Genomic DNA, 283,905 nt, shown 5'->3' on the forward strand with positions numbered 1-283,905 from the left:
TTACTGTTTTTCCCAAGTTCCCCTAACAAACTAAAAAATAAACTTCAGCTATACACTTTTAATCAGTTTCAGACATTTTGTGATTTATATCCGGGAAAATGCACTTTAAGAAATCTCTAGTCCCATAGCCTACAAAACACAAATCCACCTGAACACTTTTAGACTCCTAGTCACAGAAATCAAAAACGTTGACACAAAACTCAGAAAAAGTAAAACTCGGAAAAACCTCTGCTTTTCCCTCTCATTCTCTTTTTCTCACTTTTCCAACTAAATCCCTTCCCAGGGCTCTCTTTTTTTGTGACTTCACACACTCTTTTTCTCTAGTCCCACTTTTTTCCCATTTGCATTGCACTAATCTCTCTGATCTTCAGATTTTCACACGTCTTCTTTCTTTTTGACTTCACACTTCCCTATTTTTCTCGAAATGTGTTTGTTAAATTCAGTGACCTTCTGTTTGGTGATGCACATCCCACTAATAAGCCGAATTATTCATGTGAAAGACAAAAAAGACAATAAAGCCGAACGATTCAAATCCCTGTATAATGCCACAAGTATATCCTTTCACTATTCTAACTCACCATTTAAAATACTTAAATCCTCTGAAATGTCAAAGTTTTCCGTTTGTATTTCCGAATTCATTCTCAATTTCAAAAATGTCACTCATCCTACACACATATCTTTCCTTAGCCCAACCCACACATTCAGAGATATAGAAATTCATTCAGTTGGTCATCTTTTCCCTCCGGCTGTCCCTTTTTGGTGTCCATTCGTCGAAAAATGAAATATATGTACATGTTTGTGTGTCACTACCGCTTAGCCTTTAGTCTTTTCATTTTGGAGACATACGAGAGATGGCCAGCGGGATGTTTTGAGGATGTTCTGCAAGGATTTAGACGAAGTTTTTGGTTTAATTCAAATCTTGTAGGATAAACATGAATTATTTGATCAGACTTCTGCAAAATGTGAATAGAACTGAAAATATCCTGCAAAGAAGAAAAATCAGAATCAAAGTAAAACCAGATAGTTCATGTTAGGAATTTCATATCTGGTTCACTAAAATTTTTGAAATTCGAAAATATTTTCTTTTTGTTGGTCCGATAGTAATTGCAACTAGATTTCCAAATTTAACACATTTGAGAGAAATCTGCAACATTTTTTACCTGAATATTTAATTTTATGTAACTTTTGGCTTAATATTTAAAATTCTTAATTTTCGAACACCAACACTTGCTATCCCAAGTACATCGAAATGTCACTTCAACTCATCTTCTACTTCAATATATCTAAAAAGGACTCCCCTCGTTGTTATTCATTTATCCCCTCTTCCTTCCCCCTTTCTTCTCCTTTTCCCGCATCTTTTTGACCAGTCGCCGTCAACTGGTTATTGGCAGCTGGGTCAGTTTCTAAGTGACTCTCTTCTCTCCCCCCTTCTTCTTCCACTCATCCGTTTCACTCATTTTCGCGCAAAGACGAAAGAAAAAGGGGTCGAGCGTGCACATTTATGGGCTCATTTATGGCAATAACCTTCGCCTCATTTTCTTCATTTTCTAGCGGGGTGTCCAATTAAAGACCTTGAAAATGAAAAACAGCAAAAATGGGGTAAAGCGAGGGAAACGGAAGAGAATGGCTCTATGAAATGCATACACCTCATTTTTTCTGGTTGGAGGAAGGGGGGAACTGGGGTTGCCTCGGTGTCGACATAACAATTAATTATAGCTTGTTGGTTGGTTAGGGTTTGGTTTGGCTTGCATGGGAAATTATTTGTTTTCCTGAGGTTTCTTAAATTTAGGGAAAACAAAACCAATTTCCAAACATATTTAGTTGGGATAAATCGACTTTTCTATAGAGATTACATTTTGGCAATATATTTCAAATTTGATTTTTCAACACTTGATAAGCTTTGAGCATTAAAAATTGTGTTTTCTTATTGGTAGCACATTCTATGTAATGATGAAAAAGTTGCTTTCAAAAGTTGCTCATTCCTATTTTATCAAAGAATTCTACTTTGCGATTTTCAGCATTTTAAAAAATTGACTCAAAAACCCAATTTTTAGACTCCATTCTGCTCTATGACCATTTTTTCCCTATTTCTCTTATTTTCCTCACCTTCAAAAAATTTGGTGTCTCACCTGATGCATGCTTTAATTTGAATTCTGCTCTTTTCGTTATTCTCTATGTTGCAAAGTTCCCATGCCTCTACGCTCCCGTCTAAAGCCAAAAAAAGAATGAGAAAAAAAAGAAGCCTAGAAAAAGCTTAGACTCGCCTTCGTTTCCTTCAATTTTCCTTTTTTTTTCCTCCACTCCTCTAATTAAGTTATCGATTTTCCTTTTCAACTCCCATCCCATCTTTTCATTTTGTTTGTCCCTTTTCTCCATTTTTCATGAAAATTCGAAATTTTAGGTTTCAGAAGAAGAGGTCTCGGGAGAATAGACACCTCTAATTTTGAAAGAGAAGGGTCCCTTTAATTAGATGGACGAGCCCACTCTTTTTCTGCCGTAAAGTACCCAGAAGGAGCAGTAAACAAAAAGATGAAAATAGAAACCTTTAATTATGAATCTAAAATTTTCTTCCGGCTAGTTAGCGGTAGAAAATAATATTCATAGAAAAATAAATTTGATTTTTTGGTATCTCTCTCCAACCCAAAAATCTGGAAATCTCCTCATTCCATCAGCTCATTCCGGATGACGCTAGAGAATTCTCATTTCCTCTTCTGTCTTCCCCTTTTTACATCCTTTTGCTTCTGTTCCCATCTAATTTGGTCATTAATTGATTTAGAATACATATCAAGCACTGACACAAGCCAATTTAGAGAGAAGCTCGTCTTCTTATGGCTTTCTGTTTTGGAGTGTGTAGATGGATAAAACGGATTTGGAGCGGGGAGGGTACAAGTGTTCATACTATAGAACAACAATAATCATAATTTTTGTTAGCAAAAAACAAAAATTTTGTCACTATAAGCGAGATTTTTGGTCAGTGGTGCAATAAATTTCTAAATTTATTTTTGAAAAATTAAAAAGTTTATTCACACCTAATTTTACTGGTGTTTTAGAATTCCGAATACATGTGGATCATAAAAATTTTCTTATGATCTTGAAAACATGAATTCTGGTAGTTTTTTTTCTCCTTCTCCACAATATTTTTGCGATCAGAGAGCAATTATCCTTTTTTCCGCTACTTTTCGCAACATTAAAACCACTTGAATATAGATTTCGACAACTTTCGAACGGATCCTCTCGTTCCTTTATTCTCTCTATTCCCCCGTCACAGAAGGAACATCCCACTCATTCTTTTTTTTTCTTTCACTTGCTGTTTCTCTATCCATCCCCCCCCCCTTTACCCCATCGTCCCTCCCTTCTCCCTCAGTTTTCTGCCAAATCCGGCTCCTCCCCTATGGGTTAATTGAACCGCCCGTTTCCTCTTCGTCCTCCACACTTTTCTCTCTCTTCTCGGACACCATACCAAACGAATTGTGTTTATTGTTCTCTTTCCGTGTCCTTTTTAAAAAGAAGTAAGGGGAGAGGAAAGGGAAGGGGGTTGTGTGTGCGCTAAAAAAAGGTTCTCGGATTTCACTTTTGCATAGGAAGTCGAAAAAAACGTAGACTCCTCGGCTAAGAGCGTTTTTTGTTGGACTATTAAAAAACAGAGCAGTTCTTATTTTTGATTTTTAAACGCGTGTTTATTTTTAATAGCCAAGAATATGTTAATACGGATTGCTAACATATGTATTCAACCCTACCGTTTTTCTCCTTTCATTTTGTTGACAAAAACTTCCATCATTTTCATCCGATTATGTCATGTTTGTTCTGCCATCCTTCTTCCCTCCCTCCTCTTGGTTTTTGTTCGTCTCACCCCTCAATTTTTCCATGGATTTTGTTATCTTCCATTTCTCTTTGTCCCGTTCGGCATAGAACTCTCTTCTTATCTATTTTTCAGACATAAAACTATTATTAGGGCGGTTTAGCACATTTTTCCCTTGCAGTGTTCCTTATCATTTCATAGTATGGAATGACTTTTTTGCACTAACAATCGTATAAATTCCAACATTTCTCGTTTTTGGTTTCCGAGTCCTATAAAATATGACCTTAAAGAAAATGCTAAACACTAAAAACTAAAAACTCCCACACTAGGCACAATTTTGAGTGTTTGCATGTGTACCTATGAATTTTTCAAAACGAAATTTTGTTTCCCTTCAGAAGCCATGAATATGTAGATGCAAAACGTTTCGGGGGCACCACTTCCGCGGCCACGAACCTAAAATTGCGTTTCCACTTTTCCCACCACCTTTTCCGTTATTCCTTGCTCTTTTCCCGCTTTTTTTTGTTCAAAAGTGAAAAGCGACTTTGTGAACTTTTTGTTGCAGAAAAACTTGGAACTTTATTCTGAATTTGATTTTTCAAAATGACTAAAACGCTCCTTTTGTGAAAAATTAGGATTTATTGCACGGACATATATATTCTCTTCAATTGTATTCCACTCACTCTTCTCTAAACCAATTTTTTTGTCCACCGTTGTCGTCAAGCCGGCGCCGACTCCGCCGTCTCCGCCAAATCTGATAAGAGTTCATTCCAGCTGGATTTGATCTCATGAACACATTCGCCTCGCCGCCATATATACACTACCCGGCAGTGCCAGGGCTTATGAGCTCACAGCCGGGCTGTGAGCCGGGGTCGTGAGCTGGTGGGGGCTCTATTTCACCGTTGCTAATGGTGATAATTCCATATGGGCTGGTAGCCCCGTTTTGACTGCTTTGGAGAGCTCCTAGAGCTCCACACCTCCGGTGGCAGTACATACATAGTGGAGGTGGATTTTATAGGACTTCCTCGTTTGGATTATGACATTGAAATGTTTCTTAATTTCAATCCGTTTTTCATTTTTCTCATCACTTTTGCTACTCTTCTTACTCTTCTCCTTTTTCACATTCTATTTGTTTTCTGAAAATCCATTTTGCAGGTAATTCAAAAAACAAGCAGAAGACATCAACCAACCATGGCGGATAGTCTTCTCGATAACTACAACCCTCTCTATGATATCCATCTTCGTCAATACTTTGCACTTCCCCATATGCAAAAACACCTGCAAAAAATGGGATTGGTGAGTATGCATACATTATTTTCTCAACATTCTTCCTGTCTTAATCCAATTGTCCTTTTCTTTTCTCTTGGGATGCTCATACACAAATCTCTTTTCAAGTTCTTTTTTCTTCCTATCCGGCTCCGCTTTTCTTGAGCTCTAAGTACACTATCTGAAGAAAAAGAAGAAAAGTGAGCCGATGGAGCCAAGAAGAAAGGGGACAAGTTTTTGTGACACCCCAGGGAATATGTCATCATAATTGAACGTTTTCGGAGGGGCAAGGCAGCCCCTGCGCAAACCCAGAGAAAAGGAGAAAAAGGGAAGGGAAGTGGTCAGCAAAACGGTTTTAGGGACCCCGCAAATGTTTGTACACGTGTTCAAATTGAAACAGGTTGAAAGGGGTGTAGAGAAAGTACACAATACAGGAAGATGGATGGGAGTACTGTTGTATTGCAAAATGAACAATAGTCATAAAATGTTAGGGGGTGATGAAAAGGGACTATTAGTTTTGATGAATTGGGTCAGTTTAGAATAAGCATCAACAGTTGGCAAATGTTTCAAAAGCTTAACGACATGAAAAATGAAACAATTATTTTTGACACTGTACATTCTTATCATTTTGTCAGTGAACCACACCATTTTGTTATTGTTATTCATCCATCATTTTGTATCTGCTTGAAAATTTAAATCATATCGAAATTGCGTCCGCTCTAAACCTTCCTTTATTTTCATACCTCATTTTACACTGACCATCATCCAATTCACAGGTCATTTGCGTTGCGAGTAAAGAGGGGGGAAGAGGATTATACGTTATGCCAGATATACATGCAAACAGGTAATTGAGCGCGCCAGATTGCAAAAATACGACCCGAGAGGCGTCATAATTCCTTTCGTTTTACGGTATTGGACAGAATAACCTCGGTTTAATGATTCATTGGGTGAAACTGAATTGTGAAGGGATTGGGAACTTGAGAAAAAGATTAGAGACTCCAAAAATCACAAAAAAGTGTTCAAAAACCACGACAAAAAGTGCACAGACATATCCTATTCTTTGTCCTCTTCGTTAAAAACATTGTTCCATTGTTCAGCTCGAGTCGACGCTCAATTTGAATGGCGACGAAGTCTATGCGCGTCACCACGCCATGATGGACATGATGCTCAAGAACAGGTTCAGAACTTGAAATAATAGGCTGAAAGTAGAAAATAAATAATTATTTTAGAGAAGCACAACTTGTCAAAATGGCTGAATTACGCAAGAAGCTTGACGCCGCCGAGAAGGTTGAGTGTTGCCGACGCATTCGGACCGGTCAAAGCCCAGAGTCATACCGTCAAGGAAAACCGAGCCGAAGCTTGAGCAGAAGTGAGAATCTTCTCTGGACTACTGCAGCTATTTGAATTTGTTTTAGACCGTGCTGGACAAAAAATAATAGCAGTGGTGGTCGTCAACGTCGCTTCTCAAACAGCTTTGAGGATCGGGATTTTGTTCAAAGAATTGAGGAGCGAAATACTGATCCGGTGGAGCAAAACACACGTGATCCATACAAGAGATTGTCAGCAAATGCAAAACGATTCAATTATTTGCATAAGGTTGGTTGAGATTATGATTATGAATAGTGACAATACCTTGATTCTGTGGCAATACTTTCATTTCTCGAGAAACTGTTAAATTTTAGCTTGATGACAACACCCTTGTCGCTTACAAGGACAATCTCAAGAAACAACTGCAACGACTTGAGCGTTTCCGTGAGATCTCATTTGGTCCACACTCGGTTGCACGTCAGCCACCACCACCACAGGCTTCGTGGTTCTTCCGACGAAGGTACGTGAAATCTGAATAGTTATTTTAATCTTAATTTCTTTTCTTTTTCTCTCTCTCTATTCAGATTCTGTCTAGTTTAGTCTGTCTTCTCTGAAAAAACCAAAAATTCAAAAAAGTTTGGCTTCTCTGACTAACCTTTTTGCTTCTAATTTTTTGATTTTTAAATCTCACTGCTAACAACCCAATCACTCGCTTGAATACCCATCACCTATTTTGCATAGTGTGAAACTATACATACAAGAAAAAGTTTGAAACTGAGTTTTTCAAGTAGAATCTATCTAGAAAATGTTCTTCTCTGTTAGCAAGGTTCAGTTGTTTCTCTTCTTCTTGATTTTCATTTCAATTAGGATTTCCAAACAATTTCCCATTATAAAATCACATCGAGTGTTCGGAACAAAACATAAAGCAATATGAGAATTTGAACGGGATCCAAATAAGATAAACAACTAAAAAAAATTAGTTTGATCTACTATGTGGAATATCCCGGACGAGAAATACAAAATACTGTCGCATACAGACATTTTCACTTTAAAACATTGTGACATAAAAATCGACATTTAGAAACATTTGATAGAACATTCGCAAAATTTGAACTGATTTTCAGTCTGACTCTTTCAGATAATGCTCAACCTTACATATCCTTCCTGATTTATAGCTTTTTTTGAAAATTTCTAAAATGCTCTAAAATTGTTCATCCCTACTTGTTGTCATTGTATCATCTTCTTCTTTTCCTACTGTCTTTCCTATAACCAATTCTCAAACCATATTTATATGGTTTCCCAATTCAGGTCGCTACCTAGTCTGACTGCTTCAGCTCCCGGAAATACCCTGAAAGAGCCGTTAAGGTACTAATACCCGAGTCCTTGTCCAGTTTTTAAAAGAAAAGCTTCGTGACACCATGTCCTTCTTCTACTTGGAGTGTTGATCCCTTTTTTCTTGTCCATTTTCAAAAAACAGAGCTAATTGGACAGGTTGTTTTATTAGCTCTGTTATTTCTATCCTTTACTTGTGATTGTGTGCTCCTATAAGACCTATTCCTTGGTTCCGTTACTTTCCTATTTTACTAAAACCTTTTTTTAATTCTTTTAAACAGCTTTTTAAAAGGCTTCTGCTTCTACCTATAGCTTCTACCTATAGTTATACTACAATGTTTTAAAATCTGCAAAAATACTAACTTTTGAGTTAAAATGCACGAAATATATGTTTTAATTATATAACTATCAAAATATCTCGAAATATATATTGATTTTCCAACAATCATTTCACTCTTTATATCACTAAACCCACTTTAAAATGCACCGAAACGGCTCGAAACTAGAGAACTCATATTTAGGAAAATACAAATTTTCGTCATTGTCGCTCGCATTTTTTGCATTCCTTTTTTGTTTCATTAGCTCATTTTTTGATTACGCGCCTTATGTGTCATTGCTCCGCTAAATGTTATGAAACTTCAAAAATTGTTACAGACGCGCATGTTTTGAGCCGGCGCCCTTTTCATTTTCCGACACCCTATTTCTCTTTCACACTCCCCACCAGTGTTGCATTTTATTGTTCGAACAATTTCCATTCCAGTCTGTTGGAGTTGTTGCTCATTGCAGTAATTTTCAGAAGTGTGCTCAATATGCGGGGAAGAAAAGCAACTACCGGTAACAAGTTGAATGCGAGTCATGATAGTCGTACGAGCTGTCCACCAACTACTAGAAAGCGTAAAGGTAGAATTGCTACCACTATTGTTTCTCTAGTAGATTTTATTCCAGATTCTAACACTCGACTCCCACCTATCCACCCAAACAAGAATCGGGTTCCAACCAAACCACCAGCACCGGTGTCTCTTCAACAAATCACTACTAAACTCCCACCGGCAGCTAAGAAGTGAGAACACTGAGGACTTCAGACAAAAATATGAAATTTGTATTTTCAGACCGGCACCAACTCGTGGTCGTCCGTCAAACAAGCGACAAACAACCACTACTACTACGACTACAATTACTTCCGTATCAAAATCTCCGCAGATATCAGATACAACTACAACTACACTTCCGTCACTCCCATCTGTGACTGGTACGTCTGATTATTGCTTATTGGAGTTATCGAGTGAAAGTTTTTGAAAGTTGTGAAAAAAGGATATAGCGTTGGATAGATAATGGGGATCGTAAAATTTTTCAATGAACAGTTTTCAGGCCACGGAATCTTCACTGGAGCTGCCGCCGCGGCTACCGCTGCAGCTATTGGCACTGCAGCTATCAATATGGATGATCTTATTGGAACTGATGAGCCGGAGAATGTAGATGAGCCAGTGGAAGTCGAGAAGCCACGTTCTCCAGTTCTCGAGACCCAGAAGACTTTTGACCGTAGCTCACCAACTCAACAAGCGGGTGAAGAGGTTCCAACTGATATCTTGGACAACTTGGCCGACGAATCTGAGAAGGTTGCTGAGCAAGAGGAGCAAGAATTCATTCCCCGACAAATTGTTTTGGATAACACTCCAATCAACCATGGAGACTATGAAGATAGTGACTCCGAGCCGGAGTATGCTGAGGAGGATCGTGAGACTCCAGAAGCTCCAAACATTGAGGAAGTCTTCATCCGTCAGGAAATTGGACAGGCCGCTGCAAGCCCAACCGAACCATTGGCTGTTCATATTCACAGTGAAGCTGCCCACGTCTCACCACCAGTCTCTGATAATACTCAAGAAAGTCCAAAGGAGTTGAGCTACCAGCACGATGAGCCATCGCCAGTTCTTCCAAGCCCAGGGGATGCTCCAAAGGATGCACCAGAGGAAGCGCATAGCCCAATTCAATCCGTTCGATCTGGTCACAGAACTCCACCAACTCTGATCTTCACTGATCAATCTACCGAAGATGCACCAAAAAGCCCAGAGCACTTCGAGCATCGCGAGGCTCAACAAAGTCCAGTGGTTGATGTTCATAGCACCCATGTTGTTGAGCACTTTGAATCTCATGATGCAACTCCACAAAGCCCAGTATCTTCAGTTCATGGTGGTGCTGCAGTGGAGCACGAAGAGGAAGTGGAAGTTCCACAGAGCCCAGTATTGTCTGTGCATAGTTCGCATAATTCGGAACATCATGAGACGGAACTCCAGAGCCCAGTCGCTTCTGAGCACCAATCAGAGCCACATGAGCCAGCTCCACAAAGCCCAGTTCTTTCGATTCACAGCTCTCATCACTCGGAACACCAGTCGGAGCATGAAGATATTCAATCTGCATCAGAACATCATGAGCCAGCTCCACAGAGTCCAGTTTTGTCAATTCATAGCTCACATCATTCGGAGCACCATGAACAAGTTCTTCAAAGTCCAGTTGCTTCTGAGCATCACTCTGAGCATCACGAGCCAGCTCCACAGAGCCCAGTCCTTTCTGTCCATAGCTCTCATCACACGGAACATCACGACCAGTCACCTCCAGGCAGCCCAGCTGCCTCCGACAAAGATGCCGTAGAATTGTCGCCATCGATCTACAGTTCCCAAGCTTCCGAGCAATCTGAGCAGCGTCAAGATAGCCCAGTGGCTTCTGAGAGAAGCGCTCGCTCAGCACGTTCACCTACTTTTGAGTCGTCAGTCACAATGCAGGAATCTTATGCTTCTGAGAATGATGCTCCAGTCGCCTCGGAACACGATCAACATGAAGCTACTCCTCGTGCTGATGAACATCATCATGAGCCAGCTCCGCACAGTCCTGTCGCTTCTGTATTTGAGCGTGCTCCATCAATTCGCTCTCAAGGATCTGATGATTTCGAGCATGTTCAGGCAGAGAGCGCTCCAAAGAGCCCAGTGGCTTCCGAAGGGGCTCACTCTCCAGCTCCGCAAAGTCCACTTCAGGAAGTGAGAGCTCCATCTGAGCAAGAAGTTCATCATCAAGAACCTGCACCACAGAGCCCAGCGCAAGATGGAATTTTTGAACGCGCTTCTTCAGTGCATGGCTCTCACACTTCTGCTCCAATGAGCCCAGCTGCTTCGGAAAAGGAGGTTCATTTTCAGCGTGCACCTTCTACGGAAGGCTCACATCATCATTATTCAGAGCAGGAAGAGCCAGCTCCACAAAGTCCAGTTCTCTCGGTTCACAGCTCTCATCATTCGGAACAGCATTCTGAACATGTACATGCTGACCACGAGGTTCCAAGAAGCCCAGTGCTATCTGTTCATTCTGAGCACCAAGATCATCATGAACCAGCTCCACAAAGTCCAGTGCTTTCAGTGCACAGTTCACATGCCTCTGAACATGCAGCACCACAAAGCCCAGCTTCATCCGATCATGTTTCCGAAGAGCAGTATGAGAAAATTGAGCACATTGCTGAAGCTGCTCACCCAACAGATCACATTAATCTCACTGATATCCCAAAGAGCCCAGTTCTCTCCATGAACGACTCATATGCTCCAGATCACTTGGAACTTGAAGCTATTCCGCATAGCCCAGCCGCTGCTCCAGAGCCAGAATCCCACAGTCCAGAACCTTCTGAGAAGGACGCTCAGTTTGCTCCCCGATCCCCATCCGTTCATACCAGTGACGCCGAGGAAGATACGTTTGAAGTTCAACATCACGCAGCGCTCACTCACACTTCTGCTCCATCCCCACCAGTCAGAGCTCCCCAGAGCCCAACTGAAATGGATCTCTACAATCCATCGCGTGAAAACCAACCAAGCCCAGTGATGTCTGAACCTGATCTTCCAGCTGGAATTCTAATTGCAGATCGTATCGATCTTGAAGCTTATCACAACTCTCCAACAAAAGAATCTACTAGTCCGGTGGTTGTGAACCCAGTTGATCATCCAATGGAGGTCCAAATCTCTGCTGAACAAGTTGCCGAACAACTTTCCACTCCGGAACAAAAGCAAAATTTCGAAGATATCATCAATAAATCTGCCGATGAGGAAGCTTCACACTTGATTCAAGAAGCGTTGACTGAAGCTCCAGCTATCATCGATATGGTGAATACTTATGAGGAGAAGGAGAAGTTCCCAGAGGCATATGAGCTCAAGTATAAAAATGAGGATGAAGGACATTCTCCAGTGGATAACGCCATGATGACTTCTATCTACCAACCTAGTTCTGACCACGAAGATCACGATTCAAACCATGAAGATCATAAAGTAATTGAAGAGCACAAACCAACTATTGAAGTCAAGGAATGGGATGAGGGAGATCATCATGTCAAGGAATCAACCACTGTTTCTGACTTCACTGACGGCACCACTCATATGACATTCCAAGAAAAAGTGACAATTGTCTCTGATAATGGTCATGAAGATCATTCAGAAAACTCGAAGGTGTCTCCTAAATCAGAACATGATAACATCTCGACTGACTCTCTTATCATCCACGATGATGTCCAACATCAGAGCCAACCATCTGATTTTGATAACCAGATGACTCAATCCATCTACCAGCCACATGATGAGGAAACCGAGGAGAAGGAATGGGATGATGGAAACAAGCATGTTCATGAAACAGTTACCAACTCGGAGTTCACCGATGAATCAGGAAAGCATTATAGTGAAACGGTGAGTTGAAAAGGAAATAATGCCTGGGATATTCAAGGCTTCCATTATTGGTTTTGTTATATTAAAGCGATACAGTGCCGCCCAAAAATTTATATAATTTAACTGTTTTCAGTTGAAAAACAATAAAATACCTACTTTGAGAGGATGATTATTCCTGATTGTCTCACAAAAAAGTTTTGTACGGACTTCATGAGTTTAACTTCATGTTTATAGTTGCCCTTTTTTTTGTACAAGCTCACTCTATCAAGTTATAGTCAAATGAAGTAAACCTGTCAAAAATTGCACTTCTTTTCAAAAATAAATATGTTAATTCAAAGAAGAAATATGTTTGCCGGCCTGTAACTTGCTAGAGAGGGCTCGTATAAAAAAATGGCCAACTACAAAAATGAAGTTTTGCATTTGATCTGTATAGTCCACACAAAATTTTCTTTGTGGCTCAATCAGGAATACCGAGACATCCTCTCAAAGTTTTTCATTTACAACTGAAAACAGCTGAACTATTTGAACGAAACCTCTCTCCAGCATCTATCTGAGCAAAAATCTGCACTTTTTGAACGATTTGAGAGATGAAAGTATCATGATACGGTTGTTAATCAAATCACGTTTGTTTCCAGGTCACTACCACCACCACTGTTATCAAATCAGGTGACGATGACTTGAAGAACAACAATGATGAGGACGATCAAGATGGTGGAAGTGATAATGATGACAAAGATAAAATTATCGAGGAGGAGGAAGAGTAAGGGATTTTTCACGTAGATACAATGATTATGTTCCACATTTCAGACTTGGCTCAAATGGAAATCATGTCCGTGAAACCATCACTACCACTACTCGTACAGTAACTTCTGGTGGGATCCCAGAAGGCGGAATTCTTGTGGATGATGGAGACGAGACAAACATTTCCTCCCTCTAAACGTTTTGTATGGATTGATTCTCATTTGATCTCTTCCTGCTCTATTCGCTCTGTTCTCATTATTCTCTTTTCTTGTAGAAATGTTCCTATACTAACCATTTCAATTGGTTATCACATGCGCATAAGATTTTAGCACTGAAAAACATTTTTTCTGTAACTAATATTTTTTTCCAAGCTTAGTTTTCATACTCCCTTAACGTTTTCTGAGGTCTTCTGGAGTTGCGCATCAGCAAAATGACAGTTGTGATTTGACCTATCCCATCCCATCCTTCCTTTTTCCAAACCGCTGGTTTTGCTTCCTATGCTTGGCTTTAACCATTTTTCTCCGCTCTAATTTCTAAATGTTTGTGTTTTCCCCCAAAAAAAGTTCTATAATTTCATTCTATCTTTTCTATTGTAAACTAAAAAATCTATGTCTCTCTGTGTCTCTCATTTGAAACAATGCTTTTTGTGGTGTGGTGGTCTGAAAATAGTCTCTTTTTTAATTTCTGGTAAATAAAGTAGTCGTGTCAAATTATTGCACTAAATTTTTGCAAATACCGGGGTTTCCGAAAAGTTTTGGTTATGTGGTATTGTTTTTCGATTAATTTAGAAATAACATCATAATTCTTTTTGGAGTTAGTAATTTCTCTCAGGATTAGCTCTAGATTATTTTCTGACTGTTTTGAGTAATTAAAAATTTTTTTTAACTTTTAACGATTCGTGAAAATTTAGAAAAAAATATGATAAATGTGTTCATATTAATTTTCAGGACCGGACAGTTTTTTCATCTGCTGTCAAACTTATTTTCTTCTCTATGTCAACGTGTTTTTCGTTTTTGTACCACAATGTCAAAAAATCTAGCTTTAGTTTTAAAAACTTCTGAATTTATCAGAACACACTTAAAATGCAAATAAAATCACAGTTTTATCGTAAAATTCTGAAAGATAAGATTTCATTCGAATAACTAAAAAATAAATGTAAGCAAGAGCAACAAAGTATTAGAACGAAAACTGAACTAATCCGAAATCACATTTCAGGGAAAAATTAATGTGATCTCGATACTGAGATAACTGACTGTGTTAAATTTAACAACTTCATTGATAAATATTAGATTATATTTATCACTTTCACGTGGAAAACTTGGTTTCAAATAGTCTGTTTCAAATTATTCCGTGTGCCCATCTTTCGTCAAGCAGAAGATTCATTACATTTGTCCTCTTCCCTTTTTTGCTTCTCTATTCATCAACTCATTTTATTCTGTATTCAGTTTGAGAACATGCATGTGAAAGTACATTTTCTCACAAAGATATGATTATATGTAATTGTTGGTTGCTGCGATACAGCTCGAAGCCACGGCTCTCGGAGCCAAATGGACGGAGCCCTGAAAAACAGAGCCGCGCCGGCCGGTGCCAGCCGCTTTTGGAAAAGGGCGCTGAGAAATGTTGAAGAGAGACGGCGATGCTGTAAGACTTGTCAGAGATTTGAGCAAGAAAGCCGTACCACTAGGTGTCTGTCGTCCTAGGAAAAGAGCAGCTGGGCAGAAAGACGGCAAACGACAAATTGGGAAAATTGTCTCCGATAACAGGAACGGAATATGAATTTTCTGAGATTAAGAACATTAGCTTTTTATCAGAAAATGAACTGATATCAGGAAAGTTAATGAGTTCATCATCGGTTTTTGATATGTTAGGGAATTGTTCGAATTTAGAGCAGACTCTTTGTTCCAGTCATTATCAGAAGTAGATTGATTTTTAAGAACGTGTTTTTATTCACAGGAAAATACAAAAATCACAGGAGATTGAAAGATTGGATTCAGCGATATCACAAAAATTATCGATCGACAGAATTTTACTAGAAAAAAATATGTGATATCTTGAGTGAATCCATCTCATTGTCCAATTGGTAAGACACTTCCAGTGACTTGTCCCTGAAGCATCTCTCGCATCTTCTCCTGCTCCATATACTCGCATTGCTCCTTGATGAAAGCGATGAGCTGAAATTTCACATATTTCAATTTAAAAAAAAACGCTGGAATTCGACAAACTGTTTGTTTTGGAATATCGTATCCCTCACAAAGCTTCTCGATAATGTTTCGATTCTTGACCATTTGCATTCTAATAGCCTCGATGACCTCCTTTTGAGTTGCACTCCAGGTCACAAATGTGTAGGACGGGAGGTTAGTTTGACCAGTAACGTGGTCAACGTAGGCTTCGAACTGAAAAAAGTGAGACTTTCTATGTTTTAGAAACTTTTGGTATAACCCACGTCACTTTCAGAGACATTGATTTCTTTGAGTTTGTTCTCCACATTGGAGACAAACGAATCATTCATCTGCAATATGATCTTGAGCGCATCGCGTTGGATTGGAGTAACGTTTGGAACGTCTTTGCCGAGAAGGTCGTGGTACTGTAATGTGAGGAGCTTTTAGGTATTATTCGGTTCTGTTCTCTTCACGTCTGTGTATGTCTTTCTATTTTTTGGTACTTTGCTTCTTAACGATTCACACTAAATCCCTATTTTCATTTGAAAGTGCTTTTGCCACTTCCGGATTCTTTTTCAAATTTTTCTCAACCACAAACCCTTTTGTTACTTCAACCGTTAATGAGGTTGTATTAAAGTACTACTATTGCTCATTTTACTGATTCACTGGGGTCGGAGACTAAAGAGATTAAGAATGCCTGACTACTCATAGTACAAGTACAAATTTTTTGTATGAAAAATGCACTTTGAAAAGAATTAAGATATACAAAATCATCAATGAACACTTTTTTTTAGAAAATTTGTATTTCGCAAACTAAGGTACTAATTTTTGTAGTTGAACATTTTTTTTGAGGAAGGTGTTGTGGATTTTTTCGCGACACGGAAATACAACCAAATGCATCTATAAGAATCCAAAAGAAATGTGAAAGCTAGACAGTCCTGTTTGAAAATATGTATATAAGACTCCCAAGTTAGTTGCACAATGTCAAACGTGAACGTGCAGTATTTCTAAAACCGTCAAGTGCATTTTAACTAGAAAAACAGCCAACACTTGAAGGGAGAAATCCAGCATCCGCTACCTTTCAGAATTATTTGAGAACTTCATATCGTGATATCAAGTATTTCTGGAATTTATGTTTTTCTTCATTAATTTGGAATGACCCTACTATGAAAATTTAAGAAGTCATTGATAGAAAGTATCTGGTACCCCCGGATTAGAAAATTTCTGTTTTTTACGGTTGCCATGTACGTTCACAGGCTAATGTTTCCTGAGTTTTATGCGGGATAATCTATAAGTTACAAGTTCATAACTCACCGAGGACGAGATGACCGGTTGAGTTTGGACACCCGGTGGAATGAACGGAACGACGAGTTCTGGAATTGGTTGTGAGCCAACCTGTAAATCCAATTCAGTAAGATAAAGACTCTTTGAAACAAAGGGAACAAACCAATTGAGAGAACTCTGTGGCTCCGTTCGCGGTGATCAAAGAGAGAAGGTCATTTCCCAAGACCTGATCCGTCGGGCGTTTTCGGGTGGGGGCCACACCTTGAGTGAGTGAGAAGTCAGCTGGCACAGGTGGCTAGAAGATAATTCAATTGATCAACAAAAATTTTGAAGTAAGCAGTGGCAACTACAATCCAAAAAATCCTAGTTGTTTTTTTGTGAGAACTCACAGTTAGTTGATGCTGAGCAAGGAGGCCGTTGAGAATAGGCCAGGATTGTTTTTGGGAGAAGAGATTTTCAGCTGGCAGACGGTTTTCCATCTGAAAAACGAGAAAAACTTGAGTTTTCTCAAGAAAAAATGAAAAGAATGACGAGAGTCTGAAATGTTTTCCCCAAAAACTGGGGACACAAGACGCAACATTGAAAACAAATTTTCGCGTGGGAAAATTGGTATGTCCCTCAAATTATAGGTTAGTGCCGCTGTTGAACATAGCAGACAGATGAGTCGTGGGAATGCGACACCTGGAGCCGGTTGCCTAGAGAAACGGGAGAAATTAATGGGTAAGAAGCGAAAGGTGATGAGTGTGGGCAGGGCGGATGTATGACTTGAGAAAACGAATAAGAAAGGGAAATGAAAACTCTTAGGGGCTTACACAGATTTGAATGCAACACTAATAAGGCAATCGTTTCTATAAAATTTGCACTTTGGGGGAGTTGAAACACTCTAACACTGATACATGTTTCCCGTTTTACAGAGAATGGTAAAGTATAAAGTTCAAATTCGGTACTTCAGTTTTTTTGGGTTTAAAACCACGTACCTCACAAAATTTTGAAAACTGTCTTTCTCTCGTTTCAACTTTGACTTGTTGTGCACTTTGTCACTTTTCAGTTAGTAACCACCAAGCATGTGCGGAACTAAGAACATCGGAAATTTCAGAAATCGGAAGTTTTCTTGGAAATTTCGGAACTTGGAAATGTTCCGAATTATTGTTTTCAGATATCCCGGAAATTACGGAAACTCGGGTTTTAAAAGTATTTCATAGTCAAAATCTAAAAATATGCAGTAAAAACTAAAATTCTGTAAATTTTGACACAGGTGTGACGTTTGGGCACCATTCAAATTGGGATTGCAGTAGTTTCTTTCGATTCCGCACAAATTATTTATTTTATCATCACGAAAATATTCGAAATTTCGGAAATTTCGGAACCAAAGTTTTTTCGAAAAAATTCTCGAAAATCGGAAATTTCGGAATTTCTTTCTTATTCCGCTCATCCCCGGCAACCACTTCTTTGATGAAGTTTTCAATTTTTGTGTTGTGTTCCCTGAGAAATGTGTTAAATTTTTGCAGTTACTGTAGTTCTTCATAATAATGATTCTTCTGAAATGTGTCTTTCTTATTAAGTTTCTTCATTGATCGAAACATATAGAAGTTTTTGGTGATGGGAAATGTGCTCTGCTGGTTTAGTAAAAGATCTTGACTATAAATTGACTGGAAATAGCTTTTAACGCAAATCAATGTTTTCAATTTCTAGCTCACGCATTCATCGATAAGTTACAGTTATTTAAAGCACCTTTCTCTCTCTCTCTCTTCCCTTTTTTTTGGATGTTGGATAACCAATAAAAGGAGAAAACGACAGATGGCAGAGAAAATCAAGAGAAATAGATAGAAAAGGAAAGGAACGTCTTTTTTGGTATTCATTCGTCTCTTTATCTTCGTCTCCTTCGACATCTCGTTTCTCATAGCGTTCTCTCTACTTGGGCACGTCAACCCGCCGTGGAATCTCATTCATATAGCGAAACGACCGCCCGATGCAAAAATAAGAGATTGAGAATGTCGCCTATATTTGCTACTTTTTGCAAGAATCTTTTTTGGCGATCCAAACTGGCGGGTTAATAGAAGAACGGTGGCAGAGCAAAGGAATAATTAAATTTCAAAATCATATCTTTGCACAATGATCTCAACAAATTTAATTTGATAAAATATAAACAATTTAACTACGGTTCGGGAAATAAACTAATGAATAATCGAAAACCAAGAAAGTTAACAAAAACTGGAAAAAAAACTGAAAAATTAACACAAATATGTGACACGACGGGTAAATAAAAGAAAAGGGAATTCTGAGCGCATCATATTCGTAGTCGTCATGTTGTTGGTCCATGAATTTATTCATCTGAAAACAAACGTTTCTTGAAAATTTGCAATATTACTGTTTGTAGTTCTTTGTTTGGAATGTTACAACGACAGAGCTCATTGAATACCATTTCTTTCTTCGAGTGCATATCTTCTGTCTCCTACAACACTACTGCTATTTGTCTCTCTGATCATATCTGGTACATTCAGCATGTTGCGGAGTGAAAAGATGATTAAACGAAGTGTTAACATGATCTGTGACAGGTTTGAAAAAAAACTTTAATACATGTTAATTACAAAAGTTTACTGTTATATGCTGTTTAGAACGATTAATCGAAATAGTGTTATTCCTTTCTGATATTGACAATCTTAATTGGTTCACGGTTTCATGTACCCAAAATCTTTATTTATTCACTATCCATGAATGACCAAAAAAACTGAAATGAAGGAAAAAGATAAGAAAAACTGAGAACATGAGAAGAAGTGATAGAAGGAGAAGATAAGAAAATATCGACGATTGGCATCTATGTTTAAAAAAAACAACTTTTCGACCACCGGCAAAGTTAAGCCATTAAATCAATAAACTTTGAATTTTTCAACTTAAGGCCATAGTTTTTCAAACTGATCTCGTTAAAACATATACTGTTTGCCAACAAATTAACCTGCTTGAAAGCACGTAATAAAAAGTGTTCACGCTTCTTAGACAGTTTTATTAATTCAAAAGCTTCATCGAGCTCGAATTGGTAGTCCCGTGGTAATTGATCCACCATCTCATGAAACTGAAAACCGCAGAAAATAATTTTTAGTTCTATAAATTTTTTGATGTTACCTCAGCCACGTCGATGTCATAATGGTCGAAACATTTTCGTAAGAATACTCCAATTTTGGTGAGGCCATTCCCTGCTTTCTCTATCTCGTCTGTTGTATATGGCGAAAATCGCTGCAAAAATGTTCAATAATGTTATTAAAATGGTCGGTTTTTAATAAAATTGTGTAAAAAACTAACTTGAAGAGGCAATATTGGGCGGTCATACGTTACATGAGAAAACTGCCGCGGAAGACGCACATCCCAGGCAAGTTCATAGCAACAAATTATCTGAAGCATCTTTTTAAAGATAGAAAAGTGGTTCGAACTCACTTCCTCATAACGGGCGGACCAAGACTCGATCATTTCTCCCAAAACATGGCGGATGTGTTCATTGATTAGTTTCATAACCAACTTCCTATTGAAAAAATTGCGTTTTGTATATTTAAACATCTGCAATCAAAAATAATATGTTGCTACTTCATATTCAAAAACTAACCCCTTCCAACATTTCTTTGTTTGGAATTGGATACTGGTCCTCTCTGGGTGCTGGTTCTGGAGCGACCAACAAAATATGGCGGAGATAACGATGAATTTGCAATTTTCGCTCCTCCTCAGCTAGTACATATTCCTCCACTGGGCACTAAAGCAAACTATGATTAGACCTGGTTGAAAAAAAATCTTCTCGTTTTTAAATGAAAATAGGTTTGAAAAAACTGATTGATTAGACGATTTTCAACGGAGTAACATCTTTTTTACTATACATATACATATTTGTCGCACTATCGGAAAAAAAAACACTTACCTTTCTATAAAAAGGATGGAGAGCCCAGAAATCAAGCACAACCGGAAGCATATGCGGTTCTTTCACATAATTCGCGAGTAACTCCTTTCTTTTGTTCAGAAATTTTTTGTTCAGCTTCTGATACGGAAGCCTCCTCCGAACTGATGGAGGTGTTTCGTGTTGAGCTTCCACTAGACTAGTCTCGTACTCTGCAGACAACTGGTTGAGACTTCTCTGGAGAGCGAACTCGGAAGCCTCTGCTGCAGATGATTCATCCACCACTTTCAACTAAATGACATTTTAAGTATATTTTCAGAAGTTGACAAACTTTACCTGTGTGTGTAGTCCATCAATATTAATTTTGAGCCTTGGATACGAACCGACATATCGTACGTGTCTGTACTGATTTTTAGCGCCTGAAGTTATCAGAAAGAGTAAATTACTGATGCATGACCGAATTTCTTCTTTGAGAAAAGTTTTGGCCAAGTTTTGAATATCTCCCCTCCCCCTCAGTCACAAAAATATTCAAATAAGCTTACATTGTTTTAGTGCTTCATCAACTTGTTTAGATAGAGAAGGGTGCTCCTTTTGATATAAAACTTGCTCAAGGTTGTATGTGCAATCCATGATCTCAGCGTGGGCATGATCGTGAAGCTGAAAACAAAATGAATTGAGAACTCGAACGGTTACATTTTATCTTCTCACTTCATTTATGCTGATCCTATATTTCACAACCAGAAAGCGTATTTCTTCAACAACTTCAATTATGTTTTTAATTACTTTTGATGCAATTTCCTTTTGCGCTTCAGTCCATGTCTTGAAAAAAAAGATACAAAAGTTATTTGCAACAAAAAGAAAATCTAGAAAACTCACAGAATACTCATTTGCTTGATAGTTGGTGGTTGCGTAATCGCAGTTTGGCATGGTAACGTAGCCGACATTGTTGTAATAACATGAGACAATCTGAAATATTTAATAATCTGTGAAAACGATGTTACTACTTACGCTCTCACAGCTAATCCCATTGCTCTTAAAATTGAATAGCAGTGATTGAATGTAGTACTTGATGAAGTCGAGCATTACATCCATAACTAATGGCTTTAAGTTAAATTCAGTTTTTAAATAAAGACACTGGCCAGGCATTCTTGTACCTCTCACAAGAGTCAATAAAGTTACGAGTGAACAGTAATTCTGTAATTATCCATAAATAATTTACTCTCAAGAATATTTTTTATTTTATTACCGCCTTGAATCGCTGCTCTTTCTCGTACTCCCGTTTCGCTCTTGCTTTTTGATACTGTAATTTGATTTATTGGGAATCTTGGGTTTACAAACATTTCTTACTCTTCTATCAAGTGGATGAAGAGCCCAGAAGGCGACCACAGTTGGAACAAATTCTGTCCAACTCATCTGTTTCGCGATCTTACTTTTTCTAGCTCGAAGATATTCCATGTTTTTGTCCTTCTCCGGAAGTGGTTCTGTATTCTCAGAGCCAAGAATTTGGACCCAATCCTGTAAAAATAAATGTTTTCCAAATTGTTTTCTGAATCCGTTAAGTAACATCACAAAACATTGCTTGCGGAATTTACCGTAGTTTCCAAAGAGTAGGGTTCATTAGCTTTGAGTGCAGAATCCTGATGCTCCATTTCAACTTTTGCTGATGATTCGTCCAAATATTCAGATGACTCGTCATCAACCTGATCAGACGCAGACTGTGATTCAAGGATTTCATTCTTGTCATCAGCCTGATCAGACTCTGATTCAATGATTTGAATATCGTCATCAGCCTGATCAGACTCTGATTCAATGATTTGAATATCGTCATCGGGCTGTTCAGACTCGCATTCAAGGATTTCAATCTCGGCATCGGACTGATCAGACTCTGATTCAATGATTTCAATTTCGGCATCGGACTGATCAGACTCTGATTCAATGATTTCAATTTCGGCGACGGGCTGAATACCATATTACATTCAAATTCAGTTCAGTTTAGTTTACCGAATTTAGTGGTCGACGAAAATAAGCGTTGGGTAGATTTCCTTTGAAACACCAAGGACCGAAGATCAACTGAAATATTGTGACTTTTTAATTGTTCGATTTTAAAAGTCACCTACCGTATTCGGAACAAATTTATTTTTGGTGGGAGTGGTCTCCTCATCGCTGTCACTTTCATCGGCGGGGCGCTTTCTGCTTAGACCTGGATCCGACATCAGAGGCTTGAAATCAGTGAGATCTGAAATGATTAGTTATTGTCTTGAAGATAAAGTTGGTAGCATAGAAGGGATAGCGGGTAAAAAATATTTATTCTAGTTGTAACAGTGTTTACTCATTTTTATTCTCATATTTGTATTCTATGCAGAAGTAGAAGACTTAACAAAAGTCAACATTGTTTTGGTTTCTACGGTTTCAATTAGCTAACAGTAACTTTTATAATCTCATTATAGCCTCGTAATAAAGAAATCTTTACTTTTATCTGGAGTTAGAGGATACGTTTGGTGAGAATTCGTAGAAACAAGCAAACAAATATAAAAAACGAGCATTTTATTTTTGTGAATGATTCAACCTAACATAAGGGAAAAATTAAAGACTAGGTTGAGAGAAAATTTTGAAAAAAAACAGGAGAAACGCTTTCTTCATAAAAACATTATTGTGCTCGTGTATGTGTGAGAAGTCATAAATTTCTGCACTGAACGAATTCTAGCTTTTGAGCTAACGAAAGAGGATCAAGAAGAAAACAAAACAAAATAGAGAACAGCAAAAGAGTGAATGAAGAGAACAAAAGGGGGACGCCCTCTCGAGCATTCTGGTTGTGTTTTTTTTCCATTTTCTGCGTCTATTCAACACAGCAATTTCTCTCCTTTTTCCTAAAGTACGCTTTCCTACTAAAAAATGTCTAGCCGATCATCCGACAAAAAGAAAAAGATTGATTACCTAGGAATTTGAATTAGTATTGATAAGGAAAATCTACTCCCTATGAGAAAAAAATCCAGCAGGAATCAACAGAAATCAAATCAAATAAGTCTATTATAAACTATGACCAACCAAACAAACATTCAAAAATAGAAGAGCAGGAAGTAAGCATCCGTTGAAAAACAGTAAAACTCAGATAAAATTTTGGGATTGAAATAAAACGATTTGCGTAAAATTATCTGATTTGTTTAAAACTATCTTACTTCAAATTTGAATCAATATTCATCTAGCCCATACTGTATGATCACCTCGAAAAACCAACAAAAACGAAAAGAAGAACGAGAAATGGAAAACAACCAAAGGACGACCGACGGAGGAAAAAAGGAAAGGCTCTTTCCAGCACTTTGACGGGGTTCTTTTTTTCTTTCAGTTGCTGAGTCTCCTTAAAGCACGAACACCCTCTATTTCTTGCATCGCGTCTGCGTCTGTGCGCGAAAAAATTGAAACGCATCTAGCTGTCCAGTCGAGTATAATAAGAACAGGAGTTTGGAGGTTTGTTGAAAAAGAACAAATTCACATGGGATGGATCTGTCCTATTTGCCATTTTGGTACAACTGCCACAAATGTAACCAACTGAACCAAAATAGAAAAAAACACAGAGTGTAAAGAGAAAATGATGTCCAAGAGACAAGAAAACGGCCTACTTTCTCGGAAATGTGTTTTTCAGCATTTGAATATTTTATTCAAACATTGACAGTTTACTACTCGATCTGTGATGAACCCCAATTACTACTTCATTCGAATTTATATCTAAAGTAACCCATGTTTTTCACTTTAAAAAAAAGTGTTAGTACTTTTAATGGCAAACGTTTTATCTTACCAAATAACGTTCTCGGTTTGAAAGTTCAACCCAACGAACGCGCGAAAATGAAAAATGAAAGAAAGGGAAACCCCGCGTGATGAAAAAAAAGATAGAAGACGGACGGGACACGACACTTTTCGTAGAAGACCGACCATCTATCTTTGTTCTTTTTTGTTTTAGTTCCTGCGTGCACTCTCTCGTTTTATAAAGAACTATATTCCAGGCTTGAGTGCAGCGACAATCAGTATTTTTTCGATAGATAGCCAGACATACTTGCAACGGGTCGGGCCGGGCCGATTTGAGAATTTTCACCGGCCTGACACGGCCCAGTCCGGCCGGCCCGGGTCCCAGTACAAAAATTTGAAAATTTGAATTTTTTTGATTTTTTCGCGAAAAATGTCGAATTTTCGACTATGTTTTTACATATCGATAAAACTCGAGTGTACATAGGATTTTTGACTATTTTTTGATGAAAATTTCAAAAAATTTCGAAAAATTTTGTGAAAAAATTGTGCTCATTTTTTGATTCATGACCGATAATTTGCAAGTATGCAGCCAGTCAATGACGACAATGGAATCAAGGGAACTCAGAAAAAGTATTACGTTTTGTGGTATTCCACTGAAGATATGGACAGGTCAGAGAAATGAGTTTTTAGTAATTTAGAAATTTTATTTCCTATAAAAATTACTTATAATTAAACATTTGAATAGAACGCCAATTAACAGAGAAATATACAGACTGAAGTCAAATTTTTCCTGGAAAGTTCGTCGATTTTGGAACGCGCGGGGTTTGACGGTTCATCATTTATTTTTGAATGTGTACCTTTTGAAAATCAGATTGTGTGTTTTCTTTACAAGGGTGGATGGGATGTCTTTCCGTCTGTGTATGTGTGTGCATCGAGGTGTTATCAAATTCACAGCTAGCCAATCACCTAACTGGAAAAAAACATGCTTTGATTGTCAAATGTCAAGGGTCGAGAAAAATACAATTTGCCAAAAACAAAGAAATAAAATTGGAGCACTGTGTTTCGAAAAGTAACTGATACTATGAAAATACCTCCTGGATAGAGCAGATAAACTTTCAAAACAGCTTCAGGTTGAAATAATCTCAATTCCATTATTATATTCAGAATCTGCGAATTTCTATACAATGAACTTTGCCCCCAGCATTCAAAGTTCCGATCTTTGGTTGGAAAACGGCTTATCAGTGAAATTCGTCTTATCAATCCTATGGATAACGGTGTGACAAGGTTTTGTGTTCAAACATTCCGTACACAAGACACGCTTTTGATCATTGGTCATAAATAAGTGATGACGATGGAAGAATGGTTTTTTGAAATGTTAACGTTACGTGGAAACTAGATTAGGAAGCAGAAAAAGTTGCTTTTACGTACCGTTTTCGAAAAGTAAAAATCATTCGTATTTTTTGCCTAGTGATAAGTGACAGTATCTATAGTCAATCTGGGTCAATTTTCAAGTCGGATATTTCAAAATGTTATTTGTAACTTTATAGAATTTTCACAGAATCTTCCAATGTATCATTCTTATGTTTAAAACGCATGAAATGTTTCTCCGTCTGTTTCAATGCTCGATTTTTTTTTCCTAAAGTTCAAAATGCCATCGTGAAAGTGTTCATGTGAACTCGAGTAGCGTAGCCGCGAAAAAACGCGCCGAGGGCGCGCCAGATTTAGCTGTTGAGATCTTGAGAAACAGTCCTAACGTATTGTTTTATCCATTCCCCACGATGTACCCTCCCCTGAGTCTTTCATTTTTGACCTCTCCTCCTCTTCCTCCCTAACAACGCATTTTCTTTACAAATACTGTGTAGTGTCTCTCCGACCAATTTGACCCCAGTGTAGCCATGTGTTTGTGAGTGAGGGGTAGACCAACTGCCACGATGACCAACTGCCTCGTTCGATAACGGAGGGGACGCACACACACACGCAGAGGACTCGTATACTCTCTCCTCTCTATTTTATGATGGGTTGGGTTTTTTTGGCTGGCAAAGAAATGGAGTAGATGTTTGTTAAACTAATTTTTTAATTATTCAATCCAATTCTATACCAGTTGTTTTGAAATTTCAAAACCTTTTTTGCAGTGTTCCCGTTTTTCTCTATACAATTTCTATCCCTTTTTGCGTTTCCCCTCTATCACTCTCTCATTACCTTTCTCTCTGTCTTTTTCTTGTTTCTATGTATCATCTTACTGTCAATCTTTGACCATCCAAACAAGTTTTTTTCAGATGAAGGCCGCGTCGTTCCATCTTGTCTGTGCTTCTTTGTATGCATTTGTATGCTACAAGGATAGCCAAATTGTCACGGGAGCTCTATTGCCAATTCCATATGTTAACTGGTCAAGATTCGTGTGGTTGACTATCATTGACTTGGTGCGTTGGAACGGATAAATTGGAAAATGGGAGGAGGGAACATTGTAAAATAGAATTGAAGAATTGAGAAAAATGGAGGAAACCCCGGGAGGTTCTCAAATTTTTTTAGGTGTTTACGGCAAAAAATACAATAAAGTGAGCTGCCGAAATAAAGCGATTCTTGACGTATAAAATCGGCCATAGTTCCCTGATAAAACAAAGGTTTTTTTCACAAAATTGAGAAAAAAGTTAAACCGATGGACGACGATCACAAACCAATAATTTTTTCAGTACATGCAAACCCTCTACCACTCGATCGGATTCATTCTCTCTATCGTGTCACCAAACAAGCGTCATGTCATCTTTGACTACTGGACCAAAGCTCTTGTTGGACCAATTGGAGTTGTAAGTATCCTTAACTTGCGCGTTAAAAAAATCCAAAAGCGAGAATTGGTGATTAGTCAGATCAAAAAACAATCATTAACTCAGTACTGTATGTTACCCGCTAAGAGCTGTCTTACAAGGGAAGTCTTCGGCGGCGCCACTTTCAAACGACCTATAAATTTGGTGCTGGATATTTTCTACCACGGGGACTCCATTTCTGCAGTCAAAGCCTGCTAAATGTCGCTACGAGCCGAGTTATGAGCTCTCAAACTTTTCAAATGGATGAGCTTTTTCACATGGAATTCCAAATCGACAAGTAGTATACGCAAGATATTCTCATTTATGCAACGTACAAGCACAGGTGAACCGCAGGGGAACAAAAATGAAACCGCGCGGTTGCGAATATGCGGCCGATTTGGAACTCCACGTAAAAAAACTTGAACATATGAAAAGTTTGAGAGCTCATAACTCGGCTCGCTGTGACATTTTGCAGGTTTTGACTGCACAAATGGACTCTCCGTGGTCGAAAATACCTAGGACGAATTTTATAGGTTGTTTGAAAGTGGCGTCTCCAAAGATTTCCATTGTAAGAGTCTAGCTTGAAAGTGTTTGTAAACAGCTTTCACGGGAAAAATCATCGACTTAGCGAAATATATTCTAAAGATGTTGAAATCTGCACGGAACCGCAAAAATGAAAAAAACAATTTCACTGAAACTATCAATTGGAGTCTTTTTTTCAACTGGCGAGTACAAAAGTATGTTTTAATCTCGGCAGCAAAACATATTTTATCCAGTATTGTAGTTAGTTTGAGCAATCAGTTGGCCAACAGCATGGGAAGCTAGAAATTTTATCTATGGGTCTAGTCAATTACTTATTAGGCACCATAACAACAGACCGCTTCGATCAAAATAGAAATGTTTATCCGGTTTCAATTTTCCAGGCCGTCACAGTTCTATTCTGGGGATTGTTCCTCTTCGATCCAGCCACTCTTGCTCGTGATGAGATGGCAATGAAAATTCTCTCCCTTTTCTGGTTCAATCACGGACTTGTAAGTTCTCAAAATCATCTTTTTATCTATTTTGAACGAATTTCCAGCATACTCTGCCAGCGATCACTGCCCATTTGGACATTCTCATCTACAATCACACTAACTTCTCCACCAGCGCTATTTTGAAGGGAATCGCCGTCTTCGTCACTCTCTACTTGGTCGAGTAAGTTTTATTCCAACTTTAAATTTGCAAAAATTGCGTTAAAAACCTCTGCCATATGTATTCAAACACGAAAAAATATCCATTCATTTCTCTCGACCTCCCTCGACCTGACTCTAAATGTCTCTGCTGCTCCTTATCAAAATCGCACGGTTTTTATTTTGTCAAAACGGTGAAGCAACTTCACTTGAGTTCAGAACCGAAAATAGTGTGTTCAGAAAAGAAATCGGCAACAGCTTAAGATAAAAAACTTGATAGCACCATTCTCAAAAATATACCGGTGATAACTATGCGAAATAGTAACAGAATGTCTGTGTCAGCCCGATGGGAGATGAATTGGAGAATCAATTAGCAAACCAAATAAAAACAGTTTTCGTAGCTTAAAATGTATCAGATAGAGTCTATTTCAGAATCGATGAACCATGAAAAAGAGAAAAAAAAACGATAGTTGAAGACTTGCATTTAGTTAAAACTGAGAATAATACCAAAACTTTTTTGCTCAAAAATTCGATTGAAACATTATAAAACCTTTATTTTCAGCCTTCACTATGTCTTCTACACTGCCGGATTCTGGGCGTACCCAATTCTTGGAGAGTTAGCTGCTCCATTCCGGCTCGTTTTCATTGCTGCGTGCATGTTTGTGGTCTATCTCGGATACGTCTGGCTCTCTCTTCTCCACACCTTGGTTCACGGATCCGAGAAGCCAAAGAATAAGAAGAAAAATTAATTTTATAAAGATTACGTGTCTTGAAACGTGTTTTTGTTTTGAACTGTGATAAGAGATAAATAATATTTTTAGTACTTCTCGATTTTATTTTGCGTCAGTACTCCTTATGATCGACTTTCCGTAGTATCCTTATGTCTTAAACGTGAATGTTAAAAATTCGCATTGCCTTGATACGCATTACCACATTTCCCCGTTTTGTTGGGGACTGAGATTATGAGAATGAAGTTTGTCAGGCAGACAGTACCGGGTACTGTTTTACTGTAGCTATAGTCGATGTCCTCTCTTAGATTCCTCTCACGTGACCTTTTATACATTTATCTTGAAGACCACTAATTCCGTTTTGAAAATATCAAAATATTTATTTTTCAATTTGGAAAACTAAAAATTTTTGTAATTCTGTCTAACTTTTTCAGGAAATCTAGGCTAGTAGTTCTTCCAGAATTTCAGCTCACGAACACTTTTTTTTTCAATTTTTCCCAAGCTGCTTGAGATCTTTTAAGCAAAAAAACTACGATTTACTTTTTTCTTTTCTTTTCGATACTTCATTTTTTCCCTAACTTTGTGATGTCTGTCTTTCTTCATATCTTTCATAAACCCCGTAAACTGAACAAGTTCTCAATTGCAATAATTGGCGCTAACTTCAATGGTCTTTAACTTTGTAATAGGAATTTTCACTAAATGTATCAGTAATTATTGTGATCAAAAAGGTTGACTTTCAAGAAAATGATTCGATCACCGATTAAGTGGCTCCCTGTGTGCGAAAAGCATACATATATGGACATTATTTTCAAAATTAAAAATTAAATGTGGTCCAAATCGGTTCGAAATCAAGAATATGATTATACGGAAAATTCACACGAAGTCCTAGTTTTTTTAAATTCGAGAAAACCACGGACCGGCATACTCGCACCGTTTTGAAACAAAAAACAAGTGTCGAACCAAATTTTGAAAGTTGAAACTTTGTTAAAGAATTGGGACTCAATTTTTAATCCGGGCCGGAGGGGAAGTCTGGAAAAAAAACTATTGCCATCACGTTTTCAGCACTAGACAACTATCATTGTTTGTTCTTCTCATCCATTCGAATTCCTCTCAAAAAAGGTACCTAAGCACCCACAGTTTAACATCGAAAACGTTCCATATTAACTTCAATCCTCTTTATTATTTTCTTTTTTTCCCTCTAACCTTTTTCCATTTCTCCCTCTTCCTCCTCTTTTTCTCCCCACCCATCGCACACCGCCCCGAGAGCGTCCTTCCATTTTCTCCCGTTTCTCTGCAGTCTCTACGGCTTATCGCATCCCTCTCATCTCTATGTGCGCATTTTCTGCCCTCTTTTGCCAACACAAGACCGCGTTGCAACAGCGTCGCACCTGCAAATCTAGGTCTCGGCACGAAAAGTGTTAGGTAAAATATGGAATATTATTGTGTCACTATGGAGATGTTGACAGTATTTGCAGTTTTCACTGATAACGACGAAATTTTTCTAAATAAGAAGGAGGAACGAAATCCCAAAAAACGTATGTTTTCTTTTTTTTGACTACGAACAGGCAATGTCAATGTTGAATCGACGTGAAATCTTTTCCAATTGGGCAGAATCAATATTTTCGGATTATTCGGATAAATCATCTGCTTTGAAAAAATTGAAAAAAATTAAAAACACTGTTTTTTTAAATGAAAACTGTCATGACTCGTCTCCAAAAACACAAGTCAGCCCAGATTCTTTTTTATCGAGTTTTTGATAAGTTTTCACTAAGAATGAGCCTTTTCATGCTTGTTTAAGCTTTATGTTGATCTAAATTTTAGTTTTCGTCTAGAAGAAAGAGTTATTTCTGCAAAAATAAATTATTGGAAGTTACACTTGGAATACTAAACAAAGAACACTCACAGGTTCAAAGAAATAATGTTTTGGGAAATAATGAACGTCGAAACAGGGGAAAAAGAGAAGATAGTGGCTTGCATATTTGCAACGGGCCGGACCGGGCCGTGACGAGAATTTCCAAGGCCCGGCTAAAAGATTTGAACTGAAATTTTGAACGAAAATTTGAATTTTTTTGAATTTTTTCCCAAAAATGTCGACTTTTGACTATACTTCAGAATTCAATCAAAAGATAGTTATGCGTCAAAAAATTGAAATTTTAATGTAAAATTTCAAAAAATTTGGTAAAAAATAGGTGCCTTTTTTTAAAGCCGGGCCTTCGGGCCGGGCCGTAATTTTGCAAGTATGGTGGCTTGCGTGATAATAAAAATGTAAATGTGAGATATGGATAATTGATTAATCAAATTTTTCAGGCGAGCCCAACTTCTATTCATCATGATTAAAAAGAGCCTTCATCCCGGCGTGATTGAGGAGCGTTTGCCGATCTTAAACTTCTGGCTCCCTAATCCTGCGCCGTTTGTTAATCATTCTGCAAAAACGCCGAAACAGATGGTATTAATGCCACTATCAGCGGCACTGAAGCCGTTTTGTCTTGGCACAAACGCCATTTTGACGGCGCAAGCGCTGATCTTACGTAAAAAGTGAGATGAACTGAGAGATTGCAAAGGTATCGATACTGATGTGATTGATTGTGTGGAAGATTTTGTGGATGAGATCATGTTGCAAAAGGCGAAGGCAAATAAGAAGACAAGGAAACAATATGGGATAGTTGGCAATCCGATGAAGTGAGGATGGTAGACGATGCAGAATAGGTGAGTAATGAACAGCAAAACGGGGAAAATGAAAATGGTTGCTTACATGATGAGACAAACGTGAATATCTGGATATCTGATGAATCCCATTTTTAAGCGTGCACATCTTCTACTCACCTTCATCAAATCAAGTAAAAAGGAGTACTACCTCAGGAGTTAATTGGAAATCATGGGCACTGTCGTTTTTCCCACACTTGCGTAGGCGTCATTCTTCCCAATCTATTATCCATGGATGCGGTTCCATTTCTCAGGTATCGAAAAAAAGCTACAATATTAAACTCAGAATGTGAGTACTTGACATGGCACCACAAGAAACAAAATTCCATTTTGAATAGCATAGATCTGACCTTTTTCTCAATTTATTGAAGTTTGTTTGTTTTACTTAAATAATAGCAAAAAAAACCCTCAGTGTCAGCATTAAATATTCGGGAGAGTCCTTTCTAATTTTCGTTCTAAGATTGAAAAGAAAAATTAAAACCTCGTTTTATTGGAAGGAGTTAGCACTGCTTCACTGAAAGAGAGGTATCTTGCTGACGAGGCCAGCCTCTCTTTCATTTTTGAAACTACCTTCAACTTTACTGTACAAGATTATGGCCGAAACAGGTTTAGTTGTACTTTCACGTTAGATTCGCTTTAGATTCTCTGAAAAATCGACTAAATCCAACTATTTTTTATTATAAAGAGTGATTTTGTTTATTCATGATAGCCGAAGCTAACAATAGTGCAATATCCCAATAAACGATTAAGCAGAACATAATAAGCATGGTTCTTTATTCTTTTTTCAGTGCTCTTTGAGAATTTTGACATGTAAAGTAAAAATTCAATTTGAAGTAAGATTGAGATACTGTAGGAGAACTGAAAAGCCAACGCATTTTTAGTTTAATGTAAAGTGAAACTTCTCTTCTTTAATCCCTTTGTCTCTTGATTATTCGGTTTGTTTAATCCAACTGATGTTGTGTTTTAATTGCATGATCATCTCTCAGGACAATTCTGAATATGCTGCTGGACCAGATTCATCAAGATTGTCCATTTTCTCCGATATTGGATTTTCTCCGATATATTAGTATCTCAATAAATCTGTTTTTTTTCTTTTTTTTCGTATTTTCTTTAAGAACCGAGACACGTATGGCTGTTTGTATACATACTCAGGTGTAGTATAGAAGGAAATTAACAACTTGGAATGTTCAACACTTCATTAAAATGCACGGAATTTCTCTCCAAGTTTCCCAGTGGGTTACAAGGTCAATTTGAAAGAAGTCGAAAAATCCGTTGACATGTCAGCAATCTTTTGAGCAACTGCCGATGCCAGCCCGGTGCCAGAAGATGAGTTGAAGACTTTGGATGATGACGAGATGGTAGACTTGATGGTGTCGCAGAGAGAAAGTTTGGTTCCTGAAAATTTTTTATTAGGATACTGCAGTTTGCGGGGTTATTTTACTTACCATTATTCGAACCTCCGAGAACTTTATTCATCGAAGCCATCTCAGTTCTCAAGAATTTTTCGAATGGACTAACGTAGGCAGTCTTCTTGACTTCTTTGGCTGCATCAGTCGTCGGTGGAAAGTATTTCGTTGGAACCTCGAAGATCATTGTTGGTGGCCTGTCGATGTCGACTGGATCAATTTGTGACTTCTCTGTTCTCGAGCTCCCATTTTGTACACCTGCCTCCTGGACGATTTACGAGGAGGGTCCGGGGCGTTGTCGTTCGGAGTTTTATGAGTGTGGGTGTATATTCAACAAAAACTTCTCCGAAACCATTAAAATGACATGTTAGTTTTTTTGCTATATATGACTTTAATGCTAAAGATTGACGTTCTCTGGTTGCTTCCAGGTCCGTAACTTCGAATGGGAAAAAAAAAAAATTTCTAGATTTGATCTTTATTAATATTTGTAATTATCCAAGTTCATGAGTTGTTGTTAATTAGAAATGGTTTGAAGGGGGACGTTTTATGTTAGAAAAAGTAGAGGACATACTTCCGGATACTGAATGGACATAGATTTTGGTCTTTTCACGGAGTGGGAGTACGACAGTGAAATCCATCGTAATATAGTAAGCAATATTTTCACACAGATGTTGACAATTACTAGTTTATTTCAAAAATTATTAAGATGTTTGAATTTTCTACACAAAGTTTTTTGTCAGAATCGGATAATAGATTTTAGAACTTTTTGAGGTATGAAAAGGAAGGAATGAAATCCATCAAATTTCAGTAAGATCTGTTCTCAATAGTTATAATCGATGCACTATAATTGCACCATTTCTACACAGATGTTGTCAAGTATTATGTCCTTTTCAAAATTATATAATTATATTCATTTTCAATACGAATTCTAATTTTTTGTCGGATTCCAAAGTTCTTGAAGTGTGTGTGTGTGTGTGTAGGAGTAAAATCCATCGAATTTTAGTGAGATATGTTTTCAATAGGTATGATCGATGCACCAAAGATGCACCATTTTCACTCAGATGCTCTCAAATACTAATTACTTTCCAAAATTATCGAAAAATGTTGATTTTCCATACGAAAACTTGTCAGAAAATAGCTGTCTGGGAATAGATTTCGAGTGTCTTTGAGGTGTCTCAATAAATAAGTGAAATCCATCGGAAGTTAAATGAGATTTGATTGAAATAGTTATTATTGATTCACCATACAAGACTATCTAACGTGAATTTATACACAGATGTCGTCAAATACTGATGGCTTACCAAGACCTCAGTGAATTTTGTTCATCTCCAATCATACTTCATTTGCTTTACTTATTCTACACGAGTTCGTCTACTCCGCTGTCGTTGATTTCGGTTAAGTGTTTATTGATCCCAATCGTGACCCCTCGTGCATTTTCAAAGGTACACCTCAATGTGTTTTTTTCCAGCCCTACACTTGAGAAAGCATACATTTTTCTATATCCAAGACACTTTGTTGTTTATACGTCTTTAGAAAAATTTCGCAACTTTCCAATCTGCCATATTGTGAAACAAAATAGTGAAATTTCATTTTATCTTTCTAATACCGTGACAAATTTGCCGGGTTTCAAGTATATAGCTAAGAACATCATATAGGAGATAACAATAGACGAATCCGGCTTTTTTGACATTGCTGCACTTGTGTTAAAGCTTTGAATATTAGATTATCGTTTATTTTAACTATTATTCTCGCGTCGTGGTATTTGTGTGGTCTCGAATCATTTGACAAGTTGGAATTGTGGCTGAACGCCCTGAATTCACGATTCCTAAAGGACTTGTGTGTCCTGGAAGTCTTTTTGCATGTCTCAGATAGTCACGACACCACCAGAACCACAATCGCGTGAAGCGAATTCCGGAAGACTTGCCAGTCGAACATTGTGATGTCAACTGCTGAATCCGTGATTTAAAAATGAAAATTGTGTCTCCGGTTTCCGATATTCAGACGAAAAACTCGAAAATTCACGGAACAACCAATAAGTTATTGGTTTTCAAAACACTCGGGAGCTCAATGTCTTTGAATGTTAAAAGCCAAAAGCTTCGGATTAAGTTGTGTAAGCATTCGAATGACTAGTGCGAAAAATTAGGTCCAAACCAAAAAAACCAGCGAAACTTCGAATTTCAAAAAACTGACATGTCAGTTTTTAATGAATGCGACACAACTCAAGAATCTGAGATTTTTTAACATTCAGATTGTCAAGAGTCCATGTGAAGATTAAGGACACTTTCTAATCCCAACCAACGTTGGTGAGAATTCAATTTTTCTTAAAAGCTTGCTGCCACCTAAGTTTTCTAAGAAATACAGCTAGACTATTGCTAAAAAGACAACGCTACGCTATTTTATCTATCGTTATCAAAAAAATTCAGCTTTGCCGGAACAACGTTGTGTTCGCACTGACCTAAAGCTGAAATAACATTTTGAACCACGATTTTCGCTCTTTTTACGATTATTTTTTACGGGACAGAGAAGTATACCAATACGTCTTTTTTCCAGCTCCACACCATTCTGTAACTATCTGCCATAATCAAACATTTTAGTGATGTTCCAATTTATTTTCCACAAACCGAGTAGCTTCTGCCAGCTCTTTTCACAGCTCGTCTTCACGTTTTAACTTTGAAAACATGAAATTTTATTTTTTTGAAAATTCGTCGAAATTCAACAATTATAATTTTCTTTTCTGTTCAAAACAAGTATTTTCAATGAAAAAATTAATATTTGAAAACATTTGTCCACAGATGTATTTCAAAAACATGTGGATCTTTACAGATTTTTTGATTTTTCTTATATTTCTATCTCTATACTAACGAGGAACAATCACGAGAAAGTGTGCCGCAACGTTGCATTTCTGACCTATTGAGACCGCCCCCCGCTGTGTCGATTTACGCAGCGTATTATTTTCTTTCTTTACTCAAATTTCGGCGCAAAAACAAGTGAAAAACACGATTTTATTTTGCAATTTTTGTTTTAGAAAGGATTAAACTAATTGTTATCCATTATATTTGAAATTTTCAACAAAAATGCTGCAAAAACATGCTAGTTTTGCTTTTTTCCTTTTCTAAACAATCTATTCAACATTTTAGAGACTTAGGATATTCTTCTTGAAAACATCAACATCCACAGAACAACCACCGGAGTTTCAAAGATGTTGTGAATATAAGTGATTCTAACGCTGTGGTATTCGTGAGGTCTCGAATCATTTGACAAGTTGGAATTGTGGCTGAAAGCCCGGAATTCACGATTCGTAAACGGTTTGTGTGTCCGGGGAGTCTTTTCGCATGCCCCGGATAGTCACGACACCATCTGGACTACATTTCCTTCTGTCACGCCTAACCATCAAAGGTCACAAATGTTCTGTTCTAGAAGAAGAATTGATCTGCTATACTACAGGTCACTTTCTACTTGATCCCACTCCATCATGATCCAGCATTCAGTTTATGCCACACTTCAAAGAGATTTCTACTGGATTCGCGTCAGACAGTAGCCGTCGGTGAGGAAAAAGCCAAATAACATCTGAGACATAGTTAGAATGAAATTGTATGTAGATGCATTCTGTTCACACAATAAGTCGAAAATTGAATTTTAATTTGATACTACAAACATCCAATCAATGTTCATGATATATTAGTACGTAAAATTGCGAATTTCAGACACCAAAACCTGATTGTCCAGGGACTTCAAATCAAATTGTGTTCGAATGACCAGTGAGAAAAGAGAAACTGAAAATCCGAACAAATTTACAATACTTAAATTTCAATAAACTAAAATGTGCGTTTTTAAGAAATCAAAGTTGATCTCCACGCCGGATGAAGTTGAAGAATCATCATCTGATGCTAATAACCATGGTCGTCCCGCTATTTTAGTTATCTTTCTCAAAAACAAACTGTTTTAGGAACAACATCGTGTTCTCACAAAAGCTGAGTTGTTTTATGTTCATTTTGGACAAGTGTGAAAAAGACGCTAAAATATTCCAACGCTTTAGCACCCCTCTCTAAGTTATAATGTTCTGGCACCGATCTTTAACTTTTGAAATAGAAAAACTCAAATCTTTCTTTGATTTCCACTAAAAAAAAACCCAAAAAAATCCGACCATGTATTAAACTTGAAAAAATTATTGGTTATTTCAAATCAAATGTTTCTTTTCCATATGAATATTTTAGTCACTCCGACAACCCTTCATGATGACCAAAAAACAACGACAACGAGTTCTGGACAAATCGACAATGGTAGGAATGGAAGAAATCTGCTCAATATGTATTTGAGGAGTTTATGGAACAAGTAAATTCAATCATGTGTCATAAAATCTACAAGGAGTCGATGAAGCTCCGTGAGGCAAAGAGCAGAAATCTATTTTGAATTCGCTGATTTTATGGCACAAAAAAAGAAGGAATGATGGTTGTTTTGGATTATGTTTCGTCTTTTTTGTAACATCCCTTGAAATTAATCAAAATTCAAGAGTTCGAAAGACAATTGTCTTCTATTCTGGCTCTTCTTACTGTTATTTTTTTCAGTCGGAGTGAGTGGATTTTAACAAAACCTTCCTTGTCTGACAATTTTCATTTTTGTGATAATTGTGACAGTTTTCCCAAGTATCCATGTTTGAAGAATGTCGTGACCTGATGAAGGTGCTTTTAAGTTTTTTAACATTTTTATTGTTTTTCCAAGTAAAACGTGTAGTATGTATTAAAAATCAAATTGAAAATTATCTCTACAGCTGAATTCCTGAAAGCCTATCGCGCTGCCTGTGGTTGAGCGATTTCTGCAATTTTGGAACTTATGGAATTTTATCCAAAGCTCACAGCGACTATTTTTGTTTGAATTGATATTTTTGCTTTTTTGTTCATCCGAGGAACCCATGAAACCAAATTTTTAGCACTAGACAATAATCATTTTTTGTCCATCTCATCATACGAATTCCTCTCAAAAAAGGTACCACCCTAAGCACCTGGAGTTTATTGTCAAAAACCTTCCACATTAACTTTGAATCTCATTATTATTTCCTCATTTTCCTTCTTTCCTTCTTTCCATTTCTCCCCCTCTTCCTCCTTTTCTTCATCCCCACCCATCGCACACCGCCTCGAGAGCGTCCTTCCATTTCCTCCCGTTTCTTTGCGTCTCTACGGCTTATCGCATCCCTCTCATCTCTATGTACACATTTTCTGCCCTCTTTTGCCAACAGAAGACCGCGTTGCAACCGCGTCGCCCCTGCGAATCTTGGTCTCGGCACGACAAGTGTCAGGTAAACAATGGAAAAATATCGAGTCACTATGGAGGTGTTGAAAGCATTTGCAATTTTCACTAATAAAGACGAAGTTTCTCAAAATAAGAAGGAAGAAGGGAATTTAAAATGGTATGTTTTCTTTTTTTGGCCAGGAACATGCGATGTCAACTAGTGATCAACGTGGAAACTTTTCAATTAGTCGAAATCAAACTTTTTGAGTTAATCGGATGAATAATCTGCTCTGAAAAATTTAAAACCATTTTAGAAATTACTTTTTTAACATGAAAACTGTCATTTGAACAGGACTCGCCTCCAGAAACTCTAGTGACCTTCGATTCTCGTTTTATCGAGTTTTTAAAATGAATTTCTTTATAGAAAACACTCCGTCATGGTTCTGTCAAAAAGGTTCTGTCGAAAGTCCCATATGAAGCGTCTGGAAAATCCCTCTGCATGTTCTGTGAGAAAAAGAGTCTGCTGCAAAACCCGATTTGAAGCGAAAAATGGAGCCGGAGATAATGTGTCGCTTGCTGAAATGTTTTTCCGTTGATGGAGCAAGTCAATCCAAAACAAATGCCAGGTTACAAGATGACCATAATGAAGCCGATGGACTTGAAGACGATTCCATTTTTTTTTTGAGTTTTGTTTTGAGGTGGGTGCGGGCAGATTCTAGGAAAGAGGAGGAGCTCAAAATACTTCTGCCTGCCATGAGTCGACAAAAGGACATCTGGACAGACTGAAGTATAAAAATGAACATTTTTTGAAACGGTAGCCTTTATTTTCGGCAATTCACATATATTTTCTTAGTACCGGGACATCCGAAAATTCGCAAATTCACACAGGCAGACAGATACTTGAAAATTCGGTCACCTGGAAATTGGGACACACAGAGAGACAGACAGACGCGTAACATTCTTGACAAGAGGGAGCAGAGAGTTGGAACTAGATTTTTGAACATCCATATACCTAGACATTTGAACAAACCGATATTTTGTTTTTTCATTTGGTTTTCTAGGTTGACAAATAGAAGTTGTATGGTGAAACCTTACTGAAACAATACCCATCCGGTAATTTGGATGTTTTTCGAACCCCGGACACCCGGATATCCGAAAACAGAAGGACAGACCGTCAATCAGTTGGAAAATTGAACTTTCGGGATCGCAGACTACTTTGTAAAATTTTTTTGTAAAGACAAAACTTTTTTGCAAAAAACCTTGAACCAAGAAATCTAGAACCCTAGAAAATCATGTTTCACAGCTTCTAGGCATCTTGTCTCCCCCCATTTTTCCAAAATTCTATATTCGAAGAATCCAATTCATCACCTCCTTATTTTCAGATACGATTCTCCTGAAGACTTTGCCGAAGACATCAAGCTGGTGTATGCCGATTGCCGTCAATTAAACATTGTCCATTTGGATATCGGTCGTGCCGGAATCAGTCACAAGAAGTGATTTCACAATCGACGGAAAAACAACGTTTACATGTATGAATTGGTAAAAAATAGATAAAAAGGAGCAAGGAAAACAGGCGGCACTTGCTGCAAAAGTCATCAAGTCGGCACTCGAATTAGAAGATCGCGAGGAAAAAAGAACGACGGAGTCTATGCTTCGACTGCCTCTCCGAATGATATGAAGACGTCAGCAGTGTGTTCGGAGAACCATTGTTTCTGCAGTCAAGGGGGATGTCTCCAATCTTACACCGGAGGGAAAGAAGTCATTCAGAAGTTGTCAGGGTGAGTTAGCATTGAAAAAATCAGAAAAAAATCGTGGTCTGGACATCCAGATTTACAGGAAGAGAGTAAAATCGAGAAACACTTTTTATGTCAGCGTCAGTCTTTGTGTTCGTTTGTACAGATGTCCCTTGTCCGGACATCTTGACATATAGACACACAGACAGACGCAGGTATTCACGAATCTGAAAATTTTTATACTGTCAATATGACTGAATCATAAAACTAAAAAATCTAAAATGTGAACATCTGGACATTCGGATGAACAGACACACAGACAGAGAAACATACAAAAGATTTGAAAAATATATCAAAAAGAGACTTTTTGAATTCTGAACTTTTAGAAAAGCATAAAAACAGCGTCTTCGAACATTTTGAAAATTTGAAATCTTGACATCTGAACACTCGGACAGACAGGCAGATAGACATTCTCAAAAACAAAACTGTGCTATGTTTCACAGAACGTGAACAAGGAGTTCGCAAGATTCAACTTCTTAAATTCTCATCGAAAATTCCAGTGGCGTGATGTGAAGCCATCAAAAGTGGAGGATCCGGTTGAGACAATTGGACCTTATGGTGGTCATTAATGACGGAGGAGCTGTTAAATTTCAACGATGTGAGACACTGAGCCACCGACAAGGCCTGGTGACTCCTAAGAAGATTGGCGCGGAGCCAGTAGCCAGAACTTCTTCTCCTAATGCTCCGGGGAACACCCTGCTTCGGAAGTTTACTCCTGGACTTGCTCTGTGTTTTAAGGACAAACGGAGCAGGATGAGTCGATGACACTTCAACAAATGGGTGAACTCATTGGAGAGTTGTTCCAAAAGAAGATGAGAAGCCATCGAGAGTCGAGGAGCCGGATGAGCCACTGGAACATATGGAGCTAGTTGAGTGTGAAGTAAGAGAGAAAGGGAGGCTGAAGACTTGTTGGGGAATTCGGATGAATTTTGTAGCTGAGGTTACTGTAGCCTAGGTTAAGATAAGTGATTGATGCCGAAATCATTGACACCATATATTTTCAGTCCACAAACGTGAAGATTACTGTAGCTTCAATTTCAATTACTGTACGTATTTCTTACAAAACTGATTCCCTGAATATTGAGGATACTGTACTTCCGGTTACTGTAACGGTGACTCACTTTTGTGGAGTCTAAGCTAAAGTAGTATTTTTCCGTGCACGTTCATTGTATTGTCTCTAGGAATTTCGGTGATTGGCGCGTTTAGGTTACAGTAACCGTGATCTAAACTTTTCCCATATTTTCCAGATTTGGTCAAGACAGCGGTGAATGGGTCTCGACCGTGAGAACTTCAGTGAAATGATTGCGTCTATTCCTGGTCGACAAGAAATAACGAGGAATCGAAGACTCCCAAGCTCTCGAATCTTCCGGTTTCGTCGCCCTTACCGGTGAACAGAAAGCCTCGATTCTTGCATTACTCTGTGATGAACTAGTATCCTCTCGTAACGGTGTCACGAGATTGGCAAGAATCTCGAATAAAACCTGATGCTAAAAGAAGAGAAATGGATGAGAGAAAGAAAAGCGAAATTGCTACCAGTGACTTCTAAAAACGAATGGCGCGGCGCCAGTAACCAGCTCGTCTTCTCCAACTTTTTCAAGTAATGCTCAGCTTCGGAGCTTCTCCCAAGATTTGGTCAGTGTGAAGTACTAACGGAGCAATAAGAGAAATGAATGGACTCATTGGATTGGAAAGTTGCTTCAGGGCGCTCAAAATATCAGCCAGAAAATCCACAACACAAATCTCAATATTCAATCTTTTCCCTTTGGAACCGATGGATTCCATCGCAACTACTGGATGTTCGCTCATACGCATACAGTACTCGTCGAGTCTATAGACTCTTTGGGAGAACACAATCTGGCGCGCACTATTCTAGCTGAGGGCTCCTGAAGCTTGCGAAAATGTCGATATTGGTGTGATCGGTTGTAAGAAGGATGTTGTGGATGAGGTTATGTTGCAAAGGAAAAAAAAAGATTAAAAGACTAGGAACCAATATTGGTGGGTTGACAATCAGACATGAAGATAAAAATGTGAATTAAAAACTTGTGGATGTCGTTTTTTCAAGGAGCCAATAGTACCAAACTCAAAATGTAAGTATTTGTTATGGCACCACGAATAACGGAGTTTCGTAGCATAGATCTGTCCTTTTTCTTGGTAATGCCTAAATATCCTTAAGAATAACCGTTTACTTTGGTCCTTAATGTAGATTGAACAGAGAAATTAGCACCACGTTTTCGTAACATGCATTACCGCAATTTTACGGAAAGAAGGGTATCTTGCTGACGAGGCCAGCCCTTCTTTCATTTTGGAAACCTACTTTAGACTTTACTGTCCAAGATTTATGGCCGAAACAGGTGTAGTTGTACTTTCACATAAGATTTGCTTTAGATTCTTCGAAAAATCAATTGATTTCTCTATAAATTCGAAAACTTGATTCAACACAAAGACTGATTTCAAGTATTCTTGATCGAGAAAGCTTGCAATGGGGCAATCTTCCAATAAAATATTAAACAGAACATACTGAGCTTGGTTATTTATAATTTTTATTGCACCGTGAGATATAAAACATGTAAAATATATTACCCATTTTGTTGTGAGATTGAAATACAGGAAGTGAACTAAAAATTAATTTGCTGTAAAATAAAACTGTTCTTTTTTGTGATCCGTGCCCACACCAACTAAGCAAAGAACGGATCGACTAAGTAAGAAAGTAAGTAAGTAAGTAAGTGAATAAGTTTTTTCAAATCTTTTTGTTTCTTGATTGTTTGGTTTGTTCAGTCCAGCTGATCTTGTTCATGGCCCGATGAGGACAGTTCTGAAGATGCTGTTGGATCAGAATCATCAGGATTGTCTATTTCTCAGATATTCAGCTTTGTATCTGAATAAATCTGTTTTTTCTCAACTTTGCATATTTTTTGAAAAAGAAACGACTCGCGTTTCTGTTTTTTTTAACATATTAGGTGTAATATCAAAAGAAATCAACAACTTTGAATAATAAACACTTCATTAAAATGCACGGAATCTCCGGCTAAGTTTCCCAGTGGTTCACAAAGTCAATTTAAAAAAAGTCGAAGAATCCGAAGAGATGTTCGTCATCTTCTCCGCTAATGCCGAGGCCAACCCGATGCCAGAAGAAGAGTTGAAGATTTTGGATGATGACGAGATGGTGGACTTGATGGTGTCAAAGAGAGAAGATTTGGTTCCTGGAAAAAATTGTTCCTTAGAGTACTGTAGTTTGCTGGTTTAATGTACATACCATTATAAGATCCTCCGAGAACCTTATTCATCGAAGCCATCTCAGTTCTCAAGAATTTTTCGAATGGACTAACGTAGGCAGTCTTCTTGACTTCTTTGGCTGCATCAGTCGTCGGTGGAAAGTATTTTGTTGGAACCTCGAAGATCATTGTTGGTGGCCTGTCGATGTCGACTGGATCAATTTGTGACTTCTCTGTTCTCGAGCTCCCATTTTGTACACCTGCTTCCTGGACAATTAACGAGGAGGGTCCCGGGGGCGTTGTCGTTCGGAATTTTATGAGTGTGGGTGTATATTCAACAAAAACTTCTCCGAAACCATTAAAATGATATGATACCGGGGGTAGAAGACAGTATTTTTTGCTTTTGTATAGCATTTGCGGTGAAGATCAAAGTTTTTTGAGTGGGGTGGATTCCAGCCTCCAAATTTCCAGTGAGATGTCATTTTTAGGTGTATTAAATTTAATTATTTTTATGTAAATTTGAACCAGTTCATAAGTTTAGTAAAAATGAGTCAAAGAGGGACAGTTGACTTTATTTGTGTATGAAACGTTCTGCATATTGTATCTTGGGGGAGTCGAGGCAAGAATTCAGGATGCGAATAGTGTGATTCATAACCATCAAATAAATAATATAAATTATGATTTCAAACAGGCACAAAACAAAGAACAATAGTACATTAACAAAAAATGTTTATTTAAAAATCAAAAAACAATTATCGAACAATGACATTGGGGTTTCTTTCTTTTCCGTGCTTTCTCAGTGTTGAAAGAACCATTTTCATGTTATTCAGCACTATATATCAGCTGAAAATGTTTTTTACGCACCTCCTAGACAAAACCCCCGAAAAACTTCTGAAAACAAATAAACTTTGTATTTCCCTCACTGTTTTCTTATACGTGACTCCACAGATCGTCTGAATTCAGATTTTCACTGCAAAATTTCAACTATTCATTTAAATTGCAAAGATATAAATAATAGTAATAAGTACACATACATTTCAAAATTGCCTCGGTTAGATGAGAATCAGAAAAAGTTGAAATGACAGCTGTTATAAGTTTGACCTTTGGTTTGGAGCACTATACGTTTTGATTCATGGTGAAAAGTGCATTATGACATCTGAGGGTATGAATGACATCTCTGCTGTAGACTTTTATTTGAAAGTGCCATAAGCTCAACAGCTAGCTTTGGAAAGGTTCACTTTCAAAATCAGAAATTAATCCAATTGAAATAAAAAAAAATTCTCAGTTTTTGTTTGGATTACTTATTTTTCAATTTTGATTAGTCCGCACATTAATTGTCAAATTATATTCCTAAACAAATGAATACGGTTGTTTTTTAGAGGCTGAAGTAATTTTATCTTTCTACAGTATCCTTTATTTTTCATGTTTCGAAGTTTCCCCCAGCCAATACTTCTTTCTTCAAAAAAAGATGAAGATGCCTGTGAGAAGGCATTGAAAATTTATTCACATTTTTTGTATTGTATCTCTACCATCATTTTCCCACACATTGTATCAATTCGTGGTATGTCTATACCGCAGAACCACCAAAAAGTGACTTTGTTCGTTATCCAAATTTTTTTTTCTCTCTGCCTAATTTCATGATCATTAGTCACATTCCACGTCGATTTGATACCAGTATCTCGCCAATGGTTTTATAATAAAACCTTCATTTTCCTATACCGTCCGCTCCCTCTCCCCGCTCGTTTTGTTTTATGAGGAGTCTGTTCTTTTTCCCTTTTTGTTCTGTTGTTTCTTTCTGTTTGAAAAAAAAGTTTTCTAGATGAATATCCAACACAATCTTGGAAAAATGATGCTCCTTCTGACTTTGGTAGTCTTTATGGCTAAAAGTGCTTCTGCAGCAAATTATATGTTGCGCATGGAGGATTTCGATTTTGACCAGATGGAAATTCCCCACGATAATGTAAGTGGAAAGGATTTTGGAAAAGATATGAAAGTGAGTGAGGTCACACTTCTGGCCGCTAGAAGATGAATTGAGACGTAGAAATGTCGTTAGGGTCGTGGGGGGCGGGGGTAAAACAGATAACTGATAAGGTAATGTGTGATCTCAAAGTATGTTTAGTACTTGATGGTAATAGATTATCTTCTAGGACAATCAAAAACATGTGTCTGAATAAAATTATAGTACGAAAATTAAATATTTAAAGACAACCGATGTTTTTCGGATTTTTTGGTCTAGCATTCTTGAAATCTGATCCTTCTTCTGCTTCCGCTATTTCATTAGAAAAATCTTGAATTTTTTTGATAACGCATTGTTTATTTGATAAAGTTTCAATCCGATCCAATCCAATACAATCCAAAGTGGTTCAGTTTACTTTTCACCGTTACTCCGGCGCGTGTCGGCTCTTTTTTTGCCCGTTTTGCAAACATGATATAAATAGAAGTGACCCATACTACTAAACCATTAGCATCATTAACTATGAACCATCTAAAGCTAAGTGAAAAGGAAACTGAACCACTTAGATTTGGATTAGATGGGATTGGATCGAAACCTTATCAGGTAGATATCGGCAAGCTCTGCGTCAATGACTCATTATAAAAAGTGAAAAAGCGTTATTTTTCCGCTTGCCGGATAAAAAAATGACAAAAAGTGTAATAAAGTGTATATATTTCTATTTAGGAAATTACTCAGAAACGAGTCCCTGAAGAAAATTATGATGATCTCTCTTCAATTTCGTTCATACGACTTCGGGAGAGAACTGACGTCCCTGAACTTCACACCACGCCAAGTGAGGTAAAAATTTCACTTTTTTAAATATATAAATTCGAGATTTTCTGATACATGGACACATTTTCTAAGCAGAATACACTCGATTCAAGTGAAAACTATTACAGATTTATCTTTCAGAACTCGTCTGTTGATTCCCTCACTTTGTCTGTCGACAATGCTGAATCTCCAAATGGAAAATCTGTTCAAGACCACACGCCGTCCATTCCAATCCAGCGCACATCCGTCGTCGTTGAGCAAAAGAAAATGGATTTCCAGGTTAGTAAAAATTCACAGATGAGGTGTAAAAATGACTATACACAGTATGAAAACTGTTTTCTTTGCCGAGTCGCTCTAAAAAAAGATTTCTACTTTCAGATTCATTCTACCACCATGGCTCCTGTCTCTGTCACTCGAAGATGGTTGCCCTTCCCAACGACATCGAGACGTCTTCTCACTACAAGAGGAGTCATCTTCAATCGCCGATCAGTGAAGTTCGAATGTGTGAGGTACGAGTTGCATTAATAACTAACTGAAGGTTTATGGGGGTTCATGGCTCGCCACGAAGGCAACATCTAGTAGAACTTTCCTGCTATTTGTTATTCTTTCATAACCTTTGTCGTTTCACACCATAAAGAAGGAAGCGACATTACGAAATGCGTTATTCGTTAATTTTTATTGGGTGGTGTGTTCTTTGAAGGGGGTACTATAGTGTGATGAAGAGAATTCGGGAAGATAAAAAGGTTCAAAAACCCATATACCGTAAAAACTGTATTATATGTAGGCGCCGCCTCTATTTTCCAACCCCTTTTGAAAGTGTACAGGGGCGCTACTATTACAGTTTTATGCTAACTGAAAAACTCGGTAACTGGATTAACTTTAAGTTGAGGTTATATCAGTGTTAATTATATTTTGATGTTATGTTTTTAGGGGAGTCGTATGCGAAATGAAGTTCACACCGGAGAACTCCAACATAAAACAACGGATGTCAATGCCCTTGTTTTATGGAGTCAACGAATCGGAAGTCTTCATGGTGGCTGGAAAACGTAACACGCTCGTCGGTGTTCCAATGGTTGTGGGGGTGCACGACTTCTTGCTCCACTTCCGAGGAGTTCAGACCAACTTCTCGGTCACAGTCAAGGAATCGCCACCCCACAACCACGTTTTCCAGATGGTACTCTATCATCCGACAGAGTACCAGATCATGGGGTTCCTCAACACCAGAACGGTGTTTATGAACTTCCTGGCCAACGCACTCAATGCACCAGTCGAAATCTTCACTCTACTTTCCGTTGGAACAACGGCGAGAAACCGGACGGAGGTCAAATTCTTTGTGAACAGCCTGGATGCCAATCAATGTGAAAATAGAACGCTCGTGGAGCTTCTGAAAAAGTTCAATTCTGATGAAGTATTTCAAAGAATGGTCCCTGACTTCCACATATACAGAGTGTATCTCGGAGGACTGGAAGACTGTCTTCAATACTTTGGACCGGTCAAGTCGGCACTCCGCTCGGAGCCTCAAACTCAAAAGTCTACGGAAGTTTTCGTTTTGATTGTCAGTGTCATCATCGTTATCGCCGTCCTGACAATTGGTGTATGGATGTACAAGACGAAAGAACCCAGGTCCTCCGGTTCTCCAGATCGAAAACGTCTGTTGGTAAACAGGAATGCTCATGAACAGGTAAATTTTCACTTGAAAGTATTTTGTATGTCGGAAAATAGAAGTTTCTTGCAGATAGAACTTAATGTGTTGGCCTGAAGTGAAGTTCATCGCAACACTGCCTGTATTATTTTATGACCCCACACAAATTTAATTTGAAATTCAGCTTTATCTTTTTTTTGTTTCCTTTTCTCGTTTACGGTATCTCTTCTTCTAATATCTTCTAGGTTTTCTGGGTTCCTATTATTTTTTGTAATTTAATGTAATTGTAATTAATTTTTGTTTTTTGTAATTTAATGTGATTTTTATATGAAATGTCCCTTAAAATTTCCATATTGTGAAAGTAAAAAAAAAGTATAGATCATATCTAATACCTGGAGAAGAATCAAACATTGAAATGGCTTTTTATGTCGTTTCATTTCAATTGCTTTGCATATTCCACGATGGATGTTTTATCACTCTTTTCATTCTTTCTCTTTTTTTTCTTTTCCTTCATTTTTTAGGTTTTTTCTTTATTGATCAATTGTTTGCAAGGGTAGAAAGTTGATCACTATGCTTATGCTTTCCTGTTTTATGATCACTGCTTGCATGGAAAAATTGGACATGAAACTCGACGAGAAGGAACAACTCCTAGAAACTGACACCAAAATGGTGAATTTTACCAAAAAACCGGTGTGTTGGTTTTTCAGAATGATAATTTTAGATTTTGAAGTCTGTTTGTCTTTTGCCAGATTTTGAACCTTCTTTTATTGCTAGGTTCAGACCAATACCATACTACTACACCTTTTGACCTTCAGTTTTTCAGTTTCTCTTTGATTTTTAAATACATATTTTTCATTAATTCAACGTAATTTAAAATTTTAGGATACTAATCACTATAGAGCTGTTACACAATAGAGAGTCATTTTAAAGGTAAGCCTCTACAAAACCTCTCTTATCTTTATTCTCCGCCATCCTTCAAACCTATTTTTCTGACTGCCCTTTTAACACATTTTGTCTTTTTTTTTTGATCAACTCCAATTTTGTGAACACATTTTTCGAAATTTTCATCCTGATGTTGTGGATTGTATTCATGTTCCACCTGGTTCAGACTGGCACTGGATTATCTTCCCTTCTGACTTCCAATGTCTGCCATCTTTTTTTTTTCCAACTCCAACTTCATTTAGTTCAGTTTTCTTTCCTCCATACCGAACACCACATTTTCTTTCCACTCGTCAGTTAGATGTTTACCGAGTACCAGACAAGAAACGTGTCGCATCTAAAACGTGGGAATAAAGTCAAATGATTGGTTTCTGCTCTTTTCGAATACGGTTTTTTGATTTTCGATCTTTTTTCGTAAACCAGGAGGTCCAAGATGAGTGAAAAAATGCTGACTCGTCTATAAAATATTGGAAAGTACTACTTGGTAGGGTCGGCTGGGTTTTATCCGTTTTGAAACCATTTTTCTTTGTTTCTACTTTTTGAGATTTTCTGAAACATTCTAGTGGCTTGATTTTCAGTACAATGTATTCATTTTACATTTAATAACCTATGAACATTTTTAAACTCAAAATTCCACTCTTCCTTTATTTATTTCATAATTATTGTAATATTCCAACGGCATGTCTCCTGTCTCTCCACCTCTTTCTCTTACTGAACTTCAGATAGTTACCCCTCTCCATCCCACATATGTTTTCCCCCTCTCTTTCTCTCTTCCTTGTTCTGTGGCTTTTTTCGTTCGATTACTCACATTTCCCTTCATTTTTTTTCTTTTTGATTCTGATTATCGATCATTCAGTGCACTTTTCTCCGGACAATGCTCATTTTTCCAGAAGTACATCTCTTTCGGCGCCCTCGTTGCTTTCTGATCAGTGCCAGTCCGTCAGAAAAGATATAAAATCCACGACATGACGCCAACCACAGAGGTGAGTGGATTATTTTTGTAGTTGTCGGGATTTTTGGGCGGAGAGTAAGATAATGCGAGACACTGGACTTTGAATCTGCTGTCCGCTTTTTACATTGGGACAAGGACATTAATTTTGTGGAAGAACCGCCATCGTTCAATGCGGTTGGACTAAACCGCCGCCTTTTTGATTATAGAAAATGGTTAAACTGACATGGAGACCGGGGTGGGCACCGCAGTGACCGAGACGCCCGCTTGGCTGCGGGTGCGAGTGCAATGAACATACAGAAATAAATGCGAGTGACGTGTGGCATGCATTATTTCTGGCGAATATACCATTTTTGTACTTGATAGGTTTCTAAGAGGAGAGTGAAAGGTGAACTTCAAATACATTGGGAGGTTTTTGTTAACTAATGGTTTCTGGTTGACTGTAAAAGTCCACCTATCCATATTTTAAATGGGTGAGTCAATAGAACACTGCGGCAATCATTGTTTACTGCCGATTGGATGTTAATGGGGACATGCCGATGGTGGACTTGCTAGTGTGCTTTCTTTTTGGAGCTAGTGTGGAAACTAACACGGTGGCCGTCCCGACTGTGATTGACGCTTTCTTATGAGTGGCTGCGGCTAAAAAAACCCACTAAAAGTATGCTAATGGTGTACATAATGTACATCCCAACTAATACTGCTGTAAAATATAGAAGAATAACCACAGTAAGGGTTTTAGAGTATTTCTTTCAAGATACTGCTTTGAACTTATATCTCTGGGTGAGCCTCTTTCACATGTTTACGATATTTTTGTAGTTGAAATGTTTTTATGGAGAGTGTCAGATGTTTTTTATAGAGAGACCGGAAGTTTGAACTACATGTGTATTTTCTTGACCTTTCTAGACCAATTCTTCGCCAATCATTATTTACCGCCGGCAATGTTTTGGTGAGATCAAACGGCTGGTGACTTTGTGGGCGTGCTTTTGATAAAAGCGAATGCTAAAATATTGAGGCCAAGGAAAACAATCCCGCCGCGCGACGACTACTGGGACTAGGCCGCAACAGTAATCGACTAACCCAAATAGCTGCGAATGACGTCATGGTTGTCCTCTTACCAATAGGGAAGCGTCGATGAGTAGCAAGAATTTGAAACATCTGTATGGCAAGCATCTTTCCACATCTTCTTTTCTTACAGACGTCCGAGACTCCATTCAATCTCCAAAACTGGGGATTGTTCGGCCCCGCAACAGTGTTGGCGGCGCTCATTGGTGTTTTTGTGGCTATGATGGTCTTCATGGCAATCTGCTGGTGTTTGAATGAGAGTGATAAGGCTCCGAACCAGGTCAAAGAGGCGGAGGAAGGTCCGGAAGTCATGGAGACTGAGCTTTGATTTTTAAAAATATTTTTTTAATTGAATTTCTACTGATTCTCTCTCTATTTGATAAATGACCAAATAAAAACTTTCTAAATATTTGTTACAATTTTTAAACAAAAATTCGCTATCAGTTCTAAACTGCACTTATATCTCAAATTATTGTTTGTGTATTATTTACTTGCTTCCCTTCCTACCATCCCTTTGTGAGTTCAATCAAAATATTACAGAATGAAATACATATTCATTATTTTGATGACGATCATTGCTGCAGAGGCAAGTATTAAATCTGGAATCGTGGTGAGAACGAAATCGTTCGAACCAGTAACAACAGGAGTGAAACATTTAAGGGTGAGTGAATGAAAAAGGGAAAGATTTGTGGGAGGGATAAAATGCAAAAAAAGCTTTTTCCGGTTTTTAGCAACTAAAATAAATCAATTTTCAGAAAACTGAAAAAGGCTACGAGGGAAAAGCAATATTTGGTATAACATTTATTTTTTTCATCTACCACACGAATTGGGCCATGCTATTAGTTCGCCAACCACGCTTCCATTAAAGATGAGCTGATGGAGTCTAATAAGCACGCATATTAACGATTGTATCGAAAATAAATTAGATTTTTTAGAACTGTTTCTGATATCATTTTTCAATTGGTGCACACCCAATGTTTGTTACCTTTCCAATGTTCTAATTATTAGCGGGAAACTAATATTTCAGAATGGAACTCATCGTTTTCGTGGTTGTTGCTGTCGTGTTGGTCTTCTCTAGTATTGGAACAAAACAAATTGAAATTAATACTGAGCTGAGGTAAGAGGATTTTTGGTTCGGGATATTTAAGATTCGGGATTCAGGATTCAGGATGACTACTATTGAAATTGGGAAGCACGATTCAAAATTCAAAAAAAAACAGATTCAGGGCTCCAGACTTTCACTGTTACCTTTCATTCTGTAGTGATAACCTTGCATTCAAAGTTCTGAGCTCTTGACTTGACTTATTGGGTTCCCACTTCTAGATTTCCAAGCTGATTGCAGACTGCTGCCGCCAACTCGGCTCTGTGAAGTCAGGCCGTAAACTCTGCCAAAACAACACACGTTGTCTTTATGGTCAGCATTATTTTCTGGTTCTGCAAAATTCAATACTCTTCTACTCCTAATTACAAAAGTCTTGAATCCCTAGCATCCACCATAATATCTCACCCCGTAATCATTCAGACTAGAATACAAATTGACTATTTCCCCAAACATTTTTACTTTAGTTTTATTGCCGCTGTACTGGAAAAGCAGCAGTGAACAAAAAACTTTCAATGTTCCCAAATCTAAGGTGCATTACTAATTTTTTAGAACCTGGCCTGCTAAAACTCTTGTTCATCAGTCTAGACCACCACCACTTCTTCTATTTTGTCTATTTAGACTCGGCCTACAATAAACCGATATCATCTTGTCTAATTTATCTTTTGTTTAAACCCACCGTCTTCATTTTTCGTTTATTAAGCTCTCCACTTTCTTCTGATTGCCCTTTAAATTTTGTGAGTGTGACACTCTTTTCTGATTGAAACTCTAATTTATGAGAGTACATTTTCTCTTTTTCAATTTTTCTACTCGATGTTGTGAATTGTATTTGGTATGCCTGGTTCTAACTAGCACAGGATTATCTTTCCTTCTGACTGTCTCATTCTGCCTACATTTTCGGGCTCCAATAGTTTTATTCCTCCTTTCCTCTCACAAGGGAACCTTTTTCATACACCGGTTGGGAATTTGCTGAAACTTGGCACACATATACTTTCGAATGTTCTCAATAGAATGGCGTTGTCCGAATTTGCAGAGTTCTTCTCATTGGCTAGAAACCTCGATCTGAAAATTGTGGAAATCCAAGCCTCATTTTGTTCACGCGGCATCCCTCTCTTAACTTTCCTTTTCTCATAAGAAAAAACAGCGAAAATGGCGCAGTGGTAGTGAGGGGGTGCGGTGTTGGGGAGGTGGTGGGTACGATTTCTCGTCCACCTCTTGATGGTCGGAAAGCGAAAAAATACTAGAATAAAAAGGTTTCGTTTTTTTGTCATAACTGCTTCCTGAACTCACAATCATCGATTTTCGACGATTCAAAATCCAAAAAATATATTGTAAGTCAATCAGAAGCTCTTTAAAATTGAAATGCGAAAATACAAAAAAATAATTTCGAAGAGAGGAATCGTACCCACCACCTCCCCAACACCGCACCCCCTCACTACCACTGCGCTGTTTTTTCTAATGAGAAAAGGAAAGTTAAGAGAGGGATGCCGCGTGAACAAAATGAGGCTTGGATTTCCAGAATTTTCAGATCGAGTTTTCTAACCAATGAGAAGAACTCTGCAAATTCGGACTACGCCATTCAATTGAGAACATTCGAAAGTATATGTGTGTCAAGTTTCAGCAAATTCCCAACCGGTGTATGAAAAAGGTTCTCTTGTCAGGGACATTTTTTTGCTTGATAACTTTTTTTTCGAGAGATGTTTGTCAAAAAAAACATGTCGGTATTGGCATACTAAACCTGGGAAAACCGAAAAACTGATCACCTTTACTTTTCAAGAAAAAGTGCTCATATTTCCTTCCTAATGTTGTTAAATGCACTATTCTTTTGCAGATTCCAACTAGTGCCGAATTCTATTCCATTCTGGCATCATCTCTATGTTATTCATTTTAACAGCATAGAAGCTCCAGTAGCTCATTCCAAATAAAAACTCCGACTCACCAACTTACCATCCCAGCTTTTGTCGTTTTTGTTTTTTTTGTATTCCTCCTATATATTTTTCTCTCTATTGAAAGCCATCAGTACAATATGGCTTTTCATTTTCTGCCACTGTTTCTTTCCAAAATTTTGTATTTCTGTTTTTTATTCAACAGTTCGGATTGAATTTCTCATGTTTTCTGAACTTTTTGTTTTCCGTACTATAATTCTATTGTGACGAGTTTCATCTTCTAATCAGTGACAGTCACCACGGCTACAAACAACCCGCCATGACGCAAGTTCCAAAGGGCAATGAGATAAGAATATTTTTTGTAATGATTATATTCTTGGATTTTATGAACCTAGGATCTAAAAAAATTTTATACGCCTAGGCAGGTAGGCATGAAAAATCGTTGACACTTGTAGAAAACCAAAAAAAATAAATGAGACTCCTTTAGTATCATAACTTTTCCGACAACAGTTGTCTGGACGGATGTTCGTTATATGATACTTGTCACTATTTTTTGTTAATGAACAAAGAAAAGACTCCAGAAGAGAACCAGGAGATTGAGTTTATTGAGGTTCATGTGAAGGAGAATGGAAGACCTGTTATGGGAACACTTTTGTGATCATACAATCGGTTAAAATGTTCGAATTTTTATGTTGACAATCTGCAATTCAATAAAAACTCTGGTTGAATGATTATCTGTTAGATTGTTGATTTGATTTAGAAAACAGTTTTTCAAACTAATTTCCAATGTCTCACATTTTCGTTTTTTTTGAATTCTGTTTATGTTGCGCTTTAAAATTTCACGTTTAATTTTTTTCTGTTCAAGATTTTTCGGTGTAGCGCAGCCTTGCAGCGTTGGTCTAGATGTGGTCACCATCTGAAAAATAATCTGAAGGTATCGCATTGGAAAGAAAAATTGTTGTAACTTTGCCAACGGCTGCGATGAATTCACAACAGATGAGGAGAGTTTTAGACGCCGAAGGGTTTGAATTTTTCTAGGAATCCGTCGCTCCTTTCCTCATCTAGAAATGGAACCAACTCGAACCAGTTGTGTTGCTAAATGCAGTAGTCATGATTGTTGTTCTTTATATGATCTTTATAACGATTCACTGATGTTTGACAGAGAAAGAGAACATTTGAAATCAGTGCCAAGAAATGGAATTGCCGGAGGACCATGAGAGCGAAGAGGAACATGAGTTCATAGAGACAGCCATTCAAGCATTCAGTTGGTTTGATTACTCGAGTTATTAGTTGAATAAAACTATTTTACTATTTTGCTATAGCTTTTCTGCTATGTTTACAATACGAATCAGTTGTCTGACTGTGTTCTCATATTTTCAATTTTTCTTCATTTTTGCTTAATTTTTTCTAACTTAATTTTCAAAACAACAGTTTTTTACAGAATGCACTTTCTGTCGTGTTTTGTAGCTGTCGTCGCAATCTGGGTGTGGCTCCCATCGGAAGGAGACTCCGCACGAGAATCTGCAAGCATCGCGTTGAAAGTCAAATCTGTTCAACCTCTCACAACCAGCGAAATGGGAAAAGTAGAGGTGAGTGGGGGAGCAGAAGACAGAGAAAGTCTAATTGGGGGGGGGGGGGGGGGGGAGGGTTTAAAAACTGGATGAGAGGTTAGCACATCTACATCCGGATTTTCTAAATTGAGGATGTCGAAAGTTTATTGAAAAATCAATCACCAAAGGCTAGCACTTTGCTGATCGATGAGAAAGAAAAAAAACCAAATTTTATTGGCACTAAATAAAACTGTATTAGATTCGCTATATTTTTCAACCGCCTCTCAGAAAAATGTTGTGGTTTCAGAAATTCATTAAAGTCGAACGAAAAAAAACTATTTTGAGAATTCTATTTGTTGATCTAGAGGTAACTATTTACGCTGCTTCTAATCAGAACCAAGAAAATTCACTGGGATAATCATATTCATGAATCCTGAGCAGAGATGGATGTCGTTCTATTACAGGTGTCGTTCTATTAAAGGTGTCGCTCCAATACAGTTTTTACGGTAACTCATTTTCAGAAAACGGGCTTCATTCTCATTGACTACCGCGATGATTTGAGACTCTTCAACGTGGGATTTTTGGTGATAGCTGCATCAACTCTTATTCTCTTACTTGTTGCTCTTTTGAATATTGAATATATTGGCGGGGAACTCGAGCAACCATTATTGGCCCTGTTATATCTCTTTGAAATATAAAAGTTGTTTTCGTTTTGCCGGTCAAATTTTCTATTTTTCGAAATTGGTTCACAGTCAGTTTTCACTATCTCGACTCTTTTATGATGTCTTTTTCTAGTCTCAATTTTTTTTCAGAATGAAAGTTTCATTCTTCACCATCGCTCTTTTCCTTTTTTCCTCAACAGTCGAGGCCAGACCTGTCGTGGTCGCCAATCTCTACGGAAATACAGATGTGAGTAATACTATTAAAAGGGGACACCACTATTTCAACATTTCAGATCTTTTAATATGAATAGATTCAGAAAGCCAGGGAGAAAAAAAATTATCTTATAGCCATATCCGAAAATGTTTGAAGTGAGTTCATCAAAGTGCCTAAAATCGCTTCTCGTCGTGCAGTTTTCCAGCGCAATTTAGTAGAAACTTCTCTCGTCCTGCACGTGAAAGGAATATTTACAAAAAAAATTTCAAAAAACAAATAGAAAATTGAACATTCGCGTGCAGACGAGGAGAATTTCTACTGAATTGTGCTGAAAAACTACTCTACGAGGAGCTATTTTTAACAATTTGATATCTCATAACTTGCTTCACAATATATTTCAGACCTACCTCCGAGACGATTTTCTCTTTCCCTAGCTTTCTGAAACGAGTCGTACAAAAAAATCTTAAAGTTTAGAATAGTGGTGTCCCGCATAAAAAAAAACATATGAAGCAATTATTTCTCAATTTTCAATAACATCTGATATAAATACCTATTAGACTTATGAGGACCTCCCATTTGGACTTTTCATTTTGCCACAAGCCAATCATTCTATTTTGACATCATTCGCCATTCTCCGAAAAACCAGCGAAACAGAAGTATGTGAGATTTTGGGCAGTTTTTTTTGGTTTTTTCTGAGATTTCATTCTTTCAGTCTAAGCTAATGAGTTAACTGAGCATACCTATAATATTCCTACGCTTTCCGGGAGTAATCAAGAACTCAAGAAAATTTTCAAATCGTAATTCTTTTCCAGGCCGGCATGATTCATGTTCCTCAAAAACGTGCCAATCGCCTTGTACTTGATGTGACATTAGCTCTTCTGCTCAGTTATTTTGGGCTCACTGTCGGTGGAATCATTTTCTGTTGTTGTTGGAGAAAAGAAGTTGTTGACACATACAAGTCCCTAGATGACGGAACTTCCACAACCGATCCAGAAACTCCAATCGGCTCTTTTTTAAATTCAACACAAGTTGTCACCACTAGTCGTTTCTATTATTGATATACCAGCATCAAAGTAAATTGAGTTGAATAAATACATTTGTTGCATTTAATTTTTTTTTCAAATCAAAATGTGCGTTGTGGTTTAAACCTATAATTATTATTTTACCATTATCTCTTCTTTTCGTTCTCTTCCATTTAATTTTATTGAATACACATTCAGCTCTATTCCGATGAAGCTGCTCACCACTGGTTTGATAATTCTGGTTTTATTTACGGTAGTTGCAAGTTATGTCATCGTCTCCAACAAGTTTGTTACTACCAATGGATCCATTGCCTTGCCAAACAATGAGGTGAAAAACTAGTTTTGAGCTGCAGAAACTGATCTTGTAGTAAATAGGTATTCTGACTAGGGGAAGAACGAGAATCGAGATGGAATTGTGGGTCAAGACTTTTATGATTGCATTGAAAATTGACTGGAATTTCCAAGAGCATTTTCAAATATTGCCGAACGCATATAGGAATAGAAAAAATTGAGTTTAAAGTTCGAACTCTGGCCTCGATTCTTAACCACAGAAATTGTTGGAACAAAGGGTAAGGATTAAAAATAGAAAAAAACTATATCGTCCAGAAGAAACGAACCATGAGCTCTTGCCCCCAAACCAACTTCTTACCCTCTTGACCAAGCAATCGTTGAAAAGTATGAATTATCTGTTAATTGAGGAAAGTTGTTCCCCCTTACCCACTATTAGATGGTTAAGAACCGAGGTCAGAGCTTGATCTTTGAGTATGATTTTCGCCATTCCTGGATGGGTTCAGTCTCTTTTGAAAATAGTATTAGAAATTCCAGCCGATTTTTTTCTAAGCATATGTTTTCCAAACGGTCTCAGGCGATAACTCCACCTAAACTTGGGATTCTATCTCAGCGAGTAACCGAAACATTGAATTGATTTCCTATTTCAGACCTCATTGACCTCCAACGGCAGTCGCTATCGCACCTCTCCGGATTACTCGACAATAAGTATTGCATTCTTATTTGTCATGGCAACGGTGATTTGGGGAACAGTCATGATTTCTATGCTAGTTTACAAATACTACGACAAGGAGTTACCAGAAAAAGTGATGTCAATTATGATACTCCAGGAGTTGAAGAAGGGTGACGATATGGTGAGTTGAAAGTCATCGTACTTATTCAAACATTAATGACCGAAAGTTCTGTAGGAAACTGACGAAGAAGACATGGCGTAAGACGGAGCGGAAGGGGAAATTCGTTGGCCTATAAATTCAAACTTAACCAGAAATTGCTCACCTATTCTCGTATCGTGTCCACAACAGTATGTGCTTCAATAAACAAATTTAACGAATTCCTGTTTTTTTTTCTCAAAAATTTTCAAAACTTGTTTATAAAATATATTTTACTGGAAAAATTCAAAATCTTCAATACATATTCCCTTGTTTACTGAAATTTATAAAATGGTGAGTTTTACCGAAAATGAAGAAGTGAAAAGAAAGATTATTTTAAAATTGAAGTTATTTGAAAAAAAAAGAGTTGTTTAAGGAATTGTAAACAAAAATACGAAGAAAGAATTGCAAATTATTGAGGGGTAGGCGGTTTATGATCAGGAGAGAGTAGATTGATTGATGCTGGAGATTTATGGGAACTGGAGAAATTTCTGGAAATATGATTATTAATAAAAAACTTGAAACAAATATTCCAGACACCAATGGCGAAAGTCTACATTACTATTAAAAAATTCCAACTAACTTACCGTTGCTTGCGTCAATCCATTATTTTCTTGAACGATTTTTACAAGATCTCCCCATCCGCGTCCTTTTCGGTCTCCAGATCTATATTCCATGTGTTTCGCCGAATCAAAAATGATGATGGACTGTTTAGCAGATGCTATGATTGATGTCGTTTCCTCCATTGTTGCAGCTTTTCCCTTCAATTTTTGGGCGGCTCCCCAAACAACTACGATTTCTTTCTGGTTTCCGGTGAAGCTTTCCAGATATCCACAATAAATTCCTGAATTCTTGAGAATTTCAGAGAGAATTATCATTTGAGATTGTGTAGAACACATCACTCCGATCTTTTCTGGTGAAATGGCAGTCTGGTCATCTTGAGGCTGATAAAGCTTCTGCAGTAAACTCATCATCATTGGAACCAAGTCCTTATCTTCTTTTTGAGCACCAAATTTATGATCGACAATTTTGATTGGATACTCATTCGTCCAGATATCACCTCGCATTTGGATGACATCTCCTATTTTCTCAGATCCAGTGAAATCATCATTTTGATAATACAGCTTTCCAATCATTTCGGCGATTCTGGTGTTCACAGAATAAATCACCTTTCCATTTACAGTCGGAAATATTTTCCATTCCGTCGCTTTTTCAACAAGTTGTCCTGTTGATATACGCCCTTGATGACATCCAAAGCATTCATGGACGATGTGGTCTTTTGCCGTGTCTCCCATCAATCCGTAAGTTGCCAATGGATATTGGACGCATGTTTGGACAACATCGGATTGCGGGATCTGATCGGAGTCATCGAACTGAACAGTCGACACGTTGTTGAGATGTTGGAGGACGGTGGGATTGGAGAACAGTGACTCAAAAGTTGAGATCACAATTTGTGGGCGAACCATATCAAAGAAGATATTCAGCCAGTATTCATCAAGTTTATTGTCACTCCCCATGCTTTTGAGATAGGACTTTGCTGTTCCTGAGAGGTCTGTACGCGCGGTGCGATTTTCAGAAATTAATTTCTGAAGAAACTGCGTCAACAGAACCGGGTAGTCAATGCTGGTATCTTCTGATCTGGGTTGCATCTTCCACTGTTTGACACTGATGAAACGAACAGGTTTGGCGGCTCCCTTTCCTACAACATTTTCAAAATGTGTTGCGAAAACTCGGGCTCGATTCTCATCAGGTAAGAACACAATTTGTTGAGTTTCCGGTCTAGCAGTAGCTGCTTCGTGGGCTGCGATGGCAACGGTTGTACTCTTTCCTGAGATAATTGGAAAAGCACCGACAGTGATTGGTAATTTCTGTTGGCTGATTCGATGGATATAGGTTGCTTGAGCATTGTTTGGAGTTACTGAATACTTATGGTTGGTGGGTGGCAGGGAATCCAAAATTTGGACAACCGGAGACGGAAGCATTGAAACTTTTCCCTTACTGTATCCTTCTCTTTTGGTACACACTCCATTCTCTCCAATTGACAATCCTCCGAACAAAGCCGTGATTATCTTTTTTCCATTCGATCCATCCGCCATCTGTTCAAAGAATCCAGGTTGCAAGCACGGGGGTACTTGTTCCTTTCCAATTTGATGAACTAATCTTGAAGGAACCGTAGTGTCAGCGAACTTGGTCGAATCGAAATCTCCAGTTGCTTTCACAATCACATGCACTGCTTTGTTAACCAATTTTTGAGTAATCTCTCCTCTTCCTACATCTTGAATGTAAATTGGCATCCCTGGGAACCATTGTCTTGGAAACCCGGTTGCGGGCAACTTCATTTTCACTGAAAAGCCAGCATCTCCAGACGTCAACATCTCGAAACTCCATCGGGAAACTGAGTGCTTGCGCCCATCGAATAGACCTTTTCTGGCGGCCACCAGTGCCGAACTTCCCATCACTCCACAGTAATTCACAAGTTGCTCGTTGTACTGGAAGTTAGATCGACTATAACTGTTTTCAATATTGTAAAGTTCTCGATTTTTTTCAAAATTCAAAACAAGCGGCATGGCGGTGACTAGGTTCCGATTGGGTTTCGCGATTTCTGGTCCTCGATTCATTCTCATCTTCACTGGGTAAAAAACGTCTCCATTGTGAACGCTTGATTCAACTCCAATTGCAGAGTGGGATTCATCTTTTGGCGCAGCGACTTCACCGGTTCCAAAAACCACTGCTCTCATCGCTTTTCCGATATTCAAAGTTTGATTTTGCACAATTGATCTGCGGAACAGACAGAAAGTGTGAACAACGTTTGTTCCTTCCGAATTTCTTATCTTTTTCACGGCAATCGTATCACCAATCATCAGGGAATCGAGACAAAACAAATAGCGTGCTCCATTGTAGAGGATTGTCGAAGTTTCATCGATTCGGAGTGTAGAAATTTCTTCCAAGTTTTCGTGATACGCCTCGGCACTCACAAAGTTTTTTCCGACGTCGCTGATTTGGTAGATCCCATAATGACCGACAGCACGGCCCACCATTGCAGATTCGATTCCTTCGGTAAGTTTAGGAATTGACTTTTGCATTTCTTCCGATATTCCGCGCTTCTCCGCCATTTTTGTCATGGCGAGGAATCGGACAGCTTGTTCTGAAGTGTATCCGTTCACATGTTCCGTTGCGCCTTCTCGGAGTTGCTCGGTGGGAAATCCCATGGTAAACAAAAAGTATTTTCCGGATTGACGGTGCTCATTACGGAGCTCGACGTACAAGTCTTGATAGACGCGACGATCCTGGAATAGAAAACGTTGAAATAAAAAATAGGTTATCAGGGGCTCATGCAGAAGTTTTTGTATGAAATATTGTTTTCCTACTCTAAAAATCACCTAGAAGCTCATAATACTTCAATACAAAAAATAAAAAAAAGAAACTTCCCATGCCGGGAATCGAACCCGGGCCGCGTGGGTGAAAACCACGAATCCTAACCACTAGACCACATGGGAGGACGAGGAGAGTAGTCGAAAAGGGGGTAGAAAAGAGAGGGGGCAACGAGAAGGAAAAGGAGACGGCAGCGGTGAGGAGAGAATGAGAGGAAAGCGTTTCTCAAGATATTCAATTATTTGATCACTATGAGCTTGAACGCTCATAATTTTCATTGGAAGCTGATGGACGTAACCAAAAGAAAATAATCCCAAAAACTCTTATACACATATTAACGGACTTACCGAATCACTGAGACGCCTTATTTCTTGTTCCATGGTTAATTCATCCACTGGTTCTGGCGAAGCTTCTGATTGTTCCATTTTGACTGTTTCCAATGCAGAAGTTAGACAATTGGAATCAGCAGATGACGCGGCTGGAGTCTCGGAAGCAGACGATAAGTCTGGTGGGCTGAAAGTGTTTTGGATTTCTATGCAGAGTATTTACCTTACTGATTTTCTTGTTTGAAAATCATTAAATACTTCTAATCCCAAGAAAAAAACCTACAGGTATGGCTCATTCTTTTCGTCGCTCTCCTCTTCGTCGCTATCCAAGATGTGGTCGAGATAATTGTCACTCGGGGCACTGAAAAAAGATTTGTTTAAGTTCATTTCTCTAATTGCCTAGATGCCTTACCTTTGCATTTGGTTGAAATTGACAACTTTGCGTGGTTGCGACATTCGGCTAGACGGAATGATCTGAAATAAGATACTTTGAGAGGTAATAAGAAAAGGTACAAAAACGGACAATACTAAAACAAAGAGAGAAGGAGGAAATTGCAAAACAGTAAGATTGCGTATTCGCTCAAACGTATAGATTAAGAATCAATAGGGCAGCGCGCGAGTTTCCAAAAACAAATGTATCGCTTGAGTTGACCTGTTTTATTGCAAAATATTAATAACAGCCAGAATAATTTTATTTTGTGCGACGTGACCGCAACGCACGCGAGGGCGACCGAAACGCACGCGAGGGCGACCGCAACGCGTGCGGGGGACAGGGAGAGTGCGTATAGAAATGACAGGTATTGGGTCTATTGGTGCGGTTAGAGTCAATTAAGCGGGATTATTGATTATAATTACTCAATATAAGCTAGATGACTGAAAAGAACGGAGAAATAAAGGTTATTGAAAAAAGGTTTGAATCATAGTGTTGTGGTGAAACTCTCGGGGACTATCGGATTGCCTCTGGTAGCCAACCGAGGAGCATCCAAAAAAGAACCGTTGGCTACAGTTCCAGTTAAGGAAAAATTTATAGAATTCAAAAATTTGAAAAATAGAGATGTTAGAATATTTTTTAAAAAAACATTGAAACGTCGTAAAAAGTAGAATTGTTATGAAAAAGTCAAAAACTTTTAAAACCGGTTGTGAAAATCATAGTCAGACAACAGGAAGACAAAAAATGATTGCACTCCTCTGTTTTTTAAATCGATTTTCAGTAAATCAGCAAGAAAAGTATTTTTCTGTCTACACACAAAAATTCCACGTGTGTTCTTGGCTGAAACAATATAACAATGACTTGTTTCTCTTTTGACAGAACAAACTGGAGTTTGTTCATAGAGACGCCAATTTTCAAAAAAAAATCCTGGTGCCCCCCAGATAACCAAATCATTTTTTGGATTCCAGAGAAATCTCGACGGCGTCAGCATTTTATTCCGGAATCCCTGAGTTCCGGCTCGAGAACAGCGGTTTGTTGATTTGTGAACCACACTATTTCAATGTCGTCAGGAGGAATGGAAACGCACTCTCCTTGTGGCACCGTTAATTTTTCAATAAGCTCAATTTGAAAAAAACTGATTCTAATTCTGAAATCCACTGCTTTGGTGGATTTTGACAAATATCCGCGCGGATTTCCGTAAAACTTACGTCACAGTCTTTTTCAATGAATTTATCACTGTTTTCATAGACTTTCTGTGTAAGTTCCGCTGTTTTTGAGCTAATGGAATAGCGATTTCATAAGTGAGCATTCTTGAAACAAACGAAAATGAAATGCTATAAGAACTAGACAAAACTCATTAAAAAAGTTAAAAGAGAGACATTCCTGTAGAAAATGTTGATTTCCTACTCTAAAAATCGTCTAGAAGCTCTCAATACTTCAATACAAAAAAGAAAAAAAAGAAACTTCCCATGCCGGGAATCGAACCCGGGCCGCGTGGGTGAAAACCACGAATCCTAACCACTAGACCACATGGGAGGACGAGGAGACAGGTCGAAGAGGGGATAGAAAAGAGAGGGGGCAACGAGAAGGAAAGGGAGAGGGCAGCGGTGAGGAGAGAAGGGTGAGACGCGTCATAGGCACGCCAGACCAACAAGTTTTATAATTTTTTGGGGATTTTGGAAGGTTTTTGGAGCTAGTTTTTTCACAATGAGCATTTTTTCTCAAAACATTCAAGTTTTCGATTACTTTGAGCTCGACTTTGAGCAATGTTCACCGTTTTCAGTGAAAGCTATTGCACGTGACCAGAAGTGAATAACTCCAAACTGCAAGATAGTAAACTTTGCGATTGCAGTGAAAAATTCCAAAAATAATAAATTTCAAAATGAGAAGATGACAAAAACTTGTGGAAGATGCTATACCAGCGTTGATTTTTTCATAAAATCTTTCTGAAGGTGGTAAAAATGCTTGAGTGAAAGGACAACAGCAGAATTGAATTATTTTTTATATGGCTGGCATAAAATAACAAAAATGTAACGTTCAAAAAAAAATTAGAAAAAGATTTGGACGGAGAACATGTTATTTTCTTTTTAAATGCTTTTGTTTATTTTGCAAACATTTGTCAGGTCAGCGAGTGGTGAAGAAAAAAGAAGATGACCACCTCTATCTGTTTCTTTGCGATAGAAAACAGGAATAGTTAGACACAGAAAACAAAAGAAAAAACTTTGTTCAAACCGATGTGTCAGTTGGTGTCAGATATCTAATAAAAGAGAATTATAAAAGAGAGAAATAAAAGATAGGAAATAAAAACAGGTTGTTCAATCCTTGGTAAGAGAGCAAGCGAGAAAGAGAGAAATTCGTAAACATGTAATTAGACATGCAAAATTAAAATAATGTGCGTGGACAGGGCTCATATTCAAGTTTGGGCCATAAAAAAGATAATTTACACAAAAAATTGATTGAATTAGGGTTGAAAACCGAGCCCACTGAAAAGCAAATAAAGAAATTATAATAGAAAGGAATAGTTTTTCATGCAGTAAACACAGGTATCAAACAGCTTTTTGCAGAATTTTGGTATAATGGGTGTTATTGGTTGAAGTGGTTGGAAGTGAAGTGGAACTACTTTTACTGATTTTCCTAAAATTTTTACTGATTTTCCTAAAATTTTTATAATTCTGAATTTATTTTCGAATGAAATGTTTTTCAAACCCAACAGAAACAGTAATTGTCGATTTCAGAGAAATAGAAAATTAAAAGAACATCTATTATTTCAAGTTCAAACACGCAGTTTTCCCGACTCCCTGAACTTGACTTCATAACTCAACCAATTTTCACAGCTCGACAGGAAATTACTGTCGAAGTGAATCATTATTGGTATCATATCCATTTCTATCAAAATATTGTCAAAAACTCATCTTATCTCCAAAATCCTCTCTCGCTTCGAAACAACGTTTTCCCTTTTTCTTCTACTCTCAAGGAGAACAGGGTTGTGGGGAAACATAGGGGTACCTTAAGAACACAAAAAACAAAAAGACGCCTAAACCTCCCGGGATCAGAAGTAAAACGAGAAACTCGCTGATTTGTGAAATCGTGAAATTTGCACATTTTTGCCGAACGATAGTGTGTGAAACATATTGTGATCCAATCTATCATTTTGTAATATAGAAAACGGTTTTGTTAAGTGAGACACATTTTGAAGAGTTCACAGTTAGTCAGTTTTAAATGCGTTTCATTTCTAAAATCCTCCGGGAGGAGCAGCTGGAAGAGTAGAATGATGAAGGCTAATTCAAAAGCAATCAATGGTTTCTAAAGACATGAATTTTCAGACACTGAAGCTCCATCACATCTACTACCTCCTGAATGTCTCTACAAATTTTATCTCATGAAAACTATTTCTGATTTCTATGTATAGTCAAAGCTAACAGGTACAAGTTCTCTCATCATCCGAAAATATCATAATTGTTTAGGAGACGCAGAGAAACCATCTTTTTTGCGTCTGACTCTCTTATTTTTCTTTCGCCTTTTCTCTCTTTCTCTCCTCCTCTATCAGCCGCCAAAATTTGACCGCTACGCTGCACGCGACGCAGATCAATTTGCCTGCACATCTAAGTAGGCCTCTTGAGTCTTAATGTACACCCTAAAACACTCCACTCACGGCCTGCTGCAGAGGCCCTCTCAAAGTATTGTGCGCAGTGCATTGCAGTGCGTACCCACGCTATTTTCTCAGCCCTCTGTTATTGATTTTTATTTAATTGTTGATCAACTTTGCTTTTTCCAGCACACTAATAATGGGAAAATATCGTGGAACAAGGAGAAAGAACTGTAAGTTTCATTTTCAGATTGTGATATCAATTAATGTTTTTTCTGTTTTTCAGCAAATTCAAATCTGCAAAAGATAAGAATTCAGAATTGCATTTTGGCGCGTGCTGCTCGTTTGGAAAAGCTGAATCGTCGCTCAGCTGCTAACGGTATGGGCTATTAATAGACATGTTTGTAATCAATTTTTAATTCAGAAGTCCAAATGGATGAGCCAGGACCTCAACAAAACAATGAAGGTGTTGTCGTAGTGCCAATCAATCAGTCAAACCATGGTGGTGCTGCCGGGAGAGCCGCTGAGGAGGTTCAAGCTCAAAATAACAATCCAAACAATGATGATGTCGGTTAGTTATTCAATAATTAAAAATTATTAGAAGAATTAGTAGACATAAATTTTCAGACAATGAGTTGGCTGATCGCAACCAGGCTCTACTTCCACCACCTCAGCAAAACTGGAACCAAGTTGTGGAGCAGCCAATTGCTGAAAATCATCTTGGTTAGTTACAAGTTCTAATGACATAAAAATGTTATAATTATGTATCTCAGGTGATGAAGATGCGAATATTGACCGCAAACTCCCTTCAGCGGATCTCGTTCGTTCTGCGTCCCCACATCTGCCAAACGTCCACATCAAAGTGGAAAATGAGGGGCACGGAGCCTTTGATAGTGAGTTTTAGCCGTAAACCTGGTTCACTCTGATCAGAGTTAAGCGGAGAACGGGTTTTGAAATGGCGGAAGGCGGAGAACATAGAAGACGATTTTGTAGAAAACGATTTTGGTATTATTCTGTTGTAAAAAGTCCCTAAAAACAGTTGCATGTGTGGTAAATTTAGTTTTTTTGTAAAAATTGATAGCTTTGCTGCAAAAAACTATTCAAATTGAGTGCTTACATTCAATCATCACACCCCAATTTCAGATCCAGCTCCTGTTCACGACCAGGAGGATCTCGTGATCACTGAACCCCTTCGTCTTCAAGGACGGATCAAACTGGAGCCACTCTCTCCGAAGCGAAGCAAGGATGAGGACCCCAATATGTTGCGTCCAGGACCAATAACCACACAGCCGGATCGCAAAATAATCTTCACCACACCATACAATGTAGTTCGAACGAACTACATTGAGATCAAAAATTCCTCGAATCGCCGAATCGGATTCCAGTTGAAATGCCGTCAAAGACCTTTCAAGCTGAACCAGAAGTCGGGAGCTCTTTACCCTGGCGACGCGGTGCTCATCGAACTGAAAACGGAGAATTTCGACATTGAGAAGGCATTCACCGAGAAAGTGACCATTGAATGGATGAACATACCGGAAACAGGAGAGGTTTTGGAGGAATACTTGAATGGTGATGGATGCAAAATGACAAAGAATATGGTGGTCGAGTTCATGAAGTAGAGAATTTTTCTCATTGAAAATTGGAATTCCTTTTCAAAGCACACGGACTTATTTCATGTAATTTGCTCACAATCCGTATTGTTACCTGCCCATTTCCACAATTATCATTCCTCTTGTTTTCGTTTTCTTCACATTTACAGTTTATGATCTCTTCCGGGCCCATCATCCATTAATTGAATCCCCATCCCTGTTTTCCTTCTATCTCTCCTTTTAATTATTTTTTGTTACCGCCCAACTAATCTCCTGTCATAAATCAACTTTCCGATCACTTATTGAGCTTTTGATCCCTCAAATTTTCACCAGGCCTATTCAGTTTTACTACTTAACGAAAAATTTCTTTGAAATAAATATTTTGCGGACTGAAGGTCTTCGATACAGGAACCGTCCGTCCCGACCCGGCCCTGTCGCCTCAAATTCAAAAAATGGGAACAATTTTTTGGCAATCTTGGAAATTTTCATAAAAAATAGTCAGAAATTCTATATACATTCGACTTTCCATCGAAATTTGAAAATATAGTAAAAAATTCGAAAAAATCAAATTTCAAAATACCAACTCCCCCCTCCCCCTTGTCATGGCAAACCAATACTCATTGCAAACCAAACAACTTTCTGAATTCAAAAAATATTCTTGGAAATTTGAGAAAGTTTTTCACAACCACACTCTCAAAAATACCGACTAAATGGTAATTATTTGTTCCCCTGTGAGACTGCCTGTCAAATTTCTCGTCGGAAACTGGGCACACTGAGAGAAAACAAATATAGAATGATGATAATAAAACTTTCAAAAACTATTTCTCATTTATTCTTTCTTTTGAGCGGTCGATTGCTGTTCAACCCCTTTTACTAGGAAAAAAGATCAATTCTGACTTTTGTGTTATTTGTAGCACGGCTTACAGTGTTTGTCAGAGTATAGTCTAAAATAGTGATAAGCTCCAGTGGTGAATCGAATAAGCAATGTGGGATTGAGCATTTGAACTCTTGTTTATCGTACCAAACCGAAAACTCATTTTCGTACTTTCCATTGCTTTCGAGGGTTTTCGCTATCAAATCATAAGAAGTAGGGTAAATGATTGAACACAAGGCAACTTCATATGGTTTATTGAAGTTAAAAGGAGATGCCAAATGTGTCTGAAAGTTGGAGATTGTAGAAGCAGATTGGGTATTTGACCCGAGAGTAATGTAGAAATCACTCCTTTTCCTTTATTTTTGGGTTTGGTGAGAAGTATCCGATACAAGAAACAAAGAATGACAAGCCACTGTTGATGTTGAGGGTAGTCGAGAGTACAAATTTTATATAAAGCAACAAAACTAACAATATAAATTATTAAAAATTTGTTACAAGAATACAAGCAATGATTTGGAGCAATGAATATTACCACAAGACCACGTTGGACTATCCATCGAAATTACATGAAATGAATAAATGAATCACAAAAACAAAAGACTACATGTCAAAATTATCACACAAATATTCGATTATTTGTGTCTTTCCTTGTAATACGTCTTTCCTTGTAATAGTCTTGTTGATTTCTTGTGCTTGGGTAAGTAGATGAGAAACACCACGAAATCAAGACTTTGAATTGTGATACAATTTTTCAAGTATTTCCCTTTTTTTCTCCATTCTGATTACCGCTACTCCAGCGTCTCACTTTAAAGTTTCTGGTACTATATCGTACTGGGTACTAATGGTCACGTTAGGTATTATAATTTCCCTCAAGTAGAAGTTTTCAGTAATCTTATCAATTCTAAAAACTTGAGGGTTATTCTTGAAATGGTTCAAAAGTTTTTCTTTTGAAGACTTGATTTTATCAAAAATTTTAGAAGGTGATACGATAGGTTGTGGTGATGGTGGATTACATTGTACCGCATCATTTTTACTATCAGCATCATCAAATACGTCATCATTGTAAGGATTCACCGTTTCGCTCGTCATGGGGGTTTTCATCAAGTTTTGGTATTTTTACAAATTCCTCTTGTTTTGAGTCGTTTACACGTTTTCTCACCAAATCTGATAATTCTTTTTGCAAATGGGCTAGTTTGCGGTCATTTTCCATTGGTGCATCAAGAATATTATCGATATGGTTTATTTCGGTTGGAGATTAAATCTTCATGTTCTTTGATTGAAAGTAGCACGTATTTACCGTAAGACGTTTTCAAGAATAGTAGAAGCCGCGGATATCAACACAGACAAAACTATGGCAACTGGTGAACCGTTTGAACTAGAAACTGCCTAGTCTCATCGATATTTCGTAGAGTTGCCAAATGTCTAAGTTTTCAGACTCTGGTTTGAGTTTTCGCACGAAAACGCGTGGAACTTTGACAGATCCGTTCAAAATGTTGAAAATGAGCTTCACGAGACAAACAACTATATTATCGGAAAACTCACCAATTCGAGTAATTCTGTCATGCTTGTCCAACGTTTTTGAAAGAGCAAGAAGTTTGTGAAAAGTATCCAAATCCCAAGTAGGGAACTCATTTTGGGATGAAGCTATGTGTAGTTTCGCCAGGAAGAATATTATCACGATAGGGAATTTTGTCGGGGCAGTTTTTGTGAAGATCAATCAGTAGTAAATAGGTATAAGGTTTGCAGGTTGCGTCGTTGTAAACGGTCAAGAAGGTGTTGCAGGCACCGGGCATTAGTTGTGAACCCAAACACCGTGACTTGTTTGCGTTGTTTTTGAACAAAATGATATAACCTGCTTGCAATCGCAAATTTCTAACTAACAACTTTCCATCTCTCAACTATTTCATCGTCACTCTTCTTCATCAGTCTGTCTGTGTGTTTGTTTGCTCCCCTCTCTGAGATAAAAGTCCTATTCAAGAACAAATTTATTCAAACTCTAATAATTAAAAAAAAAATTATTAGAGTTGAAGGTGATCCGGCTGTGGTGCTATATACGCAGGGACCATTGCAAATGTAGTCGGGAAGCCTCCTGCTGGGATATTTATACGCCGCCTACATGTGCTACAGCGGAGCCATGACCCCCATTGGAGTCGTACGGAGATCCTATCAATGCATTCTTGACAGAACGTATGACCACAGGCTGAAAAAAAGAAGTTTTAATACATTATTTGATTTTTTTTAGATTCTTACAAAACGTTTTCGGGAGCACCGCTTGCATATCGTACATCCAAATACACAGGACGCAGCATCTGGTCTCTTCCCGTGCATCTCGGTCGGCTCTGAACCATCCGATTTCCGCGTTTCGTCGGCCCATCTCGCCTTGTAGACGGTCTCTTTCCATCTCGAGTCCGTTCCACTCTTGGAGAAGGAATTCCACCCTTCTTTCAAGGGCCATCGTCTTGTTGTGCGCAGCCTGAGCCTTTTGTGATGGGACACAGTCACAGAGCACATGGACAACCTGAAAAAAAACCATCACGTAAATTAGAATTGAAAAAGGAAACAAGATTTCAAAAAATCATGACTAAAATTCAAGATTCATGAAAAAGGTTTCAAAACTACAATAGTAGATTGTCACTTGAAAATTTCTAGTTTCGTAGAAAAAAAATATGGAAGGTGAAAGTTGAATAGCATTCTAGTACAAATGTTTTGAATGTGGAGAAAGACAATTGGAGTTTATGTGATTGAATGGGAAAAAGTTTACCTCAACAAAATTTTTGAGGGTAGAGCTTTGTGAATTTTTGTGTAATAGTGGTTTTTTAGTGTTTTAAAGTTACCCAGAAGTCGACAATCTGCCCATCGGGCTGTTGTTGTTGTCTTTATACGAATAAATTTATTTCTGTCTGAATGTAATCGTGTTGTTTCATATTTTTATTTATTTATACAGGGTTTATAATTTATTATTTTCTAATAAAGTATATTTGATAGTTGTGAAAACTTAAAAAGAACATATTTTTCTATTCAAAAAATGTTGAAACATACCTTCAAGAACACCGATAATTCAATAAAAATCGAATATATACAGGGACCGCCATTCCGGTAGGCGATCAAATAGTTGAAAGGAAATACTAGCATTCAATAAAAATCAAATATATACATTATTTTTGACATGCAACCTGAAGCAGTCAAGAAGGCAGAAATGACGAAAAAGCCAAAAAAAGGCTTTCGGAAGAGAGTTTACGAGACAAAGAGAATTTTCCGTTAGTCATTTCTCCGTAAACACAAGGACACGTCTTAGAAATTTTAGAAGAAACAAAGAAGAAATTTTTAAAAAGGGCACAAGTTTAAATTAGAAAAAGAAGATAGAAATTTTCAATAGGACAGAAGTTTGAATTTGAAAAAAAAGATAGAAATGTTGACAACAGAAAAAAAATATCAATGAAACGGACGCCGCGCGCGTCGCATTTGCAACACATCTTTTGAGAGATATCGTAATCTCTGAAATTTGGGTCTCGAAATGATTTGACAGTTTAGAAAAAATCGTTTTTTGAAAGGTATAAGTAATTAACGAATGAAGAATTTAAATAACTTTAGAGAAATCGTTTTATATTCACCCTCGGCTCTAATACTCCGTCCATTCGTCACATTTCTACTCAGAATTAGTATCAAAATGAATCTTTTTTTCTGTTTTAACCATTTCTGTCAAAACATTCCTTAAAACTTTCCTCATCTCCAAGTTCGTCATTTGTTTTGTGATGCTATCTTTCTTCTTTTCTGTACTAGCAGCAAACTGTGTGGAGAAAACAGCTGCGTTTCCCACTCTTTCCCCTTTTGACTGCTGACGGGAAAAGGGGAAAAGTTAGCTTCACAAAAATAATGACGATTTTGGAGAAGAAAAGTTTTTAGGAATGTTTTGACAGAAATGGTTAAAACAGAAAAAAAAGATTCATTTTGATAAATGTTTTCCACATATTTCTCAATAGCTCGACAACCTTCAATAATGTTTTCTACAAAATACACAAGTTTAACTATGTTGTTTGAAGTGTAAAACTCCATATATTAGTCTTGCCAATCTTCGACAGCCCAAGAGATATAGGTAACAAGTCAAGAGCAGTAGTTCAATGGTCAAAAAAATGAAAATCAACACTTTTTAATTAAAAATATATGTTTCCTCAAAGTTTCAGGTCAATCTGACCAATTTGAAAAAGTTATGACCGAAAAGCCGAAATATGATACATTTTTCTCCGGTACTGTATGTGTGTCGATTGAACAGAATTTGTATCACGAAAATTACCACTGTGTTCTCTTAACATCTCAAAGATACCTTTCGTCACTCTGCCCTGACGTCAAAGTTCTCCAAATTGTAGAATTAGAAATCCGTTGTGTCATATCTCATAGGGTTCATAACTCAGTCCATTCTTTACACTCAAAATTAGTATTAAAATGAATCTTCTTTTGTGTTTTATCTGTTTTTGTCAAAACATTCTTCAAAACATTCCTTATCTCCAAAAATATTCCAGAAAAGAGGAGAATGGTGGAAATATTGTAGTACGCTTCGCAAACTTCCACCATTGTGGTCACTTGAACCGATTGGAGCTTATGTTTTAGCAAACTGGTCAAATTTCGGCCCGGCCTGGCTTCAAAAAAAAGTACATTCTTTTTGACCGAATTTTTTTAATTTTTTGAAGATTTTACATCAAAAAATCCAATTTCTAGCTGCATGACTAGTTTTTGCTTTAATTCTGAAGTATAGTCAAAAATTCGACATTTTTGGAGAAAAAATCAAAAAATTTCAAAATTTTGTTCAAAAATTAGTTTAAAATTTTTTTTTGAATTTCGAGCCCCGGGCGGGCGGGCCGGACCGGGCCGGGCCGACGGGCCGAGAAAAATTGCAATTTTGGTTCGGGACAAGTTTGTATTTTAGTGGGTTCGATGGTATAACGTCTAAAGTGTTGTTTTCTTGTTGGTTGTCTAACAGATTGCTGGAAATTGTGTATATTCACCGTTTTCCTTTCACTCGCAGAGCGGGTTATAGAAAGACTACCAAGATTTTGAAAAGTGAAAAGTTATTGGGGCAATTAAACGATGAAAAAACTGAAAACATGTACAGTACTGGCTGAAAATTAGTTAACTTCTCCTGTTTGCAGTGAAAACTTATCGAGAGTGTATTAGTATCCCTGAATATACTGAATATAATATACAAACTTTTGCTTCTGTCAACTTTTGAGTGCGAGACGGCTATAAATGTATACAATCCACAATCTTCTGCTGACTGTTGCACAGATTAGGCTATCGTCATTAGGTCCTCCAGCTGCCACTAAGGACATTGACTCTGGGAAATCGGTCTGGGAAGAAAATGAATCTCATTGTCAGTGATAATTTACTTAATTATTGGTAGATTCACTTTTCATAGTTGATGTATAACAAATTATTTATTGAGAAACCATGAATTGCAAAGAATTGAAAATAATGAAAATAGTCAAGAGTCCAACTTAATCATTTCTTTTGATGTGGATTTCATCTTGGAACAATCACCGGAAAACTTATTAATGTCTTCGAATAGTGTAAACACTATCATTTCCCGAGTGAATTTCCAAATAGTGACTGGAGTCCGGAATCTGATAACGATGGGTGACACTTCCATCGTTCGCCCTTCTTTCTTCCAAAGGAAAAGGTTCCACAAACCACGAACTGACATTGCCGGCTTTTACCATGCAAAACTGGAAAGATGGGTTTCTGGCAACGTTCTGAAAATTGAATTATATATTTGTATTATTTACATTGAAGCAGTTTGTAACTTACAGCTATCAAGTGATGTAAATCATTCAATACCATAGAATTGACTCTGATATGGAAACAAGGGAAGTTGTAGAACATTGGAAAATACTCCGAAGTATTTTGAGCAGAAACCACGTTAGTCTCTTCTGCCTGCTTCCAATGTTCTGATTCAAAGATTGGAGCCAGTTCTCGAGGACATCCGGTTACCAGGATTCCATTTAAGACTCCAGGTTTCATGTGAAACACAATCGTCAGTGTTTCATCGGCACTGGCTTGAATAATCGCTGACTTCACGCCCAATGAATGTGGCAGACATTTCAACAATTGTTCCCTTTTTTCAGGAAACACATCAAATGGAAGCTTCAGGGCTAGACGATTAATTAGTAGTTTCCGGTGATTCAAGACTTGAGCAAAACGACCGAATGCAGCTTCCTGGCCATCTGCAGGATTACCATTTCGAATGAAGTGACCAAAGTAAATTAGATAATCGAAGCACTTTTCATTTATTTGTAAACGGAAGAAGTTTTCTGTCCACTCCACAATAATTTGTTTGAAGGTTACACCAATCATGTCAACTATGGCTTTGAATATCTTGGACGTGAGGCGTAGATTTCCTCTGGAAATAAAGTATGATGAAAAAGTTGATCTGACACGGTGACTTACCTATCTTCAGGATTTACGTATCCTGTGACCTTCACCAGTAACTCCGCAGGCAACCCAGACAACACCTTCTGATTAGCCTCTGTTCTGAAAAATCTAACTTATTTGTGTATATTCAAACGCATCTCATCACTAACCTTCTTTCATGCGTGAAATCTACGTCTCCATAGTAAAATCGATAAAACCAGTACTCGAAATCGACGTATCCCATCGCATCATCACCATTTCTCTCACAGAAGAGGCGATAGCAGTCAAAAATTGGTTTCCCACTGAGCACCTCATAGAGAATGCATGACTTGAGATAGTTGGTGTTGGTTTTGAGCGATTCGTGGGGGATTTTGTGCATTCTTTGGGGTGAATGAGTAGAAAATCAATAAGAATAAGGGATACACTGCCTTCTGCACAAGGAAGGCAACGTGAAAAACGACGTCTGACGTCTCCACTCTCTCACGCGTGCAAATAGAGCGCACTTGCAGTAAACACTGATCTTTTTTTTGCTAAAATTGAAAAGGTTGTCGGAAACTGGAAAGACACAAAATTTGGAAACTGAAAATAATATGAATGGAAAGAAGGGATTTTTAGCTATAATTTGATATACAAAACATATATCAACACTGGGACTGGAAAAATATGGCACGACATCGCATCGAATACAGATGTTTCTATGACTTTATGACATTTTCCAAAGTTTATCTTGTTTTTTTTTTGTTTTAAAAATCATACATTGTGTTGATTTGTGCTGTAATATGGATAATATCTACAAAAATACAATATGTACACTTTCTTCACATCACTGCATCTACAGTATGACCGATATGGACCGAAAACTGAAAACGCTTCTCACAAACTTCCCTTCTCATAAACCTGATTCAATCAAGGCGCAGTTCAAGCATAACGACTGCGAAACTGCACAATTCAGATGAAAAAACGGGGGAACAGCATTTATTTTTTTGACTGACGTCTCAAACGTCGGACTCGACAAGCAGATTCTGAATAGAACAAGGAGAGCCTGGGAATGTTTCCAATCCTTGAAATTTCATTAGGCCTGCTTCAGTTGCTCACACGCACGAGTCAAATGCTGGATTGGTTTTCTGCAAACGGAGACCCCAAGAAAACGTGATCATGGAGGCTTGACAACCAACACTCTGGCTGTGACAAATTTCCGAGATTGGCTATCCAGAAATCAACTTTCTAATTATGCTTTTCGTGCGTGGAGCTACACTTGGAAGTTCTAAACATTGAAGAAACAAGGTCAACCTACATTAACAAGAATAAGTCGTTGATGCACAAAACGGGATTAGAAAGAAATACAACGAGTTGGATGTAGAATTTGGCACCGTTTCTTTTCGGGATGTCTATAGATTGATGCTGACCACATCAAAGAACCAAGGAAATAATTATTCTTGGTAAGTACTACTATCTTTTTCTTTTGAATATGGTTAATAACGTTTTTAGATATGTAAGGATTGTTTAGCCTAAAATGCTCAATCAAATCATCACATTTATTCAGATAATTGTCCTTTCAGCTACAATTGATGTTGGTGCTCCGCCAGATCGCCATTTCAACAACACTCCCAGCTCCACAAAAATGAATATGTTTGGATTATCACAGAATAAACCACAGAAGCTACGCAAAGTGTCTGGAATCGCTTAGCAGCTCAAACACTGACCTCTCAAACACATTAGAGTCAAAAAAGAGAACACTCACCACTGCGAGATATTGATTTCTCTCACAACGTTCAATTTGATAGGATAGAAGGACACCTACGGAATTTGTTTCACGAGAAAACTACTTGGTGCTGGATTTCAAACACATTGGTGAACGTGGGTTACCCTGAATTTATAAATTACCAAGATCCGTTTATTTTTCAGGTCATACGATCGTTCGGAAAGTCGAAACGCACGTCGAGTGCTGAGAAACTGATCGAATGAAAACAGTTGTGTGCACGCCACACTAGTAGAGGAAGCAAAACTGTCTCTGATAAGATCAGATTGTGAAATTTGGTGATTCTCAGGTAAATGTTGGTTTCTGTTTCGGAGCTAACGTATTTTATACTTTTCCAGGCAAAAGATAGAATATTTTGTTCATGTTTTAAAGACCGCTTGGGGATATATCGGTCCTGAAGATCTTACTCGTGGAGTTCTTGATTATCAAAAGCTGTCTTCCACCTGGCTCGAATCAATAAAATCATTATTTCTTGGTAAGTTGTTATCCAAAAATCTTGTCAAAAACGGAAGTAATCTAATTTTGGTTTCAGATTGTGGCATTGCTCGAGTTAGCTGGAATTCTTGCTGCTCAAACCATCAAAACGTCGGATTTGGGCTGATACGGCTAACGCAGCTATAACTTTTGAACCTTTTGTCACTTATGGATGCTTTTTGCGGTTAGTGTTAATGACCAAACTTTTCGGTACTCTCCGTGAAAGAGTTGAATTTTTAGGGTTGTCGAATGAGTTCACCACCTGGTCTATCAAGAGAAACACAACAACTGCGTTATGCTCTTCAATAACCTCGACCGACTCTTGATAAGATAACAGTTGATTGTAAAAATTCAGTTTTATAATTTATAAATATTGGTTTTGATTAAATTAATATTTTTCCCATTTTATCTTGTGTTTCAGATTCTGGGAAATGGGAACTTTGTGCAACTTACTAGTTAGAGGTAGTTATCAGCTTGTTAACTATTAGCATTTTTCCAAAAAAGAAACGTTAGGTTCCATTATTCAACTGGAGTCATTAAAATAGTCTCATCAGTCGAACCTTTGAAAAATGCGGTACTGTTAGATGCTCAATTAATTTTGTTTATTTCGAAACATAATTCAGTGAGGCGGAATTCCTTCACAATTGACGATGGAACCAGAAGTCAATTTTTCCTGTAGCTTATTGATGTAGAATCCAAGATTCGTATTCATGTTCCCACTCTCAGCAACTTCAAATTTGATGGCAGATTTGTAGTTGGTGAACTTTTTCAGGGTGAAAGTTACATTCAATCTGGTTGGAAGTCTGGCGAGAATCTCAACGAACTCCTCTGAAACTTTCAAATTGAAAAATGATACATCCTTTTTCAGGTTCCTGATTTTTCAGTACTTACTTTTGTTAACATGCGAATCGCAAAGGTCGAATCCAAAGTCCGGAGCAAAAAGGTCGGAAATGGTTGCACGGTTTCTAGTCTTAATAGACTCCTCCATTTTGGTAACAAACTTTTGGAGATAGGATTGAGTCGAGTCCAATTTAGCTAGACAGGATCCCAGAAAGGAAAAAAGAAAGAGAGATACAAAGGAAATCGACCACATGAGTGAAATTATAAAGTTTCCGAGAAAAAGATTTTATTTATAGGCATTTTTAATCGAATGATAATAAAAATTCAAAAAAAAAAGGGGGCGGCGGGGCGTCCATGAAAAAGGGTCTAATCAAATTAATGTTTTTTCTGTGGCGGAGGGGAGTAGGTGAAAAAGGACACGTCAGCAAAAAGATATGAGCACATACAGTACCGTCCAAAAGGTTGTAAACTTTTGCCGTTTTCAGTTGAAACTGGCCAACTTTGAGAGTGTGCCATGGTAATACTGATTGTCCCATCAAGTAGGTTATTTTGTAAAGACACTCCCTAGAGAGTTATGGTCATTTTGAGGCGACAGCTCAAAAATTGCACTATTTCACACTGAAATTGATTGATTTGAGGGAGAAATTATTTTATCGATACGTTACTTGCTAGGGAGTGTCTATACAAAAATTTTTCAACTACAAAAATGGAGCTCTACTATTTATTTGTATAATTCTTCAAAAATCTACTTGATGGGACAATCAGTATTACCACGACACACTATCAAAGTTAGCTAATTTTAACTGAAAACAGCCAATGCCTTCAACCTTTTGGACGGTGCTGTATGTGTGGCTAGGATTGAGTTTGGTTGAAGAAAACTCAATGATCTGAGAAAAGTGGGAACGTTTTTGTGTCCCTTCTCATAGAAAGTTCAAATTACCGCTGTATGCAAAACTCTATTATATTGTTTTGAATACCAATGAATTCCTGGCGTTAAAAGCATCTTTTTCTTTTTTTGAACTCTCTTATTGAAAAGTTATAAGCATTAAAAGTTTTTACAGTAATTATGGAACACCCTGTTATAACATAATTCTAACAACTTTGGCCGTTTTCAGGTAAAAATGGCCAACTTGAAGAATATGTTACGGCATCACATATTATCCCACCAAAAAAGTTTTGAACGGATCATACAAATGAAAAGTAAAGCTCCATTTTCGTAGTTGACAATTTTTGTGTACGAAAACGCCCCAGAGAGTTTTCGTCGTTTTAAGACGACAGTTCAAAAATTGCACTTTTTTTTACATTGAAATGGGTCAATTTTTAAGAGAAAGTCCCTGTGCAAAAAATGCTCAATTACAAAAATGAAGTTTTACTTTTGATATTCTTAGAAGATATTTTTGCGTTTTCATTTTCTTAAAAGTTGTGTTGTTTATAATATATTCTTGGGCTTTTTGGCAACGTAAAACTTGTATAGTCTCTTTTATGGGGAAAAAGGTTATCCAGGAATGCCCTCGTCTCTACTTTTGCATGAATCATTCATTGATGTGTTATCTTCTTTATTTTTCATTTATTGTTTTCTTTCTAATTGTTCACTCCGCAATAATGGTGCATAGCGTAGATTTCCATACCGATTTTCTCACAGGTTCTCAAACCACAATTCTTTTATTTTTCCTTCCCCCTCTCTCTTTTTCGAAAAGCCGATCACATGTCCGTTCCTTTACTCGCTTTTTCCTCTCCTCCACTGTTTGCTTATAGTTTTGTCATCGTTCCCAGTGTCGGTCGTTGTGACGCGTGCGCCGCGTCCCATTGGAGCGCTATTTCGAATATATTTTAGCCTATTTTTTGCACTGTGTCTTTAACAAACCTTCTTTACATTTCGATAAATTATCTCATGTTTCTTTGCTAGTGATAATTATTTTTTGCAGTTCCTCCACCTTTTCAGAGAAAAACAATTTTTTTTAATTCAACAATCATCTTTCAGGATGAAACTTGTTATCCTCATTGTCGTTTTTGCTTTCTTTGTCATTCCTCAAGGCCAGAGCCTTCCATATTCTAAACATGAGCTGAGAAGTTATGACCTCAATAGCCAGGTGAGCGGAAACAGATCTTTGAACAATCACTGAATCAAACTTTTCGGAACTATTTTTGGAGTCTTTTAGAAAGTTTTTTTACAGGTACCGAGTCATCCACTTCCATCGGAGAACATCACAACCACAACCACCGAAATTCCCACCACCACCGGATTTCCCACCACCACCGTATGTGATTTGAGGTCGAAATCAAAAAATATCCTCTTCAAAAAAGTACTTCTCAAAAAAACTGATGTTCGACAGAATCAATACTAGTAGAAGTATGTGGACCAAATAACAGTTGAACCAAAAATTTAATTTAATTATCCAACTATTTTCAGATCTCCCCTCTCAATGTCACCAATGTGATCGTTTCGCTTGTGTGCGGACTCTCCATCATTGGCATCATCGTTATGGTCGTCATAGTCTTGAAAGCAAGCCAAATCGGATTGCATTATAATTAATAGATAAATAGAGTTTTCCATTTAAAATGCAATAAATGTTGTTTTCTTTTCAAAATAAACGATGAATATCCATTAAACTGTTTATTGGTTCGAATTATTGGATTTAAGATTCCAAAGTATCTTTCAATTTCTTCACTCTTTTATGAATTTTTAAATGCTTCAACCCATAGCATAGAAGTCAGCAAGGCAAGGATAATTCTGCATCACCGCGAACGAGAAGATCGTGAAAATGATGCAAACGTGGTCCACGGGCGCGTGGAAACACAACCGATTCAAATTTGCCGGCGCCGCCGTCGCCGATAATAACTTTCGCACTCTCTCTTTCACTCACTATCCACTCCGCTAGTCTCTCAAGTCTCTCAATTCACCTCCCCTTTCTCCAATTTTTTTGACGGTGTAACTCATGTCCGTTCCTTTGCTCGTCCCTCTCTCGCTCCCACAATGTTTGTTTATCTTTGGTTATTGTCACTGTTTTTCACCCAATCCGTTCGATTATTAATAGATATTTAAGATTAACTCAAGTTTTTTGATTTATCTTCCAGAATGAAACTCACGCTTGTCTTCCTCGCCGTCATTTTTGCCATCATCACCGTCCATGAAGGCGAGAGTTTTCCGTATCAGAATCATCAGTTGAGAAATGTGAGTGAAAATAGAAATTGTTGAATCAGACAAACTATCGAAACCCATTTTGAATATTAAAGATGAATTTAAAATATTTCAATATTTATAGGAGCCAAGCTCAACCATACCGCCAACAACTGAAGTCATCTCCACCATGACCACCGCCGACATTCCAACCACCACCGTAAGTAAATGATTTCTATTCCAAAATTGAAAATTTAGTCCAAAAGGTGTCATCTTCCGTGTAGATTCTAGTTAACGCTCAGCTTTTAGAAAACTTGAAACATTGAATGACAATCTAATATCATGCAGTTGTTTTCAGAGCGATCAGGAGAATGTCGATAAATGGGTTAAGGCTCTCTGCATCTATTCGCTCATTTTGGTCATCGCTGCCTTCATCATTCTCCTCAAATCAATGACAGTAAGTGGAAGAAGAAGATAGAACTGCTTCCCCCTCCCCTTCCCCCTTCCTCCTATACCCCCCCCCCCCCATTTCTTAATTTTATGTTATTATATTTCAAGCAACAAGTTTTTATCTATGCCATCTCTGTTTAATAAAGTATGTTCAAGTAAAAAAAAGTTTTTATTCTTTCTCACCAAAACAAAAGGAAATTGGGTTAAAAAATGGCAATAGGCTGGTAAATTTCTTTGTTTCTTAGGGTGACATGATTCCAGCCACTGCCCAGATGCGGGGACTCAAACTGCAAAACTTAGCATGGTCAGCTTATTTCAGCACTGCTCGAAAAAAGATTCGAAGACATTTTCGTTCTGAAAACAAACTTTTCAACAGAGAGTACCATCTTGGTTCTGTTTTGCATTCTAACCGCAGAAATGAGTCCAAAGGTGTCCATTAAATCCTTCGAAAGAAGATGGGAGATTAGATTTCCTCAGTTTCTTCTCGTTGAATACATTGTAGTTGCTCCAGCTAGAATGTGTCTAAAGGATAGAAAATTTTATTATTTCGAAAAATGATAAACTCACATGTTCACTATTTTCAAGTATTTCCAGATATTTCCAAACTTGGAAAACTTCTCCACTCATTTCGATATCGCCAAGTACCTGGAGAAGTGAAAGATGGAGATGTGCAGTTATCGCTGGGTTCCATCTTTTTTTCTGTTCCACGTCCTTTTTAGGAGCATCAGTTCAATGAAATTGAATATCTCTCGAGTGACCTCATCGACCTTCGAGAACTTCTCGAGAAGCCAATTGTTCACTCAAAAACCTTCCAACATATTAGTCTGCATAGCGACATCTTTTGGTTTCTCGTGGGACCTTAAAACATAAATTTGATTGATATTTTTATTAAAGACAGCTACACACTCACCTTCTTATCTTTTCGAAAATGGACAGACTGCATTTCCAAGAGATGCTCTTACATTTAAACCATTTTTGGGTGCCTCGGATATGGTTCATCTCGACCCTGCTTCCATTAATTTGTTTTTTTTCGTTTTTTTCAGCTTTGGTAGAATATCCGATTTAGAATTCTTCACGCAAACTCTACTTCCATCATCAGCACATGAATTTTTGAACAGCCGGTGTTTGAATATCTTGTCAATATCCTCCATGGCTTTTCTGGTCATGACACAATTGTTCCCATTTTGTTTTCAGTGCAAGAGTTCTTCATCGTGGTTGCTTGGTCTGCTCTCTTTTTTAATACACAAGCCTCAAGCTTTGAATTACGAAATTGTGCAACTTTTTCTTCATATTATCGACTCCATTGACAGCTTTTGAAGATTGTGATATGTTACGGTAGCCGATCCAAGAAAATAGGCAGCCCATTCGAAGTTCCTTCCAGCAAAAGAGATCGGAGTTTCTTCCCTCCAGGTGGATGACAGATATTCGAAGATTCATACTCGATTTCTTCGATAATCTGAATCTCGTTGACCTCTTTATCACTGAAATACGGAAATTTGCACATTTTGAGGTTTTCGATACTCACTTCAGTTTCTTTCAAAATTTGCAAAAAACCATCCGAAGCATTTTTCTGTGTCTTGAGTTTGGTTTGTCTTATTCCAGGTTGAAGAAAAACGATCACGTAACATTGGTGGCACGTTCCAGGCCACAAATATTTTCTCTGAAATTGAAAAATTGGTGATGACAGTTAGTTGTGGACACAATCCTCATTTTTGAACAAAATATTAGGACCACTTTTCTGGAAATACTTCTGACCACAGGAATACTGGTAATCCACTTGATTTCGAGCCATTTTGGCCAAAACAGAATTTTTTTAACGACACGCTACTCAAAGATTCCATTCATGTAAAATTTCTTATTGTGAATGAACAGGAGACTCAAAATCTGACAGCAACCAAGTGAAGGAAGCTGATACTCGATATAAGCTGAATGAATCCAGTCTCAACGTTGCTTCGTGTCATCAAATGAAATTTTTTGATCGATGAAGAAGATTGCTGGTGAAACCTTTGCAAATCCGACGATTTATTTCTTTGATCTCGTGAAAAAAAAGATGGCACAATAATTTTGCCGTTTTCATCAATCACATTGCGATATCGTTTCAAGAAGTGTGATGCTTCTCAAAACTTACGAATTCCACAATTACAGCTGAAGTTTTGACACAAACGTTCTCGGGCTCGTCGTGTCGCAGCTATCCGTTTCCAAATACTTGAAAACAGAGTTGATCACTATGCCTTGAGCGGAGGAACTTGCAGCGGTTGATCGTGGCATCTTGGCCTCTTCTCCGATGTGTCAGCTTCAAACAGGAAATCATTGAATTTTAGAAATCGGATAATATCTTTTCATGTTATCGGTTTCTTCATCTGCGTCAGTCCATTATTTACACATATTTCGATGGCATTGGCCCAGTACTATGCATCTAATATTGTGAATTTGAAAGATTTATTACATTTTTGACACTTACTTTCAATTCATACCAGATTTCCGCATCAGAACAAATTGATTCATTCATAGTTTGATGAATAAGGATGGAATCATGTTGGAAATACTTCCGGGTAGACAACTCTTCTCTCTGAAATTGAAAAATAGTAAATTACAGCGTTGTATTTAATTAATTATTGATCGTCGGTAGGCGCATTGTCGGTGGAGGACACTAGCCTTTCTTTGCGTCTTCCACTCTCTAACGCGTGCAGATAGAGCGCAAGCACACTTCTTCACTCGAAAAAAGGTTTTCCAAGACAAAAACGGATGAAATATGATTGAAGATGCAGCTAAGTAGGTGTCAGTGAGAAAGCCAATTCCAGCGATCGGGTTTCCACATTACGAGCAGTATGATTCCCTTCATTTCTGCCCAGGCACCGAGAATTTGACTGAAAATACTTGTTCACGTTGACGAAAAGACTTGGACTATGTTTTCACCTATTCCTCAGATGTCATGTTTTTCGAAGTTTTTAAAATTGAGTTGTTCGTGGCCAGATTGGGTCTGTCTATGCTTCATTTACTTCGCGTTTACTGAGTATCAGGCAGCTTCAATAATTGTTTTTGCACTCAATTTCCAATTTGACACAGGTGGGATATGACTGTGCTGGTTAATTGATCGAGAAGTTTCCTGGAGGGTTCCGTAGTATTCCTGTAGTAACTTCTGCAGATAATTCTCTTCTTCAAATTTCTGAAATGATTCAGTTACAGTCGTCACTTCAGTTAAATGCACATAGTCAAAAAATGACAATTTCTTGTCGAAAAAATTTCCAAAAACGCGATCAGCATGTGTATGTTTGTCTTTTCCAGGAGAAATCTTTTTTGCATGGCATAATGGGTGGATAATTTTCGAAAAAGTGGCGAAGAACGTATTACTTAATTAATCGTCAATCGGCGAGTTATTGGTTGAAAGGAATTAATTTTAGAAAAGGTTCATTCATAATTGGACAGGAACTTTTGCAAAGTCCATTCATATTTAGATCTCTGAAAAAACTCAATTTTCAGCCGATTTTTAGAAAATAATCAAATAATGACAATATCTTGTTAAAAACTCACCAGAAAACTGTTTGTCGGCATCTCCTTTGTTTTTGCTACTGAATTTTTCATTAAGCATGTTCAATAAGTTCGAAATTCTTGAAATTGTAAAGAAAAGCGTTGTATTTGATTAATTATCGATCGTCAGGCTGCGCATTGTGGGTGGAGGAGACTAACTTTTCTTTGCGTCTTCCACTGTCTAACGCGTGCAGATAGAGCGCAAGCACATTTCTTACCTTGAAGAATGATTAATCAAAACAAGAACAAGTAGAAAACAACTGAAAATGCAGTGAAGAAAATGCTAATCAAAACAAAACCACCGGAGTAGGTTGTGGAAACGTATTTCCGCTTACGATCCTATTTCCAGATCGGTTTTTAGGTTCTAAATCAGCTTTTGGTAAGAAAACTTTATCGAAATTCGGAAAAATGACGACTGACGTTCCTAGTCAGTGTAAAGAAACGACGAAATCAGTTTAAACTGATTGTCATTTATACTATTCACGTCAACTAGTCGAAAGGAAATGATTATCGATTGAGTCATAATCATTTTAGAAATGACGAAAACGATAGTCGATTCAGCTGTTTCGTCAAAACTTTAAAAAAAAATAGTCAAAATAGTACAAACGTAAATAGCCGAAACGTGAGTATTCAGAGCAGAAAAAATCAAGAATGTTAGAAAATTTTTTTAAATGAAAACTCATTTTCTCAGTCATTTACGTCGTTTTAATAATTGTTTTTTATCGGAATTAATCATTTATTTTTGTCGTTTCGATAGTTGTTTTTTACATTTCCGAAAGTCAAATTACACTGTGTTTTTGCGATTTATGATATTTTGATTATCATTTTACGTCATTAATCGCGTGACGAAAAATGACTAACTAATGATTAGGAACTCTAATGTCGACGATTAAAAAACTTTCACTATTTCAGTGTGATTGAACCGAGTTTATTGCTAGAATAAACTACAAACTTGTCAACTATGTAAAACTTAAAACAAGTATTTAAAAACTGCAATTTTTACAATATTTGAATATGGAATTTTTAGATTCTGAGACAACATTCAGATATCCAAATCATTGGTCAATATGACAAAGTTGTTAGGAATTTTGATTTTCACTTGCGGGATTTTTTCAAATTTCCTGTTTCTGACTTCTAGGGAACCCTCAGATGCGATAATTTCTTTTTTTCTCATGTGGCTCTTTGAAATTATATGTGAAACACAATCCATTACACGCATTAACTTGCAACACAATTTATTTTCAGGGACAGTAAGAAGAGTCAATGATCACTTGAACTCAATCTTCAAAGAATTGCCATTTTCCATTCTTTTTGTAGGCACAAGCAAAGCTAAAGAATCCATCAGTCCTGCCTTCAGGTACCCATTTACGCGGTTCTGTCCAAATACCTTGAAATGGAGCACAAGTCAAATTTCTGACGCATTGTTTTGGGTTTCTGGTGAACTGAAAAAAATTATTCTAAATTTATCATGTTTAAACATCTAGTTTTTTTCCTCAGTTAATCGAATTTCAATACATCACAAAAAATAGTATTCTACCCCTAAATCGTACCCCGGTGGACTGCAATAATGCTTTTAAACATTGTATATGCTACCCATAAAACCCACCACTTTGAAGTTTTCCTTAAATGATCTAAGTCCAGCAATGCCGACCAAATCTGCGGCAAAGTTTATATTGTTGCATTTGATTTGAACTGGTTCATCGCAGTCAAAGTTCCACACAGATACATTAACTTCGTGAATGATCTGGTTATTAGGATGATTGCAGCACTCTGAATAAATAAAAATTCCACTGATTACGGTTTCACCCTTGTCGAGAATTTGGTTTGGGTTTGAATTTTTATAATACCACCAACTTTGCTGAAGTTTGGGAAAAGTGATTTCAGTTTACGCCCTAAAACACTTAGACGTTCCTTGAAACATTGAGACGTACCGAAAAACGTTTAGACGTCCCAAAAATGTTTTTGGACACTGAAAAAACCAAAAGTTTGCTCTGACACCTGCATGTAGTAATTACCTACAAACAAAGAGACTTTAAAGCTTGCTCTGACATTGTCCTCAGGCTCAGCACCCTACAAGTAGCAAATACCTTAAAACAGCGACAATCAGAAGCTTGCTCAAAATTTGGGAAAAAAGTGCATGCAAGCTTCTGAGTGTCCCTGTTGTAAGGAGTCCGTCACTTCCAGGGTGCTGGCCTGAAAACTATGCCAGAGCAAGCTTTAAAGTTTCTTTGTTTTTAGGTAATCACAACATCCAGGTGTGAGCTTTTGGTTTTTTCAATGTTCAAGGGACGTCCAAGTATTTTTTGGGACGTCTTCAGAACTATATTTTAGAATTTCAAGTAACGTCTAAATGTTTTTTGGGACGTCTGAACATTTGAAAGGACGTAAAATTAGTCGAATTTTTGAAGGACATCTAAATTAGAATAGTGCTCAAAATACAAACCTGCATCACTTTTAGGAATTGACCCGTAACTATATCTTGACTCGGGACACTTCCCTTCACCCCCAGATAAAAAAACGCAAAAACTCACGTGACGCATGCTTTCCATTACCAATCACATTGAGAACAGCAATTGAAGAAAGAATCAGAGGTAGAACCAAAACCTTCATTTCTTAATCGAAAGAGGTATTACACAAAAAGAACGAAGTGATCGCTTTTATAGGTATAAAAGAGCAATAACATTTTATGAACGTACTAAAATGAGTACTAAAATCTCAGTGAGTAGTAACTACATTTGGTGGTTTATTACTTGTTGAATGGGTTACTGTAGATCTTTTTTCAAAAAAAAAAACCATTTCCTTTTTGGTACGAATACGCATTTGAAAAAATCATTGACGGATTGATGAGAGGAGGATAGAAATTAATACAAAAACGCACCTAATGGTTTGAAATTTCACTTCAAAAGTAATAAATCCGAAAACACACGTCTTCATGAACAACCTACACTTTTTCTAAGTTTGAACATTTAAAGCTAGCAAAAGTGCACGTTTAATGAAGTGAGAAGTCATCCGCCCAGACAAAAACTGTCATGAAACTTGTCTACGCCGGACGACTACTCAATCCAGCATCTGTGCTCGGGAAATTCCAAAATAGCAAAAAAAGAATAAGTCACTTGAATGGAATAAAATCTATTTTGTTCTATTCAGTATGTCTTTTATAGTAGTTCTCATCGAAGACAAGCCCCGCCTATGTAATGTGGAAACGAACATTTGTCGTTTCTGCCAAGGACTTTGAAGAATTTATCAAATTTGGAGAAGAAGCACCTGGGACGGGGTCAAGTCTCTATCAGACCGACACAAACATCAGCTGTATTTGAAATTCTGAAAAATTTCTGTGTATTTTTTAATCAGTCATCTGAAATAAAACTAAAAGTTGTGAAACCGGGAACGTTTAGACTTTAATTTATCAAGAAAAATACAGCTTGCATTTCATTTTTGAAGTGACCTCGAATAAAATTACATTTTAACAGGATTTTCAACAATTGAACGTAGCCAAACAGATGGATCGGCAAAATAAATCGCTGAAAGTCCTATTCGGCTCATCGGTTGATACAGTTTTGTCTTTGTCGGGTATTTTTATAGCATTTTGGCTACTTCTAATGGTTTGTGAAACCATTTTGTTTGAAATTCCACAATTAATTTCAATAAAAATAGAATAAACATTTTTTGATGGGAGTATTGATAAAATCTAGTTTCATATTCAAAGAAAACATTCCAAAGTATCATTTCTCATCTTTTGATGAGCATTTTGTAGTTTTTTTTTAATTCTCGGTTAAAAAAAGTTGTAGAACTGGAGAAAATGTCTTGGTGTTTCCGATTTTCACATTCAACAGTCAATTTTTATCAAAAATTCTGTACATCTCTGTTCATCAGCTGCTTGTTTGTAAATCGACATAATGGTTACTCGTAAATCCAAACACATTTTTCGTAATTTTTTCTCAGACGAAATTCGTGAAGATCTGAAACCTTCCGGTCAAAAATAGTAAATTAATATCACGATTATTTCCTTCCGAATCGATTTTCTCAATAAACATTCCGAAATTTCAGCCGCCGTTACAAATAAGAGCTGAAAAACGTTTACATTCTGTTAAACAACAGGGAGACAACGGAGTGTCGTTTGTCTGCCGTCTCTTCATCAGATCACTGTGCGATTATCCACCCGTACCTATTTTCCATCCGCCTGTCTCATTCTCCATCCATTCACAATCTCTTTATCCATCTTCTACTGTCCAACAAACGCAATTCAGCTTGGTGTAACATTCAGAGAGCGTACAACAACGGAGGCTGCAGAGAAATCGTCGATGGTCCATCTCAGCCCCAACACACACACCAAGCGGACCACAAATCAATATTTCTCCCGATGGCGGACTTTCTCAATTATTCTCGTACATTTTGACTTCAGCAACCGGAAAAAGACTGGGAATTAACAAAAAATCGACTTATCGGACCATTGTGGTGAGTAGTTTTCTTAAAAACAACGCTTTTTTCTGCTTACTTATTGGAAACAAGAGAAAAATACTAAAAACATTTTTTCAGCTCGTTCTGCGTGCAAAAAGTATGCTGTTTTCTTGTTGAATGTGAAGGAATCGGTGGCACTGCTCATAACATGAACGTCAAATAAAATTGGTTTTGGAGGCGTGGAGACAGCGTGAAGATGATGGTGTCGAATGGAAAATCGTGAAAGTGGAAAACCAATGGCATAGTCACTTTTCCAAAAAAAAAACGGATGACGCAGATTTCCGAGCGATTTGCACAGAAGCTTAATAGTGAGTTATTGATTTGAAGCATTTCAAAAATTATTCTTGAGAAACTTGAATTGTGACCTAGGAAAATAACTACTCGTTTGTTCAAAAAAAAGCGAAATCAGTGTTTTCAAGATTTTGAGTTGGCGAAAGTTACTCATTGCATACTTGTGAACTGATACAAGACGGAACGACTCATAGTTGTCTTCAAATTTGTAACAGTGAAGACTAAATGTGTGACAGTGTCAAATTTCCTTCAAGAGGAAGGAAAATCGGTTCTTGTGCATATTTACGGAAGGTAACCTGGAAATCGAATTCATGAGAATCGTTTGTCAGGAGCGCTCCCAACTTCAATCGCATCTCCACCAAGTCCTATTTCAGCTCGAATCGGTCTGCAACGCTTGATGAGGAAGCGCTTGCTTGTTTCAACGCTGAGCACAAGCTCAACATGGTCACTAGGGAGATTACTCAATGGAAGAGCAAGTTCGACGCCGGTGTCGCTCTTTACTGCGAGAAAGTCCAGGATCTCCGCAAGAAGATGTTTCAGAAGCAAATTTAATATGAGGAACAAATCGAGAGTATGTCCAAGAAGATCTGTCAACTCGAGGAGGTTCAGTCTCGTTTTCAATCCGAGGCCGAGATTCTTAACGTCGACCTTGAGAAGGCTCAGAACATCATTGCCTTCTTGGAGCGTGCCAAGGAGCAACTCGAGAGACAAGTGGAAGACCTCAAGGTGCGGATCGACAAGCTCAGCGTGGCATTGGAGGCTGCTCGAAGCTAGCTCCGTGCCGTAAACACCGAGCTTCAGAAGATCTAGTGCTAGTACGTGAAAGCTGTCGAGCAGAAGAAGGCTCTTGCTCGCAAGGACGATATTTGTAAGTCTTTGATCTACTATCAAAAGAATTCCGAAAATTATTTTTTGCGGAGCGAGAACTAACAGCAGAAAACGCAAAATAAATCAGACCAACGGTTCAAGTTGCAAATAATTTGTTTTGAACTGACAGTTGACATTTTGGATTGCTAGATTAGTCGATGAGCATTGAAACTTGAATTAAATCGTTTTTGGGTACACTGAAACCCTCGGTAGGAAACAATATGCGTGTTAGTGGTCGATTGCATTAGATGTTGAAACGGATCTTACTTACAATATGTATAATTCAATTCAATTCAATTTCAGGTACTGTCTGGCTACTCAAAACACAAACGAAAACAACGTAGCACACATTATTAGATTGTTGATGTATTCTGGACGCAACGTGAAAACAAGCAAGGCGCCAGCTATGGAAAACTCACAATAATTCTAAATATACATGGTGGGTATTTGGTTTTACCGCTAATTTTTGGAAAGAAACAAAGTGAGTCATTAAGAACATATTCGAGACGATACTTTCGCACCAATAAATATTTTTGAAGCTGACTAAGGTAGGTGATGGAGTCAGTTTGGAGTTTTTGGACGTCGCCTATATGATTGGAAGCCTGGAAAAATGCTGATTGCAAATACATGTTTAGTTTTTGCCCTCGAGGTTTAGTGTTCGAGAAAAACAAGGTTAACGTTAATAATATAGAAAATGAGCGTGTCAGAAAAGTGATAATTTGTCATTTTTCAGAACTTTAACCTTGTTTTTTTTTGAATACCAGACGCTTAGGGAAAGGAAACAGCATATTCTCAGTTTTCCAATGATAATGGTCACGTCTCATGACTCCAAGCTGACTTCATGGCCTTCCTTTATTAGTAAGATAAAATCAAACCGTTGCTATTGAGCCGTTCAATATGTATGGTTCATATTTTTGCAGTTAACTATGAGAATCACAGCAGCTACTTGTCAGAAACTGCCAATTTTACTATTTTGCTGACTATATTGTCTCATATTTCAGATATACATTCCATCTTTGCATTTCCCATAGTGAGAGTGCAGTTGAGTGGACATTCGTTATCTAGAATAGATAATAAAAGGAAAAATCAGCAGTGGACGACGGACATCTTTTTATTTGTAAAACGTGCACGTTCTGGAAGTACTTGAGATCAATATTTCACAATCATCGACAAATGGAAACGATATCACCGCAAATGTGACGTGGTGTTAACAATAGAATTTGAAGTACATACTAGTGGATAAAGTGCCTGCCTAAATGGATCTCAGTTGAAGCGGATTTTAACAGCTTTTTTGCGGTTAGTACAAACAAGAAAACTAAATGAGGTACTCTCCGTTTGAGAATTGTGGTTTTCAGAGTATTCAGTGTAATTCGTGGCAATGTGGTAGCTCTCGGAAAAAAACGCTTTTCGAAAAACAACAAAACAGGACGTTATGCTTTTCAAAGTGAGGTTTTTATCTGATAGAAGAAAACTACAATAAGAATTTGTTCAGTATGGTTACTGTCATGCTAAGTATTTTCTGAATGACGTTCATTTTGCACTTGAGCAAACTCCCGAATTTTGATGTTATCCTCTAGCTAGGTTTAAAACATCCAGTTTTTTTACATTTAGCCAGATTTCAATTTTTAGTACTAGCGAAATGTCCATCCAGCTGAACAAGTCCAAAACTCAGATTTTTCGAGAGTTGGAAAAGGTTTTCATCATTTTAGTAAAAAATGTTTAGAATGATTTCATTGTGCGAACTCTGCAGATTCAGACCAATTTTTTCACTTAGACTACTCCGTTTCTATTTGATTCCGATTTCTCACTTCAGGAACAGTCTTCATTGCAAAATTGCCGTTGAGACTTATTCTGTTTTGATAAGAAAAACATCAGAATATGAAAAAATTTACATTTTCAACAATCTTGATTTTTGAATACAATAATGCAACATTTCGACAATAAAATAAAGTTCCAAATTATTAAAACCACTTTTTAAAAAGTGTCCAGTCATCTCTTGGTTTGAAGGCACAACCGATTCGTTTATAGTTATTTGCGTGCCTTTCGATTTTCCATAGACGACTATTCCCTGGAGTGCAAGTCATGATTTTTGTAACTTCCAACGGGTTTTCCGCGATCTGAAAACAGTTCAGTTGAGTTTTGACTATTTGGTTTCCAAATCTAATTATCTTCAATATTTTTAGTGAGTGTTGTGAATCAACTTTGGAAACTGATTCAGTAATTGTACTTTACTCTGAAACAGCGCCATACGGAAAACTTACAAGTTCCTGATGAATTTCAAATGGAGTCTATGCAGAAATCCCAACCATCTTTGCTGCAGTTGTGTTTGTGTTTACACATTTGATAGTCAGCGGTTCGTCGCATTAAAAATCATAGCTGGACACATTGATATAGTGAACGACACCGCCAACTGGGTATTTGCAGCTAGATGCTGAAAATGAATATCAAATTCGAAATCAAACACAAACAGATGCGTTAGAATGACAACGATTTCTTACATTTTTGTGTTCCAATCTCATTGAGAACAGTGATCACTACGATAATTTTTGGTAGTATCATTTTAGTTACTTCTTTTGAGCAATAGAATCGGTACTAAAACCACACGAAAATGTGACACAAAAAGATCGAAGTGATGATAAATTTTATAGGTACAAAAGAGCAATAAAAGTTTATGAAAGAACTGAAATGAGTACTAAAATCTGAGTGGTAACCTGTGTTGGTTCTATTACATGTCTTACTGTAGTTTTTGATGCAAAAATGAAAACAGAAAAAGTACTACTATTGTTCTCTAATGTGAAGCAAGATCTAATTACTAACTTTCAGAATGAATACAACACACTCCTTCTTCACGCCAATGGATTTCGAGTTCTCTTTGCAAATGATAAATAATCTGTGTCACGGCTTTTACACTAGACGTCAAATGAAAATGGTTTCGGCGATGATGCTGATGGGGAGCCAGTGTACCGCATCAGTCGGTGTGAAAATCAAAGATTAGTAGAAATTTTGAAGAATTGGGATTTAAATTGTTAGTTTTTGTATCAGTTTTTGTTTTGAAGTTTGTGTAAATTTTAAAAGTTCAGCAGAAACACTGTACTTCAGACCCTTTGTTCATTTTTTCTCTCTAAAAACATCGTGTTTTCTGATGATGAACTTTGAAGTGATTTCTTGCAATAATTTTCGGAAATTGCTATCAGTGCACCAACCATGAATTAGTTTCTCAATACATTTTTGTTATTGAATCGTCCTGCTTTTTCCATTTTGGTTAACCGATTCAACATAAGTGCAATTCTTATGGAGCTTGTCACTTATCAACCACGCTATGATAAAATGTAGTGGACACGTCTCTATGATTGCTTGTTTTTGAAACACGTCCAAAAACATTTGTCTACACACATAAGCGCCACCCGGTATTATGTGAAAATTTGGGAAAATGAAGATAATTTGAGAAAATCGAATTATTTGTGAGAAAGTCTAGTTCAACTTATTTTTGCACACAGTTAATAAAAACGATATTAATGAGACTCCTGCTGATGTTCACTCGAATTAGTGTCGAGAAGTTCGATTTGGTCAATGGCTGGTTCCGCGATTTTTGACTTTCGAATTACTATGTAAGCAAAAACACATACTACAATAAACAATAAACAGAGATATTTGGAGGTGTTGTTGTTTTCCTCCGTCTCTATTCGTTTCTGAAAGTAAATAAACGATAGGTCAAGTTAAAATTTCACAAACTTTTCAGTTATTTTCTAGGCAACTTATTACTCACGTCATAATGAATTTCGAAGGGGAAGAAAAATTTCGCTTTCGACATGAGGTTCAAGATTGTGGAAACTTTTCTGTTTTCGATAACAAGTGATCGCTCCATCATCTGAAAGTAACAAGTTATTGGTTATTCAATTTGATATCAAGTCTTGCTTATTTGATATTGTTGATGCACTTCATTTCCTTGCTTACCCCGGGTTTTTGCAAGTGTTTCATAAGCGCGGACACAGGAGGTGCACTTGCAACGAAAATGGCGCTAAAGAGTAGCACGAGAAGAAGGAACCGAAAATGTTTCATACTGAAATTAAGGTAAGTTTTAAGAAACAAAAAACCAGAAAGACCAAACCGATTGAAGAAAACTATGATTTTACAAATATTCAATGTTACAAATTAAAATTTAAAAAGTTGAATAAAATAAAACAACTGATATCAGTACTGTGCAGTCTGTCTTCTCAAACAACACACGGTCAAACGAAAGTGGGTGTAAAAATTTTCAATTTCAAGTAAAAAAATTTTGTTTCTATTTTTCAAGATTGATTACCTGTGATTCTGGTGCCATACTTATCAATCAAAGACTAAAGAAAATCGAAGTTGTGGGGGTAATCATGTTACTTGTGTTTATTGTTTGGAACAGGATAGAGAACATGCGGAAAATAAGTGTTCATATAAATCTGACAACTGAGAATACTGATATGAATTATCATAAAAAGTTGAATGTCTATTAGGGAAAGAACAAGTTACATATTCACAAAAGCTTTGTGGCAAGAGTACAATACTGCCAAAAAGCAGAAAAATTGGTATGAAAATTCTCAATACGAGCTTAGAAAAAGATAACCAGAGAGGCGTCCAATAATACGAATGGAATGAGAATAAAACGGAATGTAGCTTGGAAAAGTGTAAAAAACGGGAAGGTGAACTGACATTGAGAGAAGGACAGTTGTTCTTTTTTTTGGCTGGTTTGAGACACAATCCTTGAGTTGAGCAAAGTCTCCGTGTTTTCTTTTATATTTTTTGGAAGTACAACAGCAAGACTGATAAATATCAGAAAAGATATTGGAATAACACGTTTTACTGAACATAAATAAAGTGTAAGGATCATTTGTTATTCTCAGGTGGTCAATTGATATACTGTCACTGCTCATTGGAATTGTTCTTTTCGACCTATTTCTCGCAGGATGGCATCTAATGGATGTAAGGTGCGATTTCTATCATGCCCTGTCAATGACAGTCCCCACAAAGTCAGATGCACAGTTCCAAGCCGGTAATATTAATTGAAAGTTCTGTCTTTAACGCAGCAGCACGTCATGTGCGACATCCACTCCATGAGCGTCACCTCCTTGAGCCATGTAGTCATCCCTCATCTCTCACCTCTGATTCGGACATGTTTTTCCGCAACCGGCCATACCATACAATTCGTCTGCTTCTCGCAATACGCTTTTCTTCACCAGAAATTGCCTCACAAGTGCTCTCTTTTCAATGCTTCTGAATCTGAATATATAATATTCCAATCTCCCTTCTGTAATATTATCAAGAAATCTGGCTTTGTTGAGTAGCAATTATGCAGAGAAAATTAACAAAGACATGCCCATTTCCAAAAAAAGGAAAAAGGATAATGACAACGACTAATCAAGCTCCCAACCTTTTTTGTATATTTGAAAACAATTTCAAAACTATTACAGCACCTTGAAGGAAGCAGGGAGTATACCGTAAAAACTCCTTTTGAGTATGCACAATATTGCTGGGTCTCTTCAAATTCTCAAATATCCACACAATATCCGCTCCGGTAAAATGCTCACAAAATTAGTCTTTGGAGACGTCACTTTCAAACGACCTATAAAGTTGGCTTTAGTATTTTCGACCACGGGAGTCCATTTCTGCAGTCAAAACCTGCTAAATGCGACAGCGAGCCGAATTATGAGCTCTCAAAAAAACTTTTCATATTTTCATATGGTCAAGCTTTTTCACATGGAATTCCAAGTCGGTCGCATATACGCTATAGCACGGTTCCATTTTTGTTCCCCAGCGGTTTACCTGTGTTCGTACGTCGCAAAAATAAAAATATCTTGCGTATACTATTTGCCGATTTGAAATTCCATGTGAAAAAGCTCCCCCATTTGAAAAGTTTGAGAGCTTAGAACTCGGCTCTCATAGACATTTAGAAGGTTTTGACTGCAGAAATGGACTCTCGTGGATAAAGCATGAAAAGTATTATGTTTTCAGTTATTTCTGCAGTTCAAAATATCATTGACTTTGGGATTCTTAGATATTCTGAACATCCTGGTGAAAGGTGTGAGGGTCTCTTTGTTTCCTTTTGATGCAAATACGCTCCAATAAACAATGCTTGAGTAATTGCTCTGGGAATCTGACAGATATAATCAGGCATTGTTCCCACTACTCAAAAAATCTGTCCTTCGTAATTATCGATTCACACCTCATCCTCTGAGTCGTCACTGACGTTTCTTTCCATTCATTCGACCATTCTTAGCCTCAGCAATGACGTATTCTTTCCCTCTTCTCAATTTGCCCACTGCAGCGATACTTCATGTTGTCAAATCAATGGATTACGGTGAATTGTAAGTAAATTTGTTGCTGATTTAGTTGAATGAAATTGAAATTTACAGCTTAAACCTCTCGTTCCTCTCAAAAAGAGCAAAGAAATCGATTGAGTTGATGAATTTGAAGTGTGATGAATTGAGTATATATATTGGAGATTTTGTTCATATGAACATGTCAATCGGAACGAAACGAATGGAATGGAAATTTTATTATTTTCTGAAAAAAAATATTGATGAAGATGTAGAAGAAGTTCAAGACGAAGAAGAAGTAGATGAAGTGGAAGCAGATGTGTTTGCCCTGCCGGATAACGTGGAATTGTTGATTTTTGACGGAGTTTCATCGAAAGCAGAGTGGTATATGGAAAGACTAACTGTGAAAAATTGGATCCAGCATTTCATGACTATCTTCCACTTCTCTGAAATCCCGCACCTTGACTTCTCTAGAAGTTCCTCCATTTTTAGTATTGAGGAAATTAAGGACTCTATGATTTCTATCAACAAACTTTCGGTCTCAAGTGATACTGGATTTGATATCGATTATTTATTGAGCAATTTCCATTCGAAGTACCTTCATTTAGGACTTGGTGTTTTCGAGACTTTGAAGAAACCGGAAAACATAATGATTCGGAATTATGATATGCTGAGAATCTATTTGAATAGAGATCATCCGTCAACCATCATTCTAGATGACCTTCTTCTGTTCAATAGTAAAACTATCAAAGTATGTGAAGCTAATTGGACGGCGAAGTCAGTTAACAGATTCATAAAACATTGGATTAAAGGGTCCAATCCCCGCATGGAACTATTGAAACTTCTCGATTTCTCAGATAGAGCGTTCATCGACACCGACATTCTGAAAGATGTGCATTTCACAGAAGTCCCTGCTGATCAAATCAGATGGTTCAAAAACCAGGATGAAAAATTGATTCCATTTGAAGGTGGCAAAGATTTTTATAGACAAGATGGCACGAAAGCGACAATTTATAATTTTGGCAGCTATGAAAACTTCCGCTGCATTGCAATGTGTGTCTGGCATCCGCATTGTATACATAATTAATTTATATATAACTATGAATTGTTTGAATTGTTGAAATTTCCCTTATTATTTGATAAACTGATTTTGTTACTGTTTTCCTGGATTAAGCTCTAGTATCTGCATTCAACTCTTGTCTCTGTCGAAAAACAATGAATTAATTATCTAAGAGATGGACGGCAAGTTGAAGCACTTTGACACTTCTGTAAGACATGGGGAATTTCAATTGATGGTGCATGGCGTCTGGCGCACAAACTGCGCAAGTATCCAGCCAGCTACTGCTTGGTTTTGATTTTTTTTCCATCAACCACTCAAATCAAAAAATAGTTCTAGCAGTCTTTGTGTTGACGTATTTGAACGTATATTTGACTACTGTCATGGCTCCACAACCTTTCAAATCGATGTGAGACTTGTATTTCGCCAGGAACTACGTACATAGGATACGGTACCACATTTTGATTTACAAGCCTGTCCTTCAACTTGATACACGGCATTTAACTAGGGAAATTTCAGCTAAAATAACGAGAAACACACAAAATGCGAGAGAAACGACGAATTTCACGATAAAATCGCTCTATTTTATGTCAAAACCTATTTTGGCACAAACTGGAAACTGAAACACGCTAACACAACCCAAAAAACAGTTTTTTGAGGAATAACCAATTTATTCCAAGCCAACCGGCTGAAAATCCACTTAAAATGCAGTAAAACTTTAAAAGTGATCCAAAAATCCAAGAGAGAAAAAAAACCATAAACGATAATAACAGGTCACCTAACGTGCCTCCGCCAGCGCCCAAGAGTGCCGAAGTTCTCCATTTAAAAACAAAATTGACAAAAAATAGCGACGAAAAATACGCGCGTGTACGTACAGTAGCGAGCATAAGTAAGTATACCTGCATACTTTCATATGTATCTCAGCTGAAACAAGTCCGTTTTGCATAAACTTTTTTTCAAAGATAGTTGAAATATCCAGTAAAAAATATCCAGTAAATTTTGTTTAAAGTAATTAGCTGATTTCTGAGATTTTCATTTTTCCTGATCTTGATTTGAAAGTCTGGAAAAAACTTTTTATTTTTGAACTGAACCCTATGATTTTGGTGTTGCAAATGGTGAGTAACGTTCATAAAAACAAAATATAACGTTAAAATCTTTCTGTGCATCTTGACTATCGTGCTACAGCTCCAGAAGAACAAACCGGTATGTTTGGCTTAATTGTTATAACTCATCACAAAATGGTCCGAATGAGCCGAATAATGCTGGAAAGGATGCGTATTATAGCTATCAACATTCTTAATGAACGTTGTTCAACATTTTGGACTCAAAAAATCATAGGGGCCAGTTCAAAAATAAATAAAAATTATCCGATTTTCAAATCAAGATCAGGAAAAATCGATAATCTCAGAAGTCAGCTGATAACTTTAAACAAAAAATTAATATTTATTTTACTGTGTATTTTAGCTATTTTTGAAAAAAAATTTATGCAAAACGGACTTGTTTTAGCTGAGATACATATGAAAGTGTGGAGGTATACTCACTTATGCTCGCTTATGTAAGTCAACGCGGCAACACAGTGACATGCGGAGGTGAGTCTAAAAACTCAAGCAATTCGAAAGAATTGTTTAGAAGAGCACACGATGCAAACCATACACAATACAGAGAGAGATACAATTGACAGCAAATAAATACACAGGAAGATTTGTTGATTGTTAGTAGTAAACATGCTTATACCAATTAAGCAATAAACTTTATGAGAAAATAAAATGAGAGCTTATAACTTCACTCAAATCTAAAAGATAACAGGCGTATTGTTCAAAGTAAAATTTGAATCAATTTTCAGTAAAAAATAGCGGAAAATTATAACACATTTGGTTAGTTCTCAGAAAATATCAATAATGAGCGCGATGACAGTTTATATTTGCTCCATGAGACGAATGAAAATGCACACATCGAAAACCATCAAGAACATGACGTTGGAAGCGAGCAAAGAGGGTACAAAACGATACTTTCTGGATCGTGATTTCTTCTTAGCGGAAGTAGATTTCTGAAAATAATTTTTGATGTTACGAAGTCCTAGTTACTTAAAGACGACAATCTGAAATTCAAATTATTTACCTCATAATCAAGTCGTTTCACAACGGTGAATTGAAGATCAGATCCGATAGTATGGAGATTATATTTATTGCGCAGACTGACTTTTTGATGAATCTAAAAATTAACCTTTATATCTCATACCACTGCCTTAACTTAATTGTCAGGGTTTTTTTTTTAAATTTTACTTAAAAAAACACGTTTTCCTTACCTCAGGTTTCTCAATCATCTTCTTCAAGATAAATGATTCTCCCTCGATGATGATTGACGAAATGATGAAAAAAACAAGGAAAATGTGTTCAAGTTTCATACTGAAAGAAAGTTAGATTATATAGAGAATAGAGGAAAGGAGAACATGGGAAAACTTTAAAATTTTTTTGTATGGAAAGGTGTTTTGTAAACTCAATGGGTTAAAATTTTGTAACGCTTCAAGATAAATGAGGTTGTATTTGTATATTTTGATCAAGTGTTATCATGGAACAGAAAAAATAGAAATGGGACTTCTGGAACGTTCTGTTTTTGTGGAAAACTGTCAGTTGATGACTCATACTTTAGAATGTCTAAAATTTTTCCGCATGTTCCAGAACGTCGAAATTATGAATCATACATTATCCGTCCCTCGTTCATAGCTAGCTGTATAGTTCAGTCTTCTCGTTTGTTTTCTATAGGATACCACTTTTCCATTTTTTGTTTCATACCAATCATATTGCCACAGAGCTTTTCTTTTCTGAAAGTTTCTCTTAAGAAAATAGGTATCTTTGGGTTTTTCATGTAATTTCAATCTGTCGAACATATTTCCGTATTGCCGTTCACACCCTCCGACAATTTTTTTGTTTGAAAATCATTATTTACTTGCAATCGAATCACTGAAAAACTCTTTTTTCGACATTTCTATCTGAAAAACGTTTAGAATGCAATCTATTATTCGATAATATTGCAAATATCTGACATTCAACACATTTTTTCTCAAATTTGTCAATTCAATCAGCGAACATCGATGTCCGGATGTTTTTTTTAACGTATCGACTATTACTATAGTATTTCATTTGAAAAATAAGATTACTGTTTTTTGAATTGAACATTTTCCTTTAGTTTCATCAAGCACTTGGTTTTTCTGTTTTTTAAATGATATCTCAGGTTTTCATTCCAGTTTCGATGTTTCCAGTTCAAAAACTTTAATTTTCCAATTGTATTCTAAGTCCATTTTTTTTTCTTCCACGAGCTTTGACTGAGAAAGGGTATTTTCATTAAAGTTTTTCTAACTTTGTTGCACTTTTTCGAGGTCAAACTCTCCTTTTTTTGTTGATAATGCCTGATATTCTAAACTTCAATAGATGTTTGATTTCATTAATGGTATTATTCATTGTTCGATGTGGTCCAAATGCAAAGAATGAGGCAAATGCGCCCCATCGCTACGCGTTAGAGAGTGGATGCCGCAGAGAAAATCGGAGAGTCCGCCTGACGATCCGGCGATTGTGGATCGATATTCAAGTTATTCGCCGGTTTTTTCTATGCTTTCAACAGACTCAAAGAAGTTTCGATCGAGAAATAACATAAATAACATTTGCTGATGCTCGGGAAGTCTGTTTTGGTGAGTTTTAAATTATTATTCATGGTACTCAGGGCGATTTGTGGCTCTGCACATAACATTCATATTTTCAACGTTTCAGGCAAACAACAGTGTACGAAAACTGAAGTACCTTTTTCCAATATACAAATTGTCGCCAAGGACACCGTTTTGCTGCAGTAGGATTTGAACCATAGTACCTCACTGCTACCAATCAATTCAGCGTCGCCATGTCTGTTAGATAAAAGGAGAAAAAGACAATAACGATGCAAAAGCCAAGTCCCGCTAATCAAAAGTCGGACTTAAAGTCCTCGAGTTGGTTGAAAACACTGCCGGTGACAACAAGAACACCCGTATCGCTCCAAGAAATCTTCAATTCGTCATCCGTAACGACGAAGAGCTCAAAAAGCTGTAGGCTGAAGTGACCATCGCCCAAGAAGGAGTTTTCCAAAAATTCAAGCCGTTCTTCTGTTAAGCAAGGCTAGAGGAAACAAGGAATGAACGCTCCAAATCATTTACCAAACCCAAGAAATGAGAAGTTGTTGCATGTTTACATACTTCCGTATCCAAGGATAATGATAAAAAATTTGAGATTTCTTGACAGGGGCTTCCAATAATGATGAGGTGGGTATTCCGTGAATTTGAAAACTCTTCAGCGTGATCAATCCAACCTATTTCAGTGGGTTGCGCGCCGCTGCTAGAAGTAATTGTAGTTTCTAAATATTCTGATTATGCCAAATATTATCTATTAGTAAACGAGAAATTATAATCTTTATCTAAAAACTCACTGACGTGATTTCTTTCAGGTTATTGCTACTCTCAGTTGTTCGAGAGAATCTACACGATCAACATTACGACAGTCCGCTTTTTCTGAAGAATTTATCACCAGTTTGTTCAGGTTCCTCTACCTTGCCAACAGTTTGTTGTGTTGCTGTCAATTTGAAAACCACTGGAATGCTTTCGGTTTTTTTCATGATTTTGGAAAGAAATGAAGGTGAGTATCAAAAACCTAGGATATTCCCAAATTTCCTTATTTCAGACTCGGAGAAATCGTGGTGATTCTCTAGACGATTGAAATATTTGTGGATATATTTCCGATATCTACCATTCGTCTGTAAAGATGTGCCAGCAGTTTCTTTTCCGAAAGAATCATTCAATGGACTGTAAAAGCATTGAATTTGCTACCTAAACACATTGCAATGTAAAGAAGCGGATCAAGAATGCGATAATGTGGACAGACAATATCCAATTTTGGCGGTTTTGCGGTTAGAATGCATAACAGAACCAAATCTGATACTCTCCGTTAAAAATTTGTTTTCAGGCTAGAAATTCCTGGAGAACCACGAGCAAGAAGTGGCGCGACAACGCTGTTTTTTTCGAATAATGCTGAATTATCTCTGCCCTACTCTCTAGAGAAAAAAAAAAACTTATCCATCTCTCAAGGCCTACCAAGCAAATGAATGGACTCTACTAGTAAGAAGTTGCTCAAGGATAAATAGTGGCTCATCAGCTCTATGTGTGCGGATAGTGGAAAATAAATTGCTGAAACTGGCCTTTCAACGACTTCAAATATTCAGAAAAGCTTGTGAAGTCCAAGTCCAACCACTGTGACATTTCACGAATTCGTTTCAACAACGTCATTTGCAACTATCAGCAACTTATGAGAGGAGGCGAAGCATGTTTCTACCAGCCAAAAATGCCAAATGTTCAACGTCGCCTCAACCAAAGAACACCCAAATTATTTCGCCTTCAGTGGATGTTTCGTCAGAAAGACCACGATAAATTACGTCATCAAGGAGTCTACCAGCAACTCCAGGAAAAACTCCACGATAACGTCAAAGAGCACCAGGTATAGAGAGGATGAACTTGTTGGATTCCCAGGACTTCGCGGAGAACACGGAGAGAGCGGACTTCCAGGACTTGAAGGAGAATGTGGAGAGGACGGATCTAGCGGACAAGATGGACTCCATAGATATCCAGTAGAACAAGAACAAGATGGACTTCCAGGACTCCCTGGAGTTGATGGTCCCCCAGGATTGAATGGAGATCCAGAAGATTCCGGATCACCAGAATTGCCAGGAAATCCTTGCCTACTCAGGACGGCCAGGAGATGTAAGTGGATTTATTTTATTTCTGAACATCGAATAAATTAAAATAACTTCAGGTCGGATACCCAGGACCAGACAGATTGAATTGAGAGCGTGGAGAGAATGTAGACAGCTATCCAGGACTTCTAGGACCAAACGGACAATCAGAAGATGCTGGATATGATGGACTCGACGGGGTCTACCATGATACCCAGGAATCACCAGAATGACATGACTCAAAGGAAAATCAGGACAACCAGGCCTCCCTGGATGTCAAAAAAACGACGGAGTTCCAGGAGCCCCAGGTCTAGAAGGAGAATGTGGAGAAGAAGTATTTTCGAGCGCACCAGGACAACCAGGATATTCAGGACAACAAAAAAGTAAAGGAGAGAAATGATACTCAGGATTTCCAGGAAAGAACGGTCCTCCAGGACTTTGCGGACAAGACGGAGGTCCAGGATTGAAGGGAGAAAAGGATTAGATGGTCAACCAGGTTTTCTAGGATCAGCAGGACATTTGGGATTTCCAGAAGATGATGGTTATCCAGGAGCACCAGGACAAACCACTTATGGACCACCAGGGCAATTAGGACAAGGTGGTTATCCAGGTCTTGATGGACTTCCAGGAGGACCAGGACTCCACGGAGAACATGAAACCCCAAGACAATACGAAAAACCAGGACATCCAGGAGTACCAGGAGAACCAGGACAAGTTGGTTATCCAGGAGAACGTGCTTTTACCGGAATCGATGAAAAACGCGAACACAATGGACTTCCTGGACAGCCGGAAACTCCAGGACTCGACGGAGTTTCAGGAACTGAGGGAGATTGCGGAGATGATGGTTACCCTGAAGCACCAGGACGTTTAAAAAGCAACGGATATCCAGGAGTTCCAGGAAAACAAGGATGCTCCGGAAAGAACGGATTCCCAGACAACCGGGAATTCCAGGACTTAAGTAATCACGTGGAGATGATGAATTCCCAGGACGTGACGCACTCGACGGACCTCCAGGACGGCCAGGGTTTGCAGGAATGCCAGGACCAATGACAATGTTAGTCAGAAACCCAACAGGCTTACCAGGAAACAATGGATATCCAGGAGAGAAGGGATATTCAGGACTTCCAGGAGATAACGGTACGTTTTCCTATCGGTTTGTGTTTACTTGTTTGGTTTTTCAGCACTTCCAGGACCACCAGGAAAGACCGGATATCCAGGAGCTTCTGGGCAAGGTGGTTATCCAGGACCACCAGGACTTAACGGACCACCAGGAGTTGGCGGAGACTCATGATTCCAGGGTGAACCCTGGACTTCCAGGACTCCCAGCAACACCAGGATACCCAGGAGCAGTTGGAAATTCACAGACAGCACAATGAGAAATGTATGGACGAATTGCTGATCCGGTGACTGGATTCATCATTGTAGTCATTGGTTCATCAATTGAAAGCCAGAAAGAGCAGTCATTACGGCTGACAACGTGGCAGACGTTGTTCATATGGCAGAACATGAATGGCATCGTGCTGAATTTAAAGAACTAGATTCTGGTTGTCCGAGATTTTGTCCACTGGCACGTTCGTTTCCTTGAACATAAAGAAGATATCATTTTTCCCAAAGTCGACATTGTGGAACAGCGGTGGTTTGAGAATGCTTGGCGAATGTGAGTCCACGACTTGGAGCCCATCCGTTATGCATTTGGAAGATGCGACGTATTCTGGTTCAATTATTTCACCATTCACATCAGTCCAGTTCGTCACAAAAATCTTTATATTTGATGAAATAAAATGTTTTTATTTAAAAAAATTAAATATATCACTCATTTTTGATATCGGCTTTGTCTTCCGAGGTGTAACTTAATTTTTTTGTATTTAACTTTATTTTCAACCGTGTTTAATTTTTTTTCTTGTTGGCAATTCTTTCTTTATGTATAAAAATGTATTTGCGCTCCATCTGCACCCTTTAGAGAGGGTTAGACGCAGAGAAAAGGTAGTCTCCCTTTCCCCTCGACACCGACCGACGATCGATATATAATGAATTTGTTCTATTTTTAACGTTTTTGAGAATTTTTCATCCCGAAAAATGAGGCACATGCTGAATTACAGCTTTTTGGTTAGTTTTTCAAAAAGAAACGTAATTTTTGACCACTTTTGCCCAAAATTGACAGAAACATCTATTTCACTCATTTCAGAGAGCTCAACATCATATTATACGCAGAATGTGCGGTTAACTTTTGGAAAGATCCGGCTAACAGCATATTCAAGCATTAAATACACAAAATCACAGTCAATAACCTGTTTCGGAAGGAGTTGGCTACTTTGGCGTATTTAGAATCCACCCAACTCAAAGTAAGTAAATTTTTTTGAACATTCTGAAATGAGGACAAAATCTAAACTGTGAAAATGAGGACAAAATCTAAACTGTGAAAATAACATTGCATTCAAGTCAAAGTTTTCGTCTTGTTCCCCATTTTGATATTGTTCTGACGCAATTACTCATTCTTGACACTACTCTAGTAACCCACTTATTCACGATATCAGACCAGTTTACAAGGGGAATTCTCAACGCGTTAGATATTGAATTATCAGTGAAAAAAACAACAGATAATAGACCTGTTTTTCCAGAATGCACCGTTCACATTGATTTGAGAAGAGACAAGAACAATTTCGTATTCAAGTTCATGGTGGACCAGGTCAGGATGTTGACTCGTGACTATGTGAATTTTCATCATCGAATGATTCGAAATTATGAAAAGAGTTTTTGATTGGTGTGAGGAGTGATATAACTCTTTCGTAAGCATTTTCTAGTCAGTCGTAAATTTTCATGAAAAAAGTGTTCAGATCCTTCTTCCCGCAGTACCATCCGAAAGAGATAAGATGTCATTCCAACTGCTTTATCCGGTTCACAAGGTACATAACAATCAACCACCGATGTCCTTCATTTCTTCACTGAAATTTGGATCATATCACTACAAAAATGGCTCATTTTTATTTAGAATTCATCTGCACTTTCAACTGTGTAAAAGGTAGTTTTCCTATATTTTTGTTTCAGAAAACCACAATTTCAGTAGTAATTGTATTGATTTTCAGGTGATCCGCTAAACAACCAAATGCATATTTACTCGTCATGCCGCTTGTGGGGCTCTAAACTGGAAAATCCCTGGAAACTGAAGTGCTAGAGAACGAGCGTCCACGTTGTACTGTCACGCACACGGAGTGTTACAGAAGACGCGCGTCGCACATTTGAAACTTATTTATTTAAAAATGAAGACGAATTTGATGAAAACGGAACGTGAGTTGCTACCCTATTAGATCTCTCATATACAATGTATCTTATTTTCAGTTGGTTTGCTGCTGGAAAATCAGTTTCCAACAAAAGATGCAAGGATATGATTTCAAATAGCACTTCTGTCTCATCTATTCACGCTGAAGATCTCATAAACTTTTTTAATGAACTTCCGGATGAACCATATTTCGAGGACAAAGACGACAAACGGACACCTGAGGAAGGAGCTAAAGAGATCTACAAGCAAAGAGAAACATGGAAGGAAGAGATAGCAAAGAGAGTAGCTGAAAGACAAGCGGAAATTGATATGACAAAAAACGCAGCCGCTGTGAACAGAAATACTATTAAGCTGGAAAAAATCGACTGCTCCTTCTTTCACATCAAAAAGGTCCCAATGGATTATAATGAGTATTCAATGACTCATGTCTCCTATTCAGTTTTACTCTCACCGCCTCCACCTCGGCTCATACCAAAGCGCTTTCCACATCCATACAATTAAAAAAATGAGCCCGAGTTTTTGTAGGAAAAGCGAACTGAGCTCAATGTTCGTTTCATCATTATCGGATTTTTCACATGTCATCTATGGAAACGACTTGGTGGAAGTGCAATTACTATATAATCAGATGACGAAGACGTAATTGAGACTTTTCTAACCCAACACCGTTAGAAGCTCAGCCACCGGAACCGCCAGTTGAACTCGTATATTTGCCAAGCGAGCTCCAGAAAACGAGAAAGAAGATGAGGACAGTGAGAAGAAAGAAGAGGACAATGAAAGAAGTAAAAACCCAAAGGAGAAGAAAGATGAGGACGAAACTTCAGACTAACGAACAATGAGGCGTCAATACCTAGATCGGAGAAAAGTCCGAAGACTTCAAAACCTGGTGAAGAAAAAGAAACAACAGAGAAAGATAAATATGCCGATAGTTCTGACCAGACAGACAAAGATGGTGAAGCTACTGAGAACCCTCCAATCGACATGTCGGCAATAGTTGTTCGAGAGCTCAATACAGATTTTCCCGATGATTTCATCTTTCAAGGAAGGGAAAGGAAATGCATGCAATTGCCGAAGAAATTTGTTTGAGACCTTTGAGAGACATCGAATGGGCAAAGAAAACAGGAACTCACCCGGAATTCAAAGAATACTATCATGATGGAATTTATGGGTACATTCTATTATAGACCCCCGTAAGATTAGGTTATACACCCCCCTGGGTAAACGTTGGAATACACCCCCCACAATGCGTGATTTAGTCATTTGGATGGGGGTGTTTATTGGAATGTTGGGACTATATTATGAACATTCTATTATAGACCCCCACACATTACAATATAACCCCCCAAATTTCAATTAGATGTGGGGATATATATTGTAATGTGAGCATCATTTTGATATAGGCCCCCCAATGACTGAGTATCATTGTTGGCAGTCAAATTGAATATTTGATTATTTTCCACAATTCTTAGGCTTAGGCTGAAATTCCCGTATCATTCTATTACACACCCCCTAAGCTCAGCGCCCTGGAAGTAGTGATTACCTTAAAACAGGACACCCTGGAGCTTACTCTCGCCCCGCCCATAAGCTTAGCGCCCTGGAAGCTGATTTTCCTTAATTCTTAGGCTTAGGCAGAAATTCAGGAGACATTCTATTAAACACCCCCCGGGGGTGGTATACCAACATGGCGTTTTGGGGGTGTTTATTGATACACGTGGGGGGTTATAATAGAAGATTGCCTGGTGTTTTGATATGAACCCCCACTTTCCACTGTGGGGGGCTTTAATGGTTTCATTATAACCCCCCACACTTTCTGTTCCATTATACAACCCCACAGTTATAACCCCCCACTTTTCAGTTGGTGGGGGGTGTATTCCAACATGCGGGGAAGCTATCGGTGTGGGGGGGTATAACCGAATTTTCCCGAATTTATCTCATGTCAGCCAAATTAAATTTATCTCATGTCAGCGATGATTCAATATCTGGTGTGTGTGTCACACCGGAGAGTTTTCTCTGGAGCAACCTTGTGGTAAGAAAATGTTTGGATCAATCGATAATATGTGAACTTGTTAATTATAGATTCAACAAAAACCGCGTTATCACAAAATCCTCCCACAACTCTGCGGCTCTCCGTTGGATTACTTACCGTCCGATCCTCACGAGTTACCAGTTCCCGAAGGTAAGATATTATAGTGGATTTGAGTTAATATTTGTCACATTCAAACAAAATGGTTATTTTTAAGAGATTATCTCTTGAATTTCGAAAATAATTGCTGAAAATCGGATTGAATAAAAATGAAAAAATGTTTTCGTTTATTGCACAAAAACAGTTATTTTAATTTATAGGCAACAAAGAGGCACTTGACACTCTGCGTCTTCGCCATCTCGAGATTGTCCGTCGCAGCCGGGCAGCTGAAGAGAAATGGTTACCAAATAAGGCGGACGTTCTACAGTTACGCAAAATAATGGACACTTGTGTTGATTTATTCGGAGGCATGAATAATATCGACGTAGAGAAACCAGATGCGATTTCAAATGCTCTTTGTCGATTATTCAAATTCCGTGAGAAGTTTGCTAAGAAGGAAGCTCTGTTGAGATCTAAATTGATGTTCAAATGGTGCAGTACTGACAAACGATGAGGCTCATTTTGTGCAGCATACGTTGCAAAACCTCTTCGATTTGGTATGGATCAAGGTTCGGAGAACACTATCAGCAGATGGCATCCAATGAATCTTCTCTTCAACTTCGTGGCGACTGAGGGACCGAAGCCTGGTTTTCAAATGTATCAGAAACATTTTGACGCAATTGTGGCTATCATGATTGGGATGATGCGAATAATGAACTTTTCGATCATAGACAGTATGGACATCAGTTCTGACTTTGACTTCTTCGAGAAGGTTGTTTTATTCTGAAAATCTATAGGCGAAAGGAATGCTCAATTACGTATGAACATTCTTACGAACATGTACTACGCAGAAACTGAGTTCATCTTTGTTTCGTTTTTCATGAAACACTGACAACAATTCTTAATGCATCCAAACGCGTGGCATTGTCAACCAATGTGTTCATCTAATTAAAGATAAGATTCGCGTGGACAACTTTTCTGGCTGGGGGCAATCTATGTATTAGAATTTCTGCATTCCACGCTAGAAAGGCAATAACCTCCGCCGGACGAGGAATTGAAAGAATATTGCCGACAAGCGAATCTTCATCCTTTCCATTTGTTTTGGCTAAGCGAAGAAAACTGATGAGGAATCAAATACAAAATGAGGAGAAGTTTAAGCACAAGAAAAAAGAGAGAAACCGGCTGCAGAGGCTGAATATGAAAGACAAGGAGAAAGAAAAGGATGAGGAGAAAAAGAAGACTGCAGAGGGTGTAGCTAAAAGTGATGAAGGCACCTGAAGGTGAAAAAAACAAAAACTACCGCTACTCCTGCAACAGAGGCAAAAGAAGGATATACCTTAACTCTTAACGTAAATTTTTCAAAATCTCGAAACATCTCGAAAAATATCTATTCTTTCAAATTTATCAATTTGCTTCAATTTTTCTGAAATTTCTAAAATAAAATCAATATTTTCAGCATCCTCCGTTGCTCGTTCATCACCAGTCACACGTCATAGAGGAGGAGGTCGCAAAAGAAGCTCTGGAGTTCGAGTTGGCGGACTACGAGCTAAAACAGCGAGTTCTGAAGCTGATTCTAAAGCTGAAACTGCAGCTACAGCTAGCTGGAACGGAGGAAATACAAGCTCGTCTGGCGGAGGCGCTAGAAATTATCACGCAGAAATGCGATAACCAATGAGTCATGGATCTAGTGGTGTGACAAAGGTAAACATCCGCATCTCGCTCAATCGCAAGCAGGAAAAACGAAACAGCAGTGAGTTTTTTGTAAATATCTATTCTTTGTATCATTGGGACTGAAATTTTTAGTTGCTGATGCGAATGCTGCTGACACTGTTGCTGCTGCCCCTGTAACCCACGTCTTTCTGATACAACATCTACCTCATCTGCTTCTGCTGCCAATCCGGCTCTTTCTGCCAGTACAACACCTGTTGCTCAGACTCAGCAACTTCCTGGAATAAGCTCACTCAACATGCCAGGTTCAATGAGACAACAACAACTATCCCAACAAGGAACAAATCAGTCAATGCACCAACAACTTCCCCTGCGAACACTGCAAATGATTTGACTTGGCTTCCTGTGCCAAGTGAGTTCTTTCATTATCAATTCGAATTTCACAAACATTGTTTCAGCTTGCGAGCAACCCATGTATGCAACACCAAGTCCTGGTCCATTGAATCCTGTGACTCAACGTGCTTCTGCTACAATTTCTGCCGAAGATGACAAAAATATCTTTCACGAGCATTTGTACGCCTGATGGAATGATGCAACTACTTGGTGAATGGCTGTGCCAGCTTTGACCTAAAAATGGTTCAAGATTTCAGGTCATTTTTCTCTTTTGTTGTCCCGTAATTTTAAACTATCCGTAGTCATTGATACTTCTTACAGAAATGTGCATTGTCAAGAAACGTCAATAAATAAGAAATGGAACAACGTCAATCTTCAAGCCAAATGAAACTCAAGCAAATTGATTTTGACATTTCTCACAGTGTGAGGATTCGGATATATCCCTCGTCCATGCATTTGTTGGCAATTGATTTGATTGACTTCTCGAACTATTGGATATTCCTTTTTCAATTCCGATTTCCAGAAAAAAGCGAAAAAATCCGTTTTTCAATTAAATGATTTGATACCATCAATTTCTGTGTGTTTCCGTTTTTTAATCATTAGGAAACCTGCTCGATTAAAGGGGGACACCGGTATTCCAAAAGTTGAAGTTTTTTAAATATGAATCGGCTCAGAATTTTGTGGAAAAAAGAAAAGTCTCTTGGAGCCAGGCCCGAAAATTAGTCTAAAACGAGTTATGAGGCCTCAAAGTGTCAAAAAAGAGTCTCTCGCATTGAATTTTTCATTATACGAAAGAATTTTACGTTGAAATATAATGAAAAATTCCATGCGAGAGAGTCTTTTTTGACACTTTGAGGCCTCAAAACTCGTTTTAGACTAATTTTCGGACATGGCTCCAAGAGACTTTTCTTTTTTCCACAAAATTCTGAGCCGATTCATATTAAAAAATCTCAATTTTAAAAAAACCGGTGTCCCCCTTTAAGTGCACGTTTTTGGTCAACCTATGTTCAAACGTTTTTGTTAATTGCGCAAGATTTACTAAACTTTTAGGAAAACACCAAAACAAGGGTTGTAATAGGATTCTAGTGATTGTAGTTCTCAGATAACACACTTAAATAATATTTATATTAGAAATGCAACAAAATGAAAGAAAGAAAACATATTTTACAATATACGGACCACTGAGATGGCCAGAAGTTGGGGGAAAACGATCCGATAGTTGTTTCCGGTGGCTGATGGAGTTCGTCGGTGGATGTTTCCGTAGATATCTGAAAAAATGATATTTATGACAAGAATGTTAGACATAGAAGAAGGAAAAGGGTTTTCTAACAGCTCATCATACCAACATTTTTCAAAATTTTCTTAGTTTGACCTGATCATGCGGGAATGAATTGGTTATATTGAATTCTACTTACTTTTAACACAACGAGACACCATATGTGAAGGCATCTGATGTTGAAGAAGGGAGTGAGTTTGTTTCCAGTAACCTCGGCTCCTGAAAATTATCTTTCAGTTAATTTTAAACCATTTAGTAGGGGTAATTAATAAAAAATTCACATTCCATTTTTTACTCTAATTGTCGGGTCTTCTCCGTTCACAGATTGCATGCCCCTTTTTTATCAGTTGAGTTATCTGAAATCAAATCATGCGTTTTTCAAGGTTTTTGTTCTATTTAAATTATTTCTACTTAGTTCCCTGAGAAACAGTCAATCTGTTACTGGGAGCGATTTGGTTTTATTCACAGTTACTTACTTCTTTACCAAAACTGGTCAAGTAACTCCGTAGGTACAAGCACCTGCTTAAAACGAAGAGTGTGGAGTAGAAGCCTCACCTGAAATTTATTTTTTAGTGGCTTTCGAACGAAAAAACTTATGGATTGGAAGCCAATTCATTCAAAATTATGCGTGTTTCATTTGGTTTTCCTCTTTTTAAAAATGTATCCGACTTTCGCCTAATTAGTATCTTGTCAGAAATTTTCATTACTCTACTCAAAACAAAATACTTACTTTTCACCACATTATGACATCGTAGGTACATGCGTCAGAGCGGAGTGCGTGGAGTCCTCTTCGCGTCTGAAAACCCATTTATTTGTACGCGTTCAAAGTTTTTAAATTCTGTCCATCTTGTTTCAAAATTATTCAGTCCAACTTTCATCATTTTTTAAAAATATAATTAGCATTACGTTTAAAATTTTCGGTTTCAATAGTACTTACCTATCTCAGCAATTCGCATCTATAACACATCTATAACCCGATCCAAAATACAAAAATTAATTTGAATTTTCAAAAAATAGGAAGATATTTGTTGACGACCGTACAGTAGGTTGTCGATGAAAGCTACTGAAGAGCCAAAAGAACAAGAGGACAGATGGAAGATGACCACTTATTTCTAACTGATGGGTTTTTGCGCGCAACACATGTAGAAAAAAGAAGATATGAGAGATCTTAATGGCACCCGCTCAGAACTCTTTTACACTTTTGTTGTAAGGCCAGCTGAACCTGAGTTGGCATTGAGTCTGCTTTTGTTTAACAAAATCCCTCGAACTTTTGCTCATCTGAAATTTTTTCCGGTCCAGCACATGATCCACTGCACACACTGCCAGAAAGGGGCACTTGGCAGATTTTAATGCACCAGACATCTTTCAAAAATCGAACGAAGAAAGTCACGCCGATAAATTGGAATTGTTTTTTTATTGTTTTCTGATTATTTTCTCATACTAACAAACTTGACCTAGTTTGACCTCCGTTTCGAAGTAGTTATACTTTTTCATGAGCCGAAATGAATTAAAAATATTCGGTATTTTGCAATAAGCACAAACTTTATATTTCAATTTCATCAAAACAATATAAATATTCATTAAATGGATTTTCACAACCATGCAACATATTGTCTGTCTCTTACAGCAGTCACGCGATGTTCTGAACGACTAATGACCACCGAAAATACAATGGCCACAAGGAGAATCACAATAAAGAGGGTGCAGATATGTTTCAGAACTTTGAAATCATTTTCGTCGTAGGTAGTGGAGTAAATCTGAAAACAACCCGCATCATGATAATATTTTGAATGTTATCTCAATACAGCCTCTTATTAAAATTTAGTTTTGTGAAACGTATCTCCAAAAATTTCCCAGATCAAAATAGATTCAATCTCTCTCAATCTCAAATCCTTTTTTCCTATGAGGATATTGATGAAAATAAAAAGTAAAACAATTCAAATACCTTCTCCTCGTCTATATCCAGATTCAAGGAAGAGTCGGCAACTTCGATTTCCCGTTCGGTGTCTGCATTGCAGACATGAGTCATGAAGATTACAAGAACAAAAGCAACGATGAATTTTGGTGCAATCATGGATTTGGAATGAAGCAAACAGCGATGTGGAACAAATGGGGAAACCGAAAATGACTCGTGGAATATACAATATGTATACATGCAAATTTGATGGTAATGAAACAACTGTTAATGAAATTCTGTCACTATTTTTCCCAAATACGAAATAATTGGATATCGATTTACGGAAAAAATCTCAACACAAAAATTACAATATTTAACTGTAGTGTTGAAAACTCCAAAAATGAATTAATCAAAACGTTTAACTTGCAAACAACTTTATGAGGAAACGCAAAATTCTGAACATATGAATAATTTAACCGTTCATGTCACAGAAATAGAGAGTTTAAACTCTGCGAGTCTAAAGAACCCATCCTCTTGCCACCATGTCGCTGTAGATAACATGAATAAAAATGAGAAACATGAAGACAAGGGCGACAATCAAGGCAAAGACACGAAGCTTCTGCATGTACTGATTGAATTCCTCAAACGTGAAGTTCTGTAAACTTGGTCATCACTGGCTGGCTATTATTGTGTTCCCCTGCATTGGAAAGAGTTTATAAGAGAAAATAACTATATTCTTCAATCAGCACCTAAAAAATTTTTGAAGTTTGATTTTGTGATCGCGCGCCATGCCTCCAGAAGTGAAAGAGCAAAAAGACACTGAGGTCTTTGAGTTATCGCGTTCGTTGGCCTGTATCTTCACAAACACGAATTTTAAGACTAATAATTCTGGCTTTGGGTTCGAAATGTCCCGGAGCCATCTAATTATCAGATTTCAAAAACAACTACAGTGCCGATCAAAAATGTATTAAGTTTCGCCTTTTTCAATGGAAAATGTCCAAATTTGAGAGTGTGTCATGGTAATTCTGTTCGTCCCATCAAGTAGATCTTCAATGAACAGACCAAGAGTAGAAATCCATTTTTGTAGTTGACAACTTTTTTGTAAAGACACTTCCTAAAGTTATAGTAATTTTAAGTGGACAGCTCAAAAATCGCACTATTTTGCACTGAAATGGGTCGATTTGAGGGAGAAATTACTTTGTCGATATGTAACTTACCAGGGAGTGTCTGTACAAAAAAGTTTTCAACTACAAAAAAGGTGCTCTACTCTTGGTCTGTTTGATCAGATAAAAATGTCTTTGTGAGACATTTATACTAGGACACTTTCTCAAAGTTTGGCATTTTCAACTGAAAAGGCAAAACGTAATACACTTTTGAGCGGTACTGTAAGTGCTAGTCTACAACATCTCAAATTATCAGAGTTTGAGGGTAGACTGGATTAACCGATTATTCATTATTCTTTTAATTATTTTCTGTTACTGACTCACCTGGTCAACTGAGTTTGTAGTACTTTCTTGTTCAGGGTCGACTGGTCTCAATCTCTAAAAATGCAATAGTTTTTATGATTTCAGGTGAATGGTCGTTCACAGGAGCTGTCAAAGTAACACGGAAATCAATGCTAAATTACTAAATGATGTCTCACCTGAATTTCTTGAATGAAACCTTGTTCCCAAGCGAAGAGAGCGTTTCCGAAGTCGCCAAGATGGTATTCCGGGAGTGGTCTATTCTCACATTGAGTGAGACAAAAGAAAACAAAAAGGAGAAGGAGAAGGTGTTTCATCCTAAAATGGCACATACATGAAACATAGATTTAAAGATGATTGGAAGGTATGGGAATTGGTTTCGAACCAGTTTCTAGTTTAGAAGTAAACAGACTACTATGAAAAAAAGAAAACTCTTCTTTATTTAAATTATGAAAGCAACTTATTCGAATTTATGAAAGGTAGCATCTTCAGGGTGAGTTTCCCATATTTGTCTTCTCTTTAGTCTTATTCTCCTCAACAGAAACAATTCCCGAGTTCTTCATTTTTAGTGAAGCATTTTTCTGTTCACCAGTGTACCCGGCAGCTCCCATGAACACCATTAAACCCAATGCCACAAAGACGAGCAGTAGCAGGATGCCAAGAAGACCAATCAAGCGATTAGTTAGGATTTCCATAGAGTGAGCGAGCTGAAAGTGAAAAACGTTGGTCAATGATAATACACAGATAAAGAGTTCAGCTGGAGAAGGGAGTTCCGCGTATGGCCTATTGCAAGGAATATGCATATCCATATTCCTTAGGCTGTCCTGTACTTTGGCCTAGAGACGTCACCCATCTCTTACAGGAAAGGACTCAGATATTGCTTTTTTACTTTCCGGGAATGACGCCCTATCTCTCATCAGTATTTCTCAAAGAAAGTTAGATCCAAAGTCTATTAGAGACTGTCTGGGACAGATCTCTAATGCTCTCTCCATCACACAATATATCTCGCTAACCATTCCAATTCCAGATCTCCCACGCGCCTCTCCACGTCTGCGCCTCGGTGGGCTCACTCACTATCTCGCTGGGACGGTCACCTCTCCTTGAGCCACCTCCAAGGACGTCTTTCTCCCGGCCGCCTCTTGATCTGCCGCACTCGCTCGCTCCCTTATAACCGGATCTCCCTTTCTGATCTCCACAGCTGCTCCGCCCTACATTCCAAGGAAGGACTATAAATACCCACATATCCCGATCTCATGGCTTCTCCCCAATTATCCCTTCATCATGTATCTTCAACCTGCGTTCAATAAACCCGTTTTACCCTAATCCTGTCTATTCCTTATTCTATTTCGTTTGCACCTAACAATCAGAGAAAGATTCCCGATTTGTTTAAGCCGTAACGACAATGTTTTCACTTCTTGTTGGTTCACAATATCTTCTCTACATTTACATATTTTCTATTCAAATGAGTGACAGTATTAGCGCTCGTTAAGCCCGATCTTTCCTTTTTGTGGCTAACATATACAAATATGTAGCAGAAAATGTTTGCCAATAGACTATTTCAGTTTAGCTGAAATATCCACTCACCCCGCTCTTGATAATCGTGGTACCAGCGATGGAATCATTATTCATCTTTATTAGAGTCAATATGACGAGCAGGTGCCGTTTAAAGCTGACAAGATGAACAAGAAGAAGAATGTAGTCCTAAAAACAGTTTCATGAAACAAAAGACAGCTTTAAAGATTGAAAAAGAAAAAGAGGGAAATAATAGGCACGGGAATGAAAATTGAAAAACAACGGGAGGAAACAGAAGAGAACCAGTGCTAAAAGGGGAAGGGCGCATTATTTGACTACATACAAATGTGAAAAAAATGTGGAGATTTATATTTTTTCTTAAGAGTTATGAAAAAAGAAAAATAAATTTCAATCAAAATACTACTGTTATTTAATAAAAAAACTCATTTTGTCAAATGAATCGATGCCGCTGCCTATTATCGAAGTTGTTTTGAGCAGTTCTAATCCTTTGTGTCGAATTAATAAGTAAAACAGAAAGTGCGCAATTTTTTTAAACGAACATTTGACAGTGATATTCAATATCAAACCACTGAAAATAAGAATGAAAAAAGAAAAATGGTAAATGCGGGAAGGAACATGAAAATGAAAAGAAAGAAAGAAAAATGGAGGAAAAGGGAGGCAAGAAGGGGGCACATAATTTGAATATCAGCGAGGGACAATGGTGAAAAGGAAAGACAAACAGAGAAAAATGATTTCAAGAAAAAGACGTGGATGGTCGAACGGTGACTAAGAAATGGAAATGTTGAATTTTTTATTGACTAATAAAAAATTATCTTCAATCTTCGTACAAACTTGGAAAAGTTAAACAGCTAATTGATTTTGATTAATTCAAAAAATCAGGCGTCAGATATTCTGATCCTATAGCACCTGTAAATACAATCTTTTCAAATCATGGATCCTCGATTCTCTTGAATTTAAGGTTCTATCCAATCTATTAATCCAGTACTAAAACGTGATCCTGAAACACATCCTTGTTTGATCGAGATGTCCAACTTCAGTGTTGGATAGAATCTCAATTTTTGGTACCGACTTTTTATCATTTTATTTCTGTTGAAACCAGAATTAGTTTATACTTCTAGAAAAAAATGAATTGATTGAATAATTTTGATGAAATATCTCAATACAAAAAAAAATCGGAACAATATTATCACTCGTAAACTGTTGGCAAAAAACCAAGATAAAAAATTAAATGCGATTAGTTTTTCAGATTATTAGAGAGTTGCCAAGAAGATAACGAGAAGAAAAACCATCATCATGATGGAACGGACCGATTGAAGATGTTCCATGATGAATGTCGAGAAAGGGGTCTGAAAACAGTATTTCATAGTTACAGTACATTGACTCAAGATTTATACTGAAGAAAAGACAGTTTTTCTATAATTAATTTGAGAGATAGCTTGTTTTCTTCCTCACGGCGTGTGACTCACATCCTGGTATCCCAGCTCTCCTTTTCTTGGGGAATCTTCTGCCACTCCCCAGTTTGAGGTTTGGTATATTTTGTTCAGTCCAGCATGAATAACCTTTTTTAATACGATAAAACTGGCTTACCTCCACAGACTCCACAGTGGTGGACTCTTCTCCAGTAAGAAGAGGTTCTTCCTTGTAATCCTCGTAAGGAGTACCCTGAAAAAAAGAAATATGCAGTTTCAAACTAATGTATTGGGTTCAATTATTATTTCAAATGTTTCTTACCTCTGGTTCGATGTCGAACACCTCGATATCGGCTGGTCTTGCTCCAATACCAGCGACGAGAATAACGAGAAAGAGGAGGAGAAGGTATCCCAGTTTCATTCTGAAAATAACAACTTCGAAACAATCTTACAAAGCGAAGAAGAATTGGTAGTCACTATCAAGAAAAATACGCAAATCCTGATGAAAATTATGGTAAATAACAAGAAAGATACGTTAAGCGCTGATAAAGTTCAAAAAGAATGTCAATAATGAGACAATCATTCAAAAGTTTAGTTTGAATGAAAAGGTCAAATGAAAGGTGAAGAGAGAAAAATGGTAAATGTGCGCAATAACATCAAAAAGGAGCGAGGGAGAAACGAAGAAAAAAACTGAGAAAAAGGGGGAGGCTTATGATTTTATTGAACATTTTGAAGAGGCATGGGAACGATAGAGAAAAATAACTTATGAGAAAGGGGTTCAATTAGCGAGTCTTTTCAAAAACTAGCGAGAAGAAGACTTATGTTTGAAATCGAAGTCAAAACTAGGAAATTAAATGTGAAAAGCGGTCGGAACATCAAAGAGCCTAATACATAAAAGGTGAGCACATAATTGAACTATCAACTGATGGAGGGTGATTTGGAGGGGGGAAATGAAATTGGAACGATATGGAAAGATTTGAAAAAAGGATTACAAATGGTCGGTGAGTGACTCAAAAATTCGAATTTCGAAATGTTTATTTACAAATGAAAATGTTTGATTTTCTAGTTCAGTACTCAATTCAGAATGCCCGTCGACAATCTGGCACCTTAATTGCGATCCAAAACACTGGATTCTAGAATAAAGAAGAAATTCAGACTTTATGGTTTTGTTCGTGATTTAAATTCAAATTGTAAAAGATGGTCACCAGAAATCTTAAGATTTTAAGATTCTGAGATCTTCGTGATTCTATTTCTGATCTTAAAAGTAAACATCATTTTTGAATGTTCAAAATTTCTTGGTATTCAGTGGTTTTATTCAAGTTATAATGATCCTGGGGATGTACGAATTTGATTATTCTAGTTTATAAAAAGCTCTAATACGTTTCGAATGATCAAAGAAAAAAGAGGGAATGGGAAATATGGGTGCGTACATAAAAAATAAAAGCGGGGAGAAACAAAAAGAGGAAAAAGCTGAGAAAAGGGCGACGGCACATGATTGGACTATCTGGAATGGAAGGGCCAGCGGAGAGAAATGAGATAAATAAAGATAAAAAGATTTCGAAAAATAGTGGAAATGAACGGAATTTTCTGGAATGAAATTTTTTGAATTGAATCTGAGATTAAAAAGGAAAAAAATGAACGAATGACTAACGGATGAATTCTTGAATAAATATGGTAGTCTGAACACTAAACTGACTTTTTTTTTTTTTGAAAAATTTTCGTTAAAAGTTAGAAAAACAATAGAAAGTGCGTTTTGATATTAGATTTCACCATGTTTACATGATAGAGATCTTCACTACGACTTTAACTTCGAATCACCGCATAAGAAGCAGAGTAATTGCTTCAAAAAAGTATATACCAGAGTAACAAGACAAGTAAACTTTGGAAAAAATAATTGTTATACCTTGCTATAACATTTTCTATTGTTTTTCTAACTTTTAACGAAAATTTTTCGAAAAAAAAAAATTCCGACTGTCCACCATGGACTTGGTCACAGAAAAGTTGAATTTCTTGAAAAAAGAAAATTTCTTAAAACGTCGCAGGAAGTCAATATAGACTCAAAAAGCTTCAAAAACCGAATCCTGGCACATTGTAATGGCCATGGAACCCAAAAACGAGGATTACAAAAAAGGAAAAAGAAAGGAAAAAAAGCAAGGAATCGAACCACAGAGTGTCCACCTACTACCACACCTGTTATCCCTTCGACCATTCAACCGCTGTTTGAACTATCCTCCGATTACGCGTTAGAGCAACACGCGGGTTGACAACTTGAGTTTGAGCACTAAAATTTACCCTAACTTTGGAGCCAAATTTCTCAAAACTGGGAGGGCCACTGCAAAAACTGAATATAGATTTGGAATCAGGGAAAGGTCAGCTTTCCAAAGATATATATCATGTTGTGTATCTCCAACCTATGTGTAAGTCATTCCCTAGTGAGAACAAGAGAAAGGAAGATAAAAAAGAAAATGAAAGAAGCAACTCTTAACTCGATTGTTGACAAGTAGACACGGCTAAAAAATTGAGCTATTGAACAGAGAAGGAGAGAAGAGAGTCTTTCAGACAAAAATTGACTGATCGTTCAGTGAATTTCTTGTTGAGCCGCCTTTGTACAATCTTGATTTATGAAAAAAAAAAAACAGAAGCCCAGTTCCAGGTGAAAGTGGTGATTGCAGAGGAGAAATGCTAAAAAGCAGTCCGTTACAATCGCAAAGATGGGAGAGGTTCTTCATATGGCTGCCGCCAAAGAAACCTTTTGAAAATAAATGTCACAAAGAGAGGGACAGACAATAGATTTTGAAAGGAGTCGGAACGGTCAATCGGTGACTCAGAAATTCAAATTTCAAATTGTTTATGAACTAATGGTGCTAGTTGTTTTCGGTTATTATGATCTATGGCCACTGAAACAATGATAGACTTTTTTTCCAAAAAATATGAAATTCTGCAATAGAGAAAGTGGAAAAAGGGAAGACTGCACGGGACATCTGGAAAAACTTAGAAAAGTAGACTCAAAATATCTTTCTGATTGAGTCTGTAAAAAATGGCCCTTGAGTTGCTCACTCATTTTTCTGCCATGTTTAATAATGGATAAAAATGAAAACAAATTTAACAGGTTTATTCTCAATCGGATTGCGATGAATATGGAATGTAACTCATACACTACATTATTCCTTCTTTGCCAAACTTTTCTCTTCCTTCTTCCAAGTTTCTCTTCTTTTTTCTTCTTCTCTAGCTTGATCACCTTTTTCTCTATTTTTGTTTCTTTGTTTTTAGCCTTCTTTTTAAAATATGCATCGTATGAATCCCGTTGTATCTTGGTGGTGAATCGGGTACAACAGCTACTGGAAAACAGTAAAATAAAGACCAGCTGGACAGTAAGTTGACAGAGCAGGTAGATGGGAAAAGATAGTGTACTTGGGATTTTCGTTACGAAGAAAAGAATCTGAAAATTGGGAACAATGAGGGTGGAAAACTAGCCCTGTAAATCAAGCAGAGACGGAATTTAATTACGTAATTTTTATCGAAATACATACAAAACGTTTTTATTGACTATATCTTTTTCCTAAAAATCAGTGCAAGAATATTGTGAATTAAAACACTTTAGGAGAAAATGTTTTACATACTAGTCAGGAAAATCTCTAGAACATTGTCATATGGAAGCCACCTCACCTCGTTCATATTTCCAAGATTAATGTTTGAATGTGAGGTGGTGGTACTGTTTTCTGCAAGAGGATATGCACTGCAGATTTTGATGACCCAAGTGAGAACCAAGAATGTTCGAATGATCATAGTTCTGAAAGTAAACGATAAAAAAACTGTGGACAATAAAAAAATGGACAAGGGGGAATAGAAACAAGAAAAGGGGAATGAACACAACTGTCAAGGGCCCGCGAGTTAAACTTGTTCTAACTTCTTCTAAAAAAGGTACTGTCGACCCGGAGGATTCGAAAACTGCAAGAAAATCTGCAAAATGGTCACACGAATCGAGTTATGAACCACTTTTTCCTATGGTTAAGCTTTTTACCGCGAGGCATGCGGTCAACCAAAGTGTCTACCACAGCATATCCACACTTTTTTTGTTGGTAACGCGGTGGTTGTGGCGCGCGTACAAATCTAGAGGCTATGGGTTCGTTGCTCATACAATGCTGAATTTTCCCACTTTATCGCATTTTTTCCTGGTACCACAAATTCGGATAAAAACCAATGTTGTAGAAGTCAAAAGTATCAGATTGATTGATTGGTAACAGTTCTTTTCATAACCCAAAATTCAGTTATATAATCCAAATTTACGATCCGAAATTCGGAATCAATATTGAATCTCAGGATCTCAAACGCAACGATCACGATCAGGCTCTGGATCAATAGGCTAAACATTACGAAACTAGATGTCATGAATGTTCAAAACTTATGATGTAAGATTCATTTTTCATAGTCTTGGATAAAGATTTCAAACAAAATTGTGATCCAAGGTTTTGAAGAAGAATTCTAGTTCCAGAATTTTTGGAGCCAATTCGATTCTGTCAGCAATTTTTCAGTGTGAAAGTATTTGAAATCAAACAGGATACTTAGTTTTTATTGGTTTGTATAAAACGTGAAATTTTTATGTTTGTGTTCCCATTTTTTCGTGGAATCTCTGTTTCTCTGTCGATTTTTGCTTTTTCACTATTCTCTCGTTTTTTTTTAGTAATATTATAGGTGTTTTTCCCAATGATAACCTTTCAAATTCTGAATAGTAGAACCTCTCAAATAAAAAAAAGAACCAATGTATCAAAATTTTAACTCCCGCTTGATCAAATTCCTTGTTGAATTGCGTCGGGTCGGTGGTTTCAATCTTCTTATTGGTAATACTGGTGATTTACTGGTCTCGTATAGTTTTTCGGCTATTTGAATAATCCGGAATAAACGTTCATACTTACATTTCAGCCAATTGAAACTCAAATCATGAACAACATAATCGTTATTTCTGGTCAGAAAAATCATATTTGAGTATTTTAAAATGAATTTTTTGACAATTGGGATCAATTGTGTCATTCTTCTAGTTCTTGGGGTGCATGCCCGTTTACCAGAATATCACAATCATCCTAATTTCGAACCGGCTTTTAATCGTACTAAAAATTTTGTAACTGAGGTAAGTAATTGGCTAAAATCTTACAGATAGAGCTAGCAAGGGAGTACGCACTGTCACAATTTCACATCTGAAAGATATGAGCACATTTATAGAATACAGTGACAAAATGAGTTTTCAACTCTTGGTTTCTTCAGTAGAAATTCCACTTTTTGACATCATCCCAGTCTCCTGATCTCATGTTTAGAAATGCAGACAACAATTGAGTCTCGTAGTTGTAGATGACTAAATTTTTACCAGACCTCACTGTGAAATAATAGATCAGAGAATTGGTTCAATACTCAAACTTACCAGTTTCAAAAACATTTCCAAAATGTAAAAACGTTAACAGTAGAAAACGGCAACTTGTCTCATCGCTTATGGGAACACTGTTTGTTGTTTTCAGAAGGTACTTCTTCATCCTCAATGAAACTTATTTAGATCGTCCTCGCTGGAAACTTTACGGATCCTGATACTCCAGTTTTCGACACCGAATCCAGTTTTCGACACCGTCTCCTAAAAGCTGTTTTAGCTTGCATGGCCTTCATTTTCCTATTCTCTCTTATTGTTGCAACGTGCATTCATGAGTCTCTCCTGAAAAGAAATGAGGATCTGAAGAAGGAAATCGAGTACGAAAAACAAGAAAATTTAAGAGTATGTTTTTTGTTTGTGAATCAACTGACCACCATTTCATTTTCAGCGCGAGGCAATGTTGAGGAGAACTTGAAAATAACACTCTCATTTATAACCAGTATTTCACAAAATACGATATTCAAACATTGTTCTCTGTGCTTTTCCGAGGTGCTAGACAAGTTTGCTGCGTTGATTGTGTAGATTCAATACAAAAAATGTTTTTTCAATTGTTATGTAATTGTGGGAATCTTTAAAACCGTTTTTCGAAACTTTCAAGTAACAAATTTTCTGAATTCATTCTATACATCAATACTTCTCCCGAAAAGGTATATTTTAACTGTTTTTTTTTTCAATGGTAATCTTTAGTTTTCAGAAAGCTTCACCGCTACTTTTTTATCATTTCACTATTCCTCATGACTATCGCTTGCAATGCTGCTGCTCTAGAGGTCGTCCAGGATGAAGATGCAACTGAGTGTCCACCAATTCCATTTATCTCGTTGACACCAGTGAGTGATAACTGCAGAAAGCAACACCACCAAAAAGAAAAATTGAAGAGAATTGAGTTTCAGTGCAACCATATTGTAGGGTTACTGTAGAAGACGTTATTAAAAACAAAATAGCATGAAATCATTTTGAACTTGTGGATAAAATTAACCGTTTTGATGATTGCAAAAAAATTACTGTAAAAGTTACACGCATAAAATGAAAGAAGACAACATATTTTCTTAGTTTATTATCTTCAGACAAATGTCATCGTGATGTATCTCTTCACTTCATTGATCATACATATTTATCTAAATCAAGACGTTCAAAGAGGCAGCAAAGATTCACCGTGAACACCAATCTGGAAATACGCTTTTGTCACGTACCCAACTGGAACCGTCGACTGAAAATAACAGGATAATTTTCATTTGAATGTTTTTTCTGAGCCTTCTGAGATGTTACCTTAAGAATTGTTTTTCAGTGGTCTTCTATAATTTTGTGATTGTTTTCAATAAACAATTATTTGAACATTTCCTATTTTCATGGTCTTTCTAACCTTCCTTTTTTAAGATAGAGTTGTTTCAGCCAAAGCAAAGTTTCACTTGAATTAGTGAAGTTTCGCTAGACTTTTGATTACGCGGCGGAGAGCTAATTCATTTACAGTAAATTTCTTTCAGAATATGCTATATAGCTTAGAGCGAAAAACAGTTTTATGTTCATGGACTAAATATCTATCTTCTCTTTCAATATTTTCATTCCTTATGTTCCCCCGCTTCTCTATCACTTCTTTTTCTTCCTATTCTTCCCATAACTCTAAAATCATAGTGTAATTCCATGATTAACCAATTTGTCATTGAAGGGGACACCATTATTCCAAAATAGAAGGTTTGTTCGATTCGAATCAAATCAGAAAGCCAGGAAAACAAGAAAATTATCATATAGATATGTCCGAATATCAGTCTGAAAAGAGTTATGAGGCCTCACAGTGACCAAACCAAAAAGGGTGAAAAAAGAGCAGAAATTGACTACCACGGAGCGCCCAGCCAATTTACATACTCAACAACTCAGTGGTTCTCAAATGGCAACTGAAACTTTGAGCTATTCTCGGTTCAGCTACCTTTAAAAATTCAAAACGAAATAATTCCCCCAGAAACTATCTCGATATAATCATTCTTTGACTAAACGCCACTTGCGCAGAATTTTTTTTTTGAAATTACACATATCAAGAAAAGGCGCCGTGTGTTGGCATGGCGGCGGTCACATGACAATGGTTCAAAAGTTCATGAAAGACTCAAACACAACTTTACCTTTCTTTGTAATAGAACAGACTGAACAAGTAACATGAAAACTGAAGGTCGGAAAAGTTAAACAAACAATTGTTTATTTGAAGATGGTTTTGAAGAGACATGGGTAAACTGCCGCAATTTTTGAACTTTCTCTTTTGAATCAAAAAGATGGCAAAAAAAAAGAAAAAAAAAAAAAAGATTTTTTGCATAAAAGTCAAATTGAAAAAAAAACGATAGACTGAAAAATAAAGTGACCTGCCGTTCTATTAGAAAATTTACTGTACCTTCATCAACAGAAGCAAATTGACAAACTGAATTTATGGAATTCAACGATTTTCTAGCAAATTGGATACCCGGATCATCTCAATGCTTTCCTTCGGTCTGTACCACTACGATTATCGTTTCTGCAGTAGAAGATTTATTTTATCTAAGTCTATAAATGTTCTTATTGTTGGATCCATTCTTCTTGTCTATTTTAGTTAAAAATAAACAATGCCATCTTCGAAAATGTGTTTAGTTATTTGACACAGACCAATTCAACATGACAACCAATTTGAAATTGGTTTTTGACTCCCCTCTATCTTCTTCTTTCAGTGTTCTCTCTGAGTACACTCGAATTTAAAAACTGGTTTTTCGCGCGGAAGAACACAAAAATTGAATTTCTGTTCAAGTTAGAAGATGATCGGCGGTTTCATCCGTTTTTTTCTTCTCATGACCCCCTGTCAACTTTCTCTCAAATAGTTTAAAGTACCTATTCCACTGTCCAACCAACCAATAAACCATCGTCATGACTTTTCCAGGGCCTTTTTTATTTGCCAATAGTGTTATTTTAGCCCATAGACCCTTCCGACCCGGCTTTTGCTCGGAAATGAGTATTCCAGCCAGCGAGATAGCGTTCATGGAGTGAGTAATGAGAAAATAACGGGACCCTTATTTTTTTTTGACAAGTAGTGAACTCATAAGACCGCCCACTTGGTTTGCCTACTGTACCAAAATTTTATTTGCACTTTTTTCTGTTTTCGGATGTCTTCCTCGCTTCTTTTGTTGGTGTCTTCTCTTGTCTAGGGTTCGGGGCGAGTTCTATTAGTTTTCGCAAACTTGTGTCAAAAATGTCTCATCATTTTACTAACTACATACGGATTATTTCATTCTTTTATTCGTTCTCATGGTTTCTTGGACGAAAGACATAATAATTTAATTTCTGTTCAGGATAGATTATAATCGGATAAACCATTCTTTTTCATTTTCATGAACCGTTCCCTTTCCCTCTATCTATGTACTTTTTCCTAAACAAATTAGGGCACACACATATTCCCTTGGTTGTCCAACCAACCAATTAAATGTCACCATAATCTTTTTCCTTTTTTTTTGAATGTTAACTATGAGTGTTTACTTGGTCTGTACGCCCTTTCTGCTCATTCAAAAAGAGTATTCATGCCATCAAAAGAGGTTTGAATCTCAGAAAAAGAAAACCTCTTTTCTGTTCCTTTTATTACAAATAGTAAACTCACAACCGTCCAATTGATTTGATGTTGTATCTCTTTCAAATTTGTGCTTTTTGTTCGATAAAAAAATTATCAATCTATCTCCGTTTTCAGAATGAAATCCATCATCCTCGCGGTTTGCCTCATGACCCAGCTTGTCCGAATGGAGCCACATGTGAGTAGGAATATACATATCAATTGATATATTACATGGAATACCTAGAGTTAACTGACTCGTTTTAATTAACTCAGAAACTGACCAATCAGGGTCCTCATACCACGAAGTAAAAAAAGGGTACACGAATAGTTTTTGATTTGGAATCACAAATTCCCGGTATTTTAGACTCCTTGATACATATTTGAGTTCCTGACCAACTAAAGTTTACATTTCGTTCCACAAAACGAGCTTTCAAAATTTCCTATCTTAATTTCAGCTCATTTCGGCATCACCACCATCTACCATGACTCCAACCGCCGCTGCCGTAAAAAGCGATTCTTCACTTCTCCACACAATCGCCCCTACCATCGCAAACACCACCGCCATCCCTTTGGATGAGAATACTCTGAAAGCTGTGAGTATTCATATTAGTTAATATATTACTTTGAATACCTAGAGCTAATTTTTTTATTTTTGAATACCTAGAGAATCGTTTTAATTATTTCAGAAACTGAAACAATTAGGGTCCTTATACCAAAAAAGGGACACCATTAGATTAATTTAGGCCTCAAAACTGAATAGTCTCTGATATGAAATCCCCAATTCCCGTAACTTTAGACTTCTTGAGTGGGAGTGTTTTGAGAAATTTTACGATTTTCTTTAGCTTTGAAGCTTAAATAATTGGGTCAGGGGGCAACAAAAACCGAAAAACAAAATTTTGAAGGTTAAACTTCCCTTGTTGAGCATGAGACAATAACAAGGAAGAAGCTGTTGTGTATTTTTTGGCTTCCTGACGTTTCCATCAATTTATTTCTGAGATTTTCTTGGATTGGAAGAGGAAAACTGACTACTTTTTTTTCAGTCAATGCCACCCCTGACCATCACTGAATCGCAACAGGACACTCTGAAACTTGTGTTTCTCATGTTTTTGGTCGCTTTGTTGGTCGTTGTTTATGTTGGATTCGTCAAGCAGAATCGCTTATATTTTGGAATCGAAACAATTCAGCTTCGATCACGCTCCCATCAAAAAATCAGACATGATCTCGGGGAAGAAGAGGAGAAGGAATTTGGAACGAAAAAATTAATGTTTGCCTAATTTTTATAATTTATTGATTCGAATAATTCCATCGAACCCACCTATTATATGACTCCCTTTATAACCCAATACAATTGTAGTTTTTGAATTTTGAATATAAAAAAATTAAATACAAATTTTATCATACAAGTTGTTTTGATAACCCGGTTTTTTTTCAACACCAGGTGCACTCGCTTTAAACCATAAATTCATTCGTTCATTCGAATGGCAAACTATTTTCTCGAAACAGTCTATGGAGAAGGATTGACGGCAGACACTGAATCCATTCTGAGCCGATTACAGGCTAAGCCCGGAACGGATAATAATTGTGTTGAATCGCTGAAAAAAACCATTTGTTTCCATTTTGAATCTAAATTGGCGTTTTTCTACAAATTTTTCAAAAAGTTCGACCAAAACTTGGCCAAAATGGCAGACTATGGTCGCTTCAATAAATATAAAAGCGTTGAACGAGGAATGTTTTCAGATATAATCTATAATTTTCGGAAGTTTTAAAGACAAACTGGAGTGAAATTTAGCCACAGGTTAGAAATTTTGTATATGGTCTTACTAGTTATCAAAGTTTTTCATTCCATGGTTCAAAAACCTTACCAGTTCTGCGAATAAGGTGCGAACCGTCTCGTTGCTACGAGAATGAGTCAGCAGGTAGCACTTGTTCAACTATCCCAGCAAACCACATCGGACGATCAAATTGAGTATCCTTTGAGATGAGACTGCAGAACACCATGAAGGAACATCTTGCAACCTGAAAGACTTCCAACGGAGAGTATCACTTCTAGTTCTGTCAATTGTACTAACCGTCAAAATGCAGTTTCAATGCAGAAATAACGTTCAGAAAAATTATAATCGAGAATTTGGCACCCCACAGACATCCATCGATCAAGTCAACGCAAGGCGGAGGCGGCAGCTTCCCTAGTTTTTCTGTTGCTCATTAGTATTGAGTTATTAGAGGTAGATGAATCCAATAATTTCTGAAATAAAAAATATATGAACTACTCCACCTTCTCAAATCCTTACGTCATAGTTTTCACAGTTTTATGGACATAGGGTTCCATCTGGCAGACACTTCATAAGTCATTTTGACTGAAAACTGCTTTGATTTCCAAACTTCCCGTGGAAAACATCCATAAATAACCTAAAAACATATATTTGTGTATACCGTCGTAACCATTTCCTAATTTTTTGGTCTAGTTTATCGCACTTGACCATCTTGCGCCGCACTTCATTCTTATCATGACAATCTCGATGTCTTTGCAAATCATCGCATATACATGCATCAACAGTTGTTCTTCTCGGTAACATTAAACACAGATTCTCAACAGTAATAGCGGGAACTCTTTTTACAGCAGGTTTCTTGACAAAAGCATTGAGTTTTGATTTGATTCTTCGGATTTTGTGATTTTGAGACCGTTTTCTGGACTGTGTGGAGGTGAAGTTTCAAGACTGCTTCATTTTTTCTTGGAAAGTCATCATGAGACGGTGACTACACGGACGTTCGCGATTAGTTGACTGCTTCTCTTCTCTCATTCGAAAGCCAGAGTTCTGGTTAGTCGGCCTGGAATAGGAAAATGTTTGTATTTATCAGATGATTCCGGATGAGGAAGATGTTTTTTGCAGCTTACTCGAACAGTTAAAGATTGGGTTTTGAGGCTTTAGTTCTAATAATCTGATTTGTCACTTTGACCACTACGAAACCATTTCAACCGGTGAAACCGGTTTTTTTTTTTAGAACGCGCCAATTTTCTCTTTCCATCAAACTAAAAAACGACTGTAGGCTACGAATTTTGTTGGCAACAATATTCGTTTCATTCGTTTTCCTTTCAGAAAGATAAGATAAGGGGTTGCCTTGGTCACATGATGACCTTGTTTGAAGATCATTTACGAAACACTTACCTTTTTGCGATTTGTGGAAATTGCAAAGTCCAAAGGGATTTCATCATGTTGTTACCCATCTCTCCTCTGATGAGCACTTCTGAGGAAAAACAAAACATTTTTCGGTTTGACGGCGCGGCGCGACTGGAAACATTTCCTCACTAAAACGTTCCTGAAATAAGACAATTGAATGAAAAAACAGGAAACATCAAAATGAAACTCGAAAATCTTACAATTTTCCGATTCTTCTAGGTGTGTTTTTTCTCAAACGTCATAATTGTTGAAATACGGGCTTGAATTTTCTCTCCATAAACAAAATATTGATTGTCGGCGTTTGGCGTACACGTTGGACATGCGCGGTCGTCAGGTGACGTTCTCTTCGCATCCTACCAAAAATTGTATCTGTTCTAAAAAATAGAAAGTACTCACTAATTAGTATGAAATATTTGCAATTCAAAGCAGAACGAAGGTGTTATATGCATAGACAGTGTGTTATTGAACGATACAATAGAAAAAAATAAAACTTGAAAAAAACGCGTTTATTCTCATTTATTCCAGTGAATTCTATGAAAACTAGGATTCTGATGTCGTTATTATCGTATTAAACTAGTAAAAAAAACAAAAAAGGAATATAAAAGACAAATAACGGTGTTTTCTAATTAATTGTGAAAGAAAAAAGAGTGTCAAACGACACTCCATCATCCCTCATCGCCTGTTGTTTACTTAATCGCTTTTTCTCTTCCAGCTCTTTTTCGAGAAAAAAGGCTAGAAATTCGATCACTTTTTTTTAGAAAAAAATAGAGAAAAAATTATTGAGTGTTAAAGTTCATGATTTTATGCAGAAATATCTCCGTATTTCTTGGTTTTTGAGTCAGAAAAACTGGTGAAAATCCTAGGCCATCTTCTATTATTTCACTGAACGCTGCATGGAAAAAAACTAATTAATCAAACTTCAAAAAAAAGAGAAATTTATGAAAAAGGCTTTGATAAAAACTTTTTTCTAACATTTAACGAATGCGTATGAATTCTCTTTCCTTAATGTTTTTCTTTGTCTTTTTTTAAATCCAACCTCTTGGAGACTTCTTTCTTCTGAACTAAAATTAGAATTTTAGACGAGCACCTACCTTGCTACTTTTTTCAGAGCAAAAAGGTTCCCCAATCAAAACGCGCTCCAATGCAAAGCAGATATGATCCTTTGGTCCTCCGTTTGTATTTGTATGTCCTAGGAGGCCGTGGAGAACGTCACCGAACCACCGCTCACCTTCAACGCACATTTCGCACACACTAACCGCCGGTCACAAATCAATATTCTGAAGTATTTAGGATAAAATCAAGAAGAAAGAAATTTGAGAAATGCAGTTTTTGTTTGAAACAATACGGTGAGTTTCATGAGTTAATTGTTGCTGTTTTATTCAGCTGCTGTACGTTTTTGCATCTAAATCAAAACTATCTAAATAATCGTATTCTCTATTTCAGAGACCTTTTTATGAGGAGATGTGCTGGTTTTTCATGCATCAAGTATCCAGAGTCATTGAATCGATTTTGGCAACGAGCTGGGCTCCGACATTATGAAATCCTCCTAAACTCGACAATTTCAACAAAGACGCAAAATGAGAATTCGTGCCTGCACCATTGAGATTAGAATGGAAAATAAGAAGATGGGCACAATTAAGACGAAAATGTCGATGGGAACAATATTGTAAGTTTTCGAATTGATTTTTGTTCTTTTCTTCTGTTAGTAACTACCAAATTAATCACTTTTCCTATTTCAGAGAGCTCATCATGCGGAAATCTCTGATATCTAAACTTTAAATCAAAAATACGCTCTGTTCCCAGCAATTCAACAAGTCTCCAGGGTCATTCAACTGAGAAAATAGAAGCCGCATGATGGCATCTTCGTGGATTCAGCATTTCCAGTTTTTCCTTCACTACAACCAGAATTGACAGTCACAACCAGGAATTTGCCGGATCTCTAAAGGTAAGAACTTTGTGAATAATCATCAAAAGTCAATTATGTGATCAAAGCAACTTTCTCATTTTTTATTTTTGAACAAAAACAGAAAATATATCATTGCGAACAGAATTTCTAGACAACACTGGTTTTTTTGTGTTGCTGATAGAGCATATCCTGAACCTAGTTGGAGAAATTCTATTCGCGTTTTCACCAACAAAAAAAACGTTTTGATCTAGTGCAGACGGACCATAACTGTGATCTCTGCTCAAAAATAGAATAAAAAACGATAGTGAATCTTGCAAACACAATGAAATTGAGAAGGGCATCAGTAGAGGGATCACGAAACTGAAATAGGAAATTTTCGTTCACTGTGAAATGCAAAATTATCGAGTTTTTTCAGAAACATCGTATCTGCACCGAATCGGAGTTTTCTACTACAGAAACTTAGTTAAAATGCCGTTATATCCTCAATACTGCCTTTTGGAGCAAAAACAAATTTTGAACTGCAATCTCCCATTGTTGAAACCATAACTAGTCTCTTTGCTGTCCGTTGAACGAGTCGTATGTGGGGAATTTCCAATAAAAATATTATTGAAGTCACTCATACTTTTTTTTTGAAAAATCTGGCGATGCCGACAACATTTTCTCTGGAAACCTGACTTATGAAATCACTGAATGATTCGAATTTTAGCAAATTTTCACAGTTTTCTATTTAAGACCACCTCGAATACATATCTTACGCCGACAGGAGCTGATCAGGAAATCCATGGACACAAATGTATCAATTAAGTGCCATGATACTCACTTCAAGTGTTCAAAGAAGAATACAGATCACTGGAAATAAAAATTCCATCTCAAGACTCAGGAACTAATGATTTCGTAATGATCGTGTTGAATCAAACTGTTCTAGCCTGTTGAGAAGAAAATGGAGATGATGGTCATAAAGAAATTAAATCAGTGTAAGTATTTTTTTTAACCTGAGGATGATGGGTGAAATGTTGCTGAAAGTATGCCAGATTGGAACTTTTTGGAGATCAAAAAATCGGTTTCGGCTACATTTTGGGGTATTTATCATAGAAAAAGTGAGGCTTCCTGAGTTCTTTCTTTCTGACGGGTTCACTCTAACGCCTTCAACAACAAGAAACTCAAATACCTTATGCTAGTAGGAAGATGACGGCGTTAAACGTTCACAAGGAGAAAAATTCAATCTAAACAAGATAGTTAGCAAAGTTATGGTAATAAGAATGAAATGAAACGGACGATGGCCGATTGCGAGTAACCAAGTCTTCAAATAAGGTGAGTACGTGAAAACATTTTCAAGAGAGAACAAATATATGCTATTCATGTTGCAAGATATGCAACCGACGTGTTAAAAATTGAAGTTTCTTTCAAATTTCAGATGATATCCTGACAATCTGGACGTGCTGAATGAAGTTTTACTTTCCACAATTATTGAAATGACACTCATGCGTGAAACGCTGATGATTTGCTGATGATGAAAAACCTGACGAGTCGTAATGTCATGTAAGTTTTCAAAAAACCAGCTCCGAGTAAATTGTGGTATATTTTCAGAAATCACTAATGGATGTTACTGGGATTGGAAACATAATGCCAATGAATTATGGGTATTTGGTTGAAGACGATGATATAGATGACTGGACACCCATAGAATCCAATTTTGCAACTGCAATCCAAACGCCCGTTCTTAGGCCGAAAAAACATGTTTTGACGGTTAGTACAATTGGCAGAACTAGAAAACGATACTCTCCGCAAACATTTTTCTAGGTAAATCCTTCCTCCTTGCTGTGATGTACAAGAAAGGAAATGGATGATCAAGTCCGTGGTGCTCGATCTGATTGGGATGTTGAAGTCGTTGTTGTTGCCTAGCCAGGTAGGCTTCGTGAAGGAATCTTTGAAAAAACAAAATTCGTGAGAATTGCAAAACCTATCAGCTCACCGACGGCTGCTTCCCCTTCTATTGAGTTTTGTTTCAATCAGAAGAACCGCCAGTTTGAAAAACGTCGAAGAACCAACTTCGTAGCCCGTGTATGCGGCGAGTCAGAGAATCAAAGAGAACAATTTCCAGACGCCATTGTCAGAGAGGTAAAATTTAAAATAAATATAACAGAAAATATTAAACTACTGAATTTAGGACTCGTAACACCCGCGATTCCAAAAAGGAATTGCTGATGGAAACCAACGAGTTGGACCCGCCACCATTTAGTAGATCCGCGAACAGTCATTGGTTTGAGCACGAGTAGCTTGGAATCAACCAACTGGACGAGGAAACTCAAAGGACTGAAGAGGAACGTCTCCTAAACACTGTCCAAAACGCCGACAAAAGTTGTCCACACGACACCAAGCGAATAGAGAAGACCTCCAGATTATCACTGCCAACGGGAATCAAGTCAATCAATGTCAACATCAGATGAATGACAGAAATTCCTATCTGGAACGACCCCGCTCGATTCGCCAAACAGGCTCGTATCGAATAAATATCAAAGTCATCATCAAAACAACTCGTATGATAAAATTATGTTTTTAATAAGTTTGATATTCAAAAACTACAGTTACTTGGGTTAAATAGTAAATGGGCTGAATATAAGTGGGTGGACTCAACACAAGTATATATACATCAATAAAAAATAAACATTAGACGAGCATTCGTTTCTTTTTTTCGAACTCCTTCCACTCCTCTTCCTTGCCACAATCATGTATGTTGTTTTGGTGTGTGCGAAAACGAATTTGGATTGTTTCTATACCAAAGTATAGTCTATCCTGATAGGCCAAGTCCAAAAAACAGCGAATAACAATGCTATGAGGAAGAAGAGGAACATAACTTTCAGAGTACTCTTTTCCGAAGAGGTGGAAGTGCCTGTGGTGTTGAGACGGTGGAAGAAATTGGGTGGAGAAGTGATGAAGTGTTTCGAACGGCGGCGGCAGAAGAAATAATGGATGATGGTGATGGCGAAATGAGCTGAAGTTAAAATAGTAAATTCTGAAAGCTTATTTTGTTGAACGAAATGTAGACTTCAATTGTTCAGGAACTTAAATATCAAGGTGTCTAAAATATCGGGAATTTGTGATTCCATATCAGAAGCTATGCTGTCCTGGGGCCTAAATTAATCTAATGGTGTCCCCCATTTCTGCTAATTTTTGGTATGCAGACCCTGATTGTTTCAAGTCAATAAATTCACAGACCCATTTCAAATAGGTTGTCATACGAAATCTGTTTATTTCAACTAATCAACCATTTTTTCGAAGACATTTTTATTTATTGTTCTGAGAAAATAATACAAAAAAATTGAAGAGCAAAAAAAAGAATGAATAGAGTATAATTAAATATCATGGTTGAGTTGTGATCCTTCTGATTTGGTTTTTATGTGATCTTCTCGGAGAGCTTCTTGCATTTCTTTCCATGCTTGTTCTGCTTCTCTGGTAGCAACCCTGTTTTGCTGGTACTGATGAATGAACACAACTATGAGAAATATGATCCAGAAAGCCAACTGAATTTTATCCGATACAGTGTATTTCTGAAAACAAATATTTATTTTACAGACATTTTGTTTCTAAAAAATTGTCTGTCACTCAGTAAAGATATTTCGATTTTCATTCGTTTGTTCAGACGTCGAAATAGAAGAATGAACATTTGTTTTTTCAGCCTAACTAGGTACTTTACTACGTTCCAAATGTCACCAAGCCGACTTTTGTTAGTTCCAAAGATTATGTATGTGTCTCTGACAAGTTGTTCAACAAGAGATCGCCGCTATACCAATATACAGAGCATATTCTCAATGAGTAATTCAGTAAAGTGTGGGAACTCATCTGGAGCAATACCGTATTGTTAAGACTGTAAGGGCTAAAAGATAATTTATAATTGTTGAGGAAATTTCGATTGACTAGTCAACTAATAACAGCTAGAAGATCACTAACCACCGAGACGGTTTTGGGCGACGATGGTGATAGTGGTATGGAAAGAGGGGATGGGGACTCCGATGACTTGACAAGGATTTCGAATTCTTTGCTTTCTTCCGAACCCTTGAGAGGGAGGGCAGTGGCAATTGCAATTGAAGCCAAAACGACGATGAGAGCAATGTATGGTCTCATTTTCTGAAAAACTATTTTGTATTTTGTAATCTTAAAAAGTAAGAAAAATGAAATGAAAACCAAAAAGGGTTAGGTTCAGACAAGAAAGGGTACGGTTTGTGAGGTTCATGATTTAAAATCATGAACCTTACAAACACTTTTCCTGTGTTCGGGAGGCAAGAAAAGAAATGCACAGAGAGAATGATAACGAAGAATGAAAGGAAAACGGGAATGGTTTGGAAATTTGCATATGAATCGATAAAAGCCGAATGTCTTGTGACAACGACCGAAAATCACACCAGCACAACAGTGTTTTTCTCACGGTATACAACCGATTGAACAAATATGGAGATGAGGCTGTACAGGGTATTTCAAGTATATAAAACATAAAGAAAAAGAAGAAATATAGATTTCTAGTCAAACAGTGGAGCAAAGGAGGACAAACGACAATGACTCATCGTGACCCGGAAGATTTTGAGAAAAGAAAAATAGGTTACTGTATAGAAAGGAGATATTCGTATAGTGCCCAATTCAACATTAAACGGGTGTTGGTTAAAATTTCAGAGAGACTGAGATCTATCGTACAAATAGTCATGTTTGTGAAAAATCACTTTAAAAATTCACTTGAAAAGTGTACAGCTGAAAAACAATCAAATGCATTTCATTCTTATAGACATGATCTCAAGAATGTGTCGAATAGTTCGTTTGGGTTTATATAATTAACTTCATTACAAATTGGGGTTTCACATTTTGAATGTTTCAATTCAGAAAAATGAAAGAGTGGTGTCAGGAAAAAAAGAAAGATGTTGTCAACTTTACCAGAGAATGTTCTCAGTTGCCAACTTGAAGGTCATCTGAAGGCCCCTTAAGGTTTTGCCCACAAAACTAGGACCTTCAGAACCTTCGTTACGCGGAAAGGCAATATTCTGAAAATGATAAAAAATTCATGACAATGAACCGGAGGGGGTTGGTGATGCAGTACCAACATCAATGATATCTTGAAACTGAGAACACAAGGCAAAAAAAAATTCGTCACGAAATGTTAACAGTGACTGTTGTCGAAATCAGCATCTTTTCACCTCCTATTTGATAAATGTGTAATAAAATAATAAATCGAAGATCCTTTTAAATAGAAATGAGTAAACTGTTGGGCAAAAGTAAAATGTTTATCTGCCACGCGCTGCGCTCCGTTGCACAAGTGGGCACGGTACCGAACAAAGACTTGGCTGAGTGCAAAGTTTGAATTTGACCCAGTGCCAAGGACATTTATGCTTATTTGTCGTTGCTTTCATTATACCGGGACGCGCGCGCAACGCGTCTTGGGAAAAATTCGAATCTGTTCATCAACCTTAGGCTTTGCACTGCTGTGATCTGTATCTTTTCAAGTAAGATTCGGTCAAATAAGGTCAACTAATTGACCAGTGAAGATAAAGTTCTGATTTAACTTGGCAATCATATGTCTTATTACTGGAAAATCATCTTTTAAAAAATCAAGGAATTTTGTAGTGCGGTTCCATCAATTGACCGTTTTCAAACTCTGCTAATACCATTCATTTCTTTTTCTCATACATAAATGTCCATTTGTTCAGTGCACTCATTAAGGCAGTGCCTGACGCGCAGTCTTCCCTCTCGGCATTCATTTTTCTCTTCTCAATTCGAAATACTGTTCCACAGAACTTTGTTTATTCATACTTTTTTTTTGGAAATCTTTTTATCTCTATTCATCTCTTGTCTCTCCACTTATACTATTTTTTTGATTGTCAAATCATGTGTCGTTGCCCGCTTTCTCAGTTTTTTCTCTTTTCGTTTCATTTCCGTTTGTTTCTTTCATGTACGCACACATATTTACCATTTTCCTCTTTTCCCGCTCATTACGAGCGGTTCGATTTACTTACTTTTTGAAAATACATTATCAATCATACGTTTCCTCTTCTAAACAAAAAATAGAACGCTCTCCGTACGGCTGGATTACGGTTTGAGTCGGGTTTTCATTGAAATTATACAGATACAGGAATTCAAAACTCTAAAATCAGTTTCCTATATAAGCCATTCAAAGGTTCGTGTTATAAAGCACTCATTCAAATTTCAAGAATATTCCGAAAGTGAGAATCTTAGGATCTCTTTTAATGGAGTAAAGGTCAGCTATGCGAGGCGTGTGGTCGGGCAAACGCGTTCCGTCGCACGACGGTTGGCACGGTGCCAAAAAAGACTTGGCTGAGTGCCAAGTTTTACGTGTGTTTGTCGTCACGCGACTGGAATTCAGAAAATAGGATCATCGTTCAGACCCAAGATGAAGTTTTAATTTGATCTTAACTTCAGTGACTGGTAGTTCGTACGGACCTTTCTATACGAAAGAAATTTTTTTCGAATTTCCACCGATAAACCCGTCTCCTTACTTAATATCACTTCTCTTCAACCGTCTATAAATGTAACGAGTTTCAAACTTCTGATTCACACATCTACAATTTCCATTCCTATTTTGAAGTATCTGCCTTCCGAATGCTTTCACAGATGTTCTGCAGTAGAATCATGAGGCTTTGCCCCCTCTCTCAATAGTTTTTTCTTTTGTTTCTCCCCCGTTCCTCTTTCATGTTAATGCGCATATGTATTTACCATTCTCTTATTCACCTCTCCATTTATGACATTTCAATTTAGTTTTCTGTAGTTTATCTCGTTTCTACCAGCTTCTTTGCAGTCGTCTGGGATGTCCAATTGTTTACTAAGATTTTGTTTCTGTCAAGCCTAGTTTGAAATTTATTTATTTCTCAGAATGAAACTGGGATACTGTATGCCAGTTTTCCTTCTCATTTTCGCTGCCGCTATCACAGCCAGACCATTCAACAACACGGAGTTCGATATTGAACAAGAAGTAAGCAAACATTATATGAGGATCATTCCAGATGTCCTCTTTACTTTTTTACTTTTCCGAACCAATACTTTTTCCTTACAGGGAACTTCCGACGAGGTAGAGCGTGTTCTCATCGAAGACGTGCCTTCAAACACCACTATGGAGTCATATGAGGTAATCAGATTAGGTCATTCTTAACTGAAAAAATCGTGTGGCTCTATCTGACTGCCGTGATCTCTACAGACTTTGAAAAATGAGGAAAAAAGAGTCGCTAACAAAGTCGAAGAGATCATTATAGGGCGGTTCTACTGAGCCACCAGGGTACTTACTCGTAGTGGAAACTTTATTATCAAGTACAAAGTTATAAAAGTTATAAAAGTATTTACAGGGAACTGCTGACGAGGTAGAGCGTGTTCTCATCGGATATGAGCCTTCAAACACCACTATGAAGTCATATGAGGTAAGCAGACTTTATTAGATCATTCTTATGTTTGACTGTCACAACCTCCGCAGATTTTGAAAAATGAGATAGAAAAAAGTTGCTGACAAAGTGGAAGGGATTTTCTTAAGGGCGGTCTTCACGGAACCTACTGAGCCACCCGGGTACTTACTTGTAATGAAAAATTCAGTATAAACTTGACCCCTGTTTTGAGAATAGAAGCCGGATAAGGAAAAACAGACAGTTTAGTATCTAATATGAAAGAATAGTCTAAAAACTAGTATCGAAGTTGTGATGAAAACCTACTTACTAGAATTTCGGTGATTGCATTCTATCTTAATGCCGTTTTCAGACAACCACCCCCGGATACACTGAATTTCAAGTAAAAATAGCCCAAGGTGTAATGATGGGCATCGGAATTCTCCTCATCATTGGCGCAATGATGATTTCGGGACCGGGTCGGATGCTTCGCGGACAGTAAAGCAAAATTGTAATAGTTGTTTTATCGATATCAAGATTTGTGCATAAATGAATAAACTTTATATAAAATAAAAAATTTTGTTTCAGTTGTTTTCAAAAAAACAGTGCATTGAAAATTTTCGACATTTCACTTCGGCTGAGTTTGAGCAGAATAAAAAATTGGAATCAAGATCAGGCTTCGTAGATGTATTTCTTAGTTCATATATTCATAAGGATTTCAATCAGACTTTAAATTTAGGAACCAGAATGGGTTTGGACGAGAGTTACGTTGTAGTACTGGATCAAAAATGTAAATGTTTACCCGCTTAACATCATGATCCGGGCATTGGAATCCATCATCAAATATATAACCACAATCTTGGAAACAAAGATTCTGGACCATGAATCTCAAGCTTTTAAATCTAGAAGCGAGAACTCGGAGGGATCCAAGATGTTCACTCCGTCTCCAGATACCTACGAGATCAAAAACCAACTTTTTTCTGTTGGTGTTCAGACAATTTGAATTTATGATCATCGACCATTAGTATTTCATTTTCGAAATCTTTCTATCTTCATGCCTCTCATATCACATTTGCTTTATGATCCTATTATGTCCTCTCCTTCTTTGATGCTCCAATCTCACGTTTACCAATGCCGACACTTTTCTTTTCTGTTGTCGTTTCTTGGATTTCAAATTTCGAAAAGCCCCCACGTTCTGTGTTTTCTTTGTTCTTACACAAATTCACCGTTCCCTCTTTTTTCTTTTTTTCTATGAGCAAATTTTGAATATCGCTGTCGTGTTTGCCCTGTACTCATGTTCTCCCAAAATTTTTATTTCTCATCCTTCTCTTTGCTTACAGTTTGTCGCCGAAAACCCACACTTTTGAAAATAAATTTGAATAGAGGTAACCATCATACCTCTATTAACGAATTCGTGTATTTCCAAATGTCCTATCTATTTCTCATTTCCAAATTTTTATTTCTAAATCGTAACTATTTCTCTACTATCTCCTCTGCTGAGTGTCTTGTCCACCTTTCAGTCGCAGCTGTTTCTCTTATGTCTCTTTCCCTCTTCTGGTTCCTTTGCTCATGTGTTCATTTTTCCCTCCTTTTGGCATCGTATTTTCTTCGTTTTAGTTTCGAAATCTGTTACTTTCCTTACCATTTTCTAAGTTTCTATTTTTCAGGACTACTAGTCAGCTAGAACCATCCCCCGCCCTCGAGAATGACACCAATCACAACCATCAAGAATTCCATTGCCAATAATGGTGCCGACCTCATTGAAACCAAGGTGAATAAAATTGTTTTTTCGGTTTAGCAAGTGTTTACAACATTTCGGCGCAAACGCAGTGTGCGCAAATCAAAATTTTTTCAATGTTACTCCAATCAAAATTAAAAAAAAAAAGATATTTCCTTAAATTACGTAGTACGCAATAGTCATCTGGGTACTTTATGTGCTTGTGAAAACATGTAAGGTTAAGAAACGAAATGTGATGCAAATGGCCCTAAAAACTGATCGAAAATCATAAGAAAACTTTTAAAAAACATCACATCCAACCATTTCAACAGTTGTTTTAAACTATTTCACTCATTCAGAGCTCCAGCGTTGCTCAAATTCAAATCAATCGCATCGTTGGACTATCCGTGGTTTTGGCCCTGTTCTTTTCCGTGCCACTCGCGCTATTGGTTTTTATGGGACTGGTATGGTTCATCGACCGTCAAGAGAAAAATTCAAAAAATAATTGATTCTCACTAATTGAATAAATGTTATTCCCCTTGTTTTTCATTTTCAGAATCTTTCCAGAATTGCGGCTCTACGGCTCACATTCTAAGATCCTACAAATCAGAACAAAGAGGTTTGATATTTTGATCTGGATAACAACCATTATTTTCAAAATGTGAAATGTTTGAAAGCACATTCCTATCAAATGCAAATATGAATCTAAAAAGGGAAGTTCATCGGTGAAAGTCAAAAGATGGGAACGGCGGTATTGCTGACAGAGTATTATCTTTGTTTCACATGAGAAACTCTGAATGGAATATAATTTTGTGACTGAAGTTGAGAACGAATTTGAATACACATTCAGAAGCTATTGCGAGTTGTACACTCTAGAATACATGTATTATTCCTCATTTGTTTTTTCTTAATTTGACAACACTTTTTGTTTATTACAGTTTCCAAATATTTCAGTCCAACTTCATCAGAGAAAATTGAAATTTCCACCGAAATTGCTAATTCTTCCTCAAGTGGAGAAATTAGTAGCAAAATTACTTTTTGCACAAAAAACCTTTTAAAAAACGAACAATCCCTATTTTACAGTTTTCTTAAAACATTTCTTGGGCATTTAAAACAGAAATCTCCAGAAAAATCTTCCCCATATCGCCGATTCCTCCTATCTTCCTTTCTGCAGCGTTTCTTCTTTCCCTTCTCTCAACCAATCGAACCTTACGCGCCTTGCCATTTACTGGCACACTTGCCGTGCACTGGCGCAAAAGTGCGATTTCGCTTATTTTTCCGAACAAACCACTGAAAAATCCTCAATTTTCAATTATTTTCATACATTTTTGATATAATAACTATATCAGAATTTCTTCGAAAGTGGTTGAATTTTTCTCAAAGTATTTCCCTTTAGTTTCATTTGTATTTGACCATCATGTAACACAGAAAACAAGAATATGTCCTTTCTCTCGTTTTTCTTTTTTCTTTCAACTAAAATCCGCAAATTTATATATTTTCAGCGCAAATGCAATTGATTCAAGTCTACCCCAAAATCAATCACCAAATGGAAATGTTGAAATTTAGTTGTTGCCACAGAAGGCGTCAATCTGCTTGGTCGGGTATGTTTTTGTTTTCAAAAATCGATTCGTGCGCTTTGCTAATAGTTGAGCTGAGCTGACCGTATTTTTTCCTGAATCCAACATAATGATAGAATCAACGTTGATGAAAACCAAGAAAATTGTCATTTTTGGAAGTTTCTGTTTAGCCAATACAATCTGCAGATGTGAAAATTGGGGAAATATTACTATAACCACACGAATTTTATCAATTTTTGCGCTTAGCTAGTCAGAGTGTGATTATGCCTGTCGAGTTCACTCATTAAAATACTTCAATTACTGTGACATTATATAATTGATCTAGTTTTCAGAATTGTCTTGGAATGTGTGGTGGTTGGAAGTAAAGCCATGGACCAGGTAAAGCAAGTATCACCAAACAACGTTGCTCCAAACTACTCGGGAATGTTTGTTCTGGTAAGGTTTTTTTAATGAAAATCCAAAATCCTTGTTCTGCATATGCTCTAACCGCTGGGATAGTTACTCAATCGGTTATCTGAAACCATCTCAGATGATGGGGAAAAATTTTCTCTCAAAGATTTCCGGTCGAGAGCATATTATCGGAAAAGGCTACTCTGCTCGCAAGAAAAAAACGTTTTACTAGGGAAGGATCCCGAGTCGAGATGGAGTTACAGGCCGAGATATATATCACTAGAACCAAAATTTTGCGCTGATTTCAAATCTGTATTTCAATTTTGCTAAACGATTCTCTGAAAAAAGTTATTTGCGTTTTCGTAGCCTCAGTGCAAAAATAAGCATTTTCGAGACTCCCAAAAATTAAAATTTTCTCATTTTTTTCAAATTTTTTTGTGTTGTACGTATGACTACGGATGTAAAGATGATTTTTCTTTTTGATTGCAGAATTTATTTTCAGAAAAAATTTTATGTAGTTTCTTAAATTTTCAAAAATGACGCATCTACAAAAATTTTGTTTGAAAAAACTAAATGATTGGAAATACACGTACAACACAAAAAAATTTGAAAAATTGAGAAAAATGTTATTTTTGGGAGTCTCGAAAATGCTCATTTTTGCACTGAGAAGCTACGAAAACGCCAATAACTTTTTTCACAGAATCGTGTTGCAAAATTGGAACACAGATTCGAAATCAGCGCAAAATTTCCGCTCTAGTGATATATATCTCGACCTGTAACTCCATCTCGACTCGGAATCCTTCCCTAGTTAGTTCATTTGGTTGTGAGTTCCCGAATCATGACAGTTTTGCGAGGTGGAGGAGGCACCTTTCATGAGATAGTTTTGGTCTGTCATCATAATGAAGTTTTGTTTTTAGAAATGCCACCAAAGAGACCAACCATCTCCTTGGTATCCGTGCGGTTGTTTGATGTTTGAGATATCCGCTACCACTTGAGGAACTGTATTCACTTCATCTATTCTGCCGTTGGATGGAATGACGTCGAGCAGAATACGTCAGATCTCTTATAAGGGTGCGTTGTTTTTACATGCAAATAATTGCATCGCCCAGCTATCTGACAGTATCCCTTTTAGTAGACTGATGTAAATAAGTCTAGTGTAATTCGTCCTGCCAGCCATTTCACGCAATTTTTCTTATTTCTCGGAAAATTTTGTCGCTATAGATAGTTCTTCGGATGTCATGATCACACCATAGAATTATATTTCTCAAAACTGTTTTATTTTCAGAATCGTAACGTATGGGACCGCCAGCAAAATGCTCGAGCCTAGGACATGGCATACACTCGTTCTGGAATGAACTAGTTCAACCTCATGGAAAGTACGTCAAGATATCCATAAGTATTCCTGTTTTTTGAAACGAAATATTTTCCAGATTCTACCTCCTCCCGCGTTCCAAACTTCTGAGAGAGTTTGCTCCTGACTCAAAGGAAGCGTGCTTGGTTGACTGGCAACTTCCTGTTGGATTGGCATTTCGGCAGAAGAACATCTGGAAATATCAATAAGAGCACAATTTTGGAATAGTCTAGGTGTCCTTTACATCTTTAGAGCCTGTCAAAAATTAGGTTGTCGCGCAAAATTCTTAGACGGTAAGCAGCGTTGAACAACAAAAATAATAACCAAAAACATCGGAAGATTCCAAAAAATTTATGACGTTAATATCGAATCAAATTTTTGAATGAGTGCAGAGTACTTAGTGACGACACCCCGTTCTGAAAAATCATCAAAAAATGAAGAAACTTGCAAAAAAGACAAAGTAGGTTGTGCATGATTTTAAATTCCTTGTTGAGAATATACATAGTATGCGAATTTCAAGGCTTTCGTTTTTCCTAGTCAATTGTCTGAAAATATCAAAAATCAGATTATACTTTCGAGCAGGGTTAGAAAATTCCGGGCCGGGCCGACTCGTCAGCTCCTGCCCGGCCCGGATTCAAAAATGTGCACAATTTTTTCTCAATTTTTTGAAATTTTCATCTAAAATAGTGAATATTCTCCAATATTCTCGTACGCTTCAATTTTGATCGATGTTCCAAAAAATAGTCGAAAATTCGACTTTTTTGGAAAAAAAATTCAAATTTTTTTGAAAATATTTCAAATTTCTACAGGAGCCGGGCTGACCGGGCCGGGCTGGGCCGGGCCGAGGAAAATTCTTCAATCGGCCCGGCCCGGCCCGGCCCGGCCCGGCCCGGAATTTCCCAACCCTGCTTTCGAGTACTCCCCTTGACTTTAATCCACTTATTTTGACTACTGGATTTCTTCGGAATATTACTACAGACGGTAAAATAGTGATTGGGTTGGTGTAATTGGTGGATGGGAATTTGCATGCAACGACTCTAAAAACGTTCAGGTCAAAACGCCAATGGAATAAGTTTTTTCATGTTAATTCTTTGTTGCTTCATGTCTATTCGTCCGTCATATTACTCTCAATTTCTGAATAAATATATAATATGAATTTAAGTTTTTATTGTTTTTAAAATTCTATTCGGTACCCATCTATATGATGGAGATAATTTGATGTTGGTTCACCCTTGCATGATTTTCAGATTATATACATAAATCTGCAACAGTTACCAAATTGGCAACATTACTGAAAATGTGGCGTGATGAGAGTTTGGAGAACCAATACACCAGAACGGATTAAGTGACAAAAAATCTATGGACCTTGCTAAAAAATGGTTGTTGAAACTGATTGATTCTACAAAGTCCCCTGCGTCTAAATTTGTCAGAGTCCTATCAAACGCGATGTTTCAAACGGTCGGCAAATGCTGCATGTGTTTCAAGAAACCTCTGTCCCATGTATTTCTGTCTAACTCCGCTGCCAAATTTACAGCTTTCTTTTTTTTACAGAAAGTTTAAAAAGTAACTTTTTGTCAGATTCACTTATATTCCAATTATATTTATGTTTTAGAGTTTGTGATCAACTGTAACTATTATATTTCAGAAACAATTTTCGTACAAAAAATGTTGCTTAGCTTCCAATTGTTGAGGTTTCTTTCAAACAAATGGAGTCTTCTATATTTTTTCTACTGTTTTCAGAACTACTTCTTTGACTATTGTAATTGGCTATCGTATTTATCATTAGTAATTCTTATTTTGCTGTGACGTGTTTTGCTAGTGTATTTTGTATACGGTGGCTTCTTATTATTCACTGAATTAAAATTGTCTTTCGTTTAAGAAATGTTATGCGTTGAGTGATTTTTAGAAAATAAACTTATTGTGAATCATTATGTCAGTTTTCTGATTTTTTAAAACACTTGTTGTCACCCATATTTACAATACCTTTACAAACTGATCAGTTTGGAGTAAAATCACATAAAACAATTTTCAGCTCAACAAAATGGCATAGAGAAGAAATGGAAGAGCCAACAACAACGTCCCACCATTCGACAACAATCCGAATGCCATGCTTGCCTCGGCTTCTTATGACCGGACCATTCGAATCTGGTCACTGAGGACTGGAAAATGTGTCAAGTTCATTGACTACCAAATTAGCCAAGTAATCAAAAACAGAATGAAACTTAAAATTAAAAACCACAAATTTCCAGATCAATACAATGAACTTCACCGGGACTGGCAGGGATTTAGTGGTCGGTTCTTTCCAAAGAGCCGACCTCTTTGACATCAACTCTGGCTTCACTCCAAAAGCCACCGTCCAAGTACCGAAGAATGTCACGGCCGTCGGGTTCGAGGTAAGCTCTATTGAGAAAAAAGACTTCATAAGTAATTTTTATTATTCAGAAAAATGGACGATGGATGTACACCGGAGGAGAGGAAGGAACTTGTCGGCTTTGGGAAATGAGAAGTGGCAGAATGATTGTAGTCTGTGCTCTTTCTCTGAAAACACATGTTCTGAGCATGGCTGTGAACACCAACCAAACGGAACTCTTCGTCTCTACCGCATGCGGACGGTCTTCATCTGGGACATCCGCATGAATCGATACATGCAACTCGACGTGCCGAATGACATGGTGTTTGAAGAGTGGTTCAATAAGCTCACCTGTCATCCCTCCGGTGATCTTCTGATAGGAATCACCAACAAAGGAAGAATTGTGAGATGGAGTCTCGAGAGAAGAGAAGTCGAGGATCTATCGGCACAGAATCCATTGAAACTTGAAATAAGGAATACGGCCACACGCGTCAATCTTCGTGACCCGAATATGAAGTATCGTTTGACTGATAAATATTATTTAAAACCCCTTTTTCAAACTGCGTTGGTTTCAATCTTCTTCTCTTTTTTCTTCTCTCTTCAAATCAACACCATTAATTTGGAATTTGATCATTGTACAATGGGACTACGGAGACGTAGAAAAAACTACATATTGCGAAAGGTCGTTTTCTGAAAAGAGACGCAGGTTTCCCGCTGCCCAGTGTCCTCGAACATCAAGGCGACAAACGCTTTGTACAACGATATACGTGGAGAGGAGACACACTTCGACCCGATAGGCCTTGCTGGCAGCCAACGAGACATTGCTACCACAAATGAGTGAAAGAGAGAGAGAGAGACGCCGCTAATGAAAGAAAAACCTTTGGAGCGTCTTGAGGCAACGCCCGCTAATTTTTCACACTAAACAGAGGGAGGCGACTAGCAACGGTGTGTTCCTCTGTGTGTGTGTGTGTGCTCCTGTGAGTGTGTGTTTCTGTGAGTGTGTGTTTTGGTGGAGGCCCGACGCGTGTATTGAGCGGGAAGAGAGCGACATATTCTTGCTTCTCAACACAACACACTCTGCGTCTCCTCTGCCCTACGGTTAGCTAGAGGTTTTGCGTTCCATGATATGACTAGTAGTCAAGCAGCATTTTGAAGGGAACTTTTATTCTTGAATATGAAACTTTTTTCTGACTGATGAATAAGAAGAAATGCCTACTAGTCCGGACCAACACGTAAACGGAAAAATAAACATGAACCATGATGAGCGTGGAAAATTATACAATTTTTGGGTATTTTTGCTCAATTACCCTGGAGGGTTCTGTTCAATAAAAAAAGGGATCAATATTGGAATGAAAAGGAAGAAGAAACAGCGAAATGAAAGGTCACTTGTTGAAAATGAATTGGAAATGGACAAGTCTGTGACGTTCAAAGAAGCTTGTGATATCTATAGTTGGAAGTGTTTTGATATTTATTTCCAATAAGGAGATAAATTAAAAGACCTGTTCAATTAGTGAAAAATTAGAATTAGCGGTGGAGAAAGCTAGGTATAAAAATTTTTAAAACGGTCACGCGCGGAAAGGCGCGTGGCCGTCCACGCTGGCAATGACGTGACCTTCGAAATATAGAACTAGTGAACTCTGATATTTGATTATTCCTTGGTTTCGCACACTAAGAAACCTGTGCTCATATAAACTATTACTCTGTCTATTCCACTCTATCCTATTCTTCTCACGACATAATAGAAAGGAATAAAGGGAAAATTAATGAAGGGAGAAATGGCGATTCTTGAGTTCTGGTGTCCGGTTTCATCATACTTGTCAATGCCATGCCCCGCAAGGCCCGGAAAGGCCTGAAGGACCGACTTCAAAAAATGAACCAATTTTCCGAGTTTTTTTTTCAGTTTTTCATCGTTAATGTGAACATTTTTGATGCGTTTTAGAATTTATTATTATTTCCGAATGATAATCAAAAATTCGACGTTTTCGCGACAAAAAACAATGAAATTTTCAAAAATTCTTAAAAAAGAATTTTGGCGCCAAGCACCCGGGCCGTTCCGGGCCTTGAGAAATGTGGATTTTATAGCCCAGTGTGTGTTTATCTGAGTTTTAACGCTAAACAAAGATTCATTCTATTAAAATAAACAACACAAAAAAGTTAAAGTAAGATTCTGTTGAGGCAGCGCATCTAGATTACTTTGAGATCATCGGTGTTTACCTGAGTGGCAAAGTTGGTCGATGTCTGAAAAATAGTTATTTTTTGGGGTTAGAACTGTTTTTGATTATTAAATCGGTGAGAACTGTCAGGTAACATCTTTCAACTAAAGTCCTAAAATCGGAACTGGTAAATTCCGGCCAGCTCTGACTTCATTAGAAGTTTAAACATTTTTAGTCAAGTCATGTATAACAATAATGATAAAAGGAACTCGCCAGCGGTCATAAATTTGATACTATTCAAAAAAAAAACCACCGTGATCTGGAGAAGGATAAGTTGGAGCGTAATCTAGTTTCAGGATCCTCTAAAAAAATTTTCACTTATATTAAGAACCAAATGGGTACAAAAAAATGAGATCGGAATACTAAAGAATGGAAATAACGCTTGCCATACCGATTCTCAAAAATCGTCTTTTCTGGCTGAATCTTTCTCCAATGTTTTCACCCAAGATGACGGGATCAACCCACATATTACGGCTAAGACCAAATCAATTACTGATAATGTTGTTATCGAGCTCTTTTCCTGAAAAAAGTAGCGACGTCCATTGCTCTTCCACTTATTTTCAACGAGTCTCTTAAAACAGGTGCTATCCCCAGCCTATGGAAGGAAGCATTTGCCATTATTCAAAAAAGGTTCTCGGAGTGACGCCTCGAATTATCGCCCGATCTCATTAACGTCGTCCGTTTGTAAGACTATGGAGAAACTAGTCAGAAATGCTATTGTTGGACATTTAAAAAGCGCCAAATTACTGGTTAACAATCAGTACGGTTTTAGAGATAAAAAGTCATGCGAATCGCAACTAATACGTTATTCTGGAGATTTGTTATCTGATTCTTCCAGTAAGAAGCCAATTTGGGCAGTTTATGTGGATTTCAAAAAAGACTTCGACACCGTATCTCACTCTAAACTAGTCCGCTTCTTTTCTTGATATTCATCAATGATATTGGAGACAAATATATATATCGAATTATTTATTATACGCTGATGATCTCAAACTTTACGGAACTGATGAAACTACTTTACAGTCAGACCTGTTCAAACTTGAAAGCTGGTGTAAAACATGGCAGATGTCTGTGGCTCCTAATAAATGCGAAGTCATTAAAATCTTGTTGAGTAAACGTAAAAGCAGTTATATCCATGTCTCCAGTAAATTTACTCTAAACGGTCTATCACTTCCTACTACCTCAACTATCCGTGATCTTGGAGTATATTTCTCGCAAGATCTGACGTTCTCAAGACACATAGACATAACTATCAGGAAGTGCCACATGCGTATCAACATACTTTTTAGAATTCTCACACATTCCAGCTTTGAAGTTATTTTGAAATGCTTCCTAATTTATGTTCGGCCAATAATCGAGTATGGCACCGTTGTGTTCTCACCTATAACAAAAGTTATGATTCGGAAGCTGGAATCGCTCCAGAAATCATTTTTATATCGATGTTACAAAAAGTTCAATATGAGCTACATATCGTATTTTGATTGTCTGGAAACCTGGAAGTTGGAATCACTGGAATATAGGAGACTTATTAATGACCTACTGTGCATATACAAATCCCTCATATCTAAGGAGATATGCACTTATGATAACCTTCGTACGTATTATCCTGATGTCGCCAACTTACGTAGGCACAAATATTACATTCGGTGCGCCTTAAAGAATACATCCAATCAACGTTCACAATTCATTGGTAATCGTGCTTTAAATTGCTGGAATGAACTTCCTGAACATGTTTTCCCCGTTAAAATTTCTTCCCGGTGTTTTAAATCTAATATTGCCAAACTAAATCTTACTAAATATCTTACCCTCAATACCCATACCATCTAATTCTGTGACCCGATCTAATTTAAATCTCACTCAACTCCTCTTCTGAATGTAACGTGTCAGTGACTTGTTCCTTCGTTTCAAATAAAATATAAATACCATAGACCCATAGTCAAAAGGTTAACATTTTTTATTGAAAATGAATACTCACCGGCACCATTTGAGAAGATTTTGTGGCAAATTCTTTTGATATGTTCCACCAACTTTCTGCCACATTTGTATCCTGGAGCGGACTTGGCGGTCGAGAGGCTAAGAGAATGACGACGAGTTGAATACGGAGGAGGCTGAAAATAATAAAATATACATTGTCATTAGGTAAGCAAGCCCTGTTACACATTGACCAAATTCGATTAGCCTTTCACTTGTTTATTACTTCTGGGGGTTCGATTGAAAAACTGTATAGGAAATTAGACACCATTCTATTTGATCTACTGAAAATGTCAACTGAAAGTGAAGGTAAAAATAAGGATTCTTCAATTGTTGTGATGGTGTGATACGCTTTTTTCAGAAATCAGTTGTTGGGGGGAAGTTGACCACATATTTGCATTTCCATTTTCTGAGTATGACCAAATACAACGGGGCGACGAGATGTTAACAAACCAAACATCCTTAGTACACGTGTTATCCAAAAGCACTTTTCCTTGTTTGGGTTCGGTGCGCAAAAGCAATTTTTGAACAAACTTTGAGGTTCACACAAAAACTCCAAAAATGTATTTTGGCCGTTTTTTGAGATATATCCAAGATCATTCTAAAACATGTTTTTGGTTTGATTTTTAAGCACTTACAATGCCGAAATTAAGTTTTTAGTCTTCAATGATCATTCTGAAATATTCTATCAAACTTTTGATTTTTTACTACATAGTTTTTATAATTAACTATTCAATTAGTGTCTATAAACTTTCCCGTTGCGGTGTGCGCAATACTACTTTTTGTCAAAAGTGTTGACTTTTCAGTGTACTTGAAGTACTGCGGGCCGACGGGATTATTTATTTAAAATCAGTATCTATTTGTTTTTATTCAAAACCGTTTTTACTTTTTCCTGGCCGAGATGCACAGTTTGATTTTCTGACAAAAATCTGTGTGATCACCTTTTTTTTGCGAAAATGATCATATTGTGAAATCTTGAAATGTTGGCATATTCGACAAGGTCAGATTAGACACTTTCAGTTTATCCCAACTATTTTTCATGAATTACAGGTTCTCCCGAGGTAGCTTCATATGACGAGTATACCAGGGGTGTTTATTTTACTAATAACTCATCGCCCCAGTATACATGGACATCCTCAAAACATGAAAACCTATTTGAAGAACTTTTTTTTAAACTATAGTAAAATTTTCTATTAAATTAAAAAGGCGGGTCTGTGGGCCTATGGTCGAACCACTCAGACATTGTCTCATAAATGTCATAATGAAACAGAAAAATAGTAATCAGTGCTAATCATCACGTTTTTCTGAATTCAAATTATTTCAGGAGCGTTCCTTGGTGATTCTATCAATGACCATTTATCAATGTGAACTAACAACTCACTTTTTACATTCCACTCCAACTCGAAAACTAATTAAGAATTCTAGAAGAGTCAGAAAACATTGTTTGACGGCTATTCCGTAAACCATCGAAAGGTGAATGAAAGACGAGAGTTGGACTCGCATTTAGTTGACTTTCTCTTATCTGTTTTCTCGTCATCGCAAACAGAGCTAATATTTATTTTGTTTGAGACCGACTGCTTCGAAACCGCAAGCGGTAAAAGCTGTTGCGTTAATGAGTGTGGATAATTTGAAAAAATTTCCTAACTGCACGTGTGGTTGTATGTTTTTGAGTTGACAGTATCAATGACTTCCAGACATTTGAGCTGAAAAAAGGTACAAATACCATGCGCAGGGAAGAGACAGTGTGTAAGCGTAAAAATTCATTCAGCTTTATTTTTATTTGGAAGAAATTTTACCAAACGCGTGACCAATACTTTTCTCTCATTAAAAAAAATTTTATCATCAAAAACCTGCAAATGTATGAGAATAAAACGGATTGAAAGCGAGGCGACTACGATGTAATGCTGAATGATTGGAAGAATCTACAATTTCATGTTTTACAAGTTATACGATATGGGTCGAACAATTGAAGACTTGGACAGCATTGAAACTAACAAAAACTTTTCCGCGACCTGAAAGAAGAAGATTATTTGGAACGAAATATTCTACGAGAATTACACGTTTTCAGTTTGACTGGTTTTCAAGATTTTTTGTTCTTTGCCAACTCCTCATTATAAATTATCGATGTTTCCCTGTCTTCTTGATTTTATCTTTTTTTGCTGTGGTTATCTTTGGGTCAACTTTTCCTCCTTTGCTGAAGAATTGAAGGAATATTGATGCCTCTTAATACTCAAATCGGAGTGGGACCTATAAAACAACTGAATCAATTGATTTTCGTTTCAAAACCAAGTTATTCTACACAAGCTTTTTCAAAGTTTCAAGCACTGAAATACACTAAATTTACTGACTACTAAATTTATCATCCATCAACAAAGATATTATTCCATTTTGCCTGTAGTGTCAATGATATCATGTGGCTTCCTTCTTGATAGTCAAGCCTGAATGCGATTTTTTGAAAAAGGAAAATCACGATGAAAACTGTTGCGTTTGTGCGATCGATCCGTAAGCGAGTTATTTAGAACAGGTTTATTTACAAACTGATTTCCATAGGAAATAACAAGTTCAATAAGTAGAGCACGTGAACTAGGGTGCTATGCCAGGTTTATATATCTTCACGGATATAACATCTCTCCTTCTAACAGCGAAAGTCCACGGGTGCCACGTCATTCTGATGGAATCCTCTCCAATTGGCATCTGGTCCACTCATCATTCTCATCTCGTAACAATTTGGAATCCACACGTATCGTCCGGTCATCTCCGAGCATCCAAAATTGTTTCTCCATGGGTACATTGCAAAGCTGGCCTGTGGTGGGATTGGCAACGATGGTGTGCTACTTCCTTGTTGATTCCAGCCACGATTCCACTGTGCATGCTGCCCCAATGTCTCTGGAAAACTAACTTTTAGTTCAGGTTGCAATCTCGAGTTCTCTTTAGGGTTCTTCTTTTCCCAACGATCGTGTCTCTCAAAGGCTCCAACTTTCTCCTTCCGACCAGGATTTGGACTTCTTGTCACGAAACTCTTGAATCTCTCCTTTCCAGTCTCTTCACGATTCCTCTGAATCTTCACAAACTTCTCATCTGGCCAACGTCTCACATGTCTCTTCATCGATCCGTTCTTCACGACCTCTGTCGATCCCTTTCTCGGCTTCGAATCATTCACGTATACACCATTGACTTTGTAGATGTCTCCACTTCTGTTCGGGGTCTTCGCAACTATATGATTCATCCATATCTTCTCGAGATTCAGCACTTCCGGAAGTTTCTTCAACCAATCCAAACCGAACAAACTCTTCGGGTCTCCGACGTAAGCTTCAACTGTTTTCTCAATTCCCTGGTATTTGATCTTGCACTTGAATGTTCCATCCAGTTGCATCTTCAATCCGCCAGCATCAGAAATTTCAGTCTTTGTTCTCTTCAACTTTGGTCTTCTCAATCTTTTCCAGTCCTCTCTGCTAATAAAACTGATGTCTGCACCGGTATCCACCTGCATCTTCACATCAAGTCCATTCACCTCAATAGTTCGATAGATCCGAGTCTTCTCATAACTGTCATCTTCTGCATAAATAGCTCTGTGACACAACCGGTCAGACTTCTCATCATCATCTTGTTGTTCTTGGCACATCTTGGATACATGTCCTCTGCGTCCGCAGTCAAAACATTCCTTATTCTTGGCCCAACAATTCATTGCGTTATGCTCACCTCCACATCGATGGCATTTCTTCTTTCTCTGATTATGATTTCTCGTCGGCTTCTCTTTCTTCTTTCTCTGATTATGATTTCTCGTCGGCTTCTCTTCGTCCGAATCATCTTTTTCATTTGTAGAACGTCCTTCGTTCTCACGTTGCTTCTCTTTTCTTAGCAAGTGTCTCTGGCTCGATCTTTTCTGTTCTTTCGCTTTCTCAGTTCTCATCTTTCTCACGGCAAATACCTCTTCACTAGTTCTACATCCCCCAATGTTTTTGGCGTCTTCTCTGAACTCTAGCAACTTCATGATTTCATGCTCCAATTGAATAAGTGTCGTCGTCGGTCTTGTCTCCATGATCTGCATAGCCCGAGCTCTTATATCAACTGTTCCGTTAGTTCTTAGACCCTTTATCCACATCAAACACTGCACTTGTTCTGAACTCATCTCATTGAATTTGGCATCAGCATAGGCTTTCTTCACTCGACCGGTGTACTCTCCTAAGTCGCCGCCTTCGTCTATGATTTTCAAAAATTCCATTCTTCTTGCAAATGTTGATCTTGTCGATGGAAAACATTCTTTCAGTTTGTTCACAATTTCCTCAAATTTGAACTCACTCGTCTTATCTGGTAGGATTCTATTTGTAAAATAGTTGTAGTCTCTTTGGTTCAATTTGCTCAATATTAGTCTTCTTTTGGCTTCATCTGATAAATCAGTGCCTTCACCCGTAATGGTGTCTCCATATCTCAAGTACCAGTCTTCAAATGCCTGACCTTCTTCTGGTTCATACTCAAAATTTGCGATTCTTCTCGAAATCGAATCCACGAGTCCAGTTCCTGCTCCTTCGGTTGTTGTTGTCGTCAATTTCAAACGTCCGTCGGCCAATGCCTTCAGCACCTCATCCATCGAAATTTGAACATTCATACCTTGAGCTTCTTCTACCATTGTCTTATCCTTTGGTGTCTTTAGTGGTCGTTTGGTGGTTCTCTTCTTGAGTCTCTCGTCGTTCTTTAGTGATCCTGATCGCCACTGTTGCGTTTGTGCGATCGAGCCGTAAGCGAGTTATTAGAACAGGTTTGTTTACAAACTGATTTCCATAGGAAATAACAAGTTCAATAAGTAGAGCACGTGAACTAGGGTGCTATGCCAGGTTTATATATCTTCACGGATATAACAAAAACGATGAACATAAGTGGAATATATTTTTTGTAAAACACTTTTATTACCAAAGTCACCCCGGTAAAACACACTAATCGCCGCGAAAAAACAATAAAAAGATAAAAACCAAAGAAATAGTTACAACTCACTAACAGAAAATAGAGTCACCAAAGCCAAACCTTGCCGGAATTCTTCAATTTCAAAAGCGATATTGACAAAACAGCGCCAGAATTTTCATAACTACTATGTATTTTGCTCTTCATGAATCAAATAATGTCGCTTGAAAATCGGAAAAACAACAATGAAAAATCCTCCCAGCGAAATAACGCTCACCGTTTTCGACTCATATTAAGGTTCTCGTCATTTTTCTTCTCTGTCTCTTCCTTTCTTGCAAGACCTTTTCATTTCAGCTTTTCCTCTAAGATGTACTGTGTCATTTATTGCGTTCTCAATATCTTCACATTTTTTGTGATATGCCAACACTTCAAAAGATCCACTACTACCTTGTCACACAGCTTGATTAACTGTTTTATTTCATCTCAATTACCTCGAATGATTTATTTGAAAAACTTGTTTTCTGACAATGAATTAATAGTTCAAAAATACAGTATCCGCCAGTTGTTTTTTCCAGATTGAATTTTTCATTCTTTTTTGAGAAAGCGGGCGAGACGGCCTGAGGGTTCATAGGTTTAGACTATAATAAAACTTTCAAAATCGGGTTGTTGGATTATCTAAACCTGTTGAATCTCGCTTTGAAAACTTGAGCCCAATAGACCATCTTCACGTGTACGCCGTCATCTTCTCAAAACAAAGGAAGTGTTCTTTTTTTAGGGCGTAGTACCGAAAAAGATAAATATCTCTTGACGTAAGATATCTGTCCTATCTAGATTGCATTGTCTATCTTGTGATTTGAACTGTGAATACAAATTAGAGTTTTCAATTTCTGTCTCATTATTTTGAAAACTTCGAAATGGAACAAAGACGAAGAGTTTCTCAGCCGCCTTTTTAGGTTGTTTTAGTAAATCACCAGTCAAAAGTAACCTCCCATCCAGATTTAAAAAAATTGATGGCATCAAATCAGAATTTGGAACTATTTTTCTAAAATATAGATTATCTTCTCCGTTGAGCAGTTAATGTTTTTTTCAGAGAACTTATTTTCTGATCTGATAAGTTTTGAACTCAATAAAGTCTTTTCAGTTCAGTTATTTCAGCTTCTACCCTGAAAAATTCAATTTTTAGCCTCCAAAGCATTGAAGTGACATCAAATAAAGATGGCCGAAGTGCTGACTAATTCTCGTCCGTGCTTGCGTTGTATCGGTCATTGTCTGCGTCTCTTCCCGAGTCTCCTCTCGTACCACGTCGCGGACCTCGATTGATGTCGGTACATAGATTTCAATAAGAAGAGAGGCAACGCGTTGTTAGTCGGTTTTAACCCAGTTACTCAAGGTACGCTGGAGTTCCGACCATTCGAAAGAATGTGTTGAACAACTATAATTTTTGGAACAGCTCTGCTGGGGTCATCCGGCAGAGCAAAAAATATAATAATTTTTTTTCAATTTTTCTGTACAAATCTTCATAGAGAGATGAGTTCCTTAATAGTGTAATTGCCTTATTTGAAATCTTTTTGTAGTTTTAAGAAACAAAAAAACTTCCCCGTCATAATCTAGATTTCCAAGTGAAAAAAGGTTTTTGGCTGGTAAATTTTCTTTCTTAGCATAACCCTATTTTGTATCTACCCGAAAAAAGTTTTCATCGCCGTCAAAAATTCCCACGAAACCACTATTTTTGCTGATTTTGATAATTTCTTGTTCCAAATAGATATGTTTGTAATGTTCTCGAACAGTCTTGTTTTTACTTTGAAAAATCATCTTCTTCATTTCCTCAGAAAAATGGCCAGAAGGTCTGTGCAGTTGTGCGTCTCGGTGTATGCACCACCGAGAGGTATTTCTATTGACGACATTCACTCGTCCACTATTTTTCAATTAAAAGCTTCAACTTTAAGGAACTGAGAACAGTTCACAAAATTCTGAATTGTTTTAAATAAATATGAAACAAATTAAAATTCATTTGATAATTACAACATGGGATTACCGTCGATCGAATTTTCGCATATTTTGAGCATATTTCATCAATTTTCACCCTCACAGGCAGTTTTCACATCATTTTTGCAATTTGACATGACGGTTTTAAATCATTTCACATCTAAAACGTCGCTTGAACTTCAACACCGAGTCCTTGTTTTGCAAGATACAAGGAATGTTCTAAATTTTCCTAATTTCAGATCACAAATCATCGAATCTGACAGCTTGATGAATTGAAACGAGTCAATATTCGGTCTTCGTATGCACAGGTTGAATTGTCAAGTAAGGTACGTTTTTACTGTTGCTTGGTGTCATTCACACTAGTAATAAGTGGAGAATGTCGATATTGTCGAATGTTTGAAAAAAACGCAGTTAGCGGATCATTGAAGTTTCTGGATGAGTCAGTATGCCCAAAATGAGGACCCCGTCAGTAACTAACACTTTCGTTGTTATCAAGTAGTGATTTTTACATTAAAGTGAACATCCCGAGTTAGTAAAAATATCATGAGATAAAGTAATACATTTTGAATCATTTTAACTTTTCTTTTCAGGTGGAGTCAAAGTGTGTTGATGACTATCAGAACAAATCGGCGTTCCTGGATAGAGAATTCCTTCTTTCCCTGTATCTCTCATCTCTAGTCTGATTGATGTCTCCGCATGTCGAAACAAGCTGAACTGGTCGAGTACCATCTTTTGATGTCTTTGAAAGCAATTTTGGCACACGCTACTACATTCATACAACCTGCGTTCAGCCGATTGATTTAGGAAGAAGAGCACTGGATCCAAGTGAGAAAAGATATTCCAAAATGGCAGTTGGTGGAACAGAGAAACCCACTGCAAGCAAAGAACCAATGTGATGAATTGGCAAGAGTACTGGTAGTGACTGGACAAATGGTGAAGAACAACAAAGTTGGAGAATGGTTCTCTCCATTTCCACGATTCGAATGAACCAAAAACACATTTATACTCAAAATAGGGAACACCAATTGGATATTTACCGAAAAAAACGCAGCTATCAACAAGATGTCAACTGTATGTTTCATTGGTTGTAAGCAACGACAAAAATTTCTGATAGACTACGTGTTCGGAAATGTTTAGCAACAATCGAAAAAAACCAGTTGCAGTCATCGTCATTACGTCTACGGAATGAATTCTTTGCGTGGAGAATTGGGGTTTATTGTTGCTTTCAATTTAATATTACAAATGCAGACGCCATGAGAATTTTACACGTCGTGTACTACGGTATGTTTTCACTATGAATTTGAGAATGAGCATTTGAATATTTAAAGTTTTTCAGTTTCATCATGACCAACAACAAATAATGTTCTCCTAATCGAAGGGGCAATTGAAATCAAGGAAGGCTTTTACGGGATCTCCATTTACTATGTGATAAATTGGCGGAAACAACAAAAAATAACTTTTTAGCAGACGAGAATTTGATGAATCGCTGAGATGAAGGACAGAATTTTCCTAAATCAGCCAAGGAGTCAACGAGAAAACTGTTTCTAACGAACCAATGAAATCAATAGCACAAAATGCCAGATCTTCTGAAAAGATGACGGACTAGCCAGAAACTATGTATAAAGCGATAAGAAGAAATGACGACGGTATCCACAGCTGACGTGTTTTCATCTGGGATCAAGAACTATGCGGTCTCTTGTGACAGCTGGGAATTACCGGATCACGGAGAAAACGCGACGACCCGGTACTGCTTGCTCGCGAGAATTGATTTTTCGACACACACACCAACCAAAATGATATCAAGATCTATTCAAGTCAGCTGGAGTAAAAACAAACGCTTCAACTTCTAATTCAGAAGATGACTCAACAACAGATTCACCCGGACTGTGTAGAAAACATTTCTACGACGGTCAGTTGTGGAAAGATGATCTAATTACCAGGAGTAACCGAGGATTCAATGACTGGTTGGCTGATTGACACAATTCTCTTACGGAGTCAGCAGTTCTGTTTTGTAAGCGGAAAACAACTTCGAGAGTGAGTTTTTTTTTTCATTTCACCAAGCAAAATAAAGCGTCTGGCCAGACAATTTCGTGTAAACTGAAAAGTTTTATGAGAACTCGCGTCTCAGGTTATCTTCAGAATGTTCAAAAACATTCAAAAGTTTTAAAATGCAACTAGTTTTATTTTCATACAATAGTCGAAAATTGCAATATTTCCAAGAGTCAACTGCTGATGAGACCGTGCTCTATTTTTAAATCTACTTAACACAAGCTTGTCCAGTTGATAACGGTCGAAACAAGCATTTTTCGATAGCAAATTCAATAGCATTCTTCTTCTTATCTGAAAGCCAAGCATGAGATGTTTGACGAATGTAAATTTGAGTCGTTTGAACGAAGTTAGATGTCATTAATGAAAAAATATAGGTATATGTATCAAAAATATTTATAAAAACAAAAAAGTCGAAGTGTACGTCCGTGAATTTAATATTTCCTCCATAAACTATAGTCGGTGGCCATACTCCCACTTACATCCATTTTGTCGATGGCTACCCCAACGTTTCTCATGAATCCGTCGTTGTTGTCCATACCCGCTGACACGTCTGTAATACATTATCAGAATTTACGGAAAACGTGTTGTTTTTGGTTACGGAAGGACTTATTAATCATCATAGATTTCATTTCCGTTGTCATGTATCCGTCGAATCGTTGTGGGAGACGAAGTGAAAATCAAATTCTAGAAAGATAAATCTTTCAAAAGCACTTACTTTCGCTTTCACTATAAAAATCATAAATAGAATTCTTAGAAAATCAAGATAAATATTATGAAAGAAACCCATTCAGTAGGGTCTCAATCAAAAGAATAGATTTAGTATTTTAGAAAAATAGAAAAGTATTGGTCGAGCGCTATTCAGTAAGCATTCGTATAGTTGATGATTGTTTGTGGTGGAACGAAGTGCCACATAAACAAGATAAATACGCAGAGAAACCACACAGTTTTCACGCGGTGGTAAAAGAAACGTTCGTCTTTTTCTCTAGGGTTTGTTGTGCTATTCCGACTGGTAACTTGTTCCGTAGGAAAGGGAACCACGTTACAGGGAGAGAGAAAGAGATAGATGTGGCTTTCCGAAGGAAAAGCGATGAACAGAGTCTTACCATACAAAGGAAAGGAGCAGAAGCTTCATTGAAAATTCAATTTGAATCTCAAACGCAGTCATGAAAGATGAGAGGGTAACGACAGAAGGGGATGTGAAACATTCGGTTCAGAATAGAAAATATGTCGATGAATATATACCAAATTAAAGAGAGATAGAAATGATATATTTGTATTAAGAATTTTGAGACGGTGCGGGAACCTGGCACTTTCGAGTTCGTGAATTCCGAATCTGAAATAAAAACTCCGCTAATTCTTCTTGAGTACCATTTTATCAGCCGTCAAACTTTTTTTTTGGTTAAGCTTTTTTGCGTGAAACGCGCACTGCCGGAGTGTCTACCCAAACATATCCCCTTGTTTTTTAATTATTGGTCGTGTAGGTCCGACATGGTAGTCTGGATGTTGTGATTTACCCATGCAGTAGGAATATTTTTCAAATTTCTTCAAATCATCCGGCTCTGATGAATAGCTCAAAGATGCGTTTTTCTTTTTTTGTAGTACAAGGCCCAGAAATCATCAAAACAAACTATCATGTGAAAAATGACAAATTTTTCCGAGTCCAAACTCAATTTTTCTCCACCAAGTGACTGTGAAAAATCTTTAAACTTTCTTGAAATTACTTGTCATTTTTTTATCCCATACTCTCTTTTGGTATTCATGCTCTGAAATTTTCTTTCAAAATAAATTTGGCTTTTTGTTTTCTGATCGCTAACCTGGACGCCCAAGTATAAAATTGGATGAAGATTTCAATGTATAAAATTTTATTATATTCTTTCTAAATTAGATAATTAGTTATATACTTGATCTATGACTTCATTCTTTTTTCGGAATACTAACCCGAGGTTTCTAAACCGAAACAGTATTTAAACGGAATCAAAGTTTATTCAATCAACATATCTTTTTCTGGAGCTTACATACAGTCGCTGTTTGTTTTCACTTTTCCATTCCTTCCATTTTAATTATATGAAAAAATGTAAAAATCAAATGTGACAGCACAAACATTGTACACTTCTCAATTCCACCTTCCATTTCTTATCACACAAACCACAAAATACAGACGACAGGGAAAAAGAAAAACTTAAATGTTGAGAGGGAGAAAAGATGAAATGACAGTGACACTAAAGAATAGGAAAGAACTAATAATAATCATAAAATCAAAAGAAGCGGATCTGGGGAACAGAGGACAAGGCAATGAGAGCTGGTTGGAAAACATATTGGAAAAAGTAGAAGGTTTTAGCAATCTGCAGTCGTGAATTTAAAGATAAAATGTGTTAAGTTGTTTTTTAGGAAATTTTGATAAGTTGTTTGCGCGCAATGAGAACCACCAGGTTTCGTTCCAATGTACCGTGAGAGCTGTAATAAAGGAAAACCTACTGGAAAGAGTTTGTCGTCTAATACCTCGGCTAGCTTCACATGTGGCTATTAATTTATTGTTTACCTTTGAAACATCCTACATGTTTTGAACTCTATTTTTTTTTAGTTTAAACTTTTTATATCTAGTTTTGGAACAACGTTGTACCGTTTTAAACAAACACCTCTGGTGCACCACTAATAAAGGTTTTACGATAAGTCCCGACAACTCCGTACACCCTTATCAACTATTAATTTCCGTTTTAGCTACAAAATTATAATTTTCTTTTTTGTCTCTGTCTATGTCCTCTCAAGTAGTTTAAATTTTTGCCCTTTCTCATTTAAATTTTTTAAGTGATGTATCGATGGTAAGTTCGTTTTTTTTGTAATTTATTTACGCAACTATTTCAGGTTGGCTCGGTGTGTACGATGCCTCTAATTTTTTGTGTGCGTTGATTTTTTTCGAATTCTAGAAGTGTTTTATTATGTAAGTTACCTAGATGTGCTTGAAACTTTGACTAGCTTTAAAATTTTACAGATTGATTTCATGTCAAAAAAATTGATCTCAATTGTATTGATCTCAACCAACAGAATTGATAATCTTGCGGCGTCTTACGGACAAATTAGGGAATGTTAGTTAGTAGGTAGATGTGACAGGTAGATTTTTTATCACAAAAACTCAAAAGTGCTCACTTTTTTTTAGATAAATTAAGAATACTGGACCGCGATAGGCTTCTTAGATAATTGAAAAGTTTTGTGTAAGTTTCAATTTTATCTTTGATAGATTTTTCTAAATACGTTTTTGTGTGGAAAGCCTCCAAATTGGAATTAAAAACATCATTTTTTAAATTCACGATAGTGCTTTTTCAGGCTCCAAGAAGTTTTCAACCGAAAAATATGGCTACTCGAAGATGAATTTTTTGTTGAAACTATTTTTTATTGTGAAACTAATAAATTGTTGTAACGCTGTCAGTATTTACAGTCCAATTTTCGATAAACTTTCCAGCATTAGCCCCCACGGTGAATCGTAATTTAAGGGTACAGTCAGTTACTCAGTTACATAAATATCCAATTTGAATAAAGGAATTTTCCCTTCATTTTATTTTACAATGCGTCTCTTACAGTTTCAAGAAGAAGTGTATTACACTACGAATAAGATTCTTTGCGAATCTGTTAAATTTAAAATAAATGATATGTCACGGGTATTTATTTTAATTTCTTTGGCTCCTTGCCCTGAAGTTTCTCGTCTTCTACTAGAGAGACAGTTGTTCCGTTTCATCTTTTCCTCTCTTCCCAATGACCCTCTCACTGGCTTTGAAAGAAGATACTCACTTTTATTCTTCTATCTTATATCAATGTATTCCTGACTATTTTTATTTTTCCACTGTTATATTTAATCTTTTCAAATGATGTAAGTTTTCTGTTCATTTTTAAGATTCTTATGGACTGAATTTCAGGTTTGATGGCATGTGTGCAGGTCTTCGTCATTTTTTGCATATGATTTTTGTTGAATTCTTGGAGCGTTAGATTGTGTTATAAGGATTGGTATGTAAGTTCATCAATAAGTTGTACAAAACATGCTAATGATATGTCAGATTGGTTACTTCTGTCAATATCAAACTGGTTGGAAGCGGTGGTGACGATGCAGCAGGAAAGTAAAAAAAATTATTGAGAGCGAGGTCTCCGTCCGTGTTGGAGACAAGGAAGGCAAGCTTCTTGCAGGTTCAGAGGCGAACTCTAGGACTACGTGAGGGTTTTTTTGTTGTTTTTAATGAGAAAAATTGAATTTTCAAAATAAAATAAATTACAGAATTATTTTTGTATTTTTGTATGGAGTAATAACTATTATTTTTCAGGAAACCGTAGCATCTTCCATAGAAAAATTCTCATCTTTTTATAAATTGTTTTAATTGATTAAATTATATATTACTTTCTAGTTCCAATGTTCTTAAGTTTTCATTAATTTTAATAAATAAATAAATACGTTGAAGTTAAAATTCGTTTTACAAATACAGAAGATACAACGGTTCATCAGATTCGTAGTAAAATGCATTTTATAATTAAAACATGCAAAATTGGTTTGGAATTCTAGACAATTTTCAATTTTTTGACCAGGTTCCAACATTTTCCCGCACACTCCTAACATCAGGTTTGTAGGATTTACGCTTGCTACTCTTTTCCGTCCATCATTTGCTTTATTGTCCCTTCTAATCGTTCATTTTTTTGAAATGAATTTTGAAACTATGAAGGTGAAATTCGCATTGCATTTTATGTTAATTAAAGGTGGACTAAACTCAACTCTGATATTCTCATAGAATAATGTATGAGTACCTGTGAGTTCATTTTCATACCGAAAAAATTTCAAAAATCGGTCTGGAACCCGCTGAGAGCGATCGCCGGTGAGTTTGGGCATTTCGGTGGCCTAGAAATTCGACTCCGGCCATGTTGAATTTTTCAAATTTTAACGCTATTTTCGCTCATTTTTGTTGTTTTCTTTCAATAATTTTGAAAGTAAACGGCAAAAATTGATAGAATTATTACAAAAATGTTAGAAAAAACGAAGAAAACTCGAAAAAAACAACATTTTCGAAAAAGTTCTAGAATGTTCCACGCCCACAGAAATGCCCAAACTGTTTTGCCGCTCGTTCTTCGCAGGGAATGAACCGAATTGAAAAATTCTTGAAATATGAAGATGAACTCACGGAAATGAACAAATGAACATACGACAGAACTCGAATTACTGAGCCATACCGCCAATTTTCACCGGCCAGCGAAATGCCCAAACTCACCGGCGATCGCTCTCAGCGGGTTCCAGACCGATTTTTAAAATTTTTTCAGTATGAAAATGAACTCACAGGTACTCATACATTGTTTTATGAAAATATCAGAGTTGACCTTAGTCCACCTTTAAACTTATTACAAGAATTTTGAAAATGCATTCAAACCCCAAAGTCAATGAACAGAAAATGTGAGAAGGTTTCATTCGACAATCACGGTGCTCGCAGAAGTGTAAGCAAAAAAACGATTTTAGAGTTTACATCAGTTTTTAGGTACTAGAAATAGTCGTGACGTATCTGGGCGGTTTCTATCAGTTCAATCATCGAGATCTAGAGTTCGAACATGTGGCGCTTTTAAAACATATTCTCCAGATTTCCCCTCATTCCTGTTATTCGCTACCTTTAGAAACACATGGTCAGTTGGTGAAGCAGCTGTTCCGTTTTATCTTCCCTCTCTTCTCACTGACCCTCCCCCTTCCCTAGAAAGAAGATACTCACTTTCATTTTCGGGTTAAAAAATGTAATTCTAACTATATTTAATTATTATATTAACCCTTTTCAAATGATGTAAGTTTTCTTTTCGTTTTTAAGTTTCTGATGTACTGTATTTCAGGTTTGATGGCATGTGTGCAGGTCTTCGTCATTCTTTTGTAAATGATTTTTACTGAATTCTTGGATCGTTTTTTTTTAATTTTATCGAAAAAGCTTTCAGATTTTTTTTTAGAACTTTCAACTCCCATAGGGGCTATTTTAGACGGTAGGGGGCGGAGCCAAATGAAATATGGATCAATGTGTTATCAGTTGTCCGGGTACTCACTATACACAATACCAACCCATAAAAAACGGTTTGACTTTTTTCTGTACAGCGCCATGCTCGAGTTTCACAGAGAGAGTGTCTTAGAATGACTAGATGTTGTTTACCCATTTAAAAATATTACAGGATCCAGTATGTACTCCCTCTTTTGTATCCAACCAACCACTCCCTCAGCAATATCCACAACAACGGTATAGGAACAACACACCGCATTACAGTATAACCACTTTCCCACAACCATTGAGAACCCCACCAGCAGCAAATAGAATAACAGTAGATCAGAATAAGGGATGCAACATATGTAATGGACAGCATTTAGCAAGAGATTGTAGAACTGGAACAGCAGAATATAGAATAAGTAGAGCAGTTAAAGAAGGAATGTGTACAATTTGTTTAAATAAGAACTCCCACAAGCTAATCAATTGTAGATTTTTTAATTTAGGTAATAAGTATATATGTAGAGAATGCCCGGACACGGTAGTACCCCACGCTAGAGACTTGTGTAGAAAAAGGCAGCCATTAGAGAATACAGAAGCAACACAGAATAACACAGAGATACGAAAGGAAGTTGAGGAGCAAAAGAAAGAAGAGGATAAATGAGAAGAAGAAGAGGAGGATGATGGAGAGGATGAAGGGACTGACAAGGAAAACAGGATAAGGAAAATTGACGAAGAAATTGAAGAAGAAGTCTAAATTGGTACCAAACTTTTTGAGTAAATGATAGTAAAATAATTGTTTATTAATGACCTATTGCAATTAACCGAATACCTTTATCATTTAATAAAAACTGTACAATAACACAAATCGTCTTGTAAAAGAAAATTATAATAAAAATTAATACAGTAAGAAAAACAAACCCGTCAAACCAAGTTGGAACAGGTAATTCAGGATTGATGTCGACGAACTAATGTCATCCGAAGAAGTGTGGTTCATGGAAAGCCCTCAAAAAATCTTTTCTTCTCAAAATGTTACCCGATATCTCTTCCGCTATCTTCTTTTTTCTCCGTTCCCATTACTCATCGCCACTCTATTTGTCCTCCCCTCCCTCTTCCACGGCGGCCGCCGCCTCCCTTCTCCTCGCCTCCCCTCCTTTCTATACGACACACGGGTGGCCTCTCCCATGCGGTCCTATGGTGTAGTGGTTATCACGTCTGCTTTACACGCAGAAGATCGCCGGTTCGATCCCGGCTAGGACCTATCTTTTTTCCTTTTTGTATTTGTTGAAAATAAGTGAAATAGAAAACTGGAAAATGATTTTGATCAATTTTCTAGTAAAGAAAACTGAAATTTTCAGTGAAAAGGGGGTTCCCTATCAATTTTTCAAGGGAAAAATTGAAATACACAGAACCTAAAAATATGTAAAAGAAGATAAATTTTAGAATGCGAGTATTCAAAAAACAATCCTTTTCTACATTTGTTTTTTTTTTCCATCAGATACTTCATGAATCTCAAACCCTTCCCATATGACTGCCTATCGAACGGCCTTTTTGAAGGTTTCTTTTGAAATTCTATATTTGATTTTCTAATTTATTTGGCTTTCCATAGGAAAAACTATCTACCTTCTAACTTTGTACGACTTTTAATATTCAAGTTTAATCGAAAAACTTTTTCATTTGTGATTTCCAGCGACTCAATTCTGCGAGGAACAGAAATCAAGCCTCGAAATAACAAGAACGACCTACGCAAATAAAAATACATAGTTTATGAAAACTTGGGTTTGTTTGAATATTTACACTCTTCCCATTTCTCCAGAAACTACTGCGAAACATCTCATAGAGGTGCCCCCAGTAGCAAGAGTTTGGAGCTCAATATCCCACGTGCTTTGAGAGCTTTCGAATTGTTTTCAACTATAGAAATGTTTAACTAATATTCAGCTATATTTTGTCTGTTAGTAACTTTTTGATACCTCCTTCGAGAAAAAATATGTACCGCATTGAATAGACTTCACTGAGTGCCCCTATGTTAGAGGTTCTACGGTATGTTAAACTGATATAAATATAATATTACTTTTATTTTTTATAACTTTTTAATTTTTAAGTGAAAACTTGGTAACTAATTGTATTCAGGTTTCCAAGACAATAAAATGCGTATCCGTTATTTTGTGGAGAAAACTCACTCGCTTTTCATTGAACGTTAAGGTTCTCTTTCTTCTGAAAAGAAATGCGGCTAGTGTGCTATACAAAAAGAAAGATAGGAAAAAGACAAATGGGAAACACAATGGAGCCAAAGAGCTCATTAAAATGCCTTTACTTCTTTGCGTCTTTTTACTCCTTTCACCCCATCTTTTCGAAGGACCACGAGCTCTCAGTTTCTCCTTCAGAATGCTTACTGGATAGCGTTCAAATAATTTGTTTTCAAATACTTGTATATCAACTGGTCTGAAAACCTACTGAATGGATTTCTTTCCAGTTTTTCTTTTGATTTTTCTAAAATTTTAAATATTCCTATTTAATCTGCTTGAAAATAATTTATGAAGTATCTGGAGTCCCAAAGTGTAAGTTTTTTTGAGAAATGCTTCTATGACTGAATATAACTTATTCAGAAGTTCTGGCACCAACTGGCACCAATCCGCCAGCCGTTCAGAGTGTTTTGGTCACAAAAACGTAAGTTTTCCACAAGAAATAATATTGCTACAACTAATTTCTGTTATCAGAGTCTCCCGGCAGATTGGCTAGACAATATGGCTAGACTTCTTCAATTCACCTATTTGGAGTTACAAAAAACTGAAAGCCGAGCAGTGAAAAAATGTTTTGAATTTCAATATTTTTAGACTTCCCAATAAACATTTTCTATTTATTTTTTTCTCTTATCAGTGTTACCATATCTGCGCGAACGGTCGGAGTGTATTTTGGAGTGGTTTTGTGAGAGATGCTCAGTTTTCTTGCGTTTTAGGCCTTCATCTGCAAGCAATTTGTGTGGTTTCAAATCAATATGTTTATTGAATTGAATTTTCTGATGAATTTAAAAAACAAGAAATTTCAAATGACAAGAAATGCTCATGACAGACAAAAATATATAATTAACACAGTTATTAAATGTATCAAAACACGTTCAGATGTAGGTATCAGACGAGGAAAAATGCAGTTTAGCTGTGCTTCAGCTCATTGCATTGGTCTTCTTTAATAATGTTTATAATGTCTTGAAGAATATTTTGACTTTCAAGATAATCGAAGAGGAGTTGCATTTCGAAAATGGTTGAATCCTGTGGAACTTCAGACATCAAAGAAATAGTGTTTAGCGAATTAGTCGGTTCCGGGGCTGTGTAGCTGAAAGGCTTGACTGGAACACTTGGAAAAACGGTGGCGGCTGGTAGTGTGCGAATGTAATCAAGGATCAGTTCAAGGACTGTGACTTGCTCCAACTTTTCTCTGCAATAAAAAAAAATTTTCAGAAGAAATTATTTGCGTTTCACATTGAAAAACCTTTTTTTTTCAAAGCTGATCATTTAAAAATGTAACATTGACATACCTTTGTGATTCAGTTCCGAGTTTTTTATCTCTGATGATTTCTCTCATGTGATCCATAGCATTTTTCTGTTTATCTCTTCTCAATTGCTCTCTTTCAGTGTTTCCTCTCCGTTTTTCTTCACGAGTCATCTTCATTCCCTTGGTTTTCTCACGTGTTTGAACCGGGTACTTCGTCTTTAAGTTTACCGAAGTGATAATCTCGATAGCTTTGAACATCGAGTCCTCTTGCCTGTAAATTATATTTTTGTATCAAATATGAAGTCAGTTTCAAGCTAATCAGTCTTCGGAATCTTATGAACTCAATTAATATCTTCAGAATTAAACTTACGAATTGAGATCTTGTTTCAATGCGTATCCTTTTTGAACCAGGACATGTCCAATATCTGTGATCGTCGTTTTGTACTTGTTTTGTCGTTTCGTAGTTTCTTGTTGATCCGAAACGGACGCTGGATAGAAATCTGGGGATGATCCAGACTGAATGTGAGGGAGTCCTGGTGTAGAATCACCAGAAGTTCCAGAATAAAGTGAAACTTCGTCATCTGACAGAACTGGTAATTGAAGAGGGTTCAGAATGACTGATGGGATTGGGACTGATTTTGAAAGTTCAATAGGAGAAGGACAGGACTGAGCAACTATTTGAAGAAGAGCTGACAGGTCATTTGGTTGAGAAACCTGTAGAACGTTTTTGGCTGGTTCTGTGTAGATGAATGGCATGTCTGGAACACTTGGACAAACGGTGGCGGTTGGTAGTGTGCGAACGTAATCGAGGATTAGTTTCAGGACTGTCACTTGCTCCAACGTTTCTCTGAAATACAAAAAAATTGCATGTGATATGATATGAATTTCACAATAGAAAATCGGAATTTTTGTATGAAACCAATAATTGGAAACTGAAACATTAACTTACCTCTGTGATTCAGTTCCGAGCTTTTTATCTCTGATGATTTCTCTCATGTGATCTATAGCATCTTTCTGCTTATCTCTTCTCAGTTGTTCTCTTTCAGTGTTCCCTCTCCGTTTTTCTTCACGAGTCATCTTCATTCCTTTGGTTTTCTCACGAGTTTGACTTGGGTATTTCGTCTTTAAATTCACCGAAGTGATAATCTCGACAGCTTTGAACATGGAATCCTCTTGCCTGAAAAGAAAGTGTTTTGTTACAGAAATCACGCCAGTTTCAAGATAAATTGTCTTTCAAACCTCATAAACTCAATTAATTGTTTTAGAATAAAACTTACAGTTTGATATCTTGTTCAGATGCGTATCCTTTTTGAACCAAGACATGTCCAATTTCTGCGATCGTCGTTTTGTACGTGTTCTTTCGCTTCTCCTCATATTCTCTCTTTTTAGCGTTTTGAGAAAGATATGGGTGCGCGTGTTGAACGTTGACGATGGTCATGTTACTTTTCTATAATATTAATTCAAATTAGACAATTTAAAAAAGCGGTAATAGAAATAATGCGTGAATTACGGTGCAGGAGAGCTAGGAGACAATCAATAAAAACAAAAGGAGAATGACTGTTTTTAACGGAGAATGAGTGATAGAATTTTTCCATGTCTGTCATGTACTCATTGTGTCGTTAGAAAAAACGAGCTGCTAGTGTATTTTGCGAGTGCGAGTGTCCTCCCAACCCATCTTCACATATTATTAGGGAAACGTGAGAACGTGTTATACACAACAATAATGGTAATATTTGTTTTCACAGTATATATACAGTATATACACTAAAATACATTTAAAAACGAAGTATAAACTGTATTGAAGTTGTGACAATGATTGTAGAACCTTATAATGCGGATGAACGAACAGAAAAAAATCTGATGTTGCTCTCCCCTGTCCATTTACCCTCAAAACTGGAAAAGGGTGTATTACCCGTATTTGACGAATATGTGAGTTATGCAAAAAATTAGATAAAAACCATAGATTTTGCGAAAAAAATTGAGAAAAAACGTCACTGAAACTTCGTAAAACCGGACCAAGTTTTATACAAGTTTTAGGAAGTGAGCTTCTGTGGAGGCGGGGTTTAATGCGGTCAAAGACAGCCCCGCTCCGGATAACTCTTCCCAAAATTAGTGTATAAAATAATGACTAAAGTTTGAGATCAGCGATGCAACGAAGAGAACACAATTTTAAGACTATGAAGTTGGACGAATTGGGTGCACTCAAACAGCGGATCGAGAAAAAGGGTGTAAAGGGCCCAAAAAGGGGGTTAAACACTCTCCCAAGCGTCAGTAGCGCATAAAAAAAAGCTGAAATAGTCCGGAAAAATAAGAGAATCTATTCTGCCGACACTTTCACACTTGTCACGTTACCGGACGACCAGAAGAGGCAACAACAACTCGACGAGCGAGACTGAGCAATATTGGCCGCGCTGCAGCCGCTACGCGCGACCGCTTGCGGCGAAGAGAGTGTGCGTGTCTGACCGCGGTTCGGCGGAGCGCGTTTACTGACTCAATGGGCCTTGGGTGATAATTAAAATGATAATTAATTGGATATTCCTGATAACAGGAGATTAAAAAACGATAAATAATAAGGTGAATAATCCAATTGGAATAAGAGATTATTAAGGCGTTGATGGCCCTAGTATTGCGGGGAAAATCACATGAGGGTCATTATCCAGCCTTTAAGTAGTCGACGAATTGGTGTTCGGAGTTGACAACAGTTTCTAATAGTTGACAACAGTCTATTGAACCGTGAACTTTTATATTTCAAAAGGGTATTGTGATTGTATTTATATTACAAGTGTGATTTTTACAAAAGTGTGCTTCATCACAATATTAACAGTATGTAGTTTTTGCCTCAAATCTGCTTTTTCATAACAAACCGTCAATCTGTTTTTACTATATCTTCATTTAAAAGACTGTAGTCATAAATCTTTTAACAGCGCTGGCCATAAATCTATCAGCTTTGTCTGTATACTGAAAATACACTATTCTGAGAGGATACGACAGGTTGACGAATTGTACTTCATAGTTAATGCTAACTGCGTAATGCGGATTATTTTAGCCATGGAAGAACTTGACTTTAGCCATGGAAGAACTTGACTTGACAGTGTAGTTCAGAAATGAACTATTTTAAGAGCTTATCGTGTCTCTGCTAACTGTCGAAAAAATAAAGTTTCGACAAGGATTTTCGATAAAAATTTGGCGGGCTGGAACACGCAAGCGCATAAACTTGTGGGCGGAGCTTAAACTGCAAGCGGCGCGGTTCTTAATTTGGAAAAAACAACTGGAATTAGAACCGCGCCGCTTAATTAAGCTTGCAGTTTAAGCTGTGCCCACAACTTCATGCGTTTGCGTGTTCCAGCCCGCGAATTTTTTTTTGAAAATCCTTGTCGAAACTTTATTTTTTCGACAGTACACAGTTCATTGTGTGTAGACCAAACAGATCAGAAGAAATACATCATTTCTGTTTGTATGATTTTTGAGAGTGTCAAAACCTACATATTCAACTTTGAAAACAAGATACTAGTTTTAATCTGTATTACGCAGTTAACATTAACTATGTAGTACAATTCGTCAACCTGTCGTATCCTCTCAGAATAGTATATTTTCAGTATACAGACAAAGCTGCTACTCTCAAATCTGAAGTTAGACCACACCCCATTTGTTTGTTTTTCTTTCATTGAGAAAAAGATTAGATGCTTGAGCCTTTTCTGAAAATTTATGTTCAAATACTTTCGGCTATTCTCAGCACAAAGGGCTTTACACTCTCGCACTTCTTTCACATTTTCCAATGTTTGTGTTTGAAGATTTTTTTTAAATTAGCTTTTGAATTATCTTCCCATTGATGGTTCTTTATACTCTTCACACATACATCTGCACTCAAAAGATCTGGTTTCCCATCTTACGTCCGACTCGTGATATTGTATTGTGGTTCAAAACTCATATAACCCCTGATCTCACTCATAATGAGATTAATTTATTTGTTTAAAGTGATCAGTTCTAAGACTGCCGCACAACGATGGGGACGGTATGGCTACTTCAAAAGATGCTGAAGCTCCTTGTAGATTCGGTTCGAACAGTGGACCAATATTGACGGCAAGAAGAAAAGGAAAGCCACAAAAAATATAACCTATTCTCTGTAAGACTCGAGTATGGTTACTGTAGGTTCGGGCCTAGGGCGTGTAAGTTAGCTACATTTTTCAAACTTTCAAAGAACGTTTATGAGATTATGTGCAACACATATGCACAATATTGGGTCGCAGCTCCGGGTTACTGTAGTACGGTAGGTGCTCATAGGTCAAAAAATGAACTTTTTGAAAATTGATCGGGGAAAGCTGAAATTTTCAGCATATGTTTAATACAAATAGAGTATTCATTTCACGAAATTTCAGAATTTTTGAAACTTTTGCAACCGAGTTATGGTCAAAAAACACACTTTTTTGACCAATTTTTTGAGAAATACCAAAATTAGGGTACTTAATCGAAATTTCCGTATTCCAAAACTATTTTTTTAACGTTTGTTATTATTTTTCCTATCGATCGAAAAAAAATTCATTGAAAAAAACCTTGGCTGAAAGGTTCAAATTTAATCTGGAAAAAACCAAAAAAATTTTTTTTTGAAATTTTGAAAATTTTATTTCAGAAATGCGTAGTCCTTGTGATTTGCAATATTTTTTGTATCAAGACTTATGTCTTAACTCTTTATCATCACATAGAAATCTTGAATTTAGTGTAAGTCTTCAATTGAGCTGCGTGTGATTTCCAGCTGTCGCGTAAGAGCGGCATACACAAAATAAATGTTTTTGTTCGAGTAATTTTATGATTGGGCTTTGTTTGACAATAGGAAAAATAATAACAAATGTTAAAATAATAGTTTTGGAATACGGAAACTTTGATTAAGTACCCTAATTTTGATATTTCTCAAAAAATTGGTCAAAAAAGTGTGTTTTTTGACCATAACTCGGTTGAAAAAGTTTCATAAATATTGAAATTTTGTGAAATGAATACTCTATTTGTATTCAATATGTGCTAAAAATTTCAGCTGTCCCCGATCAATATTCAAAAAGTTCATTTTTTGACCTATGAGCACCTACAGTACTACAGTAACCCGGAGCTGCGACCCAATATTGTGCATATGTGTTGCACAACACTCAAAGTACATGATCATATAAAAATCTAAGCCTAGGGCACGCGTTGCTCGAGTCTTACAGAGAACGCGTTATATAAGAAATCAATCGGTTTTTTATAATTTCTCTGTTGAAAAGAAAAACTCAATGGTAGAGGACATTTTTTGAGCGATGTGAGAGGGAGTGAAACGCACCAAGAAAAATTGTATCCCTCTCCCTAATGATAATATCTATATTTCACGTCCACGTCACTTTTTTTGAACAAATTTTTGAGATTTTCTCATAGGGGCTCGGTGGGCTTGAACCTTTCAGGATAGACATAACAGAGTCGGATAAGGCCAAAAATGCGGCCCGAAAAGTCCGATTGTGTCTTGAAACGAACATTTTTCTGGGTGGCTCGTTTGGGCAGAAACGTGGTGAGTGTACTAGTTCATTTTTTTCAAAGTGTTTGTGGATAGTATTGAAATTTCTAATCTTCATATAAACAGTCTACCACAAAAATTTCAGAAGCTATCACTTAATCATCGGGAATAACTTTATTTCTATCAAAGTTTATGGCCAGCCGGATGGAATTTTGACTGCGAAAACTATTCGCTATGACTAACATGGGATTGATACGAAGTGTAACGCTCAGATTCATCGAGGATGACGTGGAGTCTTTTTGTGATACGGGAGCTCAAACAAATATTGATCTTTTTCAATTACATGAGAAAGTATTTAATAAAAAGACTTGGGCAGGTCTCGGTCTTTCAGCAGTAGAACATTTTGATTGAGTTCTTGATAAACTTGAATTCAAAAAGTGGATCAAATATACCCTTTTCCTTTTTCTTTTTCAACTTCTCATGTTGTTTCCAGTTTTCTTTTTCAATTTCTAAATGAGCACAAATTCTTTCTCCAATCTTTTTTCTTGATAATTAACTGTTTATATCTGAATTTCAAATTTATTTAAAAACTTCTTCTGACCAAAATGTTGTATTTTTTGAAGAAATGAAATTTTCTTGGTATTCTGTTTATTACTTTTTTTTAAATTTCGAAATCACAATAAGGTGGGTTGAAACGACTACTTGAAAAAAGTAGTATTTAACCAGAGTCAAGGCACCAAATGGCGGGTAAATGAAGAACAGGAACGGGTAAAAGTGAAAAGAATTACGGAGAACGGGAATTGATTCTCATAAATGGTTATGATGACAATGATTTGAGCAGAAAAGGAAGAAGACTCAGACGCTGACTGCGATGGTGTCCTCCACGTTGTCGACTCCATTTTCAAGATCTTTTTCGGCAATGTCGTGGATACGGATACGAGTTGAGTTGGTTTTCTGAAAAATTGAACATAAGGAAAAACGCCGGCCAGAATTCAAACTCTTGCAGAAGATGTTTGATAGATGACGGAATTTATAACTAACCAAAAAATCTTGGAACATCTCGACAGCAACTTCTTGAGCAACCAGGTCACTCTGTGACTTCACAAAGCTCAGAATGAGTTTTCCGTCATTGGTGAGGTACTCTTTTTCGAACTGTTGAAACAACGCCTTGTTGATGCTAGGATCGTTTTTACGAGTGGAATGAAGAAGGCTGTTGATAAAGTAGGATTTGGAGAATTGGATGGCGTTGTAAATGTGAGCGATGAGGGTAGAAAAGATCAGGAAAACGAGCCAGAACCTGAAAATAAGAGAGGGTATTGATGCTCTCACTGATGATATCATTTGTGACTAACCAAAGGAAAAGGAAGATTTTCTCGTTGAACTCGTTGATTCCGATCACACATTGGATGGTCTCTTCACGATTGTTTCCAGCCATTTCACGAACTGTGAAGTCGCAGAAAGTGAGACGAGGGAACAATCCAGTGGTCTCCCAGGTGACGCCATTCAATAGATTCCAGAAAAGAGTCCATCCCCAGAATAAATCGTTCTTTTGTCCAAGAAAGTATGCGAGGAAACAGAATTGAACACACGCAATGGCAAGGTAGAGAACTTTGATGATTCCGTAGACAATGTACATTGGAATAGTGGGGAAATAAGATGGAGCATGGACGGAAGTGAGCTTGACGTGCATGAATGTGGCCATCTCTTTCACTTTTTCTTGTCTCTTCTCGGCAGTTTCTGTGCGGATTGTATTGGCAGTATCACAGAAGTAGATCAATGGCATATCGGTGTAAGATTGAGCCATCTTCCAGAGAAACTTCGGGATCATGAAGGCGATTCCAGCCATTGCCATGTACATACTTGACCACTGGTAGTAGGAGAGACGATGAAGTTCCTTGTGGTTATCGGTAGCCTTAATCATCTCTTCTTTGACCGGATACCAGTAAGTGTCCTTCAAGAAACAGTAGTTCTCCGCGAATTCTCCCCATGCACCGGAGTAAGTTTGAGGAACCCAACACTCCATTGCGGATCCGACGTACCTGGAAAAGATAAGGCTTTAGAGGTAGAACTGTAGCTAATCGTCAGAGGAAAAGACCCGTGGATTCAGAAGACAACTTACGTTTTAGCAGAAGTCAGAATGGCGGCAATGATGAAGAGAAAAGCACTGATGAGACACGAGAGACTGTCACTTGCATCGTCGATTGCAGTGGTTCCCAGATGATTGGTAAGTGTGGTGAGAAACGGAACGGAAAACATTCGTAGCCTTTTCCAGTGTACTCTTTACTCTTATATACCAAATGTTTAACGAAGAAGTCTGAAAAAGTAAACAGAAATGACGATTGAAAAATGAATGGTAAAAGAAGAGAAAGGGAAAGACGGGTTTCAGTGAAACGATATGAACTGAATACGATTGATTCTGTCAAACGGAAGGATCTGGAAAACAAAAGAAGCGGAGTTAGTGAGCAGGGCGCAGAAACCATAACATCTGTCCGGGAGGCAAATTGGTGGTGGGCGGAGTTTGGAAAAAGGAGGCACCGGCCGAACACATGTCCGTTCTCTGAATCTTCAACATAGGGAGATATGAGGACAGGAATGGGAATGATCCATGGTACATGGGAAAATGGATCAATTTTCCGGGAAAGAAGAAGTTGGAATCGGAGAGGATTCAAAAGGAAAAAAAGATAATTAGCATCAGGCGAGTTGGATTTTACCTTGCAAGAAAAAGGATAGTCAATAAAATAGGCTAACAAAGGGAGCTGATATTCTAAAGTTTGCAAAAGATTAAATCAAGGAGTTTTAAGAAAGTTTTCTAGCCAGTTTCTTCGAAAGTAAATGGTGATGCTTTGAAACAGAAGTGTCTTTTTTGGAAAGCGAAAGGGGCGGAGTTAGTGAGGAAGGCGCAGAGACCATAACATCTGTCCTGGAGGCAAATTGGAGGTGGGCGGAGTTTGGAGAAAGGAGACACTGGTGGACCACATGTCCGTTCTCTGCATCACCAACATTGGGAGAGATGGGAAAAGGAATGAAAATTGTACTAGAGGAAAATGAATCAATTTTCTGGACTGGGACATAGACTGGGACATGTTAGAACTTGAGACAAACTATGAAATCAAACTGAATTAGTCAAATCTAGACAAACTCAATGTCTCATTCAGGACACAAGATTTTAAGATAATTTACGACACGGTTTTTATTTGAGTGGTTTCACTGAAAGAAAGCAGAACCGCCAGAATCAGAATTGCAAAAATGCAAACCCAAAAAATTGCGAGCAGTTGGAACTGAAACTGATCAGGAAACCTTATGTGATAATCCCTTTTAATGTCAATTGTTTTTGCAGAACATGAGAGTTGAAACCAACGGTTTGTCATCTTTCATATGTGAGTTGTTCAATTCAGTACAGGATTTAATTAGGTGTAGGCACAAAATAAACTCGAAGCGTCACCAGCATTATATCCATACTTGTCAAGGCCCAGACCGGCCAGGCAAGGCTCGAGGGTCGGGCCGGGTCTTGGAAAGTTTTTGAAGGCACGGCCCTCACCCAAAATTACCCTTTTTTCCAATTTTTGTTGAAATTTTTTCATTTTTTCATAGAAAATGTGACCATTTCTGATGATTTTTCGAAAGATTTTCTAATTCTGAATGACAGTCGAAAATTTGATTTTTTCGCGAAAAAAATTCAAAAAATTTCAAAAAACTTTGAATTTGAACTTTGGCGCCAAAACACCCGGGCCTTGGCAAGCATGATTCTGTCGATTCTCAAATAGAAATATAACGCTTCAATCACTACTTGGTACGGCAACAAGCTGCTGTTAAATTTCATGAGAACAACTGACAAAACAATATCGACAAAAAGTTGCAAGTTGCAATTCTTCTATTTTTCTGTGATTTCCCCCCACATGTCTTTTTTTTCCAAGAAGTACATATTTATATGAAGATGAATTTCAAAACAATGAAAAAGAGAAAATTAGTCAATTGGTCAAGGGAAAAGAATGAAAAAAATCAAAGAAATGAAGAAGAGAAATAGAGAAAGAGAGACAGAGGCAAAGTATTTGAATACATGTTCGAAAGGGGGAGGGGGGAGAAGGTTGTCTAGACAAGTGGAAGTGTCTGGCGGTATCAACTCTCTGAAATGTGTAAAAGGTCAAAAACCAATCGTAACTCAAGGTTAGTCCTCCCACCCCCTCTCGGGTTATGGTAATGGAACACATGTTTTCAATTTCTTCTGTTTCTTTAATCATTGTTTCTATATCCGTGCAAACGAGGGAATATTATTTTGCGGGGGTTTTGAAGATTGAAGAAAATTTTCTCAGGCCGATAATTTTTCTCAGGATACGGCGCGATAGTACAGTTCTGTGTTCTTCTGTCGAATAATATGTACTACTCAGAGCTTGTTTTTTTGTGATTCAATTCATCTAAAAGTAATTTCGGTGGCTTCAGATCGATATGTTTATTGGCTTGAATAATCCGAGCAATTGATATAAAGAACGTTTTACGAGCAGAAATTCTCGTGACAGACAAAAAATATATTTAAAAATGAAATGTATGATATGTATCAAAACACGTTTAGATGTAGGTTTCACATAATGAAAAGTGCAGTTTAGTTGTGCTTTATCTTATCGCTTTGGTTTTCCTCAATGATTTTTATAATGTCTTGAAGGATATTCTGACTTTCAAGGTAATGGAAGAACAGTTGCGTTTCAAAAATGGTTGAATCCAGTGGAACCTCAGACATCAAAGAAATAGTGGTTTCCATATTATTCAAAACTGGCGCTGGAGAGGAATCTGAGGATGATCCAGATTGAATCTGAAGAAGTCCTGGTGTAGAATTACCAGAAGTTTCAGAATACAGTGAACTTCCGGCATTTGACAGAACTGGTGATTGAAGTGTTGTCAGAATGGTTGATGGGATTGGTTCTAATCTTGGAAGTTCAATAGAAGAAGGACAGGACTGAGCAACTATTTGAAGAAAAGCTGACAGGTCATTTGGTTGAGAAATCGGTAGAGTGTTAGTAGATTCCGGGAAAAAAGTAATTGGGGCTGTGTAGCTGAATGGCATGACTTGAACACTTGGAATAATGGCGGCGGTTGGTAGTGTGCGAACGTAATCAAGGATCAGTTGAAGGACTGTGACTTGCTCCAACTTTTCTCTGCAATAAAAGAACATTTTTGGTGGAATGTTATGCGTTTCACATTGAAAACCCTTTTTTCAAAGCTGATCATTTAAAAATGTAACATGGACATACCTCTGTGATTCAGTTCCGAGCTTTTTATCTCTGATGATTTCTCTCATGTGATCTATAGCATCTTTCTGTTTATCTCTTCTCAGTTGTTCTCTTTCAGTGTTCCCTCTCCGTTTTTCTTCACGCGTCATCTTCATTCCTTTGGTTTTCTCACGAGTTTGACTTGGGTATTTCGTCTTTAAATTCACCGAAGTGATAATCTCAATAGCTTTGAACATCGAGTCTTCTTGCCTGTAATTCCATTTTTGTTACAAATATAAAGTCAGTTTCACGATAATTGGTTTTTCGATCTTATAAACTCAATAATATCTTCAGAATTGAACTTACGAATTGAGATCTTGTTTAAATGCGTATCCTTTTTGAACCAGGACATGTCCAATTTCTGCGATCGTCGTTTTGTATGTGTTTTTTCGCTTCTCCTCATATTCTCTCTTTCTAGCTTTTTGAGATTGATATGGGTGCGCGAGCTGAACGTTGGCAAAGGCCATGTTGATTACTTTCTGTAATATTAAGTCAAATTAGACAATCTTTAAAAAAGCGGAATAGAAATAATCGTGAATAACGTTGCAGGAGAGTTAAGAGACAGTCAATAAAAACAAAAGGAGAATGACTGTTCTCGACGGAGGAGACGTGTTGCTAGTGTATTTTGCGAGTGCGAGTGTCCTCCCAACCCATCTTCACATATTGTTAGGGAAGCTTGACAATATGTTATACACAACAAGAATGGTAATCTTTGTTTGCTTAATAGAAAAATGAGAGTCCAATTGTCTCTTTTACGAGGGCCATAAAACAGCACCACCTAGTTACACTCTACAAAAACTCACTGCTCTCAACTGAAAAATTGCACCCAGAAATGTTTTCAAGGGAATAGCTACAAAGTTGTCCGAAATGACCCAAATATGATTTAAATACTGCAAGAGCTTTAACTATTAACCAGCCTGATACCATCCTAAGTTACTTTTCAATAGAATAGGAGTAATACCTGAATGATAACTCAACAATTCGTGCAATGACGAGTTTTCATAAAGGAAATATCAAAAGTTGCGGAAAATTCTCGACAAATACCTTGATTCACGTTTGACATGGACATGTTAGAGAGCGTCGCTATAATTTTAGATTGCTTAGCTACGTCAAGCGCAGCTCGTTCATAAAATATGATAAGGTTATTATTAAAATTTGAAAATGTTCGTAAATTTTTGTCCAAACAAATTGACTTGTTTTAAAATACGTTTGTAGTGAAACCAAAAAGAGCGTCATTATCAAGATATTTTTGAAAACATTCATTCCAATAGGATGTGTAGCTAGAACAAGAAAGACACATGTTGCAAACAAGAGAAATAAATTTATTGCGAAGAAACCAACAATCTATTACATTCTCAAGGCGGCGAAATTCTTTAAAAGTTTATCGATGTTATCCTTTTCAGAAAAGACAAAGACAGTCTCGCAGAATGGACATTTGATGAAGTCCAAATGAGAAATATGTTTAATACATCCCCAACACAAAGTGTGTCCGCATTCTGCAAAGAAATAAGAGAAAATTAGAAAAATTCTTACTTCCCCAACATACTGAACACTGTACACTACACTAGATCGGAAAAGGGAAACATTGATTATCTTGCTGATAAAAATTAAATACCGATGACCAAATTTATTGATCGTTTGAAAGCAGCTTCCCCAAAAACTTCCCTTGTAAAAACAATTACATCAAATGAGCTAATTCTTTATGTCAAAATGAACGCTGATTTTCTGAATAATAGCAGGATCCAGTTTTCAACATGGCACACCTACGATTTGTGTCCATATAAAACAACTTACTCAAAACTTTTGGAACTCTGTCACCACTCGGCTCAAATTCCCGGGAGCAACGCTCACACTCCTTCCATGGCATCTTATCCAATCCCTGGACCACCGCATCAGTCAAATCTTGATTTCTCTGTTCCAAGAGGATTTTTGTTTCTCGATCTTGGTTCAACATATCCGCAATGGTTTTCTCATTGGTTGCGATCTTGATTTGAACCTGATGTTCAACCAATTCTTGTTTGACCTTTTCAGAAATTATCTTCTTTTGCTTAATTTTGGCAGCTGTTATCGAAGCCCAAAATTGACCTTTGGTGTCTGCCCAGTGTGCCTCGAATTATAGCGAGTGAATATGTCTTTCATGTTTTTCTACCGTTTCAATTCTCTTCTTCTTTTCTGCTTCTATTTCTTGATTGATCTTTCTCAGTTGTTCCTTCATTTTCAAGATTTGAGCGTCCTTTTTCCGCAGACTTCGCGAGGTTTCTTCTTTCTGGGAGGTTTTTCCAGACATTAACCAGTTCTGAAAAATATATTATCACCAGAAGTGTCTCAGCTACGATAGCTTTGACTGAATCCAAAGCACGAGTAGGTCAAGTTTTGGAGAGTGGGAAATTATTTAAGGAAACGCAGAAAAATTAATATTTGAAGGCCTAATGATGTGATAAAAAGAGTTTAAAAAAAAGGACCAGTAATTAGCGAAAAGTATTGAGTACATAATCTGTTCTTGATGTGAATACTTGGTATTCCAAGAAACGAAGTGTTGAAGAAATGAATGTGCTGCTCCAGCGTTCGATTGTGAGTAGAATCAATCATTCGAAACATGGAGGGTTATCGTAATTTTTTTTGAATGCCTTCTAGGAAAACATATTGATCAAACGAAGGAGCAGGTTTTGCTTAATGTGAGGTGCTCACTTATCTATTTAGAATTAAAATTAATAAAATAGACGAAGAAAACAAATTTAGTGAGTTAGACATGTGGTCTTTGGAGTTCAGGAGAATGCTAGTGTAGCGTTCAGTCGATCTAAGAACGGTCTCGGCAGTCGAAAAATCAATGGACCTCAAATTGGAGTGATGAGTAGAATGAGTAATTAGGGAAGAATAGGAGCAATGAGCGTGGCGGTTGCGTAGCGTGTCCGTTGTTTCAATGAACGAGTAGGTCAAGTTCAAAAGAGGAGGCAATAATCTGAGGAAGCAGAGAAAAATATAAAAAAATAGAGCGGTAAAAGACGGTACAAAAAAATAAATAAGACAGATTCATAACTGCACTTAAGTACCGGTCAGAATTATAAAAATGGAATGAACATTTTTTTGTGCAACTTGCACACAAAATGTTTCACAAAAATTATCATTCCTCCCACCTTGGCAAGCTCTGAAGATTTCTTACTGAAAAACTCAATCATTTCGTTCTAGCAGGCACAGTGTTTCGCTATTGTATTTTTTTATCGAGTGCTGGTATAAAAAGTGGACCTCTACAGATATGAAATTATGTTCTGATCAACCAATATTAATACTAGACAACAAATCAAACAGGCTTTTGAGTTTCGACCGGGTATTCACAATTTTTGAAAATCGTCAAAAATTCTTACTCTCAAAAGCCTTGGTATGGCGCTAAAACTAGTCTAATGTAGTAAATTTTATTTTATTGTGTAGAACAAACCAAGAGATATATTTTCAAAATTGGCATCTTTTTTATACAGACCGTCGCTGGAAAATTACAGTGCGTTTATACCAGCACCAATTGATAAGTTTAATTAAACTCTTCCTACATACATCAGCACTCGAAAAGATTGGTCTCTCAATTTGAAGTCCAACCCATAATATTGTATTGTGGTCCAATCCCCACTTTCCCCTACATCCCCCTCCGCCCACGCTTTCCCCCCGATCTAGCTCTCCTCCCCGAAAAAAAAATCAGAATGAAAAACATTCATTCGATTGAAATGAGGTTTATATTCTTAAGTTCATTCATATGTCAACAAATCAGTAATCTCCTTGTGGATTCGACTTCTACATTGGAACAAAATTGACAACAAGAAATTCAAGAAAACAACGAAAAAGACCTGAAATCAAATTTTTATCTTTTCTCCGCTGAGAAAGAAAAAACTTACGATCGTAGCAAACATTTTCGGAGCCGTGAGAGAGGGAGAAAGAGTCGTTCCGAGTAAAACTTTGCGAATAAGTGAAATTTGGACAATTCCTTTCCTATGTACCCCTTTCCTTACTGATAAGATTTTTATTTCACGTCCACGTTATTTTTTTTGAACGAATTCATTAGATGTTTTTTTTAAGCGGCCCGTTGGGGTTGAATCTTTCAGAACAAACACAGACCAAAAATCCGGCCAGAAAAGTCCGGTTGTGGCCCGAAACGGACTTTTTTCTGCGTGGACCAATTGAACTGAATCTTGGTGATTGTACTATCTGAACGCGAATAAGTCCCGAAATCCGGCCCCAGAAAGGCCGATTGTGTTCCAAAACGGTATTTTTTCTGCGTGAATTAGAGCACCCGGTGATATTTATAAAAAGCTTCACTACGATTAAATCCAATTTTCTTATTATCGTAGTTTCAAACTTTGTTTTAATGAATGTGAAAGCCGTTGAGACAGTTTTAATCAAATCCGGCCCGAGTTGCTGAAAGTTGCCGAAGCAACCTTTGGCTAGTTGCGGAGTAGTCGGGTTGCCGAAAAAACAAAAATCTCATTGCCAATTGTTATGTTTTTGGTGGCAGGAGAAGGGAATCATGAAACCATTTATTTACATCGTGGTAATCAACAGGAGAAAAAAAATTGTCGGACATTTTCTTTCATTATTTTTCCCGTTATCTCCGCAATCTGAAGTAGAAAGTGGGAGACACATGAAAAAGTTTTGAGAGACGCAGAGATTACACATCTCTGGGTAGAGTATAATGTAGTTTCCGACTACAGTGAAAAGAGAGGGATGAGAAATGTGGGGATGAGTTTATATGATCCTGATTACGTTACCGGTGGGCAGTGTAAGGTATTCGGTAAACAACTACCGGTAAATGCAGTTTTCGGTAAATTACCGGTAATTTACCGGTAAATTTTACCGAAAATTTACCGATAAATTACCGGTAAAAAATCAATTTACCGAAAATTTACCGGTAAATTACCGGTAAATTACCGGTAAATGAGTAATCGGTAAATTACCGGCATCGTTGTAAATGTTTTTTGTTTTTTTATGGGCGATTTTCTCTCTTGTTTTACTTCGGTTGTTCAGCGTTTTTCTAATTATTTCTCAGTTTTTCTTTCTACTTCACGTCAAAATAGATTTTTTTTAAACGAAAATGTGATTTTTATAGGTAATAATGTCATCTAACCAATCAACTTCCTCATCTGGAGCAAGACCTTCGTTCAAGCTGCGATCTATAGTTTGGAACTTTTTTAAGTTCCCCATTGATGGCTCTAAAACTACTATTACATGTCCCGCTTGTAAATTGGATCTTAAATACAGTGGATCGACAACGGGAATATTGCATCATTTGACTGCTAGACATGGCGACGAGTACAAAAAATTATTGGATAAAAAGGTACTTGATTTTCATCCATCAATAAAGATGAATTCGCTTACAGAAGTCGGGAAAAATTGCATTGCAATCTCGTGAGGAATCTGATATTGAGCTAGCAAAGTGAGGAAAAATACTTAAATTATCAAAAAAGTTTGTCTTTCAGGGCTTTTGCGACAAGTTTGACTCCGTTTCGCTTCGCCGAGAACCCAGAATTCCGAAAATTCATAGAGAATAAACCAGATGATTTTGTATTGCCAACGGCAAAGAAAGTTAAGAAGATTATTGATGATTTGGCAGAAGTTCATATGGAAACAACAAAAGATGAATTGGAAGGAGTCAATAATTTCACCATTCTCACTGACGGATACTCCGATTTACGTCGAAACTATCATTTTTATTCTCTGCATGTAGCCTACATTAATGCAACATTTGAGAAGAAAGTGTTGGTGAGATTCACATTATTCAGCGATAGTACTCAACAGTCGTATTTTTCAGTTTCTCACAGTGAGATTGGTTTTTATTGGTTTTTATTACAGGTTTTTTGTTATTATTTTGTTAATGTTAATTTTTGTTCAATTTTTGCAGTTTCCGTTTTCCATTTCTGTGAATGTTTCAATAAACACGTAATGAAACATTAAAAAGAAACCCGAAAATTAGCCCATTGAACTCATTTCGAATTATCAGAAAATAGGATCATCTAATGTGACAATTTTGTACTGTTTTACCGGTAATTTACCGGTAAACAACTATTCGGAATGATGAATTTCGGTAAAATTTACCGGTAATTTACCGATGAAAATTTACCGAAAATTTACCGGTAAATTACCGGTAAATTACCGGTAAATTACCGGTAAATTTTCGGTAAATTTTCGGTAAATTTTCGGTTAATATTTACCGGTAAATTACCGGTAAATTATCGGTAAATTTACCAATGAATTTACCGGTAAATTTACCGAAGTCTACCGAATACCTCACACTGCCGGTGGGTGAAATCAAACAAGTGTTCGTCATTCAAGATTGAACCTGGAAAATCTGGCAACAAAAACGCGTGTGTGTGTGTGTAGTGAAGTTCTCTTTCCCATCTCGTTGCCCTTTTTTCAATACACTTCAGACTTGTTTCGTTGTCTTATTGTGAAAGCACGCTATTGTAATTCAGCGTAATTCAACAAAAATAGTGAGTTTTTGACATTTTTGAAAAAGATTTTGAAATCGTCGTTGTGAAATCAAAATTTTAAAAAAAAATTACATTTGATTTGTACCTTTAACAATACCTCACATTATTCTGTATTACTTTCTTCAAAAAAAATTGTATTTCGTTTTCTCTTTCAATGAAACTCTGCAAGTTATTATTCTTTTGTCTGTATTAAAAAAACAATGCGTGCGCGCTCCATTGGTACGTGTGAGAGAGTCGAGACTTAATGAAACGGTACCATTCAACCGCCCCCTTTCGACCGCCCAAGAATTGATATTCTTTCAATTTGAGTTTTTTTCCGTAATTTCTGCAAAAATTTTTGAATATCCACATGTAAATTAAGTAGAAAATAACAATAAAAATATACCAACGTTATAATTATGTGTTTTTCTCAGTAATTTTACTGAAAATAACAGAACGTTTCGAGGCGGTATTGGTCATATTAGCTATGAAATTCGTTACCATCTGTTGCTTGAAACTATGAACTGCTCGGAAAAATGTTACAATGCTGGTGTACTGTGCGTCCACAAAAAAATGAGGAGAGCATTTCATATTCTTCTACAAAACTGTACAAAAGTCCACTACTCTGTAAAGAGTCAAAACACATACTAGTTATGATACTGTTTTTTCCAGATAACTTCACTACCCGTTGATATTTTACATCTTCCACCAGGCGTCAAGAACTCAAGCTGCTGAACTACTCAGGAAGTGGTTTTTTGCGGTCAGTATAATTGACAGAACGAGAAGGTACTCTCCGTTAAAAAGTTCATTATTTTAGGTCGTGGAATGGGTGCATCGACAGTTCGACGCTAGCAAAGCACAAGGATATTCTGGAGACCGTTATCTGCCAAGAAGGACTTGGAATACAAATTATCTTCAACAACATGATACGAGATATTTGTAGAGGCTGATTCATATTTCACAGTCGTTTAAATGGCAAGAACATGTTAACTCGTTTCAATGAATTTCATTTTCAAAGTATCAAAATTTTTAAGTTCAACAATCACTATTAACTGAGTTAAGATTGTGAAACATACGCATAGAATGGCCAACATAAAGGAAGAAGAAGAATTGATGATGGAAAACACCCCGCTTCTTATAGTTACATGAGTGGTGTGCAATCTCTGCGTCTCTCACAACCTTATCATGTGTATTCCTTTCTCTCCTCTAGAATGCGATGCTAACGGGTAGAAAGAAACGGGAGGAAACGAAACCTTTTTTATCTTTTTCACTTTTCACACAATCGGGTAACTTTTCTGTCATCATCATTTTTTTGCACCTCTTCAAGAAATCATAAAATAATTTTACTGCCTTCAAAGTATTTTTTATCTTTTCAAACTTTCAGATAAAACACAAGTGGTGTTTGTCTGAGGCGCTGTTCGCAACGGTTTTGGAAAGAGAAGAGAAACTGAACCAGCGGGCAAAACCGAACTGCCGTGCTTTGGACAGCGACAGCCGCTTTAGACCACTCGGCCATGCGGGCACGTGTGAGAGAAGATGACCGTGAATGAGGAGAGACCAGCCTGATGAACCGCCAAAGGCGGGCAGATAGGCTGGTCTAGCATAGAAACGCATATACTGAAAGCTCTCGGTTTTCTTCAAAATCTCATGAACTAGTGGAATTCCAAATATAATCAAATTTTAATATTTAATTTTTCTGAAAATAAATAGAATTACTTTGGCTACTTGTTCAAAACGGTAATTTTTGTTCAAGACCAATTTTCTCTTTTAAACTTTTCTGTGCCACACATCCCCCACCTTATCAATATTTTGAAGTAAGTTCACATTTTTCAGTATTTCTGGAAGATTTTGCTCTCTAAAAGAGGAACAAAACCAGAAGGGGTCCTCTCTCCCTCTGCATCTTTGAATCGGGTTCTCGTCCCATGAGGAACATTCTGAAAAAGAAAACTCAAAGAATTGAAAAAAAGAGAAGATGGCCGCTTGTTGGAAAAAGAAGAAGAAGATGGATTTGCGTTTACTGCATTCCTCTCTTTATTTTTAGCAATTGAGTTATTGTCCCATGGGGAGTATGCGAAAAAAGAAGAAGAACAGGGATCGAAGAAGAAGAGAAGATGGCTTTGCACTCATTGCATTCCTCTTCACTTTTTTCTTTTTTGAGTCTTTTTTCTCGAGCAGAAAACTTTTGCTAGTTGAAGAAGAAGAGAAGATGGCCACTTGTTGGAGAAAGAAGAAGAAGAGAATGGATACATTTATTGCATTCCTCTCAACTTTTTTAGTAATTGAATTCTCGTCCTGTGGGGAACAATTTGAAAATGAAGAAGACAAAGTCTAGATACACTGATGGTCACCCGTTAGATTTGGAAATCCAAAATCCAGACACACCGACAAACAGACAGATATTTGAATATCATAGACAGACAAACGTTTGAATAAATAGATATTCATTAAAAAGGGAAGGTGGACATTCGGACAGTCATCTGGATTTTTGGACAGCCGGTTGGATGAGATCAATGTCAAAGGGAGAAATTATTTTTTGAAAATAATTGCATGCCGATAGAAGCTGATCTCAAAATGTTTACTGTTATGATAAAATTGCATCGCAAAACATATTTTTTGTTCTGGTTCCTTTACACGTTGACCACTTCTTTGTCAGTTGAAATGAATTGTGATCTTTTCTCACAAAACATCACGTGAAGTTGTGTAGGACATGATTGTCGAAGGAAAACGTTTCAGCTCCTCAGAACTTTTGCTTCTCTGGAATTTTCTTAGTTAGAATGTTTTCCTCTTAATTTTCTTACTAATAGTATAAAATTGATCGCTTTAAAAAAAGTTACACTTCTTGCGGGGCAGGCTTTGTTCGCGGGGAAGGCTTTACTCAATGTACTCTTTGTATCGTGTTCTCTCCATTTTCAGTACTTTTTCGCGAGAACATCTGCCCTTATTTCACCAAATGTACATCACATGTCCCTCTTTTCTTCAACGAGTAGGCGTGGCCAACTATACGAAATTCCCATGCGTCAGCCGGCCATATAAAGCGTTCTCAGAAGGGACGAGCGACATCTTCGTTTTCTAAAAATAACTTTTTAAATTTCATCTTTCCATATTCTCGCAGTATTTTTTCTAGTGCATTTAGCTTTGCAACAGATTATTCATATTTTAATATCTTACAGAAAGCAATCATGAATCTTTCCCTGTTGTTGCTGGCCATTATTTTTCTGTCTTGTCCGACTCCCGGGCTCACTCGAAAATGGGTCGATCGGTCGAAATGGATCAGTCGTGCTCAATATAAAACGACCCTGAACTGCCCTCTCGACACAGTGTGGTGTTTTACAGGTTATTACCGAGAGTTCGATTTGTTGTGAGTTTTCTCTACGCCATCAAGTTACAGATTTCAATTACATTTTTTCTAGCAACGCCAATGACGATCTGGCCGTAATCCCTTTTCATTGTACACGAGGAAATAGCATTCACTCTGCAAGTCTTCTTCTGAAAGGAGGCGATGAAGATGACTCCACTGTTAGTTCATTATTTTTGATTTTATGAGTAGTCAATCACGATATTCGTTCGAATGTTATTTTCAAGACAAATTTTCAGAAGGAGTATGAACCGGAGCTGGAACTGTATCATAACTGCTCTAAACGTTCATTGACTTATCGAACAATCAAGGATTTATATAATATCCACACAAGAACACCGTAAGCTTGTTCCTGATGAAGATATTATTTAAATTGGTATCATTTTCAGCTTTACAAATGAATCTTACGAATTCGATCTTTTGAATACAGGAACTTCATCAAAAGCAGGGATCCATTTTGGATTTTTCAGCTTCGTGAGTTTGACGTAATGGCAAAAATATCAGACTTGCAACGGGCCGGGAAGGCCGAAATCAAAATTTCTCAGGCCCGGCCCGAAATTTCAGTACTGAAAAAAATCAATTTTTTCTAACATTTTCCGATTTTTTTTCCTAAAAAGTTCTAAAATCGATTTTTGTTGATTTCAAAGATTTTTGAAAATTATAATTGAGAAAAAATATGGAAAATTTTCAAAAAAAATTGTGGTGAAAAAGATTGAAAAATTCAAATCCGGACGACCGGGGCCGGGCCGGGTCGGCCCGCAACTTTTTCGTGCCAACACACAAAGTAGTTTAAAGGGGAGGAACACTATTCCAAAGTTGCCATTTTTTAATACAAATTGATTCAGGAGGCCAGGTAAAAAAGAAAATAATCTTGTTATTATGATGCCTCAAAGTTCTGAAAATTGCTCCTCGTCGTGGTCGTGCACGTATCGGGAGAATACACCCAAGAACATTATTTAAACAGTATACTATTCTTCCAAAATAAACAAGTAAACATATGATAATGATTGAAATCGTCTAAACATCGTTTCAGGTAAATTTCAGACGGTTTCAGTCATCGTTATATGTTTTCTTGCATATTTTGGAAGAATAGTATACTGAAAAAAATTTCACCGGTTTATTCCGAAATGTAACTATTCATATGCACGACGACAAAATTTTCATTGAAAATGAAAGGACACAACAAGAAGCGATTTTGGGACTTTGGGGTTTCATAACTCGGTTTAAAATGATTTCCGGACATGACTCCAAGATAATATTCTCTTTACCTGCCTTTCTGAACTGATTTGTATAAAAAAGTGATAGTTTTGGAATATTGGCCCTTTTATTGAATGCCGGACCAAACAAAAATCAGTAGTTGACTCACAAACTTCTATTTTTTTTAGTTTTTCAAAGATTCCGACTTCATGGATCAAGCAATGAGAGGTAAAAAATTGCTCCCGCCTGGAATCAAAACCTGGTTTGATTCCGAAAGTATTACCCTCCCATCAGAAACTGGAAGTTGGGCAGTCTCGAATCAGATTCACTTCTACGACGATGAGCAGAAAGCAACTGGAGCAAATGAGACTATCAAGAACTACTTCATTCGTGATACCTAAAATACAAGCTGTTCTTTTTCTGAATGAAATGATAGATACATATTTCAATCCATACATCTTCTATTTCATTTTATAATTGTTCCTTTTTGAATCAAGATTTCCAAACCGAGGTTTCCCCCCCCCCTCCCACTTTTTTCTCCTTCTAATTTTTTCTGAATCTATTACTCTTCTTCCCCCGGTTTGTCTATTCCCATCCCAATGCTCTCTCCTCTTTTTCATCTCTTTTTCATGTATTCCATTTTTAAATAGTTTTTGTCAATAAATAATAATAATAATAATAATAAATAAACAAATTTTGCTTAAACAGATTTTAGTTTGCAAACTAGTTCTAACAACACAAAACTCTCTGTGGTCAAAAAATCATCGTGAAAAATTGAAGAATTTTCAGTATACTACGTTTTTTCACCTAATCTTGAGTAGAAAAAACATTGAAAACTGAAAAAAAATATCTGTTTGAATCGGCTCAAAGTTTTCCAAAAAAATCTCTCCAAAAATACAGTTCCTTAAAGCAAAACGTGCCTGAAACTCAGAGAACACTTTAAAAATTTGAGAACATTCATACAACAGGATTCGGACCAAAAATGTCACGATTTGTTCCCTAGTAAGACCATCCATTCGAGATCATTTGAATAAGAAACTTGCTTTTTTTAATATCTCTTTTTATTCGGATTTTTTCCCATTCAAATGACGTTGGAGTCAAGCAAAACGTCGGTAATCAAAAAGAGGAACATTGGTAAACACGTTGAACGGAAGAAAATTGTCCAGCGAGATGATAACAGTTTGTTGTGAGCTACTTTCGCAACACTTGAAAACGCGTTGTCATACCAAAAATATCTTTTTGTTATATCTCCCCGTCTCGGAGTCACAGGGTTTTAAGTTTATTGAAATAAAAAACATAAACATCTGATGTTACTTCCCTGTCTTCGCTCAGGAGTTCCCACTACTCCACCCAGACTACTGAGTACCAGATTCACAAAATCACTTTTTTAGGTTTGAGAACATCCAGAGGACAATATTGGTTCACAGATTTTGTTCCTTATTCACATCGTTAGAGTAACACCTCCTCTACTTGTTTCTGATAAATAAATAGCCCTTCCATACGTGTGTTGGGTGGAAAAGTATTAGGAACCAAATGAAAAATAATGAATACTAGAATTTTAAAAGAAACAAATCGGTTCGAGAAAGACAACTATCAAAATAAGTGTCAGCTTTTCCGCTAACGCAACGGGGAGAGAATGATTCGATTTTCAAAAAGAACACTCCACATGAGAAAAAGAGACGTAGAGAAGCAGATAAACGTGGATGATTTTTTATCACTATGTGGCGTTGCGGGGACGAATATAGTCTTTATGTGTTCTCTCTTCGATTGATCTGTTTGCATTGTTCATGAATTTACTCCCAATAAACAGCTTCATCCTCCGTGTGGCTTAGCCCGCTCGTTTTTGGTAGTTTCTGTGTGTATGTGTTGTTGGGGACTTTCTTCTACAGCGGGACATTTAAATGAGAGCGCAGGGCATTAAGAAAAACAAGGGGGCACATATCAATCTATTAGGTTGATGCATAATTTTCTGTAATTTTTCGGTAAAATTTTGATTCTATTTTTTTCAATCCTGAAAAAGTTTCCCTGTCCTCGATCAGTAGTTCCCACTGCTCCACCTAGAGTACTGAGTCCCAGATTCAAAAAACCACTTTTTCAGGTTTGAAAACATTTAGAGGACGCTAATCTTTGTCCACCGATTGTTCCTCATTCACATCGTTAGAGTATCAACTCCACTATTTGTTTCTAATAAATAAATAGCCGAACCAAACGTGAGTTGGGTGGTGAAGTATTAACAACCAACTTAGGTCCTTGTGATGAGCATCTCATATTTCTCCAAAACGTGTGGTATATAACGACGAACTTTCTCACTCTGAGAAAGATTTCAAATCACGAGCTACAGTTACATGAGTCCCGCTTAATGTAGTGGACAAACAACCCACGGTAGTTTGATACAGATCCGATTCTACGATTTCCTGCGCCGAAAATTCGAACCGACATACTGCGACGTGCTTTTAAGCCCTTAATTTTATTCCCAAATTTAAAACGTCCTTTCAAATGTTGAAATGTTACAAAAACATTTAAACGTCCTAAAAACCATTTAGACGTCCCAAAAAACGTATATAGGTTCCAAAAAATATTCAGACGGGCCTTGAACTCTGAAAAAAACCAAATGCTTGCTCTGACGCCTGAAGGTAGTGATTACCTACAAACAAAGATACCTTAAAGCTTGCTTTGACATAGTCTCTAGGCTCAGTACCCTAAAACGCATTCCTTAAAACAGAGACATTTAGAAGCTTGCTTAAAACCTTTTTTTAAGTGCAGGCAAGCTTCTTAGTGCCTCTGTATTAAGGAATCCGCTACTTCCATGGTGCTGAGCCTAAGGACTATGCCAGAGCGAACTCGATGGCCCTTTTATTTTCAGTTAGTCTCTACTTCCAGGCGTCAGAGCAAGCTTTTGGCGTTTTCAGTGTTCAAGGGACGTCTGATCATTTATTTTTTGGGACGTCTAAATGTTTTTTGGGACGTTAAAGTATTTTTTGGGACGTTTAAACATCTATGAGCACTTTTGGAACCCCAAAGAACGTTTATATTTTTCAAGGGACGTCTGAGCGTTTTTTGGGACGCTCTAGTTTTCAAATAACATCTAAACTGGAATAGAGCCGTTTTTTTTTTGAATAAGAGAATGTGGGAAATGTATAGAACTTATAAAAAGAAATGGTTTAAAGTCTGCCAATAGAATGATGAAGGAATATAATTTCAAGTTGTGATTCAGTTTCTAACTCTATATCTGTGTTTTTTTCAGTATCAAGTTGTTGCTATTGAAGCAAACAGAAGGAAATGCACATTCGATTACGTTTCGGGCGATTATCTTTGATTGTGAAACTTGTTTCTAGCTGTTTTGGAAAAGGAAAAAGAACTCTGAAAAGGAGGGAGAGAACTGTACTATTTTGATTGTTTTGGAGGACAAACGTGGACGATTTGTCTGTTTTGGCACAGGAAATGTTTTAAATAGACAAGGATATACACCAAGTCAATGTACCGAACTACTGAAAGTGCTTTTCCATTTTAAAAAAGCTGGATTGTTCATGTTTTAAGCTAATGGAAATCTCGTTTTTCAACGACTTTCATGTTCAAATTCGCTTGATATTTAGAAGATACTTATTGAAATTTACACTATGTAGTGTAACAATTGAAATCAGAAATTGAATGATTTTTATTCTTGAATTTTAAGTGTTTTTTCAAACTGATAAACGTTTTTTGTTAAAGTCTTGAACCGTTTCCTGAAACACTGAATCACAGATCGATTATATTCAAACTGAGAAGCAGAAATGAAGTGTGTGCTTCTCCATCAGGATGTGAGAAAACTTCACTATGATTATTGGAGAAAAATATTATTTTACGGGCCATGAAAAAAGTTAATACATCAAATTCTTTCCACTTTTTTATATTTCTTCTCGACAGTTTTTGAAAACCCAGTCATTTTTCAAAATTCTGCATAATACTGCAGGATCCGTCTCTTTTGTAGTGAAATCATTGTTTTTGGATCTCTGATCACTTTCCTGGTCTCTGATCACTTATTTCATAACACCAGTTACCATAGAGGATATGAGTCATAATTTTGACAGGAATGAAATTTCAGCCGAAACAATTTTCTCTTAGCTACTATTCTGTGGCATTTTTTTCGTTATGGAATGAATTTTCATTCATCTAATTTTGATCAACTAATATAATTGGTTTAATTAGAAACTCTTCATTCATTGTTATCTGTACCATAATATTTGCTGTTGTTTACCTTGATTTTTTCCAAATATGAATCATAATTTTGTATTTTGAAACCAATCCATTGATTTTTAAAACCAATCCACGATGGCATTGTTTTCTTTCACATTTTTAACGTTTTGAAGAGATTCAAATGGGTTTTTTTGTATTGAGAAGTGTCGAAAAGAATTTTTGAAAATTTTTTGCTAGAAAGCATATTAAAACCGTGTTTATCTTCTTTTTCTTTTTTCAACAATACGATTAATAAATTATTTTTCATCAGGTACAAATGGCAGATCATTCAACCGATGGTGGTGATGGAAATTCTCAGCCCATCCGATCCGCTCTAATCTTGCGAAAAAGCACAAGATGGCACTGGGAAAAGGAGCAGACTGGATTTACTGATGCCGAGCTGGAAAAGTAAGTTAGGTCCGAAGATAAAAATAATTGAATTTTTTTTAAAATTGTTTTCTTCTGAAAATTGTAATTTGTCTGTAAGTTTTTCAAGCAAAGCGTGTGAATCATTCGATATGACTATAATATTCAGATTCTCCATAACATTTCCCAAATTTTAAGCCCCATCTTGCCCTAATTTGGAGTATTTTAACGTTTCGAAGGGGCCTACAGGCCAAACAGGGCCTAAACAATTTTAATGGAAATATGTCAATACAATACATATGGGGCTTAAAATTCTGCAAATTTTACAGAGAATCCAAAACGTTTTATGAAAACTTTCCAGACACCTCCAACAAAAAGGCACCAACGTGGCAGAGCTCTTGGAAAACGAGGAAAAACAAATGCAAGCCGTCCAACAGATAGCAAACGAGCTCAGCACAGCAGGGATCTCAGCCAGAGTGGTCACCCGACAACAAATCGAACAGTACCTCCCGGACACCGATTTAGTGATCTCAGCCGGTGGAGATGGCACTTTTCTGGCAGCCGCCTCGGGCATCAGTGACCAAACCCCAATAATTGGAATCAATACTGACCCGCTCGGTTCTGAGGGCCACTTGTGTGTCGGGGGCAAGAATCCGCCCAGAAATCTCATCGAACGTCTGGTATCTGGAAATTTGACATGGGTTCAGAGAAGTCGTATCCGGGTTACGGTATCCGAGAAGAACAATCCGGCTAAGAAACTGACAAGTTTGGCGTTGAACGAGGTGTTTATCGGAGAGGATGAAGCCGCCAAGGTTTCCACATACAATATATCGATTAATGACTCGCAGACAGTCAAACAGAAGTCATCTGGATTGATTGTCTCCACGGGGACAGGATCGACTAGTTGGTATCTTGGAATGAATCGAATTGATGAGAATGCGACTACTTCTGTACTCGAGGCACTCCAATCACTTGGAATCAATGTGCCGATTACCCAGAATTTGGTGGAGAAAGTTATGACCACTGTAAATAAGAGAATTCCATTCGAACCGGATCATTCGAGTGAGTCTTGCTAGTGAAAAACCATGATTAAATTTGGAATCCTTGAAAAATTCGTTGACACCCATATCGACCGGTTTCTGTTAAGGTTGTTCAGGCCCTGTTACATGTTAGGCCTGTAGGCCCCTTCACAATTCCAAAATTACCGGAAATAGGCCAATGTGGGGATCAACATTTTAGAAATTTTATGATAAGTTTGAAAAATCAAAAGGTAACAGAAAAAATCCGCCTAAACAAGACCTAAACAGACTTAAAATGGCCTCACCGCTCACAATTTTGGAAGTTTTATGGAGTATTTGAATATTGATATAAATCGGTCTAATAGTGTTTTGACAGTATATTGAAAATTTTACTCTGTCTAACCAGAGAATCTCAAAACTGAATTTTCTGAATAAAAATCTTAAAACAAGTTAAATTTTTGAAATCTCCATACAATTTCCGAATTTTTGAGCCTCATATTGACCTATTTTAACACATATTAGGTTGAGTCATAAGTTTCTTTCTTTTTTTGGGTAAGTTTTGAGATGAAATTTCTTAAAGGCTAATAACTCACATAATGAGAAATATTGTTGGTTGGTACCTAGAACTCATTGTAATTATACATGAGGCTTGCCGTTTCTTTCCTGCTAAAACTCAGCCGTGGGCACATCAAAACACATAAGATGTCCTTTTTTAGTACCATTCTTCGTTTTTTTTTTCTTAGAAAACGTTGGCAACAATTGCTAAACTATTAAAAATGAGATTAAGCAAGGAACATTATGTGTAAGAAACTACTGAAAACAGTTGAACTAAGCAACAATACTTTGGTGCCGACCTCTAAATAAATGTGACGATTAGCAAAATAGAGATGCGTGACTATTCTTATTTTTTCTGATAGGTTAGATTTGACAGATGGTCGAAATTGTTTTAATTTAGTAGAGTAAACATTGATGTATTTAAATTTATTTTGTTTTAGATATTCACGCCATTTTTCCTTTTTCGCAGGAAGCGTGAAGTCAACAACACCAAAAATAGGTGATTTTTAGGTTTGATGATGACTAGTTCTCGGACTTTTAAATCAGTACACTAGATATTTTGCGTAATTTTATAGCAATGTATCTAGTGTTGATTACTTGTATCACAATAATTCAGACTAGTTTGGGAGCGTTGAGAAGATGCCTAGACTTCATCCAGGTCTACTACACAGATTTTGTCAAAATTGTGAATATCATACGAAACATATCAGTCATGTTATATTACGTATTTGAATGGTTTTGGCTAAAATTTTTATGACATTATTTACTCATAGTATCTTCTAACTTTTACAAACATTTTGGTTTCAATGCTTTCTCAAACATTTCTGTAATCTGCTTTAACCCAGCTGAACAATGATTTCTAGTTGCTGTCAATCGTCTCATCGTAACTTTTTTGTTTTTGACATTCGAACCTAAAACTAAAGAATAATAACAAGACGAAGTCTTTTTCTACAAATTTCTATTATTTTCTCATAAAGATCTCAACATTTCCCAACCAATGCGACTAGAATCATAAAACTTTCCAAAATAAGCATTTGGTTGACCACCGAAAAAACCGCCGTTTAAAAGAGAGGACTGTCTAGGCATCAATTCAAAACTATGTTTGTTAGCCACTGGAAAAGTCATTAGAATGCAAAAAAGTTTGGGTTGATAAACAATCACAGTACCAAGAAACCGTGAGTCAAAATTCCAGACTTGTCACGGGCCGGGCCGGGCCAAAATCAGGAAAAATCTCGGCCCGGCCCGTAGCCCGGCCCGGCCCGCTCGGCCCGTTTTGAAACATTTTTTCAAAACAATTTTTGTTTTTCAACTTTTTTTTGGAAATTTTTGGAAATTTTTTGAACTTTTTTGAAAAAAGTATAGTTTTCGAATGAACATTCAAAATTGAATCAAAATGTGAATATGTATGATAATTTAAGCATTTTTACTCTTTTTTTTCAAAAAATTTCAAAAAAAAATTGGTAAAAATGGGTACCCATTTTTGAATCCGGGCCCGGTCAAGAAAAATCTCGGCCCGGCCCGGCCCGGCCCGATTTTTGACAAGTCTGCAAAATTCATCCTCAAAAAAAGAAAGAAATTTAGGACTCAACCTAATATTTACTTTTCAAGGGGGCCTACAAGCCTAACAGGGCCTATCAGACCAAGCCTAATATAGGTCGATATGGGGCTCAAAATATGAGACATTTTACAGAAAGTCTGAATTTGACTTTTATTTTTCACCAATGCCTCATTTTTCTCATTTTCCAGGCTTCGCATTCTCGATCCGGGAACCAATCTTTAACGACACCTACAAACGGACGGCCACCCGCGGATTCGCTCGAAAAATTTGCCTAGAATCCAGATGTTCAAACGGATTCCTCGTGTTGGATGGATCTACAAAAATTCCATTCCCACAAGGATCCGTTGCCACATTTGAGATGAATTCAAATGATGCACTAAAGACGGTTATTGTATGATGTTATTTGATAGCTACAGTACCCCACTTATTGTAAACTGTGATACTATCTTTATTTTATTTTTCTAAAAATATATGGGTCAAATATTTTACCGAGGAATTCTTTGTATTGTATTATTGTGATATTTTTTGGGAGTTTTCAAAAACTCCTTCTTTTTTCTGTACAGACATGAATGTTATGCTATACAAATGAATTGTTTAATTTTATTTGTGTTTCAAACTGCAAGAAACAAGAAAACCCTTCTGTTTGAGATTGAAATGGAAGTAATTTCAGCGTAAGCGTTGAAAACGAGCTCGTGGCCTAGAATTCCAAAAGATATTTGAAATTTTCTCACAATTCCCAAAATTTTGAGACCTATGTTGATTATTTTGGACAGTTTTGAGTCTGAAGCTAATAGATTTTGACTGTTTTTGACGAAATTTTCTGATTTCCAAGTGTTTGTGTGTTCAGACTCTCTAAAAAATAATGAAAAGAAAGAAAAATCAAAAAATTTTTTAAAGTTTTGGATTTCCTGTTCGAACTCCGGAAAAATAGGGCGAGTCGGTGCTTTTCTGCAAGGATTAATTGAAATGAAAAATGTATTAAGAGACAATGTCTCGCTCAAGCCACCAGGCCATGTTACACATAAACCAAAGTGATCCGTTTTGGCTGATTTTTTGACATGTTAGTACCCTAGGAATTCTAAGAATTTTATACTATACCAGATTAGGCTCCGCCCCTTTTGACCTACCAAAACGATCAAAAAGTGATTTTTTCTATATGATGCAGGAGAGCTAGAAAAAAATAGTTATCTTATAAAATGCACAAAATAAGGCTGGCAATACATTTCTAAAAAGATTTTGATCCTATCTTTCGAAAGAAAAATTTTCATTTTTCAACTTCAATTGATCGTTTCGGTAGGTCAAAAGGGGCGGAGCCTAATCTGGTATGGTATAAAATTTTAAGAATTCCTAGGGTACTAACATGTCAAAAAATCAGCCAAAACGGATCACTTTGGTTTATGTGTAACATGACCTGTAGGCCTATGCTCGAGCCAGTCAGAGATTGTCTCTTAATTTGTTTCATATAGCAAGGGTTCCCTTCATCGGCTGCCAATTTTCCTTTCTCTCCTCTCGACGCCGAGATTTGTCATTTTTCTTCTATACGAAACCGTCTTGCTATTTGCGATACCTATCCAAATGACCTTCAAAAAAATAGAAAAGGCAAAGATGGAGACGCAGACTTTTCGTGGGAATATTGCACAGCGAGAAGCCATGAGTGTCTGTCCCCTGTTCCTGTTTTTTCCTCTTTCTTCTCTCTTCCCAACTAAAAGTGTGCGGCGCTTGCAAAAAACCGCGTGCCCTCGTTGCATTTTGTTGCCTCGCCTCTTTGAGACCTCTCATCTTGTTAATGTCAGGTCAACTCTTATTAATTATGACGTTTTTGATTCAAAAAATTACAAATCAAAAGGTAAGATGATTTTTTTGCTAAAAACCATATGTGTCAATGAAAGAGGTCCGGGTAACTACCGTCTAAATTGAAAATTTTTATATTTTCGAATTTTATTGAATTTTTTTACCTCGAAAAAGTTCCGACTATTATTCAGAATCCGACAATATTGAAAAAAAAACATTATTAATAATGTTCACAATTGTGATGAAAAATAGAAAAAATGTCTTTAAAATTGTTTAAAATTAATTTTCGGAAGCCCGGCCTTCTCGGGGTTTGGCCAACTGGTCCGGTCCGTACAAGGATGCTAAAATGCTAAAATGCACGCCCTCAAAAATCAATTGTTAAATAATTACAAGATTTTGTGAGCGTAATAATCATTACATCAATATTCAGGAGATTCCGGAATCCCAGGACAGCCAGGACTCAACGAATCAAAGGGAGTACCAGGGACTATAGACAACCAGAAAGCGCTGGAAAGAAATAATTTACCAAAGATATGGATAATCAGGACAATCAGGACTTCCAGGAACGAAACGAAAGAATTTATGGTCTGACGTACAGGAAAGGCAGGACCACCAGAATTCAAGAAAGATCGTGGTCTTGGCGGAATCGGTGGAATCCCAGAAACTCGAGAACCAAATGGAGAACCAGGAAAAGGCACACCAAAGGTAGCTCTGGACTACCAGGTCCATCAGAGATGAGCACAACAAAAAAACACTCAAGAGATGCGCCGATTTTTCAGGATTATCAGGTCAAGGATATCCAGGAGAGAAGGCAGGCATTGGACTTCTAGTACTTCCAGGACGGAAAGGATCTCCAGGATTCCGACGAAAAGATGGACTCCCAGGTACTTCTGGACAAAAGAGAGAAGATGGACTTCCAGGACTCATGGAAGTTACCGGATTGGAGCAAAGATTCTGTTTATCCAAGAAGTGTCAGAATCATCAGGATAACCAAAAATGACGAGAATCACCAAAATTAAAGGAGTACCAGCATTCAAGGGGAAGTTAGATTTCAAAAGTCAAGCTCGGCTTGGAGGATCCCAGGATTCCCAAAACAAGACGGACCTTTTTTTTTTCGCAGGATTAAAGGTAACACACTTCGTTTCATAAGGATTTTAGTTCAAAAATTCATTTATTTCAGGGAGAATATGGATTCCCAGGACAACAAGAAAACACAATTCCAGGGCCTGTTGGAGGACCTGGTTCTTCAAGGAGAAAACGAATTCTTACTAGGAACTACAAGATTTAAAAGTGAACTCAAAGGAGTCGGTTTGGCAAGACAACCAGGATTCTCGGGATTTCCAGTAATAGACGGACACCAAAATTAGCAGAACTACTGAACAAACCACGTCAAGACGGGAGAGAAAAGACTTCCAAGTCTTCTCGGAGCTCCAGGACTCTGTGGAGAGAACAAAATGCCAAGACTCAATAAACCACCAGGCCTTCCAGGGCAGCTTGAAAACGACGAATACCCAGGATACAACCAAGAGAATCAAGAGTGCCAGTAGCCGCCAGACCACCCTGCAAAAATGGGTTCGTTCTTGTCAAGCAGTCTCAAACCACTGTCCCAAGATTTCTAGTGGGTCAGACCAAGCTGTGGGATGGATATTCCTTGTTGTACATTGATGGAAACGAGAAACCCCATAATCAAGACCTCGGTAAGTTCACTTTCCGTTATCTGCTGTAAATATTTTTTTACTTTCGAATTCCAGAACACGCTGGATTGTGCCTCCAATGATTCACAACCATGTCATTCTTGTTCTGCGACCTCAATAAAGTGTGCAACTACGTCTGAAGAAGTGGAAAATCGAAGTGGCTCCCTACCTCTGCTTCTATCCCAATGATGCCTGTCGACGTGAACACTGAAAATTCTGAAAGTATGTTTTGCCCCAAATAATTCATCTCTCATCTCCTAAAAACATCCATTTGAAAAAGCGCGCATTTAGAAAAAATGTGCGGCACACGGTTTTAGCAAATCGTTGAAAATTGTTGCCTTGTCTTTTTAGAACTTCTGATGCGTATTCGTTCATACCGGGAAATGAGTTGAGTAGAGGAGTGCCTTAATATTAGTTTACCATGTTTTTCGAACGATATGGCAGGTTAAGCCAATCATCGTCAAACATGTAAGGTAATACCTATTACAATTTTCAGCTGCGCGTAATTCAACTGTTGGTGGAGCTAATTAAAAACTATCAACAGCAAAAATAAGCTCCATTCAAGATCTTCATTTTTGTAGTTGACCTCTTTTTGGAAACCCCGCCCACTTTTGAGATAAGCAATTTGAAAGATAACCACCTCACTCTCTCACTCTTGCAGCTGCGATTTAAGCAAACTTTTTTTCAAAAGCGCCTATCTCAAAGTTGTCGAAGATATAAAAAAAGTTAAAACTACAAAAATTAGTTCAATTCAAGAACTTCATTTTCGTAGTTGTTATTTTTCAATAGATCCACCTATTTCAGAGATATGCGCCTTTAAGGTTAATGATTTCAAAAACCTTCTCAATTTTTATTAAAACTTATACAACTCATCCATGCAAACCGGAACCTAAATCAAACGAAACATCCTGCATTCCATATACTGATTCAGTCTACCATTAGTTTAGTGATTTTTTGATATTCCATTACTCTTGATCAGTGTGCTCCACCGGGATTTTAAAACTAGTGAAAACCGGTGAAAATATTCACCGGTTTTCACCGAAATTCGCCGGTGTTTCACCGAGGAAAACCCGGAGAAAACCGGTGATCACCGGGTTTTCGCCGGAGTTTTTTTGAAATTGGTAACACACAACCAGACATTTCAAAACTGGACATTTCGTAACCGGACATTTCGAAGCCGGACATTTCGTAACCGGACATTTCGAAACCGGACGTTTTGCAACAGAAAACTGCGAAACCGGACGTTTCGCAACCGGTCACTTTGCAACCAGACATTTCGCAACTGGACGTTTCACAACCGAATGACACTTCGAAACAAAATAATGCCGGTTGCGAAACATCCGGTTTCAAAATGTCCGGTTGCGAAACGTCCGGTTTCGAAGTGTCCGGTTGCAAAACGTCCGGTTTCAAAGTTTCCGGTTTCGAAATGTCCTGTTTCAAAACGTCCGACTGCAAAATGGCCGGTTGCTGTCATGTTCGTTCACGTTGAACTGTTTGCATCATTAAAAAAACCGGGGATTCCCCGGTGAAAAATGAAAACCGGGGAAAACCGGTTTTTCAATATTGAACACCTTCGTGAACTCCGGGAACTTCGTGAACTCCGGTTTTCGCCAAACTTAACTCCGGTTTCTTTTTTATAAAACCGGGAAAAATTTCACCGGTGATTATAACAGTTTTCACCGGTGAAAAAAACCGGGTTTCGTCGGTTTCTTCACCGGTGGAGCACACTGCTCTTGATCACTCAATAACTGTTGCTATGTGGTCCGGCGTACTACGATTTTTGTTTCGAGTTTCACATGTTGACAAACCGCTACGCAACCGCATCGCACGGCTTCTGGGAAGATCGGCATCAATATGTTCAACACATCTCCCCGCAGTCTTCCTTCCCGACATCGATTTTCTCTTTTCTATTGGATTTTTTGTCTTCATAAGTTAGCACCCCCTTCATACTTTTATATGTAACTCTGTTGAATCGTGTCCGTTTCGCATAAACGTTTTTTTGAAAGAAAGCCAAAGTATTCAGCAATAAGAAAATATGTTTTTTTTAAATTTCTGTCACTGATTTTTTCGATAATCGATTTTTCCTGATCTTGATTTGAAAATTCGAAAAAAATCTTTTTATTTTTCTCTTGGAGATATTGAGTTTTTGGTTTAAAAATGTCGGAAAACACTCAAATAAACAAAACATTATGTTGAATTGGCTTCTCAACTCCTGAGTATCGTGATAGAGCTCCAGAAGTCAAAAGTAAAGCCCTCGGGGAAATAATCATAACTCATCAAAAAATGCTCCAAACTGAGAATCAGAAATAAAATGTGTTTCTCTCCATCAGAATGACAAGAAAATTCACTATGATTATTCCGGAGAAAGACTTTCTTTATGGGTCATGAACCCAGTTTGTCTTCAATGAGTAATTTCCAATATATCAAATTCATTTATTCATTTTCGACTCTTTTGTATTTCATCTCGACTCTTTTTGAAAAACCAGTCATTTTTCAAAATTCTGAATAATACTGCAGGATCCGCCTTTTTTGTTGTGAAATCTTTTTTTTCGGATCTCTGATCACTTATTTCTTAACACCATTAATCATAGAGGATATGAGTCATAATTTTGGCAGAAATGAAATTTCAGCCGAAACAATTTCCTCTCAGCTACTATTCTGCGGCATTCTTTTCGTTTTGGAATGAATGTTCATTCATCTAATTTTTCGCGACTAATATAACTAGTTTTTTCGTGTTATTTGAACCATCATATTTTTGTTGTTTACCGAAATCCTGATTGTTTACTAACATGAGTCATAATTTTCTGTTTCGAAACCAACCTTTTGATTTTTCAGTGGCATTGTTTTCTTCCAGTTTTTCACATTTCGAAATTTTATCTTCATCTTCTTTCTTTTTAAGAATACGAATTTAGGTGCTCGACAGTACTGATTTTCAGTTAGTAGCCTCTTCAGTCAGTATTATGAATTCATTTTTATCTGTGCATGGGAAGACCGCGCCGCACTCGCGCGGCGGCCACGCCCACTCCCATTTTAACGCTGCGTTCCATTTTTGAACACTGCCGCAAGAAATGGGCGTGGCCGCCGCGCGAGTGCGGCGCGGTCTTCCCATGCACAGATAAAAATGAATTCATAATAGGCCCCTGTCTTTTAGAGTTGCCATTGTATGAATTTAAATAGTATTTGTTTTTTTGATAGAATGAACATCAGGTGACTGTGTTTCTCTCTAGTCTTCTTCTTCCTTTTCTTGAATAGTTTATTGCCTTCTATTTTATAGTGCTGTACAGTGCCGCCCATAATCTTATTCCACATGTATGGAAGAGCCCATTGCTTCTTCTTCTCTATCAAAGAAGTCTTATTTTTTAAACTATATTTTTTGTGTCGACTTTCCCGGCCCGAGTACAGTATCTCTCTCTCTTTTCCTTTTGCTTTATGACTAAACTTGTTTCACGCAATTTTTAGCTTGAAAATGTCAAGCGACGATTACGAATCAATAGATTCTCCACGTGTAACATCGCTTTCTGACCTGGCACGTCTTCCGCCTCAACAACAGCAAAGTCACTATTCCAAGGATAACAATGCAGACGTTACCCCAACTGCGTCATCTTCTAATTCAGCTTCTAAAAATGTGGTGTTACAGCCTCTTCAACCAGTATTCTTGTACCAAAATTCTGAGAGTTCTGATTTAGAGAAGCCACGAGTGCAGTTACGCGAAAAGAAAAACACTGCACGAGCTCAAGATGCTACTGTATCTCACTTTATGGGAGATGAAGCTCCTGGCCAAAAATTCAAAAGAAGAACTGCTGAAAGACATTCAATGTTAGCGGGCGCAGTTGATTTTGCCAGTAGGAGAAGTCCATTTCATTTGAATGGAACTGGCTCTGGAAGATGGACAGACCTGTTTTCTTCCAGCAAAAGAAAAACACGTGAAAAGCTGAATGTTCGTGAAGACGATTCCCGTTTGAATGAAAATCCATTCAAATAAAATGATTATTTATCTCTGAAAGTTTTATATTTCAGAATGGACCATCCTCATCAAATAATGCGTCTAATGAAGATTACGGTACATATGGTGGAACAGGGAGTATCCGGGAAATGTCAATTGCTTTTAACTCATCAGGTAATCAAATTTTCGGTAGTTGTGGAAAAAAACAAATATTTTTTGAAACGTCACTTAATTTTTATTTTCGGAACAAACTTTATGATTTATAATTATTGCATATTCAACATCTAGATAGTCGAACCATTTTTATCTGTTTTCACCAGGCTTGTTCGGTGAAATCTTTTCGGAGAATCAGAGAATGGAAATTTTCTCCGGAAAAAAGTCGAAGAATCGGATATCCGACGTCTTCTCCGTCTTTTTTTTTGGAGAATGCTAAAATTTTCCCGAAAATGTGTCTAAAACAGGTTTTTGTTGGGGTTTTCAGAATTCACCTTTTCAAAACAAGTATATCAGTCATTAAAAGCATTTACCAGTAAAAATACAACAGAAACAGAAATGGAGTGTCGAAATTTCCTAAAATTCTCCGGTATTCTTCGAAATTTTCCGCCTTTTTTTTGGAGAATCGGAGAATTTCGGAGAATTTCTCCGAAAAAAAAGGTTGAGAATTATCCGTCGGAAAATCGGAAAATTCGAATAACCGATTCTCCAACTCTGAAAAAGCATGGTATTTACTCTTTAGCAATGAAATTTTTACGATATCTTTTTTCTTTCGAATAACTTCAAATCTGTCTGCGAAATAGGTAGCATTACAATACCTGTTGAACATACTGAACCTGTTGAATCTAATGAGAAAACTGTTGAAAAAGGTTAATTCAAAAAATATATATCACTTTTTTTAGTAAATTTTAATCAGTTCCAGGAGAATCATACTTCCAATCATGCACTGAGGAACAGCTTCGCGAGGAATTTCGACATATTATGGTGGGTTTACGAACGGATTTACGTTTCTTTGAAATTCATTCTGAGTCCTCTCCTAGTCTATAGTTGGACAGTTTCCCAATAAAAGACATATCATAATTTCAGCTAGAAAAGAATATTCCTGCTTCGAAAGTCAATGAAATTGTATCTTCAACACCAACAGAACAAATAAAAACAATGATCGCAAATGCACGAAAAACGGATGATGCAGCTGCTCAGCAACAGCCTCCAGAATGGAATCTTCGCGTTTTGGAAAATATTATCAAAACTCAAAATATATTGGATTGTAAGCAAGACATTGTCACGGTTTCAATTCAGTTAAAATGTCAATCTGTATCTTTTTTGTATCAGGTGAGTAGTACGGTATTTGGAGTTTATTGTTAAAATTTTAAATGTTTTTTTTTTCAGTTTGCCGATAACATACAAAGTGAATCAGGAAAAACAGGAGCTGATTTGATTTGCCGTTTATATGATTTGGTTCTCAAAAGACTTCGATCTGCAGAAATTGGGTCGAAACTTGAGTTGGATTTAATCGATTTCCTTCAAGAAGTTGTTAGATGTATCCGAACTATCGTCAATACACATGTTGGTTTTTCACTTCATTTTTCTTCAATCTACGCTTAATATTTCAGCGAGGACTGGAGTTAGTTTTTCGTCAGGATTCGCCCGTATGCTCGCTTCTAATTCAAACGATGTGCATTTTGAATAGAAGGGAATTCAGTGACAACGAACCTAATGAAATTAAAATGTTACGCGAAAATATTGTAATGATCTGTGGAAGTTTGATGCTTGTTTCTCATGAAACATTGGAATCAAGAGCAATCGAGATGACTGGGTATGTCACTCGGAATTTACAACACTCATATACCGTGAATTTTCAGACAACAGAAGATGTTTATGGAACTAACAACTATAGCGAAATCCGAATCTAAACGAGAAGGTGAATCAATTTCTAGATTCCGTCCTCTTGTATCTTGCATTCAATTTTTCGAATCACGAAATACGAAACTCACAATGAGAGTGCTTTTGATGCTTAATATGCTTATCAATGGTGTTGATAGAAATACAACTGATGAACAAATGTGGACAGAAGAAACCATGTGGCAAGCAAGAATGAGATTACGAAGTGAAGCAGCTAAGGATGGATTATCGAAATACATTGAGGTATTGTCATTCTCAGTCCGAACTATAAATATTTTGTTACAGAAGTTCACCTCCTCTGAAATTGTTGATTCACAAGTACGGGAAGTTGCCAAAAATATGTTAGCCGAGCACAATGTTGATATAGAAACTCTATTCGGGAAATTGGATGGCGTGAAAAGAGAATATGATTCACTGGACGGATGCTTTGAATTGTTAGCTGCTAATTCAGAAGCAACGGGAACCGAGACTATACTTCTCTCTATTTTGCAACTTCTGACTTTGACAAATGAAGATATGTCAACCAAGAGAGCTTATATGAAGCTAATAGAGATGTCTATATCAGAAATAATTTTTCACCGAACGCCCATAGATCCCGATTCTCAAGAGAGACTTTTATTCAAAATTCCAGTGTCAGAGATTATTGGTCAGCGGCTAGATCGAAATTGATGACGTAGAATATTGACTAATTTCAGAACGAATGCAAGATGGAGAAATGGCGCAAAAGTTGCGACAAGCTACGTCTGCAAAACAAGAAGCTGTGGCGATGCAAGGGGAATACTGGAAGAAGTTAACAGAGTTTCGAAAAGAAACGGAATGTTTGCGAAAACATGTGCGTTTTGTAATTTGAATTGTTATCTCACTGACAAAAAATAATTTAAAATAGTTTACAGATATTGGACCCAAAAGTACCTTTACCTCCATCTACCAAAATGACATTATCTGCTCCATCCTCATCTTCTGGTTCTTCCTCGCTACCTCCTATCACTGGAGGACCTCCACCGCCTAGTTTATCTCCTATTACTGGGGGCCCTCCGCCACCACCACCTCTTGGAGAATTTCCTCCAGTCCGAGGAGGACCACCGCCACCACCCGGATCAGGTCCTCCTCCTCCGCCGCCTCCGCCTCCACCTGGAGAATTTAAATTAGGACTTCCACGACTCCCGCAGCCAGGAATGTTTGCAACATTGGCTTCTGTTCTTCCTGATTACCTTCAACCCAAAAAAGTTCCAAAAGTGGATTGTCCAATGCGGAATTTTCCGTGGGGAGCTCATACAATCAACCCGAGAGACATTTCAAGAGAATCCTTTTGGGTTGGTATAAATGAAGATCAATTAAAGACTGATAGGATGTTCGAGCGTTTACGAACTAAATTTGGGACAAAACCAGCAATTGGATCTAAAGTACTCGGAGGAAAACTGGAAAATAAGAAAAAAGTTAAAACTGCACAAGTGATTCAAAATGATACACTGCTACAAAAATTAGGTAAGTTTTACATATCCGAAATTTAATCCTTATATGGAACATTCTAGGAATTCTACAAGGATCAATGAAAATAACACATTCGGAATTGAAATCAGCACTGCTCGAAGTCAACGAAAAAGTTTTGACTGTCGGTTTCCTGGAACGGCTCCGAGCAGGCATGCCATCTGAGAAAGAGTTAATTGATAAGTTGCGAGTTGTAGACAAAGCTCAATTTGAAGAGATGCCGGAAGGCGAACAGTTTTTAACACGTCTTCTCCAAATCCAAGGATTACCACTCCGCCTCGACTTGATTCTATTCAAAATGCGTTTCAATGAAACGTTGAACGAGTTGAAATCAGCAATGTCATCAGTAATGGAAGCTTGTGAAGAATTGAGGACTTCCGAAGGATTCCGAACATTCTTGAAGCTCGTTTTGGCGACAGGAAACTTTATGGGCAGTGCTACGGAAAACTATTCGAGTGCTTATGCGTTTGATATGCGAATGTTAACAAAGTTGAATGGTACAAAAGATGTTGACAACCGGCATACTCTCCTACAACATTTGATTGAAGAAATAAAAAGAATTGATCCGGAACAATCACGGTAAAGCTTAAAAATTCTGAAAATGAATTATTGTCTTTTTGCAGATTCGCTTTCACTGATTTCCACTATTGCATTGAATCATCACGAGTGAATGCTGACGAAGTCCGAAAAACAGTTCAAATGATTGAAACCAATATAAAGAAGCTGGGAAGCTGTTTGAAAGTATATAAACAACAAGGAGAACATGATAAATTTGAAGAAATGATGCGCACGTTCTTGGAGAAAGCTATCAAAGAGTTTGTGACTGTCTCGACAATGTCCGGAAAAATGAAGAGCGACTGGGAATCATTGGTTAAGTACTTTGCATTTAATGCGACGGAATATCCTATGGAAGAGTTCTTCGCTGATATTCGCACTTTCTCTGTACAATATTCAACTGCATGGAAAGAGTTGGATGCAGAAGCAGAGGCAGCTAATGCAGAAGAAAAACGAAAAGAAGCTGCGGTTGAAACGCAGAAAAAGAAACAAAAGCAGAGAATTCCGCGTACCCCAACTGCGATGATTCGGGTTTCGACTGCTGCAGATAAAGTTGGAGTTCTTGACGAATTGGAAAGAGCCACCGGAAACGAAGCATTCCTTCAAACCCTCATGTCCGCTACAAGTTCTCGAAATCCTTATTCTGGTATGCCAAGTCGTACACGGGGAGGTGGAAGGACACCAATTGGTCATAATGAATTAAAAATTCGAGTCAGGCGAAAAGGACAACCAGCCGTTCCTATTTCGGTTAGTTCTTTCTTGAAGATTCCAATGAGCGTTTACAAAAAGTTTAATTTCCAGAGTATTCATGGTTCATTTCAAATATCATCGACACATAAAGAGAATGATTCAATAGGATCTTCTTTAAAACCCTCTGGACCAGTTTCCACTTCTTCCACAATATCAGTCAATTCCTAATCATCAAGTACAGTGGTACCTTCAACAGACGATTTGCTTGCACGTCTTCATGATTTCTAAATATTGTCCTTCGCTTATTTTTTGTTTCTTTTCTTGTCAATCCCTATACCTTATTGTCCCCCGTATGTTTCTCAAAATTTACCGACATTCAGTCACCCACAGGATGTTTCTCCACGTTCTATTTCATATTTCCAATGCATTTTTTTCAATTTTCTTTCGGTAAACGGTGTTTGTGTTTAGTATTTGCTTTCGTAACAGTTCATATTTAAAATTGAGAGAAGGAGAGTACCTGTGGGGTGACATACAGTAAATTAATTGAATAGTTAAACTAATTGAACGCGTAATGTAATTACTTCGTCAGATACCAAAATTTCATTACCGTCGGTGCCCATATCTGAAAATCAGGTTTGTAAAATTTCATGAAGCTTTTGCAAGTGTTACCTTTTAAAAATAAAGTTTGTTTTACTTTCCACTTCTAGTTGTGGCAAAAGAAGGCTGATACAATGCAGCTTTCTATGAGCTGTTTCGAGTTTAGGGGTTTTGAGATCGGACGTTGCAACTACGCTTGAGCTGAGAAAACCCTCCTGAAATCTCTACATACCTCCGTTGCCTGTTCCCTCATCACTAGAAAGTTATAAACCTTATCTGATATTTTTTTCCTCGCCTTCCATGGACGTGTCGTCTGCTCGCACTTCAAGAAAGTCTCGATTTTCTCATCTTCCTTTTTGCCCAACTTCAAGACTTTCTCTCCTGCTTTATTCGTTGCTCCTAATCTCTTCTCCTCTCGCCCTTCATTTTCCGCTGTACATGACAATGATTTGTTCGCTCGTCAAAATTGAAAACGAGATCGATGTTGTCTGGAAAGCTCTTGAGATGTAAGCGACAAATAAGCGTCTGGAACAGCAAGTAAACTCAAAGAAGGGAAAGATGGGAAGATGCAAGAGAGAAAGAAGAAAATGAAGAAAGCGGGAGGTGCTGGAGGATTTTCGATGACGACTGAAAGGATATCTCCAAGTATTCAGTGTAGCTTACGGTAATTTGTAGAAACCTGTTAGAAAAATGACTCTTTCAGCATTTAAACTCTGATTCGGTCGTTTAATTGTTATTGTCTTATTAGTTAGGACAACTTCCGTATTCGGCATCGTTACTGCACAACATTTCAAAATTCCTCTTAATTTGCTGCACCAAAAACCAAACACTTCAAACTAAATTATCCAATTTACAGTTCCGGAACACCTTTGCGTTCAATAATCCGACTCTCATTAAGAAGAGATGAAACAACGCCGCGAGACATGACATCTCTTCATGTTCTTTTTGTTTCTAAACTAGAAAATTCAAGAAATATGCTAATAAAGCGAACTTGTTTATGGAGCCACTACCCTCCCCTTTTTCCTCCCAGAGATGTGATTCATTCCTGGCCGCAGTTGATCTACAATGTGGTTGCAGATTATTTTCCTCTCTCTAGTTTCCGCCTATTCGTCTTGTTTTGATTATGGACTCGATTCAGACCACGACTATCACAAACATTTGAGAGAATATGACGATCATGCTGTTTTGTGCCAAATGAATGTACATAAATTAGTCGAACAATTCGAAATTAAGAGAAACTTCGTACAATTTTTAAGAAATTCTGAAAATTTTGCGGAAACCTCTAAAAATTAATTAAATCTGAGTCACCTCTGGTGGTAACGTAAAGGCAAATTAGTTATTTTTCAGGACACTTTCGTCGACCTATCTCTCAACGGAACCTTTATCCATTGTCGATACCCTCCCGTGACATGTACTATTAAACCTTATGAATTGTTCAGAGTACGCCCCAAAATTGTTTATTCAGTTTTCTGAAGAAAACGTTCCAGAAAGAATGCATTCACGAGTACTCCTAAACCCGCCCTCATTATTGCAGGAAAGATAACAATCATTACACAACTATACTATTTTTCTGCTATTCGAAAATCAATTTCAAACCGATTTTCTACTTTGGTTAGTTCGAAATCTTTAAAAACTTGACAACTCTTTTTTCAATTCGAGCCTTGGTTGTTGAATTCCTGACTGTTGGTTGTCTTGTTAAAATCGTCGTCTGCATTCTGAATACTTGTCGCCACACTCATTTGACATCACCCCAAGATAAAATATGAAATCTTCGTTTGCACTAAAGTAATTTCTAGACCACACTATCGGAAAAAGCAAAACGAGACCACGAAGCCCACTCCGTAACCGTTACTTCTCAATGTCCGAAATATCTGTCTAATTATTTCATACCGAATTAAGCGGATATTCATGCAATGTACGGTAAAAGTAGCTGTAGAGAAACAAGTTGACTGATAATTGACTGATAATAATTCACTGTAGAGAAACAAGTTGACTGATAATTGACAACTGCAAAAAGCAGCAAGGATCAGACTTGAATAATATATTGAAAAATCATGGGGATCAAAGCTGATTTTGAAAATATCACTTTTATGATGAAAATGCATCGAGAAACGTATTTTTTGTTATGGTTCCGTTACACGTTGACCACTTTTTTATCCAATGAGATGAATTATGATCTATTCTCATAAAACATCACGTGAAGTTTTGTAGGACATGATTGTCGAAGCTTCCGGGAGCATACGTCACTCTGCAATTTTTTTTTTCATGTTTCCTGCTCAATTTTCGTACCAATAGTGTAAAATAAGTCGCTTTCTTTAAAAAAAACATCAAACTTCTCGCGGGAGACAGGCTTCATCCGCGGGGCATGGGACTCGATGTGCTCTTTGTATCGTGATCTCTTCATTTTTAGTACTTTTTCGCAAGAACATCTGCTCTTATTTCACCGAATGTACACCGTGTTTCACTCTTTCAACCTCTTTTCTTCAACGAGTAGGCGTGGCCAACTATACGAAATTCCCATGTGTCAAGCGGCTATATAAAGCGTTCTTGGAAGGTACGAGCAACATCTTCGTTTTCTAAAAATAACTTTTTTATTTTATATTTCCGTCTTCTCGAAGTATTGTGTATAATTTTCTTTCAGGTTTGGGTTAACACAAATTCCAGTCGTCACAACTCATCGTCAATTCAAATTTGCCAGGTATTTATTAGTTTTAATAGTTTAAAATTATATCAAATATATTTAGTTTCAGAGCAATCATTAGTTGATCAACTCGTTGACGAACTGCTCAATTCTCGTGGAATTCGGGTCGAGGGGTGAGTATGAAGAAAAATGTGTCTAAAATAGAGTGAAATTGTGTAACCTCTTTAACAGAAATTCGCTTTAAAAAAACTTTTCACCAGCGCGTAAAATGAGGAGTCCAACCTTATACGGTTCATTTCGGAAAACAGAAAATTTTTGTCAGAGAGCAGGCAAACTTTCAAAAAATCCTGAAGACATCGCTGGGACGCGATTTCCAAAGTTTCACGAATATAGGTCCATTTTTAACCGTTTTAAAACTATCCGGGGATGGGAACGCTAAACGTCTTAACCATTCCGAACACTACTTTTCACAGGCCGATTATTTTACTAACACATTTTATTTTCCAAATCAGCTTTAGTCTTGTTTCTAAAATACTGATAGAGTAATACAAGCGTGTTTTCTTCACTCCCCATAACTAATTGCTTGCGCTACTTAGATATAGTAACGTGCAATAAGATATACAATTTAGGTCTTCTCAGTTGAAAATGTACAAGTTTTAGAGTATGGTTGTCCCACAAAATTATTTTTCAAAGATCATACAGAGAAAAAATAGAGCTTTATTTTTGTGTTTGACTACTTTTCTGTTAGAATGTTCCCTAGCAAGTTACATATCGAAAAAATAGTTTTTTCATCACATCGTGTCATTTTGTTGCAGAATTTTTGAGCTGTCCAGTTAAAATAAACAGAGAAATTGTCAATTACAAAAAATAAGATATATCTTTGAACTGTATGATCCATAAAAATGTACTTTGTGTAGCAATCAGCTATACTATGACTCATTCTCAAAGTTGGACATTTTCGACTGGAAATACCAAAATTGAATATCTTATAGCACGGAAAATCTGAATCTGAATTAAGAAAGGACGGTCAAGGTTATAAGGATAAAGATATTGAACTCATTTGAACTCATCTTTTCACGTACCTCGAGTGCGTATATAAAATAAATAAATAAATAAATAAGAAAAATCTGATCGGAAGACCTTATGTAATAGTACTTTCTCTGTTTTCCAATAAGAAAAGAACACTTCGAATTTTTGTATAAGGGTATGAGATTATTTCAGAAAAATGAGAGCCCTCCTCTCTATGCTCGTCATTGCTTGCTTCAATGGGAGTGAAGCATTGATAAGACGCAAACACGTCCGAAATAATAACATCACGCAGTTTAATTATCATGTCCAGCTCTCCTGTTCCGCAATGCCCTATTTTTGTTATTACGGGTACTACTTGGAATTCGATTGGTTGTAAGTATTTTTTAGTGTGGTTGTTTTCTTTGTCAAATTTAGTTCATAAACTTACGTACTTTGAAAAAATTGTGTGAGAGTCATTTACTACATTAGACAACTTTTGGGTGCCTCGTGTTAAAATTAGTAACTGTAAAGTGAGCAAATCAAAATTTGATTTTGTTCCATTTCAAAGTTTCAGGTCCCCGGATGATATGTTTACCCATATCCCATTCCATTGTGGATCAGGAGTCTCCCATCACTACGCCCAATTTTCCTTTTTTGGAGACGATCGCGACGATTGGCATGTAAGTTTCAAGATGAGTAGCGCGTTATTTTAACTCTAACAATGGGAAATAACTTATTTTGAACATCTGATTGGTTGGCCCTACTTTTAGGTTTGCTCTAATTTTTAGGAATTGGATTCTTTAATAGTTTTAAACGGAGTCAATTTTAACTATCGATCATCTATAACAATGCATTCAATTTGAATACTGTTTTGTAAATGTAGTCAAAAAATTAAAGAAATAGCTGTGCTGAAAAATTTTCAAATAGAATTCATGTTTACAGAAGGATCTGCATCCCTTCATTGAAATTTACCACAACTGCACCCGATCACACAACGTACTCCAGATAACACGGAACTTCGACAGAGTGGCTGTTAATGGAAGGTTAGTGTCATGCAAATCTAGCCGCTAAAAAAAAACTCATTTACAGTCGTGTCGAAGAATCGATTGCTATTGCAGCTATCGACAAGGGTGTACCCACAATGGTGGAAATAAATGCGGAATTCATGGAACACTCATATGTATGTTGGGAACACACGTGTTTTGAGATGACCAATTTTAACGGGTTTTCATGTTTTGAAATTATTTTTGACGCCGAACAATAACGGAAAAGTTCACAGATGAAAGTGAAAATTTTAACCACCAAGATATTGTCAGCTTTTGACTTTGGCTTGTTTTTCACCTTTTCTTTCGAAAAATTCATGTTCCAGTAAAATTTAATTAGAAAACTCAATTTCGACCAAAAATCTGCTACGTTTATTCACATTTAATTTGATGAGCTCAACAATTTTTAGTTATTGTAGAAAAATTTGAAAAAATTTAACACTCTCGTCAAATTTTTGTTTGAGAATAAATTTTTTAGAGTTAGTTCAATATTTGGATTAACTAAACAACTTTACAGAAGGTCTCATTCATATCACCAGATGTCACCGCACGGGCCAAGCAAGGAATCAATCACTATCCTGCTGAAATCAAGGACTGGTTACAATCGAAAACAATTCATCTTGATGCAAGTGAAGTGAACAAAAACACGACACAAGTTCAATTTGTGGATCATAAATTGGAATGGATTCCAATGGAAAAATTCGAGGAAGAAGGAAGTGGTGTTGCTGCAGTTGTTCACAATCCATAGAAACTACCAGTTAATCAAAAAGTTTTATAGTATTTTGTTTGTACTATTCCAACTGATGTTTCCAATGAAATGCTTGTTTTTTCTTCAAACGTTTCACTTTTACAGTCCGTAATATGACAGGAAAACAACGATAAAGTGAAAAATCAGAGTTATTCAAGGGAAGACAATGTTTGTGAGTCTGATTAGTATGTAAACAAATAAAACTTTGCTTATCAGTAAAAAAGTTTAGTTCATGTTTTCTTCTGTTCACTTCTGATTCACTACCAGCATGCAAATAATCTAAAGCCGAAAATCATTTGCTTCGCCGTTTCCACAAAACAGCTGTCTGTTGAGATGACTCGTGTTGTGTTACAAAGCATTCTTGATGAGAAATAAGAGATTGGGAGAGAGAGGGGGGATATGAGAGTTTCGTCAATGAAATGGGTTCAAATCATCACGAACTAAAAAAATGTATTCTGATCAGTAGTACAGTAGATTGTGGTTATTATTAAAATCTTTAGGGACATTCTTTACACTACAAACAAAAGCGGTGCCAGAGTAGAATTGAAGACACGGTCTGCTGTGTGATTTTCCAGAGTGCGTAATATTCTTTTTGCCTGCATTTTTCCTCTTCATATTGTTGACACCTCACACCAACTATAATTGATATTATATAATTAGAAAAAGCGGATTGGGAACAGAGATAAAAAGAGAATTAAACGAACGCACGGGTATCTTCATTTCAAAAAAAAATTGAGCAACCAACGGGCAGAAAACAACAGAATATCTTCTCCCTGATGATTAGCAACGGTGAGAGAACATGTGCTAATGTTGGATGGCATCTGACTCCCTTTTCTTCTTTTTTCTTTTTATACCTAATATTTTCTCTTCTGATCTATCTAAATATTTTGCTTTTCAAACATGACCAATTTCTTAAATTATTTTGTTTAAAAATTAGAAACAATTTGAAATATGATTCTCTAAAAGTTTAATATTCTTCTCAAAGTTTCAGTCGATTCAGGTTCAAAAGAAACATCTCTATAGATACTTTCCGTTTAAAAAAATATAGCCATCTTTGCAAAAGCTCAAAAAATGTTGAAATAAAGAATTGGGAGTTATCATTCTTACATATAAAACGCGTGTGGGTTCTGTCTGTGGATTTGTCTGTGTGTTTTTCAGGATGTCCGCAAGATTTTTGAGAAATAAAGGGGAGAGCGCGCCATGGGCAAAAGTTGAACCCTCGCCTTTTCAGCGACAGGCGTGAGCGTTTAGGCCAATGCTCCAGGGGGTACAATGCTCAAGGGGACAAAGGGGACATTTACTCTTGGGGGTACATAGTTGATGCTCAAAGGGACAAAGTCTCAGAGGGACACATGCTCAAAGGGACACTAAGTTGTTGGATTTGAGGGGGCCCCAAGTTATACTCAAGGGGACAATGAAAAATTCTCAAGGGGACAACAGTTTATACTCAAGGGGACAACAGTTTATACTCAAGGGGACAACAGTTTATACTCAATGGGACAACAGTTTATACTCAATGGGACAACAGTTTATACTCAAGGGGACAACAGTTTGTAGTCAAATAGATAATGAGAATGCTGGAAGAGAGAGAAAAGAACTTACTAGAATAGTTATTATTTATCGATGAGGAAACACTAGCATCTCTTTTCAATCATTGAGAGATGTCTCATTACGTCTATTGTTTTTTTTTTTTTTTTTTTTTTTTTTTTTTTCTAACTTTTAGTTTATTTGAGTGAATACTCAATTCAACTGAAAACATGCAGAAATTATAACTGTCCTCGTCTATCATAAAGACTTTAAACGTACTGGCACACAAGCATTACATTTTTCTACCAAACTCTATTGAATACAAATGCTGAAAACTCCCGAAAGTGACTATCACACAATCGAGAGTTTTTGGGTTGGTAAGGAAAAACAAAACGTTTCCTGAAGCGATCTGTAAAATTATGAGAAGCAATAAAGATTATTATAGAAATATGAGATTAACAATAGATTTAAAATTTACTAGATAGTTTATTTAGAATTACATAAACCGACAGTTCTGGACAAAAACTATTGCCCGAAAAAATTAAACCAAATCTAAGAGACCGATTGAATCAGTGGTGAGTTGGAGCAGCGATGACCTTGACTGCGTTTCTCTCAGACGAGCGATTTCAGCCTTTCTGTTCTTTCTGATTCCACTTGAAAAGGAAGTACATTCCATCGTAGCTAGCGAGTGCGGCACGGCAGATGTTGGCTCTTCCGAATTGCTCATGAAGGTCAACGAGACTCTCTGGGTGTGGATTGCCAGATTCCACGGACAGCATCAGCCATCTTGTATGAGCCAAGGCTGAAAAATGAGAAATTTTCAATATTAACCAGCCAAAGCTAAAGAAAGAGACCAGCAACAACTCGTTTCTGATTGAAACGACGACTTTTACTTTTTTTAGTATCGGAGGTCGTCACAATTCTTACCTGCTAAGAGTTCCCGATCCGCCGGTTCGTCTTGAGTTCCGTATTTGACAACATCCCTTAGTAGATCGACTCTCCTCCAGTTCCATTTCCACGAGTGAAATCTTCTCCTTGATTCATCGAACGATTTCTGCGAGGATCTGGAACGAAACAAATAAAAAACTAGACAACGGGAATATTAGCATTTCTCACCGAGCCGCATGGAGATGTCGAAGAAGTTGCACGCATTCGGAGGAGCGAGGAGTAATCGCTGAAAAGAATTCGTGTTCAAAAAATGAATAAGAGATTTTTGAATTGAGAGAAAACGAGATGAGAGCGGCAAAAATCTTCAAAAAATGAGAGAAACAGGCCAAAAGATCAACAAAAATAGGCCGGATATATCAAAGAATAGGCAAAAAAACAAAAAATTTTAGGATTCTAGCGGAAAAGCAACAGAAATACCTTAAAAACAATAAAATTCACAAGAACAATTCCGAAAATCTCTTTAGAAATGAATATTATTACACTATATTACAGAAAAACTCGGAAAAGTACGAAAAAACTGGAAAAATTCTTAAAATTCGAAAAAAAATTCGTTCGAGAATGTTCGAAAGAACACCGCCTCGTTCCCATGGCCGAACGTTTCACGAATTCTCGGCCACTTGTAGATTTACGGGGGCGTGTACTCTTGGAGAACAAGTAGAAAAACAATAAATATTTATCGAATAGTTTGCCTAATTCGGGGTATTTTATCATCGGTTGTTCTGTTTTTTTTTGTTTTTTTTCAGTCGGTTTCCATCTAGATTATTCTAAAAGTTACAGAAAGCTAATGAAGGAGGAATACTCGTCCAGCTCCTTAGAAGATTCGGAGGATGAATACAATCCTTATAAAAAATCTAGACTGGAATCCTCCGGTTCCGAAAGCTCAGATGATGGAGAAATGAAAGAAAAAAGTAGTGAACTCCAAAAAATGGAATTTTCCGAAGGTTTGTGGCATAGAAATGAGTGTAAAAATCTTTACTAATAATATTCAACAGATCCGTTTGTGTATTTGTTTGTCGCCAGCCATAACTCCCTCTGTACTGGGCCGATTTTTATGAAACCTGGATAGATAGATTGGAAATGTGTCTTAGTTGATGCCCGAACTTTTATTTTTTCAAAAATTTCAAATTTAACGTCTTCTGGAGACGATTTCGATTTCTACAGTAAAAAGCGCTGACAAACGGTGTGTCCCGACAGGGTGGTAGAAAGCTCAAGATATCAACCTAACACTACTGACTCGGTGTTTCTTGACTGCATTCTCGAGAGCGTCCCGGCCGCGCGTGTTTGGTGTAGTGGGCAACGCAGATGGCTCTCACGGTTGGGGGTGGTGAGTTCGTTCCCGCCAGGTAGGAAATGTTTTTTGGGTTTTTTGTTTTGATAAGAACATAGACAGCCAGTATGTGAAAGTTGTAAATAACTTCGGTATAGTCGAGATTTCATAGATCAAAATGGTTAAGTAATCTTCACCAATCTTTTGACACTGTTCACACCGCTACGATTCTATCATAATGAGTGATTGAGTTGCAACTTTGACGGCGTTCAAAAAACTAGAATCTCACAGAAACCGTGGCAGAATGGCAGTTTACAATAAGGCTTTTGCCCGCAGCTTCATATAAAAAACTCAAAAGACTGTAAGTGCATTTTTTAAAGAAGGGAATAGGAAATCCGAATTTCTAACAAGGGAATTGACTTTCCGTGTGCCTTGAGAAATCTCTATAAACCCAGATAGTTTCGAAGTTGCTCTTTTTATAAAAGATCTTAGTGTGCCGTATTTAGAAGAAAGAGGCGAGATCGCCGCCGACCAATCAAAAATCAAAATTGATATTTCAATGACCTCTTCACGTTCGAAGAAGAAAAAAAGCAAAGTTATCAAATTTTTTTTCTGGAAGAGACCTTTAAAATAGTTCCTGTGAATTTAGGATAAAAAATCACTGAGAAGAACTGTGAGTTCCTATTAGAAAAGCAGGGATTAAGTTACGGAACGGACTGCTCAGAGTTAACAAAAACTACATACAAAATAAGAAAATTTTCATACAATATAGAAGTAAAAGAGAAAGAAACCGGGAAACCCTTTTTTCTCTGTTGCTTATCATTAGGTTCGGGTCTACCATTGAATCGCGCCTGATCGATGACGTTTTCAGCGACCCTATGGGTATGTTAAAACTTATAGTTTTATTTCACCATACGAGGAGGGAGGAGGGAGGCGGCATCGCCGCCGATCAGTAAAAAAGTGATATCTGAATTATTACTCGCTTTTAGGGAGGTTCAAAAACCGCTCATTCTAAATTCCATATTCCATCAGGATAGAAAAAGTCATTGAGAGATTTTACATTAGTGCTCTGCCGGAACGGACTGCTCAACTAGCGAAATTACCAACAAGATGTTGAAATAAATGGAAGAATGCTACTCAAGTAGTGGTGGTTTGTGAATAAGCAACTTTGTCGTTGCTCGGCTACCTAAAAAAATGAATTCTAGGATGAGAGTTTGTTAAAACACCGTCTTAGTCTGCCATATTACGAGAAGGGAGGCGGCATCGCCGCCGATCAGTCAAAAACTTCAGGAAGAATACTTTGAATCCATTTTTTGAAGATGTGAATAGAAAAGTCTTCAAGTTCTTGAACTTTGGTAAAAACAAATGGTCTTAGTCTGCCATTTTCCGAAAAGGTGAGGCGGCATCGCCGCCGATCAGACAAAAAATAAAATCTCATATCGATATGATCTCTCGCCTTTCGGGGAGGGAAGAGAGAAAAGTTATCAAGTTCACGTAAGATTGTTTTGAAATAAGGAAAACATAGGAAGAAAGTTCAAATTCGAAAATTCAAAAACAGATCATTCTATATTCCATATTCTATCAGGATAGAAAAAGTCATTGAGAAAGTTTGTAGAATTTGAGTCTGAAAAGGAGAGATTTTATAATTGTGCATTGTCGGAACGGACTGCTCAGCTAAGAAGCGCCGCAGGCGCTGTAAAACTGAGAAGGGTGGTGTAGGGAAGGAGGTTTAGTCGCCGTCAGGCGACGTAAACCGACTGGTTCTTAAGATTGTATTTCAGTATTGGAAATAGATGGCATTTGGAGGAGCGGTCCGCATTTTGGGAATTTTCGTAAAAAAGAGATGGAAACAGTTGTCAGATTGGGGTATGTTTCTTACTAGAATTCAACGGATTTCAGTAATATTTTGCAGTGCAAGAACTATAACGGATGTCTCCAAATTCGTTCTTCCCAAGTTTGAGAAACCCGGCTCCAAATTTGCTTCGTTTGATGTGTCCGATGGAATATTCAATGATGGTTTGAAATGGTCACGCAAGGAGAAAGGTGAGTTTGTTATTATTTCAATTTAAAAAAATTAAAAATTTAATTTAGGAAAACCGGTTGTTAAACCAAGAAAACGTACGGTTTCCTTGGCAGGAGAGAAATTCGAAGTGACCAGTTTCTGCTCTCCTCTCTGTTCCTCGTTCAAGAAATTTGTGAGTTTGAAAGTTAATTAAAGACACACGAAAATTTACAGACTCTTCAAAAACCGAACGACAAAACGCTACATGTTGTTTACGTATCAACGAGTGCTCGACATTTCTACGACGATCTTATGAATATGAAGAATAATCGAATTTCAGGTGGATTTTCTGCTATTAAAAACACGTAGACTCGAAATTTTTCAGATTGTTTGAGTAAGAAGGTTCGAGAGGCGTTGGCCGGTCAGACGATTAAGTCAGTTTTCGAGAATCTCAAAAAGGTTCATCCCGAATTGAGTGAAAAACAGGTATGAAAGATTGCTAATGAAACAGGAAATAGAAAATAAAATAATTCAGGTGCGCAATTTGGCTAGAACGGTGCCGGATTGTGTGAAGAAGAACAGAGGATTGGTTCCGGTAACTGTCCCAGAAGTGTTAGCTCAGCTGCAAACAACAACAAGAGATTCATATTTCAATTCGAAAGGTGAGTAATCAAAAATTACAGTTGTTGTAATCATTTTTTCAGGAAAAGATTTTGAATTCGTTTATGTCGACAAGGATATGATGTCAATCTATGTAAAATCCTTGCCTACTAGAATAAATATTCAGGATTATAAGAGCACGTTAGATCAATCAGAGAAATGGTCGGTTGATGATATAAATTCTTTTATCGGTAAAGAAAAAACTTATAATCCCTGAAGTATTGGAACAACTTTTTCTCAGATTTGCTCGTGGTAAAACATCGGAACAAAATGAAACGAGTTTTGATGGAGAAAACTCAGTCATCTCTTCTAATATCGACATGACAGAAACGACGATTCGAACACCTACTGAAATAGTCGATTCGGATGATACGATGATAGATTCAGCTACTCCTACTGAAATAGTCGATTCGGATGATGCGATGATAGATTCAGCTTGTGATGAAACGGAGAAACAGAGTAATCCGTCGAACTCTCTTCAGGCCAATCATACGGAGTCAGAATCCAGCTCTGATTCAGACGACTGTGCGACATTCAGAAGGCTCAATAAATTCATAAAAAATATGAAAGTCCCGAGAAAAATAAATCAATCCAACAAAGCAACAAACGTAGGAGCTCTGAAAAGCGACGAAAAATTTGAGATAGATTCCTCTTTGGACAGCCCAAAATCTCCTAAAACCAAGCATACTCGACTTTCTCGGTACAGTGGTGTTTTTTTTTCAATCTTTAATAAAACCTGACTGTTCAGAAAATCTTCGGACGACCATCATCGCAGCAATCGCGTACAAAAATCCAGCCAAACCAAGTACAATACAAGAGCGAATTCCTTGAAGAAGACTCATACTTAATGTTTATTGAATGTTGCTCAATTCTCTTGTTATTTTCAATTGTTCTTTTTTGTTTTTTTTTCAGATTTTTTGTTTTCCTTTTCTTTAATTATTACTTTCCGTAGTAATAGCCAGTTTAATTTATCATTTGAGTTTTTTCGTTTATGGGTGAATCGAAATAATAAATTTAATTTGAATTTTCACTCAAAGTAGCAGAACAACCGATGATAAAATACCCCGAATTAGGCAAACTATTCGATAAATATTTATTGTTTTTCTACTTGTTCTCCAAGAGTACACGCCCCCGTAAATCTACAAGTGGCCGAGAATTCGTGAAACGTTCGGCCATGGGAACGAGGCGGTGTTCTTTCGAACATTCTCGAACGAATTTTTTTTCGAATTTTAAGAATTTTTCCAGTTTTTTCGTACTTTTCCGAGTTTTTCTGTAATATAGTGTAATAATATTCATTTCTAAAGAGATTTTCGGAATTGTTCTTGTGAATTTTATTGTTTTTAAGGTATTTCTGTTGCTTTTCCGCTAGAATCCTAAAATTTTTTGTTTTTTTGCCTATTCTTTGATATATCCGGCCTATTTTTGTTGATCTTTTGGCCTGTTTCTCTCATTTTTTGAAGATTTTTGCCGCTCTCATCTCGTTTTCTCTCAATTCAAAAATCTCTTATTCATTTTTTGAACACGAATTCTTTTCAGCGATTACTCCTCGCTCCTCCGAATGCGTGCAACTTCTTCGACATCTCCATGCGGCTCGGTGAGAAATGCTAATATTCCCGTTGTCTAGTTTTTTATTTGTTTCGTTCCAGATCCTCGCAGAAATCGTTCGATGAATCAAGGAGAAGATTTCACTCGTGGAAATGGAACTGGAGGAGAGTCGATCTACTAAGGGATGTTGTCAAATACGGAACTCAAGACGAACCGGCGGATCGGGAACTCTTAGCAGGTAAGAATTGTGACGACCTCCGATACTAAAAAAAGTAAAAGTCGTCGTTTCAATCAGAAACGAGTTGTTGCTGGTCTCTTTCTTTAGCTTTGGCTGGTTAATATTGAAAATTTCTCATTTTTCAGCCTTGGCTCATACAAGATGGCTGATGCTGTCCGTGGAATCTGGCAATCCACACCCAGAGAGTCTCGTTGACCTTCATGAGCAATTCGGAAGAGCCAACATCTGCCGTGCCGCACTCGCTAGCTACGATGGAATGTACTTCCTTTTCAAGTGGAATCAGAAAGAACAGAAAGGCTGAAATCGCTCGTCTGAGAGAAACGCAGTCAAGGTCATCGCTGCTCCAACTCACCACTGATTCAATCGGTCTCTTAGATTTGGTTTAATTTTTTCGGGCAATAGTTTTTGTCCAGAACTGTCGGTTTATGTAATTCTAAATAAACTATCTAGTAAATTTTAAATCTATTGTTAATCTCATATTTCTATAATAATCTTTATTGCTTCTCATAATTTTACAGATCGCTTCAGGAAACGTTTTGTTTTTCCTTACCAACCCAAAAACTCTCGATTGTGTGATAGTCACTTTCGGGAGTTTTCAGCATTTGTATTCAATAGAGTTTGGTAGAAAAATGTAATGCTTGTGTGCCAGTACGTTTAAAGTCTTTATGATAGACGAGGACAGTTATAATTTCTGCATGTTTTCAGTTGAATTGAGTATTCACTCAAATAAACTAAAAGTTAGAAAAACGTCAGACAGTTTACTCCATTGCTTCATTTCGATACTTCCGCAGCACACATATCGTATTGTTCAACAAATCAGCAAAATCTCATAATGAATTGTTATTAGATAATAATTTGAAAAGAAAAACGTAAAAACACCAATGAATAGTTCGAAATCGATTATTTCGACAAATAATTGTGACACTAAAGTCATCTCATTCTCCACTCTCATGTAAAACAATAGACGTAATGAGACATCTCTCAATGATTGAAAAGAGATGCTAGTGTTTCCTCATCGATAAATAATAACTATTCTAGTAAGTTCTTTTCTCTCTCTTCCAGCATTCTCATTATCTATTTGACTACAAACTGTTGTCCCCTTGAGTATAAACTGTTGTCCCATTGAGTATAAACTGTTGTCCCATTGAGTATAAACTGTTGTCCCCTTGAGTATAAACTGTTGTCCCCTTGAGTATAAACTGTTGTCCCCTTGAGAATTTTTCATTGTCCCCTTGAGTATAACTTGGGGCCCCCTCAAATCCAACAACTTAGTGTCCCTTTGAGCATGTGTCCCTCTGAGACTTTGTCCCTTTGAGCATCAACTATGTACCCCCAAGAGTAAATGTCCCCTTTGTCCCCTTGAGCATTGTACCCCCTGGAGCATAGACCGAGCGTTTACCACTCGGCCACGTGAACACTTCTGCAAGAGCGTGAACGGGAAAATAAGAAGAGGCCAGCCGGATGAAGCACCGAAGGCGCGGCAGCCAGGCTGGTGAATAGACATAAGGTCTTTTCGAGGCTTCTCTTCAGAAAAACACCTACGCATTTTGGAGCATTTTTTCTATTAACACGTTATCTCTAATTGTTTTGCATCATTTGAAAAAATCCAATTCTCCCTCACTTCAATCACTTTAGAAATATAGTCCATTTTAGGCTAAAATTGAATTTAGCAAATGGTTTCACATAATTTTCTCATCAAATGGTTCATCCAATTAGTTAACATTCCAATATTTTTAAGGGTAAAACGTGAGTGCCAAAATTACTTGATATATTTCCCGCTGAGGCAAACGGTTGACATTTGACAAAAAAGCTACTACACTTGGAAACAAAGAGGGTTCTACATGTGCAAGCTCTCTCCCTTTGAAAACCGCGCGAAACGCACGTGCCACAATAGTGACGGACACTCGGGCAATAGGAATAGAAAGGTATCAACAGCCAAAAGAGGTTGGTGAGCTGTTCACCTTCTGTTTCTGTTCGCTATACACAATTATATGGGAGAGAGTCTGTTCACCGCCCATAATTAGAGAGATGTTTGCGCAAAAAGGAGGCGGAGAAAAACGAAAGCGCAGTAAGTGCGCTCTAATAACAACCCTCAGCAAAAGGAACACACTGCCTCATTCAAATATTATATCCTTATGTATTACCCCCCCCCCCCCCTTGAGCAGCTACTGTATGCTGCTCTAACCCTTATTTTTTCCCTTAAGGAAGTTATTTTTTTTTGAATTCTAATTTGAGGTAAGATTTCTAATTTAATTTTCTCAGAAATTTACATTGAAACAATTTTTAGTTTGTCCTCTCCGGTAGATGGATCAATTGTGGAGGTCCCAACTGGTCTGAGGTTTCAACGATAAGTATTTTATTAGGTTCATTTTCAAATTTTACCACGTCTTCACAAATATTGAGGCAAAACCATCTGCAACTCGAATATTGCATCAGATACTTGTATTTAGGCATGTGTTAGACGTAAATAACGGAATTTTTTATTTATTTATTTATTTATTTATTTAAAATACGTACGTGAGAGTACGTGGCAAGGTCAATAGGGGGGGGGGGGGAACTTGAAATGAAATAGAGGGAGAATAGTGAACACGTGGAAGGTAAATGAATTGTCGGTGTATAATTATACGTGGAAGGTAAATGAATTTTCGGTGTATAATTATATGAAAATAGCCAAATCTGTTTATCAGACATGTGAATAATCAAATTTTGAAATCCTAAGTTGTGGTTATAGCTTCCTCATTTCAGCAATGAACAAAGACCAGAAGATTGCGATGAAATTGAAAAAAGCGATGGAGGAAAAAAGAGGGAGAGGCGGCGGAGTTCAAGAAAGCCACTGAGGAAGGAATCAAGGAGAAAAAGAAATGTAAACTTGAATCTTGAAAATTAGAAGTTTAAAACCGAATTATTATTTTAGATATGACCCGGAGCCGAGCCAACCCAGTTTGGCTGCCGCGCGCCCGACAGCACTCCAGCAAATAGATGGTCAATTAAAAAGATTGTTGGAGAATGGTGAGTTTTAAAGAAATTCATGCACTTGATAAAGTTAAGTGTTTAGAAAAAAAGAGAGCCGCCGAGGAAGAAGGAGCAAGAGCCCCCAGCCAGCAGGAGTCATATCTCCACCTGCCGACCATGGTGGCCAAGATGGTGGAAGAAGAGGAAGATCTAAATGAAAAAAGTGAGTATTGAAACCTAGAAACATTGGTAGCCGTAAAAACTGTATCATAACGACATCCCGGCTATACTTAGAATTCATCAATTTGATTATCTTGGTGTTTTTATGTCCAAAACAGTTTTTCCGTTTAACTTTAATCAGTTTCTAAACCTACAAAATTTCTCTGGAAGGCATTGGAAAAAATATAACGCCATTCCGTTATAATACAGATTTCACGGTAGATTGGGATTCAGTCTGCCTGGAGAGAGTTCATTGATTTCAAAAACCTATGAAAAGACTACGCGAGTTAGAGATAGTAGAATTTCAGAGCACGCATGTAGTATTCGGTGATCTGAAAAATGATATTTTGTATTTCAGATGGACCATCCACAGCTCCACCGGCTGCAGCAACGGCTCCACCAATGGCTTCTTCGGCCGCAGTGACCGGACCAACGGCGAAGCGGGGCAAACCTCAATAAAGGGTTGTGGAGATCATAATTTAATTTTTCTTTTTCAAACATTACCGTAAAACCTCTAATAGAGTTGCCCCCAAAAAAGTCTGTTTAGCGCGGTATATCTTTTTTATCAAAGGAGATATCAAAAAGTTGTCAACTGACAAAATATAGCTGAGTACTTATAAAATAGATCTTCAGTTGGAAAAAATTTGATAGCTCTCAAGGTAGTTGAGATATTGTTCACCAAACTCTTGCTACTAGGGGCAACTCTATTAGAGGTTTTACGGTATTTGAATTTTTCAAAATCTTTAATGTCTTTTTTTGAATAATAAAGTAATAATTTATTAATCAGTGAGTTCTTTTGAATAAATGATGTGAAGCAAGAGTTTGGAAAAAGGAAACAGTGTTTCATTCCATTCCTGAAAATACTGAACTTTTCATTTTTCCAAAAAACAAACTCAAAGCAACCGTTGTTGTTCATCGATTTGCAAATCACCGATCGAAATTTTGAGTAAATCTCGAAATGATTTTTCAATCCTCAATTTTTGTAGTTGATGACTTTTCGATATGTTTTCTAGTTTGTTTAGATTTGGGTACTGTCACGACCATCCTACCGATAGTCACAACTACACATGACTTCAAAGCCAAATTTCTATACCAAATCCACGAGCAGACCTATAGTCTTGTATAATCTCTCAAGAGTGCGGGAAACTCCTATTCAAACTACCGCCTTAGTTCTCGAAAAGATGCAAGAGCGAGCCGTGGAATCCAACTCCTCCGTGGCGCAAATATCTTCAGTCGTTCTCAAAAAACGCACTCAATGGATGGTCGAAACCTTTTCTCCCACATCACCAACTCGTCGTCCGGACACTCAACATCATATCAACGACACCACAAATACGAGCACGGGCAGAGAGAAGAGAAGGTTCTCGGACAAGCCAGCCAAGCCGATCGCCAATTCTAATCATTCATCTGTCAAAGCTCTCTAATAAAGATGAATTCTGGTACAACGTGTTCTCTCTCTAACATAACCAAACATACACACTGGTGCATCTGCTTAGGGATTGAGGACTCTAAAAAACCGGCCGGCCTAACCTCCTCGTCACAGGTACGGTGCGTCTTGACAATTCAAAAAAAACAAGGTAGTAAAAGTGTGTTAAAAAAGATGGGGTTAAAGGGAAACCGTGAAGAGTCGTGGAATATTATTGTTTGCAATTTTTTTAGGGATGCGGAGAGAGTTCCAGATGTGCAGCCTCTCTATCTGTTGACATCGCGGAAAGAGCAGTTGTCTCAATAGTGACGGACACTCGGGCTGTAGGAATAGAAAGGTATCAACAGCCAAAAGAGGCTGGAAACCCGTTCACCTTCTGTTTCTGGTTTTCATCTTTATATTGTTGACCAATTATCATTGTTATTACATGAACAGAAAAAAATTGGGAACAAAGATAAGAAGACAATGGAACGAACGCACGAAAACCTTCAATTCATAAAAAGAATAATCGGACAACCAACGGGCAGAAAACAACAAAATATCTTCTCCTTGATAATTTGCAACGGTGAGAGAAAATGTGCATTTGTTAGATGGCATCTGACTCTCTTTTCTTCTTTTTGCTTTGTATATTTCGTATCGGTTCTTCTTATCTATCTTTTTTGTAATTTATACATCACCAATTTCTTAAACAAATTTGTTTCAAAAGAATTAGAAACAATTTGAAAAATGATTCTCTAAAAATGTAAAATTGTTCTCAATGTTTCAGTCAATTCAGGTTCATCAAGAACATTTCCATTGATACTTTCCGTGTAAAAAATCTAGCTATCTTCTCAAGTGTTCAAAAAACTTCATTTTTTTTAAATCTGGAGCGCGAGAGTTATGAATAGATGAAAAATTTTTTCGAGCCGTTTCTTTATAGAAACACCTCTCCATTTTGGTGCATTTTTTCTATTAAAACTTTATCTCTAATTGTTTTCCATCATTATAAAAATTCCTATTCTCCCTCACTTCAACCATTTTAAGAACATAGTCCGTTTCAGGCTCAAATTGAACTAACAGCGTGAGTTCACATATTTTTCTTATCAAATGGTTTATTCAAGTAATAATATTCCAATCTATTTTTTAGCCAAAAACATAAGTGCCAAAATTACTTGATATACTTCCCACTGAGGCAAACGGCTGAAATTTGACAAAAGAACCTTCTCCAGTATCTCAAAGCTGCACATTTGTCACCTTTCTCCGTTGTAACACCGCATGAGACGCACCTGCCTCAAAACTCGGGCAACAGAAATAGAAAAGTATCAACAGCCAAGAGAGGCTGAAGACCCGTCAACCTTCTGTTTCTGTTTGGTGCATGCAATTTGAGAGGAGAGAGAGAGTCTATTCATATCCATAATGAGAGGGATGTGTGCATAAAAAATAGGCGGAGAGAAACTAAAGAATGCAGCCCTTAAAGAAAGAAACACACAAACCTTATCAAAGTATTATATTCGAATGTATTCCCCCCCCCCCTTGAGTAGCTACTGAATGGTACTCTAACCCTTTTTTCCCCTTTAGGAGATTTTTCATTTTTATTGAATTCTAGTTTGAGGTAAGTTTTAAAAAATTAATTTTCTCGAAAATGTACAAAAGAAAGTAAATATTAATGTTTTGAAAATTCATTAGGGTAGAAGGGATATGTCAGGAAGACCAAAAAAAGAGAGTGTATTGACCTCCTCTCTTATTTTCAATTATAACAAAATAGAAGAGGTTTCAACGAAAACGTGAGCCATTAAGGAAACATAGATTCAGGACAGGTCGTTAGGATTTAGGCGAATTAAGTGTAGTTTCACTTTCGTTGACACCGTTGAACTATCTAAAAAACGATTTTTCAAAAAGTTATCCAATGCTCAGTATAGGGACCCTCTCCTGTCTCCGCCTTCTGTTTTGCTTGTGTCCTTATATTCATTTGGTACTTTTCTCATTCAACATTTAATGTGGTACATCAGTCGAATTCTGATTCTGATTAAGATAAAATTGTAGCTTTTTTTCAGAAACTTTATTTTTCCTTTCATGTGAACTAATTTTCATTCGATTGTCAGCGTCAGACATTTTCCTGCAAGTAACTGTCAAGAAATAAGCCTACCAACTCTTCAGCGTGGCGCGATAACTACTTGAGTGCTTTCAGTTCTTCAGATATACAATTGGTTACACAAGGATTCTATCCAAAATTCCAGTTGATCCCATTTCAGATTAAAAAATGATTAGAGTTCACAACAGAACTCTCAATCATACAATAATACTTGTATAGCTTTCTTGATGAAAGTTGTCTTGCCATATCTAACATTTGAAATGTACTTTATTTCAGCATACTTTCGTTAGCAGCAGTAGAAAAGAGAAACATGAAGTCATTTTACGGGTTTTGTATTGGTCACCAATCGATTGATTTCATTTCGCCGGAAATTAATCTTCAGCAATCGCGCAATTTGAGAGTGAGCTTGTCTGTTACACTAGGAAAAAAGGGCAACTCTTGATTTCAGGCAATGCTGTTTTTTGATAGAATCTCCTATTTTGCGGACCTGCATGACGCCAACTACCAGTTTTGGATGATCAAAGGTTCTATAACTCTTTTGGACACTATAACTGCATATGTAGGTGAGTTCGTTTGTGTAACCTAGTGAAACATAAAGTTCCTTTCATATTTTATTTTACAGTGTTCACGCGCTCTGAAAATCAAATAATGCCTAATCAGAATTGATAAGTAGTGATCTTGTGGAGATTCCAATGTGCGACTCGTCTAACCCATCTCAAGTAGGATTTTTGGCTCTACCGTCCGATCGAGGTTCTTTGAAATTATCGAGGTCCTTTGAAATTATCGAGGTCCTTTGAAAATAACGAGGTCCTTTGAAAATATCGAGGTCCTTTGAAAATATCGAGGTCCCTTCAAAGTACAGGGGTCCTTTGAAAATATCGAGGTCCTTTGAATGTTATTTGCAAAATTTTTTTCTGTACACAGTTTTTTTTTTTTGAGTTGAATTTCGTTATTACATCTTCTGTACTGAAATCATTAATTTCAAACATTCAATCATCAATTTGAATGAAACGGGCCAGATGGTCGCTGGGAGTGGCAGATGGTCAAACGGCAAAATGCAACAGCGAAAGAATGAAGCAGATGTTAAATTTTCGATTCATAGCAGATGGTGATCAAGTATAAAAGCGCTGGCACAGCGGGTGAAAAATCATTGTGAAGGCAAAATGATTTTCTGTTTCATTCTGATTTTAAGATCTTGATAGATATAGAACTTCAGGTGTGTCTTTATATTCCTTCGCCAAGACAGTCCATTTAGCACAATACATAGAGTTTATTCTAATTTTAAATGAATTTGAATTCATATCTATGAATATGATAGCCATCAAAGTTTAGTTAATCGTGATTTCAAAACATTACAAGATGTTCATCCACTTTTTCACAGGTCCCTGATCGTGACGACAACGAAAATAATGAAAATCGCAAGAGTAATAAGAAAACAGAGAAGAGTGTTTTTCAAGTTCCGAAATAAAGTGCATTTATTGTTGGCATGACAATTTGGAAGTTGGTCTGAAAATATAGAAGGAGAAGCATAATGGTTTTAAATATAATATAACCTGGTTGAGTTGGTGCAACATTAATCGGTAAATTAACATCATAAAGAGCTAGAGAGCCAACGGTAGAAACCTCCATCTGTAATTTTGAACTGGAAGCGTTTAACGTGAATGGGCCACGATGCACAGTAGAAATAAATGCGCTCTCTGATGTTTCTTGTAACCCTGTCTTAAAAACGTCTGTTTTCAGACAATTAGAAAAAAACGGAACATAACATGGTCTACAAGATCTCCCTTCTCTTACCCCTGTCTATTTGTTTTTACGAATGTCTGAAAATTCCCTCTGGAATTGTCTCGTGGCTCAACCATCGTACAATTACATTGTTTATAACAAGTTGGAAAATGAAAACAGGTAGACAATAACAAGGAAGTAAATACAGTGGCTAGTGTGGGATGGGCTGATTCACACTAAATGGGTGGGTATAGCAAAGATCAGATCTGTGAATTGGTTTCAGGCAAAGTTTTGGGTATATGTAGCTGGAACGTGACCATATGCAGTTTCGAAGAAATATGTAGTTGGAATTTTGGAAAAAGGCGTTTTTGTTTTCTTTATTTACTTCGAAATATGCACTGGAAAAATTATGCGTAATATGACTGTAAATGATGTAAAACCGATGAGGTTCATTTTGACAAGCTGAACTGATTTGGAATTCTGTTAAACTGCTCAAAAGCATTCCATTTCTTTCAAAATGTTTTTGTAATGTACTATTGTCATAAATCCTACCCAATTACTCACGCAAAAACAAAAATATCAAACACTATTGCTAACTGACCGAATATAAGAAGCCTGTGAATACTGACATTTATCTGTTTTTTTGTGTTTTTGGATGACAGGATGGGGTTTTCTAGAAACTTTCAATTATGATAAAGTAACCGTATTCATAGAATTAGTAATCGCTTTGTTTCCAATTATAACGGTGAACCAGAGAATCAATGAATTCTTTCTGAGAACGCCACTTATATGTTTTGCTATTCCGATTTGTCTGCGCTTTGTTCTTTATTCTCTTTGTGAAGTTGTTTTACATTATGTAGTCAACCGTCAAAAAATTTTATTGAAGAATAAAATAGAAACGTACAAACAGTTTTCAAAATTGTGGTACTTAAAAATTAATTCCGTCGAAACAATTCATAGATTAGGTAAGTACCAAAAAATAATGTTGCACCGCCAACGACTATTATAATTATACTAGTGAGCGTCCAATTAACTTCTTCCCTGATTGGGAATGGGGGGGAGTCATTGAATATTGAACTGATAACTCTGCCATCATCTGTAATATTGACAACAATATTTTCCATTTCTTCTTGTATGTCTTCTGAGTTGATTAAATAATCCATTCTGCGACAGATATCTAGAAAGATTAAACAAAATCTGAGAAGAATAGATGAAACTGACGATGCACACAGTCTAAAAAACCTGATCGGTATTGAGATTCTATCTCTCTAGATTTATGAGAGAAAAAGGCGGGCAACTACGCCAAAAAACGAACATCTGTGATAAATAATCCCTTTGAAGTTATCAGAGTAGCGAGTGTTTCATTTGACATGCCGTCAGCAATAATGTCAGAACAAGTTAGGGGTTCTCAGAAGTTTATTACAAAAACTGTAAAAAACCGAAAAACTCAGAAAAGTTAGCAGGGTAACTGATCTATCAAACTACTTGAAAGATCTCCATTTGATGTTTTATTATCCCCAATTAGAGAGAAATGCAGTACTAGCCTTGAGTCTATCAAGTTTTCCAAGTTTCTTCTGGAAAAATCGTTTTTTTTCTTCTGATCAAGTTTGATCATTTCAGCCAAGAATAGTCCAATTATAAGAGTGTGCTATTGTTTTAATGACTGTTTTACAGGTAAAATCTTGTTCAAATTTTACAGGCTACAAGTAGAATTTCTTTTTTGTAGTTGACCATTTGTACGAACATTTTCTAAAGACATTCATACTAGCGAGAAGTTTGTTCTTGAATAAAACAAAAATTTATGCCTTGCAGTAACTTTTAGAAATTAAAAAAAAGTTTTTATTATACAAGGCCTAAATTCTGTAAAATCCCCAATGCTTTGATCTTTTTCAGAAGACGGCGTGTCAAAAATTGGGGTTTTTTTAGTATCCTTTATTGAGATGAACGAAGCAAGTGATACGCTATTCGACCAGTCTTGTCTTATTTGGCGAACACTTATATTTCTTAATCCAAAAACCTTCCCCACATGTACTTTAGCTTGGGTCCTGAGAGAAGTGTAACACAACTTTAGCTTACACAATCCCTAGACGTCTGTTTCTATGAAAATATTTGTTGGGTGATAATTCTCGAGCTAATTATGCTCAGAGACTCACAACTTATGCGTCGTGTGCGCATTGCGCATTTTTTCTGTTTTCTTTACGTATCTTCATTTTTTCCATGTTATAAATTTTTCTAATTTTCGTGTATTTACAACTCCAAGCCACATGGCAATTTATGGTAATAAAGATGATATCGAAATGGCAGTGATGAACTCTGAAGTAAGTGAGACGAATTGATTGGGATTATTGATACGGATTGAAAGTAAAGTAAAAATAAAATTGCAGCATCAACCACTCCTTCAATCTCAATTGCAAAGATCGGAAAATCGGGCCCCAATATTCAAGAGGCTTAACGGAGATCAAAAATTGAATCTTCTCATAGTGCTGTGAGTGGAGAAAACTGTGTATTACTTGTAAGTATTCATTTTCAGGTTGATTACCGTAATGATACTAGTCTACATATACCATCTGTGCATATTTTTGAAAAAGGTTTTCGGAATGTGAGTTCTTAGAAACAAGGGCAATACCTTTTGATGATGGAAAGTCGTCGCAATTTCTCTCGAAGCAGTCAGGAGTATGGATCTCTATGAATATTTCAAAACATTCCTTTAAAAATTATTTATATGATTTGATTTTCATTCATTTCTTTCTAATCAATGCGTAAAAAAGTTTAATAAAGCAATAATGAAACATTAATTAATGTCGATTTCAAGTTTTCAAGAAGGACGAAAAATATCAAAATAAACACAGAAAGCATTAGTTACTATTTTCTGAGTAGGAAAATGTTAGAAGAGACACAATCCAGTTTACAAAAATGAACATTATTATTGGAAAGTGAATCACATTATAAATTGGAGAATGGGAATATCAGCATAAGAAAAAGGGGAATAGAAAGAAGAAGTTAAAATTATCCGAAAAAGATTTCGACGAAGTGCGGTTATTAAAAAAGTGATAGCGTAAAAATAGTTTTTGAAGAGACAGAGAATAAAAATAAGACATGACAAAAGCTACAAGAATAGCGTAATGAACTGGAGAAAAAGACGAGATTATGAAAGTTTCATTAATTGCTTGCATCTTCTCCTTAGTCATCTTTACTATCTGTCTTACTATTCTGTAGATCTTATTTGTAGAGATTCTTCAAATACGCATTAACATCCCCATCATCGATTTCCTCCTCCACGTCAGATACTTCAACAAAATCTGCATTGTCTACGTCATCGGATTCTTCATCATCAACGTAGTATTGCTCATTATCCATTTCTTCATAAGATATATCTTGTTCCAGTGCATAACTTTCTTCTCCCTCTTCGTCCTTATTTTTGAAAAGCAATTGTTTTTGCCCGTCACACGAATTGTTGGTTTTCTCATCAGTATCATCTTTTTTCTCAGTCTCGTAACTAACTTCCTCATCCAGATAGCTAGCCTCGAAATCTGAATGCTTGATCCCCTTTTCATCTTCACTTTCCGAATACTGTTCCGACAATTTTTCATCCTCACCAGAATCAGAATATCCAATTTCCGAGTCCTCGTCATCAAAAGAGCCTTCATCTTCCGAATATTGTTCCGAGAGCTCACTGTCCTTATCCGAATCAATGTCTCCAATTTCTGACTTTTTTTCATCATCACATCTCTCTTCGTCATCACTTTCCTCCTTGTTATATGCCAAATACAGATTAGATGGTTTGGTGATTCGTTTTTCAAAAAAGTCCATTTCTCCTTTCGCTTCTCTGGATGCTTCCCATTTGCAAAGAGCCTCGCTGTCGGCTATGAACTCTTCAATTGGACTGAAAATAAGAATTATTTTATAAAATGCCTCAAATTCGGAACTAACTCTTCAAAAACGCCTCGTTCAGGCTCCCCCGCTCTCAATCGAAGAATCCTGGCTTTCAGTTGAATTATCTGATTTTGAAGCAGAGATTTCTCCTTTACTTCTCTGTAAGTTTAAGAATAGGGTGGGAATTGGATTGAAAAGTTACCTATAGAATAAACCTTCGTAGTCAAACTCTCTGCATTCGGGTGATGGGATAGAGAATCTCACTCTTTTCTGCTTCTTTGGGTTAACCATTTCGTTCGACTCTTTTGAACCTTATGTTATTGAAAAACAAAAATCAAATAGAAAAAGGGAAAATCAATGTCGGGAAGGAAGACTGCAGGGAGATGTGATGAAAATATTGATGCCGATCTTCCCAGGAGCCGTGCGATGCGGCTGCGTTGCGGTTTGACATCCTGTGTAATTCGAAAAAAAATCGTAATACGGCGGGCCACATAACAGTAGTTATTGAGTGATCAAGAGTATTCAAATAATGGAATATCAAAAAATCACTAAACTAATGGTAGACTGAATCTGTATATGGAATGCAGGCTGTGTTGTTTTATTTAGGCTCCGCTTTGCATGGATGAATTGTATAAGTTTTAATAAAAATTGAGAAGCTTTTTGAAATCATTAACTTTAAAGGCGCATATCTCTGAAATAGGTGGATTTATCGAAAAGATGACAACTACGAAAAGGAAGTTCTTGAATTGAAATAATTTTTGTAGTTTATAACTTTGTTATATCTTCGACTACTTTGAGATAGGCGCTTTTGAAAAAAGTTTTCTTAAAGCGCAGCTTCGAGAGTGTGAGAGTGAGGTGGTTATCTTTCAAATTGCTTATCTCAAAAGTGGGCGGGATTTTCAAAAAGAGGTCAACTACAAAAATGAAGATCTTGAATGGGGCTTTATTTTTGCTGTTGATAATTTTTAATTAGCTCCACCAATAGTTGAATTACGCGCAGCTGAAAATTGTAATAGGTATTACCCTTCATGCTTAACAATGATTAGCTTAACCTGCCATATCGTTCGAAAAACATGGAAAACTAAGATTACGGCTCTCCTCTACTCAACTCATTCCCCAGTATGAACGAATAAGTATGGATGTTTATAAATCTATAAATTTGATGACATTATGGTCAGATATGTCCCCGATTACTGTGGAAATCATTATTCAGTGAGCACAATTTTACTCAAATTAGCCCCATATACTCCGCTGAAATTTTGATAGATCTCATTTGAGTTCTTGAACCCTACGCACTTCAGTCACGTTTGTCATCAACAAAAACGAAAGAACTCTCTCTAGACTGACTAATGATTGTCATCAATTAGTCAGAACTTGCGTAGTAGTTTTTAATCACAAAATCTTCTGATTATTCGTCTTGGGATGAAGTCAGGTGATTCATGTTTATAGAATACGGAATGAGCTCTAATACTTAAAGTTCAAAGAGCTCATGAGGGATGATGATTCGAAGTAAATGCTGAGAAGTAAGTGAATCAGATTGATGATATTGTTAATAGAACCTGATTTCGTGAATCAGTGAGCTCAAGTATCACGTTATCCACGTCAGAGGCAGTAGGACTCAAGATTTCCAATTAGTAGAACTAAAGAAAGTTGATGCAAGGCCAGAGCCTCTCAAATCTTGATTAAAGCCGGGGACTTGTGAAGCTTAATCTAAAACCCCGCGTTTCTAGAGGACACGGCCTAAGACCCAATAAAAGTGAAACGTCTAAAAACACAGTGAACAGTTTTTATCTATGAATAAAATCAACTCAAAATATAAAATTTTGACTGCGGAGCTTCAGGCGGCAGAGACAAGAAGACCTTAAGAACATGCCCGGAAAATAACATCTGCGGTGCAACTACAAAACTTTCCGGTAATTTATTCCTTAATTCTTCCTTAAACCAAATTCTCAACAAAACTTTATTTTTCGATAGAGCCGTTTAGCAGACTTGTACAAAATGAGAGGTAAAGAATAGCAGAGTTCGAAAGCCGGAAGTTCGATTAATTTCTCAAAATCTACAAAATGAGTAAGCACTTCCTCATACGTGATGAAAAAAGTAAACAACGGTTGTCAAGTTTCCAACACCTAAAACATTTTTTTGCTTTTCGTTTGGTGATAATGATTGTAATTTGGAAGTGCCCAAGCCGGAATTCGAAATCCAAAATCTCTAAACCCACAATTATGTACACTTCTGCTAATTAGCTTTCTTTTTATCTCTTATTTCAAAATTCCAGTGTGATACATGATGACGTAATAGATGACGGCCGCGAGGATAGCACAAACGACGGTGACTGGAACGCAGGCACGGCTGTAAAAATGAACGTTTCATTAGTTTTCAATTGCGTATCGCGCACCGGAACATTCGTTGTCTTTCCGTTTCTTGGCGGTTTGTTCCCGCATTTGGAAACATCTGAAAATTTTATTGATTATTTTTCTAGAATTTTTCAATTAACGCTGTTACCTGGTTTGGTGGATGTGGGTTTGGGTTCACTGCACCAGCATTTTGGGACGACATTGCGAGAAACTAAAAAAAAACTATTTTCACAGGGTAACCAGGAAACTGACAATTCGAAAATTTCTGGAATACTCCAAATCTCATAAGAAAAGCATGGAAGAAAAAAGTAAGAATGAAATGAAAATAAGAATGAAATTAGCGCCCATAGCAATCTGACGCACGCGAAAAATCCCAGAAGAATTAATTATGAGTAGACGGATTAGCGAGTACACTTCCGTTTTCTAGTTGGATCGAAGAGAAAAGAGGAAATTTGTTTTTGAATGATCACTTCTTATGAACCAAACACGATTTGAACCACAAACTAGGAATCGAAAGTGAAATTGAATGAAAAATAATTCATTTCACATTGGGAAATTTTGTCAATCAGAGGCACAAAGCCATATGGAAGATGGAATGAGTGACATAATTAGAAACAGGACAACATTCGTTAAGCACTTTCTCATAGTTTCCTGGGATTCTTAAAATAAGAAAAAAAATCATTAACACATCTGCCACGAAAAAATAAGAAAACATTTGAAATGGATTGAATTTAAAAAAAAACGTCTAAAATGCTTAGGCATTTAATTTTTTTTTAATTCGAAACATAAAGTATATAGACATGCGCTGAACAAGCCGTTAAAAATTGTGTAATTGATCTGTAGAATGAAAAAAATTGACAGCAAGCCCCGGTGTGAATAATATTGCCAAACCTGTAGTTTCTTGCGTGCTGTGTAAATCAAACTCGTTGATATAATTTGTTGACATTATTTTGTACAGCTACTTATCGAAAAGTTAAAATTTTTGAACTTAATATTGCTCTCAAGAAAACCCATTTCTGTTCAGAATAGCACAGGTTTTCGCCATAAAAGCTCTAAAGTACAAAAATAATACAATTTACAGGTATCAAGTAATTTTCCAGATATTAGTCAAATTATGTTTTCTTGAATATTGAAAGTTTGTTTACCCTGATTAATTTCCAATGGTCTCTATTTTTTTTAATCTAGAGTGTGTTTTGAGAGATCCTTCCCACCTCACTCGCCTCTAAAAACAACCATCTGTGAATGATTGTTCTTCTCTCAATGCCACCCACTGTGTACACATAACGGACTAGCCGACTGCCCATCTCCAACAGCAGCGTGGCGCAGTGGAAGCGTGCTGGGCCCATAACCCAGAGGTCGGTGGATCGAAACCACTCGCTGCTAGATACGTTTTTATTTCTTGTTTAGACCATCCAGGATTATCTTTCAATCATTATGTGCCAAAAAATCCACAAAAAATGCTTTCATCAAAATTCCCCCCACAGTTATGTTTGTTATTTTTACCTTTTTTAAATCTTTTGTGTAATTTTTTAATGATTTTTTCAAAGTGAGTGTGAGTTAGAACAAAAATATATTTCTCATTGTCAGAAACGAGGCAAATTAGAATAATGATATGTCCGCAGCGAGAAAAACTTATTGATTGTCAAATTGCACATTTCCGTAAGTTTTCTCACATCATTTGTATTCTGAACTACAACTTTGAAAAAAAACTCAAAAATAAGAATAAGTACTGAATATTGCTGTAACCGACAAATTTTTTCCCGTACCATGCATGGGTTTTTCATATGAAAAAAGCAAATCGAATTTAAAACTGCTCAGAAAATATTTGGTACTTTCATTTCTCAGGATGTAAGAAGAAGATACACAGCTGTGGAATGAAATATGTTTATCATATTTTAGCACATCCACGATGACAAAAATAAGTAGCAAAATTCATTTTAATCGACTTTGAACCAATACGACGTAGAGAACCACAACTATGAGTGCAACTATCAGCGAAATTGGAATACAAGCAATACTGAAACAACAATTTTGTTTAGATGATTTTTTGAAATTTTCACCGCATTTTTCTGTTACACTCTGTTTCTTCTTGCCCTAGTAGAAGACTAAACATCTGAAAAATTTTTTGAGAAACATGAGAAAAACAAGATAGTCTACCTGTTGTGGCGGTGGATTAGATTGGTTGGAAGACACACGTTGAATAGGCATTGTTGAAATTATGAGTGGTTAATGTGTTGAACTAAAAAGATATTCGAGATTGACAAGGTATTTGAGACTGGTGAAATAGTGGAAAATAACAAAAAATTAGAAGAAAAAAAACAAGTGAGAAGGCGGAATAAAATTTATCTTCAACCTGGAATTAAACATTGTACTGATAACAATTATGACGTAACCTGAAAAATGATAATACATCATACTCTTATGGACTAGACGGGTTTAGAGAACAAGACTGTGATCTTTGACTTATGAAAGATCATTGGTGATTCTGTTTTTTTTTTGTTTCATTTGATCAAAAAAGTGCGCTGAGCACGGCAGATACCAAACAGGCTGAAGTTTGGTTTAGCTACTATGACTAACTTTGAATGTGAGTTAAAGAATTATTAATTTAAAGGGGGACTGCGCTATTCGAATTGAAAATTTTTTTAAACATGAATCGACGCAGAATTTCGGCTGGACAATAAAATTCTCTTGAAGGTAGGTCAGGAAATTTGATTCAAAAAAATTATGAGCTGTCCAAGTTGTCAAATCGCACCTTTATGGTACACTTTTTCGTTGAATTTTTCATTAAATATTCCCATGGTGCACGTGAAAGTATAATACATTTTTAATAAAAACGTCTTTTTTTAAATAAAAATTGTTTTATTGGCGAAACTGAGAAATCTAAATAAGTTTACTCGATATTTGACCTGAATGTCACCTTCTGAAAAACGCAACGATAAATCTGGATATGATATGCGATCCGAAATGGCAGTTATACATTGGAATACGTTTCTAGAAATCACTATAAATTGAGCATTTTGAAGTTTTTTCTAGAAACGTGCATGAAATGGTCTCATGGAAGATGTCGGGTGCACCAAGAGTGGAAGCTCTCTAAACTGGAAGTTCCGAAATTCTCTTATATACAAACTAGTGGGACACAATCGAATAAAAAAGTTAGGAAAAAAGCAAAACGAAAAAATTGAGAGTATCGAGATTTTATGGTCTCTACTGCATAATCTCTGGAGTTTTACAGTAAATCAAACTGGTAAGCGTTTTTCAGAAGGTGACATTCAGGTATCGAGTAAACTTATTTAGATTTCTCAGTTTTGCCAATAAAACAATTTGGCTCTATCCTATTTTAATGGTCCCATAGTGATTTTAATGGTCCCAAGTGATAATAATGGTCCCAAGTGAAATTAATGGTCCCAAGTGATATTAATGGTCCTAAGTGATTTTAGTGTTCCTAAGTGATTTTAGTGGTCCTATGGGAATTTAGTGGTCCTATGGGAATTTAAGGGCTTCATGTAATTCTAGTGGTCCCATAATGATTTTATGGGTCCCACAAGATTTTAAAGGCTTCATAACAAGTTTAGTGCTCAAATGCGGAATCAGAAATTGTTTGATAAGCAATTCAGCTGCGCGCATGTTATTTAGTAAATTTCATTAAAAAAATTTTTCATTAATTTTTTTATGTTTTCATTAAAAATATAAGTATATATCTATAGAGAAGTAGAGCGTATTTTTATAAATTATAAAGTCAAACAAATTTAAAAAACGTGTGGGTCTCTTGGTGGTGAAGATGGTCTGCTTCTGTAAGAAAGATTTTTAGAGAGAGCATGGCTGCCGCGGAGTATGCCGCTGGCCTGTCCTGGACAAATGGAGGAACTGTCTTCCTCTCATCTTAGAGGCATCGGGTGCGTAACCGGTCAAAGGAAGTATCCTTTATCAAATTAGAAATTCTAAAATAGTAGTAGTACTGTATCTGTACTCGATCCGTACTTTCCTTTCTTTATTATCAATGACGTCATGAGGTGGGATGGGAGACGGGCCCAAAGGGCACCCTCTCCTCCCCCGCAACATGACACATTCCACATGTCTCACCTTCCAAATGGTTTTTCCCTCTATTGCTTTTTCTCTAGATCATTGTCTCTCACCAGAAAACAGTCTGGCTCCGCCCCACGGGCCGGCGCGAGACAGTTTTCTTATATTGCTATGGGACTATCAAAATCGCTATGAGACCATTTAAATCCTAATGGACCCATAAAATCCTTATGGAACCACTAGAAATACATGGGCCCACTAAAATCACTTAGGACCATCAAAATCCCTAAGGACCATTAATATCACTTGGGACCATTAATATCACTTGGGACCATTAAAATCACTATGGGACCATTAAACTCCTATGGGACCATTAAAATAGGATAGAGCCCAGAGTTTGCTACAAACGGGAAGTCACAGGATTGAGAATTTTTTTTCCCTAAAAAAAACCAGTTACACTTTCTAAATAAATTAATAAATTATGATTTATATGAAAAAAGTGGAAAACATGTATGGAAATATAACACGAGAATCTCATTGAAATTCTGATTTTTTTTAATTCTAATCTATTTCTCTTGGAAGTGTCCATGAATTCTACCTTTAGTAAATTTCAGTTTTTATTCGGTTTTCTCTATCATGAAAATAAAATAATAGTTTCAAAGTGAAATAGTAAAATAATAGTTCCGGACAGCTGGTGAAAATTTTCTGAGCGGAAGAGCAAAGAAAGTTTCATAATCTGAAAAGTTTCACTTCGGAAAGTCAACAGTTTTATAAATGTTGCATTGTCAAGAAAATTTTGCAAGTGGAAACAGTGGAATATTGATAGGGAATGGATCCCTTATTATGGATCCAGGTACCCTTATTGTGCTAGTTTTCGACCATGAAGTAAAGTCAGAAATCAAAGGGAAATTATCAACAAACGTTTAAAGAGTGAAGAAACAACTTTTTTTCCATGAGAAACGTAGCCAAATTTTGTTTCCAATCTTTCACTCACACATAGATCACGAATTACATTCAGAAACTGTGTATAAAATCAGTTTTGAAACTTGGAAAAATGTTCACTTCTCAAGTTGATTCTCAGAAAAACGTGAAGAAACAGGTTCACAGTACTTCATTTCTCAAACGGACGACATTTTCGGAATCAGTGTAAAATTTGCTACAAAATAGCGGTTATTTACTCTCAAAACGCCATCCCCCATCCAGACTCATCCTCTAAAAGTTTCCCATTATTTTTTTTTGCTTTCCAGGAAATAACTCAAAAATAAGAGATTCAGAGGATGAAATATTTTATTGCATTGTGTATTGAAGAGTTCACTCGTAAGTCAACAAATCTTGGAGCTCCTTGTGAATACGGTTTCTACATGGATCAAAATTGACGGCAAGTCAAGCAAGAAAACCACTAGAAGAAAGACTTGAAATCAAACGATTTTTACAATTTCTCTGTTAAAAAGAAGAAACTTACGATGGTAGAGAGCATTTTCGGAACCGGGAGAAAGAGAGAGAAAGAAAGTCACCGATTGAAATTTCGGGAATGAGTGAAATTTGGGAAATTCCCTTCCTATATACCCCTCTCTCTCCCTACTGATAAGATCTACATTTTACGTCCACGTCACTTGTTTTTTGAAATAAAATTTTGAGATTTTCTAAATGTGGCCCGTTCGGTTTGAATCTTATAGGATAGATATAACAGACTCAGATAAGTCCGAAAATCCGGCCGAAAAAGTCCGATTGTGGCCCGAAACGAACTTTTTTTTGTGTGCGGACCAATTGAACTGAAACTTGGTGGGTGTACAATCTGAATTCAGATAAATCCAAAAATCCGGCCCAAAAAGTCCGATTGTGCCCGAAACTGACTCTTTTTGTGCGCGGACCAATTGAACTGAAACTTGGTGGGTGTACTATCTGAATTCAGATAAATCTAAAAATCCGGCCCAAAAAGTCCGATTGTGGCCCGAAACGAACTTTTTTTTGTGTGCGGACCAATTGAACTGAAACTTGGTGGGTGTACTATCTGAATTCAGATAAATCCAAAAATCCGGCCCAAAAAGTCCGATTGTGCCCGAAACTGACTTTTTTTGTGCGCGGACCAATTGAACTGAAACTTGGTGGGTGTACTATCTGAATTCAGATAAATCTAAAAATCCGGCCCAAACAACAACAAAACCAATAACTTTTTTTAAGTTCACGTGTTTTTATTTGATTTATGTGTTACCTCACAACACAAAACAAAAGTTTTGGCTCAAAACTATTTGTAAAACCACACAACGAACAACATTGGTTGTTAAGTCTTACATCTGTGTTTGAATTTTTCAAAATGAATTCTCTGTTTCTTAAGATTTGAATAACTTCCTTTTTATACTCCTCCCTCATTTTCTCTTAACAGTTTTTGGAAAGATAAATTTAGACCTGGAATCTTTGTTCGCTACTTATTCAAAGACATGAATATTTTCTCTTACATTAATTTTTCCGCAGATTTGTAATGGTTTCATCATGTTGGAAAAATAATAAACAGTTTTTATTGAGAGAAATTCTAAATTAAAAATTTATTATAGGCGTGAAAAAAATATTCAAACTTTCAAAACGTGCTCGGCAACTTCAGCTGGGATTAACCAGCCGCATTCCGATGTATCCTTCACTCTGGAAAACAGATATTTGATAGAAGAGAATTTCAAATAATAATTCTTGAAAAGAAAGCTCACCTTCCGCCTTGCAAGTCTTCCATCCGATTTCGAAACTCACTTTTCACCTCCTCCGACTGAGGTTAGAATCGAATTAGTTCGTCAACCTGAAAATTTGTTAAACTTATTTTAAAGCAGAACTTCTGAGCTGTGTAAACGTTATCGCACCGCAATGAACATTATTAAAAAACTCTTACCTCTCGTATTGTCCTCCGCTGGTTTGAACTTGGCTTTTGACCCTACTCGATGGTCATGATCCGTGCATCATTCTGAAAAGCAATTTGGTTCAATTCGAATTGTGGTGCTTAAAATTTACAAAAACAACAGTGTTACACTACCGCGGTAGAAACTTACTTTTTTCCTCTCTGGGTTTGAAGGCGATTTGAATCATTTTTCCAACAGATGCAAAGGAACCTGAAAAATTAGTTCAAACAGTGATCAAAAGATTAGTCTGAAACTTACAATCTCGAATAGCATCTTTGTTTTCAAACAAATACAAAAGTTACACACTAATATAGCTGAATAAAATATAAAAACAAAGAATGTTTAGAATTTTAAAATAATCAGTTGTTTTTGTTTTTATTTCGACGTCTATCCATTAAGACATCCTGAGGTTAAACTGGCGTGGATTTGCCTGTTTGGAGAAGAGAAAAGATGAGAGATATAAAGATTGCCTGGTACATCCCACTTCCTCTCGCAGCAACTGACGTTTTGAAATGTGTCCAGATGGCATGTGGTGCGAGAGAACAACAGAACACTATGAGACCAGTATGATTTATCAAATTGAATCAGGGAGTATTTGAAAATGAAAACTGACTGATAATGAAGTCTAACAAAACAGTTAATTGGAAATGTTCAAAAACAGAAGCTCACCTATTTCTGTGTACTTTACAGGAGGGAATTCTTTAAAAGATACAGAACAGATTCATGACGAAAACCTTCATGACGAAATATAGTAACAAGTTTTAATCTCAGTGCTAGTTGTTCATATAATTTTCTTTAAATGTTCTCAAAATTTCCAAAGAATTAAAACTAATATCAAGCCCTCCAATGATTATCTCACTTTAACTCCGTTCTCCCAGTTTTTTCCATTTCTTTCTCCAAATCTCATCTCAAGATCATTTCTCGTTCTCTTTTCTCAGCTTAGGTTTTCGAGAAAAATTGCACCTCTCTCATTCTCCCTCTCATTGTGTTCTCACCATCATCAATTTCCGTTTTATGAGATATCAAGCGAGAAGAGACCAAAAAGTGACAGAGAAAATGAAAAATGACTTCTTGCTATACGAGATGAGGTTGAAGACAGGGTTTCCAAAAATTGCGAATATTACAAACAGGCATTGAATATATATTTGTGTTCTCTGTGTCATCTCACCAAGCGATTGGTTTTTGGGAAGCGTGCTCAACCAACAACCTCTTATTATAAAAAGAGTGGTTTGATAAAAAAGGATTTTTCTAAAGTTTGCAGTGTTATTTTAAGTTTCGGAAAGTTTTCTTTCTACAGAATATTTTTCTAGTACAGTCCGTTTGAGTCTCTATTTACCGGAATGGTAAACTCATCAAAGTTTTTATCAGATAAGAAATCAGCTACGTCATTTTTGCACAGTGTTGGAGCGGATGATAGGAGTCTATTGACATATGTTGTATGGATAATAAACTATTTAGTTATTTAAATTTGAAACAATCTTATTTCAAAGTTTCCGAATGATTGCTCCCTAGTTTTTGGAAAAATCTATAAATTTGGGATAATACTTATGGTGTTTAATGTTTGCTGTGGTTGCTATTGATATTGAATACTTAATTTTTCCGAACTATTTCAGAACGGAACTTGATGATTTTTGGGTTTTTGACATGTTCCACAAAAGATGTTTATTAGGCTAGACAACGTTCAAGAGTGCTAGTTTTTCACGTAACTCCGCCTCTCATTCAATTTTTAGAAATGAACTCTAACATTGGCCAAAAAAGAAAGACTTTATTCAGCCTAGGAAATAAAAGCTGCCGTTATCTCACTCTGCTTGCAAATTTCTAGATAATCGGTCACTAATATGTATATCTAACAATCTAACAAAAAGCGTTATATTATTATTTCCGTTCAAATCAACATTTTTCAGAATGGGAGTTGTAAAACATTTGCTTTTATTTTTCCTACTGACCAGTTTCGGAGAAATTGCAAAATGTGGCAACAATCTAATGTCAACCGAGCAAGACGACGGTTTCAATCAAAGAATGAAGGAAAGATTCGATAATGTTTTTACCTCGAAGTACCCCAATCCGCACTCTATGATCTATTACGGAGGTGTCCTAAAATGTGACAAGCCTGTGTTCTGTGCAACAATATATTATTCTTTACTAGGATCGTAAGTCATCTATGTTACAATACAACTTTAAAATTTTTCTGATTTTCAGCGTTGTTATGCGTGTTCCTCCACATTGCACCAACAGAACAGTTCTTGAACATGAAGCTCTTGTAATCTATGACACTGCCTACAGTATGCGAGACACCACTAGAATATCATACGTCGGTGGTTTCAATTTTCGAGTGAGGGTGATGGATATATTGATTCCGGATGTCAGAATTACCCATAACTGTGGCAGCGCTCAATTAATACAAGAAAATCATCAATTGGACAAAATTGATAGGACAAAACGGTAATCATTTTTTGAAATTTAGTTTACCATCTACCTCATAAAATTCAAGATCACAAAATCAAATATATGCAATCAGTTTGTCAGAAAAGGATACTGGTGTTGTTGGAGAAAAATTTAAAAACGACTACAAAAGAACGAATTTTGATAAGGACCAGATGACTGCGGAATGGATTCATGATATGGATGTCACAGGAAACAGAAAGTTAGACACACAAATGAGAACCTATCGGAAGGCTCGCTATCTCCCAAAAAGTGATGACCATGTCTGCCGAGTGACTAGGAACATCCAAAAAATTGATCTGTTCTGGATGACAGTAATGGACACCGTCACTCAGGATGTTTTTGATGTGCTGTTCACAAGAATGGCTCAACGTGATCTATTGTATCTTTGTTGATACTTGTTTTGGGACTATTTCGAAATATAAAATATTCTGCCTGTTTTCAACTGTCAAACTTTTTCAAAGAAGAGCGCAAATTTTCAGATTCAAACTATTACTATTAGTAATTAATATATTATCATAACACTAGTAACAATATACAAAGTCGATTCCTATTTTTGTGAGATTCCGATAATTTGTTATTTCAATCGAGTTAACTGTAGTATGAGTTTTTACTATTATTCAGTGTTCACCCTGTATTATCTAAGCTGTTCATTCAGAAACCCATCAAATTCCTCAAAAAAAAGTGAGCTCTCGCAAGGCCAATTGCAAATTCCCTGTGATGTTAAACGCAGATAAGATTTTATATACCGGCTCAAGATCGGGTAGTGAACTCATTAATGTAAATATCTTACAGGGGAAGTCTTTGGAGACGCCACTTTCAAACGACCTATAAATTTGGACATAGGTACATTCGACTACGCAGATTCCATTTCTGCAGTCAAAAGGCTGAGTAGAAAATAATAAAATTCCGGAACCAGCCAAAAAAAAGAGAAAGACTAGTGGACAAATGTTCTCAGAAACTATGGACAAAATAGAATGCTCAAGAAAAATCTGTCTCTCTTCTGACATAGCTTGTTCCTGACAGATCCAGAAGACGAGTAGGATGGCGGAGGATTACTGGAACGCTCAGAAAATCTCTGGCCAGGCTCACAGAAAGGGACAACGTGATCATCCTCATTATCGGACGAATCGGAATATATTTGTGGTTGAGGCTGATCTCCAATCAAAGATAATAAAAAATATTGCGTTTATTTATTATTTGAGAACATTTTTACCTGAATACAATTTTGAGATGAGCAATATGCCACAAGGAGTGAATCCAGATGATGGTTCCGATAAGTTTGGATTATTGTGAGAACATCCCTACAGTAATTGTAGATGAAGTAGATGAGTATGATACTCATCAGAATCATTGAAAAATATCATGTATTGTTGTCTCGAACTAGATTTAGCAACAAACCACAAACTGTTTCTACGGTCTTTTTTAACTTCTGTGTTACCTGCTCGATATGCTTCTTCATCAAAGCCTCATCGATAGAGATTGTACTTTCAGGAAGCGTTATTTCTGGTTTCATTCCATCTTCCACGCAAACTGGAACATTTCAGTTTATATGACATTTAGCGTTTGATGGGCAATAAGCAATCTATCAACATCTTGATTTCACCGAATGTTCAGTGCACCCATCACGACAGTTGCATCCGATGATTTTGGTGCTGGATTCTGTGTAGCCGTGAGGGTAATCACACGTGTTACCAAGAATGAAGTCTCTGGTGTTCGCCATTTGCAGGTGTTTTGCAATTTTAAGATTTGGTCCAAGTGGAGTTTTTTGTCAAAACGGTTCTGTTCATAACTCGGTCAGTTTTGGTTCGAGTCACCGAGATTTTTATACCATAAGAAAGCGCGCATTTGTCTCTATCGAAATGATCCAGTTCAAAAAAATTCTGTACAAAAATGAAGTTGTGATGCACGTTTGAGACAATTTTAAAATTTGGTCCAAGTGGAGTTTTCTGTCAAAACGGTTCTGTTCATAACTCGGTCAGCTTTGATTCGAGTCACCGAGGGCGCCCGACGAGAAGACTCAATGGAAAATTTGAATTGCCCCAGCCTCGCAGATGCTTAGGATTCCAACTGCGTTTTCGATGAACAACTCTGCAGATGCATCATGACGGGACCTGCCTATTTTTGCCTTTGTGAGCATTTGGATTTGAAGAAAATTCTTGCAAGCATATTCTCCCGTTCAGTCTTTGTAAAAGATCGCGATATCAGAGAAAAGGAGACCATATTTCGGTAAAGATTAAGTTTTGTTTTTTCTTGTTTATTATTTTTGTAATTACTTCTTTTGTACATAATTCCTCACATCACCTCTTTCCTTTTTTACAATTGCATTTTTTCCTACTGGTATTCTGTTGTTTCGATGACTTAGGCTCCTCTTGGTCTAAGTGACCAACCACCCTTCGGATTTTTCTAACTAGGGAAGAATCCTGAGTCGAGATGGAGTTACGGGTCGAGACCTATGTAGTTGGAAAGCTTGAGTTGTGAAACTTCCAAAACAGTTTTCAAATTTTGCCGAATGCCTCTAGGAATCGAGAGAAATTAGTTCAAAGTTCAGCTCTGATCTCGATTCTTAACCATATGAATCGTCCGAGTAGAGAATGAAGTTGAGCTACTTTCCTCACTCCCCAGATAATCACCTTTTCAACCGTTGGTTGGTCGAGTGGGTAAGAGGTTGGGTCCGGAGGCAAGAGGTCTGGGTTCTGTTCCTCTGGGCGCTATTTGTTTTTTTCTTTTTTCTTTTTTGATTTTCTCCTTTCTGGATATGGATTTTCTGTATTTTTATTGTTCTTCATGAGGTTTTATCGAAAAATACACAAAAGTAATCTTCGCAAAATTATCAGCAAATTTCAGAAATAAGCTTTTTCGTATCCTTTCACTGATCAAAAAAGGAGAAAAAAACTTACTTTTTCACAAAGAACCATCTCTCTTACAGTCTCTAGTACATATAAAAGAAGCTGCCTTCCGTCCCTTTTCCTCATTTTGTCTCCTAATCAAAAATATTTGGTTTACTCTCTCCAATTTTCTATTTTTTCTTCTTTTTTGCGCCATCATCGTTTTTTCCCCTGATTTCTCGATTTCGAGTGTCACCGGGTTCCAACTACAGTAGCGAGCGTAAATGAGTGCAGATTTATACTTTCATGTGTAGCTCTGCTGAATCGTGTCCGTTTTTTTATTATTTTAGACATTTATTTTAGAAATGTACCTGAAATATACAGAAACAAGAAAATCTGCATTCTTGTCATTTGACGGGCCGACCAAGCGGATCGGCCCAGGTGGAAAATTTTTAGAAATTTTTGCACCCCAAAAATAACTTTCAAGTGCTTTTTTATCACTAAGTACACTGTAAAACTAATAAAAATCATCAAATCAGTCGAAATTTTGCAGAAAATGCCCCAAAAACCACTTTTTCGAAAATTACTGCTAAGAAAAACATGTTTTTCGAAAAAAAATGGGCTTCAGCCGGGAAGACCGGTAGCTAACTGACCGGGCCGGGCCGGTGAAAATTTGGAAATCGACCCGGCTCGGCCCGTGACAAGAATGAAAATCTGTTTTTTGAAACAATTCCGTTTCTGATTTTTTCGCCAATGGATTTTTCCTGATCATAATTTGAAAATTCAAAAAAAAAACCTTACATTTTTTTCTTGGAGTTATACAGTTTTTTGTTTCAAAATGTTGGAAAACACTTAAGAAACAAAAAAATTAAGTTAAATCGGCTTTTCATCCCTCGAGTATCGTTCTAGAGCTCCAGAAGTCAGATGTAATTTTCATATCTAATCAAAAATAGCTTCACATTAATCAAAACGTGTGCCAAAATATGTGTGTAGAGTTTTTTCTATATTGAAAATTACAATTTAAAAAAAAACCTTTTCAAAATTTTTTAAACTCCCATTCTCTTCACTCACAGTGCCAAACATTTTTTATTCCCATTTTTCTTCAATTTCCAATATTTTCTGGCTATAAAACGAACAAAGAAAAGAGACATGTGTTTTATTACGTGTGTTAAAACATTTTGTATACAGTTTTTGAAAGGTATATTTGTCGGTTTCAAGACCATTTTCTGGAATAGCAAATAAGTTTCTCGGTGTTTAGTGTTGTTTAATCTTTCTATTTGCAATTATTCTTCTGGAATGTTAAGTAGTCTCTGCTGTATACTAATTTTGATCGATTGAATTATGGATAGCACGAAAAATTATATGGAAATGGACACATAGGGGTCAATTCATTATAAATATTCTTGATTAGTTGCATTTGAGACCTTTTCTCTATTATTTTTTTGAATACTCTATTTATCAACTTTGAAAAAGTCAAAATTGAGCTTTCAAATTATTAATGAGTTCTCTGAAAATAATGATAGAACAATGACTCGAAGAAAAATGAGAGGTGGTGGGCTTTTAGTGTAGTTTAGAAAAATGGTATACTTTCTCAACGGCTTCGGCACACGGATACTAATCAGCCGGTTTTTTTTTAGTAAAATATGAAGATCATCAGTGGGCGCATTTGCTTTTAATTTTTGTATCAATTGTTTAGTGTGCTTCTTTTGGAGAGTGTTTCTAATGAAAAGTGCGCTTCCATTTCTCAACTGATTTTTTTCAGCGGATGTGAATGAAAATAAGAATAACAATGGAAAACAGCTAAATTTTCATAAAAATCCAACATCCCCTTTTTAACGTCAAGATCATTTTTTTCTGCCAAAAACTCAAAATTTTTGGATTTTTCCCAGTGTTCATGACCTCGGATGGGCTATTAACAGAGAGTGCTTTCCAATTAAAAGGAGCGCTTCTGTTTTTCAAAATAGCTTTAAAAATTCGTTAGTGTTAGAGACGATTCCATTAGACGGGATCAGAGGGAATACAGTGTTTCAATTTTTTGCACAGACCTTTTCCATAGTTTTATAGACGTTCAATTTAAACATATAAATACTGTGAATTTTGTGTTGCAACCGAAAAGTTCGATGAAAAACACCTCTTTGCTAATTAAAAAAATGAAGACAACTTTAAACTAATTTATCTGTACAATAATTTCTCAATCTCTGTGAGATTTATTGCGCCTGTTTTACAAACCACACTCCACCATCTCTCCTCTTTTCCTCCCCTTCTTTTAGTACTTCTCGCTATCTTTTTTCCAACGCACGGATGGCCGAGTGGTCTAAGGCGCCAGACTCAAGCGTATATTGCTTGCCTCAAGTTCGAGGTCTACTGGGTGTTCTGGTACTCGTATGGGTGCGTGGGTTCGAATCCCACTTCGTGCAAATATTTTCTTATTTTTTCATATAGATTTCTCTATCACTCCTGAATTCATCTAGATAAAATGTGACATTATTTTGTTATGGAATATTCCGTTAAAAAGACATCGAAAACATTTTAATCTTGTATTCTTCACAATTTCCGGTTTATTCTCTTATTTCGAATCTGTTCGATAAAATTTATGTTACAGTGTTCTTCGTTCCACCAATCGTATGATGGCATCCACTTCAGCCCAACCACCGCTTGAGGAAGAAGACCAATATTTTTTACAATCGATCCCGTTATTGCTTTTCCAGTTCAGGGTGAGCTATTCGTGTTACTCTCACTTATATGTTTCTGAGTTCCTTGTGAATAAAAACATTTTTTAGATTTACAAACTGGCGTTGACTGGAGGACCGTGCTCAGGAAAGACGACCGCCTTGGTTGGTTTATCCTCTGAAGATCTTTACCATATTATTATTTTTCAGAAAAAACTCGCCTCTTTTTTCAGAAATTTGGGATGGCTTGTTTATACTGTTGCAGAAGCAGCTACTGTTCTTCTAGGAGGGGGAATCAAATTCTCGGATCTCGGCGAAGACCAAGTATATGGCTTTCAACAGGATCTTCTTGCCACGATGTTGCAAATAGAGAGGACATACTTCAGACTGGCAGATTCATTCAAAAACAAAACAAATGTCTTGATTATCTGCGACCGGGGTGCAATGGATCCTTCTGCTTATTGTTCAACTGACGACTGGATCAATATGCTCGACGAATTGAAACTCAACCAAGTTGATCTCCTAAGCAGCCGATATGATCAGGTAGTACATCTGGTCACTGCCGCCATTGGAGCTGAGGATCATTACACATTGGAGAACAACGAGGCAAGAAATGAGAATCTTCAGCATGCAGTAGATCTCGACCGGAAAACGAGATCATGTTGGATTGGACACCCAAATTTCAGCATCATCGACAATAACGTTGCAAGTTTTGATGAGAAAGTCAACAAGCTTATTCAGGTTTGTCAGAAATTACAAACTTCCCAAGTGATTGTTTTTTTCTAGATTGTTTGCGACCGCATTGGAATCCCAAGTCACGGTGTTGCTGAAGGGTCAATGAAAAGAAAGTGGCTTGTGGAAAACGTCGACTGGAACAACTTTGGAGTATTTGAGGAGTTCGAAATCGAACATTTTTATTTGGTGTCCACTGACGCTAAAGTTCAGCAACGTGTTCGTCGTCGCACTCAAAACGGTCATTGTACGTTCACATTGACCAGTCGTGAATACCAGAAGACATCGGATGACTACACAGAGACGAGGAAGAATATGAATAAGGAAGAATTCAACACACTCCTGAAAATAAAGGACAATGCAAGATCGTCGATTTTTAAGAATAGAAGATGTTTTATTCATGGATCTCTCTATTTCAAGTTGGATGCCTACTCGGACCCATTTCCTCCAAAAGCGAATGGAATCCCCTTGGTCTTCTTGGAAACACTCACTACTGTCCCGAGAGGAACCGAAATCGCAGAAGAACTCATGCCCCCTTTTCTGGAAATTCGAAAGGTGAGAGAAAATTGTCTTTTTTCCAAGACAGGCAATCATGAAATATTCATTTTCAGGAGATCACCGGAGACCCACAATACTCCATGCACTCATTATCCGAGTATCCAGAGGAATAAACACTCGACGCCTCTTGCTGATAGTCGATGATTTTATGATGCAGGATTCAAACCAATTGTTGTATTGTTTTTTTTTAATTTCTCCATATCTAGTATTCTTTCTCCAAACTCCTGGTAAACAAAACCACTGGTAATAGTGACTGATTCTGAAAAATTTCCCTGTTTTTGAAACTTCCCTCTTGAGTTTTGTGTTTCATGTTTGTATATATATCCGGTTGTATTCTAATTCTCTCCTTCCCTCATTTTCTTTTTGTATCTTAATTACTCGGAACTCCAATAAAATTTCAAAGTTGTTTCTGTGTTTTACGAGTAATTTTAGTTTTTTCCCACTGGGAACATCGGAACTCGACTTTTTTTTCAAAGTCCTTCATATCTGGAAGATAATGATTTTGATGATTTCTCAGATCTTGAAGAAACTTCAGCGTCAACACTACAACTTCTGTTCTTTTTGTTGAATTTCCACGCGAGATAGATTTCAAACGGGCACAGAATAGAATGATTTGTTGAAAACTCAAACATTTTGAAAATCTATCAACTGTATCCTTATTGCAATGTTCAGTTTTATCAAAATGGGAGGCCAGTCGTTCGACAATATCTTTCTAGACGGCTCCGTCCTCCCACTGGAATAAAACCCACTATTTATCAGCGAGCCTAACCTACTATTATCACTTTTACTCTTCATTTCTCTTTTTTTTTTGTTTTTCTCACTGTTCCCATTTTCAATTTTTTTTTACATTTTCCTTATTTTTTATTTTCCAGATGGGCCAGCGCAGGCTCTTTGCGAAATATCCAAAGAAGCCGGAGCCACTCCCAAAGAAGAAGAGGGAAGAATTTGTTGAGTGGACTCCCGATTATGTTTTCTGGCGTTGGCTTAAGTTAACTATCTTCTTTTCCATCACATTTCTTATCTTGTTCTACTATGAAGAAGTCCATCTGGCTTCGGAGAGAAGAAAAAAGAGCAACAATGATGGTCTATAATTTTTCTTGTATTCTTTCTCGTGAGATGCTAAATGTGGTGGTCGGCGTACACTAATAAAACTGTTGTTAATATATTTCGTTAGAGTGTTCCTTCGAAGTTTTCAGAAAATCTGCCAATAAATTATATCAGTCAAAGTTTTCTTTTGTTTATTTATATTGGGACAAGAAAAAAATTACGAGGCGACTGATCTGGTTGTGGTGGGAAACAGTTTTTAATTTAGAAACAAAATAAAAACACTGAACGGGCAAATGACAAGATGTAGGTTTCGGCTTCATAACTATACGACTTCGTATTTTCTCTAACATTATCAATTTTTGTCATACTACAAAAACAACCGACAGAAATTCCCTTGAAAGCCTGTCTGATTATAGTATTTATGATTTTGTGACTCAGCAACCTACCTTACTTAGAAAGAGTTTCAACACATTTTTGCGTTCTGTTCGAGGTATAGTAAATAACGATGCATATTTCCGAAAACAACGAAAAATGAATCATTTCATGATTGATTTCTGTCTTTTTTTTTAGAAAAGTCTGTCTACTCTCCAAAAATGACACTGTTTGGGAACTGTAAAGATTGCAAGCTTGAACATTTTATTATCTTTACAGAGCTTTTCAGACAAGACTCGTGAAAATCAAAAGAATGATTAACAAAAAATCATCAAAATGTGGTACGTATCTCCAAATTGCTTTGATGTACATTTGGTGTTTTTGTTCTATATTTTTTTTTGTTTTTCCGTGAGATCAGTCTGTATTATTCTCCCAATAAATTTTTTCATAATTCGAAACACGGACAACATTGCTACCGTTTCTAAGCAACCTTTTTAACTTCATCTAAAAAGGTTCTGTAGTGCGGCTGGAGGTTAAGTTATCATTTATTGGAAGATCAAATTAGATGTTCACCTCTGGGCTTTTATACCAAGCATAGAGGCGGAGCTTACAAACAATAGAAAAGAAGATAGATGATGATTCAGCCAGACGGTGAACCATCAAAAAGCGGAAAGATAAAAGGGTCAAGACAAAGAAATTGTAACTATGACTCTTTCATCAACCAAAAAGATGCAATTCTGTAGAAATTGTATATCATCCTTTTCGAGTCTGCTCAAGTTTTCTACTATACAACATACTTTTTTGCCTATTTTATTTATTTCTTCATAAGAGTTTCCGTTTTTCAAACAATCAAAAAAACATTTTGGCAAAGATATTGTGTTTTTCATTTTTCTGAAACATGATTGAAACTTTTTCTCTATAAACTACTATGAGAGCGTTAATCACAAAATGTGGAAACTAAAGCTACCTTATTAACCTGATTATATTAACAATACACGATTTTTTAGCTTCCGGGACACTTAGTTTTATTCTTTAAATTTTCATCTGTAATAAAATTAACTGCAATGAAGGCGAATCACTAAATGCATAGATTCGTTGTATCTCGAAAGTTTTTCCTTTCAATTTTCTCACAAATCCTCAAAAAATTTCTAATACATTGAAACACCGACATCGACATCGCAACCGTTCCCATGCGACCTCTAGAGCTTCATCCTTTTCCGGTCTGCTCACGTTTTCTTTCACTATACTACATCATCTTTCATCCGTTTTCAGTTTTTTTTACACATTTGTTTCAACTTCGGACACTTAATTAAATTAGCAAGTGTTTCTAATAATCAATATTCTAACTTGGGAATGAATATGTGTGTCACGCGAAATTTTCTTCTATATTTTGGTGTCAGATAGTCCTGACCCATACAAGAACATTTAAATTGAAGTGATATGAATAGGTGAAGATGCAGAGAAAAATATTGCTAACTGGATCACTCTCCTACATATTTGTGAAACTACAATTACTATAAAACAGGATTAAAAAATGAGCAGTTCTCATGATATCACAAAATGGCCATTTTCAAAAAATGTATTCGTTAGATCATGTCTATATAATTTTTCCAGCTAAATAAAGTGGATCTTCATTTTCAATTACATAAGTCACAATCTATTTAAGAGGCTTATTCTCACTTTTTCAGTTTTTCAAATCTCTTCCACGTATTCGTTTGAGTTGAATACAAAAAACCAATGTATGCGTTTCGTGATAAGAGTTTGTCAGAAATTTAAGTTATTTTAATCCCAAAAGTTGGTGTAATGAAGTTTGTCAATCTTGTCCTAAGTTTAACTATACGCGTACGCGGAATGGAGAAATATAAACTGAACAAGTGAGACGTAACAAAATGTTGTCAGCATTAAAAGTGCTGTTATTGAAAATTTCTCAGAACAAATGTTTAGAGAAATTACTAAAAGATTCATTCTATTCCGGCTACATCTTGAGCAGCTAACTATGTTTATATTTGAAAAACACAATTTATTTTCAGATGCCTTTCCACCGAAGAACTCGAGAAGGCAGAAGAAGCAAGATTCGCAACAATCGACACAAAACAAAATCGTTAGAATCCATCAAAACCGTCGCTTGCCAAATAATGGTGCTCCTCGGCTCCGTTCTGTCCATGTTGTTCATTTGCCTTCTCCCATTCTGGATATTCCGTTATATTGCTAACATGATGTAGAAGTCTGGAATGTGGCGCAAAGAGTTCAACTGATGTCACATCTACATAGAAATAGCTTTTTGAATTTCCTATAGCCTCTGTTCTTGACGTCAATTTATGGTCTGTCAGAATTTGTTAGATCTTTATACAAATAAAAGTTTGACTTATATTAGAAAACACGTTTTCTCACGCCTACTTTGTTCATGTGATTAGCGATGTGTTTCCGAGCGTCTGAAAATACTCAAAAAATGTGTTTACCGAAAATGGATTGACGTACTTTACGCATAAATAATTTCGATTTATTTGGTCAACTGACTTTCTGCAAAAAATGTGATCAGTGACGCTGAGGCAACAATGCAAACACTACTCCCACGGTTCAGTGCAGTGGATTCAAGTCAACCCACTATCATAAATGTTTTTAAGTTATCCTTTATCTCTCAGTCGCAGAATATTGGTATCAAAGAGCTTTTTTTTTTGAGAAAAATAAAACGATCAATGAGCAAAAACATTTTCAACTAACTGAAAAACAATTTGGAAAAGAAAACATTGAGTAAAAATATAACACAAAAAAGGAAAACAGGTCAAAACCTTCAACGTTACCTGAATTCCCAAAATTCGTATCCGTTTTGAAACTCATCCCAGTTCCATATAATATCTCGTTTCTGTTTGACTTGATATGCTATGGAAATGGGTTGAGCTTTTGTCAACTGGAGCGGAATATGTTAGAAGTGAATAGACAACCACCGACAGCTTCGTAGTAGGTGTATGAACTCCCAAGTGCAAATATAATTTGAAAAGACAAAATGAAGAAAGAGAGAGGAACGAGCCGAATACTTCATCAAAAATTGTTTTATCTTGTAGACTTTGTCCTTTTACTTTCCCACTCCCAGTAATAATTTCCGTTTTGTGAGAAAGACTGCAAGCTTGTCCTGTGATTGAACTTTTCACGCTGAGCATCCAATTTCCGGTTGAGATGTTTGGTCTCCACTATTGAGAAGATAATCTCGCGGCGTAAAAGTAGGGGGAAGAGCATATCTGTAATCACAGGTTGCATATCCACGGAAACTGGCTCTTATTTGTATTCAAACAAGAATAGGTATCTTATGGAAAAGTGTCATTCTTGAAAATACAAAACACGACTTGGAGATCTGAACTGTTTTTCTTCAAACCCCAAATAATGGTTATGTTTCAGTACGATCCCAGTCTATGCATCACAGAAAATCTTCCGTTATTCATTATTGCACTTAATCCTTATTCAAAGATGATTTCCTTTGAAAATTGAAAACAAGATTTGCACACGTGATATGTTTTTATATCATGTAATCTCATCCGAGCTGTGAGGATTCAAAGTGATACGGCTTACAAAAAGCATGATGGATAATCTGTCTACTTCACTGAATACATAATCTGCATAAGCTTTAAGAGAAGACGTTAGCTGGTACGAAAGTAGGCGTGTCCTACTCTCACAATCTGTGTCTCACGTCTTGAGACTCTCAATGTTTACCGGCGAGAATGTTTTTATTTCATTCTATACCAAGATGTCTATGTGAGGAGACGTCGAAAATGTTTTTCCTATTTTTCTGAAATTCTAATTTTTTTTAATTATTTATTTTCATTACTGTAAGTTACATTTCAAAAACTTCATACGTCTTAAAATAATCATTTTTAGGGTTTTTGTGGCATGACGGGTTGCGTGTTCTTTGCCGGGTGGAAGTATTAGAGGTAAGTTGCGAAAGCAAAACATAAATTGCCAAGATTATGCCATTCCAGGTTGTTGAAGAAATTTCCATGTGGGACAGTATAAGAAGAGGCAGCATTGAGTCGGAGTGGTTTAGATGGAGTAAGTCTAGTTTTACATCATAAGATTCAGCGCTTTCAAAATTTCCTACATATTCTGTTATTCCGATGGCAAAACCGAGAAGCAAGAATTTTACACTGTTTCTTTTTCGATAAAATTATTGTCTCAATTCCAGAATAGCGGATTTTAAAGTCAATAGTCGAAGAAACTAGGAATAAGGGTATAAGCCAGGACAAATTCTTCAGTTTTTCTCACAGTCTGAGAATCTCAGAGTAATAACTCTTATCTTTTTTAGTAATGTAAGTCCCCTAATGTTTTCAGTGTCCCTTGGTGTTTTTATGTTTTGAAATAAAGGCAAATTTTTTGATCATGTTTGGAATACAAAAAAAACTCTAAAATGATTCTGAACTATATTTTTTTGTAGAATCGTTGGATTAGTTCAAAAGATTGTTCTTGCAGTAGAGATTCATTTTTCCGTGGTTTACCACGCTTGTGGTTCTAATAATATTCTTGAACTCAATTTTCATGACATTTTCATAACATTTAATTGGAAAAATTATTACAGAATCATCACCACAAGCACCAAAACAAGGATTTTTGAATGTTTAAATATTAATAATAATTTTCTATTCTTCAAATAAATTTTTTTTAAAGATTACTTGCTTTCAATTCTCTTACTCAGGGTTTCAAATCAGTTGCTTATCGTGTCGTTTTTCAGACAAAAGGTTTTCTTTGACAACGAACATAAACTTTTTCTCCCCAGGCATAGTTTGCGGCCGGCCAGTGACTTTGTTACTTTCACGGAAAAAAGGACAACAACCTGGTAGCGTTTCTAATCCAGTTGGCAAAACAATCATGATTATTCTGAACTAAGCAAAAGTTCTACTTACGTAGTTTCTTCAATATCAGGATGATCACGAGGAGATCAAAATGTAGATGTGTTACCAACTTCAGTTTTATCAGAGCCTATTGATTAATCTTTTGTAGCTTCGTTGGGATTCTGCTCTGAAGAGTATAATTTCTTGCGCCACTTAAGTTTCACCAGATGGGATGGTGAGAATAAATTCAAATGTGCATCTCTTGTTGCTTTGGAAACGTTCCGGGGCTACACGTAGTATATGTCAGTTTCCGCTCCGAAATATAAAGTTGTGACAAAAGCTCATTGAAGCGAATCCTGGGGTCACGGAGGAAACCAGATTAACAAACTTCTAAAAACTTAATGAGCACATTAACAAAGACTGAAGGGAAATTGGAAAAAGGTACACTTTAAAATTGGGTCTCCATACTCATGAACAACAGTAGATATAAAAAGATGGATAAAAATTAATTTCAGAATACACAATTCAATTGGACTACTTTGAAGAAGCAGTTTGCCTCTGTTGTAATCTCCTATAGATCATATGTATATGTATTTATATTAACTTGTCCAAAGCGTAAAAATCTTGTGTTTAAGCATATTTGATCTACACTGATCTACCTAGTCTCTTTTTTTGATCTATAAAGACTGCGCGGCACCGCGTGCTCCTTTCTGTTTTTCTTTTTGCCTTCCTCAGATCAGAGTGCGGCCCCGGGTACCCGAGACCCGGGTCTACCCGGGTAATTCTACCCGAATCCGGGTTTTGAGACTCGGGTAACCCTGGTTCTTGGTTCGGGTACCCGGGATAACCCGGGTATACCCGGATCGAGTAATACCCGGGCCGGGTAACCCGGGTACCCGGGTATTACCCGACCCGGGTATTACCCGGGTCGGGTACCCGGGTACTTGCGTAGCCAGAATCGCAAATTGTTTTGAGTTTTAAACGATTGTGAGGTATACAGTATACTATGAAATGCAAAAAGACCAACATTCACAATATCCGGTGCAAAAAATCTAAAGCGACATCCGGTTTGGCCTGGATTAAAAATTGGTATAATTTTTTTAAACACATTTTTTGAAAATTTCCCAAGAGTAAAAGTGCTTAAATAGTTATAGTAAAAATGCTTAAATTATCATACATATTCAACTTTTGATTGAATTTTAATTATTTAGTCAAAAACTTTTTTTTCCAAAAAAATTTCTAAAACATGTTTCAAAACGGGCCGCGCGGGCCGGGTCGGGCTGCCGGCCGAACCGGGCCGGCCCGTGACAAGGTAATCGTCAGGAATAACAAATATCCAAAAGTGGCGATACCCGACCCGGGTAATACCCGCCCCGGGTTTACCCGGGTCGGGTTTCGTTCTACCAGGGTATTTGTCAATCCCGGATCCCCGGGTGTCACCCGGGTTTTTGAGCCCGGGGCCGCACTCTGCCTCAGATTTCGGGACCCCTGATTCATTCTATTCCCTTATTCACTGATTCTCGCCCCGTTTTATTTTCCGTTATCCTCATTGTATTCCCTTTATTAGCTCCCCTGATAAAGACTATTTTAAATCACTGTTGTTCCTTGCTCCTCATGCTACCTGGCAATGGACACAAACGTCTCAGTTTCCAATAAGAATATGTTTTCAAAAACCCAGTACCCCACTGTCCAACATCTTCCGAGCATAAGACAAAACACCTTCTTATCTGATGTTAGGAAATCATAAGAACACAAAGAAAAAATTAAGAAACGTGAGATAATTCTCACATCAGTCATCCAATTTTTACATAAATCTTCATTATTTTCACTAAGTGTGTGAGATACGGAGCTGTTAGTGTGAAATTAATTCTGATTTTCTGATTTTCGAACAATGATTACTACAATATTAGAAACGAAAAAAATGACCAAATCTAAAAAAGATAACTTCAAAAAAACCGAATTCTAGGGGAAAAGACAAAACATCGGTTTATGATTGAAAAAGTTGGATTGAACTCGCGACACAAAAACCGAAATTAATGGAGGAAGATGTTATACAGTGCGCGTCATAAGTTTATGCCACCCCCTAAATCAGGGGTTTCTGTAAAAACAAAAAGTTTTCGAAAAAAATGATTAATGCCATTAAATTCAGCGCCTAAAAAACCTGATTTACCAAATTTTCAGACATGTACCACCATTTTTACGGCAGAACGCTTTACTGACTTTACTGACTTCAACCAAATTTAGCTGTGTTTCGCCCCAAATATCACGGCACCTGAACATCACTCTTAGCCAGCGATCCGTGGCCGAGTGGTGAGTGCGTCTGTCTATGAAGCACGCTATGCAGGTTCGACCCCGTTTTTTCAAACTTTTTTTGTTTTTTCTATTCTTCCTTATTTTTTACTTTTTGAGCCTTTTTTCTATTACATCTAACCAAAACTGCGCCGTGAGTATTTTATATCCGTCTTGTCGTAGATAATATCGCTGACGGTACTTCTAATTCGCTTAACTTCCAAATTACTTCATGTGATTCAGAACCGTTCGCAGTTTTGGTTAGATGTAATGAAAAAACGGCTCAAAAAGTAAAAAATAAGGAAGAATAGGAAAAACAAAAAAAGTTTTAAAAAACGGGGGTCGAACCAGCATAGCGTGCTTCATAGACAGACGCACTCACCACTCGGCCACGGATCGCTGGCCGAGAGTGATGTTCAGGTGCCGTGATATTTGGAGCAAAACACAGCTAAATTTGGGTGAAAAATCGAGTAAATTACATGTATTAAGTTTGCATTTTCAGACTAGAATATCTGGATTCTGGAGGCCATTCAGCAATTTTTGAAAACTGATTTCCCATTAAAATTCGATTGTCTATCGATTGCGCTAGGTCTTGTTTCTGAACTCCACGGTCAGTTTAGACCATTCCCTAGTGAATCAAGAGATACTCATTTCGTTTATTGTCATTTCCAGTGCGTGCTAAAATTTCACTATATGTACAAAAGGCTCAAAATCAAATTCAGACCAAATCAAAAGAAGGCGTTCATTAAATATTTCAAAGAATGCTGATTCAATGGGTTAGTTGGAATTTCGAAACATTTATGTGTGCTGCTCTGATTTTATATACTCAACTGTTTCAAATTTGAACATCGAGATGCGATAAAGATCAATTTGGGAAGAGTGAACTCGTGTACGAGGTTCAGTTACACCAGTCTAACGAAGTCAAAATATAGAAAACAGTTTTAAAATCTGTGATATGTGATAATAGCAGATCATCTCTTTTTAAGATTCTGAATGCTAGAATTTCAAAACGTAAAACAGTACACAATTCCACTTCTTAATAGCGTTGTAATTTTATTCTACTTTTTTTAAAAGATATTTTTGGCGTTGTCCAACTTTTTTAATGCAAACTGAAGTTTTTACCTTGTAAAAACCCACAAAGTTTGCCCCCCTGCCAATTATAGCAGGTTTATAATTTTTTCCTCAATTGTTCAGAACTCTTTGTTTCTGTGTTATGCTCCTCTTTTCAATATGTACTTTAACTTTGGTTCTGTTAAAAAGTGCAACATCACTTCAGCTGACACAGTCCCTAGACGGCTGTCTGGATGAAAATCGTAGTCGGGTGATAACTCTCGTGCTAATTATGCTCGGAGACGTACAAGTTATGCGTCGTGTGCGCATTGCGCATTTCCTCTGTTTTCTTTACGTATCTTCATTCTTTCCATATTATTTAATTTTCTAATTTCTCATATCTTCACAACTCGAATAAACATGTCAATCTCCGGTGATAACGATGATATCGAAATGGCAGTGATGGACTCTGAAGTAAGTAAGATAAAGTGATTGGGATTATTGATACAAAATAAAACATTAAAAAAATGCAATTTCCAGGATCAACCACTCCTTCAACCTCAATTGCGAACAGCGAAAAATCGGGTCCCAATACTCAAAAGGCTGAACGATGAACAACAATTGAATCTTCTCATGGTGACGTGAGTGATGATAATTATATGTTTCGTGTAAGAATGTGCTCCTCTTTAGGTTGATTGCCGTCCTTTTGCTCGGCGCCTCGATCGGATATCTCTGGGTATTTCTGGCAGGGGGATTTTCGGGAACTGGCGAAGTTCTCATCGATGAGAAAGAACATCGTTTGGTGATGGAGCTGCGCCGTAACCTCACTCGGAGTGAGGGAAAGATGCTCATGTGATGTTATGTTGACTCAGTTTTTTATTATTATTAAAAGTGAGACAATAAACAAATTAATAAACATTATAAAAATAACTTTGTTTTTGTAATCATCAATTTTCTCCTCCACGTCGGATATTTAGATATTTATTCGTTTACGTAATCGGATGCTTCATCATCAGTACTGTAGTTCCTCAATAAAATCCAGTTTTTCATGAGAAATATCTTGTTTTAAAATCTTTTATTTTTCTTTTCTCAGTCAGATGAAGATTTTGGAAATCTGAATGCTTGATTTGCTCTTCATTTTCACCGTCCCAATACTGTTCTAATAATTTTTCATCCTCATCCAGAATCAAAACATTCAATTTCCGAGTCCTCGTCATTAAAAGAAAATTCAACTTCCGAACATCACCCGTGCATTTCTTAACTTCATAACTTCATGAGAACTTCACAAGTTGGTAAATTCAAATTGATTCCATCTTTGTTGCTGCAATTTTGAGTAACCATCTGTTTAATTTTTGAACGTAAACAGCACTCGGAAAGCTTTCTTCAGACTGACTAATTAATGCCATCAAGAACGTCGATCAAAACATTTCAAATTGAAAACGACATAATCTCTTGTTGAATCCTTTTGGGAAGTGCCGGCTGACTCATGGAGAACAGAATGAGTTCAAACGCTCAATGTTCAAGAGCAAAAATTGGCATTCAAATTATGAGGAAATGAGTATTTTCATATTTTGATATACACGCGGAGATTAATGAATTGAGTATCACTTTGTAGAAGTTAGACTAATTGTAAAGCCTCCCACTGCGGAAAATTCTGTTAGTGCTAGATTCTACCAAATCAAAGTACTCGAAACAAATTGGAGTGTTGAATTAAATGAGATGAAAGTTTGAAATATTCCACGAACATGTGAACTATCACAAAGCATCTTTTGGAGTGATACCGGTGCATATATCTTACTACATTTGTATCGAAGTCCAACTCCGTTTACAGGCATCCCCAAGATTTTTGTATGTTCGAATCTCCCGTTCCCAGTTGAATTAGTTAACACATACTTCCTCTGAATCGACTTTATTCTCCAAAAATCTATTCAACTTTCAACAAACTTTGTAATTAATACAGCTTTTTAGCAAACTTGTACGGAATTTAAGGTCAGGAATAGCAGAGTTCAAAATTATAAAATACATTTTCTGAATTACGTGGTTTTTTTCTCTAGAATGCACCATGCATGATTCATGTAAATCCAAAAACCCACAATTCTGTACAAGCCTGCTAATTAGCTTTATATTGCATCTCTTATTTGTAAATTCCGAACATGATGATGTAGTAGATGAAAACCGCGAGGAATGCACCAAAGATGGTAATTGGAACGCAGGCAAGGCTGGAAAAATGAACTTTTCATAAGGTTAAAATTGCGTATCACCCACCGGCATTTCCGTTGTCTTTCAGTTTCTTGGTTCGTTCCAACACTTACAAAAATCTAAAATTCAAAAATAAGTAAAACTGTATTCGGAAGTAAAAGGATCTACCCGGTTCGCTGGAGCTTGGTTTTGGTTGACAGATGCATTATGAGACGACATCGTAATAACCTAAAAAGAAACAATTTATATAAGAGAAACTGACGAATCCAAAAATATTATTAAAACTGCAGAGCCTCAAATAGAAGGATGAATGAAGAAAATACCAAAAATGAGAGTGGGTGGTTCTTCCGGAGAAAAGAGTGTAAACTGAAATAAGTACTCACGGCAGACTGACGCACGCGGTAACTCCTAAAAGAGTTGATAATGAGTAAAAAGATTAACGAGTACACTCTTGTTTTTGAGTTAGATTGAAAAGTAGAAACGAAAACTGATCTCAACTGATCACTTCTCATAATAAATCATGTTTTGAACTACAAAATACAAGTCCAGAGGAATCGAAATAAAAGTGACTAATTTTATTGATGAATGATATCATTCAGAGAGGGTAAACTCATATGGGAAATATAATGAATGCGATTACAAATGCATTGATTGAAAACTTATTTTAGAAACTGACAAAAACAACTTCTCGAGCTCAAAAATCTTCTCACTTTTGATCTAACCTCATACAGTCTCCGTTCAAACTCTCAGAGCAAAACAGTGAATCACTTCGATTTTGCATCGTTTTTCTGTCGCAATCTCACAACTGGATCACTCTGGTGATTGCCAGTTCTTCCTGGCTTCTCTGTACCTGTATTTTCAGGTTATCAAAGTTTTTCAGCTAAAAATCACGAAAAACTTTGTCAAGCCCATGACTCAAGTTTTGATGCGGACTACACTTCACCTCAACAAATGAAACTGAAAATTTCCACAAATGATACCAATTGTCATTCCCAGAAGTTCCAGTCAAGTTGTCTTCGGTTTTACGTTCTTCGAATTAACTTGTAAATGACCCGCTTTTTTCTGCATGTGTGTTTACGTGCTTTATGGACTTGTTCTTAATTATATTTTTCAAGTAAATTTTTCAAGTAAGAAATACTAACAACAACATTTCTACCGGAAAAAAAACTTTCTAAAACATAGTCTGGCATACAACTTAGTATTTTTATCATTTATATGACAATAAGAAATGGTGAATAAAAAAGGAACAAACTGAATAATATACTCAACCTGCAAATAAAGCTGTGATATCAAATTAGTTTAGTTTCATATTAGAAGCAAATACTTACTTTCTACAAAACTGCTAAGTCAAAGACATATTTTAATTTTGAATCTTTTCTGATTTGTTTTTCAAATTCCCTCTCTTTCGAATCAGACTACATACCTTTGTGATTCATTCGAATTTCCAGAAACCAGAAAAAAACCGATTCGAACCTTTTGCACCTTGCTACAACTGAAAGTCAGAAAAAACACATCGATCAAATGTATTCTGATGATTTGCCTACTAAATAGACTTCTCATAAATTTGTATTCAAGTAAAAAATTTATTCAACATTCGAAAACAGCCAAATGATCAGAATTAACTGCACAAAAAACTTGAAGTAATCTGAGAACTACTTAACAAGAAATTTAAAATGGAAGGGAAAAAAGAAACATTGTTTGAAAATGTTATGTAGATTCAGTTTTGAAGATTTTCCACGCGATTGTTGTATCTTGCCGCAAACATAATGCTTCCAGGGCTAGCAAACCATGGGTGACGATTGAATCTTCTGAGGAATGGAATCATGTCAATGCAACTACGTCGAATCTAAAAAAATGAACTTTGATAAAAAATGGTGACTTGAAATTAGTCATACCGATCTGCTGAATGTTAAAAGAAGAATTGGAGGCGACAAAGTGAGAGCGTCACTTGCAAATGGAGTCAGAACCGATATCCAATGTGCCATCAGAATGTGGTTTTCGGATGCGTTTTCAGTGACGATATATGCATTTAGGAAACCAAGGATGGCGAGAAATGCGTCAATCATTGCAATGCAGATTGTTAGTTTGAGAAGATTACTCTTTGGCATGTTTTGTCGGTTTCTGAAACATAAATACGTAGTGTCTGTGAAAAATACAAGTTTTCTATAATGATATCACTTACCCAACGATTCTGTTCATTTTCAGAAATGAAAGTGTATTCAATATGATGTTCATTACAGTGATGCAGATCAGAAGTGGGGTGAGCCATGTATAAAGTTCTTTTCTTTCCTAAAAACAAGTTTCTGCAACTTAATTAAGAAAGTTTTAACTTAAAAACTTACGATAGTACTGACAATGGAGAAACTGTCATTTTTCTCACTATATTGGTAGTATGAGCAGTTTGAGAGTATCCGTTTGGTATCCAAAAATGGTAGAATGAACGAAACGAGAACGATGATCCAAGCAGCTGCTATACACACTTTTGATTTTGCGAGAGGGAAGTAGATAGCGATAAATCTATGCAGACATAGATAAAAATTGAATATGTATTGGATATATGCAAATTGATAGTGTAGAGTGTGAGATATGTTGATTTGGTACTGAGCTTTTTCAGAACAGGAATCGTGATTTTTGAAAAATGCAGCCAAAGTTCCATTTATCCCAGTACTTTGAGGTAAGCGGAGAGTTATGAACGAGTTTGTATATGTAACATTGTTCTATAAAATATGTATAAACAGTTTGAAAGAGTGAAAAATTCAACTTACGATTACATAACTGATCACAAATAGTTTGAAAAACGAGCTCTTCAAAATATACCGATTGATGAGGATGGCGACAGAAACCCAAGTATAGAGCAGCATTCCAACTATCCCGTAGGTAGTTGTTATAACAAACTTAGGATTTTGCAAAAGATCCATGCTGACTTTTGCAACAACAAAAAATTCAGAATGGCAACATTTCCAAAAGATAGAGAATGAAAAATGGGCGGAGCTGCGGATTATATTGTTCTGATTCATTTCGAAAATAGGAATTTTATTTGACATTTCGAACCAGACTTCTGACTTTAATTGAATACATAAAAATGTAGTTAAAAAACGTGCGATCTCTTTTTTGTTTCCTCTTTTTTATTCTAAAAATAAATGGAATTGATCCCAAATTTTTGGGGTTACTTGGTTCTGACTTGGTTTGTATTTTATTACTCATAGCCTCATCCTGCAAAAAATTCCTCTAATTTCAAAAAAAACGTGTGCTTAACTTGAGCTTACTCGAATTGGTCTCATGCTTCTATTCTACTATTTTACCGTCAAACATTTGATCATTTGAACAGCATTTCTAAACACATGAATTTACAATTCCACAAAAACTGACAAGGGAATGACCCTGAGTGAAACGCGAGATTCTCAACGATGTTTTCACCAAAGATAGACCTTACTGAAACTAAAAAAACACTAGATGTTTTAGCGGCAACAAATTCGTTTCCAGCTAATGACGAACATTTTTCATCTTTTTCAAAATTTTTTGGTCGAGTCACTTTGAGACACTGTAACTTTGTTTATTTTTGATGATTTATTAAAATTCAAATTGTTATAGAAAGGTGAACGTGTGGGCTACAAAAAAACTAACTGGACCATTTTACGAAAACTGAAACCTAAAAAGATACGAGTCATAGCGTGAAAATTGTCAGTACTCATGAAATCAAAAAGTAGCCATTTTCGAAAAAAGGTCTCTGGGGACCATGTTTATTCGATTCCCCGTGTTGAGTGAGGTACACATACATGTTCAAATATATGGCTCACCTTTCATTTTAGAGACTTAATTTCAATTTTTCAACTATTAAAGCCATTTCCACGTATTTCTACTGAAAAACGCAAAAACACGGATCATGGCGGAATGTTGTTACAACATGCCAAAACACAGTTTTTTAAAACAAAAATAATGTTTTATAAACATGGTCCCCAAAGACTTTTTTTTCGAAAATGGCTACTTTTTGATTTCATGAGTACTGACAATTTTCACGTTATGACTCGTATCTTTATAGTTTTCAGTTTTCGTAAAATAATTTAGTTAGCTTTTTTGTAGCCCACACCTTCACCTTTCTATAACAATTTGAATTTTAATAAATCATCAAAAATAAACAAAGTTACAGTGTCTCAAAGTGACTCGACCAAAAAATTTTGAAAAAGATGAAAAATGTTTGTCATTTCTTTTTTTTCCCTGTGCAGTCTACAGCGCTACCCGCAGTCGTGTTTAATAGATTTATGATTATATTTTGAAGAATCCGACTTAATTTTTTTCTCTTGTTTTTTTGGTTAACACTGAAAAAAAGAAAACATATATTACAAGTGTGTTCAATGTTGTTAATTATGAGTAAAATTTGTCCATTCAACACCAAAACAAACGATTAAGATTGGCTACCGTTGATTGCATAGCAGACATTCTTAACTATTCGTTCAGGCAAAGAGAAGACAAGAAATCTTTCAAACTTTAGACGATCATCAAACAAGGCAGAAGGGTTGTGAAGTTAATACTTCTGGTGATCCATGGTTCAATCCATAGTTCTCCGCGACCCCCTTTTCTTACATGTCTAATTGTGTTTCTCTCTCCCGATGACATCTACTAAATCAGTTTCTCAGCGTCCACCATATGGCACTATGGTGGGGCTCGACTGCCTACTTTCTTTGTTGGTTGTATTCTGTTTCTCTTAATTTTTCAATATCATCTATTCAGAAATGCACAGCTATTGCAATATCTAGTACAGTGCGTCCTATTGGATATCACACCCATTTTTGATAATATCATAACAACAGCGAGAGATCACAAAATGCTGTTAACACTAATCGATTCTAAAACAGTAAATCATCCCAGCAACCACGTTTCTAGGTCGTCGTGGCAAAATACATGTGGCGAGTTACATCAGTAGTTTTCTTCACATCGCGTTTATTGCGCTTGTGAATTTGAAAATGAAACTTCTTCTGAATTTTTCATTTGTATTCGATGGGAATGTCTCTGCGTTTTTCCGTTTGCATTTCTGTCTCTTGCTTTTTTCTAAAACTCTTCTTTCCTGCTAGTCTAGGAAAAAACGAATGAGGTCTACTCGAAGAATTACGCGATGTTGGAGATGAGACATCTTTTTATTTATTTTTTGACGAAATTGAATACAACGATGAAAATGATTGTTTTCGACATTTCTATTGTATCTAAATGAGGGTAATTATATGAGATATGATGCAAAATTATGAATTACAAGACTTTCGAAGTCTCAGAAATAGGCATCACTTCAATTTATAATATAATTTTTCCAACTCTTAATACCATGTATCAGTTTTTTGCATGTTCTGGAAACATTAAAAAACAAGTCAGTAATTAACTGTTATTTCAGTCATTCCTCTTATCTTAAGATCAATTTGAAATTTCTTTTTCTCTTATTGTTTTGGGTAAAGTATTGGTTTGTCTACACGTTCTGAAAAAGCGAAAATAACAAATTTGATAGGTTTCATTTCAGCCTTTTCCCTTATCTCATTAAGATGATATCTGTGTATTAGTTTTATGTTTTATCATATTGCAAAATGACCACATATATCTTTCACACGTTCTCTAATACCGTAGTTCTTTTTTCCTCTTTTCAGTGTTCCCTCTATCCAGTTTCTTCAAACATGTATTCAGTATTGCATTATTCTCTATCTTCTCCATAGGGCATTGAAACAAAATTTGTTAAACGAATGCATGCAGCTCCTCAAAAAAGGACTACTGTCAATTTGAAGGGAGAGAAAAAACAGATAGACAAGTGAAACATAGGGAGAAGTCGAGCAAAGACCATGCAGCCTCCGGAGGCAGCTTCAGATATCTTCAGGGTGAAAAAAAAGACGAAGAAGATGGATTGATGGAAAACGGGAACATGAAAAAAGACAGATTGATGAATTGAAGAAAACGAACCTCATTAAAAATGTAGTGCATTCTAACGGAAGCTGAAAAATGATTGAAAAATTGACATTCCAACCAAAAAAATAAAGAGAAACCTAAAATCGAAATGTTTGAAAAGAGAACAAGCAAAAACCTATAACTTCTTCAATACTGTGCTAAACATCATTTCTAAAGAAGATGAAAAATGGATAAATGAGAAAATCACCTTTTTCAGAACGTAGATCTCCCGGGAATCTCCGGGAAAGCGAAAGTTGAAAAGGCATTCTTCTACTTTTTTCACTTAGCTTATGGAAGTGATTAGCTTCGAAAATATATTCCGCTGTATGGGTTTTGGAGATAAGCAAAGGTTTTGATAATATTTTGACGAAAGTTAGTAAATGAATAAAAATGCTACATTAAGACGCTAATTTATGTTTGTCTCTCTCCTTTTTTGTTCCATCATATTGCAAGACGATCACATTTGTTTTTTTACGCTTTGTCAAATACCGTAGTTTCGCCTTGTTCTTTTCAGTGTTCCCTCTATCCAGTTTCTTCAAACATGTATTCAGTATTGCATCATTTTCTATCTTCTTCATTAGGCATTGAAACAAAAAATTTGACAAACGAATGCGTGCAGCTCCTCAAAAAAGAACTACTGTCAATTTGAAGGGAGAGAAAAAAAGAGATAGACTAGTGAAGCATAAAGAGGAGTTGAGCTAACGCCAATTCGTCTCCGGAACCAGCTTCAGATGTCTTCTGTGCAAAAAAAGAAGATTGATGGATGGAAAGAAAACGAACCTCATTTGAAATGTAGTGCATTCTAACCGAAGTTAGAAAAGAGAAATGTTGTCTATCCGACCAGTCTTCTTTCACAGCCCCGCTCTCCCTGCCGTTAGATGAACAATTGAGTATGATTATTGAGAATGATGATAGATTTTGGAAATAAAAAAGTTTTTAAGAACATTAGTAGAATAGTAAAAGTGCTACATAATAACTCTAATTTTGCTTCAAACCGTGGAATAATAGCAGAGTTACGTGTGTGATCATGTTTTGAAGTTCAGCTTAACATTTCCAATGGTTCCTGATGTTTAAATTTATAATTTATCTAAATTTAATTTATAATTTATCTAAATTTAATTTATAATTTATCTAAATTTCACATGTTGACAAGGTTATATAATTATCTTCCCATTGCGTACAATACCGTAGTTCTTTCTTTCTTTCTTTCTTCAGCGTTCTCTTCAATCAGCCCCCTTGAAAATGCATTTGGCATTACATCTTTTTTGTTCTCCCAAAGGAGATAGAAAGAACTTTTAAACAAACGGATGCATACATTTCCTCAAAAAAAAACTGCTGTCAATTTGGAGAAGAAGGAAAAGAATGAGATAGACACACGAATGGGGAAGCTGATCGAATAACCAGCTTCCTCCGAATGCTGCTTTGAATATTCAGCAGTGTAAAATATTCAGTTTTTCAGAAGTCTTTGCCCTCTTTTCAATTTATGCAGCCGCCAGAGTTCAGCGCGACCGGCATCACACACTCACAACAACGACGGCAAAGATGTAATCAGTACTCATGGCTAATACATAATTGATAAACACTTATTTTTCATTCTTAGAAGTTTAATTTAAACCTGATAGAATGAGTGCGAAGACCTTTGAAACACAAAACATATAAACGAAAAAAATTAACTGATGGAAAACAAATGTGATTTCTTGAGAACATAAAACAGAAAATTGATAGCTTGAATTAGAGAAAACAATCAGAAAGCAATAAATGATTGAAAAAAAGTCTTCATTCAGAAATCTCATTGCTGCAAAATACATTGTTTCCAAATAATAAGGAGAGGGAGACAACTAGAAATAGAACCTCATTCGTAATTTAAATTAGTCTTTTTACAAAATACATGGTTCACAAAACAAAACTCTAGTGTTTTTTTTGTTTTCAAAATTCTCAATCAAAGGAATCTGAAAGGCTTGAAGTTCAAAATTATAATCTTCTTGAATTTGCCACAGCTATAGTCCCCCTTTTTCAATTCTGTATATTTCAATTTCTTCAAAAATGCATCGTTTTCTCTCTTTTCCATTGAGATTCAAAAAAATTATCAAACGAATGCGTGCTGTTCCTAAAAAAGAACTACTGTCAATTTGAAGGGAAAGAAAAAAAGAGACAGACTAGTGAAACATAGGGAGAAGACGAGCGAAGACCAAGCCTCTGGAGGCAGCTTCAGTTGTCTTCAGTGCAAAAAAAGATGATTGATGGGTTGAAAGAAAACGAACCTCATTTGGCTAACAAAGATTGAAAAATTGACATTCCAACCTCTCTCCTGTCTCCTTTTCCAACAAATGGGCAGCATACTGCAAAAATTATTCTAATCCTAGAAAAGGATAGCAAAATAATTTTTCAACAACAATGGGAGGAAGAAACAAAATGTTTTCAGTTTGATTTCAAATGTTCCAGTTTTTAGCATAGCTTGAAAAGTGTGGTAGGTCACTGAGGGCTTTTGATAATAGCCATAAATTATTTGACAGCAAAAATCATGTATTGACGAGCATGCATTTCTAAATTGCTATATGCGTCTGTGGCAAAGAATTCTGATCAGAAGCTAATAAGTGGTAGAAACTGGAGATAGTACTACAAATGTGAGTGGACTGTGACGGAGATGTTCTCTTTTACTGAATACTTTCATTTTGCATGGTTGATTTCGGTAGTAAAATTCAACTTTTCAAAAAACGTGAAAAAAATTTGAGCATAGTGTCATTTTCATAGCCGAAGGATACCGTGAACTCTTTCAAGTTTCAGAATTGTTCATGGATCGGTCCCAGCTTGCAAATAAGGAAGTATTTCATCGAGCTCACAACGACAAAATTATTTAGTAAGCTTCCTTGAAAAAACTCAGTAGAGTGTATTTCAGAAAAATTCCACAAGTATTCACTAGGTATTTAGAAATTGTTGAGAATCCGTTGCAGTTTTGCTGTTTTTTCGGTCTTGCTTCTCTCACTAGGGAAGGTCATGGACTCGGTCTGGAGTTATGAGCCGTGACCTATATCGTTGGAAAGCTGAGAAAACACTGATTCCAAAAATGTAACCAGTTTTTGCCCTCAAGGCCTGGTATTCAAGAAAAACAAGGTCAACGTTTGAAAAAATGACAAATTATTGCCTTTTAACACGCGAAAATTGCAAAAAATAATGTTTCCCATGTCAGAAATCCAATAATTTGTCATTTTTCCGAACTTTGACCTTGTTTTTCTTAAATACCAGACGTCGAGGGCAAAAACTGAATATACATTTGGAATCAGCGTTTTCTCAGCTTTCAAATGATATAGGTCACGACCCATAACTCCAGACCGAGTCCATGACCTTCCCTAGTCAGATCAGTTTCAGACCTTGCTCTACGTCTACTGGTTCTCCAATTCTCATCTTGCCGTTCGTGTGCATTTCACGTGCATCTGTTCGTCAATGTTTCGGAGTTCCAAAGGACTTCAGTCCTTTTGAGGATAGCTCCGCCCAATTTTGTAGTTTTGCTCCGCCTCTTTTTGGGCAATACGAAAGCTATGTTTCATTCAGTCTTCACTATTGGCTTTGCCAGCTCGGTTGTTCCCGAAAAGGTTTTTCATCACCAATGCGTTTTTTTCTTTTTTCTTATAGCGGTGGCTATACAGATTCCGACGATTTTAGTATTATTTCGAAATGAGTGTACAAGTACCTTAAGAGCACGCCCTTTCTCGGATTATCTCTCATAATAATTGGCTGTAGTGGTTTTAGTCTATAACTATTGGAAAAGGATCCGCTCAGAAAAAAGTACATTTGATTTATAGTTCAATATAAAATCTTTTTGGTCGTTGAGACCATACTGCATTTCTGATTTTCAGGAATGAATTCACTTCTTCTTCTCTCTCTTTGTGCATACCTTGTTGTGTTGGTTAAGTGCCAAGGGCCAGTATTTCCCATGTCATACAACGGTGGCTCTTCTTCACCCACTATCAGAGGAAAGCGCCACGCCGAGTTCCTAGCCCATCTCACCTGTCCTCTGAGTCAAGAGTGGTGCGTGTACGTCAAATATGTGGAAGATGATTTATTGTATGTTTAAATTTGTTTCATTTTTCGCCCACAAGTCTGAATATTTTGTAGCTATGATGATGTTGTTCACACGATGCCAATGGTCTGCGCATTGGGTGGTCGCGTACTGGAGCACTACCAAATGCTAGACTATTCGGGAACAGAGCCTGAAATATATGACGTAAGTAGTTTTTATTATTTTTTAGAAGAAATTATCATATTTCAGTTGGATTATCAACCCAAAGTAATTATTTATCATGATTGCTCTGTTAAACAGACAATTCTCAAGTACGAGCACATATTTGAAGTGCAACATCGGCGAACAAAGTGAGATATACGAAATTCATTTAAAAATAATTATTTAAAATTTTCAGTTGTACTGGCTTCGAGTACACAATCGATTTGCTTAAAAAAGGATCACGTGCTTATGCTCTCCGAGAAGTTTTTGGCATATATCGCGTCGATCACGTCGTAAGAGACTGGCCTGCAGAACACTACTTCCAATATCCAACAAGACGTAGTCAATATCCAGAAATTCCACCATGGGGTGTAGTCCCGTCCTCTTTCCCAACTGACCGCTGCTTGAGAATGTCTGATGAATCGGGAAATTCCACAACAACGACTCCCGCCCCGACTACTGTTGCAACCACCACGGAGAAAATCACCATTTTTTCTGATCCAAAATGGATTGCCAACGCGTTTTGGGAAAGCGTCGATAAAGTCGCAAAGGCCAACACCGCCAATTCTACACTTCCCGCTTAAAGTTTTTTTGTGGATTAAAAAAAGGCCCGCTTTGACTTATATTAACTCCAGCTGAATCGATTATCGCTTATGTGCATATATCAAACTAAACAATAGCTTTTTCATTAGTGAATTTTTTGCTTACCGTCAAATAAAGTTCCCAGTGTTGATTAATTGGTAACCTTTTCGTACGAAAGTGAACATATATCGACCATAATCAAAAACCAAAGAGCTACAATAATATATGCCAGTATTATGATGGTTTAAGACATGATTTTTTTTTGAGATACAGGATGAAAAACGAGTATCGAGATGAGTGGAGAAACCTTGGTGGTGAATCGTGATAGTATTCATTGGCGGTTAAAAACTGAGCTGAGCTGTAAAAATTATTCGAACAACGAGAGCGAACGTTTCGAAGGTAGAGTATGGCGTTATGACTCATGAAGGTGATGATGGAACTCGCTCAAAAAACGAAAAAAATCATTAAGAAATAATGGCGGTCTTGGGAACGTAAAAGGGTAGGCACGAGACGGAGCTGTAAGACATGATTGTTAGAAAACAGTTGTAGATCCCAATTCATTCAAGCAATATCTTAGGAACAAAACCTTTGCGTCTTTGTTTGTAACTCACAGGAACCTGCTAAAAGGTGGGCAAGAGCGTGTATATGTGCGAGATCGAGGTCAATTCTGTTGACTTAAGCTTTTACCTTGGTATTTGCGTTCTTGCACCACCGTCTATAGTATTGTCTCTTAGCCCACAATTCTGTAGAAGGTCGCTTTCTATCTAATCGACAATAGCACCTACTATAAAGTATCCCCAGAGCTGCCGGTTGCTGGCTCGTCTTCTTTTCCTTATTTTCTTCTGAATCATAAATCTATGTTACCAAATTATTTGTTAAGTTAACGGTAAGCATTTTTCTAATTGAAATAAATAATCTGCTGCAAAATCTCTACCAACAATTAAACTTTATTTCAGAAGTTTCTAAATATTCTTATTTCAGTGTTCGTCTCTCTTATATTCCTGTTTTAAATCAATCATGTAATTTATATCGTTTAATGGGATTTTCGGTCATTTTTGCTTGTCAAGAAATGTCAAACTCAAGTTTATACCCATCAATCTACAACCATCCGATTGGAATCTGCTAGAATAACGCCACGATCAGAAGAGAAGGACCGAACTTTAACTCGTATTGTGAAAATGAGCTCCAATTGTCAAAAGTTCTTAACTTGTACCTGAATGATTGTTGTGGTTTCTGTGCTTCAATTACGAATAAAAACCATTTACTTTTCATATTTTAGGTTTCAATTTTGGATGAGTTATCCCACAATTTTAAAGGCGTTCTGAAGGTTTCCAAACCAAAAATCTAAAAATTTTTATTGGAATTTTGGTTTGCAACTAATATGGTTCTAGATGATTCTTTGTCAGTTCACTTCTTTTCGGCTTTTCATCAATTCAACAACTCCTCATGTCACCCGATTTCTCATAACGTGACATGAAAAGATGGTTTACGGTCATCTACTTTTATAGCGAAAAAGCATTTTTCCCTCCAAAAGCGCCTCTCTTGCTTTGCCATCATCAATCACAGCACCATTCTTCTCTCAGAAGCAAATCCTCTTTTTTCGCTTTTTCCAATTTCCTCTGTCTTACCGAATGATGAATCTACTCATTAACATATGACTAGAAGCGTCTGAAGCTCTATCTATATGGGCAAAAATCTCACTTTCTGCTTCATCCAAACAGCTTTATTCAAGAAGATGAGGCTCATCTGCTTTCTTCTCATTTTTCTTACAATTTCTTGTATGGCATCTCCCACTTTGTTTCGTACTAACGGAACACTTTCATGCCCTCTCTTCAAAACATGGTGCTATGTCGTTACAATGTACGAGGAAGACACCTTGTGAGTTTTCACAAATAAGAAAACTGGTATTGTTCCGGAAAGAAAAATGAACATTCCAGCCACTTCTTGGACGACAGAATTGATACAAGCGGTGTTCACTGCGTAGACGCCAACCAAATATCCTATCATCTTATTGGAGACCAAAATGGTGACGGCTTTTATAACGTGAGGGAATATGAAAAATGATTGGATACCTGAAAACTGAATACATTCCAGCACTACTATGAGATCGCGTTAAGCGTCACCCACAATTGTACTACCAAACGTCACAACATCAGAACTATTCGCAACAAAGTGTATTACGCCAAGATCACATCCGAGTGAGTGACTGTTCTTGAGTTTTCTAAGTTGTCATGTTCACTGAATCGTTAAGTTAACTTGCAGAGAAGTCTTCCATAACTGGAACGTCCAACTAATCGATGAGGGAGAACGTGTTCCTGACTTCGAATGATTGGTACACTTTCCTCATAAATGCCTTTTCCTGCCAAATAATTTTCAATTGATCTTTGCTGATTTTGTGTCTATTTTCTACTTTGTGGCTGTGTATGTCTTTTTTTTATCGAAACAATAAAAGTGTCTGTTAATGAAAGCAAAAGTCGAGCCATATCAGAGTTTATTGTGCAGAGTCGAAATGAAAAAGAAGGCATTGATAAGAGACACGATTTTATTGAAAACGTCAGATGATCACTGTTGGTCAATTTGTACAAGGGTGAACCTATCAAATTAATCATCATTGGAAAAAAACTACTAGAAAATCTGATAAACCAATAATGTCGCACGACTTCGATTAAATGATGCAAAAATTTCGAAGCAAAAATTTAAAAGATATGAACAGTGGATGTTGAGAATGAAACCAATCACGGACTGTATCAAGGTATATCAACCGCAAAACATGCTAAAAAAAAGCAACAAATAAAACCGTACCTCTTTTAAGTTGGTATAAAACGTTTTTCTTAAGTTTGGTAAAGAGTGATTCTCCTGGAGTGTTGAATACGTGAGAATATATTCAGAATCTTCAAAGACTTTCAATAATTCATGTTGGGAAAGCAGGCTAAAATTAATTATCTCTACTTGTATTGTTTGGGAAAGATCTACAGTTCCCCCAGTTTTTGCTTTCAAATTAAAAACGCTCTGCCGATAGAAATGTGACTCTTTCACATTATCAACAAAAATTCATTCTGATTGACATTTTCTACAAATGAATTCTGAGCCAATAAAGTTTTATGACAGTCAATTAGACCATATGAACCAAAAAAAGAATCATGTCACACTTCTGAAATTACCAAAATGTTGAGTTATCACTGTTTTTGTCACTTTTCTAAATTCTCTAACTGGAATAGTTTTCTTTTGATACCATGAAGTTTCTCATTACTCTTTTCCTAATATTTCCTTTATTTTCTCCACAAGGTGATTGTAAAAAAGTCACTATGAAAAGCCTACTTGAGTTAGTAGATGATGGGCAAACTGTCATCGGTTATGACGGTTCCATTCACTGTAAAAGACGTCATAATTTTTGTGCGTTCATCGTCTATATGGAATGGGACGCCACGTGAGTTTCCAACTTGTTTATTTCACGTTATGTTCAGATTTCAGATCTCTGGATGATTATCTTACAGTCGTGAAGCTGCAATGTACAAGGTCTAATGTGTTGCACCACAATGCACATGTGATTTTTAAGGGTGGCGACGGTCTCTTCAATGTTAGTAATTTCCTCTTTGCTCTTTCATGATATATCACTGTTTACAGGACTACTATGAGCCTCTGGTCAAGATATACCATGATTGTCATGGGATACGGCGAATTCGCCAGAAAAACTTTCATCTCAGAAGTGAACCCGTCAAAAAATTGTGCGTTTAAGTTTTTACATCAATTTTTCTTCACGAAATGCATTTTAGTTGGGATTCCTATTCCTACGATGTCAACATTGATTCACAGAGTACTTGGGTGTTTTTCAATTATCAAGTGCTCGGTATGAATGGGTTGGATCGTTCAAATGTTGACAAGGATCTGAACGACTGGCTAAATGAAACAGACGTCACCGGCCGACGACATCTATTCGAAGACGATAGTATTAGATTTAGTGATGACGCTTTCTCTTCAGATACGACTTCTTAATTTTATTTGGGACACCCAACTTTTTCTTAGATTCCAAACTCAGTATCTTTTGACAATTTAATAATTATTTCAAGTTTCCTATCGTTAACTTTTGGACGCTTTGGTGACATCCAAAATAGAATCAGCGACACGACTCCCTGATAAGATGTATCAACAACTGTTAGGTGACCCAACCACCATATCAAACTGAGAGACCCAATGGCTTTCAAAACATAACTGCAGATCGAGCAAACAGAATCGTGAAAATTTTCAGATGAAACATTTTGGATCTACATTCAGACCGCTGCAGAAAAACAAGATTTTTTGATTGTTGAAAACATATATCTGATTCTAAAACTGTTTCGACCATTTAATTCTTGGACAGTATCAACTACCACTGATTAAAAAAAAGAGAAGTCGTTGGTCTCGTCAGCAAGCTGCGACTTCTCTTAGAATAATGTGTTTGATGTTGAATGTATACTAAGGTTAGCTAAATATCTAAAAAATGATTTTCTATGAATGCTTTTTCAAAAAACTTATAAAAGAACAACTTCTCGTATCAGTTTCGGAATAGAAATACTCACTTTTCAAACTTTAGTAATATCGATCTTCTGAGACTTGGCAGCTTTGAAAAGATAGTAATTCCTGCAACTTGGCTTCGAGGTTCTAACAAAATGCGTCAGACTGTTTCCAAGCTGTGTTGATCTTCTTGTTCTCTCCACCATCACTTGATTTTCCGGCTAGAGTACAAAGATTGGCACTTTGATTGGGTATTGGGGAGTCGACACATAGTAGCTTCTTCAGAGAATCATAGCGAGTCTTGTTGTCATCGACATCATCATCATGAAAATGTGAACATCATGATCAGCAACTTGCTTGACTGTACTCCTGACACCATCCAAATAGTCATTTGGAGAAACTC

At 36.9% G+C, this 283,905-nt stretch overlaps 59 protein-coding genes and 2 pseudogenes across 61 annotated transcripts in view; 35 read left to right on the top strand and 26 right to left on the bottom strand.

The window, feature by feature from the left end:
* Positions 1-4,987: 4,987 nt before the first annotated feature.
* GCK72_022813 (uncharacterized protein) lies at positions 4,988-6,909 on the top strand (the record flags this gene model as incomplete). Its single annotated transcript, XM_053735079.1, has 6 exons — positions 4,988-5,092; positions 6,160-6,239; positions 6,292-6,431; positions 6,478-6,518; positions 6,569-6,658; positions 6,745-6,909. 6 exons carry the CDS (start codon positions 4,988-4,990, stop codon positions 6,907-6,909), a joined length of 621 nt encoding a protein of 206 aa, XP_053578645.1.
* Positions 6,910-8,511: 1,602 nt separating this feature from the next.
* Positions 8,512-13,324, top strand: GCK72_022814 (uncharacterized protein; the record flags this gene model as incomplete). Its single annotated transcript, XM_053735080.1, has 6 exons — positions 8,512-8,602; positions 8,648-8,762; positions 8,812-8,951; positions 9,071-12,408; positions 13,023-13,147; positions 13,195-13,324. The coding sequence occupies 6 exons, from the start codon at positions 8,512-8,514 to the stop codon at positions 13,322-13,324; spliced, it is 3,939 nt and encodes a 1,312-aa protein (XP_053578646.1).
* Positions 13,325-15,194: 1,870 nt separating this feature from the next.
* GCK72_022815 (uncharacterized protein) lies at positions 15,195-17,050 on the bottom strand (the record flags this gene model as incomplete). Its single annotated transcript, XM_003093705.2, has 6 exons — positions 15,195-15,299; positions 15,351-15,521; positions 15,572-15,712; positions 16,602-16,682; positions 16,735-16,866; positions 16,961-17,050. The coding sequence occupies 6 exons, from the start codon at positions 17,048-17,050 to the stop codon at positions 15,195-15,197; spliced, it is 720 nt and encodes a 239-aa protein (XP_003093753.2).
* Positions 17,051-19,425: 2,375 nt separating this feature from the next.
* GCK72_022816 (uncharacterized protein) lies at positions 19,426-22,661 on the bottom strand (the record flags this gene model as incomplete). The annotated part of the gene is made up of 16 exons (XM_053735081.1): positions 19,426-19,641; positions 19,692-19,802; positions 19,869-19,958; positions 20,001-20,120; positions 20,167-20,310; positions 20,473-20,739; positions 20,785-20,867; positions 20,991-21,105; positions 21,157-21,267; positions 21,325-21,414; positions 21,457-21,642; positions 21,695-21,748; positions 21,796-21,963; positions 22,041-22,406; positions 22,450-22,518; positions 22,566-22,661. 16 exons carry the CDS (start codon positions 22,659-22,661, stop codon positions 19,426-19,428), a joined length of 2,286 nt encoding a protein of 761 aa, XP_053578647.1.
* Positions 22,662-24,772: 2,111 nt separating this feature from the next.
* On the top strand, positions 24,773-28,908 carry GCK72_022817 (uncharacterized protein; the record flags this gene model as incomplete). The annotated part of the gene is made up of 7 exons (XM_053735082.1): positions 24,773-24,858; positions 25,354-25,465; positions 26,466-26,609; positions 26,880-26,993; positions 27,914-28,021; positions 28,069-28,184; positions 28,722-28,908. 7 exons carry the CDS (start codon positions 24,773-24,775, stop codon positions 28,906-28,908), a joined length of 867 nt encoding a protein of 288 aa, XP_053578648.1.
* Positions 28,909-32,827: 3,919 nt separating this feature from the next.
* Positions 32,828-33,183, bottom strand: GCK72_022818 (uncharacterized protein; the record flags this gene model as incomplete). The annotated part of the gene is made up of 2 exons (XM_003093712.2): positions 32,828-32,985; positions 33,036-33,183. 2 exons carry the CDS (start codon positions 33,181-33,183, stop codon positions 32,828-32,830), a joined length of 306 nt encoding a protein of 101 aa, XP_003093760.2.
* Positions 33,184-38,296: 5,113 nt separating this feature from the next.
* GCK72_022819 lies at positions 38,297-39,719 on the top strand (annotated as a pseudogene). Its single transcript has 2 exons — positions 38,297-38,400; positions 39,605-39,719. Coding segments are annotated over exons 1-2 (219 nt in total).
* A 3,338-nt stretch (positions 39,720-43,057) lies between these two features.
* GCK72_022820 (uncharacterized protein) lies at positions 43,058-43,416 on the bottom strand (the record flags this gene model as incomplete). The annotated part of the gene is made up of 2 exons (XM_003102937.2): positions 43,058-43,215; positions 43,269-43,416. 2 exons carry the CDS (start codon positions 43,414-43,416, stop codon positions 43,058-43,060), a joined length of 306 nt encoding a protein of 101 aa, XP_003102985.2.
* On the top strand, positions 43,098-43,594 carry GCK72_022821 (uncharacterized protein; the record flags this gene model as incomplete). The annotated part of the gene is made up of 2 exons (XM_053735083.1): positions 43,098-43,211; positions 43,346-43,594. 2 exons carry the CDS (start codon positions 43,098-43,100, stop codon positions 43,592-43,594), a joined length of 363 nt encoding a protein of 120 aa, XP_053578649.1.
* Positions 43,595-45,073: 1,479 nt separating this feature from the next.
* GCK72_022822 (uncharacterized protein) lies at positions 45,074-50,911 on the top strand (the record flags this gene model as incomplete). The annotated part of the gene is made up of 6 exons (XM_053735084.1): positions 45,074-45,220; positions 45,905-46,018; positions 46,133-46,270; positions 46,370-46,500; positions 46,922-47,672; positions 50,717-50,911. The coding sequence occupies 6 exons, from the start codon at positions 45,074-45,076 to the stop codon at positions 50,909-50,911; spliced, it is 1,476 nt and encodes a 491-aa protein (XP_053578650.1).
* Positions 50,912-55,010: 4,099 nt separating this feature from the next.
* Positions 55,011-57,052, top strand: GCK72_022823 (uncharacterized protein; the record flags this gene model as incomplete). Its single annotated transcript, XM_003102822.2, has 4 exons — positions 55,011-55,157; positions 55,640-55,794; positions 55,931-56,027; positions 56,807-57,052. The coding sequence occupies 4 exons, from the start codon at positions 55,011-55,013 to the stop codon at positions 57,050-57,052; spliced, it is 645 nt and encodes a 214-aa protein (XP_003102870.2).
* Positions 57,053-57,224: 172 nt separating this feature from the next.
* Positions 57,225-58,239, top strand: GCK72_022824 (uncharacterized protein; the record flags this gene model as incomplete). Its single annotated transcript, XM_053735085.1, has 3 exons — positions 57,225-57,344; positions 57,955-58,158; positions 58,213-58,239. The coding sequence occupies 3 exons, from the start codon at positions 57,225-57,227 to the stop codon at positions 58,237-58,239; spliced, it is 351 nt and encodes a 116-aa protein (XP_053578651.1).
* Positions 58,240-58,751: 512 nt separating this feature from the next.
* Positions 58,752-62,327, bottom strand: GCK72_022825 (uncharacterized protein; the record flags this gene model as incomplete). Its single annotated transcript, XM_003102916.2, has 4 exons — positions 58,752-61,460; positions 61,893-62,058; positions 62,155-62,232; positions 62,284-62,327. 4 exons carry the CDS (start codon positions 62,325-62,327, stop codon positions 58,752-58,754), a joined length of 2,997 nt encoding a protein of 998 aa, XP_003102964.2.
* Positions 62,328-66,086: 3,759 nt separating this feature from the next.
* Positions 66,087-67,506, top strand: GCK72_022826 (uncharacterized protein; the record flags this gene model as incomplete). The annotated part of the gene is made up of 6 exons (XM_053735086.1): positions 66,087-66,120; positions 66,174-66,266; positions 66,312-66,458; positions 66,515-66,610; positions 66,661-66,780; positions 67,031-67,506. 6 exons carry the CDS (start codon positions 66,087-66,089, stop codon positions 67,504-67,506), a joined length of 966 nt encoding a protein of 321 aa, XP_053578652.1.
* On the bottom strand, positions 66,494-69,439 carry GCK72_022827 (uncharacterized protein; the record flags this gene model as incomplete). Its single annotated transcript, XM_053735087.1, has 3 exons — positions 66,494-66,595; positions 68,401-68,634; positions 69,371-69,439. 3 exons carry the CDS (start codon positions 69,437-69,439, stop codon positions 66,494-66,496), a joined length of 405 nt encoding a protein of 134 aa, XP_053578653.1.
* Positions 69,440-70,368: 929 nt separating this feature from the next.
* On the bottom strand, positions 70,369-70,883 carry GCK72_022828 (uncharacterized protein; the record flags this gene model as incomplete). Its single annotated transcript, XM_053735088.1, has 2 exons — positions 70,369-70,550; positions 70,601-70,883. The coding sequence occupies 2 exons, from the start codon at positions 70,881-70,883 to the stop codon at positions 70,369-70,371; spliced, it is 465 nt and encodes a 154-aa protein (XP_053578654.1).
* Positions 70,884-73,893: 3,010 nt separating this feature from the next.
* Positions 73,894-75,131, bottom strand: GCK72_022829 (uncharacterized protein; the record flags this gene model as incomplete). The annotated part of the gene is made up of 4 exons (XM_003102878.2): positions 73,894-74,094; positions 74,150-74,741; positions 74,789-74,872; positions 74,923-75,131. 4 exons carry the CDS (start codon positions 75,129-75,131, stop codon positions 73,894-73,896), a joined length of 1,086 nt encoding a protein of 361 aa, XP_003102926.2.
* Positions 75,132-77,604: 2,473 nt separating this feature from the next.
* GCK72_022830 (uncharacterized protein) lies at positions 77,605-77,973 on the bottom strand (the record flags this gene model as incomplete). The annotated part of the gene is made up of 2 exons (XM_003102960.2): positions 77,605-77,813; positions 77,877-77,973. The coding sequence occupies 2 exons, from the start codon at positions 77,971-77,973 to the stop codon at positions 77,605-77,607; spliced, it is 306 nt and encodes a 101-aa protein (XP_003103008.2).
* A 1,834-nt stretch (positions 77,974-79,807) lies between these two features.
* Positions 79,808-80,358, top strand: GCK72_022831 (uncharacterized protein; the record flags this gene model as incomplete). Its single annotated transcript, XM_003102837.2, has 3 exons — positions 79,808-79,915; positions 80,000-80,083; positions 80,236-80,358. The coding sequence occupies 3 exons, from the start codon at positions 79,808-79,810 to the stop codon at positions 80,356-80,358; spliced, it is 315 nt and encodes a 104-aa protein (XP_003102885.2).
* Positions 80,359-80,901: 543 nt separating this feature from the next.
* GCK72_022832 (uncharacterized protein) lies at positions 80,902-81,421 on the top strand (the record flags this gene model as incomplete). The annotated part of the gene is made up of 3 exons (XM_003102884.2): positions 80,902-80,997; positions 81,089-81,163; positions 81,302-81,421. The coding sequence occupies 3 exons, from the start codon at positions 80,902-80,904 to the stop codon at positions 81,419-81,421; spliced, it is 291 nt and encodes a 96-aa protein (XP_003102932.2).
* Positions 81,422-86,198: 4,777 nt separating this feature from the next.
* On the bottom strand, positions 86,199-87,531 carry GCK72_022833 (uncharacterized protein; the record flags this gene model as incomplete). The annotated part of the gene is made up of 3 exons (XM_003102924.2): positions 86,199-86,363; positions 86,528-86,691; positions 87,453-87,531. 3 exons carry the CDS (start codon positions 87,529-87,531, stop codon positions 86,199-86,201), a joined length of 408 nt encoding a protein of 135 aa, XP_003102972.2.
* A 2,360-nt stretch (positions 87,532-89,891) lies between these two features.
* On the bottom strand, positions 89,892-90,674 carry GCK72_022834 (uncharacterized protein; the record flags this gene model as incomplete). Its single annotated transcript, XM_053735089.1, has 3 exons — positions 89,892-89,966; positions 90,013-90,551; positions 90,602-90,674. The coding sequence occupies 3 exons, from the start codon at positions 90,672-90,674 to the stop codon at positions 89,892-89,894; spliced, it is 687 nt and encodes a 228-aa protein (XP_053578655.1).
* Positions 90,244-90,881, top strand: GCK72_022835 (uncharacterized protein; the record flags this gene model as incomplete). The annotated part of the gene is made up of 3 exons (XM_053735090.1): positions 90,244-90,396; positions 90,487-90,538; positions 90,841-90,881. 3 exons carry the CDS (start codon positions 90,244-90,246, stop codon positions 90,879-90,881), a joined length of 246 nt encoding a protein of 81 aa, XP_053578656.1.
* Positions 90,882-96,792: 5,911 nt separating this feature from the next.
* On the top strand, positions 96,793-97,911 carry GCK72_022836 (uncharacterized protein; the record flags this gene model as incomplete). Its single annotated transcript, XM_003102956.2, has 2 exons — positions 96,793-96,872; positions 96,921-97,911. 2 exons carry the CDS (start codon positions 96,793-96,795, stop codon positions 97,909-97,911), a joined length of 1,071 nt encoding a protein of 356 aa, XP_003103004.2.
* A 1,885-nt stretch (positions 97,912-99,796) lies between these two features.
* GCK72_022837 (uncharacterized protein) lies at positions 99,797-100,285 on the bottom strand (the record flags this gene model as incomplete). Its single annotated transcript, XM_003102877.2, has 3 exons — positions 99,797-99,928; positions 100,000-100,092; positions 100,187-100,285. 3 exons carry the CDS (start codon positions 100,283-100,285, stop codon positions 99,797-99,799), a joined length of 324 nt encoding a protein of 107 aa, XP_003102925.2.
* Positions 100,286-104,911: 4,626 nt separating this feature from the next.
* GCK72_022838 (uncharacterized protein) lies at positions 104,912-105,142 on the bottom strand (the record flags this gene model as incomplete). Its single annotated transcript, XM_053735091.1, has 1 exon — positions 104,912-105,142. One exon carries the CDS (start codon positions 105,140-105,142, stop codon positions 104,912-104,914), a length of 231 nt encoding a protein of 76 aa, XP_053578657.1.
* A 1,803-nt stretch (positions 105,143-106,945) lies between these two features.
* GCK72_022839 (uncharacterized protein) lies at positions 106,946-107,404 on the top strand (the record flags this gene model as incomplete). The annotated part of the gene is made up of 1 exon (XM_003102950.2): positions 106,946-107,404. One exon carries the CDS (start codon positions 106,946-106,948, stop codon positions 107,402-107,404), a length of 459 nt encoding a protein of 152 aa, XP_003102998.2.
* Positions 107,405-108,833: 1,429 nt separating this feature from the next.
* On the top strand, positions 108,834-109,536 carry GCK72_022840 (uncharacterized protein; the record flags this gene model as incomplete). The annotated part of the gene is made up of 3 exons (XM_053735092.1): positions 108,834-108,926; positions 108,977-109,076; positions 109,244-109,536. 3 exons carry the CDS (start codon positions 108,834-108,836, stop codon positions 109,534-109,536), a joined length of 486 nt encoding a protein of 161 aa, XP_053578658.1.
* A 45-nt stretch (positions 109,537-109,581) lies between these two features.
* On the top strand, positions 109,582-111,273 carry GCK72_022841 (uncharacterized protein; the record flags this gene model as incomplete). The annotated part of the gene is made up of 4 exons (XM_053735093.1): positions 109,582-109,794; positions 110,479-110,647; positions 110,956-111,102; positions 111,149-111,273. 4 exons carry the CDS (start codon positions 109,582-109,584, stop codon positions 111,271-111,273), a joined length of 654 nt encoding a protein of 217 aa, XP_053578659.1.
* On the bottom strand, positions 110,894-114,433 carry GCK72_022842 (uncharacterized protein; the record flags this gene model as incomplete). The annotated part of the gene is made up of 6 exons (XM_053735094.1): positions 110,894-110,968; positions 112,263-112,351; positions 112,499-112,578; positions 112,844-112,914; positions 113,985-114,116; positions 114,305-114,433. 6 exons carry the CDS (start codon positions 114,431-114,433, stop codon positions 110,894-110,896), a joined length of 576 nt encoding a protein of 191 aa, XP_053578660.1.
* A 340-nt stretch (positions 114,434-114,773) lies between these two features.
* On the bottom strand, positions 114,774-116,414 carry GCK72_022843 (uncharacterized protein; the record flags this gene model as incomplete). Its single annotated transcript, XM_003102834.2, has 4 exons — positions 114,774-114,911; positions 115,744-115,797; positions 115,899-116,037; positions 116,317-116,414. The coding sequence occupies 4 exons, from the start codon at positions 116,412-116,414 to the stop codon at positions 114,774-114,776; spliced, it is 429 nt and encodes a 142-aa protein (XP_003102882.2).
* Positions 116,415-124,299: 7,885 nt separating this feature from the next.
* Positions 124,300-125,231, top strand: GCK72_022844 (uncharacterized protein; the record flags this gene model as incomplete). Its single annotated transcript, XM_053735095.1, has 3 exons — positions 124,300-124,391; positions 124,769-124,901; positions 125,139-125,231. 3 exons carry the CDS (start codon positions 124,300-124,302, stop codon positions 125,229-125,231), a joined length of 318 nt encoding a protein of 105 aa, XP_053578661.1.
* Positions 125,232-127,763: 2,532 nt separating this feature from the next.
* Positions 127,764-128,901, top strand: GCK72_022845 (uncharacterized protein; the record flags this gene model as incomplete). Its single annotated transcript, XM_003102865.2, has 3 exons — positions 127,764-127,823; positions 128,083-128,220; positions 128,668-128,901. The coding sequence occupies 3 exons, from the start codon at positions 127,764-127,766 to the stop codon at positions 128,899-128,901; spliced, it is 432 nt and encodes a 143-aa protein (XP_003102913.2).
* A 7,161-nt stretch (positions 128,902-136,062) lies between these two features.
* GCK72_022846 (uncharacterized protein) lies at positions 136,063-136,831 on the bottom strand (the record flags this gene model as incomplete). The annotated part of the gene is made up of 2 exons (XM_003102892.2): positions 136,063-136,257; positions 136,658-136,831. 2 exons carry the CDS (start codon positions 136,829-136,831, stop codon positions 136,063-136,065), a joined length of 369 nt encoding a protein of 122 aa, XP_003102940.2.
* A 2,749-nt stretch (positions 136,832-139,580) lies between these two features.
* On the top strand, positions 139,581-140,578 carry GCK72_022847 (uncharacterized protein; the record flags this gene model as incomplete). Its single annotated transcript, XM_003102945.2, has 4 exons — positions 139,581-139,679; positions 139,761-139,832; positions 140,047-140,118; positions 140,450-140,578. 4 exons carry the CDS (start codon positions 139,581-139,583, stop codon positions 140,576-140,578), a joined length of 372 nt encoding a protein of 123 aa, XP_003102993.2.
* A 1,203-nt stretch (positions 140,579-141,781) lies between these two features.
* GCK72_022848 (uncharacterized protein) lies at positions 141,782-142,302 on the top strand (the record flags this gene model as incomplete). The annotated part of the gene is made up of 2 exons (XM_053735096.1): positions 141,782-141,847; positions 142,153-142,302. 2 exons carry the CDS (start codon positions 141,782-141,784, stop codon positions 142,300-142,302), a joined length of 216 nt encoding a protein of 71 aa, XP_053578662.1.
* Positions 142,303-145,056: 2,754 nt separating this feature from the next.
* On the top strand, positions 145,057-145,320 carry GCK72_022849 (uncharacterized protein; the record flags this gene model as incomplete). The annotated part of the gene is made up of 2 exons (XM_053735097.1): positions 145,057-145,136; positions 145,191-145,320. 2 exons carry the CDS (start codon positions 145,057-145,059, stop codon positions 145,318-145,320), a joined length of 210 nt encoding a protein of 69 aa, XP_053578663.1.
* A 1,898-nt stretch (positions 145,321-147,218) lies between these two features.
* Positions 147,219-147,748, top strand: GCK72_022850 (uncharacterized protein; the record flags this gene model as incomplete). Its single annotated transcript, XM_053735098.1, has 3 exons — positions 147,219-147,311; positions 147,361-147,504; positions 147,554-147,748. 3 exons carry the CDS (start codon positions 147,219-147,221, stop codon positions 147,746-147,748), a joined length of 432 nt encoding a protein of 143 aa, XP_053578664.1.
* GCK72_022851 (uncharacterized protein) lies at positions 147,550-147,819 on the bottom strand (the record flags this gene model as incomplete). Its single annotated transcript, XM_053735099.1, has 1 exon — positions 147,550-147,819. The coding sequence occupies one exon, from the start codon at positions 147,817-147,819 to the stop codon at positions 147,550-147,552; it is 270 nt and encodes an 89-aa protein (XP_053578665.1).
* Positions 147,820-169,703: 21,884 nt separating this feature from the next.
* Positions 169,704-171,481, bottom strand: GCK72_022852 (uncharacterized protein; the record flags this gene model as incomplete). Its single annotated transcript, XM_003102874.2, has 5 exons — positions 169,704-169,986; positions 170,087-170,314; positions 170,414-170,890; positions 170,993-171,220; positions 171,321-171,481. 5 exons carry the CDS (start codon positions 171,479-171,481, stop codon positions 169,704-169,706), a joined length of 1,377 nt encoding a protein of 458 aa, XP_003102922.2.
* A 4,890-nt stretch (positions 171,482-176,371) lies between these two features.
* GCK72_022853 (uncharacterized protein) lies at positions 176,372-177,772 on the bottom strand (the record flags this gene model as incomplete). The annotated part of the gene is made up of 4 exons (XM_053735100.1): positions 176,372-176,470; positions 176,558-176,813; positions 176,869-177,555; positions 177,636-177,772. The coding sequence occupies 4 exons, from the start codon at positions 177,770-177,772 to the stop codon at positions 176,372-176,374; spliced, it is 1,179 nt and encodes a 392-aa protein (XP_053578666.1).
* A 2,341-nt stretch (positions 177,773-180,113) lies between these two features.
* Positions 180,114-181,244, bottom strand: GCK72_022854 (uncharacterized protein; the record flags this gene model as incomplete). Its single annotated transcript, XM_003102943.2, has 3 exons — positions 180,114-180,663; positions 180,760-180,987; positions 181,084-181,244. 3 exons carry the CDS (start codon positions 181,242-181,244, stop codon positions 180,114-180,116), a joined length of 939 nt encoding a protein of 312 aa, XP_003102991.2.
* Positions 181,245-182,124: 880 nt separating this feature from the next.
* On the bottom strand, positions 182,125-182,731 carry GCK72_022855 (uncharacterized protein; the record flags this gene model as incomplete). Its single annotated transcript, XM_003102920.2, has 2 exons — positions 182,125-182,273; positions 182,572-182,731. 2 exons carry the CDS (start codon positions 182,729-182,731, stop codon positions 182,125-182,127), a joined length of 309 nt encoding a protein of 102 aa, XP_003102968.2.
* Positions 182,732-185,872: 3,141 nt separating this feature from the next.
* GCK72_022856 (uncharacterized protein) lies at positions 185,873-188,169 on the top strand (the record flags this gene model as incomplete). The annotated part of the gene is made up of 4 exons (XM_053735101.1): positions 185,873-186,094; positions 186,138-186,193; positions 186,237-186,519; positions 188,044-188,169. The coding sequence occupies 4 exons, from the start codon at positions 185,873-185,875 to the stop codon at positions 188,167-188,169; spliced, it is 687 nt and encodes a 228-aa protein (XP_053578667.1).
* Positions 188,170-190,405: 2,236 nt separating this feature from the next.
* On the top strand, positions 190,406-192,179 carry GCK72_022857 (uncharacterized protein; the record flags this gene model as incomplete). The annotated part of the gene is made up of 5 exons (XM_003102941.2): positions 190,406-190,584; positions 190,637-190,742; positions 190,821-190,921; positions 190,971-191,055; positions 191,967-192,179. 5 exons carry the CDS (start codon positions 190,406-190,408, stop codon positions 192,177-192,179), a joined length of 684 nt encoding a protein of 227 aa, XP_003102989.2.
* Positions 192,180-196,267: 4,088 nt separating this feature from the next.
* Positions 196,268-199,885, top strand: GCK72_022858 (uncharacterized protein; the record flags this gene model as incomplete). Its single annotated transcript, XM_003102839.2, has 3 exons — positions 196,268-196,398; positions 196,718-197,418; positions 199,677-199,885. 3 exons carry the CDS (start codon positions 196,268-196,270, stop codon positions 199,883-199,885), a joined length of 1,041 nt encoding a protein of 346 aa, XP_003102887.2.
* A 1,208-nt stretch (positions 199,886-201,093) lies between these two features.
* GCK72_022859 (uncharacterized protein) lies at positions 201,094-202,279 on the top strand (the record flags this gene model as incomplete). The annotated part of the gene is made up of 3 exons (XM_053735102.1): positions 201,094-201,142; positions 201,878-201,984; positions 202,040-202,279. 3 exons carry the CDS (start codon positions 201,094-201,096, stop codon positions 202,277-202,279), a joined length of 396 nt encoding a protein of 131 aa, XP_053578668.1.
* Positions 202,280-202,466: 187 nt separating this feature from the next.
* Positions 202,467-202,826, top strand: GCK72_022860 (uncharacterized protein; the record flags this gene model as incomplete). Its single annotated transcript, XM_003102900.2, has 2 exons — positions 202,467-202,622; positions 202,674-202,826. The coding sequence occupies 2 exons, from the start codon at positions 202,467-202,469 to the stop codon at positions 202,824-202,826; spliced, it is 309 nt and encodes a 102-aa protein (XP_003102948.2).
* Positions 202,827-216,008: 13,182 nt separating this feature from the next.
* On the top strand, positions 216,009-217,582 carry GCK72_022861 (uncharacterized protein; the record flags this gene model as incomplete). Its single annotated transcript, XM_003102864.2, has 5 exons — positions 216,009-216,184; positions 216,366-216,471; positions 216,734-216,834; positions 216,881-216,971; positions 217,352-217,582. 5 exons carry the CDS (start codon positions 216,009-216,011, stop codon positions 217,580-217,582), a joined length of 705 nt encoding a protein of 234 aa, XP_003102912.2.
* Positions 217,583-229,227: 11,645 nt separating this feature from the next.
* Positions 229,228-230,343, bottom strand: GCK72_022862 (uncharacterized protein; the record flags this gene model as incomplete). The annotated part of the gene is made up of 2 exons (XM_053735103.1): positions 229,228-229,391; positions 230,232-230,343. 2 exons carry the CDS (start codon positions 230,341-230,343, stop codon positions 229,228-229,230), a joined length of 276 nt encoding a protein of 91 aa, XP_053578669.1.
* A 6,080-nt stretch (positions 230,344-236,423) lies between these two features.
* Positions 236,424-237,499, top strand: GCK72_022863 (uncharacterized protein; the record flags this gene model as incomplete). The annotated part of the gene is made up of 4 exons (XM_053735104.1): positions 236,424-236,477; positions 236,544-236,644; positions 236,690-236,747; positions 237,389-237,499. 4 exons carry the CDS (start codon positions 236,424-236,426, stop codon positions 237,497-237,499), a joined length of 324 nt encoding a protein of 107 aa, XP_053578670.1.
* Positions 237,379-238,323, bottom strand: GCK72_022864 (uncharacterized protein; the record flags this gene model as incomplete). Its single annotated transcript, XM_003102901.2, has 3 exons — positions 237,379-238,042; positions 238,090-238,191; positions 238,235-238,323. 3 exons carry the CDS (start codon positions 238,321-238,323, stop codon positions 237,379-237,381), a joined length of 855 nt encoding a protein of 284 aa, XP_003102949.2.
* Positions 238,324-240,290: 1,967 nt separating this feature from the next.
* GCK72_022865 (uncharacterized protein) lies at positions 240,291-240,588 on the bottom strand (the record flags this gene model as incomplete). The annotated part of the gene is made up of 3 exons (XM_003102962.2): positions 240,291-240,381; positions 240,428-240,483; positions 240,535-240,588. The coding sequence occupies 3 exons, from the start codon at positions 240,586-240,588 to the stop codon at positions 240,291-240,293; spliced, it is 201 nt and encodes a 66-aa protein (XP_003103010.2).
* Positions 240,589-249,193: 8,605 nt separating this feature from the next.
* On the top strand, positions 249,194-250,125 carry GCK72_022866 (uncharacterized protein; the record flags this gene model as incomplete). The annotated part of the gene is made up of 3 exons (XM_003102882.2): positions 249,194-249,438; positions 249,488-249,730; positions 249,780-250,125. 3 exons carry the CDS (start codon positions 249,194-249,196, stop codon positions 250,123-250,125), a joined length of 834 nt encoding a protein of 277 aa, XP_003102930.2.
* Positions 250,126-255,182: 5,057 nt separating this feature from the next.
* On the top strand, positions 255,183-256,630 carry GCK72_022867 (uncharacterized protein; the record flags this gene model as incomplete). The annotated part of the gene is made up of 5 exons (XM_053735105.1): positions 255,183-255,272; positions 255,339-255,392; positions 255,438-255,968; positions 256,014-256,514; positions 256,571-256,630. The coding sequence occupies 5 exons, from the start codon at positions 255,183-255,185 to the stop codon at positions 256,628-256,630; spliced, it is 1,236 nt and encodes a 411-aa protein (XP_053578671.1).
* Positions 256,631-266,512: 9,882 nt separating this feature from the next.
* Positions 266,513-266,948, top strand: GCK72_022868 (uncharacterized protein; the record flags this gene model as incomplete). Its single annotated transcript, XM_003102861.2, has 3 exons — positions 266,513-266,566; positions 266,633-266,733; positions 266,783-266,948. 3 exons carry the CDS (start codon positions 266,513-266,515, stop codon positions 266,946-266,948), a joined length of 321 nt encoding a protein of 106 aa, XP_003102909.2.
* A 3,060-nt stretch (positions 266,949-270,008) lies between these two features.
* On the bottom strand, positions 270,009-271,209 carry GCK72_022869 (uncharacterized protein; the record flags this gene model as incomplete). The annotated part of the gene is made up of 5 exons (XM_003102921.2): positions 270,009-270,137; positions 270,187-270,412; positions 270,474-270,580; positions 270,634-271,008; positions 271,057-271,209. The coding sequence occupies 5 exons, from the start codon at positions 271,207-271,209 to the stop codon at positions 270,009-270,011; spliced, it is 990 nt and encodes a 329-aa protein (XP_003102969.2).
* A 6,857-nt stretch (positions 271,210-278,066) lies between these two features.
* On the top strand, positions 278,067-279,013 carry GCK72_022870 (uncharacterized protein; the record flags this gene model as incomplete). Its single annotated transcript, XM_003102873.2, has 4 exons — positions 278,067-278,272; positions 278,324-278,432; positions 278,478-278,578; positions 278,626-279,013. The coding sequence occupies 4 exons, from the start codon at positions 278,067-278,069 to the stop codon at positions 279,011-279,013; spliced, it is 804 nt and encodes a 267-aa protein (XP_003102921.2).
* Positions 279,014-280,791: 1,778 nt separating this feature from the next.
* On the top strand, positions 280,792-281,340 carry GCK72_022871 (uncharacterized protein; the record flags this gene model as incomplete). Its single annotated transcript, XM_003102965.2, has 4 exons — positions 280,792-280,889; positions 280,949-281,054; positions 281,106-281,209; positions 281,274-281,340. 4 exons carry the CDS (start codon positions 280,792-280,794, stop codon positions 281,338-281,340), a joined length of 375 nt encoding a protein of 124 aa, XP_003103013.2.
* Positions 281,341-282,316: 976 nt separating this feature from the next.
* GCK72_022872 (uncharacterized protein) lies at positions 282,317-283,004 on the top strand (the record flags this gene model as incomplete). The annotated part of the gene is made up of 4 exons (XM_003102880.2): positions 282,317-282,438; positions 282,483-282,588; positions 282,636-282,736; positions 282,785-283,004. 4 exons carry the CDS (start codon positions 282,317-282,319, stop codon positions 283,002-283,004), a joined length of 549 nt encoding a protein of 182 aa, XP_003102928.2.
* A 779-nt stretch (positions 283,005-283,783) lies between these two features.
* Positions 283,784-283,905, bottom strand: part of GCK72_022873 — a 924-nt pseudogene continuing 802 nt past the window's right edge. Inside the window, exon 2 of the mRNA in view lies at positions 283,784-283,905. This exon is cut by the window's right edge and continues 66 nt beyond it. Within this exon, the coding sequence occupies positions 283,784-283,905 (122 nt within the window).

Source organism: Caenorhabditis remanei, chromosome X (genome assembly GCF_010183535.1).
Source record: "Caenorhabditis remanei strain PX506 chromosome X, whole genome shotgun sequence".
Lineage (NCBI taxonomy): Eukaryota > Metazoa > Nematoda > Chromadorea > Rhabditida > Rhabditidae > Caenorhabditis > Caenorhabditis remanei.